This window comes from Arvicola amphibius, chromosome 12, assembly GCF_903992535.2.
Source record: "Arvicola amphibius chromosome 12, mArvAmp1.2, whole genome shotgun sequence".
Lineage (NCBI taxonomy): Eukaryota > Metazoa > Chordata > Mammalia > Rodentia > Cricetidae > Arvicola > Arvicola amphibius.
The window spans coordinates 33,985,358-34,188,940 of record NC_052058.2 but is presented as its reverse complement, the minus strand read 5'-3'; the positions used below and the strand labels follow the sequence as shown (position 1 = coordinate 34,188,940).

Below are 203,583 nucleotides of genomic sequence, written 5' to 3'. Positions count from 1 at the left end.
GACTGGGCACAAACCAGATGGCCTTGTTCCAGAACTCCCTGACTCCACTCTCTGCCATGGCCTCCAGGGTGCTATGTCAGAGTCCCTACCTCTCCAAAATTTCAGAACAGCCTGACTGGGATCCGCACTAAGCTGTTTCATCCTTGTCTTGGATACTCGGATTGGGTTCTGAAGAGATTTGTCCAGACCTCCAATGCCAAAGCCAGCACTGGAGGCCACACTGGCCCGAGACATTTGTCTCTCACCCAATGTATGAAATAGGGAGCAGGGGTCAAGGAGAGCCCGGTCAGCCTGCCCCTGAGCTCCTTATCCAGGTGGGTGAGCTACAGGATCCATTGCTAAGGAAGACGGATAGAACTGAGGGTCGGTGGTCCCACGGATAAGAGGAAGAGGTAGAGGAGGCTCAGGGTAGGCAGGGCGTTCCTGCAGACACCTCCTCCCCAGCTCACAAGTTTCCGGAAGTAGTGCCCACCTGGGAGCTCTCTGGGCTGGAAGAGAAAGTGGAGGAACAAGGTTAGCTTGGGTGACTGGGGCGGAAGACCTGGCCCTAGGAAGTCTCTCACCTCCCAGGCATCTTCGCAGAGGTCTCTGCTCCCCCAACCCATGTTCTGAACTCAAATGACAAGCATCAAGGTCAGCCTGATCCAGGGATACCCTTTTCCAACTTCTAGACAACTGCAGTGTTCCCAGGCGTTCACCCCAGACACATGCTCTGGACTAACCTCTGGAAAAAGAAAAGCCATGTCCTTTCTGACCTTGGATCTGAGCTTACTCAAGAAGCCCACCACTGTCCGGCTTATGTTTGAATTTTTTAAAAAAATATTTAGTGGTGGCTCATACCTTTAATCCCAGCATTCAGGAGGCAGAGGCAGGTGGATCTCTGTGAGTTCAAGGTCAGCCAGGTCTACTGAGTGAGTTCCAGGACAGGTTCCAAAAGCCTACAGAGAAGCCCTATCTTGACAAACCAAAAAAAAAAAGTAATTATATGTATATGTGTGTATCTGAGTGTGGGTTTGTGCACACAAGTGCACTGCCCCCGGAAGTCAAAAGAGGGTGTCAAGCCCCTCAGAGCTGGAGTTACAGGCAGGTCAGAGCCACCCTTTCTGGATGCTGGGACACAGTTTCTGATTCTCTGAAAGAACTACTGAGCCATCTCTCCACACACCTCTCCCCTTTAAAATAGCTTTGTTTGTTTTTTATGACAGAGTTTCACTGTGTAGCTCTGGTTGTTCTGGAACTAGCTATGTAGACTAGGCTAGTCTTGAACTCACAGAATCTGCCTGCCTCTCTCTGCCTCTTGAGTAGTGTGATTAAAGGCAGAGCCACCACACCCATGATTTGCTTTTATTTTCTGATACAAGATCTCCAGTAGCCCAGTCTGGTCTCAGACTTACCACTTTGCTAAAGAGTGACCTTGAACTCCTGACCCTCCTGCCTCCACCCCCCAATTCTGAGACCACAGAAGTGCATCCTCCTGCCTCCACCTCCCAATTCTGAGACCGCAGAAGTGCATCCTCCTGCCTCCACCTCCCTATGCTGAGACCCCAGCAGTGCACCCTCCTGCCTCCACCTCCCTATGCTGAGACCGTGGAAGTGCATCCTCCTGCCTCCACCTCCCCGTGCTGAGACCCCAGCAGTGCATCCTCCTGCCTCCACCTCCCAATTCTGAGACCGCGGAAGTGCACCACCATGCAGCCTCCTGCCTCTACCTCCCCGTGCTGAGACCGCAGAAGTGCATCCTCCTGCCTCCACCTCCCAAGCCCTGAGGTCATGTGCAGCTGTTTTCAGGTATTTTTTGTTTTGTTCTTGTTTTGCTTTGAGTCAGGGTTTCGCTAGGTAGCCCAGGTTAGCCTCTGACTTGCACTGATCCTTCCTGACTTAGTCTCCCACATGCTGGGATTACAGATAAGAACCAATCACACTGGGCTTTAAATGCTTAATTTATTTTTATTGTATGTGCTTTGGTGTTCCACCAGCAAGCATGTCCATGTGAGGAAGCCAGGTCCTGTGGAACTGGAGCTACAGACAGCTGTGAGCTGCCATGTGGGTGCTGGGGATTGAACCTGGGTCCTCTGGAAGAGCAGTCAGTGCTCTTAACCACGGAGCCATCTCTCCAGCCCCTTTAGTTGACTTTAACAATCATAAATTTGGGGCCAACAGGATGGCTCAGGGAATAGAGTGCTTGCTGCTGAGTCTAACAACCTGAGTTTAATCCCTGGAACTGCATGGCGGATAGAGATAACTGATCCACGTTCACAATGTGGAGTACCTGTGTGCACACACACGAGCTCTCACACACAAACAAATGCAGAATATTGTTTTTTTTTGTTTTTTGAGACAGTTTCTCTGTGTAGTCCTGGCTACCCTGGAACTCACTCTGTAGACTAGGCTGCCCTTGAACTCACAGAGATTCATCTGTCTCTGCTTCCTGAGTGCTGGAATTAAAGGCATGTGCCACCACCGCCAGATAAAATTAAAAACTTTCAATTTTTTTTTTAAATGTCACTATCTGGGCGGTGGTGGTGCACACCTTTAATCCCAGTTCTTGGGAGGCAGAGGCAAGCGGTTCTTTGAGTTTGAGACCAGCCTGGTCTATGGAATGAGTTCTAGGACAGCCAGGTCTACACAGAGAAACCTGTCTTGGAAAAAGAAAACAAAATATCACTAATGGAAGCCACGAGAGGTAAATAAACTCTACTTGCTGAGTTCAGGAGACAGAAGCGGGAGAATCAAGAGTTCCAGGCTGAAGGGTTAAAGGGAGGTCTTGTCCTGAAAGAGGAAGTGAATTAAGGAAGTCACTAAACACATCTGTATTACATAGTACTCTCTTCCTGTTTTCTGCACATACACCTCTCTACCGCATGGGTCATGATGACGACACTCACCTAGACTACTTCACTGGGCCCGCCAAATATCTTAAGGGTAGTGACGTAGGACCTTAGCCTTGGGTCATGCTTCACTATGCAGATAGGCACTTAGTTAAGGGATGTTTGTTTAGAACTGGCAGTAAAGACTGACACACACTAGGTCCATCTCCTCCCAGTTCAGGGCTGAAAACATCAAGATAAGCAGGACTGCGGGAGGTGGGGGATTGGGGAGCAGTGTGCACTCCTTTAATCCCAGCACTCAGGAGGCAGAGGCAGGAGGATCTCTGTGAGTTCGACGCCAGCCTGGTCTACAGAGCAAGTTCCAGGACAACCAGGCTGTTACACACACACACACACACACACACACACACACACCCTGTCTACAACAACAAAACAAAACAAAAACACCAAAAAACCACCTCCACCACCACCAACAACAAAAACAAAAAACAAAAACAAAAAAGTCAGAAACAAAGCAAACAAACCAAAAAGAAAAATGAGCAACCCAGGACATTTCTGCCTTCTGCCTAGCTGATGGGACGGGGTGACCTATGGCAGACACTTTCCTTTGCCTGACACAGAGGAAAAGAAAGTCTCCCCTTTGGGGTTTGCCTTTACTTTTCCTACCTATCTTGGTTGTATCTGGTGGGTAGAGACAGGCGTTCTATGTTTACCAGGCCCCGAGTTTACCCATTGCAATAGATTGAGTCCTGACGGTGAAAGACCTGGATAAATCCAGACCCCCCAGCAGGAAAAAATAGAGCCAAAAATCTAAGCAGGGAGAGAAGAATCAGAAATCTAGGATTAACCAGTTCAGTGACTGTGTTTCAGGAACTAGCTGAAGATAAAGTTAGATTGTAATCTTGAGAAACAGGGGGTTACCCCCTTGTGATTATCATTGATATTTTCAGAATACTGTGTTTAAGGAACTAGCTGATTATAATCTTGAGAATAATCTTGAGGAACAGGGAGTTGCCCCCTTGTGATCATCACTGATATTTTCGGAATTTTCTGTGACACCCTCCCTACCCCTTTCGGATTACTAGGCTGTGGTTTCTTCCTTTAAAAACCCCTTTCCCGGTTACTCAGGTTGAACTCCTCCCCTGCATGGGTTATGAGTCTCGGCCCCAGTGCTGGTACCTGTCAAATAAACCTCGTGTGATTGCAAGAACGATCTCTCGTGAGTTACTGGGGGAGGGGGGGTCGTGTTATTCCGAGACTTGAGTGAGAGTCTCCCCACACTGGGGGTCTTTCAATGGGAGCGTTTGAGGGAAACCCTATCGACCTTCTTGCCTCAGTTTCCTTCTATAAACCTATGTCATCTCAGCTCACTATATGATTCTAAAAATTACACAAGAGACTGTAAAGCATTGTGTGTGCATGTGTGTGAGCTTGCTCTCGAAAATCCTCAAAAAAAAAAAAAAAAAAAAAAAAAAAAAAAAAAAAAAAAAAAAAAAAAAAAAAAACAACTGTTACCAGTAGTATCCACTCCAGTTCTGAGCTCCCAGGATGACCAGGTGCAGCCCCCAGCTAAGGAGGAAGGAGCCCAGCCCACTGGCTGAGTAGACTCCTGGATCCCTCATTTAGCCCTTCTGTCTTCCTGAGTTGTCTTTCCCACTCGAGATAGAGCTTTTCCTTCCCTCTGAGGAACCCTCAGGGAAGTGCCCTCCCTCTTACCCCCTATTCCCCCCTCCCCTGCAAAGCCCAGTAATCTGTCTGCTGACCTGCTCCGGTGAACTGGCTCTGGGCTACTTAAAAATCAGGCCGGCGGTGGTGGCACATGCCTTTCATTCAGGAGGCAAAGGCAGGCAGATCTCCGAATTCGAGGACAGCTTCTTTTACAGAGAGAGTTCCAGGACAACCAGAGCTACGGGCAGAGAAACCCCGTCTCGAACCCCGCCCCCAGCGAGGGCAGTACAAAAGACCTGGACCAGCAGGTAGAAGACGCCCAGGGTGCCAGGGAGTGGAGCCCTACCTGAACATCAGTGGGTCCACCTTTCTAGGGCACACCAACGGGGGCCGCAGTTCTCTGCAGTGTGGGACCCTTGGACCTGAGACGGAGATGCCACGGGACACCCACCTGGGCCAGTGCTTTGGGGGTTGATGGAGCCCATCTGAGGAGGTGCCAAGCGCAGCTCCCCTCATACACCGGGAAGACCACCTGCTGGCCTTCCAGCCCAGGGCAGATGGGACCAAGAGGGGTCTCCAGACCCCAACGGACTTCAGGAGTAGGACTCATTGTCTTCCTGGCCTAAGGCAAGAGACTTCATGTTATTGACATGGAGCTAAGGACACAAACTTTTTGTTCCAGCGAGTGGGGAGGGTGACAGCACAAAAAAGTCCCACGGTGTTAGCAGGTGGAGGGCGAGGGAGAGGGGTGCACACTCCTCAGAGGTTCCAACCCTGGCTCAGTGTTAGCCGCTCTGCCCTCAACGACGGGAAAGTGGGGTCCCTGGGGAACATACTTGAACCAGATTTAACTCTGCAGAGCAATGGATCCCCAGGGCACTGCCTTTACTGCGTCCCACTTCCTTTCCCAGGCTCGGACCGCGCTGCCAGGCGCCCATGAACCAGGCTGTTAACCAGCATCTGACAAGGCGAGCAAAGACTTCAGCCATCAGCAGTGAGGAGACTGGGCACTTCTTTCCGGTCTGGGATCTGCAGAACTTGGCCCGGAGCTCTGCTCAACTGGTGCCTCCTTGATCTGCCCCTAATTAAAGCTCCTATTATCCTTCTTTGGGTTCACTTCAGTGATGTCGCCAAGGGAGGCCCAGCTCTTTTGGCGCCGTTAGGGGCGGGTTTCCCATCCTCCCCTCCGCCTTACTACTCATTAGCTCCCCAATTCAAAGTTTCTCTTGCTTTGGGAAGCAGGCTGCACCTAGGATGTCCGGGATACCTCTGTCCCCTAATCCTCTGGGGACTCCTCTCTGAAGCGAGACGAGGTGCCAAAGAAGGCTGGGAGAGGGGGCGAGCGCCTGCGAGGACCCTGGGCGGCAGGAGGCGGTGTAGGACCGCGGCAGCTGCGCACCGGGCCACACCCAGCGGTGACTCACCAGGAGAGGAATTGCCCGGTCTTTTCTAAGGTTTTGATCACAGCCGCCAGGCGGAGCCCTGACCCCAAAGAAGGAAGAAAGCGTGCAGGGTCCTGGCCGGTGACCTGGGAGTGCAACGACCCAACCTCCCTTAAGCTCTTTTCTTCTCGAACTAACTAGAAACTTCTGGTCCTGAACGAAGTTAGACATTTTCGTCCGGCAAGTTACAGATGGAGTAGGGATCCTGCAAAGCCAGCTCCCTCCCAACTCTCAACACGTGTCCACGCACGGGACCTCAGCTTGGGCGCGCCCTGCTGCTGAGAGTGACTCACAGACGCCGCAGGGTGAGGCTACACCCAAGCATCCATTCATCAGAAACCCCAGGGGACCTCTGCTTGCCTCTTTTCCCATCTCCTGACTTTCATGCATTTATCGTTGTCGCCCACAGTAGTACCTTCTCCCAAAGGATGCATAAAGGTCTATCACTTCCGCCAAAAAAACAAGGGCCACGCCACCCTTCCTAGTTCTGCTGGAGCGGAGATTAGGAAAAAACAGCCCCCTACACAAACTGGCCCCAGGCTGCCCTTCACAACCACTCTTTTGCCTCTTCCATCCTCACCCAGGGTTGCCTCCATACTTGGATTCATATGGCTGACTGTTCCCACAAAAAAAAGGTGTCCCCAAGTGTGCAAAATGAGATGGTACAGTTATCTCCAGCTCAAAGGGAAGGCCCTTTAAGAGACACCTCAAGCTGTCTGAGGGCTTCTGGCATCTCTATAAGACCTCACCTATAGGACTGGGTCATGAGACAGTAGGGACCACACTAGGAAACTGATGAGCTTGAGTCTTCGATGCCCCATGGTCTTTTCTGTTGTTCATCCTTGCCTAGCATGACTCAGGCATAAACTCCAGGAGGCTCCTGTCGGCTGCTTCTTACCTGTTCTGCTTTAGGCATGGGTGGGGGGCCAGCTCTTGCTAGGAGGGGAGAGGTCAAGCCTGTGGGACCAGGGGGGATGTCTAGGAAAGGTTTTTTTTTTATGATCTTAAAAGAAATAAAGAGGCCAGGTGCAGAATAATACACCTGTCTTTAATAATAATGGTGGCACATGCCTTTACTCCCAGGACTGGGGAGGCAGAGGTAGGCAGATCTCTGTGAGTTCAAGACCAACCTGTTTAGTTTCAGGACACCTAGTGTTATGGTTTTGGTCCCTGGTCCCTTTAAGAGACAAGCCACGCCCACTCCCTCCCCATCTGCTGAGGCAGGCTGATCTTCAGCTTCTGGCCTGAGCTCCCTCTCTTTTCCATCTTCCTCTCGGAGAGGCAGCTTCGCTTCAGCCTCTCTCCCCACTTCTCTGCTTCTCCCCTTTCCCCACTTCTCTGTTTCTCCCCTCTCCCCACTTCTCTGCTTCTCCCCTCTCCCCTTTCTCTTCTCTCTCTCTCTCTCCCTCCCTCCCTCCCTCTCTCATTTAATAAATGTTTAGCTTTATGTCTATTTTCTGTCTCTGTGTGCCTTTTACCCACTGCCTATTTACACGTGCCCGCCTGCTGTTGGGAACCCGCCGCAGCTTGACTCTCCCGGCCGCATGGCCTGCCATCCCTGCTCCAGCCACAGCTCTGGGACTGGCTGCTCGCAGAGTCTGCTGCCTGCCTACAGCTGCCGCCTGGGACTCCGTAGCATTAAGAAAAAGAACAACACCTAGGACGGTTGTTACACAGAAAATCCCTGTCTCAAAAAAAAGAAAAGAGGCTGGGCAGTGGTGGCGCACGCTTTTAATTCCAGCACTTGGGAGGCCTCTATAAGTTCGAGGCCAGCCTGGTCTACAAGAGCTAGTTCCAGGACAGGCTCCAAAGCTTCATAGAAATCCTGTCTCGAAAAAACAAAAACAAAACAAAGAAAAGAAAAGAAATAAAGGAACAAGGAAAGAAACGACCCCACCTTTCTTATGAACTTTATAGCTTGGAATAGTTCCTAGAACTGTGGTGAGCACTTGGAATCCAGGACACAAAGGGGAAGGCTACCTCACTGATCAGGACAGCAGGAGTGGAGCCCCCTGTGCTGTCTGGAGTCCTTTATCCAATCCCCAGCTTCTGCCAATTCTGTAGCAGCCACTGTTCTGGCTGAAGACCCATTTTTGAACTAGGGCTTCTGTTCCAATAGACTGTTGACTAGAAAGCTAAGTCTTCTCCATGCTACGTGCACTCCAAAGCCAAGCACTCACCACCCAGCTGTCTCTCAGGCGTCCCCTTCCACTCTGTCTCAGTCCCACCTTATCCCCTTTAGTTCCTTTCTGGAGACCATCAGGTCAAGCTCTTCCTCGGGGGCTATTGTCCCCACACTCTGCTTTTTGAGTCTGCAATGCACTCACAGGCGACCCTTGCCTAGCTGCACCTGGTTCTTTCTTCCTTGGTTCTTATCTCAGTTTGGCAGAGCACATACACATGCACGCATGCACACACACACATGCACATGCTCCCTCCCCCAACACACATATACAGCCATGTGGCTGCAGGTGCCTGAGGAAGCCAGAGGCACCAGATCCCCCAGGAGGTCAGGAGGACACCATGCTGGGACCTGAGCTTTTCTCCTCTGCAAGAGAATCACTCATTCTTAACTGCTCTGCAGCCAAAGCTATGTATGTATGTGTGTGTGTGCACGTATGTGTTTATGTGTTTACATGTTTACTTACTTACTTTGAGATAGAACCTCACTATGTAGCTCGGGCTGTTGTTTACCTCTCCACGGTCCTAAACTTCAACCTCCCCAGTTCTGGGTTACAAATAGCTGGCAGCTTCCCAGTCTTGAGTCCCCCTCAGACAGTAAACAGGCCAGAGCAGAATTCCCTACCTCCCAGTCTCCCTTCCTCCCCTTTCTTCCCCGTAGCTCTCTCCTTTCTGCTTTGTGGAAAACAGACAGCATTTACATTCCAGTGCTCAGCCCTTAGCCACTCCTTTGTTTTTGACTTAGATCTACCAAGGGAGATAGTAAAAGCTTCCAGTCAGTCCTTTGGCTGAAGTACTTTGTCTCTTGATTGGTTGGAGTCAGTTCTCCAGAAGTGTTCTCAAGACTAAAACAACGATAAGATATCTGGGATCTGAGGAAAGGGCCCATAGAAATTTAGACTATTCCAGCATGTATGGCATTTTCTATTTTTAAAAATGTGAAAATCAAAGTTGAAAAAGAAAGGTGGGGCCGAAAGAGAGATGGGTCTGCAGTCAGAGCACTCGCTGCTCTTGTGGAGAGCCTGGCTTTGGTTCCCAGCACCCACGTGGTGCTCACGGTCCTGTAGAACTCTGTCCAGTTCCAGGAGATCCAGTGCCCTTTCTTGCCTCCAAGAACACTGCATACACAGGGTACACATACATGTGGATACATGCAGGCAAAGCCCTTACACACACACACACACACACACACACACACACATAAGCCTGCCTGAGTGGAAGGGGCTGTGTACCTCACATATGCTAGACACAGATTCTATCACTAAGTTACATTACTCCTTTATCCTGAGTAGGGAAGCCTCACTAAAAACCTCAAGACAAGGTTTCTCTGTAGCTTTGTTGCCTGTCCTGGAACTAGCTCTTGAAGAGCAGGCTGGCCTCGAACTCACAGAGTTCCGCCTGCCTCTGCCTCGAGTGGTGGGATTAAAGGCGTGCGCCACCATCACCTGGCTAGGAACTTATTTTGTATCCTATGGAGGCCTTGACTTTGTGCTGCTCCAGCCTCAGCCTCCTACAAAGTAGCTGGAAATAGAGACCCTGGCCATGAGACCTGGATGTCCTGAGCTTTGAACAGGTTGGGTATGAGTAGGAGATAATTGAGCTCCCTGGACGTCCCCCTCCCCAACTGCCTTTTGTTTTTTGCTATGCACACTCTTCTCCTGTAACAATGCCCTCGAAAGCAACAGCCTCGTTTACTCATCTGCTTCTACTGTGTACACACACACCCCTCTCCAAAGGTTCTTACCAGACTTGAACCCCGAGACCCCCACCTGCATCTGTCTACATGAAACCCCATTTTTAAACAACGGTATGCTTCCCCACCTCCAGTAACAGTCAAATATAGGCAATTTCTACCTATGAAGAACAGAAGAGCCAGTCTGGCGAGAACTGGAATTGAGCCTGCGCAGTGAGACAAAACTGTGCTCTCTGGTAACCTTTAGGGAGAATTTCCTCTCTATCGCTTTCTATTGAGGTATAATTGGGCATGCGTATAATTAAAATCAGATGCATTATGGATGGGATATGTTCAGTAAGAGAACAATATATCGCCTAATCTATCAATCAAAGTAGAAACTACAGCCTACTAACCTCCTTCTCCTGAACCCCATAAAAGGAAGCCCCAAACGATGACCCTTGAGTCATTCCGCTCTTGGGGTGCGATGTCAGTTTGAACAGTGTGTCTCTTTCATCTGCACCATCGCTGTGCTCCACGCGCACTGATCTTGCTTCATGTGCAAACCCTCAGAGCTCCAAGTCCTGGAAACGCTTTCCCCGCACTGGGACAAGCAGGAACATCCACTGCTAATAGTGTTGATCTTGGCAAATACACCTTACAGTGAGCCTTGTTTTGAACTAAACACCCATAAAGACCAGGTTAAAAGTCAAAATAGAGATGAGTGGTGGTGGCTCACACCTTTAATCCCAGCACTCCGGAGCAGAGGCAGGCAGATCTCTGTGAGTTCGAGGCCAGCCTGGTCTACAGATCAAGTTCCAGGACAGACTCCAAAGCTACACAGAGAAACTCTGTTTCAAAAAACAAAACAAAACAAGCAAAAAAAAAAAAAAATCAAAATGGAGAGCCGGGTGTGATGGCACATGCCTTTAATCCCAGCGCTTGGGAAGCAGCCAAAGGCAGGAGGGTCTCTGTAAGCTTGGGGACAGCCTAGTTCACATACTGAGTTTCAGGACTGCCAGTGCTGTGCAGAGAAACCCTGTCTCAAAAAAAAAAAAAACAAACTAACAACAACAACAACAACAAATCAACATGGAGTCTTTCAAGCTAAAGTCAGAGCAAGACCAAACTCTTCTGTTTGTCTCTCTCTCCTGGATGCCTGGACTAGAGCCAAGTTACCAAACAGGCAAGTTTCAATTGGCAATCCTCTGCCTTAATTCTTCCACAAAGAGGCAACCTGAAATAACCTGTCGTTCACTAATTATTACAGGGTGTAATATGGCTGGTTTTTCGGTTGGGGTTTTCGTTTGTTTGTTGTTTTGAAACAGGAGCTTCTGTGCTTCAGGCTGGCCTTGAGCTTGTTCTATAGTCGAGGATGACCTTGGATACCTGACCTTTCGTGCCTATACCTGAGTGCTGCAATTATGGGTACCTGCCACCATGTCTGACTTCCGTTGTGCGGGGACGTGGACTCGGTGCTTTACAAGGCAAGTCTTCTCCCAGCTGAGCCACACGCCCAGTGCAGCTCTGCATTTTCATTCCGTATGCCTTTCTCTCCTCCTGCCTTCCCTGTATTCACTACTTTCTGCATCTCTGGATTTGGCTTTTGTAGATGCCATATATATTTGCCTTCAATATTTGACCATTCAATATTTGCCTTTCTACATGTTGATTATTTCACTTAGCATAATATCCAAGTCCATGTTACTGCAAATGGCAGTTTTCTATTAAAGCAGATCATTACATTGCACGTGTGTACTGGACTGTTGCCGGCCACTTTTTTTTGCTTGGTTTTATTTGTTTGTTGGTTGGTTTTCTTGAGACTAGGTCTCACGTAACCAGTGCTAGCTTTGAACTCACGACATAGCTGAGGCTGACCTTGAGCTGCTGCTCCCTGCTTCCGCCTGTGGAGTCCGGGAGTCCGGGACTGTGAACTGTGAGCATGCACCACCACACCTAGCTCCGTCACTCTTTGTTGATGGACATCTGGCTGCTCCCAGATCTTGGCTATTGTGACTAACCCTGAAGTGAGCATCGTAGTGTGGGTATTTCTTTGAGACACCACTTCCATTTCCTTTGGGTATGTGACCAGAAGAGGCATTGGGTCTTACTGTTTTCAGTATTTCAAGGGGTCACCGTACCGTTTCTCACCACAGTGGTACGAACTTACATCCTCCTCCCAGGGTGTTCAGAGGGTTTTGTGTGTTTGGGGTGGGGTGGGGTGTGGGGATTGAGTCCAAGCTCATGGCTTCCCTAGTCTTGGGTCAGAGTTGTGTGTCATCATGCTCAGCTCCCTAAGGTTTTTTTTTTTTCTTTTCGAGACAGGGTTTCTCTGTAGCTTTGGAGCCTGAACTAGCTCTGTAGACCAGGCTGGTCTTGAGCTCACAGAGATCTGCCTGTCTCTGCCTCCCGAGTGCTGAGATTAAAGGTGTGTGCCACTACTGCCTTTCTGTCTTACTCCTCGCCTCTGTAAGACCCCTCCCACTACTCCTATTGGGTGCCATCTAACCTCAGAATTCTGATATTTCTGATTGACAGACTTTTTTTTCATCACTATTATTGTTTATTAAGCATCTTCTGTTCTTTTTGAAATCCATGTTGAAAGACTTGGTGCTAATTTTCCTGTGCCTTCTCTGAAGTAAGCTTTTCTGGTGGGGGTTACTTATGTGTAATGCGATTTTAGTATTCTTTTTCATAGTTAGAAACCAGTGGGCTTAGCTGGACAGTGGTGGCACACACCTTTAATTAGAGCACTTGGGAGTCAGAAGCAGGCAGATCTTTGAGTTCAAGGACAGCCTGGTCTTCAGAGTGAGTTCCAGGGCAGCCAGTGCTACACAGAGAAACCCTGTCTCAAAAACACAACAAAACAAAAAGTGTCTTTCAGGTTGATGAGATGGCTCAATAGGAAAAGGTAGTTTCCCCAACCCTGATGAACACACACACACACACCAAATAAGTAAAACAATACATTTTGAGACAGGTACAATGGCACATGCGCTCCTAGAAAGCTGAGGTAAAGAGATCATTTTAGCCTTGGAATTTGGAGCTAGCCTAGGCTGCATCATGAGACCCTGCCTTAAAAAATGTTTTCACTCTTAAGCAGACAAAAGTAAGATGTGTGTATAGTGGATGTGTAGTGCTGGGCGGTGGTGGCGCACACCTTTAATCCCAGCACTTGGGAGGCAGAGGCAGGTGGATCTCTGTGAGTTTTGAGGCAAGCCTGGTCTACAAGAGCTAGTTCCAGGACAGGCTCCAAAGCTACAGAGAAACCCTGTCTCGAAAAACAAAAACAAAAACAAAAAACAAACAAACAAACAAAAAAGTGTGTATAGTATGCTTGCTATATGTGCTGTAAGAAACCATACTAGTCTGTCTTGTTTTTTTTGAAACTGAGAACATTGGTGACCTACAGGGGGCAGTAGAGAGGAAGGAAAGAAGCAGAAAGGGAGGAAAGCCAGAACAAGGTAGCAGAGCTAGAAAGACAAAGAAAGACAATCTTTCCCCCACCTCCTCTCTCTCTCTCTCTCTCTCTCTCTCTCTCTCTCTCTCTCTCTCTCTCTCTCTCTCCATCCGTCTGTGTCTCTCTGATACTAGGTAAAATAGTGAAAACAAAGTAGAATGTTGGTGGACGGGACCCCAAAGTGGAACAGAAATGCTAACAAATGGACCAAATTCTATTACAAAGGCAAATAACTGCCAGGAATGGTGGCACTTATCTATGTAAGGTAATTTATCTATGTACTCAGGAACCTGTGGCAGGGTGATCATGTGTTCGAGGTCAGCCTGGCTAGTGGTGAGTTCAGCGCCAAATTGGACTGGATTGAAGATCTGTCTTAGAAAAAAAAGGCCACAGAGTATGGCCCTGTCGTGGGAAGAAAAAATTCACTTGTTGAGAAGAAGAGGTCAGTGGGAGCGGAAGGGCATGAGGGGAATGATACAAGCGTGTACGAGACTGTGAAATACATGAAGTTAAAAAATCCATACTATCACGGGGTGTGGTTGCATACACCTCTATTGCCAAGATTTGGGAAGCTGTGGCAAGAGGGTCGGGAACTCAGACGCATCCTCAGTTTGCTGGTATCAGTAGAGCCACCTCACCTCTTCAAGGTTCCTTTGGGGGCACAGTTCCCTGAACCAGCGGCATGGGAGTAAAACCCGTCATCTGAAGTAAGTAGCCGTGAGTCCTCCGTGACATGCACACATTAGGGATTAAATAAGTATGGGAAGGAGCAACCTTACTGTAGATTTCCAAGCAGTGAGAGTGGAAAGGAGACGGTAATGGGTAGCCGTGGGCAAAACACAGAAGCAGTTACTGCAGGTAACTGGGAGCTGATGCTGGCTTGAGGAACCGTCAGACAGTGTTCTCTTTTATTTTGCTTTAGTGTTTTTGAGTTATTTATTTTTGTTTTGTATGTATGAGTATTTTGCCTGCATGTATGTATGTATGTATGTATGTATGTATGTATGTATGTATGTATGGGTTTCATGTGCTTGCTTTGCCTGTGGAGGACAAAACAGGACATCAGATCCCCTAGAACTGAAGCGCAGACTTTGTGAGCTACCATGTGGGTGCTGGGAACCAAACCTGGTCCTCAGAAAAAGCAGCGAGTGCTCTTAACTACTCAGCCATCTCTCTAGCCCCAGTTTTCTCTTAATAAATATTTGGGAGACCAGATATAGAGGTGCACACCTTTAATCCCAACACCTAGAAGGCAGAGTTGAGAAGGTCTCTGTGATTTCAAGGCCAGGATAGCCAGAAATTCATAGAGAGGCTTTGTCTCAAAAAACAAAGACACCCCCACATACATACACATTTCGGGGCTGGAGGGATGGCTCAGTAGTTAAAAGCACTTGCTGCTGCTCTTGCTAGAGGACCCATGTTGTAAGAGGCTGCTTGTTCGTTTCTGGCTGCTCAGCCCTGAAATAACCACACAGAAACTGTAGTAATTAAACCACTGCTTGGCCCATTAGCTCTAACTTCCTACTGGCTAACTCTTACATCTTAATTTAACCCATTTCTATTAATCTGTGTATCGCCACGTGGCTGTGGCTTACCAGGTAAAATTTTGGTGGGGCTATATGGCTTCTCACTGGCTCTGCCTTCTTTCTCCCAGCATTCAGTTTGGTTTTCCCTGCCTAGCTCTGCTTTAACCTATTACAGGCCCCAAACAGCTTCTTTATTAACCAATGGTATTCACAGCATACAGAGGGGAATCCCACATCAGACCCAGGTTTACTTTCCCCACCTAACAGCTTATAAAACAGCCTATGATTCCAGTTTCAGAGGATCTGCTGCCCTCTTCTGGCCTCTGTGTGCTCCTACACACGTTGCACATATACACACTCAGGCACATACATGCATATAAAATAAATACATATTTTAAAAATGTATTATTATGTGTCTGGGTGTATGTGCACAGAGGACAGAGGACAACTTTGTGGCGTTGAGTCTCCCCTTCCACTCTTACGTGGGTTCTGGGGTTTGAACTCAGCTCTCTGGGTAACCAGACTTTCATAGCAAAGGACCTTTACCCAAGAAGCCTTCTTGCTGGCCCAGATAATTTTGAGAAAAGGACCCGAGAAAGGGAACTCTGACCTATGCTACTTTATGGAGAGGCCTTGAAGACATTTTACTACATGAAATAAGCAAGTTACAAAAGTGTTTCTGATATTGCATACCTGTGGTGTGTAAAGCAAACAGGCACATCAAATAGCCAGTACCATGCTGGTTGTCTGAGACTAGGAGGAAGGGGTGGCCAGAAGGTGTTTCCACTTTGCAGGATGAGATGATTCTGGAGACTGGCAAAGCAAAGTTACTTGGCTCTATGTGGCGGACACCTGCAAACTGTTAAGAGAGCAACGTTTGCTGGGAGATGGCAGTGGTGCATGTCTCTAACCCCAGAACTCTGGAGGAAGAAGCAGGTAGATCTCTGTGAGTTTGAGGCTAGCATGGTCTATAGAGTTCCAGGACAGCCAGGGCTATATGGAGAAATCCTGTCTTGGAAAAAAGAGAAAAGGAATGAAAGAGAAAGAAAGAGAGAAGAGGGGGAAGAAAAGGAAGGAAGGAAGAAGGAGGGATGGAAGAAAAAGAAAGAAAGAAAGAAAGAAAGAAAGAAAGAAAGAAAGAAAGAAAGAAAGAAAGGAAAGGTTAGTTACCATTATGTGAAGGATGCATGTCTAAGGTATTTTTCTTTTTTGAAGCAGGATCTCACTATAGCCCAGTTCATCCTCAAATTCTGTGGCCCAGGCTGGCCTGGAACTCACAGCTCCTCCTATGTTAGCCTCTCAGGTGCTGGGATTTCAGATGTGAGCCAGCTCTGAGGTATTCTTGCCAAATACACTTTAATCTCTGTCCAGTCATGGGAAGTCAAACCCAGCTCAAAGAACATTTGACAAATCTTGATCAGGACCAGTTAAAAGTATCAAGGGGAGAGAGAGAGAGAGAGAGAGAGAGAGAGAGAGAGAGAGAGAGAGAGAGAGAGAGAGAGAGAGAGAGAGAGAGAGAGAGAGAGAAAGCAAGCATAGCTTTGGGAAGTCACCCCAAGAAACTATAAGAGCCAAAAAAAAGTAATCTCCAAATGCAGTGTGAACCTAGATGAAACTCTGGAACCACAAAAGGACATTAGGGGGACAGCTGGTGGAACTCCAATAAAGCCTTTAACTTATCTAGCATCTTACAATTAATTATTCATTTTATGTCTGAGTGTCTGTGTGTGTGCCACATGTGTGCCTAAGCCCATAGAGATCAGAAGAGGGCCTTGGATCTCCTAGAACTGCAATCATAAACAGTTGGGAGCCTCTGTGGGGTGGAAGGAGCCGAACCCAGGTCCTCCACAAGTGCAATACTCTTCACCCCTGAGCCACCTCTCCAGAGCCTACTGGATCTAGTGTTGTGTTTTATTGGATCTCACACTGCAGCCGAGATTAGCCTCAGATTCAAACTGCAATCCTCCTGCCCCACTTTGTTGAATGCTAAGATTATAATTGTGAGTCACCATGCCTAGCTAGTCTGTTCAGTTTAATTCAGTTAACCAATTTAAATTCATTTCAAAATAAGGAGTTCAAGGCTATCCTTAGCTATGTAGTGAATTAAAGGCCAGCTTGGGTTATACGAGACCCTGCCTCAAAAGAAACGAAAACAAAACCAGACACAAAACTCAACAAACTCAAATGCAAATGACTGATTATTAAATGAGACAACTTTAAATCATTCAGTTAAATTAATATACTTCTCTTGTGAAATTAGCCCCGTTATACTTTTATTGGCTCCCTGGTTCTGCTCACTGTGCTGCAGATGGGGAGGATGGGAACATTTGGGAGGTGGAGGAGGAGCATAAGGAGCGTGCCTGAGCACTGGGAGACAGAAAGATGCTCTGTCAGACAGAACCCCCTGTGTTTTCCATCTGGGAAGATCTGCCAGGAACCTGAGACTCCAGTACGGAGTGGAACATCCCTTACAGCAGCATTTGGGAGGAGGTGCGGCAGGGGAGAGCCCTTCCTTTCCCGTGGTATTGCCAAGACCCTTCTGTCTTTCAAAATTTAGTCAGCTTCAGGAAGAGTCTGCGGCCAGCGTTCTGACACCAGTTGCACCCCCCGGGGATTCTCCGATGTCCACACGCCTGGAATTTCATGAGCAACATCACCCATTCTTTCGTGCCTCACTTCTGTCCCCAGGAGTCCTTTCTGCTGGCGGTCCCTGTGCCCTGCCGGGCCCCTCCTGTCCATTACTCCACCCCTTGACTTCCCACACAGGTTCTCTGCTCACTTGACTTTGGGTTTCCAAACACCTCCTGTCTCCTGATTCTCTGAAATGGAGCATGACAGTGGGCCTTCTCTTTCTCTTTCTTTTGTTGTTCCACACAGTTCTAAGGAGGAGAGATGGGCATTTAGAATTAAGCTGGTTTTCTGATCTCCTTCCCAACCCACTCTCTACCAGTTCCTCCCTGGACAGCTTGCCTGGGCTGCTTTACCTGGATTCCTGCCTGTGAGCCTGATCGGGACCGGTCAGAGGGAAGATGCTGGCTGGAGTCTGGGGAGGAAGAGGAAAGGTGGTTTATTCCCTCAGCTGCCCCCTTCTTGTGCATGTGTTCTCTGACGACGGCTGTAGTTTCTGTCCCTTGATTCTTCCACAGCCAAGGCTCCAGGAGACAAACTCTTTAATGCCCCTCTGAGCCATCCAGACAGATACCAGGTGTCATATTTCCTGACGATTAGCCTCCCAGTGTCTCTTATTGTTCACCCTGTGCATGGTCCCTTTCCGTGAGCATACATTTCACCAGGAGTCTAGCTGGTATCCTGTTTATATGTAGGATGACTTAATGCCGGGCATAGCTTCCTTTGGCGACCCACAAGCCAGGTCTCTGAGAGTCTGGATGCCTAAGGCTCCACTCTGGCCAGGAGGGCTCAGCATGTGCGGGATTTATGGGCACAGAAATATCTGCTACAAACTCAGATCTGCGGGCCAAAGTGTAAGGAAGCAGAGGCAGGATGGACCACCATTCTTTGGATGTTTGTGTCAGTCAGACATGAGGCAGCCTATGTGTTTAGCCACCCAATGTAAACAGCTTTAAATAGAGCATTGGTCTTTGCTAAGTTGGTGACTGGCCTTTGAAAAATCAGCTTTTCTCGACTGGATGATTCAGTCAGCAGGTCCTTTGCCAAACTGGGTTGCTGAGCAAATTCTCCTAGGAGAATTAGTTTACTCCTGTCAAAGCCAGATTCTCCCTGCCTAGGGAGACTAGACCTGACCTGCTGGTTCAGGGAAGGCTGGCTCGGGTGCCGGTGTTCAAGGGCTGCTCCCCTGGATGGGGAAACGGAGGGCAGCCTTCAGTTGAGTCATCTTCAGCCTCACGCAGAGAGGTTAAGCTGTCCAGCCACACAGGCCAGGATCCATCCATTGTTAGGAGAATCTTTGGCTAGAAAGGGGTCCTGTCCCAGGCGTCTAGAGGAGTACAGAAGGCCTATTGGGACACTCAGGGCGGTTTGGGAGTACAGGGATCGGGTCACAGCTGGATCTGAGTGACCAGTGAGACTGGACCTGGGCCAGAGCTGAAGGGTCAGGGAACTAAGTCCATCTCTGGGCCGTTTGGCCTCTCTGGGTCCCTTTACCTTTCCTGGCCAGGCATTTGGGGTGTGTGTCTGGGCAAAGAGCAGTGGTGTGACGTCACTGGAGTATTCACCCGGAGACAGTGTCCTAAAGAGGGCAGGGTCTCTGGGAAGTGGTGCCTGACGGGGGCGGGGGTCACATCATTATCCTGGGCTGTGTGGGCTGATGGGGGAGGGTCACAGTATCATCCTGGGCTGTGTAGGCTGACTCTTGATAGGACTCTGTTGAGGTTGGAGAACTTCAGAGAGGAGAACCATGCTGAGAACTAGGCTGGGGACCTATAGGGATAAGTCTGGAAGTTGTTCTAAAACTAGCAGGGGGAGAGCAAGAGAGGACCCTTGTGAGAGTAGGGGTCACATGCACCCTCAATGGAAACAGGGCCTTTGGTGGGTCCAAAAGTATCGCCATGTATTTTGAAGTCCCATCTCCACTAGTTGTACACTCCTTCCCCAAGCTAATGCCCCAAGTGGAACCCTTTAAAGCTTTGCCTTAAGTGGGGGAAGGACAGGGTGGCTGAACCTTCTTCAGTTCCAAGGACCCCACTTTCATGGCCCTTTCCCCACCTGTGGGGTTATATACATAGAATACATACATGCATACATACATACATATGTACATTCTCTTATATAACTAGCAAGAATCTTTGTTCTTTTTCTTTCTTTTAAAAAAAGGCTTTGTGTGTGTGCACATTGTGTGTGTAAATGCGGGCATGTGTGTGCCATGACACCCATGTAGGACAGAGGACAGCTGAGGGCATCAGCCTGCACCTTCCATCTTATTTGAGACAGAACCTCTCTTTGATTTTTTCCACAGTGCACACCTGGCTAGCTGGCCTACAAGCATCTTGGAACCCTTCTGTCTTTGTCCTATTTTCCTGTACCAGTTCTAAGATTATGGATGTTCCTGCTTTATGTGGGTCCTGGGGATTTGAACTCAGGTCTTGTCACTTGTGCGGTAGGCACTCTATCCTCTGAGTCATTTCCCCACCTTTCCTGTTCCTAAAATGGGCTACTCCAAATTAAATGTCTGTCCACTTCTGCCCTAAGGAGACATCAATAACGTGTGGGGCTTGGTCATATGACCGGAGGTCCTGTTGCCCACTGCGCCCTTTAACTGCCCTGACACAGCCCAGGGCCTGCCGACACTATACAGGAATGTGAGAGGACCTCAGCTCTGAAGGGCATGGGCTATGAGGGCCCTTGATCAGGTAAATACTAATTAAGTTCTGTCACACCCAGCAGGACAGCCTTGAGGGGGTGAGAGAGGCTTCCCAGGGAGGAGGCCCCAGCTTCCTGACTCAGATCTAGCCCATGCGAGTGGGAACAGGGCAAGACCTTCTGCCCCTGTCCCTAGGCCGATGCAGTCCATCTCTCTTAGCTCTCTAGCTCTATGGGGTCTCCCACCCCGGTGCATCTTGGTCCACTGCTGTAGTGAGTAGGGCCTAGGGCCAAGAGGAACTTGCCCAGCATATCCATGATGATGGGGAGCGACCAGGTATTTGCAAGAGCTTGCGTGCTTTGTCCCACGGACTAGTAGTGACACAGCCAGGAAGGCATAGCTGTCCCATTTAATAGATGAGGAAACCGAGGCTTTGCTTAGGCTAGTGATTAAGGGAGGCAACGTGTGGTATGCAGTTTGAGGAATCTCGGCCTACCCTGAGTAATGAGGGAGGAAGCCTGACCCCTCTGCATGAGGCATATCAGGAAGCTAGGGAGCTGCTCCTTGGGGTTATTCGAGTGAGACAGCTTCCCAAGAAGCGATGGTGTCTTCGGGCCTACATGCCTAGGATATGGGGTATTAAGTGACAACTCTTACACTTATAGAATGTCCCTAGAAGCTGCACTTCAAAGTACAAAGTAACCAGGACTCTCCCACGGGCTGGCTGCCCCCGTCACTCAGCCAGGGCCTAGGCTGACTGAAAATCAGCTGACAGAGCCAGGATGACCATGCACCTGGCCAGCGCTGTGTCCTCCAGAGGGCGAGGCCCACACTCTGAGCATCCTGTCAGGTGGAGATCACGAGGCCGTTTAGCTGGGCCATGGTCCCTTGCAGTGGGAAAGGCAGTAGGACCTCGGCCTGACCAGGCCACTGCGGGGACCCTGGCAGGTAGGCTGGAGGCCTTGCCATCAGGCAACAGGTCCAAGCTCAGGTTAGGGAGCTCAGGCCCTAGCCAGGGCCTGGCATAACAACGGTTCCTAAGCGCTGCCATGTTAACTCACAGTGCATTCAAGGCGCCTGCCATGGGACAAGACATGTCCAGTGTGACTTCTCTGGCTCTGCCTTGTCCCGGCTTCTTGGGGCTCTTAGTAAAGGAAATAGGGGGGCTCATTGAGAGGAGGGTAGTGCACATACCAGGGTAGCCCCACCCAGGCCCTGAACTGACTCACCGGCTCCTCTTGGCTGGGTAAGGGCTTGGTGCCCTGGAGCCTGGCAGGCCGTCACAGGCATGTATAAAAGCACGCTAATCCAGCCTGTGGCACTGTATCTGTCACTGTCTGCGGCTGGACGATGCTGGGAGGCTTGGGGAAGCTGGCGGCTGAGGGCTTGGCCCACCGCACTGAGAAAGCCACTGAGGGAGCAGGTAAGGGACCAGGGCTTTCTAGCTGCCCAGAAGCTGAGGGCAGACTTCTCTGGGTCTGTTGAAAGCAGGCAAGAGCCTTAGGGTAAACTGAGGCTGAGGCCCATCCGGAAGCTTGGCTCACAGGCCCCACCAGGAGATAGCAGAGTTGGGGGCACAAAGGCTGGGGTAATTTTTCAGTCGAGAGCCACTGGCCAAGCCGCTTCCTTACTAGGGACTTGCTCCATGACCTCGGTTGAGCCTGCCCGGAGGTCAGGATGAGGCGGATGCTCCTGGAGGCAGGCAGAATCCAGATGCTGGTAGCTTAGGTCCTTCGGCCTGGAAGCCGAGAGTACCTTTCTGTTAACATTGCTTATTCTTGGGCCTGAGGGTGCAGCTCAGCTGTAGAACATTTGTCTGTACAAGGCCCTGGAGTTTTGCAAGAATTATCAAACAAAGTGAAACAAAATCCTGCCTATTTGATTTGTCGACCCAGAGAAAAAGGAAGACGGGTTTTGATTTTCACCACACTCTATGGTCTCTGTTGTTATGAAATATGGAGTCTGGTCCTGCTCAAAGCCTAAAAGGACATTTCTTCCAAGAACTTAGGACATGGCTCTGTGGCAGATCACGAGTCCCACTGTGGGACACAGATGAAACCTGTGTTGAGTTTGCTGTTCTCTTTGGAAATGGCTGTAGACAGAGCAGCATGTACTTCATTTTAAACCCCACAGCTCCACATCCGACCTCTTCTTAATCTTCCAGCCGTCTGAGCTGTGAGGAACATGGCAGCGGAAGGTAGTGTTAGGAACGGTTCTGTCTCTCAAGTCTTCGGGTTCTAACATGCTCCTACCCAAACTCTCCAGAACCCGGAGGTGGGTAGGGACTATCTCTTCCAGGAAGAGTCGCTTAACTTAACTTAGAGGAACTTAACTTCTCTGGAGACATACAGATGAGGCTGAAGCAGTCCGTCAGCTCATCCCGACAGGTGTGGTGGACTGACAAACAGCTGTCTCGCCTCAGGTTCCCAGCTGGCAGAAGGCTGTTCTTGTTATCCATGCTCATCCAGACAGAGAGGGGCAGGGAGTGCCCTGTGCATCTCCAGCAGCCAGGCATCTGGGGGGTTCTACGAAGGGAGGCAGCTAGGGATTTTCCTAAGTCGTCTCCCCTGACTAGGGGCAGCATTGCAGAGACTCTCCATGTTGTCTAGAAGCATCCTGGGTCACTGTGAGGGGAAGTGGGCTTACACACACCCTCACTATGAATCTGTCTTTTCTGTTCAGTTCATGCAGTGGAGGAGGTGGTGAAGGAGGTGGTGGACAGCGTCAAGGAGGCTGGAGAGAAGGGTAAGGCTGATCTGTTTGAAGATGGGAATGGGGAGGAGGAAAATAAGGCAGGAGAAAAGGAGGGAAGGGGAGGAGGCAGAGCCGTGGGTGTGGAGCTCGGAGGTAGAGCGCTTTTCTACCGAGGAGTAGTAGCGTCCCCAGCACAGGAACAGTAGAGAGAGAATGGAGTCAGCAGGCAGGGACACAGAGGGAGGAAGGGAGCCCAGCGCTAGGGCGAACGCTTTTCTTGCTCAACCAGACCCCGCCCTGCCCCAGATGAAGCATCCTCTCAGCTGGGCTGCAATTATCTGCGCATTCTCCCTGGATGCAATTGTCTGTGCAGGTTGTAACGTGTGTTAGGGCTCCATCTAGGCTGTTTTCTCTGTGGACTTTGAAGAAGATAAGGCCACGGAAAGTGATGTGGCAGCACATACGGACACAACAATTAAATAGACAAGTATGCATCTTAATATGTATTCATATAACAACTTACTGTGTATGTGTTATGCCATGAGTAGAACAGTGTACAAAACATATCTTATTCCAATCTTTACAACGAAGTAGGGTCCAGCTGGGTGAAGGATTTACATTTAAATATACAAGTATATTAAACTGTTTAAGCTCAAACAGCTAAAATGAAATGCTGTAAATGCAATGGTTCATACACAGCAGAAATTTATTGTTTCTATAGCCATGCATGGTGGATCATGTCTATGACCCCAGAACTAGGGAGAATGAGGCAAAAAACTGAGTTTGAGGCTAGCCCAGGTTACATAGTGAGTACCAGCCCAGCCTGAACTGTGTAGTGAGACTCATTCAAAAAGATGGGAAAAAAAGAAGGAAAAGAAAAGGAAATGTATCGATAATCCTACTGGGATTAGAGGCAGTGGCGGGTGGATCTCTATGAGTTCAAGGCCAGCCTGGTCAACACAGTGAGTTCCAGGACAGCCAGGGCTACACAGAGAAACCTGTCTTGAAAAACTTAAAATAAAAAAAAGTGCTGTTCTCGGTGCTGAAGTCTGGAAGCCCCCGGGCAGCACTGGAGATCTGGTGAAGCTGGCTCCTGGCTTACGTGACATCTTTCTGCTATGTCCTCCCTTGGCTGAAGGACTGGCTTGCTCTCCAATCTTGCTAACCTAGCCAGCAGCACAGCCCACCTTTTCATGGAGGGATCTGGAGGAGGGTTACAACATGGAATTTGGGGGGCTCAGAAATTCAAATCAAAGAAGTGTTCCGAGAGACTTCAGCATAATCTTGGAAGGGGGAGGCTCTTGAAAACAACCACAAAACAGCACAGTAGTCATAAAGAAAACATTAGGCAAAGCTGTCAATCTGAAACATCACAGATTCACAGGAGGGGCCAGGGACTGGAATGCAAAAAGCAAAGCAAAGCACAACAGGAGTTAAGTCAAAAGGAAGGCCACAGACCTCTGTGATAAATGCTCAGGACAGAGACAGTAATCAAATATAGCAATCTTCATAAAAATAGAGAAGACCAAGAAGCACTATACTGTAAGTAGCCAGTGCACCTGTGAGCTGTCCGTGCTGTCTCACTCAAATGTGAAGAAATGAAAGTTGTTTGGGAAAATCAAACCAAACTGGGATTCATTATGACACTGGCACTCTTTCCTTCATCCTCCTGGAGCCCCCTAGATGACCTCCCCACCAGGCCTCTCCTGCTGGAAGCACTGGATCGCTTACTCCTGCGATTTTCTTTCTTTTTTCAACAGCCATTAACGATACCCTGAAGAAAACCCAAGAGTCAGGGGGCAGAATGGTGAAGGAGATGAGTGAGAAGGTGACCCACACTGTTACCGATGCTGTTAACCATGCCATAGAAGGCCTGGGTAATCTGGGGCAGTGAGACTGCCTGCCACCATGCCCAGCCCTTCCTGAATGTCAATAAAAAGCCTGAAACGTGAATAGAGTCCTGAGCTTACTTCTGTTGGATAGAAACCATAGGCAGAGTGGTTTTCTACTGTTCTTCATTTTGCTTTGAACACAGGTCTTATGTGCACTTGCTGTGCAGCTGAGGCTGACCTTGAACACCTGATCCTTTTGCTTCAACCTCCTGAGTGTGGAATCATAGGCAAACGCCACTAGGACCCAGGATGCTAAATTTTTTTTTTAAATGGAAACACTGTATATTGTTAGCTTCTCCTCTGCCTTACAGGAACATCCAACATGGCGGGTACCTGCCACCTCTTGTGGTTTTCATCCAACGAATCAGATGAGGAATTGTCATTCCAGCAAGCAGTCGTGTGTGTGTGTGTGTGTGTGTGTGTGTGTGTGTGTGTGTGTGTGTGTATGTTTTCAGACAGGGTCTCTCACTGGCCTGCGACTGGCCCAGTAGGTGAGGCTGGCTGGCCAGCAAGATCTGCCTGTCCCCACGGCTGCAGCACCAGGAATATGAGCGCGCATTGCCACCATGGCTGTTTTCATTTTTTTTTTTTTTTTTACTTTAAATGTGGGTTTTGAGGGTGGAGCTCAGTTCCGTATGACTGCACAGCAAGCCTTTACCTAGGGAGTTCTCTCCCACTTCTCCCTTCCTTCTCTATTTGTCAAGTGAACCTAGGGTTTAACAAGCACACCTGCTCTCTCCCACTGCGCCCCACCCCCAGCTGCAGGTGTATAGACGCTCCAAAGGCCAAGTGCATGCGGGCTGTAGCATTCTTTGGTTTTTCCTTGCAATGAAAGGTCGGGACCAGGGAATGGCTGGGCTGCCTGTCCTGAGACCCAGAAAAGCATTTATACTGGAGGGTACAGAAGTCAGTTTTGGAGGAAGAAATCGATGTTTTTTTCCTGGAAGCTCCTGGTGGGCTCCACTTGGAGACACGTGGCCAAGACCAGTGGGCTTCCTTCCTTCCTCTCATGAGCAATCACTACATTACAGTGCAGATACATGTGTGGGGGACTAGAGGTGGTGGCACACCCCTGTAATTACAGCACCCAGGAGGTGAGACAGACCAATCCTCAGCTACATAGTGAGCTTAAGGCTAGCCTCGGCTAAATGAGACCTTGTCTGCAAACAGTGTGCAAGCAGAGAGCGTTTGGAAGTCTTGGAACAGAAGCCAGGTGTGGTGGTACATGCTGGAAATCCCAGCACTTGGGAGGTGGAGGAAGGAAGCTGAATTTGGCTTGGGCTACATGAAACCCCGAAAGTGGACAAAGTGCCTCCCGGACAAATGTGAGGACCTGCATTTGAGCCCCCAGCATCCATGTTAAACACCTAAGTATGGGGGCAGAGATGGGTTGATCCTGGGATCCTGTCAAGCCGAATGAAACAATGAGCTCCAGACTCAATGAGACCCTGCCTCAAAACTCAGTGCGAAGAGCGGTGGAGGAAGACACCCAACATCAGCCTCTGGTCTCCAGGTGTGTATGGGCTAGTGTGCCTGCACACACATGTGCAACATGCATTTATCATACAACATACACACATACATGCACACATATACATTTTTTTGTATGAGCACAGATTAAGAAAAATTCTGTGTAAATGTCTGATTTTTTTTCCCCCTTCAAGACAGGGTCTCTCTGTGTAACAGTCCTGGCTGTCCTGGAACTTGTTCTGTAGACCTGGCTGGCCTCAAACGCAGAGATCCTGCTCTGCCTCCTGAGTGCTGGGATTAAAGGCGTGCGCTGCAAGGCTCTAAGTCCTCATTTATTTGCTATTTGCTCTTAGCAGAAATGAAGAGAAAAGGTGCTTTGGTCAAAGAATAAATCAGTTTCTTGCCATGTTTTGACTCTTCTGGAAATGTCAGATTTCTAAAAAGCACAGGCTACTTAAGGATCAACACTGGCATGTATATTGTCTAGTTAGCGTCGGACTTTTTATCTTGGTTTGGCTCCTGGAGACTTCTGAGTTTCCCAAACCAAACCCAAGCTTATAGAACTAGGGACAGTATGAGTGGCAGACATGGATTGGAATGATTTCCTTGGGTGTGTAACGGGCCAAAGTGGGAGTGTAGACTTACTATAACATGCTCATAGTGCCAAGAACATGAGAGCAAGACGGAAACATTAGAAATCATTAGATACCACTCAGGTGGCAAGTTGTGCTATTCACAAGGCATGCCACACAATGTGGAGATGGTACCTATCTTTTTTTTTTTTTTTTTCCGAGACAGGGTTTCTTTGTAGCTTTGGGCCTGTCCTGGAACTAGTTCTTGTAGACCAGGCTGGCCTCAAACTCAGAGATCCACCTGCCTTTGCCTCCTGAGTGCTGGGATAAAGGCATGCGCCACAACCGTCTGGCGGTACCTATAAATTCTACTGAACTGTAAGTTCTTCGGTCTGTAAATGGGATCTGGACCTGGAAGGCTACTATTTTTGGCTAACAAATAGTGCCTATAGAGGAAAGGGATTATACATGGCTACTGAGTAGGAAGGGCTGGGAATGTAGCCCAGTGGTAGAGTGCTTACCTCAGACAAGCAAGGTCCATGCCCATGCTTTAAAAACAACTAGGGTGAACGCACCCCTCTCGTTCCTGACTTTCTCCCTCATGTTCTCGCTCCTTCTGCTCCTCATCAGGACCTTGGGAGCTCAGTCCAGTGCTCCAATGTGGGGCTCAGTCACCTTCCCCATCTGTCGCCAGCTGGAGGTTCCCTCCCGGTCCTGACTTTCTTTCTCATGTTCTCTCTCCTTCTGCTCCTCATCAGGACCTTGGGAGCTCAGTCCGGTGCTCCAATGTGGGGCTCTGTCATTTGCGTTCACTCATGGAGACGGTGGGACAGAACTAATGGGAGATCACCAACTCCAGTTGGAATGGGACTGATGGATCATGCGACCAAACCCGTCTCTCTGAATGTGGCCAACAGCGGGGGCTGACTGAGAAGCAAAGGACAATGGCTCTGGGCTCTGAGTCTTCTGCATGGACGGGCTCTGTGGGAGCCTTCTCAGCTTGGTCGATCACCATCCTGGTCCAGGGGGGAGTTGGGAGGACCCTGATCTTAGCATAGAGTGGGGAACCCTGATGGCTCCTTGGCCTTGAGAGGGAAGGAGGGGAGGTTTGGGTGGAGGGGAGGGGAGGGAAGGGGGAGAAGGAGGGGAGGGAAGGGGGAGGAGGAGGGAAGGAGATGGAAATTTTTTAAATATAAAAAAAAATAAACCATGAGGAAAAAAAAAAAATAAAAACAACTAGGGGAGTATAAATACATTATGTCCAAGTCAGTTAATAAGTTGCAAAACATATATGCAGAACAAGCTAATTTTTCATAAGGCAAATGCTATAATTATCTAAGAACATCATAAAAACCTAGACAGCTCATACCTGATAAAATATTAGCAGTGGTCCTCTCCATCTGTGGGAATATGAGAAATTCTTACTTTAGCACTGGTGTTTGATTTTTAAGAGGAAAGTAAGACAGTTGTTTTAAAAATTTGGTTATGGAGGGCAATACTAGCTTATTCAAGATTGTTCCCTAGTGAAGTGCTTCGGAGAGTTACTACTTGGGAAGCGTGAAGGAGCAGCATTTGGACGCAGAGCACCGTGGCTTTGTGGACATTCAGGGTGGCTCAGTGAGAGCGTTCTGCTTACCAGGCTATGGAGGCCAGCTTGCATTGCTGAGGCTGCATGACAGCTCTGATGTGAACTAGTCCACATGCATGAGTTAGATAAACAATGAAATTCTTCTGCCTTAGGCCGATGAGATGGCTCAGTGGATAAAATGCTCGCTAAGTAATGTTGATGGCTTGAATTCAACCCCTGGAACCCACGGAAAAGCACAGGGCTAGGACCAACTCCATATCCTCTGACCTCTATACGCACACATATGCCATGGCATGTGTGTGCCTCTACCCCACAATAATAAAATATTTTTTAAAAAGTGCCCCACCTCCAAAGAGAGCCAAAGTGCTGCCTAAACCTTAAGTCATCTCCCACAGCATTATTTCCATATTTCATTTTCTCCTCAGAGTCCTTGGCAGTGAAGGGCATGGAGTCAGTGTTTTCAAAATAATAGCGGTGCCAGAAGAGAATGATGCTGGTCTGAATCTTGGGCCATCCTCTACCCTCCCTGGTCTCACCATACTCCAGAACCAATGGCCTGCTCTCACTGAAAACCTACAGTCCTGAAATTCTAGCACAGGGAAGTTTCAATTAGGATTGCCAAAAGTTCAAGGCCAGAGTTGGGCTAGAAGAGTCTCAAAAAGGTTCAACAACCTGGAAGCCTGATGAGGGATTCCCCTCTGTATGCTGTGACTATGTTTTATTACCATTGGTTAATAAAGAAGCTGCTTTGGCCTATAACAGGGAAGAATATAGTTAGTATAGCTAGGCAGAAAAACCAGACTGAATGCAGGGAGAAAGGCTGAGTCAGCCAGACACCATGTAGCTGCCGAAGGACTCCAGAACTTTACCGGTAAGCCACAGCCTGGTAGTGCTACACAGATTAATAGAAATGGGTTAATTTAAGATATAAGAGCTAGTTAGGAATATGCCTGAACCATTGGCCAAACAGTGCTGTAATATAGTTTTTGTGTGATTATTTGGGTTTGGGTGGCTGGGAAACCAAAGCAGTCTCTGCTTATAGAAGCCCCCCTGGAAAGACAGAATATAGTTGAAATTCTTTAAGACTTCATTTATCTAGGCATGGTGACACACACCTGAAATTCCAACACTCAGGATGGACAGGCAAGAGGATCATTTTTGAGTTTGTGGTCAGTCTAAGCTATGTAGGGAGACCCTATCTCAAAAAACCAATGGCTGGGGTGCAGTTTAATGGTTGAGCACTTGCTAGCTGTGCTAAGTCCCCGGTTCCATTTAGGGCACCACAGAAAACAGATTCCTCAACTGTAGAGACTTCATCCGAGCTGGCTCCTAGTCCTCTGGAACACCCACTGATAAGCTGTGTTCATTTCTCTTGATGCTCACGTCCATTAAATCTTTTCATTGGTGACAGTTGCCAGAAACACTCAGATGTCATCCTTTATGTTGGTGGCAGGTAACAGTTTGAGCAAACAACAGGATAAGAAGCTTTTATGGAAAAACTGGGAAGTGTGAGGTCTGCAGGATAGTACACCCCAACTGATTTCTTAGATCTAGAGGCTCCCTGTGCAGGACTGTGTACATCCCTGAAAATGTCCAAGGTAGGGTGCTGTTCAGAGGCAGAATACTCACCTATCACACACTAGTCACTGTTTGTTTTTAAAAAAACTTGCAGCTGGGCGGTGGTGGCACACCTTTAATCCCAGCACTCGGGAGGCAGAGGCAGGCAGATCTCTGTGAGATCGAGGCCAGCCTGGTCTACAGAGCGAGTTCCACTACAGGCTCCAAAGCTACAGAGAAACCCTGTCTCAAAAAACCAACCAACCAAAAAACAGGTCAGATGTAGTACTCTGGAGCAATAGGCAGGAGGATTGGAATGAGTTCAAGGCTAGCTCCAGCTAATAGCAGGTGTGAGGCTATCCCATGCTACCTAAGACCCTGTTTCAAACAAATGAATAAATAAAAAAGTACCAGAAATTACACCAGCATATTAGTTTTACATACTATAACCTCTTCCCCGAGAACAGCCACTACAGTTTAGTAAAATGAAATAAAAAATAACCCAAGAATAAAATTTGAGCAGCTATCTAGGTGGTGGTGGTGCATGTCTTTAATTCCAGTACTTGGGAGGCAAAGGCAAGAGGATCTCTATTAGTTTGAGGCCAGCCTGGTCTACAAAGCTGGTTCCAGGACAGCCAGTGTTACACAGAAAAATTCTGTTTCGAAAAACTAAAACCAAAACCAAAAATTTTAGTAGTTCATAACGTAAGAAGTAACATAGACAGACAGTTACAAAAATTGTTGAAACTCGATTATTGTTTTATCATTTACTAAGAGACTATCAAATATGAAAACACAGAAAAGAAACATACACTTTAGAAAAGGTAGACTTTTAATAACTGCTTTTATCACCAAGTTAATCATGCAGTTACAAAGTAGTTAGAGATTTCTGAAAGGGCATTGTTAAAAAAAAAAGCACTTCTTATATAAATAATATCTGGTACTTCTGTGGAGCATTCCTGTTCCAAAGCCAACTCCAGGCAGTCTCCAGCCTCCTGTTAGTGAAGCGGTGTGCAGAATGCAAAGCCTCGGAAGGGGGGCACACAGTCAGGTGGAGCCAGCCAGATTCCAAACAGGGAGCCCAAGGTTTTTTCTGGGACGCTATTTGAATTATGGTTCAACTACTCAACACAATAGCTCTTCAAATGGGAAGAACAAGTCATTTTCATGGTAAGGAGGTTACTGCACTCTCTGGACTGTGTTACAAATTCCCCAGAGTCCCTGTCACTTGTAGGTCTGAGGAGAGTGCTCCCACAGTGCCACGTTCTTTTTCCTGGACAACAATGCAGTGCCAATAGCTACAAATGATACTGTTTTATGTTATAAAAACTAGCTTCTTCATTCATTATGTTTTTAGGCATTCACTGCTTGAGTCGAGGTCAGGCTTAAGTGATTAAAGGCAATTTTATTACAGCAGCATGTACTAATTTTATTCTCAAAGAATAAAATACATAAGAGAAATAGCATTTTTTTTTGCAACTTTGATGTAAAATAGCAATAACTCATTTGAGGACCATGCCACCTTTGGAAAATGCCACACACCTACTCTTCTATGTGTCCAAGTTTCCAGACTTGTCCAGAAGTGGCTGGCTGCTCTTGACTGCCCTCCCTGCCAGCAGCACTGACCCTGTTGGCAAGGGCCCAGAGCAAGGCAGCACAGTCAGGAGGCAGGCAGAGACTGCACTTAGAAAAAGTACCTAACCGGTTCTGATACACGTGATTCCTACTGACACATCAGCTTATACATGATCCTCTAACTAATCTCTCAAGGGGCTGATTCAGACTGACTTGCTGAGAACAGTATCCATTAACTAATGAGTCACAAGAACAGATTTCTGTGGTTACATGTAAACTTGTGACAGGTCTGCAGAAATTATAGGTGAAGTGGTGATAAAGAAGTCAGCTGTGACCTGTCTATGTGAAGGTCACGCCAGCTTCGTTGTACACCTTGAAGACTTTCTCGATGGCGTTGACGTAGGCAGCTGTCCTCAGATCCAGGCCCAGGTTATACTTCATGGCTGTGCGCATGATTTGCTGGAATGAAGGAGAGAAGGCAGTGAGACCACCTGACTGAGCGGCAGGCTATGCCGCTCAAAAGGTATGCATTGAGGCTGGGTACTACTCACCTATCCATGACCAACTAACTATAAGACTTAGACAGCAAAAGGCAAATGACTAGAGCAGCAAATTCTGTTGTTTTCGTCCAGTGAACAGCAATAACTACTCCTGAGAACTACAGATGTGAATGGCTTCTCTGTCTGTTAACTATCTTGTGATCTCGAATGAACTCAGATCACACTTAGTAATTGTTTAAAATAACCAGTAACAGGGCAGTAGGAACATTCTAGAATTTCAGTGATGACAGGTATACAGCCTTGCGAATATACTACAAGCCGATGAATATATTTTGTTGTGTATGTGTGTGTTGTGTGCATTGCACTCTCACATGCCGATGTGCATGTGGACGTCAGAGGAATACTTAAGGAGTTGGCTTTCTCTTTCTACCACGTGAGTCCCAAGGACTGAACTCAGACTGTCAGATTTATACATGGAGTCATCTTGTCAGTCCATTAGAGTGCTTGAATTATGTCTCAATTAAAAGGAAAAGCAGCAAGAATCAAGTATAGCGGCACATGCTAATAATTCCAGCACTAGGGAGGTGGAGGACAATAGGGAGCTCAACCGCGTCTCAGTTACAAGGAGCCTTCAAGGTTCAAGCAAGGCCAGACTAGGACGTGAGACCCTGCTTTAAAATGCAATAAAATACCCCTCCCCATCAGAAAACAGCACACTAAGAAGTGCCGCCTTCTTCAGCAGACTGTCTATGCTACTTCAGCCTGGAAACCAACATGGACAGAATTCGATCAAGAAGAAATCAGCCTTTCATCCAGGACTCGGGAGGCAGAGGCAGGCGGATCTTGGTGTTCAAGGCCAGCCTGGTCTACATGTGAGAGTTCCAGGACAGCCAGTGCTGCCTAGAGAGACTGACCCTATCTCAAAAGACAAAAGAACAGTGTCGGAAAAGCTGTGCTCACACTGTGCCACATTTAAGGTCTGGTGTAAAAAGCATTCAGCTGATAAAAAAATAAAAAATAAAAACCAAAGTCACAAATTTCTTACTTAAACCAAATTTTATAGTTAAGTCAGCTTTGGGCTTGTAAATAGCGACTGACTCATCAGCATTCTAGCTTTGCCAACTATCTTTTTAGTTATTTGTATTTTTGATGTATATGGCTGTTTTGCTTGCATCTTAGTGTGTTCAGAGGCCATAAGAGTATATCAGCTCCTTTGCAACTGGAGTTAAAGTAGTTAGTGACCTGTGGGTGCTGGGAATTGAACCTGGGTCCTCAGGAAGAACCAGAAGTGCTCATTTCTTCCTAAAGATGTACTGACAACAGTGCTCATCAACGGAGGCTACCAACGGGACAAGTGCTGCTGTACAGAGGCGGGGATCAGGTAACAGCATCATAAACACAATCTGCCTGCCAAGATACCATGGTAACTGGTGTTTCGTGTAATTAACACAAAGGCAGCTATCATCTGCACACATACCCGGGCAGATCGCTCCATTGTGTAGGCCAAGCCAGAGTGCACGATGTCCTTCTCAGAGGCGCCCTGTTAGGAAAGATAACATCAACAACAAAAACACATCAAGATATGCTTCCTGTCTCTAGAAGAATACCAAGGATTAAGTTAATACTGCAGCAATATAAGAAAGATATAGAATTTCTGTTCTGTATCAGTGTATGCTAGCAAGATAGACAAATAATTTTCTAAACATAGCTGTTTTAATGATATCAGACAACAACAAAACTCATGAAATAAGATGATAATTAAAACAAACACAGAAAAGCAGTCTGAGGGCAGGCGAGTGTTCAGATAGCAGCCCCAACTCAAGACACTCTACACAGACGCTGTCCTGGCGCACTCACCATCTCTCCATGTGAGCAGGGCCACCAGACACAGACGGGAACGGCTACAGCAGCTCTGGGAAGATCTTGCCTGTGTACTTAGTAGTCCCAGCTTTAAAGCTGGAAACCAAAGAGCTTTCTATTTCTATAGACTAGTCTATCTAATTTATTTCTTGGAGGGATTTCTTTAAAATTTAAGTGTAGCACAAGGCATGGTGGCATATGCCTTTAATCCCAGCACTTGGGAGGGAGGTGGATTTCTGTGAGTTTGAGGACACTATGCTCTACAAAGTGAGTTCCAGGACAGTCAGGGCTACAGAGAGAGATCCTGTCTTGAAAAACAAAAACAAAAACAAAACAAACAAAAAACAAAAAATGTCTAAGTCACTACCACTCCTAATGTGACACAAGACAGCTATACAACACACACACACATACACACACATACATACATGTATACACACACACACACACACACACACACACACACACACACACACACAGAGTCAGAGCTTCCCTGCTCTGGAACTCACTCTGTAGATCAGGCTAGTCTTGAACTCACAGAGAACTCAGAATTTTCAGAAGAGCTGTACCTATCTGTAGTATTATTGGAATAAAGTATGACCATTCAACAGAGGCAGTGAGTTTTAAAGATCTACTACTTGGGAATGGAATGGGGTTGTAGCTCAGTGACAGAGCCCTAACCTGACATGCATAAGGTTCTTGGTTCAATTCCCAGTACCACAGAAATAGAACAAAATAAAACAAGTTAAATATATTTTTTTCCCCATGCATTATATGCTATGCCTTTGTAACTCAATATTTTCTGTATTGTCCTGGTAAGTCCTTTGTAATATATATACACTATTGACACACCCTGCCAAGAACTGATTGACTTATCTATTTTCTAATCTGCTAACTCTATGTGTCATATAATTATTTCATATTTTCATATAATTCAGTCTCATGTTTACTTTTCAATTCTAGTTCTCTGAAGCTTGAGTTGAAAAGTATGGAAATCCTTAGGATTATGTCAAATCATTAAGTACCCCAAACAGAATTACTTACTTGCCATCATTTTTAGAATGGAATGATGAATTATGAGCACATAATACCACTATGGTTAAAATCCTTTGCTAAGACTCCATTTACTCTGTCTAGCCTAAAAGACAAGGCAGAGAGCATGTGTAAGGCGCCACTCTGGTGTCAGCACACTTACCGATATCCTGTCCTGGAACTCTGCTGTAGGGACCACAGGGATAGTTCCACCATGCTTTCCAAATTTCCTCTCTAAACTCTCTTGAACAGACACTGTAAGAAGCCAAGACATCACGTAAGATACTGTTAATAGAGGGAGAAAGTAAATGTACGACTTACTAACTCTGACCTATATGTGTGTGTAGCCCACAACCTAATGGTTTAGAAACATTTACTCCTAATGACATAGAAGGGTTAATTATTAAAAGCTCAGCAAGGAGAAGCCTGCCAGATTCGTATAGAAATGTGAATTTAGGTCACTGCTTTGTTTCCATAAACGCCCATCACTAGGGTTTTCTTCTCTTGGCTCTGTTAAAAAGAAATTCTGAGGGAAGAGAAAAGGACAGAGAGGAACATTCTCAGAGTGGCAGAGTACAGGGACGCAGTGGGAGGTCTTGGTTTTATTTCAGCTGGATGAGAGTTCTCAATAGTGAGTTTACTCTGGTCAAATAAAAATGCTTACCAGAGGACTAAAAATGGGCTTCCACACTAGGCTGTACTTCTTTTAATTAGTGCATAAAAGAATGGGTTTCATTATAATTTTTTTATAAATGTTAGCTAGGACTTTTCTGAGAGCAACTAGAGATAGGGATGAATAAGATCAGTGGAGGGGTTCAGGTTTAAAAAAGGCTTTTTAGAGTATCATTAATCTATAGATTTTTATTTGTGGAAAACAACATTATTTTAAAAAAATTGTCCTTTTGCTCTATGAACCAGGAGACAGAAAACTGTTTTCTGTTCTTAGGCAAAGGTCTCTAGGATTATCAGGAAGAGGTTCCCTAAGTGTCTATGCTTTCCCAGCTCTTTCTTGGGTCCACAGGACAATTTTTGGAGACACAAACAAGATTCTAAGGAAGAACTCACTGAGCAGGTGGTAGTTAGAGTCCCTTTCATATTTGAAGGTCAATCGGCCATAGCTGACATGATTGAGATTCTTCAGCCACTCAAAGTAAGACACTGTCACTCCTCCAGCATTTAAGTAGAGATCCTACACACACAATGACATGAAAATACATTAAAAAAAGAAATAAAAGATGATGGCTTTAATAAATGTCAGGCTTGGCACTTAGTACTTGTAGCTGCTCTGCCATCTTGTCAGGCTCAGGAACTCAATTTCAATACCCAGGTAGACTAAACATCTGCATAGTTTTTGTGCCAACTTGACATAATCTAAAGTCATCTGAGGAGAGAACCTCAATTTTAAAAATGCCTCCATAAGATCCAGCTGTATGCAAGGCAGTGGTCTCAATATTCCTAACTCTGCGACCCTTTAACAACAGCTCCTCATGTTGTGACCCCAACCATAAAATTATTTTCATTGCTACCTCATGACTGTAATTTTGTAATTGTTATGAATTGTAATGTAAATACCTTTGGAGATAGATGTTTGCCAAAGGGGTTATAACCCTAAGGTTGAGAAATGCTGCCGTGGGCATTTCCTTAATTAGTGATGTGGGAGGGCCTAACCCATGGTGGGTAGGGCCCTCCTCTGGGCTGGTGGTCCTGGGTTCTGTAGGAGAGCAGGCTGATGGGGGGGCGGGCAGCACACACTCCACATCCGCTGCATCAGCTCCTGCCTCGGGGCTCCCGCCCTGACTTCCTCTGATGGTAAACAGTGATGTGGGAGTGCTGCTTTGGTCACTATTCCTCACCGTAGTAAGAGCAACTCTAAGAGAACGTCAAACACTGCAAATGGATCAAGATCACTGAATGGTTTTGGTGGTAATTAGCTTATTCTTACCATGATCTCAGACTAAAGGCCTGGCTTACCAGCCAGTGGACTGATGATGCCTCACCAAAAGATGGTATTACCTTTGCCACCACCTTAAGACAGCATATTTCAATTAAGTGAGGTTTTTGTTTTAAAACACATGCTTTCTACAAAATGGGCTATTCAGAGTTCATTTTAAGTTCCAATAACTCCTCCATTTTCACCCCAAATTCTGAATACACATTCTTCATAGTAGGAAAAAAAAGAAGAAAGAAATGTGTATACATGGGTATATGAGTGTGTACAGAGGCCAGAAGAGGGTGTGGGATCCCCGGAGCTGGAGCACAGGCTCTGAGCCACCCAGTGAGGCTCTGAGTGTGCGAGCGCACTACAGGCTCTGAACGGCTGTGCCGTCTCTTTAGCCCTAAGTTCTCCTTTCCTTTTTTTTTTTTTCTTTTTTCAGTAAAGCAGTGGGACACTTAAAATGCATAAAGTTACAAACTGGGTAACAAAACTTAAGACTTTAACTTAGAATTGTATTTCTGACCCAGTATATATTTAATGTAACTGGATTTTGAGGGCTACTTTTACTCTAGTTACAACTGAAAGGTAGAGAGAAAAATGTTCAGGACTAAGAGAAAAGTGACTGGCATATTACACTAACCATACTTCCGATCCTCCCCTCTGTCATTTGTTTCTTAAGGTGCTGCAGACTGACCCTTGAACTTCATGTGTGTGCTCTTGCACAATGTGACCCTGGCCTTAGCCTTGTTGCCATTGTATTTTCTTAAAAGTAAATGAAGATTAGGAATTTATTACAACTTTTGACACCAGTGGGCCCTCTCCTTGCCAGTTGCTAGCAGAAGAAATGACTCTTAGAGCACATAAAACCCCAGGAACCAAGACGGTTTCCTACCGGGATAACCATGATGTTCCTCTCCAGGAAGATCTTATCGGCTTCGGGAGTGGTTGGTCCATTGGCTCCTTCAGCAATGATCTGCAAGAGATTGGGGACAGGCACAGATGCCAGGAAAATTCTCACAGGAAAGAGCTGACTGCTTGTATAAGGAGCTAAAGGAAGAGAAGAAGAATTTCAGCTAAAATGAGTTGCTCTACAAAGTATATAAAGGTTACCTTTCATGTTTTTTTAAAGCTATATTTGTTGTTTGTTTGTTTTTGAAAGGATGAGGTTTTTTTGCTTGTTTTGTTTTTTTAAAGATTTATTTATTATGTATACAACATTCTGCCTCTATGTATGCCTGCATGCCTGATTTCATTACAGATGGTTGTGAGCCACCATGTGGTTGCTGGGAATCAAACTCAGGACCTCTGGAAGAGAAGCCAGTGCTCTTAACTACTGAGTCATCTCTCCAGCTCCAAAGGTTACCTTTTATTTGTCTGCTTCTCTAATTTTTTTAAAACTATGTTTTGAAAGTGGTGGTAGTGGGGTAAAATTCTGTGACTCAAACAAAGTCACTGATGAGCTCTTATGACACTCCACACTGATGATGCCCATTTGTTTCTACAAGGGTTTTTACCTTGGCTTTGACTCGGGGAGCATTGGACTTGGTCAACTGCTTCTCACTGGCTGCAGGGATCAGGATGTCACAGTCAGCCTCCAAGATGCTTCCCTCATAGACCTTTGCTTTGGGAAAGCCCAGAATGGATCCATGTTGCTGTAAGAGTTTCAAAGTCAGACTAAGGGTTCCAACACAGTTTAAATGCTATCTTTAGCGCCTATTATACAAAATCTATTTAGAACCAGGTACAGTGGCTCATGTCTATAATTCCTACATTAGTGATGCTGAGGCAAGGAGATTGCTGTGAGTTTTAAACCATCCTGGGCTACCCAGGGAATATGAGGCCAACCAAGCACATACAGCAAGACCAAGCCTCTAAAAAGATAAATATCCTACCAATACTTGGAAGGAAGAGGCAAGATGATCAAACCAAGTTTGAATTCAAAAACCCCAACCTCACCATCCAAGCATAAAACCAAACGGCAGAAGAAAGAACACTTAAGGTTCCTGCCACCAAGCCTGATGATGAGTTTAACCACCTAGGACCCATGTGGTGGAAGGAGAAACACCCTTCCAAGTTGTTCTCCATGTGCACAGTGGCACAAGTCTCACCCACCTCAAAAGAAATAACTGAAAATACTATTTTTTTTTTAAGGCTGGTACGATGGCTCAGTGCCTGTCATCAAATAATAATGACTTGAATTTAAGTCCTGGGACCCCAATGGTGGAAGGAGAGAACAGAGTCCTGCAGGGTGTCTTCTGACCTCCAATTGAATGCTATATAGCACATGAACACAAAATTAAAATAACAAAATAAAACCCCAAAAAACTAACCTCTTAAAATTTTAAAAGATTGCTCAGATATTAGAATAACATACCAACTTGAAATCTTCTAGTTCCTTTGGGTCAATACCATCTGGATTCCATATGCTCCCATCAGATTCACCAACACCAACACATTTAGCACCAAAACGATGTAAATACCTCATAGAATGCAGGCCCACGTTACCAAATCCCTGTGAAGAACAATTATGCATGACATAGACTCAATGCAGAGAGTATAATTCATTCTGATCAACATAAATCTTTACTGATAGTTTAGAAGCAAGTCTCAAAAATTTTGCTAAAAGAGGCAATGTCCTGGGACAGTAGATGTCTTATGGGAAAGGTACTTGACACCAAGTATAACTCTGCTGACCTCAGTTCTATCCCAAGGACCCATATGGTGAAAGGAGAGAACCAACCTCTACATGTACTGTGGCATACACATATCCACAAACAACTGAATATATTAAGAAAAAGAGAAGCAATGTACTGAATGGCTTCTTTAATGATAAATTTCTATGATTACAAATCTGAAACCTTCTGCTGCCTATGAGACTGAGCCCTGGAGAAGTGTAGTCAGGGCTTTGCTTGCTAATAAAGAAATGGCAGTGGGGACCCACACCAACGCAGTCAGAGCCTAGGGTCTCATGACTGTACATATAAAGGTGCACTGCTATTTTATGGTAATGCCAAGTGTAAATTTCCAAGTGAAATACATGCTGACACAGGAAACAAATTTAGGTCAGTGTGAAAATATTTCTGCACAATTACAGTGGCTTTACAGTTGAGGCCTTTCCTCTTCTGAATGCAATTTTATGCTTAAATAATGACCAAAAGAAGTGACAGTAGTGTATTTAATCTAAGAGATTAGGTTGAATTCTATGAATCAGATCAAGGTTAAGAAAAAAAAAGATGTTTCATTCTGAAAACCATCCTAAAATCTAACAAATTCTCAAAGAATTTTTAATGCCATAAATTGAAAAACCTTTAATTTTTTAAAAATATATATCAGCTATTAAGAAAACAAAACCGGTTGGGCGGTGGTGGTGCATGCCTTTAATCCCAGCACTCGGGAGGAAGAGGAAGGTGGATCTCTGTGAGTTCGAGGCCAGCCTGGTCTACAAGAGCTAGCTCTAGGACAGGCTAACAAAACCTGGGGGCTGGTGGGATGGATGAATGGGTAAGAGCATGTGTATCCAAGCCTGATGACCTGAACTTAATCCTTGGAATTTACCTGGTGGAAGAACTGACTCCTACTCTGACCTCTAATGTACCTTGTAGCATGCATGTCTTCCCACATAAGTAAATAAATACAAGTAGCAAAACCAAACCAAACCCCCAAATTGTTTTACCTGAACAACAAATGTCTTGTCACCAAACCCTGGTGTCATTCCTAAAATGCTCATGTAGGAAGCTTCATTGATGAAGTTCTCAATGCCATGGAAAACACCACGGCCAGTAGCAGAGATGCGCCCGTGGATGCCTCCTTGACTGATTGGTTTACCAGTAACACAGGCATGTGCATTGATATCCTGTAAGAGAGGGCTAGAGATATAGCTCACGAGTAAAGTGCTTGTCTAGTGTGAGTGAGGCTTGAGGTTCAACCCGATACCATATAAATAACAATAACAATAATAAACCCTTTGAGAGGAAAGGAGTCAGAATTTAGATCTCTTTTGAGACAGGTCATTGACTTGCAATCCTTGTCTCAACCTTCTAAGTGCTGGGATTATAGGCATGTGCCATTATACCCAGTACTAAGTCCTGTTTCTATGATCAAGCTAATACACATAGCACGTTTTCATTAGTTTAACACATTTTTAGTAAGAGTGTATGTGTGCGTGTAAGCTGGTGTCGTGGCACTGCCTGTATGTAACCCCAGCACTTGCTGAAGCAGGAGAAGCTCAAGTTCAAGGGTATCTTGTTTATAAAAATATAATCTACAAGCTTGTGCAAATCTTTGAGTAATTGTGAGTCACATAAAGTTCATATTAACTAACAGGGAGAGGCCTTTTCCAATTTTCTGTTCTAAGAATCTAATAAGGTAGGCTGTTTTTCACACTGAGAGAAAAAGTTTAGGAATTTAGTGTTAAGCACAAATAACAATATCATAAACATAGATATGATTCATCTTGAAGCTATTACTCCTTCACTGAAAATAAGCCACATTAACTTAGAGTTCACATTCCACTTGTGAATGCCTTAAGATTGCCAAACAAAAACCAAAAACCCTGAAAAACCAAGAACCAGAAAAAGGCATTGAGATTTTCCTTAATGGAAAGATATAGTGTTGTACTATGCCAAACCAGTTTTGAAATTTAACATATCATTAAAAAAAAAAAAGAATTTTGGCCGGGATTGGTAGTACATGCCTGTAATTGGCATTTTGGTAGGGAGGCTGAGGCAGGAAGATCTTTGAGTTCAAGGCCAGTTTGGCCTACATAGTGAGCTCCAGAACAGTCAGGGCTATACCGTAAAACCCTACGTCAAATAAAGAAAAGAATTTCAAAAGATGACATTCAAAAGACAATTTTAAAATTGTATTTATGGCAAGATGCCTGTACCTTTGGTAGCACTAATAGATCTGCCAAGCGGAAGAGGGTGATTTTCATCTTACCTACCTTTTACCTTCTTTCAGTTAAGGCTGTGCACATCTTTTTGTTTACAAAGAGGCACAGTTAGTAAAATGGGGTCTTTATGGCCTGGGCAGATGGCTCAGTTGTAAAACACTGTTTTGCAAGCATGAATATTCCTGGGGCTTGCTGGCCAGCCAGAGTAGCCAAGTTGGTGAGCCCTGGGTTCAAAAAGACCCTGCCTCAAAACATAAGGAGCAGAGCAACTGCAGAAGACAGTGTTGACAATGGTCATACATATACACGCACACACAAAAGAGAAAAAAATGGTTTGGGAGGGCGTCCCTTCTGAAGCACCACGTTATAAATGTATCAAGGAGAACACTGTAGAACAGACACACTGATCACAGAACAGAAGAAATGAGAGGCAGTAATCATGCCCAGAAGATCAACAGAAGATAAAGGAGAATTTTAAACCAGGTGCAAAAGCATTCCTCCGTGAATTTATTACCTCCTGCAATGAAGTACTCAAGTTTTTAGCATATCCCCACCCAGAAGTCACCTGACTCCTTTACTTAAATATTTTTTTTAACAGAGAACTTAGACTTGCATTATTGGTAGTTACCACCAAAAAGAATGGAGCCACTCTGAAAAGAAGGCAGTTTAGTAGGCCCTCAGAATTAGTATTTTCCCACAGTTCTCTTTCATGAATAATTAACACCATGATACAGAATTGCAAAGCTGGTGCCAGGTGGTTCTAAATAAATTGTGGAAATGCAAATGCTGGGCAGAAGGAAATAACTGTTTGCAGTCAGGTCTGGTGCCAGTGACTCTCCAGCATACCTAATGGCCTGGGAACCCAGGAGGTAGGAACCATGCCCATGTCCCCCAAGACCATACTGTCAATAGGGTTAGATGCCAGAAATGATGCTTCTGTATTACTGTGGTCTGAGTCTTTAGATTTCCAATCAGTTAAAGATGGAAGGGTTTTTATTAGTTCTGTTCACTCAGGCAGAGTGTCCTAAACTTCCTCATGTTGCCACAACTGTGAAGGAGCTATGAGAAATAGTGTGTGCATTGCCGACCAGCTTGCAGAGGTCAGTGCAGAGCCCAGCTCAAGAACAAGAGAGCACATCCAGTGCTTTCTCAACATCAGGTGGCATGCAAGCCAGGAGTGACAGTGAAGGCAGCAAACTCAGCAGCACTTGGGAGCCTAAGCAACAGGATGGCTCTAAGTGTCAGTCTACACTGGGCTACACAGCAGATCCTGTTTCTTTAGGGAAAGAAAGGAGCTATGGAAGGGGAGTGGTGGTCTAAATCTAACGCTGCTGCACTCCATTTCACAGATGGGCACAACTCACATGGTGTGGTACCTTTTCCCTCTTTTTGCACTTTACTAAGGGCTGTGCACTGTTCTAAGTACATTACTCTATTTAATCCTAGGGTCTTAAGAAGATCTTACTGTTACCTTACTTGAGGAGCTAAAGCAGTCTCCAGCACATGAAGCTGGAGGGTGAAGAAGGCAGGACTAGAATTCACAAGGCCTGCCTGGGCTCTAAGCACTGTGCAATACTGCTTCAGAAAATGTGCCTCTCCTCCAAAACCCCCTTCCCATTAGGGCCCTGGACAGACAACCCCGACTGCCCAGCATTTCACTCTCACAAAGGACTGTATTTCTCTTACACGATCTGCCTCTCACATCAATGACTCATATTCAATTAACAGCCAGACAACAAAACTCTTTTCAGTCAGCAGTGACTTTTTTAGACCGCTGCTCCTTTGCGTCTCCCTAATGCCACTTTCTTAGCTGGATGTTTACTGTTCCATTCCCCTTTTCCATACCCTTCTGTGGTCTGGGATCCTCTATCCAGCCCTCAACAATTCCATCTCCTGCTATACACAGAGTGAGACACTGATTATGAGTTTGCCATAGCTTCTTTTTCAGGACAAAGACTGAAGTCTTAATTGGCAGTAACTTGGCAGCTCTCCTCACCTACTGGTTGGCTACAACACCCGTACCCTGTCTTTGAAGTTCATTTGTCTTCTGTACCTCAGGACTTTTAAATACTTCTTTCTGCCTCGTCCCTCGCCCACCAAAGAGGCCTGCACTGACCCTGCTTCCATAGGCTCTGATAAGGTCCCACTCCCCCTTTCCACGGCTCTGAAACAGCTTACGCACATGCCAGCTGTAGCACACACCTGACTTCTACTTAGTGTAAACACATGTTTTTTAAAAATCCCCCTTTCCTTAGACACCCACCCAACTTCATGCTCTTGTGTTATCTTTCTCTCTCAAAAATAAATATTCACTTCTCTTCTTAGTTTATGGAAACTTCATTTCCCGAGGTTTCATAGCCTTCAGGGACAAGTTGTTCTCTCCACAACTTCGTGAGACAGGGGCTGCTGTCACATAGACAGCTTCTCTTCCTGAAGGATGAGTCACAGCCAAGTCTCTTCACTATCAAGTAAAACCTATACCAGGACTTGACACTTGTGGTTCACTTACCTCTTCCACCACCTTTACACATGTATGCCTTACCTTCAATCTCTGCTGTCCTCTTAGTCCCCAAATCTCTAGATGTTGAAATTCAACCACATTTTTAAGGTCCAGCTCAAATAAATATCCTTTCAAAAAGGCCTTCTTCAGAACCCCAAACCTTTACATCACACCATTTCCAGACCTTAGCTCACACGCCTTAGCTCCTCTTTAAGTGAATGCACTTTGATGGGAAGGCAGAATTGAGCATCCCATCTAGTGCCTCAGCAAGTGAGCTGCCCTGGTTGGGAAGGTCTGGCCTTAGTGTCCAGCATGAAAGCAAAAGCCCAGTTCACGCTCACTATGTTTAGAATTTTAGAATAGACAGAGGGCAAAGTAATATGCATGCCGAGTTTCCAGTTAAAAGGGAGATGAATCCAGCAATTACCAATTTCTCATTAAATCAGATGGATTGTTACTTCTTGTGGACAGCAACACAGGAAGCCTTGGGTTTCAGAGGATACTCACATAGTGCCCTATGGTGCTGGCATAGGTGTCAGCGATCCAGGACATCTCTCGCTCACCCGTGCTCATGTCTGGGGCAGGCACATCAATGCCAGGACCTGGGAGCACAGGGAAAGGGCAGTGTGCCAGTTTTTAAGATAAGCTTATCTCAAACATAAAGATGCTTGCAATTCTCTAAGAGAACAATGTCACTGTGGCTAGAAAACTTTAGAAGTCACAAAAATATTCATTAAATGCCTCTTCTTTATGAAACTTGTATATATAATGCCATATAGCTACATTTTTCCACTGAAGTTTACTGGGTTGTATCTGGAAGTTACCTACAGACAAAAGATATGTCACTCTTGGGACTTCAGCGTAGGACACTGGCAATTGTTGTCTCTCAGCCTCAGTTCCTTAACTGTATCATCCCGACCACCATGACAGGACCATTCTGGCTACTGAGCAGATGTGTATGAAACAGTTCAGCTCCCTATGGCTTAGGCCTTCTCAGGTAGAGAAAGAAGAGGGACGTGGCACTGCTGACCCAAGTGTTTATAAGGTCTGTGATGCTTTCACTCAGGAAATACTCTTGTTTGATTTAGTGGCCAACGGTTGGTATATAGGAAGGTTTTGGGCTTAGCTTTTAGTTCCCCAGAGCACAGCAAACTAAAATAAGTATGAGAATAGCAAACATTGGCCTACAGGTAGTGACAGTACCACTGCTGTGTCTAACACCACTGGATACGGTGAACTTTCTGAGCAACACAACAGTGATGATCAATCCAACTGCAAAGGGAGGACTATGTAGAAATACTCTCAAAAATATAAGATAAAAATTATCTAAGATGAAAATTAAGTAAGATATGACATAGCTACACAAAGTACTAGTCATTAAAAAGTTGATTTTTTTTCGAGACAGGGTTTCTGTGTAGCTTTGGAGCCTGTCCTAGAACTCACTCTGTAGACCAGGCTGGCCTTGAACTCACTGAGAACTGAGTGCTGGGATTAAAGGGTGCACCACCACCGCACGGCAAAAAGTTGATTTTTTTTTTTAGACCTTGTAAATGACTTGAAATGATTACAAACCCACAATGTAGAAAAAGGCAGGTTTCATATAGCTATGCATGCTCTCATTTACATGAAATTCTATTATCTTCTTCCTTCCCTCTCTATCCCCCCTCCATGTTTGTCTACAAACATATGTATTCAGGTTTAGAAAGACAGGCATCAATAACTTTTTACTATATTCTTGGATTTAAGCATTATAACTTTCTACCATATGCTGTTTGAATTATATTATACATTATTTTCACTAAAAAATAACTTTAAATTGATCAAATTATTAAGTCTCTCCATAAAATAAAGCCCTTTCAAGGGACCCAATCCTAGATACTAATTTTCTGAACAAATTGTGATATGAATACAAGATTGGCAGAAGAAAACTAAGGTTCAAGTTTTATGCTCCAACCTAATCTGCCACTCCACAGTCTTGTTTGACTTTAGGCATCTTTAAATCTAAGGAGGCTTAACCTCCACAAGCCTGTTTTCCACAGCGCTCTTCCATCTGAAGGACAGTTGTTCTACCTCATCTACTTGTCTGCTGTGCTTACTTCCCGTTGACACACTCAGGCTGTAGGTCAGCACAACTTTGTTTAACTGCATTTCTTTCCTAAGCTACAAAGGAGAAATTGCTATCAAATCTGTTTACAAATATCTAAGGAGTATTATTCTAGTTTTCAGGAGAATGTCTTGCTTCAGATAGCAATATGAACTGGTAAGTCTGAGGTCAGGTGTTTGTGAATCAGAAAGACATTCTGAAAAAACATAAAGCCATGACTCCTGACTGATAAGCTATTTCACAAGTCACAAGGGAAGCAAGGAGAATTAGCCTAATGAGAAAACAATCTCCAAGTTTACTAAGCTGACACTGTACAGAAATAAACAGCCATGTTGGTCTACAAATGTTAAACATCATTTCCTTTTGTACAGGGACAACACTGTATTAAATATGTAACCATGTGGGTCTGATGACAGAACTAAGTATTCTAACAAAAAATAAATAAAAAAAAACCAACCAAGGAAACAAAACAAAACAAAAACAACCAACCAACCAACCAAACCAATCAAACAACCCCCCCCCCCCACCTCCCAAAACAACCCAACAAATCAACATCCCTTATAATAGCATCAAAAAGACTAGGGAGTTGTCTCTAGTCCTAAGAAAATGTGAAGCAATGCTTACAGAAACAAGAAGCTCAACAAATAGAAGGATGTCCATGGTCATAGATGGGAAGACTTAATTTGGTAAATATGGCAATCCCCACCCCAAAATGGTCTACAGATACAACACAATTCATATCAAAATCTTAGCTTTCCCCCACCCATATTCCATTTGACAAGCTGATCCTAACCCACAAAATTAACTGGGTAAGAATTCAGACTGAGTCACAGTGGAGAACTCTGCAGAAAGGGAAGTAAGAAAACAGAGAAGCTCTGAAAGTTTGCCCTCTACACACAAAGGGGCCAAATGATTCATATTTATGGCTTGCCGTCTTTCGGAGTTCCAATGAGTCACTTTTTACTTTTGGAGCTGTCATAACTGAACTGGTAGACACTCTAGATGCAATGGCTACGACTGAATGAAACCTAAACAAAAGGGTGTTAAAACAGAATTAAGATTTTAGGCTAAGAGGAAATGCACTATGTAAACAACCACTAAGGCCACTGCCAGGCTGAGTCATGATTTCAATTCACCATGTTGAAAGCATCCCTATAGGCAAGAGTTAGGTGCTCATTAACTTCTGCTGGCAAAATGTTCCTGTGCAATGAGGCCCAAGTAAACGTCACAACAGTGTTCATAAGGCATGTCAAAAACTCTGCTTGTAGACCAAATCTCATGACATTCTACCTTCCCGCATATTATTAATCCATTAATTTCATATCTTTTTCCCTAAAAACAGGGCAAGGGTCAAACTATAGCTTACTTTCATAGGAACATGTCATTGGTGGAGGAAACATGGAGGGAAAACACAAGGGTAGGAAAGCAGAGTTAAGGGTATGGTTGTGTGCTCCAACTTCCTTTTCAGCCAATTTTCTTTTAACACTTTACTGAGTAACCTTAATTATTTTATTTAAATAAACCAGAAGTATTCTAGACCAAGAAATATGAGACAAACTGCTTAGAAATCAGAGTAAATAATATGTATGCATCAAACAATATTCATATCTCACAAAGAACATAACAAATACAAGGCAATAAAAACTATCAAGCAAATGGAAGTACCCCTAGAAATTTAGCAAGCTTTGCACACAGCCTTCTAACTAACTTGAGCACTCCTCAGAGACAGTGATGATGCTTGGATTATTGAGTACATTACACCAGCCTCACTGTCAGGTCCCAGTGAACACCTAATGCATATTAAAAAGGAACAGCTAATGAATATTTAAAAAACCACCGGTTTCAAATGATATCAGATTTTTATGGCTTTGGGAAAAAACTGGATGGCTATTTAAAAAAACATTTTTTTTTACATGTTAAAATTATTGCTATATAAATCCAGTATTAGTAGTCATGGCCTTTTCCATATTTCAGAAAAGAATATAAATAAGGCAGGAGAGATCTCTCCTTGGTGTCCTTGGCCCACACTGCATGGTGAGAACTGCTCTTGCCTACTGGAGATGTGTCAAAAACAGCCAAGATATGTCTATGAGATCTATAAGGAAACTTGGTTCTGGAAGGGAAAGGACAACTACATCCAGACATTTTATAAAGGCAGGAGTTTAATTCAAGACCATGACTTGTTAGGTGTTGATACAGAAACACATAGAGCAATACATACCAATAAAACCCTTCTTTGCCAGCTCCATAGTGAATCTCCGTGTGATCTTTTCTAATTCATTATCCTGCAGAGAGAGAGAGGGGGGGAGGAGAGAGAAAACAAAAAACATTTTGATACAAAAATCAAACAGAGAGAATTTTTCTCATGTTTTCTATGTAAAGAGCATTTATTTCTACATCCCCTCATGTACTACACAGTACAACTTGAAGAGCAGGCACGATTTACTATTTTTTGTTTGTTTTGTTTTGAGATAGAGTTAATAATGTAGGCAGACCTTGAACTTGCTATGTATCTCAAACTGGTTAAAACAACCAGTGGTCAGTAATCCTAGTCCCCCGCAAAAATGATTTTAAAAGGCCTCCTGGACTACAAAGAGTTCAAGGCAACTCTATGAAACCCTGTCTCCGAATGAAAACACAGAGGATGAAAAGACAGAGTTTAGTGGTAGAGCGCTGGCCTAGTATATGAGGATCAGAGCCTGGGTCCAATCTTCAGTCCTGTTGGGTGTGTGCTTGTATACAGGGTGATGAAGACATGACTGATTTGAGAGTCTTACTATGAGAGAGTCAACCCTGACTTGTGTTGAACTTGATATACAGGCTATATTGGCTGTATACCTTAGAGATCCACCTATACCTGCCAAGTATGGTGAATATAATTCCAATGCTGGGGATACTGAGGCAGAAGGATCTAGAGACAGATATAGGCTATGTAGGGAGACTCTTTTTTTCTTTTAAGATTTATTTATTTATTATGTATACAACATTCTGCCTCGATGTATGCCCGCACGCCAGATCTCAGTACAGATGGTTGTGAGCCACCATATGGTTGCTGGGAATTGAACTCAGGACCTCTGGAAGAGCAGCCAGTGCTCTTAACCTCTGAGCCATCTCTCCAGCCCCTGTAGGGAGACTCTTGTCTAAAAACAAAAAGGAAAAAGGCTGTTAAAGGAGAATATGACAGTGGGTCCTGCAATCCCAGCAGCTGAGAGGTAAAAGAGAGATTACCGAGTTTGAAGTCATCCTAGAGTATAAGTAGTAAGCACCAGGCCAGCCAGGGCTTCATAGTGATATCAACCCCAAATCCTTTCTTCCTTCTGTTTCCGTCTCTCATACACATACAAAATAATTATATTTATATAGACCTATGTGGGTCATGCGTGTATTTTCATTTACATGTTAAATGCCTGTAATCTTGGGTCTTAGGAGGACTGCAAAGGATGAGGTCAGCGGGGATATAGAGTGAGTCCCTGTCTCAAAAAAACAAAACAAAACTCATGCACAAAAGTGAAACGAGATGGGGGTTTAATAAAGATGTTTTAATACAGGCATGAGGGCTAACAGAAAGGTACTCAAAAAAGAAAAAAAAAAGGGCAAGACACATTTGAGAGTGTGAGCGTGTCTGTATACCCTGGCTGCCCTGGAACGTTGCTCTGTAGACCAAGCTGGCCTTGAACTCAGAGATCCACCTGGTTCTTGTCTACCAAGTGCTGGGATTAAAGGTTTGCACTGCCGCCACCACCACCTGGTGAGTGTGGGATTCTTAAAAAGAGTTATAAAAATAAGACACACCCTTGTGTAAATGTACCGCATTTTCTTTATCTATTCTATGGTTGAGGGGTCTAGGTTGTTTCCAGGCTCTGGCTATTATGAATAGTGCTGCTACGAACATAGCTGAACAGATGTCCTTGTAGTATGACAGAGCATCCTATGGGTATATGCCCAAGAGTAGTATTGCTGGGTCCTGAGGTAGGTTGATTGTCAAATTCCTGAGAAACCATCATACTGATTTCCAGAGTGGTTGTCTAAGTTTGCATTCCCACCAGCAATGGAGGAGTGTTCCCCTTACTCCACATCCTCTCCGGCATAAGCTATCATTGGTGTTTTTGATCTTAGCCATTCTGACTGGTGTATTAAGAGTCATTTTGATTTGCATTTCCCTGATGGCTAAGGATTTTGAACATTTCCTCAAATGTTTTTTGACCATTTGAGATTCTTCTGTTGAGAATTCTCTGTTTAGTTCTGTACCCCATTTTTAATTGGATTATTTGGAATTTTGATGTTTAATTTCTTGAGTTCTTTATATATTTTGGAGATCAGTCCTCTGTCTGATGTGGAGTTGGTGAAGAGCTTTTCCCATTCAGTAGGCTGTCTTTTTGTCTTACTGACTGTGTCTTTTGTTTTACAGAAGCTTCTCAGTTTCAGGAGGTCCCATTTATTGTTGTTCTTAGCGTCTGCGCTACTGGTGTTATATTTAGGAAATGGTCTCCTGTGCCCGTACTTTGGGAACCTATTCTCTTTGGATGCATACCTTGCTCAGCTTAGATATAGTAGGGTGGGTCTTGGACCTCCCCCAAAGCAATGTGCTTTACCCTCTCTGAGGACTAGATGGGGGTGGTGGTGGGAAAAGTGGAGGGGATGGAAGGAGGGGAGAGAGTGGGAACTGGGACTGGTATGTAAAATAAAAAAAAAAAGATAGTTTATTTTCTTTAAAAGAAAAAGAAAGAAAGAAATAAGATACACCAAGTGTGGGTGAGAGGAAGTTCAAGGAAGTCATCAACAGGTGAATTTCAGAGGGAATAAAAATGACAATTATTATGTTTGTACACAAATCATTAATTTAGTCTATGTTGATCATTGAAACAACCAATTTTAATTAACGTGTAACTAACAAAATAAATAAGATGTTTATTAGATCAGTTATTTATTACTAGAAAAAAATCTTTATATTAGAACTTCAACTCAAAATTTTATTTATTTTTGAAGACAGAGTTTCTTTGTATGGCTCAGGCTATCCTGGAACTCTCTATGCAGATCAGGCTATCCTTGAACCCAAAGATCTGACTGTCTCTGCTTCCCAGTCCTGGGAATTAAAGGTATGCTCCACCACACACAGCTTAAAACTACAGATCAAAATTAAAGCATGGATGTATATGTCTATGAATATAAAAATATTAAGTATCAAGTAAGAAAAAGTTCATTGGGGCAAACAAGCAGACAAACACATATGGCAAAATACACTACTTAGCTAATTCATTATTAATTCAATAGTTATTTGTTTTCCTACTCATTCAGGAAAGCAATGGAAACCATTACTCTCATTGGCATGAGGAACACAATTTTAGGCCTCGTGTATACAAACACCACTTGGATACTTACTGTATAGTTCTTGGGATTGATCTTAACACCTGCTTTAGCACCTCCAAATGGCACATCTGAAACAGAAGACTAAAAGATGTTGTTCCATATAAAACTTAAAAAAGTATAAAAACAAAGAACATTGTCCAATACTGGGGAGCAATCTTCAACTGTTTATTTCTTACATTTCAGATTTTTAATTTATATACACACAATTAGCCATCTTGAGGATGGGACCCAACTCTAGATGGGAATTCCATGTGTCATATGCACGTAGACTACAGGTCGTGGTGTAGGCATTTCACTATCACCTACATTTTGATAATACCCACTGCTAAGATCAGATATGGCACTTTCTATTGGGAGCATCATCTTGGTGTTCATATAATTTCAGATTCTGAAGCATTTCAAGTTAGGAATTCTCAACCTTTATTACAAAAATGTATGACTCTCTTAATTCTAGGAAATTCCAGAAATAAATCCAGCACTGAAGCTATAGCTTAGTTGATAGAGTACCTGCCTAACAGGCAAATGCCCTGGGTTCAATTATTAGCATCATAGGAAACAAAGACATTAAAAAGGTGTTAATTAGATTCAGAGGGTATACTTATTCAATTTCCTTCTACTTTGATTTGATCTTATTTATAGAGTATGGATAAGCATTTAAAACAAAGATCTATGTTTAAAGAAAATCCAGTTAGCTTTTATAAAAATTTCACTGCACAGCAAATACTCAGCAAATATTGCCATTATGAACCATTGTTTTATGAAATTATCCTTGTAATAAGTAAGTGTTTATCAAACACTTTGCTAGACAAAAAGAAATACATTGTGAAAAAATAAACATGGTTTCTCTCCTTGTGAAGAAAAAAAAATTTCACTGCTTAAGTTTGGAAATGATGACAAACTTTTGTATTTCCTTAATCAATGTTTCTCCTACATGTAATGTGTTACATACTGATGTATCAATCTATGATGATATATACTACACATGCACAGATAGAAATAAGGGAGAAAACTGTCCACATTTCCTACAGCCTCTGCAGAGATCCTAAGCAGTAAGATCTTGGTGAATTCAGAAATGGAGAAGAGTATTAAATCATATTCAAGAATTAAAAGGAAAGAAAGAAAATAAAAGGACTAAGCCAGGTCTGGTGGCACAGCATTTAATCCCAGCATTTGGGAGGCAGAGAGGAAGATCTCCGTGAATTCGATGCCATGATGCAGAAGAGGTCTACATGGAGCATTTGAGGCCAGTCAGGGCTATAGAGTTTGAGACCCTATCTTAATAAACAAACAAGGCCCTTTAAAAATAAAACAACAGTTCTGTTAAAAAATTATATATATTTGGATTTTTAAGACAGGATTTCTCTGTGCAACAGCCTTGTTTGTCCTAGAACTAACTCTGTAGACCAGGCTGGCCCTGAATGCCAAGATCTGCCTGCCTCTGCCTCGAGAGTGCTGGGATTAAAGGTGTGTGCTACCATACCCACCTGTTAATTATTTTATAGCATACTAAAAGTAATCTTGGAGCCAATAAGTTGGTTCATCAGGTAACAGTACTTATAAACCTGACAACTTGAGTTTGATTCCAGGAACCCAAGGAAATAGGAGAGAACTCTACAATGTTGCTCTGACCTCCATACACATAAATCATAATAGACACAGTAATAAGAAGTAGCCTGGCCTAAGAAGACATTTCTTCAGTCACTTACCGACCACCGCGCACTTGTACGTCATTAAAGAAGCCAGCGCTTTTACCTCATCCACACTCACGTCAGTGCTGTATCGGATACCTGGGGACATTGGCATTTAAAAAAGGTAGCAGGGGAAGAATTAGTTATATTTAGAACAAACGTCTGGAAAGTTAATTAAAAATAATAGCTATAAATTGAAAATGTCCATATATATATATATATATATATATATATATATATATATATATATATTTGGTTTTTTGAGACAGGGTTTCCCTGTAGTTTCTAGAGCCTGTCCTGGAACTAGCTCTTGTAGACCTCAGAGATCCGCCTGCCTCTGCCTCCCGAGTGCTGGGATTAAAGGCGTGCGCCACCACCGCCCGGCTGTCCATTTATATTTTACAGCCATGCCTGAAATATGTATAAGAAAACCATAAAAAACAAAAAGAAAATCTGGTAAATAGACACCAAAGAGTTAGAGAATGGGCACTAAATTAATTAATTTAATGTATTCTGATGGCCAAGAGCGGTCATGAAGTCTAGATTTGCTTATAAAGGGATTTAAAGATGACCAAAACATCGTCTCTGCCCTTAAGGGACTTACAGATCAGTAGTAAAAGCAGTAACTAATTTCACAAAGACAAAGGTTATCTCCCAGGGTGAAGGCAAGGCAGAGGGCCTAGTGGGCAAAAGTGTTTGCTGAGAAAGTCTGACTAATTGAGCTGGATCCCTGCAAGGTAAGCAAAAGGAGAGAACAGACTGCTGGAAGGTATTTTATGATCTTCACAATGTGCTCTGGCATGGTGTGCCCATACTTCAGACAAAGAATTCAACAACAACAAAGTTAATGTTATCTCCAGGGTATGGAGAGAAGGCTCAGCAGTTAAGGGCACACTCAATCTTCCAGAGGACCTAGGTTTAGTTCCCAGGACTCCTATGGCAGCTAACAACTGCCTGCAACTCCAGTTCTAGGGGATCCAACTACAGATGTGGGACATAAACAGACAACACATCCATACACATAAAATAAGAATAAAACTTAAAAAATTATCTCTAGTCAATACCTTTAAAAATCACGAATAGGGTTTCATATGGCCAAGGCTGACTTATCATCCCAAGTGCTGAGATCACAGCACTGCATTGTGCTACATTCCCGTTACGGCGTATTAATTTTCCTTTTACTCCTCCCTAGCTCAGGGGATTTGGTAACAGCGATCTCAAAGTAGGCAAATGAACAGTCACCGGTTTTGACACATTTAGTCTGATTACCATATGTGCAATTCTAGCACTCAGGAAGCTTAGGCAGCAGGACTGGCAGAAGTTTGAGCCAGCTTGGGCTATATAGTGAGTTCCAGGTCAGTTTGGACTCCATAGTGAGAACCTGATAGCCCCAAATGTATCCCTACAGATCATGAAAGGACTGAAATAGAGCACTATGAAGTACCAATCCTAACTAAGCCAGGCATGGGTGGGCAAAGCATGTTGATGGCAATCCAGCACTCAGGAGGCTGAAGCTGGATAACCGTCATGAGTTTGAGTGCAGCCTGGGCTATTCAGTGAGCAGTCATTTAGCTATCCTAAATGAAACAAAACAAAATTAGTTGAAAGGTAATCCAGGAAAATAAATTTGCAAGTAAGATGAAATAGTTTTATAACAAAATTTTACTTAAATGCCAATTCTTTTTTTTTCAAATTTCTGGAAGAACTATAATGTGTAAAGTGTGCTGAAGCACTGGGCATGGTGGTGCACACCTCTGATCCCAGCATTTGGGAGGCCAGCTTGGTCTACAGATCCAGGACAGCCAAGGCTACACAGAGAAACCCTGTCTCACAAACACACAAGCAAACAACTATGCTAAAGCAAAAACTAAGTTTAATGCCTTGCCCAGGTGACTAGCTTACATACCTGGAGAGGAGACAGCACTATTCTTCACTGGGGAGAAGGGCTGTGGAACTTTTAGCACAGAACCCTGCACTGTGAACTCCAATGTCAACTAACTACTAATTACTGTCACAATCACAAGTAATTACAAAGTAGCAGCACACATCAAAGTAATTTATAGGCAGGGTCTTGCTGCAAGGCTTAGGCTGGCCTTGACTGAACCTGCTATCCTCCTGCCTCTGTTTTCCAAGTGCTGGGATTATGGCTGTGAAGCAATTTACTTTTTCAAAAGGGTATATTTTACAGAAAACCGAATACACACTAATTAGCCTGGCTTTATTACTTCTCAAGATAAACTGGTAGAATTTTTTAAATTCTTATTTGTTAAAATAAGAATCACAAATTATTGCTGGGTGTGAGCATGTCTGCAATCCAAACACTCAAGAGGAGGGTTTGTGGCTAGTCAGGACTAGTGATTTCTAGGCGAGTCTCAACTACATAGGGAGACTTGTCTCAAAACAAACAAACAAACAAACAAACAAACAAAAAACCAACAACAACGAAGAGCTGCAGATGTATCCTAGGTAGAGCAATTACCTAGCACTACAAAACAAAACCAGACAACCAATTTCCAACCAACCAACCTCCAGTGAGATGGCTTACCAAGTAATAGTGCTTGCCACTAAGCAATACTTGCCTTCAATGCCTGGGACCCATATGGCACAGATAACTGACATGCATGTGCTGTGGCACCCCAACATACACAAATAAATAAAAAAATAAGAATTATTGCTTCCCTTACGCGTATTATCTAAAAATTACTAATTTTTTTTTTTTTTTTTACAAAAATCTTGGAAAGACAACAGTTAGAAATTGAGACTATAATAAAACACATGTTTCCAATAGATGGACCTCAGGAACTTGATTGTGAAGAAAATTTTCCAACTCCACCCATGTGGAGTTATTAGTCACACCACAGGCATTTTCCTGCAGACTATGAACTGAAGAGAAACTTCTGTGGACTGAGGCATAGGAGGAGTGTCAGAAAGCAGAAGTTTAGGGGATTAGCCCTGGTGCAGATAAAGACGGGGGGGGGGGGCAAGGAGGGAGCAAGAGGTACTACCTGGGGTCAAGAACGCTTCCTTTGCAAGCTTTCTTAATCTTAGTACACTTATGCTTTTACTCCCAGTCTAAGAGGCACTGCATAGTTGAGCCGTCGAGATCTCAAAATAACTCCAGTAAAACAAGAGATAACCTACACTTCAGGGAAGCTAGTTATTCTCCCCCTGGGATCCAAACCCAAACCCTGGAAATTCTTCATCACATCTGAATAGACATTTAAGATATTTATGTAAGAACAGGACTGCACTGCTAACTAATTCAGTTGAGGAATTAACACAATCAGAGTACAAGAAGAGCACTAATTCTAGAAACAGGACGGTAAATCTGTAGCGTCTACTACTGCAGTTGGCATGACTGTGTTTGGAAAGAACTCATCTGAGTTTGGAGCAGCAGGGCTAGTAGCTATAGTAGATTAGCACTAAGAGGAATGGGTGGATGTAGAGGGTTTTAACAAAAAGCAGTGGCTCCATTGGCCACCTAAAATGGGCAATGGGTAGATTAACAGATCTCTGAAAAATGGATATCATCAGAGGAGGGGTCTCAAATCTAGGGCCATGTTCTATTCTGCTGACAAAATAATCTATGCTCTAGTCCACCAGAGAAAACCACAAACACCACTGTGACAATGTTGATATTTACGGAAGAAGGGCAGAATCTTCATTAAGGTTCCTACTACTGTGATAAAACACCATTACCATAAATAACTTGGGGACAAAAGGTTGGAGAGATGGCTCAGCGGTTAAGAGCATTATTCTTCCAGAGAACCTGGGTTCAATTCCCAGAACCCACATGGCAGCTTTACAACTGTCTGTAATTCCAGTTCCAGGGGATCTGATACCTTCACACCAATGCACATAAAATAAAGGTTAAATAAATTATTAAAAATAAAAAAACTCAGGGAGAAAAGGATTTATTTCAGATTATACTTCCACATCACGGTCTATCATTAAAGGAAATCAGGGCAGGGACCCAAACAGGGCAGGATACTGGAGGCAAGAGCTGATAACAGAGGTCATGGAGGAATGCTGCTCACTGGCTTGCTAAGTCTGCCTTCTTAGAGCACCCAGAACCAGCAGACCAGGAATGACACTGCCCACAGTGAGTTGTGCCCTCTCACATAAATTTCTAATCAAGAAACTGCACCACAGCTTATCCATAGGCCAGTTTCTCAATTGAGGTTCCCTTTTCCAAGCTACTCTAGCTTGTGTCAAGTTAACTTCAAACTAGCCAGCACACGCAGGGACAGCATGGAAAGTTGAGGCAGGGGAGCCTTTGAAATGAGACAGTTTATTCTTAGAAAGTTAATAGTAACTTTGACTTCCATTTTTTTTTTTTTCCCGAGACAGGGTTTCTCTGCAGCTTTAGAGCCTGTCCTGGAGCTAGCTCTTGTAGACCAGGCTGGTCTCGAACTCACAGAGATCCACCTGCCTCTGCCTCCAGAGTGCTGGGATTAAAGGCGTGTGCCACCACCGCCCGGCTTTCCACATTTTATACTAATGAAACACAGCAGATATATGCAAACTACACATAGCACAACACACTTTTAATAGCTTTTAACTATATGTTTTGACTATATGTGAGCCTGTGGATCATGGACATGCCTGGTGCCTACACAGAGGGCAGAAGAGGGTATAGGATCCTCTGGAACTAGAGTTACAGATAATGGAGCTGCCATGTGGGTGCTGGGAATTGAACCTGGTCCTCTTGCAGTGCTCTCAACCACCAAGTGTTCTCAGCCTCTGAGCCCTATTCCAGCCCCTTTATGCTGCTTATTAATTACCATGATCTTCAGCATGCTTAGGAATTAATTACTGGTGGACTCTATGTAGTTCAAGTTAACTTTAGTTGCCTGTGTGCTGGGATTACAGGCATGCATCATCACACCAACCTGTCACCCAACTTTATACTTAGTTTAGCATCAAATATGCTGGGGTTGACAGTGTAGGTCCTTGTCCTAAGAAGGAATGTGTAAAAGTACACATCATCTGGAGTAGATCGGCAGGTCAGCACTCAGGAAACTGAGACAGAAGAATCAGTCCAAGTCCAATGCCAGACTGGACAACATCGTAGCATACAGTTATAGAGCTAGAACACATCTAAAAAGAACAAAAACCAGGGCCAGGAAGACAGCTCAGCAGGTCAAAAGTTCCATCCCTGGGATCCACATGGCTCAAAGGGAGGACCAGATTCTTACAAGTTGTCCTCTGACTTCCACGTCTACACCCCAACCCCCACAATGTAAGTAAAACAAAACAAAGCCCACAAAAATAAGAACAAAAACAAACAAAATCTCCCACCCCTTCAAAACTAGCTGGAATTGCCATAGTGATAGAGAAAACAAACCACCAACTCATTACATTAAAAAAAAAAGACTGAAAACCACAACTGACGGCATGACATTTTCTTCCTTTTTCTAGGTGAACCAAAACCAAACACACTGACACATCCTTAGCTACCATCTTTTTGTATGATGAATCAGTAATTAAACATTTATGGAAAATCAAATATTTTTTAAAAAATTACTTGAGCTGGGATTTCCTTAAAGGGGCATAGTTTATTCATCAGAAATTCTAATTCCAGCTGTATTCTAAATTATCTATTTAATAAACTAGAGTTCTAAGCTGTGTATATAGCTCAGGGGTAGCCTGCTTGTGCAAGGTCCTGGACTTCATCACTATCACAGAAAGAAAAAGGGAAAGGAGGAAGGGAGAAGGGAAAGGAGGGAGGGAGACCAATGAACTTACTTGGCACTGCCAAGGAACTCTTTGTCTAAGAAGGCAGGAGCCTTTTAAGAACTGATAACCCACTACTGTACCAACTCATTTTAGCCACTTTGAAGAGACAAACTTAAACTTCCTGAGAAACAAAGTTTAGCCTCTTTACTAAAAATTTAAATTATATCTTACACGTGAATGCTTTTTAAATCATAATTTAAGTCACTTGATTAGCACTTGTGACCAGTCTTCTCTGGGAGTAGGCATTCTCAGTAACATCAATCTGTATCCTGGAAATGGGGAAACATACTTAATTAAATCATCCCAAATGATCTATGTTTGTAACTATGAACAATGTAGCTATCTTTGTGCTTAAAGCTTACCTGACAGACGGGAGATAATGCATTAAAAGGGGATTTTTTTTTTTTTTTTTTTTTTTTTTTTTTTTTTTGGTTTTTCGAGACAGGGTTTCTCTGCAGCTTTAGAGCCTGTCCTGGAGCTAGCTCTTGTAGACCAGGCTGGTCTCAAACTCACAGAGATCCGCCTGCCTCTGCCTCCAGAGTGCTGGGACTAAAGGTGTGCGCCACCACTGCCCGGCTTAAGGGGATCTTTTTAAATGTTTAAATAAAAAAATTTCTACATAGTTTTTCTTCTGACAATGACTTAGTCAATCTTTTATCACCAACAGGTTTGATGCTAAACCAGTGGGTATAAAGTTGGATGACAGCTAGGTATGACGGTACATGCCTGTAATCCTAGCACACAGGCAATTGAGGCCAGCCTGAGCTATATAGTCAAAATGATACTTCTCACCTCCAGATGAAGTTGGGTAACAATAGCAAAAGACAACAGTAACTATCCTAACTTGTTATGAAAAAATTAAAAAGGCTGAAGGGTTAAGACCTCAGCTATCTAGTTTCAATGGGTCGTAGGAGAATAAGAGCAGAATTACTATTGCAGAAAGGGAGGCAACTGACCACAGAAACAACTGTCAATAGGGGCCCATATACTATGCAAGGGTGCAGTCAAGAAAAATACATGCGTGCGATTTATATATCATTTTACATAATACAGCCTTAAACTTTTATAAGCCCTTATCTTTTAAATAAAAATTTTTTTTAAGCCGGGCAGTGGCTCACACCTCTTTAATCCCAGTACTCAAGAGGCAGAGGCAGGTGGATCTCTGTGAGTTTGAGGTCAGCCTGGTCTACAGAGTGAGTGGCAGGACATGCTTTAAAACTACACAGAGAAACTCTGTCTCGAAAACAAAACAAAACAAACAAAAAAGGAAACATTTTAATTAATTATTTTGTGTATGCCTGTGTGCTTGTGTGTGTGCGTGTGTGTTTGTAGTGTGTGTATGTGCACCTGTCCCAGTATGTGTGTGAAGGTTGGAGGACAATCTGGAGTTAGTTCTTTCCTACCATGGGGATCCCAGGGATGGAAGTCAGGTCATCAGGCTTGGCAGCAAAGGCATTAACCTGATGAACCATTTTGCTAACCCCTATTGTTTTTGCTGGGTTATGTTCTAAAACTTCTAGAGGATGATTGAAAGTATGAAAGATACCAAACCCTTTAAATACTATGTATCTCTTACCCACATACACATACCATATAAATTATTACTTTTCAACTTTAAAAATATATTTTTAAAAATAAATTTGTGCACATCTTTTTTTTTTTTTTTTTTTTGCCTGCCTGCACATCTATACACGAAGAGCTTGCCTGGTGCCCATGGAGGCCAGAGGAGGGCATTGGATCACCTGGAACTGCAGTTACAGGCAGTGTTGAGCTGTTGTGCACTGAGAACAGAACCAGGGTCCTCTGAAAAAGCAGCTGCCCTTAATAGGGGAGTCATCTCCTGAACCTCAATTCATTTTATTTTTTAATTTTCTGTGATTGTGGCTTTGCAGCCTTGGCCTGCCTCCTACCTCAACCTCCTAAGTGGTGGGACAATGGAAGCACTTTTCGGCTGCTCTTTGGCATATCTAATTGCCAACACCACCACAAAGCATAGGAAATATGAATATGGTAAGATAAAGGTATGGCCATGAGTAGGCAGTCAGCATGAGATTTTATGTCACTTCCCAGAATGGTACACAAGTTGAGACCATTGATGGCATATTCCTGGGATACTCTATTTAATACATTTAGACTGTGGTTGAACGGGCCTTTCAGGTGGGGCTGTTGTTGCCCCATCCTGTTCCTAGTATCATTATTTTCTACCAATCTTAGACTGGAAACTTTGTGGTTTTCTTTGGCTTTTTCTGTCTTCATCTCATACATACTAAGGAATATCACTCTTCCTTCAAAATATTTTATATTTTAATTTACTTCATTTCCCTTCCTTACTATTATTACCTATCACTTTCATTCTTAGTTATGACGCTGCATAGTTTTCTGTAATCTGCTGCGTTTATTATTAGCCACTCAACAAAGTTATAAAAGGGAAACTACTTTCTGCCCATCACTTTTGACATCAAATGTATGGACTTCTGAGTTCTCTGTCAACACAAAGTAGGCGCTCCCTAATTTAATTCATATCTAACATTAATCATTCAAAACTCAGACCTCATAGATTAAGGGCCAAAAATCTCACAAAAATCATCCTTCTTCAGATACTACTAGTTACAAGTACTGGGTTTGTACGGGGCAGTGATTGTGTACACCTTTAATCCCAGCACTCAGGAGGCAGAGGCAGGTGGATGGATATCTGTGAGTTCAAGGCTGGTCTGGTCTACAAAGTGAGTTCCAGAATAGCTAGGGCTGTTACACAGAGAAACTCTGTATCAAACAAAACAAAGCAAATAAACAAGTACTGGGTTTGACTTGGATACAAACCAGGGGTTTCTACAGCCCCTCCTCAGGTTCCAAAATATGCTACCATGACTCATAGAACTCAGACAAATACTTTACATAGAACTGAGGACATAGCGAAGGAATTTTCTTCCCCAAGGAGCTGGGGTACTCCATCCTCCAGGCATAATGATGTGCTTACCAACCTGGACGCTCTTTGAGCTTCTCATTATCTTATCACCTTTATTCTTTTTTTTTGGGGGGGGGGGGGCAGGACTCATTATGGTTGACCTGGAAATCTCTTACAGACCAGCCTAGCCTTAAACTAAGAGCTATTTCTGCTTCTGTCCTCAGTATCTGTAATATTAGTGGATAAAAACTGATTTTTATAAACAACTTAAATTATCACATAATCAGGCGGTGGCGGCGGCATGTGCCTTTAATCCCAGCACACCAGAGGGAGAGGCAGGCGGAGCTCTGTGAATTCGAGGCCAGCCTGGTCTACAAGAGCTAGTCCCAGGACAAGGTCCCAAAGCTACAGGGAAACCCTGTCTTGAAAAACAACAACGACAACATCATCACCGTGGAAACAACAATTTCTTTCCGTTACAAGCCCAAAGCTCACCTTTTCACTTCTTTTACGTAAGCATTAATCACTACCCATTTTTCTTGAGTTCAATGTGCACTGGGGCATGGCTTCTGATCTATGATGTGCCAGTTTTTACAGAGTGTGCTCTGTACGAGTGGCCTGTACTAGTTAAGTGGACTCACATACACAAAGACTAGGAGACAGGACAATCTACAGCACACACTGTCTCAGGTTTCAGAGCTCCTCATTTGTTAGCAATGGGGCCGGAGACACATGGCTCTTAGGAAAGGACAGGTCTTTATAAAGGCAAACAATTCTGTATTTAACCAAACAGTATTACAAACACTGCCTCACAGAGTGCTAAAGAATGGAGGAATCATCTGGCTTATAATACATGCTAAATTCTCTACTTTATTTCATAGCAGCAACACAGTCACAGTCATGCTTTCAAAGTGTTAGAGGGCTGCACACGACACTCACCTACTGCTCACCATCACTAGTTAAACAGCCACTTGAGGGAAGTTCTACACAGCAGAAAGAACCACCGATAGGAAATTTTTGACTTAACAGATTTAAGGGCAAGTTAGAAGACAAAAGTGACTCCTATAACCACTTGATTGCTGAATTCTTCTACACTGTTTTTACTTTAAAATGTCATTTTATGTGTATGAATGTTTTGCCTGCAAGTGCACCACATGATGTCTGGTGCCTGAGGTCAGAAGCAGGCATCACATCATTGGAACCGGAGAGATGGATGGTTGAGTCACCATTGACACCAGCCATCATGTGTAATCAAACCAGGTCCTTTGCAAGAGCAGCAAGTGTCCTAACTGATGAGCTAGCTGTTCTCCGGCCCCCAAACTGATTTTTAAGATCTTTATGCTGAAACTGTTACTAGTACAATCTGCTGAGAAAGCTGTTCTCTTTCAGAATGTGTAGCTTCAGGAGTGCTGAGGTAAGGTGCCTACCAAAAGGTGGCTCTACCCTGGCAAACGACTGGGTGACATGATACACCCAGACATCATGTCCAATAGGAACAACCTCTACAATGCTTTAAAACATATCAGAACCTTTGAACAAGTCTTTTCAAATCAGTTGTTTATTACAATATCCATCTTTGCTACAAAATAAATTTCTTGGCTTTTTGAGACAGGGTCTGTCTATGTAGTCTAGGCTGGCCCTGAACTTCAGATCCCTCTGCTTTGCCTCCTCAGTGCTGGGGATTACAGAGTTAAAGGTGCACATTGCCATGCCTGGCTACTTGAATTCAGGGTCTTGAGTATGCTAGGCAAGGCTCCCCTTAATTAGGTCACTGGTCCCTCTGTAAATCCTCACCAGAGGAAAATATGACTTGGAAAAACAGAACCACAAAACCAGGTTTATTAAATATTTACTTGGAATAAAGCACTCACAGGTACCCCCAGGTCTTAAAACTATCTTTTTATTATAGATTAGACTGTTGTTTCAACATAGAGCTTGTTTTTGTCTTCTGAGTCAGGGTCTTATTGAATAGTTCAGGTTGAGCTTCAACTCACAACCTTCCTGGCTCAGTCCTCAGAGCTAGTATTGCAGGCAAGTTGTCACCAGGGCTTGAGGACTTTATTTTAGGGAATTCAGGTCTAAGGTCACTGTGGAGAAGAGATTAGATACAGAAGCTGAAGGCTGGAAAAAGGATGTCAAGGAACAGATGAATGTTCCCTTAATGAACACTGGGAGACCTGGGCATGAAGGCACAGGCCTGAATTTCCAGCAAGCAGGAAACTGTGGCAGAAGAACAAAAACAAAATCCCCAAAACACTGAGAGAGAAGACAGCTTACTTGGGGGTGGTAGAGACAGTGTAAAGTCTACTGAACTAGGGATTATTTTTAAAAATGTTTTTTTTTTTTTAATCCCAAGCACCTGTATTTCTAAGACCGGAGGCTATGATTAACAACTTTCTCCATTTGAGAGATAAAATCTTCCTCTATTGCCCAGAGGCATCTCAAACTGAGTTCAAAAGATCCCCAGGCCTCAGTCTCCTGAGTAGCTGGGGAAATTTAGGTTTTTGGCAGAGAAAATCCCCACTGAAAGGAAAGTTCCTCTTATGTGTTTTGAAACAAAGGATCAGGGTCCATAGCATTCAGGTTTGCTAACCATCTAATATACACTGTTTACTTTCTAAAGGGCTTTCATGGCTATAAAATCTTTCCAGTTCATAAAGTTTTTCAGATTCCTTAAGATGTTAAGTACATTTAACACTTTATAATGACCACTTTTCTTCTTGCTGCATCATCATGCAGTGCTAACTAACTACAAGTAGTCACTGCTAACTAACTACAAGTCAGTTTCTCTGCTTCTTTTCCTGGGACAGAACCACTCTTCCTCTCTTCCCCACCAGTCCCTTTGTAGAGACTGAGCAACCGCATCTTTGACTCTGAGCAAGAGCTATGGCTACTGCAATCTGGGAAGGCTGATGGTATTTGCTGCTAAGTTCAAGAGCATTTAAAATGACACACCATGGCAAACTTGAATTGCTTTAATGACTTTGGGGAACAGTGACAAGACAGAAAGAGGTCTTGGGCTTAAAATTACCAAATCACAGGGAACAGAAGTGCTCCCCTGAGAGTACAGAAAACGCTGCCTGCCCTTTGGAAAGACAAGGACAATTTAGCATTTGCAATACAATGCATCTTGCTCCAACACCTTCACTTGCTGGGCAGGGGAGAACAAAAATGTTCCTGGTTTGGGGAGTGAGGGAGTGGTAGGAAGAAGGAAGGTGAAGTACAATGGCCACCCATTTTATATGATTTTGGAACTGCACAGGAAATTAGAGGTCAAAGTGGCTCCAACAGCTTCTAGCAGAGGGAACTACTGAGCTAAGGGACAATTAGCCTCCAAAGGTAAGCCCTTGAAGTGGGTGGACTCAATGAAGATTTGGTAAATCATTGACCCCTTAGCCATAACCTTTGTTCCACCACTGGGAACACCATCACAGCCTCAGTTTTTCTGGTGCAGAAACATTTCTACAATTTACCCCCATTTTAACTCAGCTGGTAGCAAAAAAGACTCCTGGATAGTAGAGGCAGACAACGGTCTAGCCCACTTGGTTCTCAACCTGTGGGTCACGAACCCACACAGGGCTCATATAGCATATATTCACATCACGATTCAAACAGCAAAATTACAGTTATGCAGTAGGACCGAAATAATTTTGTGGTTGGGGGTCACCACAACATGAAGAACTGCTTTAAAGAGACCCAGCATGTCAAGAACCTGTAGTCTAGTCCAAACTCCCCTGTGCTCACTTGCCAGTCCAACCCCCATTAAGGCTCCCACTCAACAGCAAAAGAAAAGGGTGGTTTTCCTTTTACTCTTAGGTATTCTTTTAGTACCTTTAAAGCTGTATTGTGAAATGTATTGGGTAGAAAATGAAAAGAAGGTTTTTTACTTGCCTAAAGAAAGCAATGTGCCTAGAAACGTCAAAGCTACACACACTCACAATTTTAAACCACGGGATACCTTGATGACTACCAAATTTAACTGACTCGACCATCTAAGGACTCTACCTTTTGCCGAGGCTCAAATCTGGTACTAGCCAGGACAAGAACACACCCCCAAGGCTATTTCATTCTATTGGCTGGCAGGCAGTTCTGTAGTCTACACCCTTTAGATTTAATGTCAGGACGCCCTATGTTTGTCAGAAACGTTACACTGCTCGATTTTCTTCTCTTTCTTCTTTCTTTCTTTCTTTCTTTCTTTCTTTCTTTCTTTTTTCTTGAGGGGAGGAAAGGGGCACAACACAAAAAGTCATCAGTGTAAAAATTCCATTAATTTGTAAGATTAGTAAGATCCGTTGGTCAATAAAACTTTCTAGATTCCAACTCCGGAAAGAAAACCCTTTTCTCTGTTCTTGTATTATGGCTATTGGTGTTACAGGCTCACGCTGGGTGACAGGCACCGAGGCCAAAAGGAAACCGGTGCAGTGTCCTCGGCGCAGACAGCATCAACACATGCAGAGGCCCGGGGTGAAGGGCTTGCCCAGAAAGAAGGCTGGCAAATTACGTGGTAGTTTTAGGGCGGAAAAAAAAAAAATCAGTATCCTCTAAGGCTGCCACACCCTAGGCGGGGAGCTTGGAGGGGGGCACGGCCTGCAGTGCTGGGCCGGGCCGGATAGCGGCCCGGGCTCTGGGAGGCTAAAGGGGAGGGAGGGCGGGAAGGGACCGGCGGGCGCTCACCTCCCTTGCAGGGCGTGCGGTGCTGGCTGTGCTGGGCCCGGTAGCCTTCGATGACCTCCCAGGAGCCGTCGTCGCGCCGGATGGGGAAGGAGAGGCTCAACACATGGTTGCAGGGCTTGATGATCCGCAGGATGCCGCGCACCCGGTTCCGCTTCTGCTCCTCGCTCTCCCGGGTCTTCAGGTCCTCCACCAGCTTGTCCTCCACGATGCTTGCGCCACGGTCAAAGAAGCCCTCCACCATCTTAAAGAAGTTGGGGTCGTCTTCACGGTCGGCGGCCGCCTCGCTGTAGTGGCGCCGGGCTGCCGGCGCGAGCCCGGAGTGCGGGACAGCGGAGGGTTGTCCGCGGGCCCAGCCCAGCAGCGCGGCCGAATCCGCGGCCGCAGCGCCCAGGGCAGCGGGCCCGGAGCGGGACAGCAGCAGGGCTTCTCCCAGGCGGCGGTACATGGCGGCGGGCTGAGGAGAGAGCGGCGGGGCCGGAGGAGAGCAGAGCTCGCAGGCCGGGACCGCGGGAGGAAGGGCTGGGCGCGCGCTGCCCTTTTAAGCCGCGGCTTCCTGCTTGCCTGGCTGTCCCCTCCCCTGCGCAGCTTCTCGCCCCACCGGGAGGACGGACTTCGGCGGCCGCGCGCCGCCCCGGGCGCTGGGCCTCCCCTCCGCCCGCCACGGCCCCCCAGGCGGCGGCGCGTGCGACTGCGGCGTCGGGGGCGCGCAAGCGCGGACGGGCCTGATGCGCATGCTCGTCGGGGCGGGGCTAGCGTGGGCGCGCGCGGACCCCGGTAGGGAGGCTCGGCCTCCTGCGAGAGGCTCGGAGGCTGTTTCCCGCAAGGTCGGTGTCCTGGCGGACGCGCTGAGGCCGAGGCGGTGGGAGCGGACTGCGGGAGGCCACGCGGTCTGGCCAGCACCCCGGCCGCATGAGTCCCGGGCCGCCCTCGGCCGGAACGTAGTGTGCGGGTTCGCGGCGCGGTGCGGCGGGCGGGAGAGCGACGTTAAGCAGCGGCCGCCGTGGCGCTGGGGCAGTTCAGACTGGAAAAAGCAAGAAGCGTTAGGACTAGAGGGAGCCCCTGGCCCCACTGGCCTTTACTTTGCACAAAGTTTTAATGTGTTCTGTTCAACTACTCAGCAATTTCGAGGTAAAATAGTAATGCAAAGCATTCTTGTCTCATGTGTCAGGTTTTTTTTTTTTTTTTTTTGAAAGTCAGTTTCACTTTATAGTCCAGGATGGCCTGAAACTCAACGCAACGTGGCTGCTTCAGTCACCCGAAGGCTAGGATTACAGACCTGTGTCACCACACCCTCTCGTTGTTGTGACTCTACAATGGGCTGAGTGCGTGCCTCCCTTTTCACATTACACCCTAAAGTAAGACCAGGAAACCAGAAATAGGATTAATGCCCCTAGGAATGTCTAGTAGATATGTGTAATTTCTGAGACTCGCTTTACGGATCAGGCTGACCTTGAACAACAGATCTGTCTGCTCCTGCCTCCCGAGTGCCCAGATAAAAAGGACTGTGCCACGGTTCTCTCAATCTCTCTCTCTCTCTCTCTCTCTCTCTCTCTCTCTCTCTCTCTCTCTCTCTCTCTCTCTGTGCATGTATATTCTCTATATGGTCTATATATCATATACATAGACTATATAGAATATATGCTCTCTACATAGAATATATAGAGAAAATATTCTATATATTCCATACATAGGGAGTCTATATAGTCTATATATAGATTATATATACTTTAAGTGGTACAGAATCTGCTTTGTAAATTGTTTCAAAATTTAAATTATAAATTACAAGTTTTATGAATTATAAACACACACTATATATATATATATATATATATATAGTGTGTGTGTGTTTATAATATATATATATATATATATATATATATTTTTTAAATGGCCCAGGATCTGATTTGTAAATTGCAAGTTTCACAATGGTAGCCAGGCTTAGGTGCTGCATGCCTGGAACCCCAGGACCTGGGAGGTGGGGGCAGGAGGCTTGAGTTTGAGACCAGCCTGCTAAATGAGGCACCGTTTTCTCTTAAACAAAACGAATCTACATGAGAATTCAGTTACACACACACGCACACACACACACACACATCCTTTAAGGCAAGTTACCAAATGCCACATTACTAGTGAAAGCACCACGGAGTACCTTGCCAGTTTTATATAAAATAAAGTCTAGTGCTTCCTGACATCATCCCTCTAGTAGATGACTTTATTCATCTATTAAAACATGGAAGAGAAATTTATTATTTGGCTTTTCGAAACAAGGTTTCTCTATGTAGCCCTGACTGCCCTGTAACTCACTATGTAGACCAGGCAGGCTTTGCCCCCGGAAATCTGCTTGCCTCTGCCTCCCACACCAGATTGAGAAATTCTTGTAAATGAGAGGTGACAACCTAGACTGGCTAAATAACATTCATTTACCTCAGTGTACTCTGAAGCAAAATTTATCTTTTTTTAAAACCAGTGTAGCTTATATCTTACCTTACTTGGTGGATAAATGATAAACTCTTAATTACACTTGTATTGTATAATGGTGCTGTTAATTATAGTGTAATTATATTTGTTTTTTTTTTTTTTTTTTTTTTTTTTTTTTTACAAAAAAGATTCTCTGACCTGCATCGTGATTTTGGCTTGATGTGAAAAGATTAAGGTACCAAATTTCCTTTTTACTTGATAATATTATCACTTTATGATTTTACATTGTAAGAAACAAAACATTTCACTTCATATCTGAGGCGGCAGAAGAATAAAGCCCCCAAATTCTGAAGTTTAAGCATAACTCTTACTAGTGTCTGTGAGCACACGGACATGATTTTCTTTCCATGTTAAAATCTTTGATATGTTTTCAGAAGAATGGTGGAAACTTAATTTTATCTTTCTTTCTTATTTATTTATTTATTTATCTATCTATTTATTTATTTATTTGGTTTTTCGAGACAGGGTTTCCCTGTAGTTTCTAGAGTCTGTCCTGGAGCTAGCTCTTGTAGACCAGGCTGGGCTCGAACTCAGAGATCCGCCTGCCTCTGCCTCCCAAGTGCTGGGATTAAAGGCGTGCGCCACCACCGCCCGGCTATTTTTATTTTTTTGTTTTGAGACAAAAGTCCATAACCCAGGCAAGTCTGTAACTCACTTTGTGGTGTAGGCTGGGATTGCTTGGTGAGTTATTGTATCAGATAATTTCCATTCTTGATAACCAAAGCCTTCAAAATAACAAATAAAAATAATAAGTGTTTAGTATTGCCTTTCCTGTGGCTTAGTTACCTGAACCGAAGACATCTTTGGAAGTGATGAGAAATACAGCTGTAGAAATGAGTTTTTCAGTTGCGTGTCTCCAGTGTGTCAGTATCTTCACAGTGACTCTCAGCTGCCTGTAACTCCAGCGCTTGGGCAGCTGAAGCAGGATTGTCTTGAATTTGAGGCTATCCTGGGCTACATAATGAATTCCAGGATAGCCAGCAAGACACTGTCCTAAGAGGGGGGAGAAAGCAAACAAACAAAACAACAACTCTGAGAATCTAATAATGTCACTATTTTTATTAAAAGCTTTTTAAAAGATGTTTTAACGTTACATGCAATTTGCATAAACTTTACTATATATAAATATATATAATATATATAGTAAATATAAATATATATTTATTATATATTTACTATATATTGATAGGTTTTGAAGAATGAGAGTGGATGGGCATGTTTTTGATAACATGCCGTTGATCTCTGACACAGGTGGGCTTATTTCTGATTTGGAGAGGAGCCTGGTGTACATAGTCAGAACCTATCCTCCCCCAAAAGAATGAACTTTTACAAGTCCACCTCTTTAGCCCCCATTTAGTATGTAGTTGTTTTCCTTTCACCCTAAAGGAGATATTGTAACTCCTTACTTGACAGGAGGGACCGAGGCTCAGGGGCACAAGTAAATTGTTGATGTTCACCTATCTAATAAATTGGCTATGGTTAAAAAAATTTGACTTCAAAATTCTGTTAATTTTGCCTATTCAAAAAAAATGTATATTTGCTTTGTTTAGAATTGCATTTGACTGCTTTGTAAAATATATGAATAATAACCAAATTATAGTTTAATTATTCATAGTAATTTCTATTTCAAAAAGAAGCCAAAATTTAACTTGAAAGGAATTGTAGTCTTTGATGGCATCCAACAAAGACAAATTGGTTTTCTGTTCTGTGGCTGAAATGACTTTCTCTTGCTGTTTTACAGTCTTGCCTGTTCTTGATCTAGAGTGCTCTTTTGTGCTTTCAAGTACGTGAGGAAGATTTTAGAAGACTGTTAGAAGTAGACGTAAGAAACACACGGGCAGAAATCGTTGGATGGATTCTTTAGTTAGAAAGGGTTGGATACATGTTCTGTTCTGTACATTTCTAACTAGAGTCATTCAGTATCTGATCTTTAGAGGTTTTCAAAGTATATTAGTGTAACCACTTCATTGCCTGACTGCTCCTCCTCTCTTCTCCTTTTTTGATCTGTCACTGTTTTATGCCCACAACTGTCACATTTTTAAAGTTCACTGGTTACAGATATGCCTTTGTTTATTTTGAACAATTAGGAATAGTATTGTTCTGAACATTCTTATACAGGATTTTCTGTAGAAATAATTTCCGTTCTCTTGGGTGTTTACCTGGGAAGGGAATTGCTAGGTTGTGTGGTCAGTTTGTGTTTACCCTTTTGGGAAACTGTCAAATCTTTTTCAATATTGACCACACTGTTTTAATTTCCACTCTCCCTGTAAATGGATTCCAGTTTCTCTCCTCACCAGTGTTTCTGTCTTTTTGATTATAGCATCTAGTGGTGTTAAGTTGAACCATTAGCCTCTCTTTGGAGTCTAATAGTCAATAATGTGGAGCTTGAGCATCTTGTTGTGTCCTTTTTGGGGGAGGAGTTCAAGACATATTTTCCTGTGTTACAGCCCTGGCTGTCCTAGGACAGTTCTGAAAAGTTATAGGAGAATGTTACCATGAAATTTAGTAGAATAGCAGAACTGGTGCCTCACTGGTGAGCATATTTCAAACTTTGGTATCAGGAATAGAATAAAGATATAAAGAATAGAATAAAATATGTTTTGGATTTATAGATTTGTACACACCTGACTTTAGTGTTTTTGTAGAATTACCTTTTAAAGCACCAGTCTGTGATTTCAAAATAAAATGTGTAGTAAACTAATAAAAAATAAAGTCTACACTTTGAGTTTCCTTTAATTGTGTGTTTGTCCATCCATGTGCACTCTGCTTTAGCTCCCCAAGTGCTGAGATTACAGTCTTGCACCCTCATTTTAAGTTTGTACTTCTTTAGGTAGCTAGTATTTTATTTTACTGTTTTTGTGAGATCTGATCTCCCTGTGTAGTCCTTGCTGACCCTGAGTTAGATCTGTAGCACAGGCTAACCTCAAACCTGAGACCGTTTGTTTCTGCCTACCAAGTATGGGATTCCCGGCATGTGCCACCTTGCTTGTCTTTAATTTCTTCTAAATGTTTTTGTGACAGAGTCCCAAATAACTTGTGCTGACCTCAAATTCATACATAGCGTACTCTGGCCTGCACTCTTAACCCTCTGGTCTCTGCTTCTCAAGTCATGGGATTACTGGGATGCACCACCAACCATACTTATGCCTTTGATGTATTTTAAATGGAATTAAAAAAAAGCTCACTAAAATTGCATCTGCCCTGGTGCATATGTGGAGGTCAGAGGCCAACTTGCTGGTACTAGTTCTCTTCTTCCTCACGTGGATCCTGGGAATTGACCTCATAGCATGAGGACCTGCTGACTACGTGACAATTGTTTTTTAACTTCATTGTTAATGTAAACAAACAATTCTTTACTGTATGTTAATGATCTTATATAGATCAACCATACCGAAGTGACTTCTTATTTTGGTAGATACTTTAGTAAAGTTCTTAGAATTTTCTCTGTATAAGATCCTGTCATCTTTAGAAAGAATTCTGTTGGGGCTGGAGAGATGTCTTAGCGGTTAAGGTCACTTGCTGCCCTTCCAGAGGGCCCTGGTTCAATTCACAGCATGGCACCCACTTGGTGGTTCACAACTCTCTGTAACTCTAGCCCCAGGGGGATCCACTGACCTCTTTTGTCAATCACTGCATTGCATACATGTGGTGCACAGACATATATGCAGGCAGAACATACACATAAAATAAAATAAATATCTTAAGAAGAGAAATCAGAAATTTATTTTAAAAAGTTCTACTTTATTTCAATTTGATATCCTCACCTTAGTTCATAATTTATTTTATGTAGACACAAATAAACATAAGTTTTAGATGTCAGGATTTCTGTTCCCCACATAAGTACACTAAACATTTAATTTGCTAATTACTAAAATGATAATAATATACACAGTCTAGCAGACATTGACTATTATTTAATGCATGGTAAAAAATCTTAAGGCTGATTATACCTCTGCCCCTAGAAATCTTAATCATAGTAGTAATTATAGCTAAAATTTAATAAGTCATTGTACTTCAGCAATCTGTTGTGTATTCTCTTTTCCTTGTCATTGCTTTATTGCCTTCCCTCCTGAAGGAAAAACTGAAATAAAAGGAGGATATGACTACTCCTGAAGTATGCAGGTTTTTATTGTAGATAGAGGAGAGAAAGCACAGAGTCATGCTGAGCATGGCCAGCCGACTAAACTCCATGAGAGGAGCCACCAACCAAGAAAGGTGGCCCAGGCCAAGAGGCCATGAGACTAGCATAGCCAAAATAGCTGGATTATACAGGGATCAGATGGTGGGGGAGGGGGAGAAGCAGAAGTCCAGCCCCTGGGAGGGAGAGGTTTAGGGTAACTGGTGGGATCAGAAGTGCTGGGAGGAGCCACAGGTACTGAGTGATCCTGGGAGGGCTGGCCAGAGTCCACTTTGATGTATTAATAGGCACCTCAGTTAGACATAGGTCCTGGGTTTCCAGCCTTTTGTTGATGACAAAGGGACAATGTAGTCTCTTACATAACTTCTTCCTGCTTAAACTGGGGTGTCTTGGGGCCGAGGAAGGCTGGTATGTTGTACAAAGCCTGCAAAGGAGAGAGGAATGTAGGCTGGGGGACATTTGCTTTGCTCACTGCCCAGATTCTGTGGGACTACCTGGGGCTAGTGAAGTGTAGGCTGCTTTAGAGCCATCTGGGATGTAGGTGCCAAGGAACACCAGGGCTGGCCCATTGCAGGCAGCTTTGGAGCAATCTGCAATTGATTGGAAATCTGTTGGGACAGAATCAAACTAGAAGGTAAAGTTGAGTTTAGGAGAAATTTTTTGTCTTGATTTGACAAATTTTTGAAACTTCTAGTGTCTTGCTATATTAATAGCCACTTCAGCCATTTCTTTTCTGTTTCTGAGATACCCGTACTCTCCTCTCTTTCCTTTCCTTTTCTTCCTGGTATATTAGTGAAAACCCATGAAAAGGAGGAATATGGAGATCTGATACAGACGTCAGTGATAGTTGGTTTTTAAAAGGTTGTGATTATCACGTGGTACATAAAAAGTCTAATAATGTTAAGTGGTAGTGTCTTGCTTTTTATAGCCCGAACTGTCCTTAATCTTCTAGACTAGCCTTGACTTACAATGTGTTGGCATTTCATCATTCTATTTCTTGGGAGGCTGAGGCAGGAGACTTGTCATTTTGGGGCTGGCCTATAAGCTGGGGAGTACCATGTGTTTAGCATTTTATCCTTGTTAGGTTAAGGGACTAGAGGTGGCTCAGAGGTTAAGAGGATGTGCTGCTCTTGTAGGTAAGCTGGGTTCGGTTCCCAGCACCCACATGGTGTAGCCCACAACCACCTATAATTCAGTTCCTAGGATCCAGTGCCTCTGCTGGGAGCTTTCACTTGGTGCTCAGTAACTGCAGGTATACATACACATACACATGAATAAAAAAAAAAAGTCAGGCAGTGGTGGTGCACACCTTTAGTCCCAGCACTTGGGAGGCAGAGGCAGATAAATCTGAGTTTGAGGCCAGCCTGATCTACAAAGAGAGAGTTCAAGGACAGCTGGGGCCACACAGAGAAACTCTGTCTTTAAAAAAAAATCTTTTAAAATGTTAGGTTGAAACACACACAATAAATAAATGTAAGAAAAATATTTTATTTCTCTCCCAAGCAGAGTTAGCTGTCTTCCTATATTTTCCAATAAATCTCTTATGTGAGGTTTGTTGTGAGGTGTGGTGTGACTTTGTGGTATTCTTGTGCTCCCGACTACCAGGATACTGTGCCGCCCAGAGCTGTGACACAACTGTCTCTTGTCACTGAGGTCTGGAGTGAGCAGGTGGGAAGTAGCTAATTTTAAACTACAAGGCAGCACTCACTGTGGAAATGTAGAAAGGGGGTACTTCTTCACTAAGAACAGGTCATCACGTCCTGGAAGGAGAAACCAACTTACCCTTGAGTGCCTGCGGCCTACGGACAGAGTGAGGAACAGCAACCTCCTATTCTGAATGCAGGGCTGTATGGATAAAAAGAAGTTTCATGGGTATTGAGCTCAGCAACATCCCCTCCCCACCCCTACCCTGCAGCATCTGGGCAGTGATATCAGCAACAGAGATGGGATGTATAGAATCCAGCTCTGGGCCCCAAGGCTGTGCTCAGAAGAAAGAGCAGTGGCACTGAAGGAGTGTTTATTTAACTTGGGGGAGGGGGTGCATTGAGAGGGAGGGAAACTGTAGGTGGAGTTTTCCTGTCTGGACTGCCTAGTCCCAAATAAACACGCAGAAACTCACATTAATTGCAAATGCTCAGTTGATAGCTCAGGCTTATTACTAATTAGCTCTTACAACTTAAATTAGCCCATTTTTATCAATCTACATTCTACCATGTAGATTGTGGCTTTACCTGTCCTCCAGCATGTCCTGCTCTACTTTGACACAACTGGCAGAAAAATACAAAGAATTTGGAAAAAACTTGTAGGTCTGTTACATCAATTTCAGAAAGGCATTTGATAGCATTTGGAGGAAAGGACTTTGGGAAACAATGAAGTTCTACAGGTACCCAAAGAAAATCATAAGAATACTAGAACATGCCTATAAAAGATACCTTTGCATCAGACAAAGTCTAGAGAATTAAGTGATCAATTTAAGACAATTGTAGGACTGTTGCAGGGATGTGTGGTGTAGGAGGTCCTTCTGTATTTGTGTTGCTTTCATTGATTGAATAAAGAAACTGCCTTGGCCTTTTGATAGGGCAGCACTTAGATAGGTGGGGAAAAGAGAACTGAGTGCTGGGAGAAAGCAGGCAGGGAGGGACGCCATGGAGCCTCCAGGTCAGACATGCTGAATCTTTCCCCGTAAGCCACAACCTCGTGGTAAACACAGATTAATAGAAATGAGTTAGATCAAGATGTGAGAGTTGGCCAAGAAGAGGCTAGATATAATGGGCCAGGCAGTAATTTAATTAATACAATTTCTGTGTGGTTATTTCGGGGGTTAAGTTAGCCGGGTGGCGGGGCGCAGCCCGCTCGATCCTTCTACAACAGATGTGTCCTCTCACCACTATTTTTTAATATATTCCTGGGATTAATAATAGCAACAGCCCTGGAGGATGAGGAGATAGGTGTGCATTGGGTGGTGTGTGAATCAATAACTTGTGTTTTGCCGACGATATAGCACTGCTTGCTGAAAGTCCAAATGAGCTGCAGGCTGTGGTAAACAGAGGGTAGAAGTCAGTGAAAACCTTGTCATGAAAGTAAACATGGAGAAGACTGAGATATAACACTTGGGAAGGGCACACAAAGATTTTAACACTGTAATAAAGAATCAGAACCTCAAGCAGACAGTCAACTTTGTCTATCCTGGAGGAAGCTCAGTTCAAAGGAGGGAACTATTTCAGATGTCAAGAGGTGAATAGGGTTAGCGAGGGCTGCATTCCAGGCACTAGGAAAGGTTTGTCAGCAAGAGACATACGACAACAAAATTACAAGTGTATGAGACGCTTGTCTTGAGCTGCCTTCTTTACAACTCTGGAACCTGGACAATGAAACGCTCCTCAGAACAGCGACTGAGTGTGTTTGAGAGGGCATGTCTCAGGAGGAGTCTAGGTGTCACATTAGAGATAGGCTATGCAATGATAACATTAAGAAACCTCTCCATATATAGAAGGAAGTATCAAGTACTGGACACGGCAATGGCCCTTGAGATACTTCTGCTGTGTTATGAGAATGAGTGATGGCAGATACCCGAATATAACACTGCTTGGAGGAGTCCATGGGACAAGGCGATGAGGAAGGTCCAAAGAATGCTGGATAGACAACATGAAGGAAGACCGGAAGCTTGGGTATGACGCTAACACAAGCATCTAGGACTGCCCAGGATAGGAACAACTGGAGAACCACCATAAATGGACTGCCCATGCATGTTTAAGCATTGCTGGGGCATAAATGAGTTGATGATTGTAACAGGAGGAGTGGGCTGCTTGTTGTCCCGGCTACCTGCTAGCTTACACCTGAAATAATCACACAAAAACTGTATTAATTAAAACACTGCTTGGCCATTAGCTGTAGCCTCCTATTGGCTAACTCTCACATCTTGATTTAACCCATTTCTAATAATCTGTATATCACCACGAGGTCGTGGCTTTAGCATGTCTGACCTGGCATCTCCATGGCAGCTCTCTTCCCTGCTTCCTTCTTCTCAGAATTCAGTTCTGTCTTCTCCGCCTACCTAAGTTCTGCCCTATCAGGTCAATGCAGTTTCTTTCTTAATTAACCAATGAAAGCAACACACAAACAGAAGGACCTCCTACACCAGATGATGATGATGACATTCTGCCACGTGGATTGTGGGTTTACCTGTCCTTCAGCGTATCCTCCCTCTCTAGCTGGCTGACAACCTCCCCCTACAACTCACTCTCTCCATCCTTCCCTCCCAGCATTCTCCTTGTCAGGTTGTCTTGCCCAATCTCTTTCTGCCCTGCTACCAGCTAGTCAGCTTTATTATTAATAACTAGCACAATCCACAGCAGGAAACAGCTGTGAATGGAGAGAGATAAATAGGATGCTGTGGAAGTAAGAAAACATAAAAAAATTAAAATTTAGGTCAATTTAATGTTGTTTTGGTATTTGAATGATAAGAAAGAAAGCTAAGTTAAAAGTTAGTGCATATCTGCCAAGCAGTTAAAAGTAGACATAAGTGAAAAATATACTAGTAAAGTAAAAAGTAATTTTTCCTTAAACATGGAAGGCTTATGGCAGAAGTAGACTTTTATTTATTATTATTTTTGGGGGAGTGTTAAGACAGTGTTTCTCTGTGTAGCCCTTGCTGTCCTGGAACTCACTCTGTAGACCTGACTGGCTTTGAACTCACAGAAATCTGCTTTCTTCTGCCTTCCAAGGGCTGGGATTAAAGCCGTGAGCACCACCACCCAAGAAACAGACTTTAACTTGAAGCCATAGATGTGAGCATAATTGCACTTGCTCCTTGGGAGCAATTAGAGTCTTCTAAAGGCAGAGAAGATACAGGCCAGGCACACTGATGTGCAGAGTCGACTGAGTAAGCAGGGGTCTGATTTCAGTTCTGGAGGGCATGGAGGGAGCAGGTATTCACTGATAGGTTGTTTGGCCTATCCAAATAAAAACTTAAACTCAAGCCATAAACTAAGGTAACTGTTGCCTGTCAAGAAGCCTGGAGATGGGACTTTTCACTGTGAGTTCAAAAGGTCAGTTATAACGTCAGCTACCTAAGCACCCTTTTTTTTTCTATTTTATGTTCAGGTAGTGATAATTTTCCTGACGGTTATAAGATAGCTATCTCAGTTGCAGGGGTCACAGACAGACACAGATAAGTACTAAGAAGGGAGCAGCAGCTCCTACCCCTTATTAGTGCAAATAACCCTTTCCAAAGGCTACCATCCTTCAGCTCTCGTAGGCCCTAGTAGCTGGGTCTAAGTTACATGTCTATGTCCTGGCTGTGAGGAAGGCTTAGAAATCCCCATCTTAGGTATAGGCAGGCTTTGCCAGCAAGGAGGAAGTATGGAAGAAGTAATTACTTGAAAGGCAGCTTTCCCAGTTTGCTTTGTCTTACTGTGATAGAAATCATGACCAAAAGTAACTTGAGGAGGAAAGGCTTTATTTGATTTACATGTCCCATCACAGTCCATCACAGAGGAAAACCAATGCACGGATGCTGATTGCTGTCTTGCTTTTTGTACTTTGTTCACTTTTCTTTCTTTTCCATTTTGTTTTTGTTTCTTGAGGCAGTGTCTGTCTATTATGTAGCTCTGGATGTTCTTGAACTTGCTGTGTACACCAGGCTGGCCTGAAACTCACAGAGGTCCACTGCCTCCATCTTCAGAGTGCTGGGATTAAAGGCGTGTGCCACCACTATTGTCCAGCTTCCCTACTTATACAGGCTCAGGGATGATAGTGCCTACAGTGGACTGGACCCCACAACATCAGTCATCAATCAAGAAAATGCCCACAGTCTGGCCCACAGGTCAATATGATAGAAACATTTTCTCAGTTGAAGTTTCTCTTCCCAGATAACCTTGGCTTGTGGCAAGTTGAAAAAACAAACAAACAAAACAAAACAAAATCTAGCCAGCATAGTGTTTGCCATATTTGCCACAGAGAATAACTGCCTTGCTGTTTGTTATCACATTGTGATGATATATTTCTTCTTCTTCTTCTTCTTCTTCTTCTTCTTCTTCTTCTTCTTCTTCTTCTTCTTCTTCTTCTTCTTCTTCTTCTTCTTCTTCTTCTTCTTCTTCTTCTTCTTCTTCTTCTTCTTCTTCTTCTTCTTCTCCCTCCTCCCCCCCCTCCTCCCCCCCCCTCCCCCTCCCCCCCCTCCCCCTCCCCCCCTCCCTCCCTCTCTCTCTCTCTCTCTCTCTCTCTCTCTCTCTCTCCCCCCCCCCCCCTCTCTCTTGTTTGTTTGTGAGCCTAGCCTTTAATGGCTGAGCCATCCCTCCAGGCTGATAATGTATTTCTCTAGACTACATTGGAATGGAGGGGTACTTCTGGAGTGTGATTTGGAAATTATGATGCTTTTTTTTTTTCAACACCAAAATCTGAAAATTCTGGTCCTCTTTGAGATCTTATATAATGATGATCATTTTAAGATAATGCTTTCAGTTTTTGGATAACAGCTTATAAACAACCGTGTGGTTTGGTGTTTACTGTGTTGTTAGATAGGAGAATAGAACAGAAACACATCCTCAACTTGTGGGGTTTGTAATCAGAATTAAATACTGAAATGATCTTGGCAGATTTCTTGATAATGTTGCTATCAGTGACGTCTTGCCACTAGTGTAGGGCATAGACTGATGTGAGATAATGCTTGCACACTGTAAAGATTTGTCATTCATATTGGTTTAATAAAACATTGATTGGCCAGTAGCCAGGCAGGAAGTATAGGCAGGGCGAGGAGACTAAGAAAATTCTGGGAAGAGGAAGAGCAGAGACATAGTCACAAGTCAGACACAGGAAACGAGAGGAGAATGCCTTACTGAGAAAAAGTACCAAGCCACGTGGCCAAACATAGGTAAGAATTATGGGTTAATTTAAATTGTAAGAGCTAGTTAGTAATAAGTCTGAGCTAATAGGCCAAACAGTTATAATTATTATAAGCCTCTGTGTGTTTATTTGGGACTGAACAGCTGCAGGACTAGGTAGGACAGAAACGTCTGGCTATGATAGACAAACAAGGAGAGTACTGATTTGGCCTTCATGCTGTTAAAGTCCGTGCTTTTGTCCAGAACAGAGATGGCAGACTCTAGATTGTTTTACAGTGATACTTTATCACAAGCATAACTTAGAATAACACTACTTTAAAGATACTTAAGGGGATGGCACAGGCCTTTAATCTCAGTTCTTGGGAGGAAGTGGCAGGCTGATCTCTGAGTTTGAGGAGTATGAGGCCAGCCTGGTCTACAGATCGAGTTCCAGGACAGCCAGGGTTGCACAGAGAAACCCTGTCTTGAAAACAAAACAGCAACAACAATAACATCATCATCAACAAAAAAAACCCAAAAAAGATACATGGGGAGAGTAGAGGTACCTTTACTACTATTTATTCACCACAGTTTTCTCACAGTGTAGGATATTTATGGTTGTCTTCTTGGAGAGCCCTTGAAAGTGAAACACAAAGAGGTCACACACATATCCGCAGACATGCACATAAATAAAATGTAACAAAAACTTTAAAACATGTATAAATGGCCAAATAAATGCACGAAAAATGGAAATACAATAAAAAAAATCACTGACAGTATTTCATATCCTCTAAGAATGACTGTAACAATAATAAAACCAAAAAACTAACAGCTCTCTGTGGTATGTATTGAAATTAGAACCTGATGGAGACCAAATAGTACAGCAGTGGTGGAAAATAGCTTGGCAGTTCCTAAAAGAATCAGGCACAGTTACCATATGATTTAGCAATATTCCTGAAAAGATTTGATGCCTTGTGTGTAACAGTATCTTGTATAATAGTGTTGGTGCCAACTGCATTCATAATAATAATGGAAACCTGAAAACAACCTACATGTCTATCAGATCACAAATGTGTAAACACAAATGCTATTCCCACACAGTGGAGTAATATTAACCATAAGGAAGGATGAAATACTGGTCTTGGAGTATAGCTTAGTTGGTAGACTGCTTGCCTAACATGCGTGAAGCCCTGGGTTCACGCTCTAGCAGCCGTGTGATGGTGCTCACCTGTAATTCTAGTGTTTTGGAGGTGGAGGTAGGAGAATCAGAAGGGTTCTTTGTGACCACATAAGGAATTTAAGAACAGCTTAAGCCTCATGAGAGTCTCAAAAACCAAAACAAAGAAATGAGAGCTGGCGGTGGTGGTGGCGGTGGCGATGGTGGTGGTGGTGCATGCCTGTAATCCCAGCACTCTAGAGGCAGAGCCAGGCGGGTGTCTGTGAGATCGAGCCTGGTCTACAAAGTGAGTTCCAGGACAGCCAAGGCTCTTACATGGAGAGATCCTGTCTCAGAAAAACAAAACAAAACAAAAACTCTCAAAGACAAAATAAATAAAAAGCAAAACAAAATGAAACATCAAAAAGCCAATCCAAAGAAATGAAATACTGATTCATGAAACACTCTACCAATGAACCTTAAAAACATCACCAAGTGGAAGAAGGCAGACGCAGAAGAATGACTTTATAGGATTCCTGTCTGTGAAATGTGCAGGACAGGCAGCTCCATGACAGTAACAGGTAGATTAGTGGTTTCTAGGAGGTGAGAAGCAGAGGCTTGGGAATGGCTGTTAGCCACATAAGGCTTTCTGAGGAGATGGACTCATTCTGGAATTAGATGGTAGGCACAGTTGTAAACATTGAAGTGGCAATTTGTGCCAATTTTATCCCAAATTTTCTTTTTTTTCCTTTTTTACATTATTTATTTTGTGTCTTCATGCATGTGTGGCAGTTGTTTCAGAGCATGGGTGTGGTGGTCAGAGAGCAACTTGTAGGAGCCTACTCTTGCCTTCCACTGTGTGGTTTCCAGGGATCAAACTCAGGCTCCTGGGCTTGGTGGCGAGTGCCCTTATTTACTAAGCTATTTCACCGACCTTCAAAACTTATTTTCACTTTAGAATTAACTACAGTTCTTTTAGCAGGCCAGTTAATGCCTTTGTTTTATATTAATTTGCCTTTATACTAGTAGTTGAATGCAGTTGTTCCACAGAATTAGTGTGCAGTGAGATTTTACTATAAGAACATTGTCAGGAAGAGAAATTATTTTTCCTGGTCTGAGTATGTAGTACAGTGCTTGCAGCTTACCTAGCTTTGGAAAGACCCTGGGTCTGGTCTCCAGCTCCTCAAAGTAAATACTTTCCCTCCAAGTATGAAGCGCCCTAATTTACAGCTTCAAATAATGAGTGATGTTGCCAGATGTAGTGTGTGCCTATAACACTTGGGAAGGAGAGGCACAAATGTTGTGACTTCCAGGCTGAAATTATAGGAAAAGACAGGCTGAGTGCACTTAAGACATTAAGAAAGGGAGAGTTTTGAGAAGGCCTTTGGAGACAAAGTGCAATATTTTCTAAAAGAGAGTATCTAGAATCGGGGCGGTGCATTTCCTGTTGTTCTGTATGTATAGTAGTCATGGGAGTGATTTTCACTCGAGAAGGCAGGTTAAACAGTTAGCGGTTCTTGCTTTGGATTCTATGGCCTAGTGTGGCACAAGGGATAATGTGGCAAGAGATTAGAGTAGAAACTTTGAAAGTGGGCTTTGCAGGCTGGTGGAGAGTAAATAATGCCAGAAGATAGCTGCTGGGATATGAAGAGCTCAGAGGTTAAGATTGGGTGTTGTAATTCAAGAGTTAGAGTACAGTTGCTGTTACAACACAATGTTGGGTTTGGCTACTGAATGGATTTCACAGTGAAGGCTCTTAGCATGGAGATAAGCTGGCTGTAAAGCTAGGTTGTTGAGAGTCAGCCGAGTGTAGGAATTCAGAACCAGACTGCAGTCTTTTGTGAATAGAGTGATTGGCTGACATTTGTCTAGGGGTCTTGGCAAAAGGAGAATGGGTGGGTCCTGGGCTCAGGGCTGTGTGATAGCCTTATGTAATCTTATCTTATGGTTGGAAGTTAGGTACTTTCCTTTAGATGTTGACCCTCCCTGGTGGTGTCAGTTTATGGCTTTTCCTGGAACCCAGTGCTGCCTGCCCTGGCAGCTGTGTGGCCTGGGCCCCGTGTGTGGCCAGGTTGTCCTGGGCCCACAGTAAATAGGATGAGAACACAGTCATATTCGATGTCAAAGTGTCAGCTTTGTGGGAAACTGTTTATGCTGACAGACAGAGATACTGGAATATATGAAAACTATATAATGTCACTGTTTCCAGTTCTGCTTTCTAATGTTCAGTATCCTTTGCTTTTGCTTAGTGTACCATAAAGCATCCTACTGTAAAGCTGTTTTATTCTTGGCAAAGCTCAGGTTTATTTGGCTTTTTGGCTTCAGCAATCTTGTCTCTGTGAGATGTGTGGGTAGACATAACCAACCCTCAGTCCTAGCTAGAGTGAGAAAACAGCGAGAAAGGGAGAAGGGGAGGAGAAGAGAGAGAGTCAGAAGCTGCCTCTCCAGAAGATGGGCAGAGAGAGCGGTAGGATGGGTGGGAGGGAGGACTGGAGAGGAGGTGGGAGATCCCTTTGCCTCAGTGGAAGGGAGGGAGAGGTTGGGAGTAGGTGGAACTTGTCTCTTAAAGGGACAGGGTACCCAAGGGACAGACCAGGCCAGATGATTATATCGGCTATGACATTGAAGGACATGTTTTCCCCCTCTAGCAATCATAACTCCTATAACTCCTCAGGGAGGAGTGGAGCCTTATGAGCACATCTTCACTCCATGATGGGTTGCTGATTTCCCCATAACTGCTATGAATTTAAAATCATGTCATATTCAAAAGATAGACTTCCACAACACCTTATCCTCTGTCTTTGAAAAAAGTTTTTATTTTAAAACCTTATTTTTTATTTTATGTGTATGAGTGTTTTGTGTGCATGTATGTAGTGGGGAGCTGCAGGCGGCTTCCCGCCACCTGGCTCCTGGCTGCCAGCTAGCTTATGCCCCAAAATAACAACACACAGATTGTATTCTTTTAAACACTGCCTGGCCCATTATTTTCAGCCTCTTACTCACATCTTGACTAACCCATATCGAATAATCTGTGTAACACCACAAAGTGGTGTCTTACCAGGAAAGATTCAGCATGTCTGTCTTGGTGGCTGGCTTCATGGTGACTGTCTCAGAGAGGAGAGGCATGGTGATTGTCTGAGCCATCTACCTCACTTCCTTCTTCCTGTTCTGTCTACTCCACCCACCTAAGAGCCGGCCAATCAAATGGGCCAGGCAGTTTCTGTATTAACCAATGAAATCAACTCAAACAGAAGAACATCCCACATCACATGTATGTCGGTGTACGATGAGCATGCAGTGCCTGGTGGAAGCCAAAAAAATGTGCAGATCCCTGGGATACATGGTGGCAAGCTGCCATGAGGATGCTGAGAATTGAACGTGGGTCTTTTGGATAAGCAGTTGGTATGTTTCACTGTGAACCATCTCTCCAGCTGCTCTGTGTCTTATACTTTTATATATTTGCTCTTTCATGATGTTCCTAAGCCTTGGAGAGGGTGATATAGATGTCCCATTTAGGGCAGAGCACCCAGCAGTCACTTATTCTCAGCAGTTTGATCAGTTAGGAACTTTTGCAGTAACTGTTCCCACTATGAAAAGAAACTTATATGACCAAAGCAGACAGCAGCACTAGTCTGTGGCCATAAACAGTTGTTTAGAAGATGATGTAGCACATACATTGGGTCCATTTGGCAATGCAACAGTAGTAATTAAGAGTTTGCTTTCAAAACTAGAAAATGTATCAGTTCATAAAGTCACTAAATCAATCTCAAAGTGTATGTCTCCTGAAATCCTTTATTACATTAATTTTGGCATGTGTAAAATATGCTTTAGATTCAGTCAGGTAATGAACTACTTAAAAAAAAAGCATGGTGTCTTTTTGTTTCTTTGTTTTTGTTTCCTCGAGAGAGGGTTTCTCTGTAGCTTTATAGCCTGTCCTGGAACTAGCTCTTGTAGACCAGGCTGGTCTTGAACTCATAGAGATTTACTTGCCTCTCCCTCCCGAGTGCTGGGATTAAAGGTGTGTGTCACCACTGCCCAGTGCACTAGGATACTAGGGTACTAGGAGGTACTAACATGTATGACTATGCTCTAGAAACCAGGAATAATTGTGCTAGCAGGAAATATGACTTATAGTGTGTTTAACCATCTCTGCCTCTTTCAAAAAAAATGATGATATTGGAAAGAATTCCCATCTCACATTTTCCCTTTGTAACTACTAGTCTAGTTTGCCTCCTATTCCTTTTGTCGTCTGTTAAACCTTTAGACCAAAGACAGTAGCAGATAAAAGATGAAGACAATTTGAGGGAATAAAATTTCATTCTTTTATAGAGAGTCATAAAATAAAGTTAATGCTTTAAAAAAGGGGTAAAGTCTTTAAAGATACAGAGTAAAGTAATAGAATAAATATAAGCCACGTAAAAATGAAAAATCCACAGAGTCTGGATTCTGTATATTATTATGTTTTCTTTAAATTTTTTGACTGTCAAGGAGCTAAGTACAGAGAGACTTTTCATTGTATGTGCTGCTAAGCAAATCCACCATGTATATTATAAAGGTACCTTGACTTCAAAAGTTGGGTCTAAGGATATGATGCTTTGGAAAAGAGGTTCTTTTGTTTTCACAAAAGATGAGACCCTGTGGACTGCTTCTAGACCAATATGGTATGATAGACCACGCCCTCCTGTAAGGTTGCCTAAACACCCTCAAAAAATTACTTCATCCAACTTCTGACTGAGATGAACCTAGCAGACAGGATATACCACAAAAGACTGATTAACAGCACCCCCATATAGCACAAGGCAGTTTGGAGACAAAAAACTGTGCTCATATTTCCAAATATTGTTTATAAATGTTCTTTTATATTTAAAGAGGGATATGATATAGATATGAATAATTTGCGTTGGTATGGATTTTTCTTTATTGATATAAATTTAAGGTTAATCTTGTTATATGTATATTTCTGCTCTTGATTAAGGTATTGTGATTGTGTAGTTCATTAAAAAAGTAATGTATAATTAGGAACTATAGGTTGTTAATGGATAATCATCATTAATAGTCAAGCTTGTAGTCATGTTAGTTACATTTTCTAGATATATAGAGATATATTTAAGTTAGATAGGCATTCTTCATATCTTTCAAAGACTACAAAATATGGAATTTAAAATGTTTTAATAACTTAGGGCTTTTCATGAAAATGAGACACGTATGCTCCTGGCAGCACCAAGCTACTTCCTGAGGAAGATGGACATCAAAGAGGCTCCTTATGGAGTTGGTTAGCCATTTGGGCAAGAAACTGCTCTTGCCTAGACTGTTGCATAAACTAGACATAAAAAACCCCCGCAGAGAGATGACTGCTAAAATTGCCTAAAGGTGAGATGATCCTTCGGTGTTCCTGCTTCACAAAAGAGTCTGTGAGATGTTCTGCAGGACACAGAAGAAAGTGACTGAACTGTCTTTGAAATTTCCAGCTTCATAGAAAAGTCTGCTGGTATGGGCCTGTAGGCTGAAGATGGATGCCCCACTGGTACAAAAGAACTTTGGGTAACCTGTCCAGGCAGTGAGATGTCTCTATCAATTCTAGAGTTTTGGAAGTTGCTTACAATGCATTTCCTGTTTACTTAGGTAATATTATATCCTTCTGGAGTCTTTGATGGAGTTAAAGAATAGATAAATAGTTATAGTTTTCCTTAGTTATGATATAAGATAAAGTAGATATAAATATTGTAACTGGAATTCTTGCTTGATACTTGTTTTGTTATATGTAATTTTACCATGTTAAAGTTAAAGCCTTCCTTTCCTTTTTAAACAGAAAAGGGGAAATGGTATAGGAGGTCCTTCTGTTTATGTGTTGCTTTCATTGGTTAATCAATAAAGAAACTGTTTGGCCTGATAGGGCAGAACTTAGGTAGGCGGAGAAGACAGAATTGAATTCTGGGAGGAAGGAAGCAGAGTCAGAGAGCCACCATGGAGCTACCAGGTCAGACATGCTGATTCTTTTCCAGTAAGCCACGACCTCGTAGTGATATACAGATTATTAGAAATGGGTTAAATCAAGATGTGAGAGTTAGCCAAAAAGAGGCTAGAGATAATGGGCCAGGTAGTGATTTAATTAATATAATCTCTGTGTGGTTATTTCAGGTGTGAGCTAGCTGGGCGGCCAGGACAAACAAAGGACCCGCTCCCTGCAACAGTTTTTGACTAGAGCATGCTGATTATTTACAGTTTATAGTTTTAGCATACCAGAATCCAACCATGTCATGTCAGCATTTTATTCCTTCAATATTTTTCTTCATTTATATTATATTAGGACCTTTTTCTTTAAGATAGTTGTTTTAAATATAATATATATTGATCATATTCTCCCCCATCCCACACATTCTTTTTTCTTTTTAGATATCTTAGTGATTACATTTCATATTTCTTTTCAGAGTTCTTTTTTGTTGTATTAGGTTTTTTTGTTTTTTGTTTTTGAGAGAGGGGTGAATTGAATAATAGGGTACCAAGAACATACCAGAGAAATAATACCACAAAAATGTAGCATGGTGAAGAGTTTATTTGGAATATTTGCAGGACTGCAGTTGATTCAAAGGCATCTGCATCACAAAATGTCCCTGTCCTAACATGAGTGCTGACTCATGAAAGCTGCATCCCTGAGGCTCTCTGTGCACCGTGGATGCAGCTTGACAACTCATCTTCTCTTCTCCCCAGCAATTGCTATTGCTTGTATAACCTTGAGGAGAAGTCTAATGAATCTTTTAAATTTTAGCTATTTCCTGAGAGTTTGAATTGTCTGAGTCCTGATCCTGAATCTTATACCTTCTTCCTTTTTTTTTCTTCTTGAGACAGAGTCTCACCACATTGGGCTGACTACCCAGGAACTCACTACATAAACCAAACTGGCCTTGTACTTAACAGAGTTTGAGTTTGCCGGCTTCTGTTTCCTAAGTGCTGGGATTAAAGGCATGATTTTTTTTGATTTTTAAGAGCTCCTTCCATGATGCAGTGTTTCAGTTTGAGGGAAATTGCTGCATAGTAGTACCCAGGGGTGGCCCATAGTTCCCAAATTGACCTGCAACTTGGGACCATCCTCTGTTATCAGGCTTTTAAGTGCTTTTTTATTTTTAAAGGTATTAGCTAGTCTTCTTGAGGGTTGTCTTATGAAAAAGTATTATCTCCCCCTTCTATCAGCAGTTCACTAGGGACATCAATTTTCTTCCAGGTTGATAAAGCTGCTAGAAAATGGTATCAGCAATAATTTTCTCAAATCCTTTTTAAGAGTTTCTCTTTAGGCATACAAGTATGCTCTTTCTAATCTTACAGCAAACCTGAAATGGAATTGAAATGGAGGATAACTGGATGATCAGTTCCACAGGCTTCTCAGCCCAGTTTACTGCTCACAGACAGGGAATGAACATTTTTAATATTATTATAATATTACAGGAGAAATCCTATATTTCTCAAGTTAGTTTGGTTGTAGACATCATTATTTTTCAAAACTTATTCAGAGATCAGTCATCTCTGAGTGGATCCCAGGAATGCTGCCTGAGTCAATCTGCACTAGCGGTTGCAGTCTTCTAAATAACAGTGTTTTGGGAGGGAGAACTTGGTGTTTTTAGTTAGCATTCAGAGTAATGAGCTTCTCCATGGCATCTTCATACATTTGTGTCAGTCTTTCCTAACAGCTTTTCCAGTGGTAGCGTTTTTAAAGGCTGTAGTTACTTGTTAGCTTTTCTAGTTGAACCCATCTCCTATTCTTGTTCATAAGGAACTTCCTAGTTAGTTGTTTTTGCTTCTTTGTTTTTTCAGACAGGATGTTTTCCAGGCAGGCCTGGAACTTTCTATGTTTTCGTGGATGACCTTGAACTGCTGGTTCTCCTGCTTGCACTATAGTTAGCTGAAGTTTCAGGTAAGTGCTACCACGCCCACTTTATGTGGTCTTGGAGGCTGAATTCAGAGATCTGTGCATGCTATGCAAGCGTTCTGAGCTACATCTGAAGTCCTTGCTTTTTTTTTTTATTTTTGAGACAAGATTTTGCTATTTAGGCTGGTCTAACCTCAAATTCCCATTTTGCCATAATATTTCAAATGCTTGGATTACAGGTATGTACTACATCTAGCACTTCCCAGAATTTTTAATACTGAAACAAAAAAGATTTATTTATTTTTATTTTACGTGTATGAGTGTTTGCCTGTCTGCATGTGTGTACATGTACTATGTGTGTGTGTAGTATCTGCAGAGTATAGAAGATGGTATCAGCTCCTGTGGAACTGGAGTTATACCATATAGGTGCAGGGAAGGTGCTGGGAGGGTTTGGGAACCAGACCTGTGTTCTGTACAAGATTAGTAAGTGCTTTTAACTGCTGATCCATCTCTCCTAAAACAATTTTTAATCCAAATTGGTGTTTTACTCTGCCCTCTCTATTCTAAGATTATGTCAATTATAAACTCTTAGTGTTTAGAGATCCTTGAGAAGATCTAGTTCATCATTTTTCTTTAATTTTTTTGCAGGTTAATAAAATGACAGCTGGGCTTGAAAGAGATGTCTCAGCCATTAAAGGCTAGACTCACAACCAAAAATATAAGAAAGTGACAGCCATTTAGTAATTTGCATTTGAGTTTGAACCTTGGTTATACCTTTCTATTAGCTCTGTAATCTTAGAAGAGTTACTTCTTTCTCTCCTTCCTTCCTTCCTTCCTTCCTTCCTTCCTTCCTTCCTTCCTTCTTTCTTTCTTTCTTTCTTTCTTTTTCCTGAGACAGGATTTTTCTGTGTAGCTCTTGGCTGTCCTGGATCTCACTTTGTAGACCAGACTGACCTTGAACTCACAGCGATCTGGCTGCCTCTACCTCCCAAGTGCTGGGATGCTATTTTATTCTTTAAACATTACTTCGTCTAAAATAGTATCTTGAAGAGTAGCTATATGAATCAAATAAGAGGGCCAGCAAGATGGCTTAGCAGGGAAACTCTTATCACTAAGCTTGGAATCTGATTTGCTCCCCAGGAAAGGTTGTGCCCTCTCCTCCACATGGGTACTGTAGTACGTATGTACATGGCAGATACACAGAATGTAATATAATTGTTGTCAGCAGGCCAGAAAGATGGATCAGTGGGCAAGGTGACTACCACCAAGCCTAACAGCCTGAGTGTGACCCCTGGGGCGGTAGCCTGGAAGAGAACTGGCTCCCACATCCTGCCCTCTGGCTGTTGTCTGTGTGCTTGTGCCTGCCCCCATCACCCAGAACAGTGAGGACATACATGTAGTTTAGAGAAAGTTGAACAAGAAGCAGCAGAGAGGATGTTGGAATTTGGGGGTTGGTTTAAAAAACTTTTAAACCAGTTATGTTAGCATAAGCCTTTAATCCCAGTATTTAGGAGAAAGGTCTCCCTGCATTCAAGGATAACTTAGTTTCACATGCTGAGTTTTAGGCTAGCCAAGATTACATGGAAAGACCCTATCTCAAAAAGAAAAAAAAATTTATTAGATTTTTTTAAAAAAAATAACAATCCAAATTCCCACTTCCTCCCCTCCTCCCATTCCCTCCACATACCCTCCCACTCTACTCCCCTCTAATCTTAAGAGATGGTAAGGCACTTTGCTTTGTGGAAGGTCCAAGGCCCTCCCTACTACATCTAGGCTGAGCAAGGTATACAAAGAAAAATGTTTTTAATGGAAAAAAAAGACTTAACTAAGAAAATTCATGTTTTATCAAGCATGTTGAAGGTTCTCAGTCTTAATTATCCTCCCCCTTTTCCCTAATGAGATGCTCTCATTTTATAATGTGAATGAATTATGAAATAGATGGAAAGGAGGGGCTATCTTAGTAGTTTTAGGTATGCACTTTCTTAGTTTTATGCTGACGTCAGCTACAATTTCATGAAGTGATGTTGTCATGACAACTGCAGGTTGTATGGGAGTTAAAACCACTTTCCTTCCAGCTTTCCAGCTGACATAAGAAGCACAAGCAGGACCTGACTGGGTAAACACCGTCCTGTTTATTAGCTCACCTATTATTAATGCCAAACGAGCTCTGATGCTGACTTCTGTTCTTTCGGAAGCTTTACTGTTACTGTTTAAAACCTGATAGGTCTTCAGAGAGACTTAAATCACCCTACAGAACATGGGCAGTATCTTTCCTAAAGTGGTCTTAGCCATTAGTATGTTCAAAATCATGCACATAAGGTAATGCACCTTAGGATACTTGTTTGGTGTTTGTGTGCTTATGGGTAGTACTTTTCAAATGTAATCTGAGCATGGACGGTCATTTAAAACAAAGTGACTATGGTAAAAATCTATAGGAAAGCTTAAGTTTCACAACATATTACACCCTTAGCTGAAAAAGTATGGTTACTGGACATTGTGGTGTATACCTGCAACCCCTGCATCTGAGAGACTGAGACAGGAGGATCTTGAGGTTGAGGCCAGCCTGGGCTACATGTGGAGTTGGAGTCAGAAGTCTAGGCCACAAAGAGAAACCTTGTCTCTATATTATAATATATATAGTGTATATTATATATGTGTGTGTATATTATATATGTGTGTATGTGTCTATATTGTGTATGTGTGTATATATATATATATATATATATATATATATATATATATATATATAATTTCCCAGCTAGCAAAGAGGCCCAGGCAAGAGGATTGTTAAGTTTTATTTTATTTTTATTTTTTTGAGACAGGGTTTTTCTTTGTAGCCCTGGCTGTCCTGGAACTCACTCTATGGACCAGGTTCGCCTCAATTTTACAGAGATCCACTGCCTCTGCCTCTGTTGTTGTTGTGGCTGTAGACAAATTATTTAAGCTATCTGTAAAGTGTTGTGAGACTGTGGGTTGGAGAAATGGCCCGATGGTAAGAACACTTGTGCTTGAATCCCTGGAACCCTTGTACAAAGTTAGGCATGGCTGTGTTGTGTATGCCTGTAACCCTAGCATGGGGGTTTTGTTTTATAGCCAAGGCTGGCCTTGAACTCATAGTGAGCCTCCTGGGATTTTGATGGGGAGTACATTTACCAATTTTAGTCATATAATTGTATCTTCATTTTAACAAATACTTATGTAGTTTATGAATTTACTTAAAACAAAATCATAGAGAAATAAAATAAATAGGTTTCAATGAAAGTATAAGTTTTAGAGCAGAAAGGGTAATTAACAAATAATACGTAATGGGAGTGAGTATGGCGGCACGTGTGTGTAATTTGAGTGTTTGGAGGCGGGGATAGGAGTGTTACCAGCCTCCATGACATGATGGGCACTAGGTCAGCTAGCGAGGACGGCACAGGAAGAACCTGTCTCAACAAACAACCCTACCTCTGCAAACAAACAACCCTACCTCTGCAAACAAACAACCCTACCTCTGCAAACAAACAACCCTACCTCTGCAAACAAACAACCCTACCTCTGCAAACCAACAACCCTACCTCTGCAAACAAAGCAAAACAAAAACATAAAATATAGATCATTGCTGTTTTATTTGACACATTGATAAAGGAAAAGAACTCAGGAAAATTTTGAAGTTAGGTTTTAATTATAAAATCTGAACAGAGTGATTTATGCATATTTAGAAATAGCAAGCATTGCGACTAAAATATGATTTCTACAGGGATTGCCTGCATACACTCTGCAGTTCTTGGTGTTCTAGTTCTGTTCTTGCTGCTGAAATTAAGGAAGATGTTCTTTCATGTGGAAATGGTCATGCACTTTTCTAAGAAATAGCTTTGTTCTAATAGAACTCTGAATTCTCATTCATTATTCATTAAACAATCACTTTAAGCTCTTCATAGAAGGCAAGTACTGTATTGCTTATTGTGTTTAAAACAATACAAAGATATATGCATCATATATTTATGATACAATTTGTAATCTTTTTTTGTTTATTTTTTGAGACAGGGTTTCTTTGTGTAGCCTTGGCTGGCTGGAACTCTCACTGTGGAGCAGGCTAGCCTGGAACTCACAGAGATCTACTTGCCTTTGCTTCCTGAGTGCTAGGATTAAAGGTATGTGCCACCACCGCCCGGCTACAATTGTAATCTTAAATTTGTGTGCTTTTATTCCTTCTGTGAGGAGCACAAAATATGTAACTGAAAGTCATCTAAATGATTATGTTTATGCTTGTTCCTTTAGTTTCCAGAGGTTTTAGAGGGTTCTTTATAGGCTAAATTGGTCTTTGTTTATTACCATGGCCTTATCTTTATCCCATCATTTCAAAAAATATTTCTCAAATTTTGTAGTGAACTGTAAATCTCCTTGGAGAACACAATCCATGTATAAATTGGAGACTTTACCTAGCCTGGAATGGTACAGTGCTTGCTTCAGTATTACTGAGTTAATGTATAGTTGGTACAAAGTTTCCCTTTTTAATTATTAACTTGTTTAGTGAGAGTGAATGATTGTGGTAATTGAAAAGTATTAGATAAAACGTGAGGTCTATAGACACGCTATTCTTCAGTGTGATATATAACTTTCATTAATTGTTTTTAATCTTAGATCTGGAACATTAGACTGCCACTCTCCTCATGTGTGTGTGTGTGTGTATGATTTATTTGGTTTTTTTTCTAGACAGGGTTTCTCTGTGTAGCTCTGACTGTCTTGGAACTCACCCTGTAGACCACACTGGCCTCGAGCTCATGAGATCCGCCTGCCTCTGCCTCCCGAGTGCTGGCATTAACGGCGTGCGCCACCACTCTCCAGCAGTATTTTTTTTTCTTTGCTTTTTAGAGACAGGGTCTCATGTAGCCAGCCTGTCCTCAAACTTGGCATAGAGTCAAGGATGACCTTGTCTTTCTATTCCTCCTGCTTCCCAAGGGCTAGTGTTATAGATATGTGCCACCATGCCTTAGATACTTTTTTTCCCCAACAGGATTTCTCTGTGTAACAGCCCTATAATTCACTATGTAAACCAGCCTGGCCCTGAACTCACAAAGATACACCTGCCTCTGCCTCTCAAGTTCTGGGATTAAAGGTGTGTGCCACCATGCCTTGTTCAAGTTTTTTTTTAAAGGAGGCACACATGAAAAGAATAGAGGCTTTAGGCTTTGAATCTTTGAGTATACTAGATAAGTGTTACTGTGATAAATGAATATTTTAATATCAAAACCATTGTAATTATTTAAAAACACAATGTTATTAACTATTAATATTTATATTCAACATTGTACTAAGTATATTATGTACATTAACTTATAAAAGTGATCCTTAGATTTTACTTAATCTGTTTTTATTTTTTGTGCATAAGTGTTTTGCCTGTAGTATGTATGTGTACCGTGTGTGTTCAGTGCCCATAAGGGCCAGAAGAGAGTGGTAGATCCCCCGGAACTAGAGTTTACTCTCTGTTGTGAGCCACCATATGGATGCTGGAAGTTGGGCCCAGGTGATCTTCAAGATCAACAAATGCTTTTATCTGCCGAGCCATCTCTCTGGCACCACTGTCTTGTTCAGGCTTGGTAAAAGTTGCACAAAAGGTGAGCTATTATTATACCAACTTTACAGAACAGTGGGGTCAAAGGACTGAAACTCAAGGTTTCTGCTGTTGGCTTCATTTACTTGACAAGTTTTGACTTGATGAAAATAGTGTCACGTCTTTCTCTCCTTTCCTCTTCAACTTTCTATCTTGCAGGGCAGTTTTGTTAGGTATGGTTTCCAGAGTTCAGGTTTATTTCTCAAGTCGTGTTTTATGGCTTTATGACTTTGGGAAAGCCTTAGGTACTATATTCCACCCTTTTTATCATCATATTTTTGCATAGTTGTGTGGTTTAATGAGTCAAGTTGCTTGTCAGGGATTGTTAATAAGTAATTCTCAGTCTCTTATCACTTAGTTCACTGAACCCAAGAAACTTTGTATCAATTGTCTATATTATCTATTTTTTCATTTTGTTTTGTTTTAAAGACATGGTCTGGCTATGTATAACTCAGGCTAGCTTTGAACTCACTAGGTAGCCAGCACAGACCTCAAACTGGCTTTGAATGTCCTTCTGTAAGAGGGAGAGGGGCCCACTTGTTTGTCCCGGCCGCCCAGCTAGCTTAGCCTGAAATAACTACACAGAAACTATATTAATTAAAACACTGCTTGGCCATTAGCTCTAACTTCTTATTTGCTAACTCTTACATATTAGTTTAACCCATCTCCATTAATCTGTGTATCACCACGTGGCAGTAGCTTACCAGAGATTCTAAATGGTGTCCATCTTAGGCGGAGGGTCCATGGCTTCTCCCTGACTCTGCTTCCTTCCTCCCAGCATTCAGTTCTGTTTTCTACACCTACCTAAGTTCTGTCCAATAGGCCTTTTGATAAAAAGGCCAAGGCAGTTTCTTCATGAACCAGTGAAAGCAACACATAAACAAAAGGACCTCCTACACCAGCCTCTGTTTGCTGGAATTACAGATATAAGTCTCCATGCCTAGTTTGTTATGTTTCTCTTAAATGTCTAATTAACTTTTGTTTTAGCTTCTTACTTAATTAGAGGGAAATATTTTAAGATTATATCTTTGAAATCCTGAGGTATTATTGTATCTTTTTCTTAACATTGGAATCCTTCCTTTTTACTTAGTTCCATTGTCCTTCTTCAGCCATCTTTATTAAAACCAAATATTAAAAATATCAATTTTTGCCACCTAATTGCTTATAGTATTTTGTTTTGTTTCCAGAAACCACTAAGATCATTTTAAAAAATGATAAGTGATAATTGTAGGCAGATATTCTTTGGGTTTCAGCAGCCACAATCATTCAGAGATTTGCTATTAATTATAAGTGCTTGGCTGATAGCTCAGACTGGTTACTAGCTAACTCTTACATTTAAATTACCCCATGGTTCTTATCTTCCCTCTGCCGTGTGGAGGTACCTTCTTTCAGCACAGCATGCTCATCTTGCTTCTCTGCTCCTGCTCGCATACTCCTGCGACTCCACTTCCTTCTTTTCAGCATCCTCTATATCTTACTGTCCCGCCTATACCTCCTGCCTAGCTACTGGCCAGTCAGCTCTTTTATTAAACCAATCAGAAGGCACCTTGGCAAAGACACATCTTCACAGTGTACAGAAAGATTATTCTATAACATAATTGGCAATCAATGAGTGATATCCTCCTCCATTTTCACTGAGAACCATTACTAGTCCTGTCATCATGAAGAGTATACAGTTTCTGCTCAGAATGGGAGTGATAAGAAGAGATGAGGAAGTAGCAAATGCCTTGGCTGGAGAAGCAGATGTGATGAAACGTGTCCTTGCTGCAGAAGGAAAGTGACAAGTGTCACACAGGCTCTGGTCTCCCAGAAAATATTTTCTTCTTTTATTTAATTGCCTTCAAAACAATGTAAAATAATCTGTAATCTGTAAGTAATCATATTAGCTCAAAACCAGTTTTCTGGATCTTAGGATGTAGTGACTGGTGAGAAAAACAAAACTCCTCTCCCGTGGACCCTAGCCTTTAGTGGAGGCACAGGAGAGCAGCAGAGCCTCACATGGCAGTCTCGGGCTGGAGAAGGAGGGCAGAAGTAAATAGGTGTGGGAGTGAAGGGTCCCTGGATGTTGGTTAGACCTTTCAGATGGAGTTAGACCATCATGTGCTGTGGCAGTGAGCCATTTACACTCTGAGGAAGCATTCTGCTGCCTTCTCAGATGGACAAAATTGTATTGTCCACTCTGGCTCAGGATGGCCTGCAGCTCTGGGGTTTACTCTGTAGTATAGGGTGGCACTTGTGCTTCAGCCACCTGAGATGAATGTCATTTTTCCCTGAAAATTACTAGAAGCCAGATAAGAGTAAAAACCCATTGCGGAGCTGGGGATGCAGATGAGTTGGTAGGATGCCTGGCACTCTCGCTAACACCTCATAACCACATGTGGTGTTAAAACCTACAGTCGCCAGACCCAACCTCTTGAATGAAGGCAGGAGGGTCAGAAGTTCATCGTCCTCAGTTATATAAGGAGATGGAGGTAAGCTTGGGTTAGACTCGATGTCTCGAACAAGAATAAGTAAGCAAACACGTTCCCATGAGAGAACTGAGGACAGTGGAGCACGTGTGCGCCAGGCCTCTCTCTCTGCGCCGCAGTCTTCACTGACATCTGCAGCGGGAGAGGAGCACTGGCGATGGTCCCGTCTTAGTTTGGGTTTCTTTTGCTGTGGCCAAACACCGTAACCAAAAAACAAATTGTGGAGGACAGGGTTTATTTGGCCTATTCTTGCATATTATTTCATCATCGAAGGAAGTCATGACAGGAAACAAACAGGGCAGGAACCCGGAGGCAGGAGCTGATGCAGAGGCCATGGAGAGGTGCTGCTTACGGGCTTGCTTCCCCTGCCTTGTTCAGCTTTCTTTCTTATAGAATCCAGGACCACCAGTCCAAAGATGGAGCCACACACAATGGACTGGACCCTCCCCATCAAGTCATTTTCTTAATTGAGGCTCCGTCCTTTCACATATGACTAGCCAGAACACATCCTATAAGAGGCAGCTGGACCTTTCCTGAAGGTAGGACAGCCACCCTCACAAGGCGGGCACCCTGAGAAGGAGCAGTGGAGAATGGAGACCGTCTAGTCTTGAGTTCTGGAGGCTGAAGCCCCTTTTCCTCCGTAATCTGGCCCTCCCCGCACTTCCCCAGAAGGACTGAGGACAGGCAGAATGAGAGAAAGTCCTCTCATTCACTTCACCCTCACCTACTGTTGGATGTCTCATGCCTAAAGGAGGATTGGGAGGAAGAGCGGGGCAGAGAGAGCACCTTGGCTGTAGAGAAGAATGCTTGGTGTTGGAGAACAAAGAACTTTCCTGTAAATCAAAAGCCTGGCACCTGTGCTTAAAACAGAACGCTGTAACGTTTGCTTTTGGTTTTGTTTCTGTCTTCAGTAAGCTTTAGTTTTGTAATAGTTTGGAGTTTATTGAATAATTATAAAGATGGTATGAGGAGTCTTCTTCTGCCCCATACCCATGTTTCTGTATTATTATTATAGTAGTAACATATATATATATATATATATATATATATATATATATAAATTACTTTGGAATTATGGAAATAAGTTTCTGCTTATAAGCTACCAAGTCTATGATATGTTGATATAATATCCATAACTGACAAACACTAGGATTATAAAGTATATGGCTCTCAAGACAGTGGGGCAATCTCTTCAAAATACTGAAAGAAAATTAAAAACCATCATCCTATAATCAGTAAGAAAGTCTTAATTTTCTTTGAAGCTAACAATGATGAAGAAATTGCCAGCAGATCTGATCTATTATAAAAATAGTATCTGTGTTGTATGGTTGTGAGTTCTAGGACAGCGAGAGCTACATAGTAAGACCCTGTCTTAAAAAACAAAGCAAAATAAAAACAAAATAGTTGGGGCAAAAACATCGTATTGGAGGAAGAGAATAGGTCAAACAACTGTCGGTTCAATCCTTGGCAGGCTTTCTCATAGCCATTAGCAAGACTGACGAGTTCTTTTACCCCTGTCTGTTGTAAGATGTCCACTGTAGGGGGTCCATCAGTTTGACTTAAGAGCTCCAGAAACTTTTCACTGGCCAGAGTAAGTTCAGAAGTTGGCTGTTAAGTCTCTATTACAACCTCCTGAGAAACATTGAGAGCAAAGTTAATGAGGAAAATTATCTGATGTCATGATTAATATAAATCTTGTTTGTAAGGTAAAATGTACTTGAACAGTTGGCTGGTTGTAGAAGAATAAAGTCAGAAAAATGGTATTCTGTATATCTAGAGATATTGACATATTGTTTGGTTTTTAAGCCAAAACAAAATATACTGAATAGACTAAAAAATGGAAGCTACGTAGCTGGTGGTGGTGGTGCACGCCTTTAGTTCCAGCACTTGGGAGGCAGGCAGATCTCTGAGTTTAAAGCCAGCCTAGTCTACAGAGCGAGTTCCAGGACAGCCAGGGCTACACAGAGAAACCCTGTCTAAAAAATCCACCCCCCCCAAAAGGAAAAAAAATTGAAAGCTGGTGGATTGCTTATTTTTTATTATTAAGAGTAGTTGACTATATAAAGCAGAAGTAGATATACATATTTTAAGTTTGAATGTGTCACATGCCAGTGATCTCTAACTTATGATAATTCAATCTAGGGTTTTTTTTTGCCTTTATGATGGCGTAAAGACGATAAACATTCAATAGAAATTGTACTTGGATTTGATCTTTCCCTGAGCTAACATTATGTGCATTCAGCCATGTGATTATGAGCGTAAATATCTGTCCCCACAGTACATGGTGTTGCTAAGCTAGGTTGTTCAGTAAGCTTTGTATGCTGAATACATTTTTATGTGTAATGGTAAGTTATCTCTTATCTGAGGCCATGTGGTTTTCTCTGATTCTCAAAACTGCTTTTTTTCACTGATTCTTATATAATCCAAACATGACATTTGGTTCAGCTCTTAGATATCTTTTATTTAAAACAATTTTCTCATATTTTTATTACATGCTAACCTAAAAATTATTTACTTATATTTTTATTAATGTGTGTGTGTGTGTAAGTCAGAAGATAACATGTAGGAGTCTGTTCTGTGGTCTTATCATGTGGGTCCCAAGGATCAAACTCAGGATGTTGGGCTCAATGGCAAGCACCTATACCTCGAGGTTCTTCACCTTCCTAATGCTGCGGCCCTTTAATACAATTCCTCATCTTGTGGTGACCCCTAAACTATAAAACTATTTTTGTTATTTCATAACTGTAATTTTGCTACTCACATGAATCATAATATAAATATTTTTGGATACAGAGTTTGCCAAAGGGGTCAAAACCCACAGGTTGAGAAGTGCTGCTCTCAGTCATCTTTCTGGCCCTTGCCTCTTTTTTATTAAAGGAACTAGGCCAGTTGCTTGTAGAACAGTCTCTGTGTGCTGGTAACATGTTCTTTTATTCCTTATATTTCCAATAAAGTGAATTGATGAAGTTAGCTTTTATTTTTATTCTGGGAACCTTTATTACTTTGAGAAGGGTCCCACTATGTTACTCAGGTTGGTTGTGGACTCCTGGGATCCTGCATCAGGCTCTCAGCAGCTATGTCTGTTGGTATGTGTGCTATCCTGCTCAGCTCTTTCATCTCTCCGTCTACCTGTCTGTCTGAGACAGAGTCTCTCTGTGTAGCCCTGGCTGTACTCCAGCTCAGCATACAGATCAGGCTGGCTTTGAACTTAATAGAGCTCTCCCCACTAGGATTAAATGCGGTGCTACCATCCTAGCTTTGTTTTTATTTTATTTTTGGGTTTTCGAGACAGGGTTTCTCTGTGTAGCCCTGGCTGTCCTGGAACTACCTCCCGAGTGCAGAAATTAAAGGCGTGCACTGCCACTGTCAGCTTTTGTTTTTATTTTAAGTAAACCCACAAACTCAAGTCAGTTTTAGGTTTTGTATAAACAATTAAGTAAGTTTATGGGTTAAGTTGCATCTTCCCTATTAGACAACTTTTCAACTGGGATTGTTAACTGTTTTATAGGTATTAAAGAACCTGAAGTTTACTTTCTAAGCATATAATAATTCTTCTGTCTAGGAAATTTTCTTTTTTTTATTATTTTTCCTTTCTTATTAACAATTGAGCTTGAATGTCAAGAAGTCTGTGGTCCTCTATCTTCCAAATCCCTAACATAAATGCCTGCAGAAATAATATTTGTGTGTGGTTGCCCCAACTGAAGTGACAAAGTACTATGAACTGGGGTGACTTAAACAAGAGATATAATATTTTACAGCTCTGGGAACCAGAAGTCTAAAATAGGTGTTGATATATCGGTGATGAGACAAGATTTGTTCCAGTATTAGGTGGTTTATTGTTTTCCTTATTTATATGTGAGGTCAGAGGACAGCTTTCAGATATTAGTTCTCCCTTTCACTATGTGTGTCCTTAGGTCAAACTCCAGCCATTAACTTGGTGACAAATGCCTTCATTTGCTGAGACATCTTACTGGCCCAAGTTTTTATTTATTTTGAAACAGGGTCTCACACTGTATCCTTGGTGGCCTAGAACTTATCATGGTGCACGAACTGCTTTTGAACTTGTGGATGTCCTTCTGCCAAGGTTTTTAAGTCCTAAGATTATAGATGTAAGCCATCATGCCTGTATTTTCAATGTATTTTTGACTTACTTTATCTTCAGTTTAGACAATTCATCAAGACAAAACCCCATTGTAAATCAAGAAGCATTTCCATCATTGTAGTGGCATTTCATTTGTATTTTAATAAATAAAGCTTGCCTGAACGTCAGAGAGTAAAATAGCCATCTTGGTCAGCATTACAGATTAGGCAGTGGTGACACACACCTTTTATCCCAATAGCCACACTAGTTTGCTATAGAAACAGGGTGGTAGTGGTGTATGCCTTTAATCCCAACACTAGGGAGGAATATAAGACAGAAGAAGATAGCTCTCAGGCTCAGTCTCATTCTGAAATTCCTGGAGCAAGATTGCCATTTTGGACTGAGGAAGAGGTAAGAGCCAGTGGTTGGCTGTTTTGCTTTTCTGACCTTCAGGTTGAACCCCAGTATCTGTCTCTGGGTTTTTTATTATTTGTGCTACATGTCATTCTAGACCATGTAAGGAGAACCCAGGTGCAGTGTCTCATGCCTTTAATCTCGGCTCTTGAGGGGCAGACACATGCAATTCCTGTGAGTTTAAAGCCAGCCTGTCTCATGTCAAGGTGTAGGTCATCCAGGGCTGCATAAAACAGAACAAAACAAAAACCAAGCAAGCTAAACAAAAAGGAGAATTCAAGAGAGAAAAAAAGAAACAAAAAAATGAAGCATTAATAACTATTATAATTTGACCGAACAGTGGTAGCACAAACCTTTAAGCCCAGCACTCAGGACACAGAGGCAGGAGGATCTCTGTGAGTTTGAGGCCAGCCTGGTCTACTGTGCGAGTTCCAGGACAAACTCCACAGCTACATAGAGAAATCCTGTCTCAAAAAACCAAAAGCCAACCAGCCAAACAAAAATAAAAAAAAAAAACACTAAAAAAACAAACCCACAAAACAAACAAAAACCTACTATAATTCTTTACTTTGTAAATGGCATGATTATACACATTAAAAATCTCATAGGACCTATGTAAATCAATTTTGTACATTAATTTAGCAGTTTGTATACAAACACATAATATAGTTCCCTATAGTACCGATGAACACTTTGTAAATTAATTTACACTGTCATTGAAATACCAAATGCTAGGGCTGGAGAGATGGCTCAGCGGTTAAGAGCACTGGCTGTTCTTCTAGAGGACGTGAGTCCAATTCCCAGCACCCATATGACAGCTCACAACTGTCTGTAACTCCAGTTCCAGGGAATCTGATATCTTCATGCCAACACATAAATTAAAGTTAAATTATTAAAAAATACCAAATGCCTATAAATAAGTCTAAAATATGCTTTCAACACTGAACCATATAAAGCATTGCAAGTAAATTTAAAAAATAATCTATAAAAGGTAACCTAGTTAGTGATGGATTAGAAAAATCAGTGTTGTTAAAATGGAATTCTCTTTAGTGTTCTGTAGAAGCAGTGAGATTTTATTAACATCTCAGTAGACTTTGCTTGGAGAAATAGACAAGCTACTTCTATAAATTGTTGAAATGTAGAGGACTAGCAAGAACTCAAACCACTTAAAAGGACAGTGTTTGGAGAACTTTTTTTTTCTGAAGCCAGTATTTTCTTTATACCATTGCAAATAGTACTGTGTGCTCTTGGCCAAAGAATAGACATAGATCACAAAATTGCTCAGTCCAGTCCAATGGGAGAAATATAATGTCTTGTGGGTTTGGGTGTGGGAAGCAGTGAGCTTACAGTTCCACCTACTCCACAGACAGAAAGTCCAGCAATAAAATGTAAACACCAAAGCTATCAAATCTCTATAATTTTATCTTGCTTCATATCACAAGTTCCGCAAGACTTAGTGGTTAAAGACTTATTTGTTTATTACTTGATAGGTGTTGTGTGAAGAATTCAGGAGGTGTTTTGCTAGCTAAGGATCTCCTTCAGGGTGCAGTCAAGTTCTCTGAAGGCAGGATGGTGTTGGAGAATTTCTCTAAGGTGACTCGTGTCCCATAGCTGTTGGCAAGCTGCCTTGGCACATACAAGCCCTTAGCAGAACACAGTTCTTTACCTCTTGAATCTGTTGGTAGGCCTGCCTGAAGACAGCTTTGGATCCAAGAATGAGAACTAAGAGGAAGATAGAATGCTCTTTACAAATTCTGTTGCCTAGGCTAGGCTTAAACTTCAGGGGACAATGGAGGCTCATTATCACAGTAGTCTAGCAAGTGTGTGGGGCCAAGGATCTCAACTCCAGTTCTCATACTTGTATGCTAAGCACTTCACCTACTGAGAGTCTCCCACCCCCGCTCTGATTTTTAAAAAGTGATTACTTTTATTTTTCACACCCAAGGTTTTTGTTTATTTGTTCTCTCAGAAATCCCCAGTCACAGCAGATCAAGTCACTCGATCTCCACTCACTGGTGACAATACCAGCGTTAGCCTTTGCGGTCCCCCTGATCTTCATTGTGCTCTTTTGTTCCTTCTGCTGTTTTCTGGAGGTCTTTTTCTTCTCATAAAGGCCATGTTGTCTGGCATCTGTGTTTAGTCTCCTTCTTTGCATAGTATAAAGAATCATGGGTCATGCTGGAGCCTTTCGTCTTGCCACCACCAAGTGGTTGAATCTGGATACAAAGATGACATCTGGTGTGGTTTTGTGTATTTTGGCTAGCTTTTTCCAAATTTTTGGTTCTGATACTGTTGCCTTCCCAGGGTGAAGGACAGGACATCAGTGTTCAGTTATTTCTCCTGAAGCAGGAGGTGAGGCAGGGACTTCCTGTGTTGTTCATGATGGTGACAGTCTCTGAACTGCCAAGGAGGAGAAACTAAATGGGTGATTACTTCTAGCTATAAGGTTTCCTTGTCTGTATCCCAGAGGTTCTGGTAGGTTGTCTTATCTTCAGTTGATTCTAGGAATTTAAAATTTTCTTATCTGATTTCCTTAATGATCTACTATTTTATTTATTTATTGATTTGGTTCTACTTTGTAGCCTTGACCTGTTTGGAAGTCACAAAGATCCACTTGCTTTTGCCTCCTGAGTGCTGGCACTAAAGGCATGTGTCACCACAACTAGCCTCCACTGATCTTTGAAAAGGGTTATTTTGCTATTGATTTCTAGTTTTATTTTACCATGATCTGAAAAGATGCAGGGGATTATATCAATTGTTTTATATTTATAAGAGGTTTCTTCATAGCTCATTGTGTGGTCAGTTCTTGAGATGGTTCCATGCCCACTGAGAAGAATATATATTCCCTGTCTGCTGAGTGTAATGTTCTGTAGATATCTGTTAAATCTAGTTGATCCATGGTGTAATTTAGCTTTAGTACTGCTGTGCTGATTTTGTGTTGGAAGATGGCTCTAGATGTGACTGGAGTGCTGAGTTCCCAGTCTTTCTTGTAAGGACCTGTGTGGTCTTTTACGCCGTTCAGTGTTTATGAAATTTGGGTCCTCAAGATTCGATGTATAAGTTTTATAATATGTATACCCTCCTAGTGAATTTTTTCATTTATTAATATGTAGAGGCACTCTTTATCTCTACTGACTAGGTATGGATTGAAGTCTGTTTGATCAGATACAGGAATTGCTGTCTCAGCTTGTCTATGGCTTCCATTTCTTGGCACTGTGATTTCTAACCATTGACTCTCAGTTTCAGTGCTTCTCTTAGTTAAGTCAGTCTCTTTGAGACAACAAATCTCTGGATCTTATTTAATAATCCAGTTGGTTTAGCCTGCCTTTTCATTGGTGCCTTAAGGTTCTTTATAGTGGAGGTTATAAGTGAGAAGGATTTGCTGGTGAGAAGGGTTCTGTTGTTTGTTGTTCTGGTTGGCTAGTTTATTGGTAGTTCTTTTCTTCCTCTCCTGGTAGGTAGATGTTTGCTATGTTGGTCATGAGTGATTCATTCCCAGTTTTCCCGTGACAGTTCTGTTGTTTTCATGAAATACATTCTTTCTTGTGTTCTTGTGTATGAAACTTTATTCTGCTGTGTATGGTATTCCCTTAAGTTTCTAGAACCAGGTGTGGTGGTGCACACCTTTAATCCCAGAACTGGGGAGGCAGAGACAGGCAGATCTCTGAGAGTTCAAGACCAGTCTAGCCTACATAGTGAATTTCAGGCCAGCTAGGGCCAGATAGTTGGAATTTTTTTGCAATTCTGGGATTGTCGTGAATTGACTTAACTTGTGCTCGTATTAGAATGACTTTATTTTTCGTTTTTGGTTTTTTGAGTCAGGGTTTCTTTGTAGCTTTAGAGGCTGTCCTGGAACTAGCTTTTGTAGACCAGGCTGGCCTATAACTCTCAGAGATCTGCCTGCCTCTGCCTCCCGAGTGCTCGGATTAAAGGTGTGAGCCACCACCACCCAGTTTAGAATGACTTTTTTTAATTTTAAAAGATTTTTTTTTCTGGTTATAGCAATCTTGATTGACAATTATTTTCTTTTAGGGTTTGGAATATATTATTCCATGCTTCTCTGGCCTTTAGAGTTGCTGATGACATAGCTAAGTCTTTTGATTGTCTGTCTCTATGATAGTCTGGTAGGTTTGTCCTTTACTACTCTCTGTCTCTGTGTTAGTAGGTTTTGTCTTTTCCTATTATTGGCATTGTTTCTTTGTTTTGTATTTTTGATATCTGAGCTGTCCTGTATCATGGAGAGTCTCTTCTAGTCAGGTCTGTTTGGTGTTATAATTGCTTCCTATATGACTGTCTTTTTCTTTCTCTAGGTTTGGAAAATTTGCAGCTATAATTATATTGGATAGACTGTGTCCCCAGCTCCTTCTAGCCCATGGATTCTTAGGTTCAGTCTTCTGAATATATAGATTTCTTGGAAGCTTTGGTCTTGTTTATTCCTTTTTTTCTTTTTATAGGTCTCTGTGTCTTGACCTTGTCTACCATTCCTGAGATCTGTTTTTCTGCTATTCTTACTTGTTGGTGATACTTTCTGCTGTGCTTTTCACCTGATTAGTTGATTCTTTCATTACCATAATTCTGTTAAGATATTTAAATAATAATGGAATACTAATTGAACTAATGTTGACTTATGCCTAAAAATTAGAAAATCTTAATACATACATAAGAATTAATAGAATTTGACTGTTTGGCAATTAAAATTTAGAAAGGTCTGCAAAGAAGCAAAGAAGTATGGTGGAGTAAGCTGAAAAAGAATAAATACAAATTGCCAGTGGTACTTTAAGAAATGTTTAGCATCCTTAACCATCAGTCAAATATAAAGCTACTTGGGGATTCTATTTCACCCCAGCCAGTGGCTCTCATCAAGAAAACAAATGCTGGTGAGGGCGTGATGAGGAAGAAGCTTTATGCATTGTTGGTGGGTGTGTAAACCCATGTGGACACTATGGAAATAAGTATGATGCTGTCTCAGAAAGATAAAATTACAACTTCCATAACACACACACACACACACACGCACGCACACACATGCACACGCACACACACACACACGCACACGCACATATACACACACACACGCGCACGCGCACGCGCACACGCATACGCACACGCACACACGCACACACGCTGCACTCCTGGACATCCGCCACAAAGACTCTGTGTCCTGGGGCTGCAGTTGCAGCTCAGCTAATAGAGTGCCTAGCATGCATTAAAACCCTGGGATCAATATCTAGTACTACATAAACCAGGCATTTGCCTGTAATCCTACACTCCATGGGTGGAGGAGAAAGGGCTAGAAGCTCAATCATCCTTGGCTACATAGCCAATTTCGGGGCCAGGCTGAGTTGCATGAGTCACAGTTTTATCAATAGACTTTCCTATCCCACCATAGAGATACTTGCACACCCATGTTTATTGGTGCTCTTTCTACAATAGCAAAGAAATGGAATCAGCCTTAGTGTCCCAAGATTCTTTTGTATTGCTGGGAGTTGAACCAAAGGCTTTAGCATCCTAAGCAATTTATCCCGATCCATAGTCCTAGCTGTAGCCTGGATTTCCACCAATAGATGAATGGATAATGAAAATGCATTATATACACACTCTGGAATTTTATTCAGCTATAAACAAAAGGGAAAAAGGAAATTTGTAGGAAAATGGGTAGTCCTGGCAATATTACCTTGAAGGAGGTAACCCAGTCTCAGATAAATACTTTTATTCTCTCTTATATACAGATCCTATTTTCTAATAGTTTATATATATGCACACATATATACACATATATAGATATACATATATGTATCTGTGTGTAAGTGTGGGGAATGGTCAGAATTCTAGAAGGGCACCTAATAGTTGAGGGAAAAAGGTTTTAAAGGAGAGGAATGCCAGGGTGGCAGAACCCATGTGATAGAAAAGTAGACGGGGACTGCTAGGACGGAAGAGACTAGTGGGGACATGGGGGAGAGTGTGCGTGCATCAGAATAAAGTATGAGCATGGCATAAATAAATGCATTACTCTCTGTGCTAATTAAAAGTGAATATGAGTTCTGGAGGAGGGTATACATCTTATTTGTTTTATTAGCTCTAACTCTGATGAATTTGATGGTTGGTAAGTCCATAAAAATATATTTGATGGTAAAACTATAAAATTCAGTGTGTAGCTCCACAGCTTCCATTCCAAATGGCTGCTATAACTCTATAGAAGTTCGTTGAGTTTTATAGTCTTTGGGTTGCATAATTGCTATGTATGTTTTCTTTATTTGCAGTTTTTTAATAATAAAATTTAAAACAAACAAACAAATAAATAAAAAGGGCTGGGATGTAGCTCAGTTGGTAAAGCATTTGCCTAGCATGCGTGAAGCCCTGGGTTCCAGTATAAAACTGAGAATGCTGATATATACCTGTCATCTCAGCACAGAGAACTAGAGGCTTAGTTGTCCTCAGCTAACCAATATATATAGGGATTTCTAGGCCAGCCTGGGCTCCATGAGACCCTCTCTCAAAAAAAAGAGGGAAATTATTACTTTGTGTAGTAATTAAAAACTGTTTAGGGTAGCATTAAGAATGTGCCAGGAGATTATGAATTGGCATAAGAGGGAGCCATATGTATCAAAGCAGTAAAAAAATTTCATTTTTATTATTGCCACTATGTAAAAATACATGTAAGAACAAAAAACTTGAAGGAAATACAACTTGTTGAATACAACTTGTTGGGTGTGTCACCAAGTATGTATGAATGTAGTTTACTAGATTTAAGACCATAGAAGGCTAATATTAATTATTGTGTGCCATCTCACAACACCGTGAAGTGGGAATGATATTGTTCTCAATGAACGAAGAAACAATTCTCATCTGACAGATAGAGAAGCTTAACGTTATTATGGATGTTAAGACTATAGAAATAGAATAGTAGAAAGAACCCAATGTGGCTGTCACTTGGCTTTAGCACTTGACAGTTTCAGAGCAGGAGGGTTTGAATGTATCCCTGCCTCGTTCCAGAACCGATGCTTCAGTTACAACCCCTCCCTATATTGTTTGTTCATTGATATTATTGTGCAATCTTATAATTGCTTGGTGTTTGGGGGAGTAGACATGAAAAACCTTCATAATAGCTATGGCACATTGTAATTGTGAGATTTTCTGGTTACTTATGTGGTAGAGAATGTAGTTTCTTTTAATCACATGGGGTTTGTCAGAAGCATTTCTTTAGCTGTAGTGTGGCAGAGACAAAACCTGCTGCAGCAGTTCATCCTGTTTATAAATCACAGACACTTTCATCAGATAAAGACCGTGGTGTGTTAGTCTTTCTGACTGGTGGCCTTCTGCAGATTGAGAAACTGTGTAATTATTAACTGTGGTAATGGATATGTACTTGCTGGTTTCCCCTGGTAGCTTAATGAGCTTTAACCCTCTGAGTACAGCTAAAACATAGCCTAGAGTCATTGAAACTTATCATTTACTGAGGACAGTTTGTACACATGCCAGCCCTCACCACTGTCCACCCCCACTCATGTGCTCATCATTTCTATAACTTATGCTGTTTGGTAGCATCATCCTTTGGTATAATTTTAAAATTTGTGTTTTGTGTGTTTGTGTGTGTGGACACATGCCATGGCATGCAGAGTTCAACTTTCGGAAGTTGGCTCCTTTTTTCCATTGTGAGGTCCAAAGACTGAATCTGGGCCATCGTCAGGCGTGCTCAGTGTGCACCTTCACCTCCTGAGCGTCTTACTGGCCCTCTTATAACTACTCAGTTTTAAATAATCAAGGCCGTTTTCTAGCTAATTCTTAAAGAGTGAAAGTCCCACACTTAGGGTATTTGTTGAGACAAATAAATAAAGGCATAGTGAAATAACTAATATACAAATAGCCATGTGTTTTATATAATTTTGATTCATCCCAGACCTTTCTGGATCTGGAAGGTTTCTCTGAGGAATCAAAACTGTTTGTATTACCTCATGTGTATCACCATCTGCCCCTGCTTTGAAGGGAAGGAGGGCTTTGGATTTTGATTCTTCTGTGATTCTGTCAAATGTAGTAATGCTACAGATATGATTAGGTCTGACGCTGAGGAAGGGTTAGTTCAATGCAAGCTCATAAAACACGATTGGATATGTGGCAGTGAAATGAACAGGCTTGGATGCAGTTCTGTGCAGTCATGTAAAATAACAAGACAGCTCAAGAAAGAACAGAAAGGAAAAGAAAATTCAGATCAGTGGAAGAACTGGTTGGGAAAGAGCCGTGTTCTGAAACTCAGGAACAGAGTGTCTCACGGTTCGGTACTGTGAGTACTCATTTGGCAATCTGGACTTTGTTATTGTCTTATGATGATCTTTATAGAGATAGGAAGTGAGAGTCAGATTTCAAGATACTGAGAAAATGCTACGTGAGGACACAGAACGTGGGAATGTTTTACATTCTTTCTGTACATCTTGGAGACAGCCTACAGCCAGCCTGGCCCTTGGGTAAGCCAACTAAGAGTTTTCTGGGCCCTGTGTTGGTTTGGGGAGTGGAGATGATTCCGGGCTGTACTTCACTTTTTTTTAACATTATTAAACTTTGTAATTAATCATATTCCTAAGAGCCTATGAAAAATGCAGTTAATAAGCAGCTCCATCCTCATTGTGCTGCCTACACTGCCCTTTCTGTTGACATCCTGCTTTTAATTCTGTATGATCTCTCTTTGATGATCATTGCTTTATCTTTGCAATGATACTATAAACCCCTTAAACTCACTTATTGTTTTCCAGTGCCTAGCATAATGCCTGGCAAGCAGTTTTGATTATTAAATAAATTAATACATGCCTGTCTCTTAAACCCCAAAGCAGTTGTAATTTGTGGCCTTACAGAATAAGAAAGTAGAGTCTTTGAGGAAAGGGGTGATCAGCAGTTTCAAATGGCAATCGGGGAGGATTGAAACTGACCTTTGGTCTGTCTACTGGAAGGTTCTCCACACTGAGGGCATTGGAGCAAAATTGTAATAGGAGACAGATTTAAGTGGGAAATGATTTAAGGAAAAATGAGGACAAAGGAGCAACATAGAACTTTTCTCTTTCCTTTAAAAGACTCAGGGCTAAACAGAAGAAACACTGGAGAAGAATGCCCACAGGTTCACCAGCAGGGAGTTTATTAGCAATGGTCTTGCTTTCTGCCTTGATTCACTGTGAGTATTTCCTCTTCCTCTAGATAGCATTTTGAAGGGTTTTGCAGTACTATTTGGGGCCTCCTTGTGGTGAATCTAATTAATGGCATATAACTTAAAAAAACCTACTCTACCAGTTATTGCACATGAAGGTTATTTGATGAAGGTTAAATGAAAGTGGGCTGTGTGGTTGATACATGAATACTTAGTTCTTGCTCTCCAGTGAATTGTAATGTGACACCCAAAATCGCTCTACCTTTCTCTTTACGGTACTTCACTATTACAAGCTGTAAATTATCTGAACATTTTAGTCTATTTAGCTCTTAATTATTTTCTTAAATACATTTTTTAAAATAAAAGATTCTTTTGTGTGTGTGTGTGTGTGTACACCAGAAGGTGTGGATGGAAGTAGAGTTAGCTTGTGGTGAGCTACCTGATATGGATGCTGGGAACTAAACTTGGGTCCCCTGAAAGAGTAATATGCACTCTTAACCACTGAACCATCTCTCCAGACCCTTAACTGATAAACTTCAATGGCTGCTGCCATTGTTCTCTGTTGTGGGAGCTCCTTCCGCTCCTTCAGCCAATAGCCACGGAGATACCAGCCCATTGGGGCGTGGTCTCTCTCTTTAAAAAAAACCGCGGCCACTTCCCTCCACTCACGCTCTGGCTTCCAGCTCTGCTTCAGGTGACTAGGCTCCCTTTATGATTGCGCAGAGGGCTGTTGGCTGGGACAGTGATCTGTAAGTTTTTCCCTTTTAAATAAATAACCATTCTATTAATCATAATTCCAAACTGGTGTGGGATTGTTTGTGACATATGCTTTCATCTGGCACCTGAACGTTTGGTTTTAGGGCCCCTCCTTCCCCTGCTTGGCTGCCTGCCGCCAGCTTGGCTTGGCGTGAGCCCTCCCTCCCTCAGCCAAGGCCTGTGCCTTGTGCGTGGAGCCAGCAGTTTAATATAAATTATCACGCAGTGGCTTTTCTTGCTGAAATTCTTTATATTTTCCCTTTACAAGCCTCAGATTGACTTCAAGTCCCCACGCACCCTATCGTTTGCCTCCCCACATGGATTTAAACTCCACAGGCCCTCACAGTCTCTGCCTACCTGGCCTACTCTTTTCTGAGACGTTTTTTAAATCTCCCTTGCAAGCGCAACGCTTAAGTGGCGTGACCCAGAGTGCAGGTGGTTGCCGAAAACTGTAACCCCTCAGGGCGACTCTGTCATGTGGAGGCCATACTCAGCTTCCGGGTTGCTCTTCTCTACCCCTGGGATTCTGGGTTTCTGGTTCCATGTATGGAATTGATTTAATTACATTTTCTTTGTCGAGCAACTCGCATTTCCCAGTTTTTAACAAATACTAAGGCGGACACTGAAACAGGACCCCATTTTAGTCACCTTTGCAGCGGTTCTAGTCGTGACTCTGCAACAGCACCACTTCCTGGATAATAGGTAATATGGCAGTTTTCGTTTCCAATGCAAATTTTACTGTTTTGTTTATTAATACAATGTTTTATATCATGCAAGGTTTATATGACTATGGTGATACCTTAATTTACTAGTTACTAGGTTTCAGTATTCTTTTCAATATTCTATCACTAAGGAAGAATATGGCACTCCTAAGAATCATACAATCTTTACTAGAAACTCAGGCAGGTCAGGAGATTCAGGATTTAAGAGAGACAATTATAAAAAGATTTGAAAAGATTGAAGAAATTATTGGAGCTGGTGAACAGTGAGGAGGCACAAGGACAGGATACAATGCCACCACCAGCTATTAGAACTGGCTTACCCAGGGTTTTAGCGACATACTCTGTAATTTATTCTGACAAATTGTCAACTTCTAAAGGCTCAAAGGGAGTCAAAAAAGCTAGATGGAAGCCAATAGAAATGAATGATCTAAAAGAAATCAAGCAAGCTGTCGTTAATTATGGCTTGCACTCTGCATTTGTTAAGGAAATGATAAGGACTTGGGCTTCTAATGTCAGAGCTACCCACCCCCCCCCATGATTTCTATTAGTTAGTGTATACAGTTTTAGATGATGGACCTTCCTTGATGTTTGAAATTTATTTCAGAGAAGAATCCAAACATATGAAACAGCAAGGAAGAACAAAAGGTGTGGAGGTTTCCCAAGATCAAATTCTTCGTGTAAGAGCGTATGCTGATCCACAGGTCCAAGCTCTTTATGATGAAGAAGTATTGTCATTATGTCACAAGGGAGCCTTAAATGCTTGGAATAGAATACAAGATCCAGGGAAAAGGGTCGAATCATATACCAGGATTAGGCAGGGACAGAGAGAACCCTTTGTTAACTTTTTGCAAAGATTAATTAAGGCTCTGGACATAGGGGTAACAGACCCAGAAGCTAGACGAATACTTCTTGAATCTCTAGCTTTTGAAAATGCAAATATATATTGCAAAAAGATAATTGGGCCTTTAAAGTCTAGATCAGCACCTATGGATGAATGGATTCAGCATACGATGAATGTTGAGACGTTTAGCTATAATGATGAAGCTTGGGTAGGAGAAGCAATTTCCAAAGCAATGAGGAGACATAAAACTGCCATGTGTTTTAATTGTGGTAAATTAGGACATCTGCAACAGGATTGCAGACAAAGAACTTCTAGGAATAATATCTCCTCTGGGAATGACAATAATAGGAGACCCCAGCCTTCAGGTATATATAAGAGATGCGGTAAAGGCCGACATTGGTCCAACGAATGCAGGTCAACAACAAACAGACAAGGCAACCTGATACCATCGGGAAACCCCTTGAGGGGCCTCTCGCAGGCCCCCAAGCCAGAAGTGGCCCAGTCATTCCCAGTCACAGTGGAGAATGTGCCTCACCAAGAAAATTAAAAGCTCCAATTTCTGCTGTAAAAAGTAATACTGGTCTAAATGATGAATTACATGTGGAGGACAAGTAAAAAAAATCTAGTAGGACAGAGTAAACATATATTTTGGAAGACTTCTATTAACGATCAAAGACCAAAGCTAAGAGTCTGCATAAATGGCATTTTTATTGAAGGCTTATTAGACACAGGTGCGGATGTAGGTATCATTACTCCAGAATCTTGGCATCTGAATTGGCCTCTTCAAGAGGTGGATATTCAGTTCCTGGGAATTGGAACCCTATCTCGTGTAAAACAAAACGCAAGATGGTTTGAATGCATAGGGCCTGAAGGGCAAATAGGAAGACTAAGGCCATATATAGCCAATATTGCAATAAATTTATGGGGCCATGACCTGCTACAACAATGGAATACCCAGATTAACATTCCTGCAGTCTCAGGAACTCATAATTCTGGGAAGGATGTAATAAAGTACTATGCACAAAGGTCACCAGCCATTCAGGCTGTACAAGAACATAAAGCAACTAACAAACATTTAGAGGTACCAACAGCCCTACCTTTAAAATGACTAACTGAGAAGCCAATATGGGTTAAACAATGGCCTTTAGCTGAAGATAAATTATAGGCATTGGAACAGCTGGTACAAGAGCAACTAGATGCTCACCATATTGAGGAATCAACCAGCCCTTGGAATTCTCCTGTGTTTGTTGTAAAAAAGAAATCTGGTAAATGGAGAATGGTGACAGATCTAAGAGCTGTCAACAAGGTAATTCAACCTATGGGCCCACTACAATCTGGAATTCCTTTGCCTTCTCTATTACCAAAAGGATGGCCTCTTATAGTTATTGACTTGAAAGATTTTTTTTTTTACTATACCTTTACAAGAAAAGGGTAGAGAAAAGTTTGCCTTAACGGTGCCTACTTATAATAATTCTCAGCCTACTAGGAAGTATCAGTGGACTGTCCTCCCACAGGGGATGCTCAATAGTCCTACATTGTGCCAATATTTTGTAAGTAAGCCATTGGAAATAATTCGTAAGCAATTTCCCAAGTCCATAATTTATCATTACATGGATGACATTTTGTTATCTGATTCAAATAAAGATACTTTAGAAAGAATGTTTGAAGAAGTAAAGAAAGTCTTTCCTAAATGGGGATTACAAATTGCCCCTGAAAAGATTCAAAAAGGAAATTCTATTAATTACCTAGGTTACAGAATAGGGTTAGAGAAAATTAAAACGCGAAAGGCACAAATTAGGAGAGACCGGTTACAGACTCTTAATGTCTTAGAAAGATTGTTAGGAGACATTTCCAGTCTACAACCAGCTTTTGGGATAACACCTGATCTAATAGTTCATTTAAATAAAACCTTAGATGGTGTTAAAGATTTGAATAGTCCCCGAAAACTGACAGCTGAGAAAAGGAACTGACAATGATTGAGGAAAAATTACAGGAGGCACATGTGGATAGGGTGAACCCAAATTTTAGCTGCATTCTAGTCATATTGCCTTCCAGAACTTCTCCTACAGGGATTTTAATGCAGAGGGAAGATATTATTTTAGAGTGGATATTTATACCTAATAAACCAAGTAAAAAATTAAAAACTTAGTGGAAAAAGTCTCTGAATTAATTATAAAAGGTAAGCTGAGACTTCGTCAACTAGCAGGTATAGACCCAGCAGAAATTATAGTGCCTTTTATAGCTGAGGAAATAAAAAAGTTATGGGAAGACAATGAACCATGGCAAAGAGCTTGTGCTAATTTTTTGGGAGAAATTAATAGCAACTATCCCAAAAGTGATAGACTCAACCTCATAAGGAGAACTTCTTGGATTCTTCCTAGAATTGTACGTGATGCTCCAATACGTACGTTTTATACTGATGCAAATAAGGGAAAGCAGGTTATAAGTCAGATGAATTGAGTAAGGTGGAACAAAGCCCTTATAATTCTGTCCAGAAGGCAGAATTATATGCCATTCTTACGGTGCTAAGGGACTTTAAAGAACCTCTTAATATAGTTACAGATTAACAATATGCAGAAAGAGTTATTTTGCATATTGAAACTGCTGAATTTATTCCAGATGACACAGAGTTGACTTCATTGTTTATCCAGGTACAAGATGTAATTAGGAATAGGCTTTGTCCAATGTACATAACACAGCCGGTCCCATACGGGTCTGCCTGGTCCTCTAGCACAAGGTAACACTGAAATTGACCAATTATTGATTGGGAGCTTGTTGCAGGCCTCAGAATTTCATAAAAAACTTCATGTCAATAGTAAAGGCTTAAAGAAAGAGTTTTCCATTACATGGTAACAAGCTAAGGACATTATAAAGAGATGTCCTACTTGTTCTTTCTATAATCAATCATGATTGCCTGCAGGGAATAACCCAAAGGGTACTCAAAGGAATGAAATCTGGCAGATGGATGTGTTCCACTTTATGGAATTTGGTAAATTAAAATATGTACACCACACCATAGACACATATTCAGGTTTTCAATGGGCTACTGCCCTGAGCTCAGAAAAGGCTGATTCAGTAATCACACATTTATTGGAAGTTATGGCCATCATGGGTATACCTGCTCAAATAAAGACAGACAATGGTCCAGCATATGTATCTAAGAAAATGAAACGCTTTTTTGATTACTATAATATAAAACACATTACAGGTATACCAAATAATCCTACTGGTCAGGCAGTTATAGAAAGATCAAATCGTTCTATAAAGGATATGCTGAACAAACAGAAAGAGATGGAAAATACCCCCAGAAATAGATTGCATAATGCTTTATTAACCTTGAATATTTTTTAATACTAATGAGAAAGGAACAACAGTGGCAGAAAGACATTGGATAATGGAAAAGTCTGCTGAACTAAATCAACCGATTTATTTCAAAGATGTGCTGACCTCTCAATGGAAGCCAGGAGATGTGCTACATTGGGGAAGGGGTTTTGCTCTTGTTTCCACAGGAGAAGAAAAATTGTGAATACCACCAAAATTAGTAAAGGTTGATTTGAAGAGGAGAAACCTCTTGGAAAGGTGAAATGACAGCTCATCCACAATGATGATATTTATACAGGTGGTAAGAAAAACATATAGAATGGGGGCAGGGTTCTGTTCTTATCTCCACAGGTAAACATTCTTCTTTGAAAAATTCAAGGGACCCTGGATGTTTGAATACTGACAGATGGAAAAATAGCTGCCCAATAGGGATTATCAAGAAAACTGAATAGGTTCTGTAAGTAAAATATACTAAATCATATTTCTAAATTTATAGAGCTGGTTTTGGAGTTGGACTCTGGCTCAGTCCCTCTCTAATTCCAAGCCTGTTGGTAAGAGAAAAACCCAGAGTTTCTGTCTCATGTCAAGAGCCATGATATGGGACAGAAAGAAATATGAGTTTAGAAAACATTTTTGCTTTTCTTCATATCTCTCATACTTTTCATTGAATATATCTATCGTGCCTTTCATTGAATATATGTATGTCTGTATATGTCTATATGATTAATTTTTAAGTTTTCCACAATGAACAACGAGTTTTTCCTGCAGTGACATTTGAAGTTTCCAGGGAGAAGATGGGGCCCCATAACAACAACTCCACCTGGTTGATATGACGTTATGATACTGATAGTGCTACTACAAGACCTGTTTTGGGTACCAGCTGCACAAGATGGTTCCAACTTAGTTAGCTGAAATGGTGCATTTCTTGTACAACATTCTGGCCAGACCTGCACAAAATACTCAGAGACTATTTGTAATTTTAAAAGACATTGATCTTGAAATTTAACCATCATTTTACTTTCACAGGATCCCCCAGAAAGAACATCGCCCCCATGACAGCTGGAAGTAATTCTAGAGGACGACGTCCCCTCTCCCTGTAAAGTTTGTCCTTGGGTTTAGGGACATTATTTAAGGGTTGATTATAATTAGTATACGGTTGAGGGTTGGGGGTTGAGGGGTTGGGAGAGGAATTTTATAAGCTCAGGGATCTTTTTGAAAAAAAAGAGGGATAATTGGATGATGGGATAATAGATTTGTAATTGTGAGTTACTGTTTTTAGACAAATATATTGGTATCGATTGTTGTATATTGATACAAAGTTAAATTATATTGACTATTGTATGCATGCATGTTTCTACCTCTGTTTAAAACATTTTTTATGTATTGATATATATTGTATTGATATATATTGTATCTATTTACCATATTTCAGTGTACATTTCTACCTCTGATTAAAATACTTATATATTGTTTATGTATTGATATATATTTACCATATTGCATTGTATATTTGTGCATTGTTTATATTTGGAGGTCATATTGTCCTCATTTATTGCACAGTTGTTTATTGTCTTAGTCTTTAAGTTAGATAGGTATTGAGAATTATATAGATCAATAGTCATCTATGTTTGTCATTTATAATTAGACTAATCAGGTTTGTTAGATACATAGAGATTATACTCAGTATAGATAGATAATCTTCAACCTCTTCAAAGAGCTGTAGAAAATGGCCTTTAATTTAACTCAAAGTTCCATGGTAGTGAGACACAGTTGCTCCTGGCAACACCGATCTATTCCCAAAAGAATGTTGAGCACCAAAGACACTCCACCTGGAGCCTTTCTTCTTGGCAGAACTGGCCTTTGGGCAAAGAAATGCCCATATCTCAACCACTGACAGATACAGAGTATCCATAAATAGATAAAACAGGTCTGTCATATCCTGCCAAGACAGGGTAACATAGTTTTGAAAAGTTTCTTGCCTTTGAAAATGGTGTGTCAGTTACATTAGGCCTTAGCCAAAGTTGGTTGCTTCAACACTGCAAACGTGACTTTGGGTGATTGTCCAGGTAGCTAGTTGTCTCTGTGATTTGTTGCATGTTTTGGAAGTTGTTTGAATGCACTTCCTAATTACTCAGGTAACATTATTTCCCTTCTCAGATCTTCGATGGGGTTCAAGACTATATACATGTAGTTACTTTCCTCTCATGACTTGGCCAAGTTTTTTATTATACAAGACTTAAACTAGTTGGAATAGGATATTTGTACTTATTGTGTATAATTTCATAGTAGGTTTAGAACTCTCTTACTTAAACAAAAGGGGGAGGTGTTGTGGGAGCTCCTTCCGCTCCTTCAGCCAATAGCCACTGAGATACCAGCCCATTGGGGCGTGGTCTCTCTCTTTAAAAAACGCGGCCACTTTCCTCTACTCGTGCTCTGGCTTCCGGCTCTGCTTCCGGCGACTAGGCTCCCTTCATGATTGCGCAGAGGGCTGTTGGCTGGGACGGTGATCTGTAAGTTTTTCCCTTTTAAATAAATAACCATTCTATTAATCATAATTCCAAACTGGTGTGGGATTGTTTGTGACATATGCCTTCAGTTCTTAACTTTCATATTAAGTATTAGCAATAGGACTGTTGTTCTCTATTCTTGGAACATTGTATTCTGTCTGGAGGCTGTGAAAGAATGCCTGAATGGCCAAATGAAAAAGAACTGGCATTATGAAAATAGTATATATTAGTCATATATCATAAAAAATTAAACACAGAAGTATTAAAACAATCATCTATAATCTTGGTCTCTCATGATCCTTTTGAGAGAGAGTCTGGCTTTTATAGCCCCAGGTTCTGTCCTCAAACTTAGGAGGGCCCTGATGCTTTTGTCTCTAAAGTACTAGGATACAAAGTACTAGGATACACACACATACACACACACACACACACACACACACATACCACACATACACACACACACACACACACACACACACACCCCTAAGCCTTCTTGATTCTTTTTTAAAATATTTTTAAAGTTTTTTTAATTAATTAATTTATTATGTATACAATATTCTGTCTGTGTTTATGTCTGCAGGCCAGAAGAGGGCACCAGACCTCATTACAGATGGTTGTGAGCCACCATGTGGTTGCCGGGAATTGAACTCAAGACCTTTGGAAGAGCAGGCAGTGCTCTTAACCACTGAGCCATCTCTCCAGCCCCTTAAAGGTTTTTTTTTGAGACAGGGTTTCCTCTTTCCTCTGTACAACAGTCCTGGTTGTCCTGGAACTGTCTTTGTAGACAAGGCTGGCCTTGAACTCACAGAGATCTACATGGCTCTGCCTCCCTGGTGCTGGGATTAAAGGTTTGGTTTGTGCTACTATGCCTGGCCAAGTTATATGTCTTTCCTCCTTCCTTCCTCCTTCTTTCCCTTTCTCTTCCTTCCTCCTTCCCTACCCTTTCCCCATTCCCCTCCCTTCTCCTTTTCCTTCTCTTCCTTTCTTTCTTTCTTTTTTTCTTTTTCTTTTTCCAGACAGGGTTTCTTTATATAGCCTGGACTGTCCTGGAACTCACTCTATAGACCAGGCTGACCTCAAACTCAGAGATCCACCCACCTCTGCCTCCCAAGTGCTCGGATTAAAAGCATCTGCCACCACTGCCCAGCTAAGTTATATATTCTAAATGTTAATTTTTCCATTAAAATTTATGTGTTTAGAAGATGCATTTATATTGACATGGCTCTCTTAGATTCAGTGAGAAACTCTGTCTCAAAAAAAGTAAAGGGGTTAGTAGAGAATACTCAGTGTCTTTTCTGGCTTCTTCATGTGCTTTTGTACACATACACACATACACACACACACACACACACACACACGCACACACACACGCACACATGCTCGCGCATGCATACTTATGAGAGCTTAGCAATATCATCAGGAAACTAGGAGAGAATATAGACTCCATGGAATTATATTGGTAAATGTGAGAGCAATCAGTAATATGGTCGCCTGCTGTATGTGAGGACATGGATACAAAAGTTATTTCAAAAGGGATTGTGCAGGCAGGAACGGGATTGCTAGGACCCACTTGGGGATTAACGGCAGTCATTTTCAAACAAGACCACTGTTTAGGTAATCATCCCCACCCCATCTTCTAGTTTGTAGTCAGAATACATGAGGTCAAAAGTACCTCAGGCCTAAAACCTTCTCTGCCGTTGCCTCCATATTATTCTACTAATCAATGCTTTTCAGTGAGTAATAGGAATATATCTGTTTAATTAAAGTCAGTTATGAGCAAGTGATAAGTTGAAATGTTTCTTTACCAACCAATAGGGTGTTTGCTCAGATTTCCTTACATAAAGTACCATAGTTTATAGAAAAAAAGTGGTTGTCTTTTGTTTGTTTGCTTTTTTTGGTTGTTGTGGTTTTTAGTTTTTTGAGATAGAGTTTCTCTGTGTAACAGTCCTGGTTGTCCTGGAACTTGCTTTGTAGACCATGCTGACCTTGAATTTACAGAGATCCTCCTGCCTCTGCCTCCCATGTGCTGGGATTAAAGGCATGTGCCACAACCACCTGGCTAGTAAAAAAGTTTTTAAATGATGATGAGTTTCTTTTTATGTATTACATAGTTATTACCATCAGTTTGAATTTGTTTGTATTATAGAAAAGATGAAGCTGGGCATGGTGATGCACACTTATAAACCCAGAAGGTTAGGATTCAAGGATATCCTTGAATGTATAACAAGTTCAGGATCAGCCTAGACTACATAAGACCCTTCTCTGCATGACGGCACCTGCTTTTGATCCTGGTACTCGGGAGGCAGAAACAGGCAGATCTCTGTGAGTTTGAGGCAAGCCTGGTCTTAGAGACTGAGTTCCAGGACAGCCAAGGCTACACAGAAACCCTATCTCGAAAAACAAACAAATGAACAAAAACAAAACAACAAACTAACTTGTTTTTTGCCTTTCAGTTTGTGCCTTCTATTGATTATGAGATTGAGTTCAGAGGAGGTTCAAAACTTAACTGAGAGAGTCTATTGAGTTAAGAAGACAGGTATTTAAGGATAATATGATACAATTAAATAAATGACTGCCCTTTAAAGCTAAGTTGTTATTTAATTGGGACAGGATTTGACAACACAAAAATGCACATTTTAAAAATGTACTTGTTTGATGCTTAGCTTTGTGTCTCTATCTTACAATTAAATTTTAATATTAGATTTATTAGTTATTATTTGTGTGTGTGAGTGAGTGTGTGGTATGTATGTGTGAATGTAAGTCTAGGTGTGAATGGTAGAGGTCGAGGAGAACTTTGGGAGTCACTTCTCCCTTCCCAGCATGGTTTCCGAGATTGAACTCAGGTTGTCAGGCTTGCATATTAAGCACCTTACACTGAACCAGCTTATTGGCCCTTCTCTCAGTCTTTAACTGAAGACTGTAGATGGAAGTTTGTAGAAAGAGCAGCGGGGCTGCGTCCCGCCACCCTGCTAGCGTTACCCAAAATAATTACACGGAAACTGTATTCATTTAAACACTGCCTGGCCCATTAGTTTCAGCCTCTTATTGGCTAATTCTCACATCTTGCTTTAACCCATATTTAGTAATCTGTGTAGTACCATGAGGTGGTTGCTTACCAGGAGCGATTTTAACCTGCATTTGTCTTGGAGAGGAGAAGCATGGCGACTGACTATGGCGACTGCCTGAAGTGTCTGCCCACTCTTTCTTCCCACAATTCTGTTCTGTCTACTCTGCCTACCTAATTTTCTGTCCTATTAAAGGGGCCAAAGCAGTTTCTTTATTAACCAATGAAAGTAACACATAGATACTCCTCCATCAGAAGTTTCTATCCTGCCTGGTCCCACTGACATTCAGCCCCAAAGAAACACAGGGGCTTATGTTAATTATAAAGTATTTGGGCTATTAGCTCAGGCTTATTATTAACTAGCTCTTACAACTTAAATTAACCTATAATTCTTGTCTATGTTTAGCCACGTGGCATGGTTTCCTCTGCATCCAGGTGGTGACTGCATCTCTGCCTTTCCTCTTCCCAGAATTCTCCTAGTCTGGTTGTCCTGCTTATGCTTCCTGTCTGGCTACTGGCCAATCAGCATTTTATTAAACTAATATGAGTGACAAATCTTTATGGTACAAGAGCGTTATCCCACAGCAGAAGATTTTCTTTTCTTTGTTTTAAAGACAGAGTTGCTTTGTGTAACCCTTTGGCTGTCTTAGAAGTTTCTCTGTAGACAAGGCTGGCCTTGAACTCACAGAGATCTGCCTCCCTCTGCTTCCCAAGTGCTGGGATTAAAGCTGTGTGCCACTACCAGCTTTCTGATTTTTCTATAATTTCTTATTTATTGATTTTATAATTATATTAGCATACCAAACTAAATGGCATGTTTTTATTAATAGTTTGTTTTCATCATATCAGGTAGAAGATTACTAATAAATTAATTTTGAAATTTTTATTTTTATCAGAAATTATGAGTCGATCTCAAGTTCACATTTTTTGGGGTGCTCCAGTTGCTCCACTGAAAATGACGATATCACAGGGAACAGCTTCCACTACCAATGCCTGGGAACAAATCCAGCTTTTGTATAAACAGCAGTCTTTACATATGAAGGCTGAAAACCAGGAGCTTGAAAATCTGAAAGATTACCAAATCCCAGAAACAGCTGCCTTTCCAGATGTTCTTAGTGGTCACCTTTTAACAGCTCCTGTGGCTAGGTCTGTGCAGATGGAAGATGGCCTCATCTGTTCTGCCTCTGAAACTCAGAGTATGAAGTCCCAGAAGGCTCACCCCTCAGGCCGGAGTGATACACCTGATGTGCAGATATCTGAGTTTAAGGACAGAGTTCAGCATTTACCTGAAGAAGAAAAGTATCAGTGTGATGCTAAGAAGATTATAGATGAGCAGTCCAGAGGCCAGTCAGATCCCTGTGCTGAGGACTTTCAAACAGATGTGTTTGCATTAGATCATAAGTGCACAGCTGGATTGGATTTGGACTATACTGAACAGATTGACACAGGGCCGGGCACTGTGAGAACAAAGCCTGTGCCAACTGAACATGAAGGGCAGAGTCAGGAGGTCTTTTCCTCTGACACGAAGTATGAGTCAGAGTCTGAGGGGGCAGCTGGGACGGCCTCAGACCAGAAAATATCTCCTGACACCGAGTTTCTCTGTATAATGTCCTCCAGCCAGCGTGTTCTTCTAGCTCACGGGAATAATATAGGGCAAGACTGTCTGAATAAAGGGACTGTAAACATGGAGGTGGAACCTACAGGATGCCCAGAAGGAAGGCGAGCTGAAGATAATCTTGTTAAACCCAGAGAAGATTCTAAAGAAGGATCTGAAAGTGAGCAAAGCCAGGCATATTCCCTGGAACTTTTTAGTCCTGTTTGTCCCGAATCAGAAAGCAGTCATGTTCACAGAAACCCTGGAAAAAGTCTTGAAAATAATAGAAGCTCACAAAATCTTTGTAGTAATGAAGAAAATCTGCCAGCAAAGGAGGAGTGCATTGAGTTGTGTAGCTCAGGGATGCTGTGCTCTCAACTAAGTGCCTCCTGCCAAAGTGCCGCAATAAGAAGCCGGTCCTCTAAAGATATTTCCCACCATTCCAAAGCTCTTTCAGAAGTCCATCAAGTGTCCAAGAAGCCAAGGATGGATTCTAATACAAGAGAGTCAGCCAAAACAGTGCCCTGGAGGATCATGTCTGAATTTAAGGCCATTAAAAAAATATCATTAATAAAAAATTGTGACTCTAAAAGTCAGAAGTATAATTGCTTAGTCATGGTGCTAACCCCATGTCATGTGAAGGAAATAAGCGTAAAATCTGGACCACATTCTGGCTCTAAAGTACCATTAGCAACAATTGTAGTAATCGATCAATCAGAAATGAAGAGGAGAGTTGTTCTGTGGAGGACTGCAGCATTTTGGGCACTTACAGTGTTTCCTGGGGACATAATTTTACTTACAGGTAAGGCCATTAAGTATAGTGGCAGCTTGCTTTGTAAAGCTGTGGTTTTTGTTTCTTGTCTCCCAGGGTTCTTTCCTTGTCATCTGCCTACACTGGGTGTGACTGACCCTTTGTGTGTTGCTCTCCTTACTGCTTCCTGGGGCTGTAGTTCCCTTCTTTGGTCTGTGCTGCCTTCCCCTTCACTTTCTCCTCTAAGAAGCCTTCCCTGGTTGTTTCTCATAATCATCCATCATGTGATAGTTGAAGTCCTATCATGGGGCTCCCTTTTGCTATTTTGTTTATTTGTTTGTTTCGAGACAGGATTTCTCTGTAACCCTGGCTGTCCTGGAACTGTGGACCAGATTGGCCTCAAACTCAGTAATCTGACCTGCCTCTGCCTTTAGAGCACTGGGCTTAAAAGCGTGTACCACCACAGCCAGGCTTCTTTTTGCTGTTTAAGGCTGTGTTTATGTGTCGTATTAACTCCTTTGCTTTAGTAGCAGTATTTTTATGAAAGGACAGTGTTTCTGCAACATCACTCCAGTGATGCTGTATACTTTAAACTCTTACTGAAGGAACAGACACAGATGTTGATGGACTTTTGTTTGTGCTTTTTGTGACAATCTCCAGCAGCCCAGGCTGACCTTAAATTTGCTATTATATTCAGATGAGAATGACTTTGCATTCTTGCTCTTCCTGACTGCTCGCCAAATGTTGGAATTTTTAGAGTATTAAAGAAGTTAGGTTTTCCCAATAGTAAAGAGGTGACTGACTGGACCTGCACCTAGGTCACAATTTAAACAAGGCCATCTTATTTCAAGGTCGTTCACTGATAAGTAGAAACAGCCCTGCTACCTCTGTTTTTTTCCATATCATCCATACAGTTGTTTGTAAATAGTTAACATCAAGTGACTGCTGGAATTTATTTAACATTTTTCTATTGTAGGACAGTTAGATTATTATTTTTAAAGGTTTTTTCTTGTTTATTTCAAGATAGGGTTTTATTGTGTAGCCCTGACTGTCCTGGAACTTCCTCTATAGACAGGCTGGCCTTGAATTCAGAGATCCGGCTGCCTCTGCCTCCCAAGTGCTAGGATTAAAGGCGTGTGCCAACATGCCTGCTCTATTTTTTATTTTTTAACTCAGAGTCTTATTCTATAACCCAAACTGGCCTCAAATTCATTGCAGTCCTTCTGCTTCTGCTTCCTGAGTTCTGTTACTTATAGGCATGTTACTGTACCTGGTGAAACTATTTTGTTTCATTTTTACCCTAAGAACCTTGGGCCACACCATGCTAGGCAACCACTCTACCTTTAAATTACATCCCTAGCCAATCATGCTTTTATTTGTAGTAATACCTGAACATGATATTTGGTGTATCTGATATATGAGTAATACAGCCACCAACATGAAATGAAAAGCTTTTTGGAAATATCTAAAACAGCTAGCTGGTCATGGTAGTGGATGCCTTTGATCCCAGCACTCAGGTGGTAGAGTCAGTCAGAACTCTGTGAGTTCAAAGCCAGCCTGGTTTACATAGTGAGTTCCAGGACAGCCAGAGCTATGTAATGAGACCCTGCCTCAAATATATATATATGTGTGTTTATTTCAAGGTGAACACATGGTAGTTTGAATAGTTTGACTATTCTGTGTCTAAAACCCATCTGTGATGTAACTGGCTTCACAGTGAAGTCCTGCGTTGGTTAGTATTTTTATCCACTTAACACAAACTAGAGTTATCACAGAAGAGGAAACTTTCATTCAGAAAATGCCCCCATCTGATTGGCCTATAGGTAAACCTGTGGGGCATTTTGTTGTTCAAGGGTTGTTGTGGAAGGGCCCAACCCTTTGTGGCCATTCCTGATCAGGTGGTTCTGAGTTGTATAAAAAAGCAGACTGAACAAAGCATGGAGAGTAAGCTATGGAGAGCAGACCAGGAAGCAGTATTTCTCCTCGTCTCTGCTTCAGTTTCTGCCCCCAGATTTCTGTACTAAGTTTCTGCCCTGACTTCCCTCAGTGAAAAACTGTAAGTTTTCTTCCCTAGGTTGCTTTTGGTCATGGTCTTCATCATAGCAGTAGGAAGCAAATATAGAAAAGTTATCAGTATGAAATACAACCATAAGTTGTTGAAACCGTAAGTTGAAATACAACTTCTTCTAGCAGACCATTGCAAGCAGGAAATCTGTGATTGCCTACACCTACAGTTACCCACTCACAAGCAATGATGATTGAATTTCACTTTCAGCTGCTGGACGTACCATAGTGTCTGTAATTCATTGGTTTAGAATCAGATACGTACTGCAGAGTACGCTGGAATCCAGACATCTTGTCTCTGTAGTTCAGCCATTGTCTTTTTTTGCTTGTTCTTCTTTAGCTTTAAAAATCCCTGGATCTGATTTTCAAAATTTTCCAGAATTGTAGAATAGTATACCACTATTGGCAAGGAAGTAGAAGACGAATGAAAAGTTAACATCAATCCCTTAACAGAACAACATGTTACATTTAGAAATTGGGTGCCAAGTCTATTGTAAAAGACAATGTATTGAAAGATAAAAAAGGACTGAAAAAAGCTGTGGGCCAAACCCACCATACTGTAGTTCTTTAACGAGACAAGAGTAAACACTTAGTCCGGCTGTAAGCCCAACAGCCAAATAAGTATGAAAGGAGTTCCTAGCATTATTTTCTGACAAAATTCCTTATTAACTTTGAGCTTTCTAAGGAAAGATAGTTGTATCCTTTTGCTTGCCTTGCCCTTTGTCATTCTCATGCTTTTCCTTCTTTACCAAATCAAATACTTATCTCCTCTTGATATTCTGGGCACTGGTGTTAGCTTTAGCTTCCAGGAGACTAATGACTGTGATGGTCGGTACTTCTCAGTGCAGGGCAGTGCTTTTGCGGGACTTGTCACCATAAGGCTAAAGGATAAATGGCCTAGTCTTGTGGTCCAGTGCAATAGTGTTGAATTCAGGTCTGAACCTGAATAAACCAGTTCTGTTTTTGATGGCAGCACAATGGAAGAGTGTAGCATTTTCTTTGCTTGCCATGTGTATAGCTTGCTGGCACAAATTCTCAGTAGTGTGTGTATATTCTATATTATCTAGGCTTGACTATGTCCATGTGTTGTGGTTCTACCCAATAAGTTCTTCATATCCATGGTTTAGTGGTGTTGGGACTTGATTTCCTTTGGGTAAAAAAAGGGGACATGCTTCAGTGTGTCTCTGATGCTGGTGTCTGCCATTTTGTTGTGAAATCATTCCTACTGCTGCATACTGGGAGAAAGTTGTGGGGATTGGGATGGGAAAATTGAGCTCAGCTGAGGGCAGTGTGAATTCAACTTCCTCCTCTGTCTTGGAACAGGTGACTCCCGACTTGTTCATGCTTTATAGGCAAGGGTCTAGGTTCAGAGTTTAAGTTTGCTGTTTTATCATTTTCTGCCATAAGAACTCGAGTTGCCTGGTGTGTAAGATGTGTACATAATGTTTTGATATGACTAATTACTACTGTGTGCTTGATAAGTGAATCACAGTCTAAAGGAGTTCATGGTTTGACAGGATTTTGTTGTGTTCTATTTTCAGATGTCACTGTTTATGAGGATCAATGGATTGGTGAGACAGTACTCCAATCAACATTTACCAGTCAGTTAGTAAATCTTGGAAGTTATTCATATGTCCGACCTGAAAAATGTAAGGCATATTTTGAATATCCTGCATTTAGGATGCTTTTAATTCATGACCTTTTGACTTTAGGATGGTACAAAACTGGTATGAACATACTTCGGGTTTTGATCTTTTCTGGACTAGTGATGCTGCCAGAGGCAGAAAGCCGAGGGTCACAGTCAGCCATCTGATTAAAAGTGAACTCCTGAGACTTCACATTGTGCTGTGTTGCTATGGGGACAGATGGTAGACTAGGTATATCTAATACATTTTGGATATATCTTTGATATATGGTGGGGTCATTGGAATGTTACTTCATTATAAATCCACCGGAAGTCTGTAAGCAAATATTTTAGGAAAGATTCGAGTAAAACTGGCTTTTATGTTTTCTAAACATTTTTATTTGTAAGATGAAATTGGAGCTCATTTTTATTTTTGCATTACTATGATTGAACATAGGGCCCTACCCGATGCTAAACTTGTGCTCTACCCTTAGCCTTTAAAAAAGAATTGGAAATAGAACTTTAAAAGACGATTATGGTAGGGTAAGAAGGGGCCCCAGCCTCAGATAGCAGCTGTGTGCCTAGAAGAGAGAGAGAGAGAAAAAAAGATGAACTTGTATATTGTTGATCACATAAAGTATTGGAGCTTGTGTTTCATTTTCTTTTTAGGGAGTCTACAAAGTGGTGGGTTTTAGCATTTAATGAGTTATCTCTGAGATATTGTCTACAGAAAAATGTAGATAGACAAAAGAAAAAAGAAAACATTTTTCTCAGTCATTCTACAGACTTTTGAAGCTTATCTGTGTAAGCTTTGAGATAATTAAAAGTCCCCTGGGACTCATAGTCAGACACAGTAGTTTGAAACCTTTCCTCTCATTGCTGAGAGAAGCTGGCTTCCTTCCTGGTGACCATCGCATGCATCAGTGGTCACTCCTCCTAGTGCTGAATGGTGTTCCGCTGCGTTCATACACTGCTGTTTGCTTGGTCACTTGTTGAAGAATATTTGAGTTATTTCCTGTGAGGGTTTTAAGAGTTTTTGTGTGAACATAAACGTTCATTTCTGTGACTTAATTTTTAGGGTGTAATTGCTGGATTGTATTCCAAAAGTATACCATAGTTTTATGAGAAATTACCAAACTATTTTCCACTGTGGCTATGTTATTTTATAGTCTTTCCACGGACCAGGGTGTAGCACACTGGTAAAGATCTTGTCTACTCTATGTAAGACGTTGTGTTTGATTTCTAGCATCTCAAAATTCATAAATAAATAAGTCATGTGGGATATCACATACTTGAAATATTTGGGAAGCTGACGTAAAATATTATAAAATTGAGGCTAGCCTAGGCAATGATACTTATCAAAAAAGTAAATAAAATCAGAGACTCTGAGTTGATCCCCAACACTGCAAAATAAATAAAAAAATAGCCACTTATTAGGAACATATTACAACTTTATTGGCACATTAGAATATCTATAAGAAAAATTATATGTGTTCTGTTGCACAGGGAGTGACTACAGAAAGCAGTGCACACTGGAGCAAAGCTAGAATTAAGTACTTAAAATGTTTTTGCCATAAAGAAATAAGAAATGTATGTAGAGATAGGTTTGTTTAACTTGATTTGAACATTTTATCATGTGTTCATACATTAAAGCATTACATGGCATTTCATTAACATGTCTAATTTATGTGTTAATAAAAAAGAAATAAGTCTTGGCAAATAAAGAAAATCAAGGTGGGGATGCAGCACTGTGGTAGAGGACTGACCTAGCGTGTCCCTCACCCTGGATTTGATCCCTGGCACCACAGAAAACTACAGGATCCACACCAATAGCAGCTTTTATAGTCTCTCTTTCCTGTCGACTTTTGCTGTCATTCTGTTTTTAAGTTTAATCTAAGAGATGTGTACTGCAACTCATTGAGGAGTCGTCCCAAGTGGCTCAAGACAGTGCTAATATATAAAACATAATTAAAGAGATGGGCAATCTGATTACTGTGCTTCATAGATTAGGTTTGTATGTAAATAAGGTCATATAGAACATGGTGCAACCAGAGACATTAACTCTATAGTAGATTGTCAAAAACCCAGTGATTTCCATCAAGCTCCGGAGTGTAACATCCACGCTTACCAAAGTGTTAGAAACCTGTAATTCTTTAAGTAATCACAACAAAAACAGACCTCCCTTTTTTGAGTTTTGAAACTTTTAAAACAAATTTTGGATTTCAAGGAATTGCTCAAAAAATTGTGACAAAAGACAAAACTGTTAAATAAAGCTTTTTATGACCCCAAATGCCACAAGGTCAAAAGTCAAGTGATAAACTTGAAGAAATATATTTTTACCTATATTTTAGACAAAAGGCTATTATATTTTTCTTTTCTTTTCTTTCCTTGAGACAGGGTTTTTTGTGTAGTCATGGCTATCCTGAAACTTGATCTGTAGACCAGGCTATCCTCAAACTCAGCAATCCGCCTGCCTCAGCCCCCCGAGAGCTGGGATTAAGGGCGAGTGCCACCCCCGCCCAGCCCATAGGTTAGTGTTTCTAATATAAAGAGTTTCTAAAGGGTGGGTGATAAAGGCCCCAAGTGGAAATGAGAAAATGGAGGAAAGAAGAAACAGTTCTCAAAAAAGTAATATAAAAATGATCCTCGGACAATCACTACTTACCTATAATTAGAGAAATGAGATTAAAGTGGCATAAAGCTCTTCCCAGGAGCTGGAGTGAGGGCTCAGCAGTTAAGACCACCTGCTGCTCTTCCAAAGGACCTGGGTTCAATTCCTAGCACCTACTTTGGTGGCTCATGATCATCTATAACTCCAGTTCCAGGGAGCGGACACCCTCTTCTGGCCTCACTGGTCACCAGACACTCATGTCGTACACAGATTTACATGTAGGCATAACACCCATAAACATAAAATAAAAGTTTAAAAATGAGTAAATGAATAAATATAAATGTTTAAAGTGATAACTTCTTTCCTCTTAGACTGACAGAATTAAACATATGACAGTACATTCTGTTGGTGGGGCAATGGACAGACGGGTGTAGTTGGTTTTTTTTCTTTTTTGGCTCTTTTTCTCTTAGCTCTTTGGGGGCCTGCCACCCAGCTCCCAAATAAATTGCACATGGAGTTTTATTCTTTCTTATCAATGCCTGGCCTTAGCTTAGCTTATTTCTTCCTAGCTTTTCTTAAACTTAGATTATCCTGTCTACCTTTTGTTCCCTGGGCTTTTACCTTTCTCTGTTTCTTTGCTTATCCCATGTGTGGCTGGGTGGCTGGCCCCTAGTGTCCTCCTCTCCTTGTTCTTATTCCTCCTCCTTCTTCCCAGTTTCTCCTCCAATTTATAATCTCTGTCAGTTTTGCCTATCCTTTCTCCTCATTTACTACTGGCCATTCAACTTTTTATTAGACCAATCAGGTGTTTTAGACAGGAAAAGTAACACAGCTTCACAGAGTTAAAAAATGCAATGTAAAAGAATTGCAACACATCTTTGCATCATTAAACAAATGTTGCACAGCATAAACAAATGTAACACATCTTCAACTAATATTCCACAACACAGGGGCTCTTACAATTAGTCCTGGGAATGGGAACTCCACAACCCTTCTGGAGGGGTTTGGCAATAGTTCCAAAATTTTATATATATACATATATATATATATATGTATATTTATATATTTATATATATGTATATATATGTATATAGTAAGAATAACTAAATTATGGTACATTCATATAACGGAAAATGCAGGTTGAAAAATAATAACAGATAAGAGTTACATACAAACACAAAGCTCCCAGAAGTGTATGTATGCAGTCTTCTCTGCCCTTGTAAGGAAGGAGAGAAGAGTCAGATACACGTGACTTTGTTTATTTGTAGACTGAAAGTGAAAATGTATGGAGGAGAATCCAGAAACTTAAGAGATTTATGGTTTACACAGTGCCAGTGAGAAGGGAGGAGAGACAGGAAGTGAGATAGGCCACTGAGGCAAGTGGCCTATCTTACTTATGAAGCTCTGACTAGTAGGACCTTGGTAATGTGTTCCGCATTCCTGTGGTAAACAAGTGCAACCTCTGGATGCAGGGAGGGAGACCCCAGTGGCATTCAGACACTGGGGAACCTAGCAGTATTAATAACACAAATATAGAGAAGGGATGGGGAAGAAAATATCAAGCCCAGGCAACTGTGAAAACCCCATATTGACTGGCATTTACATGGGTAAAGAGAGAGAGGGCTGTACAGAAAAGCAAATCCATCAGCAAATGTTTCTCAAGGCAGAAGACTTGGTGATGACTTTGTGTGTGTGCTAAAACTGAACAAACAACCAAATAGGTGGACGTCTTCTGTAGACGTGTGTCGGTTGCTGTGTTTAGGAAATGTCGGAGATAGATCAGGCATGCTTCATGCTTGAGAAATCATAAAACAGTGGTTGCAAGAGGGTATGGCCTGGCTTTAAGATCATGCCTAGGTTGTTAGACACAAAAGATTGTCCCAGGAAACCTCAGCAATTTTGAATTCAAGAAAATTATTTAAGGCCAACTGAATTATTTGAACATTTTTAAAAGGTGTATGCACAGTAAAGAATATTTTATATTGTTTGCTTTTATGGGTTTCTGAATGTGCTTTTTGAGAACTTAGACCTTAAGTATGCTAATCTGACCATGAATTATGTGAAAACTAAATCTTCCCTCCAAAGAACTCTCTAGAGTTACCAGCTTCTTATAAAGGTGCACACTATGTTGTAAGTAGAATGCATAAATGTCATAAGTGTTGCACGAGTTCTAGTTGGTCTTAATAATAAAAAATCTGGAGCCAGATATTGGGGCAAATGTTGAAAGATCAGAGAGATGAAGGAGCAAGCCACAGCCAGCTCTTACCTTGCTCACTTCTCAGCCAAAAAGGACTAACTTCCTGTCTTCTCCTGCCTTATATTCCTCTCCTCACCTAGCCACATCACTTATCTGTACAGACCTCCAGGCCTCTATGGTTAACTGGTGGCTAGCTCTGCCCATCATATTCAGACAAGCTTTATTTGTAGAGTACAAACAAGATAGCACCACATTTCCCCTCTTGTCTAAAATAAAAAAGGTGACAATGTAAAAAAACTATATATACTAAGTACAATATATATAATATATATATATTATACAATATATATATTGTATAATAACTATATACAATATATAGAGGTGATAAATGCATCATCAATGCCTAGTCCATTAATAATTGACAAAGTCAGAGAAAATACTCCATATCTATCCTATTTTGATGAGTCCAAAAGGTTGTATCTAATTCACTTTCTATTCTAACTTGCATTACTAAAACAATTTTTTAAAGTCTCTCAGCCTTATACACTTTACACCTTTTTAGTGATTTTTTTTTCTGAATCTGGTAACAAAGAAAACTTAAGTGTAGCTATAAAGTCTTCAACTCCCATCAGAGATCCAAGAAGGAAATAATAGTATCTGAGTAAGCAGAAAGTGCAAGCAAGCGACTTCCCAAAAGTGTGAGAAATGATAGAAACAGCTGGCTGCTTGGACCGTCACCCAAGGTTCCACTGCAATGTGGGGATATCTATCTTCAGCCTGTAGGCCTCACATATCTGACAGACTTTTCTGTGAAGCAGGATATTCTGAAGGGTTGTCCCTCATCTTGGCAAAGTTCAGCAGTCCTTTCTTTTGTGTCCTGTTTGTCCAATTTGGACAGCATCCTGTCAGTAGACAAGGCAAGGGCATTTTCTTGCCCAATGGCTAAGTTTTGTTGTAAGGAAAGTAAATTCTATATGGAGTTTCTACGATGCCCATCATCTTCTCTGAAGTAGATTGGTGCTGCCAGGAGCAGACATGTCTCATTGTCATCAAAAAAGAAAAGAACCTATGTTATTAAAACATCTTAAGTGCCATATTCAGTAGATACCTGAAGTGTTTGAAGATATCTCTGTTTGACCTTGAAAACATATCTAATTATGACTATAAGTTTGATTGTAATGACTAACTACTAACTTGCATTTTTTTATATCCTATATAGTTGGTAATTATACCTTTCAAGGACTAAAAATTTGCATTACATTGTTGAATGAGCTGTATAGGTACAATACCTTGAATAAGATTAGAAATGTATGTACAGTATATTCTAACAAAATTAGTCTCAAATTTGTTTCAATATACAAAGATCCATAATAATGTAAAACATTTAAAACAAGTAGTTGCTTTTTGGTTTAAAAGTAGAATCAATAATCTACATTTTTATCCTATTTCTATATTCCCCTTTTTCTTTTTCTTTTCAGAGTAGACTCAATAATCTACCCCTCTTATTCTCTCATATCTATAGTCCCCTTTTTCTTTACAAAACAAGAACCCTGAATATAAACTCCTTTGTTCAGCTTTTTTCCTGATCATTACCAGTAACAACTTGTAACCAACCCTCCTAAACAATGACAAATATCCATAACCCAATGAAGACCAAATCTAACCACTTCACCTCTTGGGAATATTGGTGTTATATTCTTAAAGTTACTTCCTACTGTCTGGGGGCGATGACATCTTTAAGGGTTCTTGAAAAGAAGCATTTGGGTAATTTGCTGAGTCCTGGGAGAGGTAGCTGTATTATTTGTAGTCCAGTCTCTGCATAAGGGAATGTACAGGGTTTGTCTCAAGTCCTGGCTAGAGTAGTCTGTTAGGCTGCATCATCTCAGCTAGCCATTTTGAAATTGTCCTGAGAAGTTTGTAGTTCAAAGCCGAGCTTTAGGTAATGTTTGTCACTTAGTGGTGTTATTTACACAATGGAGTTCTACACAGCATAAAAAAAAAAAATAATGACATCTTGAAATCTGTGGGCAAATGGATGGATCTAGAAAACATTATGTTGAGTGAGGTAACCCAGACCCATACAAATATATGTACTCACTCATGCTTTAGACATAAAGCAAAGAAAAGCCAGCCTCCAATTCACAATCCCAGAGAACCTAGACAACAATGAGGACCCTAAGAGAGACATACATGGATCTAATCTACATGGGAAGTAGAAAAAGACAAGATCTCCTGAGTTAATTGGGAGCATGGGGACCATGGTAGAGGGTAGAAGGGGAGGGGAGCAGAGAAAAATACATAGCTCAATAAAATCAATAAAAAAAAGAGATCTCTTTTGTTAAAATCTAACCTAAGATTTGTTTTAAGGGTTCTCCTGCAATTTTTGTTTTTTCTTCTGTAGCGGTTCTGTCATCCAGATCAGTGTGGTTTCTTGCAGTAGGCATTAGGTTCTTTAATTGCTCTGGGAAGGAGTTTCCTCCGAGGTTATAGAAAACGACTGAAGCGAATTTGGCATGGGGGCCTGTGAGAAGGCATTGAAGGCATTTTCCAGTGGCAAAGGGTTACCATGTCTGTGGAGGCCCTAAAATATGGGCCCATTTCCACCTGGTCTGAAGGTCAGAGAGTTTGGAAGCTGCTCAGCTGATGGACAAGCTTAGTTGCAGGTCCCAAATCAGGATGTAATTACTTGAGTCTTTTGACTTAGGATAGCTCCATTCAATCCTAACAGATGGTCAGGTTATGCAAACATATTTTTGCTCCTTTTGTAACCAGGAGGTCACCTGGGGAGGGGCAGCCTTCAGCATGCATAATCTAGAGCAGCTTCAGCTACCTAGACAACAAAATGCTAATGATTTGACTTTCAAAGTGATAAAGTGACTCACTGTGAGTTATCCGTTGTATTATGTTAATTAAGTCTTTTGTTACCTCCTGAACTTCACACAAGCTTTATTTGTAGAGTAAAAACAAGGTATCACCACATATAAGCCATCCCCACATATTTTCCATTGTGATTTATGCTATCTTTTAAGTATTTTTATTAGCCCATATTTCTTATAGTTGGTGAGGATATTTTTTAGTTTAACATATTTTATTTTTAATATCTTCAATTTTTTTATATAGTATGACTTTGCCATATTAACTGTGCTTTTGATATAAATACATTAAGTATAAATATCCATTGGTATTTAATATGTTATTTTATTGTGTTGCTGTTACTAAAACAATAAAGTTATAAAGTTTATTGTATGGTATGTGAAATATTTACATTAGAGGACATAGAGTGGGGGATATAATGGAACTTTGTATTATTTTTACAACTATTTTTATAAATTTCACATTAATTAAAAAACTTAAAAGCCCAGAGTGTTGGCTCACACTTTCAGTCCCAGCACTCGGGAGGGAGGGGCAGGGTGTGGCCAGCCTGCTCTATGTAGTGAGTTGCAGAATAACCAGGACTCCATAAAAAGACTCTGCCTCCAAAAAAAAAAGTTTTTTAAAATATATATATATATATATATATATATATATATATATATATATGCATGTGTTCATGTGGAGGGGTGAGGCACATGTGTGTCTATCTGCCTGTATGTGGAGGACAGATGGCCACCTTGGATGATATCCTCACAGATACTGTACATCTTTGGATCATAGCTTGTGTGTTTCTTTTTCTTTTTTCTTTTTTACATTTTTGTTTTGTTTTTAGTTTTTTGAGAGCATTCCTGTTTAAGTAGTGGTTGTTCTGTAATTTATTCTGTAGACCAGACTAGCCTTGAACTCACAGAGATCTGCCTGCCTCTGCATCCCCAGTTTTAGAACTAAAGGTTTGTGCCATCACCACCCCCATACAACCCCTGGCTGAAACGTGGATTTTTATTGGCCTGGAACTGACCAATGAGGCTAGATTGGCTTACTTGCAGGCATGAGAGATATGAGAGACCTCCTGTCTCTTGTTTCCCCAGCATTGGAATCACACACACATGCCTCGTGCCTGACTACAGGTTCTTCATGTCTGTGAAGAATACACTTTACCAACTCAGCTAGCTCCCTAACCCGCAAACATGACGTTTTTAAAAAGCTACTGTGATCATGTGAATAGTTGTAAAGAAATCTTTTGATGAAATTCAATATCTTTTCGCCAGGCGGTGGTGGCGCACGCCTTTAATCCCAGCACTTGGGAGGCAGAGGCAGGCGGATCTCTGTGAGTTCGAGGCCAGCCTGGTCTACAAGAGCTAGTTCCAGGATAGTCTCCAGAGCTACAGAGAAACCTTGTCTCAGAAAACAAAACAAAACAAAACAAAAGAAAAAAAATAAAAGAAAGAAATTCAATATCTTTTCATTGAAAACAGGAAGAAGTTCATGTCATAAAAAAGTCTTTATAAAACACATCTTAGCCAGTGTTGTAGTACTCTGAAGGAACTCATGACCATGGCAACTGTCATAAAGGAAAACATTTAATGTGGGCTGACTTAACAGGTTCAGAGGCTTAGTCCATTGTCATCATGGTGGGGAGCATGGCGGAACATAGGCAGACACGGTGCTGAGGAGGTAGCTGAGAACTCTACATCCTTCTGCAGGCAGAAGGAAGAGAGAGCCCCTGGGCCTGACATAGGCTTCTGAAACCTCAAAGCCCACCCTGTGACCCACTTCTTTTAATAGGCCACACCTACCTCAACAAGGCCACTTCTCCGAATTTTTATAAGTAGTGCCACTCGCTTATGACTAAGCATTCAAATATATGAGTTTATGGGGGATTATTATTCAAACAACCACAAAATCCAAGGCAAAAAAAATCATCAAAATTGAAAATATAATGAAATTTGCTTTTAAGGTTTGGGCATTAGCTAGGATACTACTGTTGCCACTCTTACTAGGCATCAACCTAGTGTGCTAAAATACGGAAAAGGTACATAGAGATTAGAAAAGAATGAAATAAAACATTATTTATATGATATAATGGCTTGAATATTAAAGCTTTCTTCTCCAAAAATTAGGAGAATCGATGGGAGAGTTTAGCACGGTAGGTAGAAATAAGATCAACATAAAAATCAATTGGATTTCTGGAATGGAACACCCAATAATAAATAAAAGAATTCACTATTTACAAAATTAATATGGTACTAACATATATTAGTAAATCTAACAAAATATCCACTATTCAGTAGTGCATTGTTTAATCCTCATGAATTTGGTTTTTTTTTTGTTGTTGTTGTTGTGTTTTTCTGTTTTTTTGTTTTTTGAGACCAAGTTTCTCTGTAGCTTTGGAGCCTTTCCTGGAACTAGCTCTTGTAGACCAGGCTGGCCTCGAACTCACAGAGATCCGCCTGCCTCTGCCTCCCGAGTGCTGGTATTAAAGGCGTGCGCCACCACCGCCCAGCCAATCCTCATGAATTTGTGTATGTTCTAGGGTTTCTCTTTTTTTAAAATTTTATTTTATTAAAAATTTCCATCTCCTCCCCTCTTCCCACTTCCCTCCCCTCCCCTCCACCCATACCCCCACTCCTTCCCTTTCCAGGCCAAAGAGCAGTCAGGGTTCCCTACACTATGGGAAGTCCAAGATCCTCCCAACTCCCCCCAGGTCCAGGAAGGTGAGCATCCAAACTGACAAGGCTCACACAGAGCCCGTCCATGCTGTAGAATCAAAGCCCATCTAGGGTTTCTCTTGCTATTGATTTTAGCTTTATTCTACTGTGATCATATGTAAAACAAGAAATCGTAGAGATTGCCCTATATCTCTTAACGTGTGCTTTGTATCCTAAGAGGTGATCTCTTTTAGAGAAGGTTCCATGGGCTGAGGATTATTCTGTATGTTTGGATGTCTGTTAAATCCATTTTGTTTGTGGTGTCATTTAATGCAGATATTTCTATGTTTATTATTTTTTTTTTATCATGGTGCCCTGTTAGTTGTTAGTTGTCTGCTAGTGTGCTAGAGCTAATTGTGGTTTACGTTTATTATTATGTGTTCTATGAAATTAGGTGCACAAATTCAGAATTATGTTCTTTTAATGGAATGTTCCCCTAATCAGTTTGAGGAGGCTTCTTCACTGCCTCTGGCTAGTTTCTAAGTCTACTTAGTCAGGTGTTTGAACAGGACACCTGCTTGTTTGCCAGCTCTATTTGCCTGGGCTACCTTCCCTCCTTTCACCCCGAGGCGTTGCCTGTCATTTTATGGTGAGGTCCATTTCTCCAAGACAACAAATGGATGTATGCCGCTGGCCTCATTTCACTGCGTTTGCTGTCGCAAAATACCCTGACAAGAAGCAGCTTAGGGCAGCAAGGGCTGATTTAGCTCACCATTCCAGTTTACAGCCCGTGGCCGCGGGAAGGTTAGGATAGCAGAAACTTAACACATCTAGTTACATCATTGCAGTCAGAAATGAACGAGTGTGCTTGCTACTCAACTTACTTCCTCCACTTTCATGCAGTTCAGGACCCAAGCCTAAGGAGTGCTCACATGGGTCTTCCTTCCCACATCAGTTAACACAATCAAGACAACCGCCTACAGGCAGCCTGGTCCAGACAGTCCCTTACTGAGCCTCTCTTCCCAGGTGACTCTAGATTCTGTCAAGTTGACAATGGAAACCAGCCACCACACCTGCCCTCTAGTCCACTCTGCTAGTCTGTGTCTTGACTGGGAATTGAAACCATGTATACTCAGTTGTTACTGACAAGTATTAGTTCTGCCATGCTGGTTGAACAGTGGCTAGCATTTTCCTGTTCCTCTCCTGATCACTCTTATTCAAGCATAGTTTATTCTTTCCCGGGGTTTTAATGGTACATGTGTCTTTTCCTTCAGTCCAAATAATGATCTGGCTTAGAGGTCATGAATTTCTTTTAGCCTAATTTTATTATGGGAACTTTTTCTTTCTCCTTCAGTTATGACACATAGCTTTGAGGGTACAGTAGTCTGAGTTAGCATATATATATATATATATATATGTATATATGTATATATATACATATATATATATTTCACAACTTAAAATATATCACTTCAAGTTTTCACCACTTTAAAGTTTCTGTTGAGAAATCTGTTATTTCGGTGGGGCTATGTTGGTATTTTGGTTGGTTTCTTTTTTGTTTCTGAGACGAGGTTTCTCAGTGTAGCCTTGGTTGTCCTGAAACTCACTCTGTAGACCAGGCTGGCCTTATCCGCCTGCCTTTGCTTCCCAAGTGCTGAGATCAAAGGCATGTGTCACCACTGATATGTGGCTTTGTACTTTTTTCTGGCTGTTTTCAATATACATTCTTTGTTCCATATATCCAGAGTGGTTTAATTATAATGTGATGAGGGAAGTTGTTTAGTGTTCTAAATGCCTCTGGTATTGGAATTTTCCTGTAATTGGATGAATTTTTTTGCTATGATTTTGTTGAAAATATTTTCTATGCCTTTAGAATGAAAACTTTCTCTTCTTTTTAATGTTCTAGGTCATTTGTAAGTGCCATTCTTACCAATTTATCTTTGTCCTTTTTAGAGTATTTGAATTCTTCCACCTTGCCTTTAAGCTTATTCTATCCTTCATTTGATCTTTTCTATTGGTGAGGTTTATACTGAGGATTTATTTAACTTACTCTGTTTTCATTTTCAGTATTTCAGTTTGGTTTTTCCTTAATAGTTCTGTTTGTGAAATTTCTCTGTTTTTATCTAGTATGAACTTCATTATTTCATTCAGTTCTCTCTCTCTCTCTCTCTCTCTCTCTCTCTCTCTCTCTCTCTCTCTCTCTCTCTTTCTCTCTCTCTCATTTTGGAGCCTGTCTTAGCTCTTGTAGACCACGCTGGCCTCGAACTCACAAAGATCCGCCAGCCTCTGCCTCCTGAATGCTGGGATTAAAGGCATGTGCCTCCATTGCCAGGCTCTTCTTTGACTTTTAAACATACTTAAATTCTTTTGGTTTCTTTGTCTAGGATGTTATCTGGTTCTCTCTCATTGGCGGCTATTACTTGAGTATTAGTGATTTTTGGAGGAGTTATGCCACATTACATATATATATTTACATATATATATATATAATTATTGTATTGAGATTTATGCATCTGGGTTTATTTCATTGCTTGGATTTTTGTGGGGTTTTTTGGCTGTATTTTTTCAAGGGAAGCACTTTCAACGTTCCAGTGGAGCCTAATTGTGGTATAGCTGAGGTGTCAGTGGACAGTTCATTGTGGCTTTGGTCATAGATCCTGGTCACCCCTTCTTTTGACCCTTCTGGGGTCAGGATGTGCATGCTGCTTTTGCCTAGGCAGTCTTTTGACAGGTTGAGGGTGGGTCTCAGATCTTGGTCCTGCCAGTAGGTGGTCCTTCACCGGTGTCTTAGTTAGGATTTCTATTGCTGTGAAGGGACACCATGACCTCGGCAACTCTTTTAAAGGAAAACATTTAATTGAGGTGGCGGCTGACAGTTTCAGAAGTTTAGTCCATTATCATCATGGTGAGGAGCATGGTGGCCTGCAGGTACACATGGTGCTGGAGAAGGAGCCATTCAGGCCACAGGAAGTAGACTGTCTCATGGGTATGACTTGAGCATATAGGAACCCCCAAAGCCCACTTCCAGAGTGACACACTTTCTCCAAGACCAAACTTATTCCAACAAAGCCACACCTTCTAATAGTGCCATTCCCTTTAGAGGGACATTTTCTTTCAAACCACTTACAACAGCTAAGGCCGTGTAGATGCTGGTCATACTTCAGGGTAGTCATTCAGGCATCCTGTTGAGAATGCTGATCTTTCCTGGGCTGTCATTTCTGATGTCTGGTATGTTGCTTGGAACCTGTGTCTATGTCACCTTGTAGGCTCTGACTCTGACTGGATTTCCTTCATTGAGCTGCATTCTTTTAAAAGATTTATATTTTATTTTGTGTATATGAGTTTTGCCTGCATGTATGTCTGCATGCCATGTGCATGAAGTGCCTGCTGAGACCAGAAGAGGGCACTGAATTCCCTGGAACTGAAGTTACAGACTGTTGCCAGCTGCCATGAGCATGCTGGGATTGAATTTCGGTTCCCTGGAAGAGCGACCAGTGTTGTTAAACACTGAGCATCTCTCCAGCCTGAGCTGTTGAGTTTTGATCCCGTTTCTTCTCCTCCACCTAGAGGTATTCTCTTGCCAGGATTCAGAGTCTTCAGAGTCTAATTCTATGACATTTATCCAGACTGTCCCAGGCATGTGACTCACTGAGGTCTACGCACCAAGCCACTGAAACGTTCAGAGCTCTTTCTAAGTCAGAGTCTTGCTGACGCTCTAGTTAAATGCTGAGAGCAGAGGCTTTTCCTGGGACCTCTCTTCTTCCTCTGCTGTTGCAATCTACAACTGTTGTTCCTTCCTTCCCTTTTTCTCTAAAGACAGCTTTTATTGAGGTGTTTTTATTATTATTATTATTTTTTTTTATCTCAAGCACGAGTCTAGTCACTTCTGTGAGGAGGAGCTCCCCACCACACAAATGCCTCTGGGATAGACTGTATTTTTTTTGGTTTTGTTATTGTACAAGACACTTTCAGCTGTCACTTCATTCTTCTTGTAACTGTTATTCATTGTTCCCCAGTTTATCCCCTGGAGAGTCCAGCCAGTTGTTTTCTAAGTAGTTCTTTTTCTGTGTATAAGTTTTCAGGAAGGTTTCTTCCTTTCCCCAACTCTCTGTCCCCTTCCTCTATCCCTCATGGCCATTTATGGCTCTGGGGATAGAGCCCAGTGCCACCCCAGTGCTAGGTAAACACTTTCCTGAGTGAGATTCAACCCTCTCCTCAGTTTACTTTCTGTGCTGAGTGTTTGCTCCCGTAGGTCTCTAGGTCAATCAGTAACTCTCTCTATGTTGAGATTGTGATGTGGTTTTTCTCTGTTTCCTTAGCACCTGGTGTGGTACCTGTCACATGGTAGATGATCCTCTGGTGAGTGAGTGAATAATTAGGTGTTGGTGTGGCAGATGGAGTAGATGCAGATGAACGTGTTAATGGGAGGAAGAAAAAAATCTCCAATTAGTTTATAAATTCTTGTTGTTCTAAAATTAAAAAAAAACTAATAAAGTACATTTGGGTAACATCTTCTTTTGGCCACAAATCTGTCACATATATGAACATAGCTCCCTTTCCTTCAGGAGATTTAAATTTGATCAGCAAAGCTCATTAATCCATTTTTTTTTTTTTCGAGACAGGGTTTCTCTGCAGCTTTTTTTTTTTTTTTTAAAGCCTGTCCTGGAACTAGCTCTTGTAGACCAGGCTGGCCTCGAACTCACAGAGATCCGCCTGCCTCTGCCTCCCAAGTGCTGGGATTAAAGGCGTGCGCCACCACCGCCTGGCATCATTAATCCATATTTTAAAATATTTTATTTACTTAGTTTTACATGGGGTGATAGTATCTGTGTAAAATTCAAAAGACAACTTCTGTGAGTTGCTTCTCTCCTTATACCATGTAAGTCCTGGGGTCAGAACTCAGGTCATTAGGCTTGGAAGCAAATTCCTTTACCTGATGAACCATCTGCAGGGTTCAGTCAGTGCTTCTAAAATATGCATATTTTATTGTATGTACAGTTGTAAAGTTTGCTTCAACAAAATTAAAAACAGAATCTGGAGAATTGACTCAGTGACTGAAAGTACATTTTGCATAGAGGTACTGGGTTTGAGTCCTGACACCCATCTAGTAGCTCACAACCATTTGTAAATCCAGTTCCAGGGGACCTGACACACTCTGTGGATACCAGGAACTCCTGTGGTACACAGAAAAACAGTCATATATAGAAAATAAAACAATCTTTAAAAAGTAAAATAAACATTGAGAGAGGAAGATTAAAATCATTTAAGTAGTATTATGTCTGAATAATCAAGTGCCATTCTTACAGTTGACATTCTGATCAGTGAGTCAGTCTTTACAGACTTAGCTTCTTCTCAGGAGTTTTTTTTAAATCACACTGTGCATAATATTTTTATAAACTGTTTTGTGATGTGATATATAAAAACATATAAAACATTACCTAATTTCTATAAAATATGAAGCCTATTCTTGACTCAAAAAATAAAGGTTGATATTGTTAGGCAATAGAAACTATTATCATCTCCAAAAATTTCATTCTGTTCTCAATCTATAGCCAGGCGCAGATTTTTCATTATTTTTAAAATTTTTAATGATCCCAAAACTATCTGTTGACTCCCCAGTCTTTAGTCTAATTTGGTCCCATCTTTCCCAGCCATCGTGACAACAGTCCTTCATCAACAAGCTCTTTAGCACATCACTTGGACACATCCTAACAGAGTCCTGAACTTGCTACCCTCCACCATTCAAGTTTAGGATGCTGTCCTTAGCACATCCAAGATGCTGGAAAGCGGTCACCCTTCTCTTCCCAACCACACACACACACACACACACACACACACACACACACACACACACACACACACACACACACTGCCTCCCCTAATTCTCATGTAAGCATATGTTACATGGGAAATGACACTACTTGAAAAGGACTAGGAGGGTGACCTTCTTGGAGGAAGTGTGTCCCTGTTTGCTTTGAGGTTTCAAAAGCTCACGCCAGGCCCAAAGGCACTGTCTCCCTGCTGCCCACAGATCCAGATGTAGAACTGTCACCTGCTTCTCCAGCCTGTGTGCTGCCCTACTCCACCATGATGATAATGAACTCTGAAACCATAAGCAAGTCTTAATTAAATGCTTTATGAGTTGCTACTTCCTGATGACTAAGTGTTCAAATGTATGAGCCTATGGGGGCTGCTCTTCTTCAAACCACCACAGCTGTTTTTATATTTGTGATTACCAGCAAAATATGATGCCTTCCTTTGTCCATCTTTTTGTGTTTCTTAGATTCCAATGTAGTTACCAATGTTATACTTCAGGACTTACTGGCATATGTGTCTTCAAAACATTCCTATCTCAAAGATTTGCCTCAGAGGCAGCATCAGAAAATGAGCACCGTGCAGTTTGTGGAATTGGAGCAGCTGCAGCCTGATACATTAGTCCATGCAGTACTCAGAGTAGTGGATGTCACTGTATTGACAGGTAAATATTTTGAGTGTCTCTTTAATGTTAGCTCATAAAACCTGTGCAAGGCCATCTTAGTGCATTAGTTGATTACCTCTGTGTGTTTATCATGAATCCTATGTTGTCACTCAAGCAGGGTAATATCAACTAGCTTCTTTTTCTTTTTCCAGAGGCATTATATAGTTATAGAGGACAGAAGCAAAGGAAAGTTGTGTTAACTGTGGAGCAGGTTCAAGGTCACCATTATGTGCTTGTATTGTGGGGTCCTGGAGCAGCCTGGTCTACTCAGCTTCAAAGGAAAAAGGGTAAATATATTGGGAAAAAAGCATTTAACCTGCTTATACCTTGGTAAATGATTAATGTTTGCTTGTCTGAAGTGTGGAGACTTTGAAGAGATTATAGCATTTGAAATAATAGTGATTGAATGCTCTGTAAATTTCTTTTGCTATATTTTATACTTATGGAGATTTAGTTATCTAGAAGTCCTTTGTAATTAATAGTGACAAAATAAAGGCTCGAATGTCCCCATGCCTACTATATGAGGGCATTAGTAAAAACTTTATCTCCTTCAAATAATGTTCTGTTTTTTAAAAGATTTTATTTTTAAATTGTGTGTGTCTGTCTGTCTGTTGGTCTGTCTGTCCTTCTGACTGTCTGTGGGTATGTACATGTAAGTACAGGTGTCTCTGACGTCCAGAATCTGGCATCCAGATTCCCTAGAGTGGGAGTCACAGCTGCCTAGTTGGGTGCTGGGAACATTTGGTCTTGTGCAGTCGCAGTGCATTCTTGTAACTGCTGAGCCGTCTTTCTAGCCCCTAGAGAGGCTCTTTAAATCTAATGTTTGCAGCTTGTGTTTTCAGCCAGAGTGCTCTTATAAATAAGTTCCTTTCTGACAGAAGGCAGATGTTAGGGGAATTATATTAAGCCTTAAAGTTACATTTCCTGCTGAATTAATTGCTATGTCCCGGGTTTTTATTACAGTTAAAAATATGAACTCTTAACCTTTATAGAATGCTTGCTTAAAAAATATGACCCAGTGGTACATTGTTTAAAAGCACAAGTTAATAATTCATGGTGCATTAAATTAAAAGGGGTGTTTCAAAAATTAGTACAGTATCTTACTTCACTGCTGAGAAATTCTGATTTTAACAGCCCGAGAGTTTAAATAGTGGTTTTTGAGTTACCTTACTCTGAAAAATAATTAGAAATTGATCAGCTGGTACATTATTTTGTACTTGAATGAGTTAATGTTGCAGTCCAAACTTCTGTCTATTGAGTACTTATCTGGAGGTAGGATCTGTCACACCGTCTTTTAATCATTAATAGCCCCTAACTAGGATTTGAGATAAGTCTGACTTTTATGTTAGGATCAAATAGTGACAGATGTTTGTCCAGTTGTGAAATTTGGCAAACATGTATCGATGGCAGACATGATCACTGAGCACGGTATCTCAGCTGTGAACACGAGTCCAGTGCATGCGAAGCAAATGTAGGTCAGGGGTAAAGTGATGGGGCAGAGCGCCCCGCTGCTTTCTCAGTGTGGCTGGTTTAGGGCTAGGGACTTTATGCTGACAGAAGGAGAATCATTGTGTCTCTAGATAGTTCCATGACTTTTTAGTTAATACTGAAAACTTATGAATCCAGGAATTACGATATAAATTGCTTTTGTTGAATTCACTAAGTATACCTAAATATATTTATACACTCATTATCTTAAAGTTTTAACATCTGCTTCAATACCTCAAGACAATGCCTTTTAATAGAAAAATAACAATTTTGTTAGCCTTCTTTTTATTCATTTAGCAGTTCTTGAGGCCATCTCCACATGAGCTTCTAGAGCAGGCACTGGCTTTCATATTCTTAAGGAAGACAAACTTAGCTCATACAATCAGAAATGATCACCAAGTAGTCTATATTCAATAATAACAATAATAAAATTGATGTTTTTGGGGAGAATAGTAAGAAATCTCAAATTTGCTTTTATTTGAAATACTCATTGCCAGCAGGAAGATAGCATACCTGTATGCAGCATGCAGTGGTCACAGCTTAGATTCTAATAAGGGCACAGGCAATATCATTTATACTTCCTAAGAGTAACTGGGCTTGTGCGTAGTGCCCATGCTTGTAATTTCAGCACTTGGGAGATAGAGGCACACGGGTCAGGAAGGAGTTCAGGGCTATATTTGGCTACTTAGGTATTTTGAGGCCAGCCTGTGCTACATGAACCCTGTTGCAAACAAACAAAAAAGAATAATTAGATAAGCATAAAATAATCTATACAGAATCAAATACCATTTTCATGCAGTTGTTTTAAATAGAAATCTACCATTTCAAATACATAACAAAATATGATAAAGTACTCTTATAGCTAATTAAGTAATGTAGATAACCCCAATTTATGATTGTCTATTATCCAAGTCACAGTTATAGCTACATAGATGTTTGTAATTCAGTTACATCCTGAATCCACAGTTCAGATGTGGAACTACATCATAGCTTGCCTACTATAACTTCCTCAAGTTTGCCATAAATCAATTTAGTTGTCTTACTTAGCTAGCTTCTCTAGAACCACAGTAACAAAACAGTGTTTAGACACAGTAGCACCTGTTCAAATAACTGTGGTAAGGACTGATTTTTGTTGTTACTGAGACAGAGACTAGTCCAGACTGGCCTCCAGCTCACCACATAGTTGAGAATGGGATCGAATTCTGATCCTCCTGTCTTCACTTCTCAGGTGGCTGATATTACAGACCAGCACTCCTGTTTTATACAGTGCTGAAGATCAAACCCAGCATCTCATGCATATTGGCCATTCTACTAACTGCCCAACGGTTCTAATCTTTAAACAACAGCGGTATAGACTTTCTTTTCAGATAATCATGTTTTCTGTTGTATATTCAACTTTAAAATTAGACTAAAGCAGGAGGTGGGTTAGCTGAGAGGAATGGAGGGAGGGGAAGCTGTGGTTGGGATGTAAAAAAATTAAAAAAGAAAATAACATAATATTAAATTATTAAAGTTACTTTTGGAATCACAGGTATTGTAAAACATCTACATATAATTAACATATAATAAGCATATATTTTTGACCATTAGAGAAGCTTGTAGACTGTTTAAAATAACACAAAGGAAAGATGTGATGGCTAATCTTCATTGTCAACCTGACTCATCTGGGAAGACACAATCTCAATTGAAGAATTGCCCCATTTGCTTGGTCTTTGGGAAATTTCTTGGTTGCTAATTGATGCAGGAGAACCTACCCCTGTGAAATTTCTAACCATGCCGGCCTGTTCTGTATAGGAAACCTGGGAGCAATTCTGTAAATAGTGATCTTCTGCAACTGCTTCAAGTTCCTGCCTTGGATATTTGTCTTTGCTTTCCTTAGTGATAGACTGTTATCTTATAAAATAAAATCACCCCTCCAAATTATACTAAGGAAAAAGGAAATTTCTCAGCACAATTGTTTTCCTGATAACTAGTTACAGGCTGTTGGTAGAAGAACTGTGTTCAATTTCTAGCACCCATCCAACATCTGTCTAATGATGCTGTCTATACAGAAAACCCTGTCTCAAAAAGAAAGAAAGAAAGAAAAAGCTTATATTTAAAAAAAATCTGGGCTTCTTAAAAATACTAATTTAACTAGTATTTTTAATTGTTAATATTAATAAAGGCCTCAATGTAGAATTTCTTATATGGAGATATTTGTCAATTCTGAACAGAAACAAAACAATAAAAATCAGTTTTTACTGAAGGAATTAGAATACCACACATTTCATTGTCCTAAAAAAACTCAACTAGTTAACAAAAAAACCTTTATATATCTCAAAATGAGAACGTGCTGTTCTAAAAGGCAGTTGTTTAGAGGGTCCAAGAAATTAGAAAAGATTACTAAACGATATCTAGCCAGGTGTAGTGGTGCACACATCTAATTCCAGTGCTTGGAGGAGTAAGAGTTCAAAGCCAGCATAGACTCTATAGAGAGATAATTTGTAGCTTTTAAATTCAATTGCTTTAACCATACAGTTATATTTTGCCTGTTTTGTCCAAATTCTTTAGTGATAAAAGTTGTGTTTAGCTGATTTAGTTAGGTTAGTCTACTTAATCTGATTTTGAGCAGAGACTTCTTATTTTGATGACTTTTGTTTGTTTGTTTGTTTAAGATTGTATTTGGGAATTTAAGTACCTTTTTGTTCAACGCAATTGCATACTAGAAAACTTAGAGTTGCATACAACACTGTGGTCGTCCTGTGAATGCCTGCTCGATGATGATACAAGAGCAATTTCATTTAAAGCAAAATTTCAAAAAAGCATACCCTCCTTTGTCAAGACATCAGACTTAGCAACCCACCTAAAGGATAAGTATTCAGGTATGGTCTTTACATATGTAAAATGTTTCTCGTATTAGTATAAGCAAAGAGGCTGCCATTTCTGAGAATATATATAATTAAATATGGAAATGAAATGTAGCTGGGCAGTGGTGGCATACTCCTTTAATCCCAGCACTCAAGAGGCAGAGGCAGGCGGATCTATAGAGTAAGTTCCAGGGCAGCCAGAGCTATTACACAGAGAAACCCTGTCTTGAACCCCACCCCCCAAAAGAAAGTGAAATCTAGATCTCCACAAATAGCTGAACCAGATTTTGATTTCTTAGTCTTCTGCCTCTAACTCTATTTCTATTTTAAACTATTAAGGAACACCTGATATTTTCATGCATTATTATGCTTTTGTCTTTAAACAGGGTCTCATTATAAAGCTTACCCTGACCTCCAACTCATGACCCTCCTGCTCTTGGCCACTCCAGGGCTGGGACTGCAGGCATATACCACCATCCTAGGCTCTGAGATTTTCATTGTTGAAAGGTTTTAACTGTAAATTCAATGTATTTGATAGATACAGAGCTGTTAAGATTATCAACTAGTTGAGTGAATTTTTGTTTGTAGTTTTCACGAAATTTGTTCCTTTAAATTATTGACATAGCAAAAATAATTGATGCACATTGATAAGTTATTGATAAGTCATTCTCCTACTATTCTTTTGAATATTGTTAGACTAGGTAATGCTGTCAGTCTTACCTGATAGTAGTAGTTGGTTCACTCTGTTCTCTATTTTATTCATTTTACTGATTGTAATCACCATTTGGTTTCAGTGATTTTTCTGTTTTCTCTTTTCTTCACCTTTCTTCTGATATGTATTAGTTCTTTTTTTCTGCCTGCTTGGGTTTTGCTTTTTCTCATTTGAGATGGAAATTGAGATCCCCGCCCCCACCAGTGTGGACCATTAATGCCGTGAATTTCCTGTGCAGTAAAGTGTCTGGGTTTGCTGACGCTCTGTGAGTTGTGAGCTTTTCTCCTTTGGCTGCTAAAGACACCATTCCCATCCCTGTGGGAGCTCTGGGAATTGTTCTGGCCATGTAGACTTAGTCAAGATGTCCAAGGGGCCTAGACACTAGCGCCATGGCCCAAGTCATGTCAGACTCTGGCATACAAAGAATACTCTTTCCATTCTGAGATACCTAGAGTGTTAGGAACTCTGTGCCAGGAGTGTGTGTGTTTATAACAAGATGGGAGTAGAAATGTAGTCCGTGTTCAGGTCAAACGACCAAATGGTAGATCAGCTCTCACTAGTCATGTTAGTTCATATATGTAATGTGTTGATTAGTCTTCACTGTCAGTTTGACTGGATTTAGATGCACCTAGGTGACAGAAGCTGGATGTGTCTGTGACATTTCCATAGAAGGTTAACTGAGGAAGGAACATACACCCTGAATGTGGGCAGCACCATCCTATGGTTTCAAGTCCTGACTGAATAAAAATGGAAAAAGGAGAAAGTGAGCTGAGCCCCAGCACCCATCTTCCTGAGGATGCAGTGTGTGAGCTGCCTTGCTCCTAGGCTCATGCCGTCCCCTTTAGGCGAATGCAGTCTTTGAACTCTGAACCAAAATAATCCCTTCTTTCCTCAGTTGCTGTGTGTCTGGTATGTAGCCACAGTGCTGAGAAAATAACTACTATATGTGTGTCTATGCCTTCCAGGATACACGTGTAGACTAGCATTCCTGCACCATCCAACTAAGCTAAGAAAAATGGAGGAGCAGAATGAAATGAACAAAAGCATTTTAGTTGAAAAATAATAACATTATTCTTAGAAAATAACTCCATATACGAAATGCTACATTGAGGCCTTTATTAATATTAACAATTAAAAATACTAGTTAAATTAATATTTTTAAGAAACCCAGATTTTTTTAAAAATGTAAGCTTTTCTTTCTTTTTTCCTTCCTTCCTTCCTTCCTTTCTTTTTTTTTGAGACAGAGTTTTTCTGTATAACAGCCCTGACTGTCTTGGAACCCTTTTTGTAGACCAGACTGGCCTCAAACTCAGAGAAATTCACCTGCCTCTGCCTCTGCCTCCTGAGTGCTGTGATTAAAGGTGCGCGCCACAACCATCCAGCAAATACAGGCGTTTATAGTGATACCTTTTATACCACTTTCAAACTTGAAGTTGTTGTGGCAAAGTAGAGTCCAGATTTACACTGAGTGGTGAAATCTTGGGTAATGAAGGCTTACATAAATTTTTAAACTGGGTCTACCCTCAGAATTCCATAGAACCCACAGAGATGGCAGCCGTAGGAAGGAAGGCCATAGGCAGCGAGGGGCTGTGCCACTTTGCAGTTTTTATTTGTTTCTGTGGAGGGGTCAACTTTATCTACTGCTTATACAAGATAATGTCCTGTTGGGATCACTACTTAGAATTAGACTTAAAAATAAAAATAAGCAACCTCAGTCGCAGATGAGGTGGCCACAGAACTAATGATTAGTGGTAGAAAAGATACAGCCTCACTAGCTTGGGGATGATGCTGCGCACTGGGAATGTTTTTAGAAATTCTGGGGTATTTGGTACCCGTTGGGTACCCAACTGTACTGTTGTGGCCAGTCTTTGATAGGGTGTATTCAAAAGGCCTCTTTAGCCCTTTTCGTTCTCTGATGGTCAATCACAAGAACAGGCACATGGTTTCTGTCACTGTTTGTTTAAATAGGAAGATGGAAAGAGAACATGCAAGAATGAGCAACTTTTCATAGCCTGTTTTTTCCCACTAAATAAAAGGCCAGAGAAGGGGGCTTTCAAGCTGGCGAGATGTCGTGTTTGTCTTCTTGCTGCCATGGCCAGAGAAGAGCGGCTCCTTGTAAAGAGCTGAGCATATCCATTGTCTCAGACAGGAGGCAGAATTTAGTGCCCAGCATTCTAGAATAAGCAAAGTCCACGTTTACAGTGGCCTCTTCCTAATTTTTGAAAGAGGTATGCAAGGTTGTAATATGATTATATGAAAAGTCTCCTGAAATTACTGCATTTTTCCATTTTTGTATGTGTGTGATTAAAAATAGCTGTGAGAAAGACTAATGTTGATTCTGCTACAGCTTGTACACTATGTGGCCACTCCCACTAACTTATGTGGAGATGCATGGCCTGAATAGAAGAAATGATGAAAGCATTTCTGGGCTCCCAGAGACTCAGACAAATCAGGGATATTAAGGAGAGTCACCACTATTGAATCCCAAAAGAGAGAGCCAGAAAACCGAACAGGGACTAACATGATGCGTCTTGATCTATAATTTGTGAGAGGATCATGATGGTTAATCTTGATTGCTTAAGAAGCACTAGGAATTTAGTGAAGTGCAACTCTGCATGTGTCTGTGGGATTTTTCCAAAGACAATTAACCAAGGGAAGGCCTGTTCTGTGTGGCGATATTTTATTTTTACTTTAATAAATAGAGCTTGCCTGAAGATCAGAATGCAAAGCTCCGATAGAGGCCACGGAGTGGTGGCACACACCTTTAATCCTAAAACCTGGGAGACTGAGGCAGATGAATCTCTTTGAGTTCAAGGCTACCTTGGGCTACACAAGATCGATCCAGAAACAGATCCAGGTGTTGGTGGTTCACACTTTTAATCCCAGTGTTTGGAGTCATACACCTTTTACCCTAGCACTAGGGAGTTGGAGACAGGAGTGATATGGCTGGGTGGAGAGAGAAATATAAAAGGGAAGAGAGAGGAACTCACTGAAGTGTATAGTGTCTAAGGATTCGTGGAGATAGGATCTCGCCCTTGCGGTGTGAAGATTTGGTAGGGGTATACGGTCTCTGTAGTGGCTGGCTGCTTTTCTTTCCTGATCTTCAGCTTGAACCCCAGTATCTGTCTTGGGTTTTTATTATTTGTGCTACATTTCTAACTGTGGTGGCAGCATCTCATTGGCCGGGGTCCAGATGGTAGAAAAGGGGAAGGAAAACTAGCTCCAGCATTTCCCCTGTTTCCTGGTTGCCATGATGTGAGCTACCCTGCTCTGCTGTCCTCTCCACCATGCCTGCACTGAGACCTCGAAAATCCTGAGCCCAAATACATCTTCCTGCCTTCATATTATGTCACATGTTTTGTCTCAGTGATGGAAAGATGACTAACAAAAAAACAAAAGCAAAACACAAGTGTGCAAGCTTAAAGACACCTTTAAATTAGTATGGAGGGGAGAATAATGTTCAGATAGATTCATAGGATACACTGGTATGCAGAAAGGGGAAAGTAAGTTAGGATCCAAAGATTGTAGTAGCTATAGTAGATATTCAGTATATATGTAATGAATAAATTAATTGTTAGATGAGCTCACATGCTTGAGGTTACAGTGGATGAAAAAGAAGCCATGCTCTCCCATCCGTTCCTTTTGGAATGGTCACTTAGACTCACTCAATTTCAGGCAAATCGTCCATTATATTCCAGGTTATTTATGGAAGCCCTAAGTAAGTTGAGATTCTCTAGGAAGGGATGAATTCCAAGAACAAGACCTTGGTTGTAGCCTATACTTAAGTGACTGTTGACAAACCACATTGCTTGCTGTGTTTGTCAATTAAAGGAATTGTTGGCTTTAGTAACTATAATATTTCCTTTTTATATAGGAGTGGTTCTGATTAAAGCCAAGGTTTCAGAGCTGGTGTTTACTGTCACAGCAGCTCAGAAGATAGCTCTAAATGCTCGCAGTTCCCTGAAGCATATCTTCTCTTCTCTTCCCAACATTACATATGCTGGTTGTGCACAGTGTGGCTCAGAGCTGGAAACAGATGAGAACAGGATCTACAGACAGTGTCTGAGCTGCTTGCCATTTTCTAGGAAGAAAACATTCTATAGGTAAGGAAACAAAGGGTGATGTTTTGTTAATTTGATGGAAAATATTTATTGCATAGGACTGGAAGTGACGAAAAGTTCAAATGCCCATCTTTTATATAATTAATCAAGAGCTTAAGTAGGAGAATGAAATTTCCCTGAGTGACAAATACCAATTTTTGAAAGTATAATTTCCCAGTAATGAATAGATTATTTTAAAGAATTATCTGGATCTAATTGTCTTAAAACAGGTATACTGAAGACTTTGTTCACTTTTAACCAAGAGCTGACTGTTCTATCATAACTCATTTCCCCATCTTGGTATCTAGTGACACTGTGAAGGTTTAAGGTGTGATGTGACCTTTCTGTGAGTTATTTGCAGAGGCCGGGGAATATTTGTTTAGCCTTCAGTGTTTCATTTTCTCACCTTTACTTTAGACGTGAAAGACAGCTAGTCAATATATGTTCATTGGTAAAACTTTTTTTTTTTTTTTTGGTTTTTCGAGACAGGGTTTCTCTGCAGCTTTAGAGCCTGTCCTGGAGCTAGCTCTTGTAGACCAGGCTGGTCTCGAACTCACAAAGATCCGCCTGCCTCTGCCTCCCGAGTGCTGGGATTAAAGGCGTGCGCCACCACCGCCCGGATTTTGCTAGCTCAGTGAGAAGCACACGGCTTTCAGACAGTGTTCAAAGTCTTGGATAGTCATTGTTTCATAGCCATAAAATTGCATTCATTGCCTGTTATTTCCAAATATTGAAGTCTATCAAAAGTAAACACATGTGTATTCCATACTTTTATTTATTTATTTTTGTGTTGGTGTGGACAGGGTCTTGTTAGATAGCCCAGGCTAGTCTCAAACTCCTAATACTCCTAAGAGATGGGCATTGTGCCCGTGAGATCATGTACAGAAGCTCGGTCAGAAGCCTTAGTTCTCTTTGCAGATCCTGATGTTTGTTAGAAGCGAGTGAATGAAGCTGGGCCTGTACTACACGCGTGCAGTTCCAGTAATTGGGAGATTAGTGTGGGAGCTCAGTTTCAAGGTCAGCCAGGACTACACAGTGAGACCTTGTCTAGTTTGTTGTTGTTGTTGTTGTTGTTGTTTTTGAGACAGGGTTTTGCTGTAGCTTTGGAGCCTGTCCTGGAACTAGCTCTTGTAGACCAGGCTGGCCTCAAACTCACAGAGATCCGCCTGCCTCTGCCTCCTGAGTGCTGGGATTAAAGGCGTGTGCCACCACCGCCCAGCTCAGAATTCTCTTAGTCTGGTTTCCCCACCTATACTTCCTGCTTGGCTACCTACTCTAATCAGCATTTTATTAAACTAATACGAGTAACAAATTTTACAGTGTACAAAAGTATTATGCCACAAAATTCATGCCTTGTAATTTATAGTTTATTGTATATATTTTTTTAAAAAAATGTTTTTATTGAGCAGTAAGTCACATGTCACCACAGATGTTCACACATGGTATGTGTACATGTGGCACTCATATACACACAATAAAATGTAAGTATTTTAACTCTATAATTTAATGATTACAGTGCATCCACAGGACTACAGACCTATTCTCCTTAGCAGTCGTTCTACTCCTCACGGTGGAAACAGCTAACATACTTTCTGTTGCTGTAGATTTGCCTGACCTAAGCATTTCACACAGTGCTCACATAACGTGGGATCTTTTGTGACTGGCCTCTCACACAGTGTTCTCAGAGTTCATCTATGTTATGGACTGTGTCCATACTTTAACTTTTTATTTATTATTATTATTGTATATGATACTTATGTGTCCATGTCATGGGGCATATGGAGGTCAGAGGACAGCTTTGTGGAGTTGGGTTCTCTACTTCTGTGGCGACCCAGTTAGCTTTCTGTTGCTGTGATAATCAACACCATGACCAAAAGCAACTCAGAGAAGCAAGGGTCTCTTGGGTGATTCTTCCAGGTAACTGGCCATCAGTAAGAGAAGTCAGGTCAGGAACTCAAACCAGATCAGAAGCAGAAACTATGGAGGGACGTTGCCGACTGGCATGCTCCCTAGCCTCTGCCAAGGTAACTTTCATAGACAGCACAAGACCCCTGCCTGGAGATGGTACCCAGGCATGCTCATAGCCCATAGAGCAATCTGATGGAAACTCCCTCAGATAGATCACTCTGGGCTGTGTCAAGTTGTCACTTGGAGACATAGAGCCAAGGCTTGCACAGCAAGTACCTTCACCCTCAGACCATCTTGCTGGCCCTAAATTATTTTTTCATACAGTGTTTTATTATTTGCCTAATTATTGAAGAAATATTTGAGTTTAGCTTCATATCAAATACTTTCTTTGAGATTTTTACTTTGAAAGCTAATGTGAATAATATCGAATTATGAGAAAATGAATATAGTCTTCTTTAGTACTCATTTATTAATAGCAACTGAATTATATGTCTTTTGTTAGCTTTATTTTAATTTTTTTTAGAAATATTTGCATGTCTGCAGTTATATCTGTGTCTACATAATTATATATCTCTTTAATCAGTCTATACATCCGTATCTATCTTAATATTCTTGTGGAAAATCACTTTGTTCCAACAGTCTTGGTAGCTTACATTCTATAACCATAATATCAAAAAATTTTCCTGTCTTTTCCCCTCTGAAGAAGAAATTTCCTCTTTCCGCAGAGAAGTATTGGCAGCATTCTTACACTCTCCTGCGTCCAGCTTTTTATGATAGGTTCATGTGTTGGCCTTTTTCCATTTAGTTTTTTCTTTTATTTTATGTGTATGAGTATTTTGCCTACGTGTATGTACCTGGTTCCTGCAGAGGATGTTGACATCTTGGAACTGGAGTCTTGTGTTGTTGAGGCAAAGAGAACAAGTACCTTTAACTGCCGAGCCATCTCCTCACTCCCAGCCTCTGATCTTCTGTGATGAGCTCTGATATGATTGGCCCTGGAATGTTAGCTTTCTCCATGGAAAGTCGTGGCTGAAGACTTGCAGTAGATACTAGACTGAAGTCCTGGGAGGTGCTGGGGCCTTAGTCATAAGCAGTGGAAAACAGGTTGCTTCTGAAGAGAAGCGTAAGATGATGTTTTATAGGGTGTAAGCCTAGAAGTAGCCAGCTAAGAGATGCTAGACTGGGTGGAGTTGGTCATACCTAGTTAGGTGGCACTGGTCAAAATCGGTCCTGGTTTGGCAGGACCAACACTCAAAAATACGTTGGCTAGAACTGGTTGAGATGGATTGACTGTAGTAGGCTGGGTAGGTTTGGGATGCAGACAGGCAATATAAACCGTTCTGGGTCTTCATGAAGCCAGGGACAGCGGCCTTTGCGATACAGGCAGTGCTTGAGGCTTGTCTAGGAGTGGGACAGGCAATGGTACTAGCTTGATTTTCCCAGATCGGGGCAGTTCTTGCTGGGATGGAGATGGACACTCCTTTTCACACCGTGTCTGTCTTTGCCTGGGGTTTTCTCAGAACTTCCCCATCAGGTGGGATTTGATGGCTGGGGAAGGCTGGAGTTTTGGGGTGCAGTGGTTTCTCAGAGCCTGGGAGGAAGAGTGTTCTTTTCACTCTTCTTATCCAGTCGCAGAAGACCAGCAGTGTTCTAGCGTGTGCCTATTTCAGTGGGCTCTGAAGCCCCTATGGCTGCGGTCAGATGGGTTCCTCTTCCTTCTTGTCTTGCAAATGGTCAGCGTCTCATCTGCCTGGACTTTGTTCCTTGACTGCTTACATTTTTGGTTCTTAGAGCTGTTTTCTCTGGTCCTTTTGGCCTTTCTTGTCCACAGCAGAAAACTAAGCAAAGGCAGCTTTCTGAACTTGGCTGTCAGAGAACTTGGCCATGTTCCAGGGAGTCCTGCCACTGTCCATAGCTCTTACCCATAGTTACTTTTCCCTCCAGCACACACACTGGGCCCTGGTTCAGGGTTTTGGTCTGAGTAGTCATCAAGAGGCTCAGAGGCCAGAGGCCTATCCTTATCCTTGTTCTTCCTGACCTGATCACAAGGACTCTTTATGAGGTGTGACTTTTCTTTACCCATATTACCTCAATGACTGCTGTGGGATCTTCAGGTTTTTTTTCTTTTTTTGACAGTTTCATATATCCCAGGTTTGCCCTGAATTTGCTGTGTAACTGAGACACAGTGGCTTTCACGTCTGATCCTCTTGTCTCTGCTTCCCAAGTTCTGGGATTGTAGGTGTGCATCATCATGCCTCATTTCTGTGGTTTTGGGTATTGAATTTAGGATTTATGTATGCTAGGCAAGCATGCTAACTGAGATACATTCTTAGCACAGTACTTTGTTTTTATTGCAAAGTAATATTCTAATATATATATCCTATATTATTCATGTATTCATAAGTTGATGAACATTGGAGTTTGTTTTCTCCTTGGGGCTGCTGTGAACATATGTGTACATGTTTTTATGTAGACATAATTTTCACAAATTTGGGTATGTGCCCCAGAATGTATTTGCTGTGTTGTACGTGTTAGCTACTTAAGGCATGGCCAAGCTGTTTTCCAAAGCAGTTGTGCAATTTTACATCTTATTGGGAAGCAATGTGAGGGTCACACTCTCTCTACATCCTTGATACTGCGTTAAGTCTCTGTTTTAATTTCTGTTGCTTGAGTTTTTGGTGCCAGATATAAAAAGGTGTTTTTCTTAAGCTAGGGTTATGGAGATTTATACCTATAGTTTCTTTCAAAGGCTTAATAGTCTTAGCTGTTTATATTTAGACTTATAATTTGCCCTTTATTTATAATTTGCCCTGTTTCAATACAGGTGGTATAAGAAAGAGTCCAATTTGCTTATTTGCATAGTCATATATACTTGTTCTAGCATGATTTTTTAAAATTATTTTATTAATTTTTTGGCTAGTATACAAAGTAATGGGTTTCATCATGGCTTCTTCAAATATTCGTATTATTATATTTTGTTTTCATTCTATCCTTTCCCCATATGCCTCTTCAGGCTTTTCCAGCTGGTTCCCTTTCTTCAAACAGTTAGTTCTCTCCTCTGCTTTTATTTATTTATTTATTATGTATACAATATTCTGTCTGTGTGTATGTCTGCAGGCCAGAAGAGGGCACCAGACTTCATTACAGATGGTTGTGAGCCACCATGTGGTTGCGGGGAATTAAACTCAGGACCTTTGGAAGAGCAGGCAATGCTCTTAACCACTGAGCCATCTCTCCAGCCCCCTCTCCTCTGCTTTTATAAAAATGATATTTATTTAAAATCTTATCTTTAGTATACATGTATAGATAATTACATATATAGGATATATAAAACTTTAGCATGGGTTCTCCAAATGTAATAAAATATGTGGTATTTGTCTTTCTGAATCTGACCTCTTTTACTTAGCATGATTTCCTGTATATGTGTCCAGCATGATTTATTGAAAAGGTTATTCTGGCCCACCTTAGCAGCATTGTTGAAAAAAAAGTCTAATCTTGGAGTTAGATGTAAAGGTCAGTAGTGCAGCATTTGACCACCATGCATGAGCTCTGGTTTGGATCCATAGCCCCTAACCAACAAAACCCAAATCCCAACCAGCCAACCAACCAGAACAGTGGCAACAAGAAAATAAACAAAAATACACACGTACACACACACACAAACAAAACCCCGCTTCTTATACAATTCCCTACATCCTTGGATGAAGGAGCCAGGTTTGTCTTGTCATGAGTGTAAACCAACACGTAGCACCGTGCTTGGCTTTTATAGAGACTCGGTTTGTGTTTGCTGAAATGAAGAATGGAAAGACAGAAGAGAGCAATGAGCATGAGAGAGAATAATCTGCATTGTGCTTTGTTTTCCCTCGCTAAATTCCTTTCTGCTCATGCGTCTGAGTCTAAATGCTCTTATTTTTTCTAGGCCGGCTTTAATGACCATAGTTGATGGAAGACATCATACTTGTGTCCGTGTAGGGTCAAAGATGATGGAGCAGATTCTTCTCAACATCTCTCCAGATTGCCTCAACAGAGTGATAGGTAAAATAGCATCCACACCACACAGTTGTCCCATGGATCTGGTCACGGGTGGTCAGGACGGAAAGGGCACTATGTTGTAGATGAAGCTTTTCCCTGGCAGTATAAAAGTAGGAAGACAGTTGAGTTTGAGTGAAACGTGAATGGAAGCTTACATAGGTCGAAGGTAAGATCTCTTTACATCTGTCTTCACACATGGGTAAAGGGAGCAAGCTCCTAGTTCCTTTAGCCCAAACAACACTGGGACTGGTAGTTAAACAAATGCTAGTTAAATAATAGCAAACAGATGAATGTATAGCGCCATGCCTGAAAGGAAGCTGTCATGGGAATGGAGTTTTAGGATCCTCTAAGATGCTCAGCTGGGATGCTGGGGGCAGCCAGACTAAGACGAGAGCAGACACACCCTCCTGTTGGATGATCATGTGTGCCCGTCCTCACTAGCATCAGACTCCTTACGTGGACAAACTCATCCAGTTCCTTTGTTTTCTTAGTTCTGTAATAGTGGGTTGCTCTTCTTGTTCATAATGGGCTGAGCATCTAATCCAAAAATAGGAGGCATAATGAATTTCATGTTTAGATTTGAGTCTTATCCCTAAGATACCTCATAATGTATGTACATTTTTTTAACTCTGATACTCCAAAATCTTCTGTTCCCAAGAGCTTTTGTTCAGAGATGTTCAGCTTGTATATGTACTTAAAACTGTGATTAAAAACTGTAGAAATACGAGTATGAGGCTTTTTCTGGTATGGGCATGCCCTTTGTAAAAATTTATTTTGTATGTATGCGTTTTTATTCACCTGCATACTTACACACAAGAAGAGACCCAAAGAGGGCATTGGGGCCCCTGGAACTGGAGTCAGGAGCAGTTGTGAGCAGCTGTGTGGGTGCAGGGAATTAAGCCCAGGTCCTCTGCGAGTACAGGTGCTCCCGACTGCTGAAGCCCAGTGACATGCCCATCACTTTGTTCAGAAGCTGATGGTGGAGCTGCTGTTGGGCTGAGCACGGCCTGTGCTCGCTTCTGATGCTCAGTGGGAACCACACGGTGATCTTTCTAGACTGCCTTCAACAGCTTGAACTAGAAAGAGAGGTAGAGAACGAGAAGTTTAAGGTGTGTGTGAAGGCTGAGGAACCAAGGGAAACAAGGAAAGGTTTCAGAGCGTGTTTCTGTGAAGCTGAAGGGTCCTGAGCGGCGTGTGTTTTCTTCCTCAGTACCTTCCTCAGAAGTCACCTATGGCTTGGTGGCCGCCGACTTGCTCCACTCCTTGTTGGCAGTCGGTGCAGAGCCTTGTGTGTTGAAGATCCAGAGCTTTTTCGAGTTGGATGAAAACAGCTACCCTTTGCACCAGGATTTCTTTCTACTAGATTTCTGTCCTGATTCATGTAAGATGTGGAGCTTGGGACTTTCTCTGAGGTCAGAGGAGGACACAGATGGCATTCCAAGGAAGGAATGATGAAATAATCTGTCTTTGGAATATTTATTTTTATATGTTTATGAATTTTGCCTGTGTATAACTATGTACCATGTATGTGCCTGGTGCCCACAGAGGTCAGGAGAGGGTGCCAGATCCCCTGGGACCAGATGGTTGTGAGCAGCCATATGTATTCTGAGAAAGCACTCTTAACTGCTGAGCCATCTAACCCTATGATCTGTGTTTTGAAATAAATGAAATGATTGCTTAGAGTTTTTAAAATAAATATTTTATTGGCACAATATAATTATACTAAATATATGTTAATTTTTAAGAGAGAATTCTGTGAAGCTTTTATTATTTGCTTTTTTGTTGGTATTCTTTTTATTCTGGAGAAATGATCTAGCAAAAAAGGCTAGATCATTTCTCCAACAGTTCCCTGAGAATTACGGGTCCCTCATTGTCATTTAATTTAGACCATGATGCATGAAGGCAATACATATTGAAGATGTGTCCACATGTAAGACATTTCCTCACTTTCTGTTATAAAATCTACATATTCTTTCTTATTTCTGTCTTAAGAAGTTGCCAATATGACCTAATTTCTTGATTTTAACTGTAGTTCTGGACTGGGGCCATGATGCTGTTGGAGAGTAGCATGTATGTGCTGGGCTGGGGACACGGTGCTGTTGGAGAGTAGCATGTATGTGCTAGGCTAGGTTTGTTTTAGTTTTGTAGAAACATTCTGAGGAGGAGCAAAGTGGTCCACTGGTCCCCCAGGTCCATCTTTCATGTCCTGATATGAGGTTTAGGTTTAAACAGAGAGCAGGAGGCATAGCTAACTAAACAATCCAGGTCGGGTGTGGTCACATCCTTCATTGGCTCATCAGTGACACTTCATTGTTTTGGCCTCTGGTCTGTCCTGGAAGTTGTCTGAAGTCTCTTTCTGGGAGACAGTCTTTCTCTCTGGCTAAAACTAGGGTACCACCCTCTTCTTTCCTTAGCGTGAGACTTCAGGAGAAATCCTAATTCCTTGGTGTCTATTGTCTCAGTATTCTGGTAGCGAAAGGAAGGGGCACGGATGTTTCTATTTAGAGTATTGTGGTTCCTGCCAGGATAGTTAACCAGCTGGACAAGCACTGTAAAAATGGCTGTATTCCTGAAAGCAAGCCACACATTCAATGCCATCCTTAACGTAAGTCCAACGAGTTTCTTCACAAATATAAAAAAAATCCTAAAATTCATATGGAAGAACAAAACTACCTTATCCTGTACAGAAAATGATTCAAAATGGATCACTATCTTTAAGATCTGATGGAACTGCAATCAGAAAACCCAGGGCGAATGCTTCTAAGATCCCGACACAGGCAAGGCCTTCCTGGCACATCCAGACTGGTGTGGCTGGAGAAAGCAGTGACTCTACCAGCTCAGGAAGGATGATCACGAACTGGCAGATGGGACTGCAGACAGTTTTAAAACTCAGAGTGGAAATAACCCAGAGGGAAGAGACAGCACACCAGAGGAGAGGAGTTGTCAGCTGTGCTTTTGACTTGGGATTCGTATCTAGAATGAAGAACAACAGCAACAGAAAACAATAAATTACAAACGAATTAGATAGTTCTCAGAAGAAGTATTTACTGTGTAAATCTATGAAGAAAGCAGTCAACTTCTGTAGCTCTCAGTGACACGCACACAAAATCTATAGTCAGGTTCCATCTCTCCCAAACAAAGGGGCTATTGTCGAGGAGACAAATAGCAAATATTGGCGAGAATGTAGGGAACAGAGAAATCAACTCCAGCTAACAGCTCCAGTAAATAGAGACACGGCATCATGCTGTTCACACAAAGGTATATCTGACACACAAGAAGAGTCATGTTCAAAGAGTGATGTGAAGGAAGGCAAACAGAAACAGCATACATGTTTCCTCATTCCTTAGATAACATATAATATTCTATACATTATACATCACTTATCTTTATGTGATGTGTGCCTATATTTTATATAGTGCATGGTCAGGTGATGAAGACCAGGGATAAGTGCTGTATAAACCAGGGAGGAAGAGGCAGTCTTGTAAAGGGCCACCCTGGAAGGTTGACTTGTGTGACCCGCTTGCTCTAAATCCTTTCTTCAATACTTGCTCTGAGCGAAGTCCTCCTAGCGGCAGTTACAATAGTGAACACTAGAGGGCGCTGAAAACGCACCGTGGAAGGCTGCGCTGCAGTCTAGGGTGAGCTGGAAGCCACAATTCTTTGGCACCACCAGTGGGGCTCAGCCAGGCTGCCAGTCACAAGTCTACCCTCTCCTATCCTACACACTTAGCGTCCCCCTTGCTGGACCTCCTTTGCTCACTCCCTCCTACCTGAAAGTTTGTCAGTTGGCAAACTAACACAACCAATGTGGTCATTTACCAGATGTCATTCTTCATCATTAGCAATGGACAGTTAATTTACAGAGACATGGGAGGAAGACGTTTAAGGAGTAAGGAAGGTTTTCACTTCCGCAGGCTGCTGAGTGACTTTTTCTGAGCTCTCTGGTAGAATGGAATACTGGTAGCATTTTCAGACATCTGGAATCTAACTCCAGCTCTAGCGCGGCTCTCTGGCTGCAGGGCACTGAGAAACAGCGCATCTTCCTGACCCCCACCTTGTCCTCTGCTGATGGACGGGAGGCCCCTCCTGAGCTGGGCTGCACCTTTGACCTGCTAATGTACAAACCCTTACTCAACTCCCGAGGGATGGTTTCTTCCTTCCGTTCACAATTGAAACACAATTTCTCTTAAAGCAAACAGTGATTTGAGCAAATCATTCCATAGTAAGCATTAGGGGAATATAATGGGCAACTATTACAGTCTGTTTTTAAAATTGCATGCTAAATTCAATTAAATTTGTCAATTATTTTGAAGGCGCTAGGCATATGGAATCTAATCACTGAATTATTTCATTATATTTTTCTTGTTAACTATTCAGACCTCCTTAGCAGATAGCTAGCTCCTCCCTGCTCTGTGGATAAAAACATCTCGTGACTCCTTTTGTTGCCCCTCTGCAGAGTGAGCACCAGGCCAGCCAAGCATGCAGAGTGAGACACTGTCTCAAACAACAAACAAGTAACAGATATCTCAAACCCTCACTTACTAAAAGCAAAAATAAATGGGTTGATATTCTACACTAATGAATTGAAAGGTGAATATTCTAAGTGTGTTGAATGATTGTCAAGTTGATACGTGTTAAAAGAAACTCGGACAGTTGGAAGCACTTTTCCAAGGAACCGTCGCCTTATTCTAGGATATTTTCTGGGAATGTAGAAGAGTTTCTGCTAGAGTCACATGCAGACAGGATTTGAGCCCACCCCTGAGCGCTCACACTGGCCTTTGAAAATCTGCACGTTTCTTTGTGCTTCTTTGTCTATACATGTCTAGACCATATGGCGGCCCCTCCTTTCACCCATCAGAGCACACAGCCTGCTGATTTCTTGCCATTTCGGTGTTCTAGAGACCTGTCAGATGCACCAGCCAACCAGCTTCCATGCCAACCATGAGTCTCACGTTGAAATGCGGGCGGGGGGGGGGGTGGTGGTGGCATCCGTTACCTCAGGGCTCTGGATGAAACACAATACACAATGGTCCCACCTCAGTGGCCTGCTGTGCAGGCACAAGGGGTCCTCTGTGTGTGTGTGATGCCATCAGAAGTGTGGATCACGTTGAAAATGTGTACGAGAAAAGAATAAGGAAGAAGCAGCAGAGGATGGCCTGTCCATCTGGACCAGTGTTTGTGTATTGACAGAATGAGGAGTTAAACCGGCGCAGTACAGCTAACGGGCATTCGGCGACCACTAACCTAACGAAGTTTATCCCTGCTAGGACAGTCTCAGAGAAGCTTAGCTGCTTGCCCAAGACCACAGAGCTTGCCGGCAGGATGCCTGGGGCTCACACCGAGGCTTAGTTCATTTGGACTCTGTCTGTTGTGCCCTAGAAAGAGGCTGAGGGAAAGACCCCGACTCCTCATTCTGGATAAGTTATCAGAAACATCAGGTAGTCCGTTTCCTGTGCTGGCTGTTATGTTGTCTGCATTCCTCCATGCCTTCCAGATGAGCATGGAAGGCCCTGGATGGGTCTCTGAGGTCACTGTCACTGTTGGGCCATGACTGTTCCCATGGGCTTCTCCCCAGTGGTAGCTGACAGGTGCGCAGGACTGCCTAATGCTCTTGCCCAGTGTACAGGAAGCAAGGGAAGAGGCCTTCCTTCCTTCAGCACAGTGTCTTCTCTCAGGCAGTTAGTTCAACACGCCTGAGGTTTCACAAGGCCTGGGGCAGGGGGCCAGGGGGCCAGGCAGCGGAGGACAGCGCCACTTGAGGATAGCTATTCACTGGGCCTACCACTCAGTAGCCCTAGCTTTGCCTTGCTTCAACACCATGGCCCCCACTTCCCATCCCCCAAGGTTTGCTGTTCCCTTCTGTGATCTGCAGCACCTCCAGGCTAAGGCTGGCAGTGTCCACTCGCTGGTGTCAGTGTTGAAGCTGAAGGTTTCATTGTACACAGGGTTGGCAGAACCCAGGGCAGCCGAAGTCCTCTTGCACTTGACGAATTTGTTGTGTTTCCTCAGAGACACTTTGACAAACATTTCTGTGTGTGTGTGTGGGGGGGGGCGGTACACACACACTAGTGGGCAGGAGTAGGCACAAGCGCAGCCCCTCAGGTGGGATCTCTGGCTACGAGGGCGTGTGCCCTTCCCTAAGCACCAGGTTTCCATCACGTTCTGGTCCCCTGTTGCTGAGGCCAGAGGATATGACAGGAGGAAACAATTAGTATAGTGCTTTACCACCCAGAGAAGTCTGGCTTCCTTTTCCTTGCTCTGGCTCTGCAGGCGCCCGTGCTCAGCTGGCCCTGTTTGCTGGAACCTGGCCCCACAGTCCAGCCTCCCTGCTGGCAAGACATCGCCTACTGGACACTCAGGCTTTGAGCTTAAACCCCTGATGATGAATTGTTAGATGGAACTGTGATAGGAATAAACCCTTTCCTCCCCAAGTTGCTTTTGGTCATGGTTTTATCACAGTATTAGTAACCCTAACTAAGACAGCTGTGGACCATCTTGGGACAGTCACTGGGTTGATCACAGTGTCTATGCAGCAACTGGATTGGGGGCAGGGCTGGTTCACATTCTTCTTCCTGCTACCTGAAGCTTTTTCAGTGCGTCCCAGGACTGGCCTTAGGTGTCTAACAAGGCCCACGTGTCCCCTTCCTGGTGACCCTGTCCATACTGGGGCATGATATCCTATCTGCACTTGTTGCCTTCATTACTGAGCCTGAGTTGTGCTGGGTCTAATCTGGGTACTGAGTAGAGGCTGATACACCCCTAGCTCCAGGCTAGGCCTTTCTATTGCATCCATCTTTCTCTTTGGACTCCTTCTTCCGGTCACCAGCATCCAAGCCAGTTCTTCTTCCTCTGTTTATTTCTATCGTCTCCAACATCCCATTCCAGGCCTGGGCTCCTCACATTTGACCATGTATCTCTCTCACCTCATAGCTTTCAAGCTCTTCCCATCTGTCTGTGTGTTCAGTGTGTGGCCTGATGCAGCTGCTCTCAAAGATCTGCCGACATACTGGCTTCCTTTCAGTCCACCTGAAATACTCAGTGCCCCTCCTGCCTTCCTTGAACAGGCTCATCCTCCTGGATGAACCTCTGGCACCTTCTTCAAGAGCCATTCATCAGAGCTGGGCAGTGGTGGCCCACGCCTTTAATCCCAGCACTCAGGAGGCAGAGGCAGGTGGATCTCTGAGTTCAAGGCCAGCCTAGTCTACAGAGTGAGTTCCAGGACAGCTAGGGCTATTACACAGAGAAATCCTGTCTTGAAAAACAAAAACAAAAACAAAGAAACAAAAAGAGCCATTCGTCACTAGCTCCTTGTCCTCATAGTTCTTGCAGCTGTCATGGTCACCAAGGGCCTCCATGTCTATGGCCGCCGTCTATCTTACTCTGCCTAGCAGATTAGCCCTCCGCCCCACTCCATGTAGGCAGAGCTATGTCCTTTCCAGCTCCATACCTCCTGGGCCGAGACTGTGATATCTGTGGCTTGTGCCAACACTGGCCACACATCACACGCACCCAACTGTGGGGACACATGCTTGTTATGCTAGCCCTGTCTGTAAGCACCTTCCACATCTAGCCAGCTTGCTTAACTTGGGCTTTTCTCACTGGGAGAAAAGCAGGAGGCAGAAGGGAATTCACGCTTTCTTGTGGCTCTCAATGTCCTGGGAATGGTGATTCAGTCCACTTTATACAGTTTTATTGAAGCTCATATTAGCTCCGAGCAACAGACAGGCTTTCAGTTGAAGAAACAAAAGAGGTGGCGTGGCTCTTACAGAATGTGGTGGAACTAGACCAATTATGCCCTGTTTCCCACATCAGCTGACAGGTCCACGTAAATCCCCAGGAGACATGTTGCTTGGTGTTACCCCTGAATTAGTCCAGAGCCATAGGTACTATGCAGTTTCTGCTCTGTCCCATGAGTGTTCCGAGACCAGGCTGGCTTGGGGCCAGCTTCACACAATGGAAGTGCCACTCGGGGCTGGCTGCAGCCGTGGCTCCATTTCCTGTTTTCAGATCTGGCTGATGCTGGCTCTCTGGTGCTGGAAAACTTGGAAAGAGCAGCAGACACGGTTTCTCTCTTCCATAGCCAGAAGGAACTCATATCTTCACTGGCAAGCACATTTCCAGGGAGATTTGCTCGAAGTCCAAGAGCTTAAAGCCTTCGAGTGCCTGCAGGTGATAAATAATTCAGTGTGGTAGATGATTCGTGAGAAAGGCCACTTTCAATTAACCTTAAGAATCGGCCACCATCTACGGGTGTGTCACCTCTCACCACTTAGGAACAGAGAAGCCAGGGCAGGATAAAGACCACACAGAGAGACATGTATCTCATACCTGTGCCAACTCCTCCCTATTAGCTAAGGTCCCTATTTATGAGAAGGAAACCCCCTCCCCTGGCATCCTTTCTGCTTCCTTGTGTAGCTAGAGTGACCTTGGACATGATTTCTTATAGCCCTCCTATACTTTGGGTCATACATCTATCCCAAAGATACGCGTGTTGAGAGCTGGTCCCCAGCCTGCGGTGCTACTGGAAGGTGATGGATTCTTTAGCAGGTGGGGCTAGTGAACAAATGTCCAGTAGGTCACTGGGGTGTGCCTTTAAAGGGGCTATTGGGACCCTAGTACCTTCCTGAGGCTGTCTTTGCTTTTGGGCTACTTGTTTTCCTGTGTGCTCTCCTCCATTATGTTCTGTCTCCCAGATAGCATAAAACACTGGAGACACCCGGGCCAGGCTGGAAACCTCCAAAGAGTGGGTCACAATGAACCTGTCCTGTTTAGGTTGTGATCTCAGCTATTTCGTCACAGGAGGAGAAAGTTGACTAACGTAGAGCCTTTCTCTTACTTTTCACATTGTCTTATTTTTTCAAATTAGCATTTATTTATTATTATACAAATAATAAATACTAAATCAAAAATAAATATTAATGTATTTTATCACACTTATATATATGTAAATATACAATGTATTTTTCTCGTATTTATCCCCATTAGCCTCCCCCCTCCCCGATAAGTATCACTTCTAACTTCATGTCACCCACACATATAAGTCTTGATTATACATATGAGGGAGACACACAGTATTTGTCTTTCCAAGTCTGGCTAGCTTTGTTTACCATATGACTTCCTGTTCTCCATTTTTCTGCAGATGCCATGCTAGCATTCTTCTTCACGGCTGAGGAGAACTCCACTGTGTGGATGTACAAGAAGCCTTCTCTTTCGAGGAGCTTAAAGGGAGCAAATCCGGTTGAGTAGGACATCCCTCTTGCCCCTCACCTCACTGTGTGTCCAGTTCCATGACAACTCCGCTGAATGCCAAGATATAGGCAGGGACTCGCTCCTGGCTTACTCCGGCTTCCTGGGGTGTCTCCTACTTTCCTATTCTCTTCCTCTGTTCCCTGACTGATGTCTTCTCCGTACACAGGCCAGGGCATTCTGCTTTCTCCTGCTGATTCCTCCCCGCCTCCTTGTCCGAATAGTCCCCGCAGAGCAGACGAAACTCTGCTCCCCACATCATCTCCTCGCCATAGACCTTGCCATGGCCAATCTGTGCATTTCATTCATTGGTCACAAAGCTAGTGGTACAGTCTAAGGTCTTGAACGAGCTCATTTTCTCTGCCAGTTAAAAGGCAGGGGAGATCAGAAGTGCACTGGAGAACTCCCAACCACTGCAGACAGCAGTAGCAGATTCAGCATGGGAAGAAAGGCATTGATGGGGGCGGGGGAAACACATGCACGCAGCAGACACACTGAGATAAAGGCACTCTGCAAAGCAGAGCGGGGACCCGGGAAGCCAAAAAATCCTGTCTCTTCTTCAGAGCTGGCGTTCTTAAAGTTTCTGAGGAGTTTTCCTCCACTAAGTTAGTGTTGATCAGTTTGAAAAAAAGGTAGGATGGTTGATGGGCCTACAACTGTGTCACGTGTCCTCATCCAGTCCATCGGCAGGGAGAAAAAAGTCCCCAAGGCCAATGTTTCAAGCTGCTCAGCTTTTGTCTTGAGTCAGGAGGGTGAGGAAGAAGCCAGCTATCTTGGAAATTGGCCACCTTTATTAATTACCTAGCTATAGCCCTTTTCCCTATTTGTCTGCACACTGAGGATTCAGTCTAACCCCTAGAGTCTCATTAGGTTTAGAGATGGACCCATGACCTCTGATGGGATAGTCACAATTAGCTCTGGAAGTTTCTGTGGCTTCTGCTGAGGAAGAGAGGCTTCCTTTTGAGTAGGAGCTGTTGAGCTGTCTGGCCTGTTGGAAGCCTGTGTTGGCATCAGTAGGTATGGCCCCCATAGACGCATTTGTTCGCATGCCTGGCCCATAGGGAGTGGCACTATTGGGAGGCGTGGCCTTGTTGGAGTAGGTGTGGCCTTATTGGAGGAAGTGTGTCATCATGGGGTTGGGCTTTGAGTCTTATGCTCAAGCTATGTCCAGGACACAGTCTTTCCTTCTGCTGCTCAAGGGTCAAGATGTAGAACCCTCAGCTCCTTCTCCAGCACCATGTCTGCCTGCATGCTGCCATGTCCCACCATGACGATAATAAACTAAACCTCTGAAACTGTAAGCCAGCTCCAATTAAATGCTTTCCTTTATAAGAGTTGCTTGGTCAGGGTGTCTCTTCACAGTAATAGAAAACCAAACTAAGGCAAAGCCTGACATGGAAGTATGGGTAAGACACAAAGTTGGTGTAGGAGTGTGAGGCAGAAGTGGAGGCCTGGAGAGACCCAGTTTGCTGCTGGAATCCTGCCTGTGCTGTGCTGCGGCTGCCTCTCCCTAGATGTCTGCTCTGTTCAAGAAATCACCATCTGTGTCTCCTTAGCTAGAATGAGGCCGTTCCTGCTTCTTGCAGCTTGACAGTCATGTGTACAGCAGTCTTTTTCCCGCTTATCCATGGGTATATTTCCTGAGGTTCCAGTTATAAGGTTAGCTAAGTTTTATTAACTAAGTTAATACAAATATTAAACAGTGTCATAGCTACTGTTCTGTCGCTGTGACAAAATGTCAGAACCAAGGCAGTTTATAGAAGGAAGAGTTGACTTCGGCTTACAATCCCAGAGGGGTAAGAGTCCCTCATGGCAGGGCAGAGGTATGGCGTCAAACAGCAGGCACGGCAGCTGGAACAGGAAGCTGAGACAGGATAGCTTTAACTGTAAACATGAAGCAGAGAGAGTGTACCAGAATTAGGGAAAAGCTGTATATTCTCAAAGCCCACCCCCAGTGACATACTCTCTCCAGCAAAGCTGCACCTCCCAAACTTCCCCAGATAGCACCACCACCTGGCTATTCAAATAGCTGAGCCTGTGGGGGGAAGTGGGGAGACAGCTCTTATGAAAACCACCACAGATAGAAAACTCAGAAACAAGCAGCTCAAGACATTTCCAATTATGGGATGTTTTGAACAATGTGATAAAATACCATATCAGTCCTGGGACTCAAATCAACTCTGTTCTTCCAGTGCAGCCATGCTCTATATGCTGATTCCCCCAGGAGTCCGAGACCTTGCTTAGCAGCTCAGCGGTTGCAGTATAGCTGCGCCTATGTTAGAGCACCATCTACAGAGTAGTCTAGCACTATTAAATCACATCTGTGTTGCGGGAGCTCCTTCTGCTCCTTCAGCCAATAGCCGCTGAGATACCAGCCCATTGGGGTGTGGTCTCTCTTTAAAAAAAACGCGGCCACTTCCCTCTGCTCGCTCTCTGGCTTCCGGCTCCGCTTCTGACGACTAGGTTCCCTTCCTGATTGCGCAGAGGGCTGTTGTCTGGGACGGTGATCTGTAAGTTTTTTCCCCTTTAAATAAATAACCATTCTATTAATCATAATTCCAAACTGGTGTGGGATTGTTTGTGATTTACACCATCACATCTGCACCATGTCCCTCATTTGTCCCTCACACAGGCATTGTAGTTTCTCATATCATCCCAAAAGGAGGACAGAGTATAATAAGATCGACAGAGAGACCACAGTCCCAAAACTCTTACTATATTATTTTATTATGTGTTCTATTACATAGTTATTATCCTATTACTTAGCTGGCTATTGCTGCTAATCTCTTATTGTCCCTAAAATAAATGTAGTTTATTACAGGTAGGGATGGCTAAGAAAAAGCACAGCACACACACAGCACTTGTTGGTTTGACACGACTGTGGTTTCAGGCATCCATTGGGGATAATGTAATTTGTCTGCGGATGAAGAGCATCTGCTCTAATGTTTGGTTAGCAAAAGCGGAGGATGAGTGGGGCCGCAGGTGGGCTTTTATTCCGTTTTACTGAGTGGGGTGAGAGGCAGCTGGGAAGGGCCTGACCTGGGTCTGCCAGCAGCTAGCTGTTCCAGGTGCTGTCTTGACCGCTGTGCTGACTTGAATGAAAAATGTCCTTTAGAGGCTCAGGCATCTGAACACTTGGTCCTCAGCTGGTGGCACTGCGTAGGCAATCTTATGGAACCTTCCGGGGGTGTTTCCTTAATGGAGGAAGCACATTTTTTAAAAAGAGATTTTACACTATATTTTTTACTGATCATTTGGGAATTTCACATCATGCACCTGATCACACTCATTTCCAAGTCCTCCCAGGTTCACCCCGACCCTTGTGACCTCCCCTGAAAGAAGAAGAAGAGGAGGAGGAGGACCTCAGTTTGTGTTGATCACATGCTCACTGGAGCATGGTCAGACTCCCAGTGGCCAGCCCCTTAAAGAAAACAGAGACATCCCCCCGCCCCCCACCAGAAGCCATCAGTTGTGGAGAACGACACTTCAGCATCTCTATCACAATCTTTAAGAGTTCTCTGTCTAGGCTGTTACTTTGGGGGTGGTCACAGAAGCCTTCTGTGTCCCTCTTTCTCAGCTGTGAGTCTGTAGTCATCAACATCTCTGCAAAAGTAGCTTCCTTGCCCTTTACAGTAGGCAGGTGCACAGAGCATGGACTTCCACATGATTTCTGGCAACGGCATGGACCACCAACATCTGCATGGTCTCCCGTGGTGCCACAGAGCTCAGCACAGTCTCCATGAACATCAGCACGATCCTCTACTGCAGCATTGGCCACGGACACCACCACAGCCCTCGATGGCAGCACAGACCACAGACACCCGCAAGGCCTTAAGCGCAGCAGGGCCACAGATCCCAGCATGGCCTCAGGTGGCTGCACATATCTTGAGTCTTCTCCCTCATTGATTTTGTTGGACAGACCACCCACATCTATGCCAGAGTCAGGGAAGACCAAGAAAGTGAGCGATTGATCTTTTCAGTCTTACAGTGGGGAGCTGATCAAGGGAAAAGGGACTCCAGGAACGGCTGTGTGCCATTGCTTTGTTTTCTTATTAACAAAGTAAAATTGGAAGACCAAGACTCCAGAAGGTACTCAGAGGTAAGAGCCTCTAAGGACTAGGAATTTCCAGCCCCAGGTTTAAGCCATATGTGGTGAGACCTGAAGGTCTTTCTACTGCACCCCGAACCTTCTGTCCACTCAAGGCTGGACATGGAGAAAGTGCGAGCATAGGAAAGGTAAATAATAAGGAATGCGTTCAGATGGAACAACAAACCATCCAATAGATAGGGGTGTGTTGTCCTCACCTAACTAGCAAGCAGAGGAGATTGGCAGCCCAGAGCACTCCAAAGTGTTTTTATCAAAATCCCGGCACTCGGGAGGCAGAGACAGGCAGATTTTTTTGTGAGTATGAAGCCACTTGGAATACAGAGTGAGTTCCAGGACAGCGATGACTATGCAGAGAAACTCTTTTGAAAAACCAAACCAAACCAAACCAAAATCAAAACCACCACAACAAAACTCAGCCTCCCTCACCTCCGTCAGTTTCCATAGTTACGGCTTCTGATCTGTCCTGCTAATTTTATGTCAACTTGACACAAGCTCCAGGTGTCTGAGAGGAGGGAACGAGCAGAGAGGCCTGTAGGACAGTTTCTTAATTAGCGATTACGTGTGTGTGGCGGGTAGGGGTGTGGCACAGACCATTGTGAATGGGGACATGCTGGACAAGACTGTCAGGGAGAAGGTGCTGTAAGGAGGAAGGGGAAAGGCAGATGAATGTGGTTGTCATTAGCTGGTGCTAAGTCCCCTTTAGAATCAGGAATGGACATGTGATTTATTTGGGCCCATGAGAGTAGAAGTAATGCCGGTCCCATCCCAATGGAAGCTTCAAGAACTAACGCATGATTTACTGTGTTTTTCTGCATTGAGGTTGTAAAAGCAGGTGTTAAGAAGTCCCCATGTGGAGCAGAGCCCTCTTGTCAACCTGTGATGGGAGCAAGATTGAGAAACATGCTTCTGTTTAGTTTGCTGATAATGTCACAGAGGATATGTGACTGGAGCTTGTCCTTGTCTATACTGACACAGGCAGGTAGTTAGCAATATGCATATGTACATGGTCTTCAGCAAGATCACCATCCGACCAGCAAGGAGCCACGATCCCGGACCCAACAGGCACATACAGCAGCCAGTTCTCCCGAGTGAAGGTTGTATTGGTGTCACTACCCCACGAACTAGCAGCCTACAGCTCCCAAGGATTAGTGAAAGCTTCCTCACTGGCGTGGCCACGGATGGCATGTATGAGCCTGGGGATCCAGTGGCTCACTTACTGGCTGGCTCTTCAGTGATGTCTTCATCTCTATCAAGGAGTAAACGGGCACAGTCAGATGTCCCATGGTCCCTCAGCCATCTCGGTTATCTCAGCATCCTCGATTCCTTCTTAGTGTGACCCTCTTCCACGCGCTCTTTAGCCCCTGGCTAGAATAGGCTGCCAGATGTTTTCCATCTGAGATATGATGCGAAGGAAATAGTCCAGGTGGGAGCAGACTGTTTGGAGCTCTGAGGAGCTCAGCAGTCAGGTCCTGCCATCTAGATCTATACAGCTGCACTTGGTACAGTTCTTTCCAGGCTGCTGAAGGAGTGATGCATCCCCCAGAGATTCTGGACCTGCGCCCAGATGCAGCCATTGCCGGAGTACCTGAGTCTTGCATTGAATTCTGTCATAGCATTCAGGGCGCCCATGATAGCATGTTCTTGAAGAATGTTTAACAACTGGCAGCCTAAGTGGTCAGCGCCTATAATCCCTGGGATGCTGACACAGGGGAATTGCAAATTTGAAACAAGCCTGACTACATGGCAGGAGGAGGAAGGAAAGAAGAAGTAAAGGAAGAGAAAGGAGAGGAGGGAAGGGGAGGAGGAAAGGAGTGGGGGCCAGGAAGGGGAGAAAGAGGAAGGAGAGGAACAAGAAGGAGGGGGAAATGAAAGAAGAGGGAGGAGAGGCAGCTTGACAGCTTTATTTATGGTAAGGAGGATGTGTGGATGCTGAGCAGGCAAAGGCATAGACTGCAGAAGATGTCTGTTTCTTGGCCTGTTTAGTGTCCAGTTTTGCTTTTTCTGATGATAAAACCCACGTGTGCACCCCTATTCTTAAGCCATGTCACTGGGTAGTTCCCCATCCCCTTAACTCCATAGATAAGCTAATCCAGACCTGGCCAGTTGGAGCACCACACCCTTAGGCCTCGGTGGTTGGTAGCCCACCTCATTTTACTGACTTGAACTCAAAATCCACAGGCAACTGTTAGAGGAAATAACAACAGTAACGAACACAATCATTTGGCACGCTCTGAATTTCTCAAACCGTTCTCATGAACGTGAAGCTGTGGAGACAATCTAGGAATTGGTGGGAGGCTCAAAGGGATGGGGTGGTGAGATACCAGTCTCCAATGATGTAATTCAAGCCTGTGTAGCTCCCGCTGAGCCCGGCTCTCCTGGGCTCTTGATTTATAAGACCCAAAGAAAAGTAGCTGCACGGCTGTGGCCAGTTTGATTTAGTCACCTGGCTCTTGAAAGCAGAGTGTTGACTATTGAGATAATTCTCTGTAGGCATGCAAGACAAGTTGACAGGGATAGATGTCATGCTCATAGCCTGAACAGGAAAGACAGTCAGTAGATGACTGCATCTTAGATCACATGGCTGTTGGATCAAAGTCACCACATTCAAGTGCTAACTCATTGGCTGACAAGGATGTGTGCATTTTCTTTGACATTAAAAATGACCATTGTCTATAAGGTTCATATTTTTTGAATTGAGACTTGGGAAACTTGGCTGGACCTGAGGAGCAAGATTCCTAGCTCCAGGAGAAGTGTAAAGCATCCATTAAGATGGTTCAACGGTTAAGAGCAACGACTGTTTTTCCAGAGGACTTGGGTTCAGTTCTCAGCACCCATATGGCAGCTCACACCTGTCTGTAACTCCCAGATCTGACACCCTCACACAGATACATGCAGGCAAAACAACAATGCACATAAAATAAAAACAAACAAATTATTAAAAAAAAAAAAAGGAAAAGGAAAAGCCACCAGTTTGACATCCAGGCTTTTAAAGCAATAGTCACCCTGTGCCAGTAGAGGGCGCCCTCTGGCTGAGCGAGGGCATGGAACAAGGCCAGCATGCAGGCCGATCAGCAGCCCCTGCAGGAAGGGCTGAGCTGTGAACTGTCTTTCTGGCTCTGTATACTCAATCCAGAGAACTTTCTAGTTCTACGTCGTCTACACGCTTCCTTAGAACAACTGACTTTTGTCCCTGAACAAACTCCAGTGGTCTCTGACTCGCAGTTCAAGTTTGCATCCTGGTCCGTGATGCTGCGATGGTCCTCAGGCTGCTGATAAAAGTGTGTCACTAGCCGGGCGGTGGTGGCGCACGCCTTTAATCCCAGCACTCGGGAGGCAGAGGCAGGCGGATCTCTGTGAGTTCGAGACCAGCCTGGTCTACAAGAGCTAGTTCCAGGATAGGCTTCAAAGCTACAGAGAAACCCTGTCTCGAAAAACAAAACGAAACAAAACAAAACAAAAAAAGTGTGTCACTAATGGCATTGTTGGAAGCAAGGGATAGACATCTCTCCCAACGAAGTTTAAATAAAAAGTCAATAAAATCTGTGTCTGTAATTGAGGTATGGAGGGACGAGTTAGGTCTTTGTCTTCCCTGGGTTGCAGGCTCTCTCCAGTGCAGACTTGGACAGTCTTACTTTGTCATTCTCTGAGCCTCTCTTCCATCAGCCTTGTGTAAGACGGGTGCAGCAGCTTCAGGACTCACACACCCAAGGGAAAAGAGTGTCCCCTCCTAAGGCCCTCCGTAGATTTTCATGTTACTGGCTCTAAATGGGACATACGTTTGTCCTGAAGAGTCTCTATAGCCAGGGTGAGGTGACATAGCAATTGGCTTTTGCCTAGTCACACCCCACTCCTCTGAGACCCTCCTACAGCCCCGGGGTGGAGAGGGAGGAACAGGTGACTAATCTTTAAAATGTAGGTTGAACAGCTGGAAGAGAGATCAGACAGCTTAAGCAAGAGAAGTTTCTCCATCACTGCAGGCTTTCAGGCGAGCAGGTGGGAACCCAGGGTTTTTCCAGTTTGTTGCTTCACTGTTCTAGGTATTGCTTATCTGGGGGTTAAGACTTTTCTCCAACTGCTCCACTGCTCACTCAGTAGCAACACAAAGAGAGGGTAGAGGGGGAGAATTACCCTTTATGATTAAAGGAATTGGCTCTCTTCACGTTAGATCCACTGTTCAGTGACTTGGCCAAACATATCTTTTGGGCGATGTGCACATACACCCTGCTATCATCCACAGAGAGAAATCTTCTCCATAAACACAGAAAGAAATGAAGGCAACTTGGGAGTAGTTAACAATCTCAGCTCGTCTGCCTTCAGGCCAGCCAAATAGCTGTGTGTGCTGTGCTCCTCATACATATCCTGTCCCTGGGAGAGACAGCTGTGAAATGCCATGCGGGGCTCATATCTAGCTCCAAGCCTAGTTGCTGGAACTAGCTGCTAGCTAGCCTGCCCCATCACGTCTGCGCATGCTCTGGGAGCTCACCATCACATCTGCGCATGCTCCGGGAGCTCGCCTGGTCCATGGGTCTGCATGTACTCCAGGATGATACACTTATGGCGTCATTCATTCAGCAAACCAGTGTTATTAAGAACCCGATATGGGGACTGCGAACTCCCATCCGGAAGAAAAGCAGGAGCTGTCAGACCCTGCTGGGCTAAAATTATGGATTCCCAGGGAGTGGAGCAGATCTTTTGGTGACGGGTTCCTCTCCGGTTTTTCCCTAGGAGTTCACTTCATTGGTTCTGTGGTTTCCTCTTTGTCCCATCTTCCATCTGAAGTGGGCCTGAGCTGTGTTCACGGAGAGCCACACCTCTGTAGCCCTCTTCCTGTTAACAAAGCTTTGGTGACACTGGGTGGGGATACTTAAGTGGACAGAAATACAGGCTCACAGTTTCTTTGGTGGCATTTGTCCTTTAGAAGCTCAGTTGCCTTCCTACCTGTTTGCTTCCAGTGTTTTACATGGGCAAGAGATGGGATTAATGAAGAAGACCATGGCCTCTTATTGATCAGACTGGACAGTTTATATATTCTATGTGTGATGTCCTTAACCTGAGATCGGCGTGAATATTCATCTTGGTTTAGAAGGAACAACCTTGGACTGGTCTTGGCCATTCAGCTGCAGTCATGGTCAGGTTCAGAGACCCTTAATCAGAAGGGCTGGAGAAATCCACCTCCATAGTGGCTTGCTAACACACAACACAACTCCTTCTGTGTCTTCCTCAATTTATAGCACAGCATGGTTGTATTTATTCTCTGTCACCTCTGCCTGTGCCCAGTGAGCACTGCCCACGTTCTGTGCCCAGTGAGCTCTGTACCCGGGTGAGCTCTGTGCACAGCGAGCACTGCCCACGTTTTTCTAAGGCATGCAGGCCTTTACAGACAGGCAAGAAGCATTTCGCAAGTGCCAACACTGTGGGGTTTCCAATCACCTGTCCTAGGCTAAAGGCTTTTTTAAGATTGTAGGGCCTGGCGTACCAGGCACTGTGGCACAACAGGAGCTTCTAGCTGTGCATCCTGCCTCGTGCATGCACTGAGAAACTGCTTTTTAAAGTTTCGTCTTAGGATTTCTGTCGCTGTGATAAAGTACCATGGACAAAATCAACCTGGGTAAGAAAGGGTATATTCAGCTTATAGTTCCACATTACAGTCTATCACTGAGGGAAGTCGGGACAGAAACTCAAACAGGAAGGGAAGCTGGAGGCAGGCACTGAGGCAGAGGCTGTGGCGGAGTGTTGCTTTCTGGCCTGCTCCTCTTGGCTTGCTCAGTATGCTTTCTTATAGAACCCAAGTGGCCCTGTCCAGAGGTGACACCACCTGCAATGGGCTGGGCCTTCCTGTATTTATCATCAATCAAGAAATGCACCACAGACTTGCCCGCTGGCCAGTCTCATAGGGACATTTCCTTCATTGGGGTTCTCTCTCCCCAAATGACTCTAATTGTGTTAAATTTGCAGAAAAGTAGCTAGCACAGCTTTGTGCCTCTTCCAGGTATAAACTCTACAGTTTTGGTATATAGGCTTTCCTTCCAGAAGACAGCACCCATCTCAAATAGTGGCTGATATAGGGTGGTGGTCAACTTCTCTCTCACCTAAAATCTTCTCGCAAATAGTCTAGAGATGCTGTTAGGCCACCACATTGTTGGGGCGTTGGCTCTGATATCTCTAGGGTCCTGTCTTCATTGGAATGGTATAAACAAGGTTCACACTGTGCCTTCATTGTGTTGGCAGCAGAGGGAAGGAATAGACACATTGCTTCTAAAGAACATAGCAAGAAGCTGCACACAATTTCTGCTCACTTCTCATTGGGCAGAATGTACCTCTACTGCTTGGTTCATGGGACCTTAGAAATGTAGTCTGTGTTCCTGATAGTGCTCTTGGCTAGAGGGGTTTCCATAGATGAGGGGCGAGGAGACTAGGATTGGTCAGCAGTGTCTGTCTTGGGGTGGATCCTTAAATAGAACAGAGGGTATATGTGGGGAACTGGAATGCATATCATTATAACCTGTTCTTTGTGTGCCCTGGACCCTTCTGTTTTATTGCTGTGATCTGATTGTCCATATCTGCAGCTGTCACCAATCTCTTGGGGCAGAAGCACCTAAGAATCAGTCCAGTCTGGAACTCCTACTTATTTTGATCTTGGAATCATGTAGAGTTGAACTAAGGTGGAATAGTACTCTTGGATAAACCCATCCATCCATCCATCCATCCATCCATCCATCCATCCATCTGCCCGTCACCTACTGTATACCTGGAGAGTTAGCATCCTTTTATTTGTAGAACTGATGTTAAAGGGGCCTATTGCAAAGTAGGGATATTCTTGTTAGAAAAACAGATACTGTTTGCCATAGCTGGAGCTTTCTCCCCCTCCACACTGACACATGGACTCAGCATCCCTTCTAAAACTACTGCAGATACTGCACACTGACTCACCCTCCGGCGGAAGTGCTCTTTCCCTCTGCCCTAGGCTTGTCGACAGGGCCAGTGAGATTTTAGTATGTGAGCCCCTTAGATTTCAAGATTTTAGATCATATTTTTAGGTCAGGAGAGGAAATAGACTGAACCCCTCACTATTGTTGCAACATTTCTTCTTGCTCCTGTTCATTAAAAACAGGAAAGATACCTACCCTTCCCCCTCCTTAGCTCACTCTGGATCTCAGTCCTTTGGAGATAGTAGTGATGTCATGCTTTTGTTTCCATTCTCTCTCTTCCCCCCTCTCTCTCTCCCTCTCCCTCTCCCCCCTTCTGATTCCCTAGCTGTTGAACATGCTCAATTCAGCACAATGCACACTACTCTGTCTGTTTTTGGCCACTCTACCTCCATTCCTCTTTTGGGGGAAAGTGTGGCATGTGTGTGCGTGCATGCATGCATGCATGTGTTCATGTATGTGTACGTCTGTGTGTGCATGCATGTGTGTGCACATGCCTGTGTGTGCGCATGCCTGTGTGTGTATGGCAATGGTGCTCACAGAGAGGCATTCTCACAGAGGAGCTAGGATAATGCTAATTGTTAATGTGATGGAATCTGACTCACCTGGGAGATGGGCCTCTGGCGATGCCTGTGAGAGATTATCTTGATTAAGTTAATTGATGTGAAAAAAATCAATCTTAATTATAAATGGGACAATTCTCTGAGTGGAGATCCTGGACTGAATGCAATGGAGAAAGTGAGCCAGCATTACCACACATTTCTTCCTCTGTTTCCAGGTTAGGAATACAGTGTGACCGGCAGCTGCAAGCTCCCACTGCCTTGACTTCCTGCCATGGTGGACTATGTCCTAGAACTTGACATAGAACAATCCATTTCTCTCTCAAGTGCTTTTATCAGAGTATTTTTATCACAGCAGGGAAAGAAGCTAAGATAGGAGCCAAGTGCTATCTCCCAAGGCAGTAACAGGGTGCGACATCAGGGAGCATTGTGTCATCTGGCTTCTGTCTTGCAGAGACAAGCTGGCTCTTCGAGGTCAGCTTCCAGGGGTGTTTCCTGCAGTTTCCCCACACACTGTCCCTTTGCTTAGCTTAACCAGAATTAGCATGTGACATACAGCGTATTAAATATCGAACAAAAGTCTAGGCAGTGGAGGCACATGCCTCTAATCCCAGCACTCGGGAGGCAGAGGCAGGCTGATCTCTGTGAGTTTGAGGCCAGCCTGGTCTACAAGAGCTAGTTCCAGGACAGCCAGGGCTGTTACACAGAGAAATCCAAAAACAAACAAATTTAAAAAAATCAAATAAAGGGAACAAAACCAACTAAAATAAGAACAGCTTTCTTGACCCTTATCTTTCTTTCCCATGACATCTATCTTCTCCCCTTTATGGCCGAGCTTTAGGTGACTAGGTACATACCATGTTGGTGATGCCTCTCCTAACTATTCCTCTACCCATTCCAGAAGTGTCTGCCTCCAGCACCTCTCTGAACAATATGCTCTAGTGCCCTGGGTCACCCAGGTATAGCTGTTTTCTTATATCTGGTCTGGTTCCCAGTCCTTGCCACTTGATCTCTCATCACTGGGTTTCTAAGCCTTTCTCTCTCACGTTTTTTAAAAAAGATTTTTATTTCTTTATTATGCATACAGTGTTCTACCTGCACACTTCTACCTCGAAGAGGGCACCAGATCTCATTATAGGCGGTTGTGAGCCCCCATGTGGTTGCTGGGACTTGAACTCAGGACCCGTGGAAGAGCAGCCAGTACTCTTAATCTCTGAGCCATCTCTCCAGACCCATCTCATTCATCTTTTTCTCTGAAGATCTTACCTCTGAGACATTAGAGATCACCCCTGTGCCTATGATGCTCAGACCTCCTAAGGAACTCCTGCTTCTCTACTGAGTGACATTGTCTCTATGTGCCCACTATGAGCTTCTGAGAACATTCCATGACTGCTCCTCTCAGCAAATGACACTCAGCCCACATGGTTACCAAGCCAGGTACACTTCCCCTTACCACAACGCTCTACAATGCTCTGCCTTCCTCCCCACTCCCAACAGCCCTGCGTGCACCTCCAGATCCCAGCACAGGAGGGACATGGTAAATTGTGATCAGCTGAGTGACAGCGGCAAGAGCATTGCCCAGAACACTTTCACAATGCCAACCTCCCCCCAGTCATGAGATAGGGAGGCAATTACCATTGCTTATCAGATGAAGAAACTGATCCCAGAGAGATGAATAGTCTTGCCTGGGTGTGGGACCACACGGTAAATGAACATGTTGGATATTGGAAAGTTGGAGGTCCTTATCCCAGGTACTCCCTGGGTCACTACTATAGCCAGGGCAGCCTTCTTGCCAAGTCATGGGACCAGTGAGCCAAGAGGTCAAGAACGAGGTGATGCTCAGAGGTCCTGGTGGCATGGTCCAATCAGCCCATGCCTGTGTGTATCTAGTATGGCAGACATATATTGACATCCAACTCTGAGCAGGCTTCCTGGGAGCACACATGGCAAGGTTCTTGTCAGGGTGCCCTGGTACCTAGGATCCCAGGGCATGGGGGTTTGGGTCTGGCTCTCAGAGTAGCCACATTTACTTTACCCCTTCTGGGGACTCAAGTGACTTCTCTGGAAAGGGAATATGAACATGAGAAGAGTGGTGGATTCTGGGAAGGCCAGGCACTGGCTAGTGTCACCTGGCACAGAAATCTCTGGGAGATTTGGGCAGGACCCCTCGGGCAGGCTGAGAGAAGTGTGGAAGCCAGAACCTGTTTTTATGGTGCTCATCTCTTCCTGGATGGCTGCCTTCCTGAACTGGAAAGAATACGTTGAGACCCCGGTGGAATCTAGGTCTTTCTGAGAAGATCGAGATTCCCCCAAGAGACACAAAGATCATGTTGTCTGGAAGGAGTATAGACAACAACGGGCAAGTTGGAGTCCCCAGGGCTGGTGCCAACAAAGGAGGGTGACACTGGAACTCGGAAGAAGCCCAGGCTCCTCTTACCATGTGGCCCTGGGTACCAGGAAATCCTTGAAGATGGACTGATGGAGTAGTCTGGCCAGATCTAGGTGGGGTGGCTTATTGTCCTGTGTGTCTGGAGATGTGGATGGAATGTCATGGGGCTCCCAGGTCTCCCAAGGGACTCAGGTATTCCTAGAGTCTATAGAGTTTTTAGGAAGGGACAAGGAAGGACCAAGGAAGAAAATATCAGGGTTTCTGGAAATTATAGGAGAAGCACGTCAGCTCTTAGCATCCCTGAGGCAGGCTGGGAAACTGGAGGCCTCCTGTTGGATTGGGTCAGAGGGCAAGGGTGGAAGTAGATGAGGTGACAGGATATCAAGAAAGCTGACCTTGAAGGACATGGCTGAGAAAGTGACTTTGGGGAAGGAGACTATGAAGTTGGGAGCCCGGGGCCTGGACAGGTGCCCTGAGGCCTAGACTGGGATCCTAAACCTAAAAGGCCTGGGGTCAAGGTTGGATTTCTCCCTGAGGTGAGTACAGAGCTGAGAAGATAGTACCTTTGAATCAAGGGCGGATGATTCCCTAACCAGTGGCTGTAGAAGTACAAGGCCTCACGAGAGCAGGCCCTGGGGGTAAAGGTCTCTAGAGCAGGGTCTGAGGCCTCGAGAACTGTGAAAGGAAGGGCAGGATGAAAAAGAACATGAGGGCAGATCCTTGAGGATCTGCAGATCCTGGTGCCAGAGGGAGGAGTTGGGGCCGGCAAAGCTCTGAGGGAGAGAACTTTGGATCTGGAGGATTTGAGGAGCTAACCATGAAAGGTGGGAGGTGGTGTAACTGGGACACGATAGTGGCGCCCTTTGGAGTCTGGAACACACAGGTCGGCCATGTCCAGAGGGCTGCAAAGCAAAGATGGAAAATTCCACAGTGGGGAAACCGCCTTGAGGAGGGGTCGGGAAGGGTCTGTGCGCCCTTGGGGGCGGGGCCTAGGGGAGTGGGCGTGGGGGCGGGGCCGAGACAGGGGGCGGAGCCGGGGCCGGGGCGCAGAGGCAGTGGAGAGGCGGGGCGCGCCCAGGTGAGAGAGCCGCTCCCCCCAACCCCAGCGCCCCTACACCGGGTACCAGCGCCAACCTCCCTGTCCGCCCCTCGGCAGTGAGGGCTCCGCGGTAGGCTACACCTCGGCGGGCCCGACCCGGTGCGGCCTCGGCTCCATCTTGGCGCCTGGCACCTGTGGCGGCAGCAGGCGCAGCGCTTCGGTCGGCCTGCGTGGCCCCGGCGGCGACAGGGTGAGAGGCTAGCCCTGGTGGGTGCCAGGGTGGGGTGGGCGGCGCCCCCTTTCCTGCAACCCTGAACCCACGCCTCACCGCAGCCTGCGCCGCATTCCTCCGCACTGTCGCCTCCCCTTGCCCTCTCGGGTCCTCTTTTCCGCGTCTCCTCTGCCCAGCCTCCGGGTTTTTGTGGTTTTTTTTTTTTGTTTGTTTGTTTGTTTTTCTCGGCCCCGGACCTGTGTCCATCGGCCTCCGCCCCGCTTCTCTTTGCTTCTTCCCTCCCGGTATCCTCCTCTCTTCCATCTGTATCCCCCCACCCTGTCTTCTGTTGCCAGCACCCCGCCCTCTTCTGCCAGGGTGCACCTCTACTCGGGAGCTCCCTGCCCCATGTCCTTTGAGCCACCGTCTTTGTCCTGGAAAGGTCTGTAGCCTAGTTCCGAGGCTTGTGTTGGGTCCTTCTTCCTGAGACCCCAGTGGGCTTTGCTCTGGAGGTGCGGGGAAGGGAGTCCTGGCCAGGGAGGTTGCGTGGTGTGTGGTGCGTTCAGGCCTTTGCCCGCAGCAGGGGCGGCCTGTGTTTGGCGTGCGGACTGCTGCTGTGTGTACCAATGCTCTTTCCTGCAGGCTCATACTGCAAATGTGCCTTGATCTCTGGGGTGACCACTGTGAGGCGTGTGCCCATGCTGGGGAGTGCAGGTAGGATCACAGTGGCCACGGTTGGGGGGGGGGGCTGTTCCATGCTATGACAGCAGACCCACTAGAAGCACCTCTGAGGGAGTGAGCGAACCATCACAGGGCCAGGCTCAGGCTTAGGCTGGGGACTCCTAGGGGTTTAGACCTCTCAATGGTGAGCAGGGTGGCATCTTGGAGGTGGTTGCCCCACACTTACCCCAAGAACCGGTTCCCAGCATTCCCCTGTCTTTAGACACTCTGGATGAGGTTAGAAGCGATGAGGGACTGGTTTTAGCCTCGGAACTCTTTTAGAAATATTCCCAGCAGCGTTCCCCAATTTTGGCCTGAGTGTTCCTGTCAGACCCTTCATTTGCTCTGGAAATGGATCAAACCACCTGCCATTGGTGGCCACACCCTTCTGTACAAGGGACTTGAGTGATTTGTAGGGGGTATCCCTTCCTGGTCCTTGAGTAACTTCTGTATTTTAACTGTGACTAGTCCTGGTTCTCCCCTCACCCCCTGCTCCCCACATTTGTGGCTTTCTGGATACAGAGGCTGCCATATACCCATCTGCTGCTTAAGAGAGCACTTACAAGGATGACATGGTGTGGCCCATGATGGGCCCCTTTAGAAGTCTGCGTGGGTATATCCCAAAGGTCTGGGCTTCTCAGATGAGCTGAGAATGGGACCAAGTAAAGCCAGCAGTCTCAGGCTGGGCTAGTCTGCAAGTTTCTAAAAATTTGGGTGTGTGTGTGTGGGTTCTTATTCAAAATGACAATGATTGCTTGCTGTTTGTGAGGGTGGTTGATTCTTTAGTTAATGACAGTCGAGCAATGACAGACCACGTGACACCAGCCACAGCCATTATGACTGGTACATTAGGCAAGGCCAGAGAAACAACATCAAGGAAGAACAACATTAGTCAACACGAATGCTCTTGGATATGTCTGCCTTTTATGTCATGCTAAAACACCTTCCCAGGAGAGTGTCTTTGTGTGGGGATGTACATGTGAGTGTAGGTGCCTGTGGGAGACCAGAGAGACATCTGATCCTTTGGAGCTGGAGTTGCAGATAGCTGAGAGTCACCCAGCCTGAGTGGTGGGAACCAACCTTAGGTCCTCTGCAAGAGCGTGTGTGTCCTTAACCACTGAGCCACCTCTCCAGCTGCATCCCAGCATCTCTTTTGGGTAAAACTAGAAGCTGCCCATGACTGTAACATGACTTTTAAGGCATGCGGCATGTACACTTCAGTATATGCATAGTATATGCCTAGGTGAAAGTTTAAAATAGACCCTGGGAAACTAAGTGATGGGGGCATTAGGGAAACTGGCAATGTCACAGGATAGAGTAAGGGAAGCAAGGATTAAAAGATGAAGCTTACCTGTTGAGCATGTTGGTGGTTTCCCAAAAGGGTATCATTGCTTCTAGAGCATCCCCAGTGCTAATTCCTACAATGCTGTGGTTTCAAGTCTTCCCAGAAACCTTGTAGGGTAGGACTAACTTTACAAGGGGGAGTTTACATGCATGTCACACCTTGGCCTTCCTACTGAGCATGTCCTAGATTCCTGGGCTGGCAAATATTGGAGCCTCAGACCAAATGGATCTCTTTGGCTAAGCTAGTCTGGAAGTTTCTGCAAAGCTGGGGTTTGTAATGCAAAATGCCATTGCTTGCTTGCTGCACATGAGGGTGGTTTGTGCACTGGTGAGGCTTTAAGTTGGCCATTTGCAGCTGCGGATTCTTTGACATTTTAAAAATTGCTGCTTGTAGAGTGGTGAACTCAATGAAGTAACCAATAGATGCAGAACTTCCCACTGGGGTCTCTGTGTCATTGGTCTCTCTGGGGGATGGACTTTGTCTGGGGAGGGAGGTGAAACATTTTCCTGGCTGATGGCTTCTCAATAGGTCGGGCTGGGGTTCCCTCAGTCTTGTCCCACCTATTTCCTCTGGGGGCCAAGGGACTGGTCTGTTCTTTATTGTAATTTCCCTAGAAGGATCCAAAGCAGTGGATCTCACCCAGGGCTGTGTAGAATCTTCTGATGGGGTTCCCTCGGGGCTCTTTGACCCTATGGTTGGGTGGTTGTCTCCCTGCCCACAGATGCCCACAGGTGCCCACAGGACTTTCAGTCTGCTGGTGTCTTTCTGCCCTCCTTATCCCATGCAGCCTAACAGTCGGGCAGAGTGGGTCAAGCTTCGCTCCCTCCCATGTAGCTCCATTGGCATGTCATGAAACACCATTGGGAGCACAGAGGCAGGGCTGGGTACCGGAACTCTAGGTTTTTACAGTGGTCAGGTCAGCGAGCAACACACTGTGCAGAGGACCTCATAGACTCACAGGCTTGATTCCTCACTGAGCCACTGGCCAGCTCTGTGCCCTTGGCCTGGTCACTAAGCTTCTGAGCCGTGGCCTCATTTGTAGAATGGGGATGATGAATTGCATCATGAGGTTGCTGTGACCGTGGAACGAGACGGTATTTGCAAAGGCTGTGGCCGAGCCTGCAGCACCCAGCCTTGTCGTCACTGGAACTGCCTTTAGCTTTAGCACCTTCCCCCGGCATTTGGGTGCTAACACTTCCTGAGGGCAGTCCTGGAGCAGAGTCCTTCCTTTGCCACCCATCTGGTCTGGCTTTGGACATGAGGAACAGCTAGGATGGGACCACTCCTTACCAAACTGGCTGTGTGCAGTGTGGCTTGGCCCAATACAGCGACCATCAGCCACATGTGACCAGTTATTTAAATGATCAGAAACAGTTTTTCGGTTACAGTATTTGCATGACGGGTGCTCAGGTGCCACTTGTGGCTAGTGTCCACCACATGACAGGGCAAGGGTTAGCCTTTCCATCAAAGCCTGCAGTTGTACTGGACCGGACTCTGCCCTTAGGCTTCAAGACTTCCCCCGCTGTCCTGAACTCGAGACAGGGAAGTATTTCCTGCAGCAGAAGTTGAGTTCAGGAACACGGCCACATTCCATTTGGGTCACGCTCACCTGGCAGGGTGGTTGGTTTTCTGTCAGTCTTTATCAGCCTAAGGTAGGTGGGGAGGGTTGGGATTGCCTAAACCAAAACTGTCGCCTTCTGTATCTGCCTTGCCTCTCTAGCCCAGCCCTCCTGACAGAGAGTTCCAGGGTGATCTTCCCCATTTCAGGAGGGTTGGGCTGGCCCAGTTATCCTGACCCTCTGGCCCTGCCCACGTTCCAATCTGCCTGTCACTTTGCTGTGTCCCCGACTACTTGTTCCGTCTGGGCACCTTCTCCCTCTCTCCCCAGCCTTGGTTTCCATAATTCTCCAGAAAGCTTTCTCCTACCATTCCTGTGAGTTCCTTGTCTTGGCAGGGTCTCTCCTCAGACAGCTTTGGGCACTTAGCCTACTCCTCCGTGGCCTTGTTTTTAAGTTCATTCTCTCTGTCTGCCACATGGCAGCTGGCCTCCTATTGCCAGCTGCACATCCAGGGCAGGGTGCTAATCTGATGGTGAATACCAGACCAAAGCCCTGACTCTGCTACCTTTGGGCTCAGGGGAGCAGTACTGGGGGTCAGCCAGAGCGTTCTGTTCCTGCTCCATGATGCTGAAGCCAGGGATGGAGACAGCCCAGCTGGGCAGCTGGGAAAGGTTCTCAGGAGGAGATGGTGGGGTGAAAAGGGGTTGTGTTGAGTTTAGGCAGCTCTGGGGGGGAGGGCGGTGGGTGCATTTTGTGCTGGAATAGCCATACCAGGAAGAGAGTTGACATTTTGCAGAGGGTATGTCTGATTTTTGCCATTGGGCATTTTTTTCTCTCACTGCTGGATGGTCATCCCCAGGAATAGCCAGCACTAAATGATTCCCATGTTCCCAGCTGCAGAACAGTGAGTGCAGCGTTCAGCAGGGGTTCAGGAAATGGCTGCAGATGAATGAACAGAGTTAGGGCCAGCATTAAGGGCTATCTCCCTGTCTTAGGGGTGGGCGAGCATCAGGATCCCTGCTCCCGTTCACCCTGACAGGACAGTCTGAAATGTGTCACAGTTCAGTGGGTCAAGCTGGAGAGGATGGTGGAAGGGCATGAGGAGAACCAGAGGAGTTCTCAGATTACCCATACCCATTGCTTCCATATCCCACAAACCTGTACCTAGGAGACCCCAGTACCTTTCCAAGTGGATGCTGCCAGTCATGCTGCCTGTTACAGGCTTTCTGTTTTGGTTGTTTGAGAGCTGTTTTCCCAAAGCCTCCCGATGATGCCACACGACCGCTCCTAGGCCCCCAGCTCACTTGGCCCTGGGTTCCCTTTCCTCTGGCCCCCACACCCACACCTATCTCATAAGTTTGGCAAACAGCTGGCATGGTGGTGGTCTCTGGGGCCCATTTCTGGTGATTATTAGATATTTGCAGTGTCATCTCTGTGACACATGCCAAGCCTGGTGTGGCTGGTATGTGTCTTGTCACTGACATCCTTATGGCTCTGATCAGTCAGGCAGGCTGGGGCCAAAGCTACTTCCTCCGTGTGCTTAGCACAGTGTAAGCTCAGAGAAGCACGCAGGTGACAGGCCAACATCAAACTTGGCTTCACTAACTTCCTTTTTTTTCCCTCTCTTGTAGGCAACCATGAGTTCTAGCCAACCTGAACCTGGTGCCCGGGAACCCCAAAGTCCCCGCCCACAGCCCCTGTCCCAGAGTTCTTCCAGCTTGCTGTGTGAAGGTCGGGAGCAGAGACCAGAGCTGCGCAAGAGTGCCAGCAGCACTGTATGGCCCGCACAGCCAGGAGAGGCCAGCACGAGTCCCCGGACTCTGGAGGAAGAGGGGTGCCAGACCGAGAGCATGGAACAAGCACAGGCCCCGAGCCCTTGGTCACAGGGTGGTGCTGGAGGCCACTGGAGAAGCAGGACTGTTGGTAACGTGTCTACCATGGGCATCAGTGACCTGTGTCGCCTGCGGGCTCCCAGTGTGACAGCTGTGCAGAGGAGCCATTCAGACTTGGTCCATAGTGCCCAGACCCGGGGTAGTGGCGGTGCTCAGAAGGCCAGTCTCAGCTGTTCTGCCCTTGGCAGCTCACCTGTCCAGAGGGCTCAGCTGCAGCCTGGGAGTGTTGCTGGTCCAGATGGCCAGACTCCTGCAGTCCTGCAGAGTGACCTTGCTCCCGAGGATGGGACTTCTAAACCAGCCCGCATGTTGGGGGAGAGTCAGGTGTTGGTGCCAACTGTAGAACTGGAAGGCACGACTGGTCTCATCAGCAGTCCCCAAGGTGGACCCAAAGCGACTGGACAGTCATCTACCACTTCCTGCCAGGCTCTGCCCCCAGCTGCTCTGCTCTGCACGATGAGGGAGGCTGCATCTGGCGGCTGCTGCCATGCTCTGCCCGCTACCGGCATCTTGGCCTTTCCCAAATTGGTAGCATCCGTGAGCGAGTCTGGGTTGCAGGCTCAGTGTGGGATGAAATTCCACTGTAAGTTGCCTGGAGGGATTTCTGGACACCCTCACTGCTGTGTCCACCCTTGGGTGCCTACAGGGCTAGCCACAGAATCTGGCTCCAGGACCAAAGATGTGTGGACCATGACCTCAGCCACTGACTTGGCCTTGGGTGTGGCCTCAGCCCAGGATGCTGGGGTTCAGGTAGCTCCAGTGGCAGCCTGCAAGGCTGTGGCAACCAGCCCGTCCCTGGAAGCACCTGAGACTCTGAACATGTTTCCAGAAGTAGTGCTGGGGTCCAGCCTGGAAGAAGCATCATCGCCCGTGAGGGATGTGCGGTGGGATGCTGAGGGCATGACATGGGAGGTATATGGGGCCTCAGTGGATCCTGAGGTGCTTGGCATTGCCATCCAGAAGCACCTGGAGATGCAGTTTGAGCAGCTGCAGCAGGCACCAGCCAGCGAGGACAGTCTATCTACAGAGGGCCGCAGGGGCCCTCTGCGGGCCGTCATGCAGTCGCTGCGGCGCCCCAGCTGCTGTGGCTGCTCGGGAGCTGCTCCAGAATGAGGAACCATGACCCTGAAGCAGGCCTGGACTCTGGACTTGGTCCCAGGCCAGTGACAGGCACAGCGAAGACTCGGTGTTACCAGAACCCACCCTCTCACTTGCACACCAGCCTTGGGCTTGCGGTTCCATGCAGCTGGGCTGTCTTTTAAGGGCTTTGATTCCCAAGAGCCACCTCCCCATTCTGGCCTCTGGACTTGGGACAGGGAGTTTGCATTGCACATCGGTGAAATCCTGGTTTCTTTCCTGTAAAAGTATTTAACCTTTTGTTTAGTCCATCCGCAGAACTTTGCTGTTTCTCCCCCAGGAGTCTCGGTGGTTTCATTTTTAATAGCATTGCTAAGAAATAATGAATTTTTACATTACACAGGAGGTCCAGGTGGCAGGGATGCCTTGGTCCTAAGAGAACCGACATCGCTGGAGGTCCCTGCCTGCCATGTACTGTGCTTGTCACCTACCTTGTTGTGGTTTCTCCTCTTTATGGCTCTTCTCAGATGTCACAGCAGAAGTCTGGCAAGGATCTAGCTGATGAGCTCTGTGGCAGACAGTGCAAAATAGTACAGAAGGCTTAGAGCTGGGGCAAGGTTGAGCCCTGGTGCTGGCTTGAGACACCTACCTGGGCCTGCTCAGTGTAGCTGGAGACAGGAAGGACGAATTGAATGCCCGTTCTCTGCCAGGTTCTGTGGGTTTGTGCGGAATGAGACGCAGTCGCTGTCCATGGAGTGCAGGGACCAGAGCATTACAGAAGGGCCACGTGTGTCACTTGGAGGGGGTTTCCAAAAGCCTGCCTCTGTAGGACACTGTATCAGGTTCCCTGCCTCAGGAAGTGGGGAACAAGTAGCCATCTGTCCCCAGATGTTCATCAGTGCTTGAAAGGGTGCCTTTCTCACCCTACTCTATTGGATTTTATCCTAGCTGATGTAGTTCTTCTGGGAGGGAGCTGGCTGGGGGTGGGGGAGTTGGGCTTGGGGTTCCCACCAGGTAGGAAATAGCTAGAGCTGAGAGGCTCTCAATGTCAGCGTTAGCAATGGCCTAGTGTGGGCTGGTCGGTGAGGACTGGTAGATCTGGTGGGGAGAGGGGACACAGGGCCTTAGCTGCCTGATTTTATTCCCCATGGGCTTCTCAAGGCCCAGGAGGATTGGGGTAGTCTGTTAAAGATCCTAGACACCTGGGATAGAGCCCCTCAGATAGTTCCAGCGTTATGTAGACTCAGGGCCTCAGATTTGGTTATGTTCATGTAGGATTGAAGCTGTAATAAGTTGTGCACCAGGGGCTGAAGCCACTCCTGGGATCCTGGGGCTTATCTGCTCCGTCTGCAAGGTCCAGGCACTCACTGAAATAGGGAAAACTCTGCAACATGGCTTAAGGTTTGGAGGAGGACCGGCATGTCAGTGGGTCAAAGAAACAAGGCAAGACAGGTTGGCTTTCTAGGTGAGAAACCTCAGTTTCATAGGTACTATGCCTTTCCCAGGGAGCAAGCACATCCCTTAGAGTCCTGGGCATGTGTGAATAGTTGTGTGATACAAGGCAAGTACGTTGTGTTCTGGGGTATGGCATGTGGTCACTCTGTCTCCTTCATACATGGGTACCAGCAGCCCAATCTTGGAGCCTGAATGGGAGTGAGCAGATCATTTTGGGGACATGGGGCAATGTCATCTTCACACAGGGCCATAGCCAAGAAGGCTGTTGACACAGAGGGCTTGGACAGGTGGACGGAGTGGGGACAACTTGGAGATATCTGTTCTGTTGAAATATGGTGAGCCACTGTTGGGCTGGTAGCTTTGGGTGTTCATCATCAGCTGGGAGGCTGGCTTGGGTGCCTGAGATAAGCATCACAGAATCTGCAGAAGGTGGGGGAAGAGTCCCAATCCATGTGTATGTTCAGTGAGAAGTCAAGGAGGCTGAGATCCTTTCATTTGGGGCAGGAGGACAGTGAGGCCACTTTCTGGGACAAGCAAGGGTGGGTGGACAGGCTCCTGAGGTCCATGTGAAGAAAAACAGACCCAAGGGTGTGGCTGGTGACAGTGAAACCCACTGCACGAAGACCTTCTCCTCTGCCACATACAGATTTCAAGTTCATTGTTGGGTAGATTGTGCCAACCTGCAATTCCCATGCTGCACCTGGTACAGAGATGAAAGCCAGGTGGCCTACTGGGGTCAGAACAGACCAGCCAGCCACCTGCTTAGCTTCATCCTGATTGATAAACATTTGTACAATGGTGCTAGAACCCAGTGCAGCCTGTGTGTTGGTTGGGACTCTTATAACACCTACTAGCTCATCTCTACAGCTCCTGTTCTCAGGCATCCCTGTGGCACCTGTGTCTTAGCTTCTGAACTGGACCCATTCCCACTCCCTGTTCAGTGACCCCCTCCTGGGTAAGGCCTGATTTGGGTACTGGACCAGGGGCTGTTGAAAATGGTCACTGACTTTCCTTATAGACAACTGCTCTTGGATTCTTGATTTCTGGCTGGACATTTGGGGTCCCCTTTAGAGGTGGTAGAACTCGCTGTCTATGTTTGTCTAATTTTGAATTAAAAATAAATACAATTTGAGAGATCAGAGCTTTGCCAGGCCTTGGCAGAATTGGGGCATTGGGCATGGCTAGTCTTGTTTCCTTTGTTCTGGTAAATTCTGTCCTCTGAGGCATAAGCCCAAGAATTCAAGGGCTCTGTCTGTGTCCTGGTAGGTTCCCCCCTCTATGTTCTGGGACCACTCCCTTCTGTCTATTTGTTCTCCTTCTGAGGCACTTGGGGTCTTGGATAGCTGAAGTCTGGCTTCCTGGACTTTACCCCCTGCCAGAACTACATTCCTGTAGGTAACACACAAGAAGTAGAGGCCTTGTCTGGTTCCAGGCTGCATCGCGATCTTAGGGAACCACTTCAAATGTAGGCTCTTTGCCTGCTGGTGGTCACAGTGCTGGGGAGGGTGGGAAGTAGAGAGAGGTCCTCTTCCACTGTGGTCTCTGTCCCCTGGATATGTTAGATGATTATGAGAGTGGCTGACGCTGGCCTTCCCCATGCTGGTTCTGATGATTTGCACTTGGGGTGGGCCGCCATCGCCTAGGAGTCTAGGGCTAGAGACTGAACTCTGGATTCACACTGATGTTCATAAAATCTTGGTCAAGACACCAGCCCTGAAACTTCTTCAGCTCTAAAATGGAGTGGTCACAGTACTTCATCTTTGGCTTATGGGAATGGAGTTGCATAACTCATGTCAGGCACCTACCTCCAGTTAGTGCTGGGCTCACACACTGGTGATACCCAGTGTTTCATGGCCACGGGACAGGGCTAGTAGCTCTTTGCTGCTGGCTTGGCTGCTCCCGTAGCCCATAGCCTATTCCCTTGATGTTTCTCCTTCAGCCTCATCCCAGGTTCTGCACCCCCAGTTTTGTGCCTTGTATAGGATATGTGCCTTCTGGCTGGGAGCCTTTGAAATCAGTTCCTAGAGCCACATGGGGAAGGAGATCACTCCCTACTGGTCTTTTGAGGTGAGGAGGATAAGGTAGATGGGGACAGAAGCCCAGCAAGGAAGCGCCTTGAGGTCAATCCACACTGAAAGCAGAACTCTGGGTCTCCCAGGGTAGACAGTAGACCCTAGACCAGTCTCAACTGGAACAAACCGGACCAGACCGTTCCATACCGGTCCACACTGGTCTCGACTGGTTCAGACCTGTCCATACCAGTCTTGACCAGTCCAGACCATCTCAGACTGGTCTCAACTGGAACAGACCGCTTCAGACCCAGTCTCGACCAGTGCAAACCGGAACAGACTGGTCTCAACCAGAACAGACTGGTCCAGACTGGTCCTAACCAGACCAGACTGGTCTCAACTGGTCCAGACCAGACCAGAACAGTCTCAACTGGAACAGACCAGTTCAAACCAGTCTCGACTGGTCTGGACCAGACCAGACCGGTCCAGAGAGGTCTCAACCAGACCAAGCTGGTCCAGACTGGTCTTGACCGGTCCAGACTGGAACAGATCGGTCTCAACCGGACCAGACCAGACCAGACATGTCTCATCTGGAACACACTGGTCCAGACCGGTCTCAACCAGTCCAGACCAGACCAGATTGGTCTCAACCAGACCAGACCAGTCTCAACTGGAACAGACCGGTCCGGACTGGTTGAGACTGGTCTGGCACAGTCTGTTCTGGTTGAGACCAGTCTGGATCAGTCTGGTCTGGTTGGGACTGGTCTGTTCTGGTTGAGGCTGGTCTGTTTCAGTTTGGACTGGGCGAGATCGGTCTCAACTGGTCTGTTCTGGTTGAGACCAGTCTGGTTCAGTCTGAACCAGTCGAGACCAGTCTGGACCAGTCTGGTCTGGTTGGGACCAGTTTGGACCTATCTGTTCCAGTTGAGACTGGTCTGGTCCGGTCTGAAGAATGAGCAACAGCTACTAAAAGATATTTGCTTATAAATGCTGCAGAATTAATCCAAGATAGGTATTTTGAAAATACCTTGATTTCAAAATTGAAGTCAAAAGGTATATTAATTTGGAGAAGAGATTTTGCTTTTTTTTCCACAGAAAATGAGAGGCTGTGGATTTATTCAGAGTTAAGAAAAATCAGGTTTGATCAAGGAAGACCACCTGAGAAATCCCCGGCAGGAATAAATGGCCCAGATATCTGAGGTCTTCATCCAGAACAGGTTCAAGGCTGCTGCCTGAGATGATTAAGACTCACAGGATACTTCACTCAGGACTTGATCATAACTCTAAATTTTCTTTAGGTCCCCATAAGATTATCAGCACCCCCAACCAGCTGGAAGTAGCCTGGAAATACTATGCCCACATTCCCCAAAAATGGACTATGGATATTTTCCTTTGTGTTTTTTTTTTTAAAGAGGGGGAAGTGGTGCAGGAGAATTGTCTGTAATCTGTCAATCATGTTTTAAATAAACGCTGATTGGCCAGGCAGGAAGTATAGGTGGGAAAACCAGACAGGAAGTAGAAATGATGCAATGAGAACAGGAGAATTCTGGGAAGGTTGAAGTTGATTCCTCCCACTCCTTCCCAGATCACCGAAGAAGCAGGATGTGACCTGCCAGCTGAAAAAGGTACAGAGCCATATGGCAAAAATAGATCAGAATAATGGGTTAATATAAGCTACAAGAGCTAATAAGTAGCCTGAGTTAATGGGACAATCAGTTTTATAACTTATGGAGATCTCTGTGTGATTTTCTTTGGGGCTAAACAGCTGTGGGAACTGGGCAGAACATAAACCCCAACAAACAGGCTCCTCATGTTACACAGGCTACAATCCTCAGCCCCAGAGAAGCTAGGTAACAAGGGGGACTCTAAGAAGGATGCATGTATCTCCATGGGAAGAGGAAATAGATTAGATGTCCTTAGTAAACTGGACGTGAGGGGAACACAGTGGAGAGGAGTAGAGAGGTTGGGATCCCATGGGACATGAGGGATTAAGAAGGTCAATGAGGAAGGCAGGATGGCAAAGTAGAGTAATGAAAGAGATATCTTGATATTGGGGGCCATTATGGGGTTAGGGGGAAACCTGGTGCCAGGGAAATTCCCAGGAACCCACAAGGATGACCCCAGCTAAGACTCCAAACAATAGTTGAGAGAGTGCCTAAATTGGCCTTCCCCTGTAATCAGATTGGTGACTACCCTAATTGTCATTATAGAGACTTCATCCAGTACCTGATAGAAGCAGATGCAGAGATCCACAGTCAAGTACTGTGCAGAGTTCTGTGAATCCAGTTGAAGAGAGGGTGGAGGGATTAGATGAGCAAGGAGGCATCAAGATCATGATGGGGAAACCAACAGAGACAGCTGACCTGAGCCTGTGGGAGCTCCTGGATTGGATGGACAGCTAGAAAACTGGCATGGGACTGACCTAAGCCCTCTGCATCTGGGTGATAGTTTTGTAGCTTTGTCTTTTGTGGGGCCCCTAGCAGAGAGATTGGGACCTGTCTCTGATGCATGACCTGACTCTTTGGAACATTTTCCCTATGGTGGGATACCTTGTTCAGCCTTGATGCAAGGGGGAGGGGCTTGGTCCTGCCTCAGCTTTATATACCTTGTTTGTTGATTCCAATGGGAGGCCTTACCCCACCTGAATGTAGACAGAACAGGAATGGATAGGGTGGTTAGAAGGGATATGGGGGAGGGAGTGGGAGGAGAGGAAGGAGGGCAAACTCTGGTTGGTTTGTAAAATAAATGAAAACAATGATGAATAAAAAATGTCTAAAAATTGCTCTTGAAAAAATACAAAGAGGAGATTATATTAATTACCTAGAATATAAGATAGGTTTATAGAAAATTCATCCACAGAAAGTACAAATCAGAAGAGATTAGGAACTCTTAATTATTTCAAAAAATCTCTGGGAGATATCTACTAGTTATGACTCCTAATTGACTTATCAACCCAAGAACTAAGTAATTCATTTCAAACATTATAAAATTATAAGGACTCAAATAATCCAAGAAAATTATCAGCCGAGGTTGAGAGAGAATTGGCTCTGGTAGAAAAGAAATTACAGGATGCACACATGGATCACTTGCATCTAGAGCATGTTTTGATCCTAGTCATACAACCTGCTACTCAGTCTCTTACAGGAATTCTTATGCAGAGAGAAGATGATATTTTGGAATCTATATGCTTGCCACATAGAGTAAAAATTAAAGACCTATGCAGAAAAAATATTTATTGAATATGAAATGAAAATTGAAACCTCATCATTTAGTAGGAATAAATCCAGCAGAAATCATGGTACCTTTTATTAATGCTGAAATTGCCTCATTATGGGCAGAAAATAAACATTGGCAGAGAGACTCTAGTTTATAAAAAGAGCTAGTTGGGTCTTCCCTCATACAGCAAGAGGAACATCAGTTTCTGTAGCCCTACATTCTGTACTGATGCAAACAAATCAGGAAAAGCAGGTTATAAGTCAGTTAAAACAAGTAGAGTTGCACAAAGCCCTTATGATTCAGTTCACAATCAGAATTATGTGCTATTCTCATGGTATTATTATAATTTACAGAACTTCTTAATATAGTTACTGACTCTCAATATACAGAGAAGTGATTTTCATATAAAAACACTGGACTTATTTCAGATGGTTAAGAATTAACTTTTTTATGCATTCAGGCACAACAAAGAATAAGAAACAGTAACCATCCATTGTATATAACACATATTAGATGCTGTATGTGTCTACTATCTTTGGCACAAGGACATGATGAGATTGATCAGCTAATAACAGGAAAAGTGCCAAAAGCCTCAGAGTTTCATAAGAAAATCAGGTTAATATAACAGCTTGACAAAATATTTTTCCATCACTTGTCAAAAAGTCAAGGAAATTATAAGGAAATATCCTACTTGCTCTATGTACAACTAAACTCCATTAACTTCAGGAGGTAATGCAAAAGGTACTCAAATAATGAAATTTTGCAAGTGGATGTGTTTCAATTATCAGAGTTTGGAAAATTAAAATATGTGTACCATGCCATAGATATGTATTCAGGATTTAAATGGGCAATTGTTTTATGTTCTGAAAAGGTTGATTCTGTAACTAAACATTTATTAGAAGTTATGGCAATTATGGGATACCTATATAAGTTAAGATTGACAATACTCTAGCATATATCACTAGGAGAATGAAACTTTTTTGCATATTTCAACATAAAGCATATTGCAGATATATCACAGAATCCTACAGGACAAGCAGCTACAGAAAGATCTATTTACACTTTAAAAGATAGCTTAATAAATAGAAAGTGATAATAAAGACCCCCAAAGATACATTGTGCATTAAATTAAAAAATTTTAAATGCTAATGAGAAAGGAATGACAGCTGCAGAGAGGCATTGGATAATAGAGAAAAACTTCTGGATTAAATCAATCTATCTACTTTAAGGATGTGCTGACCTCTGAATGGAAATGAGGATATATATTACATTGGGGAAGAGGTTTTGTGTTTGTTTCCATAGGAGAAGAAAAGTTATGGATACCATCAAAATTGATAAAGATTGTATTCAAACAGGAGAGACTTGATTAGGAGAGAGGCAATAGCTCATCAAACATCTTGGCCATTCAATACAAACTTATAAGACTAAAAATGCCTTGCATTTGATCAGACACAAAAACATTTTTAAAATTCTTATTAAAAGATAATACTTTTTAAATAAATAAATAAGAATCTATTCTATTAAAAAAAGAAGGATTAGGAGGTGTGACCTTGTTGGAGGAAGTGTGTCACTAGGGACTAAGCCTCTGAAATTGTAAACAAGGCCCCAATTAAATTCTTCCTTTTATAAGAAAAAAATATAATACTTTTTTATGTTGCCAGAAATCATTTTGCCTTAACAAAGATATAATCTGCCATAAAAGGAACTTCCTTAAGTTAGAGTAGGGGCAGGGCTTTGTTTTGCCTTTCAAAAAAAATAAAAATATTCAACTAAGGAATCTAAAAACAAGTGCACAAATAAGATATCTGAAGTATAAGGATGAATCATCAAGAGAGAATTTCCCAAGGAAAAGAATAAATTATCCTACTGGTATAGTACACCTGCAACAGGGTAGAGTTTCATAAATCTTCCTCAAAGCTTGTTTTTATTACAAACATAAAAGGCAAATGATATTTTTATGATCCCAATTTAATTAAAAATTAAAGCTGGCTTTAGATTTGGAACATGGTTTTCTTCTCTAATCCTAAGCATGACTGAACAGTATTTGTACTGATTAGACCGGTATTTGTAAAATTGCTAAAGAAATGTTCAAAATCTGTCTCATGTTAGAAGATCCATCTTGTGTGAGACAGAATAAAAACCAAAATTAAGGGACTGTTCTGTTGTCATTAATGTCATTATCTTTTAGTTTTCATTTGATTCTTTAAGACTTTTCTTAAGATATAAATATCATCTCAAAATTTATAAGAGGATTAAGCATGTCTCCTTTCAATCTGGCATCATAGAGTCCCAAGCAAAATCATAGAAGAGCAAGAGAGAAGAGATATTGGACAACTCCTTTGGCAACATGCCAATCAAAAGTCACAGTAGAGAAAAAAGAGGGACATAGGTTGCATAATTGTGCCATCAAGATTAGCCAAAGACACAATAGGGTGATCGTTCCTTGATCTTCTCTGTTTTAACCTCTTTGGGTGTCACATCCTTGTTGAAACGTTTGATGAGCAGCAGGGGGTGTGGGGACATATACTATTGCTCCCATTAGAGAGAACACATCCTTTCCCCACAAATAAAAGTACAAGACAGGAATGACATATGGTCAAAATTGTCCTGGACAAATCTCTTCTGTTTCCCATGCAAGAAAGACAGCACTTGCTGACTGCTCTGCACTTCTGGAACTCCTTGCAGCTGCTTTGTGACAGCCTACTGCAGGGCCCTGCCATAGGCCAAGCATTCAGACCTATCACAGACACATCTGATTAGTATCCACCATGCCCTGAAACCCTTTTCCATTATTTCTTATCTCTGCCGAGGAAAGTCGTTATTCCTCCCAGTGAAGTTCAAACCTTTGTAAGCAAAAGACAGCACCAGATGAAACAAAACCAGTAAGAATGTGATTATTTCCTTTTGGTAGTGAGACTATTCTACATGGGCTAGAGGCCGGCTGGATATTTCTTGAAGAGAATGAACCATCCCTTAAATTTATTCTGTGTAATTTGCCTCAGGATTGCCAAGCAAAATAAAAAATTCCCATATGGTCAAGCTAAATCTAACTAATTAAAGATGCACCATGAATTGATGTGGGGGATCAATTCTCCTGTAGGGATAGCCTGAGGCACCATTTCAACTGTTGATACGGTATAGGAGGAGGCAGAATGATCCAATGTAGACCATCTAGGAATTGTCTAGTAGAGGAAAAATATCCTGTGCTTACCACTGGAGTGGCGGTTCCCCTCCCAGGGGGTCTAAGACAATGTTGTTATTATTTGTAGGGACTGTAGAAAACCTGATGCTCTATTTCCAACTAGGGGCTGTGTGAAGAAATATGTTCAGTTTGAGACCGACCCTGAAATCCCAGTACTTATCTTTCAGGCAGTGAGAGAAAAACCCAGGCTACACAAATGACTATAGGGCAGCTCCCTCTTTACCTTTCAAGTCTGCATTTTATTTTTATTTTTATTTATTTATTTATTTATTAAAAAGTTTCACCTTCTCCCATCCTCCCATTTTCCACCCACTCTCCCACCCCTTCCCCCTCGCTCTCCAGTCCAAAGAGAAGTCAGGGTGTCCTGCCCTGTGGGAAGTCCAAGGCCCTCCCCACTCCATCCAGGTCTAGGAAGGTGTGCATCCAAACAGATTAGGCTCCCAAAAAAGCCAGTACATGCAGTAGAATCAAAACCTGGTGTCATTATCATTGACTTCTCAGTCCGCCCTCATTGTCAGCCACATTCAGAGAGCTGGACTCAAGTCTGCATTTTTCGAGTGGCGTACCAAATGTCCCAGCTGACTATGTTTAAAACATCCATGCTTCCAGAGACCTCCATAACACAGACACAGACACAGACACACACACACACACACACACACACACACACACACACCCTCTGATGTTATAGAAACATTGTTGTGTTGTCAGTTCCTTAAGGTCTTGGGAATAACCACTCCTTGCAAATAGGAGGGTCTGAGTATGCACAGAAATGAGGAAAATCAGATGAATTTTCTTCCTTTCTAAAAGGCCACATAGCAACTGGGCATGCAGAATTGGCATTTTCATATGCTGGCTGTGGCATTGGCAAAGTTCCTGTTTCTCTATCAACAGCAATGCCAATAACTGCTTGGAAAAGGGGAGAAGCAAAGTCTTAATATGCTCATCTGGTTATCAATAGCTTTTCAAGCTTCTTCAGCGTACTGGCCTGTGGGTGGCAGTCTCTGCAAAGATGGTTGAGTAAAGGCATTAAACTGATCAGATACACCAAGAGGGTAGTTCAACTGATAATTAGTATCAGTGGAATTTTCCTTTCCACGAAGTGCTTAGACACTAATGGCTGCAAACTGACCATTGCCTAAGTTTTTCTGAGAAGGTTCCATGGCACTCTACAAATTCACCTTTCCGTAACAAATAAACACCCCCCCCCCCTTAAACAAGCAGGGGCAAGGCTGTGATAAGTGGTAAAAGGAAGCAGCTCTGTTGCAGGTGCTTTTTTTGTACTAACAGAGATATAGTAACATAGTCTGTGTATCTATAACTCTGAAACCAGCGGTTTGAATTATTTTCCTGTTTTAAAAGGAATAAGCTGATAAACACAATTGTCTCACTCCTGCAGTGACAAAAACAAGCATTGCTTTTCTATATAAAACACATTAACAGGGGTCTGACTCTCACCTGGTGTACACAAATGAAGGTCACACAGTTTAATGAGGAATCTACTAACTCTATACGATAAAGGAGTAGGTGGTGTTGGTTCAGTTTAATGGTTAGTAACCACTCAGATGACCTCATAATGGCAGCATCAAAAGAGGAACTCCTCATCCTCTGAGATAGCATGTTTTGTGAATTTCCTGCATTGTTTCAAAATGTTGCTTTAGAACAAAAACTACAATGCTGTGGGAGAACACAAGAGAGTAGAGGGAAGTTCATGTGGAGAGGAACCAGAACCCAGGAGACTGTCATGTCTGCTCTACTCATACATAGTCATGTACACACTTCTGTCCACGAACGAAGAGCATTTAGAGTGAGTGCGGCTGCTGTGTTCTTTAGAGTCAGAGCAGTATCTCATTGCAACACGAGACCAAGAGAAGCAATTTTCTTATACATTCCATTTAAATAGGATTAAGAACAGAGAATTTCCTTACCAGAAAGGGGCTCTAGCATGGGAAGGCTTCCAGGAAGAGCCACAGTAGAACAGGGGTTGGATGAAGAAAGGGGAATGATGAACAAGGAAGGGTTAAATGAGATAGGGGAGGGTTGGGAGAGTAGGAGGACAGGAAAAGGGAGTGGTTACTAATGAGGGAGGATTTTCTGTGATTAAGTCAGGCTTACTAAACAGGTGAAAAATATAGAGCACACTCACAATACAGAACGAGGCTGTAACGCTGCACTTGCTTCAGCTGCTGATCCTCCCATTCCCAAGAGCGATCAGGGAGGACTGTGGGAGGTCACCAAGCTCCCTCTGCTGGGGAGCCCTCCACAGGCCAAGCAAGAGCGCTTGATCCTCACCCTCAGTTCTTATCTGGTCACATATTTCCAGAGAAGACCACCATATCCATTGGGCCAAGCTGCCCTAATGCAGACTGATTTCCCATAACAGATTACCACCAGCAAAGACCTCTGAAAAGGCTACATGCAAATGCATCATTGTGGGAGTTTCACGTATGTGTATGTATAATCTGACCTCTCAAGCTAATGCTAAGGGTACATCATAGAAGATTGGTGTGACAGAATCTAAGACCTAGAGGTCTGGGACATTTGTTGTGGAATCATAACTTCTATACAGGATATGAAATTTGCAAGATTAACTCCAGGAAATATGGTTAACTACCTGTTGGAGTGGGGGGGGGATCTCGTAAGGCCCCAACCTAAGATAAAGTGCTACAGGCAATTCATACCTGCTGAGGACGGAAGAAACTGTCCTCTTTAGGAATGGGCCTCCTAGGTGATGATCTATCTAGTGGTCAGC

At 43.1% G+C, this 203,583-nt stretch overlaps 4 protein-coding genes across 16 annotated transcripts; 3 read left to right on the top strand and 1 right to left on the bottom strand.

The window, feature by feature from the left end:
- Positions 1-21,405: 21,405 nt before the first annotated feature.
- Fam25a (family with sequence similarity 25 member A) lies at positions 21,406-24,643 on the top strand. Its single transcript, XM_038348487.1, has 3 exons — positions 21,406-21,478; positions 22,738-22,800; positions 24,510-24,643. Exons 1-3 carry the CDS (start codon positions 21,406-21,408, stop codon positions 24,641-24,643), a joined length of 270 nt encoding a protein of 89 aa, XP_038204415.1.
- Positions 24,644-30,642: 5,999 nt separating this feature from the next.
- Positions 30,643-67,122, bottom strand: Glud1 (glutamate dehydrogenase 1). The gene is made up of 13 exons (XM_038348482.2): positions 66,600-67,122; positions 53,300-53,380; positions 51,606-51,661; positions 48,448-48,511; positions 44,630-44,724; positions 40,405-40,584; positions 39,106-39,243; positions 38,246-38,383; positions 37,624-37,704; positions 35,861-35,984; positions 34,959-35,050; positions 33,381-33,443; positions 30,643-31,862 (listed from the first exon to the last, which is right to left on the bottom strand). Exons 1-13 carry the CDS (start codon positions 67,042-67,044, stop codon positions 31,743-31,745), a joined length of 1,677 nt encoding a protein of 558 aa, XP_038204410.1. The 5' UTR covers positions 67,045-67,122; the 3' UTR covers positions 30,643-31,742.
- A 2,098-nt stretch (positions 67,123-69,220) lies between these two features.
- Shld2 (shieldin complex subunit 2) lies at positions 69,221-161,466 on the top strand. 11 transcript variants are annotated; one of them, XM_038348470.1, is made up of 11 exons: positions 69,228-69,252; positions 88,996-89,095; positions 94,425-94,650; positions 122,847-124,346; positions 127,901-128,008; positions 144,597-144,791; positions 144,944-145,078; positions 148,934-149,140; positions 153,712-153,940; positions 159,765-159,880; positions 161,088-161,466. In XM_038348470.1, exons 3-11 carry the CDS (start codon positions 94,536-94,538, stop codon positions 161,327-161,329), a joined length of 2,847 nt encoding a protein of 948 aa, XP_038204398.1. In that variant the 5' UTR covers positions 69,228-69,252; positions 88,996-89,095; positions 94,425-94,535; the 3' UTR covers positions 161,330-161,466. The 11 variants fall into 11 exon arrangements, with proteins under 11 accessions (XP_038204404.1, XP_038204406.1, XP_038204398.1 ...); XM_038348476.1 differs by lacking the exon at positions 94,425-94,650 and having other exon boundaries at positions 69,221-69,252; XM_038348471.1 differs by lacking the exons at positions 69,228-69,252; positions 88,996-89,095 and adding an exon at positions 93,152-93,186.
- A 7,613-nt stretch (positions 161,467-169,079) lies between these two features.
- On the top strand, positions 169,080-193,543 carry Gprin2 (G protein regulated inducer of neurite outgrowth 2). Of its 3 annotated transcripts, none has more exons than XM_038309539.1 (2): positions 169,080-169,114; positions 189,612-193,543. In XM_038309539.1, exon 2 carries the CDS (start codon positions 189,618-189,620, stop codon positions 190,983-190,985), a length of 1,368 nt encoding a protein of 455 aa, XP_038165467.1. In that variant the 5' UTR covers positions 169,080-169,114; positions 189,612-189,617; the 3' UTR covers positions 190,986-193,543. The 3 variants fall into 3 exon arrangements, with proteins under 3 accessions (XP_038165467.1, XP_038165466.1, XP_038165465.1); XM_038309538.1 differs by lacking the exon at positions 169,080-169,114 and adding an exon at positions 184,308-184,395; XM_038309537.1 differs by lacking the exon at positions 169,080-169,114 and adding an exon at positions 184,735-185,070.
- Positions 193,544-203,583: the final 10,040 nt, after the last annotated feature.

Excerpts from the sequence above, each read along its gene's own strand:
- Fam25a (XM_038348487.1), top strand. The coding sequence starts at position 21,406 with ATGCTGGGAGGCTTGGGGAAGCTGGCGGCTGAGGGCTTGGCCCACCGC. Across the intron at positions 21,479-22,737 it reads GAAAGCCACTGAGGGAGCAG|TTCATGCAGTGGAGGAGGTG; the intron begins GTAAGGGACCAG and ends TTTTCTGTTCAG. Across the intron at positions 22,801-24,509 it reads CAAGGAGGCTGGAGAGAAGG|CCATTAACGATACCCTGAAG; the intron begins GTAAGGCTGATC and ends TTTTTTCAACAG.
- Glud1 (XM_038348482.2), bottom strand. The coding sequence starts at position 67,044 with ATGTACCGCCGCCTGGGAGAAGCCCTGCTGCTGTCCCGCTCCGGGCCC. Across the intron at positions 37,705-38,245 it reads CTCCCCGAGTCAAAGCCAAG|ATCATTGCTGAAGGAGCCAA; the intron begins GTAAAAACCCTT and ends AATCTCTTGCAG. Across the intron at positions 33,444-34,958 it reads AGTTCCAGGACAGGATATCG|GGCGCCTCTGAGAAGGACAT; the intron begins GTAAGTGTGCTG and ends CTTTCCTAACAG.
- Shld2 (XM_038348470.1), top strand. The coding sequence starts at position 94,536 with ATGGATGCTGGAAGTTGGGCCCAGGTGATCTTCAAGATCAACAAATGC. Across the intron at positions 153,941-159,764 it reads AGGAAGAAAACATTCTATAG|GCCGGCTTTAATGACCATAG; the intron begins GTAAGGAAACAA and ends TATTTTTTCTAG. Across the intron at positions 159,881-161,087 it reads TTGCCTCAACAGAGTGATAG|TACCTTCCTCAGAAGTCACC; the intron begins GTAAAATAGCAT and ends TTTCTTCCTCAG.
- Gprin2 (XM_038309539.1), top strand. The coding sequence starts at position 189,618 with ATGAGTTCTAGCCAACCTGAACCTGGTGCCCGGGAACCCCAAAGTCCC.